Consider the following 275,000-nt stretch of genomic DNA (forward strand, 5'->3'; position numbering starts at 1 on the left):
CTTTCATGATACTTGCATACCACTATCTGCATTTCTTTGAGGAGATCCTCCTGATCTCAATCTACCTGTCCATGGTGAAGTATGTGAACCACTACTAGAGGACACTACCGGTCCACTAATATTTTGTGATTGCTACTGTGAATTCTATGCAGCATTACCATTTTGTGCATCTACATCATCAATCACATTTATTGGTTTATACTAGCTACTCATCTCATCAAAAACAACATTTCTGCTCACTATAAACTTACGAGTAGAAGGGTTATAGCATCTATACCCTTTCTGGTACAGAGAATAACTAATAAAGATGCACTTCTCAGCTTTTGGATCTAACTTGGATCTCAACTCATCTGGCACATGAACATAGGCAATGCAACCAAAAACTTTCAAATGAGAAATATCTAATTTCCTACCAGTATACCTCTCCTCTAGCATCATGCCATGTATTGCTGCAATGGGAGTCCTGTTCATTATGTAGACTGCTATAGCAATCGCTTCAACCCAATAATAATTTGGCAAGTCTTTTTCATTGAGCATGGCATGAGATACCTCTCCAATATGCCTTTTTTTCCTTTCTACAAGTCCATTTTGCTGTGGGGTATGACTGCATGAATATTGCTACTTTATGCCATGCTAAAACGTAGCTTTACGGGCTCTGGCTTCCTCGATGGCCTAGCATTTCAACCTGATCAGATGGGTGATACCCAATCCATATGCTCAATCTCATAGATGAATCCTGCATCTATGAGTTTCTAGATTTCCTCCCTCACTATGAGTGCGTATTTGGGATTCACAAGGTAGGGGTGTTAATGTATCGGCCTGGCATGGGGATCATGTGATGCACTACTTTAGCAAGGACCCCTTTCATGTCGATGTACTTCTAGGCCATGCAGTCTTTGTATTCTCGTAGGAGAGCTATTAAAGCATTCTCGTCATTGGGGGTGAGATCATCGGTGACGAATACACGTTGGGGGTCCTGCCCTTCCTAGGCTAGGTTCACCTCCTTGACTAGGGCTGGCCCATCATACCCTTAAGAGAATCTGTCTTCCCAAGACCTTTTGGCTTGTTGGTATAAGATCTTGCGATCCTCATTCGTGTAGGCCTTGTAATGGGTTGGTACCTACCGTAGGTCCTCTTTTTCTTCAGTCTCCTCCTTTATTTTTGTCAGAGCTGTGGTTCTTGGCTTTCGCTAGGCCTTTGGATACTAGGAGTTTCGAACCTAAAGGGGGCTCTTCCATTGCGCTTATAGAGCCGACAGGGGAGGTTATCTTACCCACCCTGGCTCCCCAATTAGAGGAGAAATCATGGTGAGCAGTCATGGCACCCACATATGATAGCTAGTGGAGGTTAGATTTTACCCTTATGGTTCCCTTGCTAACCTCTTGAGGGTTGAGCATGTGAAACATTCTTAGGGGAACTATCGGGGTCAGACCCTCAAGCTCTGGGGTGGTGATCTGAAACCCTATCCTCTGTGGTACATCTATATTGGCTAAGATGTGCATCCAATTTTGAAAGAATTTTTGCTCGGGTAGAGGGGCATACTAGAATTCATCGGACTCCTTTTCATCCCCTTCCCTATCATAGGGTTGGAATAGCTTCACGGAGGTGGTTCGGGTGGTGGTGTCAGAGTCGCTTCCGAAACCATCCATTCCAAGGAGGAGAACACACTCGCAGCTTGCGCTTTGAGCTTCAAGCTCCGATCCACCTCCTCCACCATAACATCCCCCCAACAGTTATGTCCCCACCAAACACTTGGGAGGCTAAGGCAAGAAGGTCGCCTGAGTCTCGAAGATGATGGTACAAGCCGCAAAGGTTCCGAAGGCAACAATGCAAGAACCTGTTTTGACCCGAGATGTAGAACCACAAGAACCTATCCAAGTCTTGAATGCGCTCTATTATCACAGGAATAGTCCAACTCAACACAAATATCACCAAGGGCAACCAGGAAGTAGCACAAGAACTGACCCCTCCCTTGCGAGATGTTACACAAGAACCTCCCTCCAATTCTGAAGGCAAACCCCCGAGGGTAATTGCGATCGTACCATCATCGATGGTACTATCCTATTCACAAAAGCAAGGGTCTATGCCAAGGGCAGTCACATAAGAACCTGCTCCCCCCATGACAACAAACCATGTTGCGACAACTAGGCCCAACCCTAATGTGCCTCTGGCGTCCAAGGTAAAACACAAGCTGGACACTTACTTTACGTGGCTTTTAACACGCTATTTGGTAGCACAGTGTCCATCCGCACCGCATTCTTCCTCATAATCATCAAGTCCATGTCTAGGTGAGTTAGTACGGTAGGCATCTCACCCGACGCACCTGTAGCCCACAAGTCATTGCCAAACACACACACACACACATCCACGGTCACAGCACTAGGTGATTAGGGTTAGTACGTCCATTTTGCATTTTTCACCATCTTGTACGATGCTGGCTTCACAATCAGTCCCACACCGCACCAATGCACTCCACCTGTCCCCTCTCCCACTCCTTCACACTCCCCCTCTTTTATATCTCTGCACAATCAGTATCCTGCCGGTCATGGCTATTATAGAATTATCCCACCAACTATCACCATCCCATATCTCGTCAGTCAGTGCCATCAAGGATCACGTCGATCATGGCCATTTTCATATCACGCCAGTCACCCACCAAAATAGTACCCCACGGACCGTCACCATCGACTTACCCCACCGACCATCGTCAAAATAATACTCGTCGACCGTTGCCATGGACTTCTTATCACACCGATTGTTGGCAAAAAAATATCACGCCGATCGTCGCCAAAACGGTACCCATCGACTGTGGCCATCAACTTACCCTGCCAACCGTTGCCATTGGAAGACCCTGCCGGCCGTGGGGATGCAAAATCTATATAAATAGGCCTTATCTTGCCGAGTCGTCACCATAGAAGTTTCCCCCAAACTCTTGCCAAATTTTCTCAAAATTCTCACAGCCTCCTACCCTCTTCCACTGCCATCCATAACAACCTGTTTGTCCTCCCACTCTTCCTCTTCCACTGACTCCCTCATCACTCAACTGCCATCACTCTTCTCTATGGATCTCAAAAATGAATTCTTCAAATTCAAAACTAAGTTGGGACTCCACCCCCGCCCTATTCCACAGAGGCCAATGGCCCCTCAGATTCTCAAAGCACGCTTTCTGCGATAATTTGTATGCCTTTTGAGTTCCCCATAGAAGATTTACAAGGGGATGAAGAAGTGTCTACAATAGACAAGCTACCAGGAGGGTACAATAGCAACTAGTATGCCCCCCTCAAGATCAATAAAGCGCACCTCGGCTCCCACAGAAGGCAAATACAAGGTCATACACTCCCAATCGCACTCACTACTAGGAGAAGCCTCACTCTAGGAATTGGACACGTGCATTGTCACCTACGAGGGTCACAACTACACCCTCCATTACCATACAGCGGCAACCTCTGTAGTGCTTAAGGAGCCAGAGGTGGAGGATGCACTTAGAGTTGTTGGCCTCAGCAGAGTGGCAAATCGCCTCCTTTGCCACCTGGACAAGAAACTTTTGGCAGAATTCCTCCTGGCGTACAACAGCAACACCAACATTGGCATTTGATGAGATGCAATAGGAAATCCCCACCACTACCACCTCAATCAAGTTGTGGTACATGCCGCCTTTGGCTTGCCGATCATCAGCAAAAAGTACTCCACAAAGAAGAAGTTGGAAGCCATCAAGATCTGCCACTATGATTGACAAAAGAGCAAGGGCCGAATCTAATTTGCCGCCATTCACAAGCCCAAGGTGGAACGACTGGCAAGACCACTACAATGGCTAACACAGGTGAAGCACATGGACCACCATCGGCCCATCGTTCCCAATATCTTGCTGTGCTTGGTGGATCCCCATGTGACAAATTGGGTAGACTATTTATGCAGCCAGATGAGGGATGACCTCAAGATGCACGGGGAGGTAATCGTCGGCAACCCAATGCTTTACATGCCGATTGTCTACTACTTGCTGTAGCAGCATCCCCACCGATCGGGTGGTCAGAAAATCCACCATAGGGCCAGCGTAGACAGAGCTAGAAGAGATAGAGGACAATGCCCAATGCCACTCCGGCCAGCCACCTTGTGCAACTAGACCCATGCCAGACCCAAGCCAATTGCTCACGCAATACGAGGACTGCCAGATGCAAGAATTCATCAGCAGACAACTGTGACTCCAGCAGGCAGATCCTCAGAACAAGGGCAAATAGGTTCAACAAGAGCCCATACTTATCAAAGACCCCCCAAGGTGACGAAATAGTCACCATTGGCCTCCATCCAAGAGCTAAAGCCAGGTTGGCTACTCCTATTGTGCCCTACATCTTGATCTCCACAACATCCCAGGAGGCCACATCTTTTGCTACCAGCACCTCCTCCTCTCCATGGGCAAGTCTCTACACTTGCACCCCAATATAGGGCACCAGGTGGCTACAACCACATGTCGACTGAGCAACTCTCGCGTGCGGACCTAATGGAACAACACTTATTTGAAGCCATGGCACAACTTCCCCAGGTCGTATATGCACAATTTTGCAAAGGAGGCAAGAACGAGCCTCACACCTTTCAGCAAGTCTCCTTCAAGCACAGCTCTCTGTGCACGATAGTCACACCATAATGGTTGCCACCCAAGCCACGGTTCAGGCAGTCATAGACAAAGCAGACAAGTACTGTGCAAAAGCTGAAGAGCTGGAGCTGGCCTTAACAAAGCTCAAAGATGACCTTGGCACAAGCGAATCCGTGGTCCAAACTCTTGAAGCTTTATAAGCCAAGTTTCAACATTTGTTGGAAACTAGTCTTTGACTTCAAGATCTTGAGGCCTACAACTTTGGGATCTTTACTTGGATCGGTTGAAATTTGTATTTGCTTGTCTCCAATTTTTATTGTCATCAACTCAATTCCTCAATCATGCACCACCTTGGCACTTTTCAACCAAGGTCCACCCAATAATAATGGATAGGCATTATCTTCCATTGGAATAACCAATAAACTCACTGTATAATGACTACAACCAATAGTAAGAACAACAATAAAAAGCATACCTATTGGTTCCATAGGTCTTTGATGTACCATTTAAACTCAGAATGGGAAAGTCTTCATACTCTTTAACTGCAATTTATTCACCACAGCTATAGATATGATGTTCACTCTAGAACCACCATCCACATTTACTCTTGAGGCCTTTTGCTTTTTGATTTTGACAGTAATCAATGGTACTTCATCATCCACCATTGGAGTATCAATTACGAGAATGGTAACCAGTGAATCCATGATCTTGACAGGTGGTGCTTTAGTCTAAAGGTGTTGCAATAGAAAGTCTTCACAAAATAAGGCAGCAATTTTAAGCAACTTTGCTATAATAAGACTGACCTTCATTTGTTGGAAAATCTCCCATGATTTTGCCATTTTTGAACTCGAGATTCCTTCATAACTTGGCACTTTTTGAGACTAACTTATACATTAGGGGAGAATTGGGGTCTCAAAAGGGCCTCATAAGGAATGGATTAGTCCTAATGAAAGGGCCAAGGTAGGTCCCAAAAAGTCCTAAGCCCCCGTCACCTAGGTGGGTTAAGCCCACAAGTGACCCCACCTCTTACACAACTCTTACTCCTAGGTGGGAACCAAAAAATTCAAAATTTCAAAATTTGAATTCCCTCCCTCCTCTCTCCTCCCTCCCTCCCTCCCCCTCCTCCCTCCCCCTCCTCACTCCCTCCTCCCCCTCCCTCCCTCCCTCCTCTCCCTCCCCTCTCCTCCCCTCCCCCTCCTCACTCCCTCCTCCCCCTTCCTCCTCGTCCCCCTCCCTCCCTCCCTCCTCCACACCTGCTCCTTCTGCCCTCCCCCTCCCTCCCTCCCTCCTCCCCCTCCCCTCTCCTAACCTCCCCCTCCTCACTCCCTCCTCCCCCTTCCTCCTCGTCCCCCTCCCTCCCTCCCTCCTCCACACGTGCTCCTTCTGCCCTCCCCCTCCCTCCCTCCCCCATGCCTGCTCATCCTACCCTCCCCCTCCCTCCTCCTCCACTGCTGTTCCTCCTCCCCCCTCCCTCCTGCTCCTCCCTCCTCCCTCCTTCCTCCCCCACACTTGTTCCTCCTCCTTCTGGCTCCTCCTCCCTCCTTCCTCTCCCCTCCTTCTCCAGCCGCTTAGGATCCCTCTCCTTTGCTCCTCCCTCCTCCTCCCTCTTGTAGCATCTCTCCCCTCCTCCTCCCTTCTATAGTAGCTCCTTCCCTCCCTTCTACACCTGTCTCCCTACTCTTCTCCTCCTCTTCCTCTTGCTCTCATCTGCTTCTCCTCCTCCCTCTTCCTTGCTACTCTCTCCCTCTCACTGCTCCATCTTTGCCAGCTCTCCCCTACATTTTAGCTTGCATCACTGATACCTCTCTTTAAGTACTCATGGCACGATTCGAGGATATATCCAACAAGTACCATGTGAACCTACAACTGGAGGCAGAATATCCAAGCACACGTTCTTTGGGATATAGTGGAACTCCTCAAAGTGTGCTCCACAGTCTTCGATTGCAAGGGAAGAAGCATCTTGACCTTTGCGTGGATGGAAACTTGTATCCTTTAGACCCTGCCACCCAAAAGAGTCCTCCTTTTCATACAGTGCATGATGTTGTTTGGTTTGTTGGCAAGAGACATGCTAGATTGCTCGGTTATTGCAATCAATTGAACCATTCTCAGACATTGGCTATGCAAGCAAGCGAGGTGTAGAGAGCCCAAGCAGAAGAACTTGCACATTTGGGAAATATTACTATTGTGGCAATGAATAGTAGTATGCAGGATCTCCAATTTCAAAACAAAGAACTCAGTGACAAAGCACATGCACTGGACTTGGAGCGACATGAATTGGAAGAATCAATCCAGAAGTTTGCTAAAGGCAAACAAGATGTGGAAAGGTCTATCTATGGCCAAGTTCAATGTGTTGTGGAGAAGGAACGACAGAAGTTGATAGAACGAGTACAAAAGTTGAAGGGAACACCTTTGGGACTGAAGGAGAGGAAAAGACAATTGCAATCTATGGATGCATTGTCAACTAATAGTGGTGCCCGAAAGAGGAGAATACGGTCTGCAAGGTTAGTTCCCCAAATTTTCAATGAGATTTCTTACCCCAAAATATTTGTGGTGTTGCATTCTTTCCACTAAGACTCATTTGTACTGTACTTTAGGAATTTCATGGAGGATGTGATGGGAACAATGGAAATGGATGATAGTGATCCTTCTATGTTCTAAGAAGTTTAATAAAGCCAAGTGATATCATGGAAGTGTTGAAGGACCCTAGACAAAAACGGCTACATAAACAAGTTGCTAGAGAGGTAATGAAGGATTTCAAGCGCCTCGTCCAAGCAAAGGAGGTGCTTGGAGCTTGTGATGCTGCTGGTGTAAGTCGTGAAGCTTACAACTCTGTTTTTTAAATTTTCACTTCTGCTATGGAGGAAAAGTATAAGATATCTACAATGCCATTGCCAACACCATGGTCTATAAGGCTTGCACGTTAAGAAACAAACCAATGTGCTAGAGAAAAGCTTGGAGGATACCATTGTGTAAGTGGCATAATGACTTGGAAGAGTAAAAAGAAATCTGGCATCCAAATGTTTGAGATGAATGCTTTCAATAATGTTTACATGGATGTAGAGAATTTGCAGAGAGCCATGGTCAAATTCTATGGGATGAGACAAGAAGGTAACAGAAATTCCCTCTTCACATTCAACTTTATTTCTTCTGATTTCTATATCCTTACTGAATTTCTCTTTCATTGTACAGATGGCAAGCTAGTATTTGTTATAAAAATGGATGAAGCTCAATTGGTAAAAGAGCACAAGCTAGAGAGGGTGAGCATTTGCATTTTGCTCAAGGGGATGAGGAAGTTAAGCAGGGTTTCTCAGTCCAATCTAAGGACATATGGTGGCTTGCAGCCTTTGAGACCCCAAAGGAGTGCCACGAGACATTGAAGTAGGTTTTGGAGAGTACCAGCATCCCATCGATTATTCGAAGACAAGAGGCAGGGCAAACATTAATTGTGGATGGGCATGGAATGTTTCAAGTTGAATGGCATCTAGTTGGTGATTTGAAGACCCTCAAGTGCTTGTATGGTTGTGATACAGTTGCAGATGCAAAATGGACATGCTTGTATTGCACCCCCTCTGAGAAGATGCAAAAGGGAAGCCTACAGTGGGAAAATGGCATCCTTTCTTGCAACCAAAGTGTAGCCCCTGATTGTCACAAAAAGGATCCTAAGTGGGACCCCATTCTACCAATTCCATTAGAGCGGGTACACATGTGTACTTTGCATGCTGAACTGCGCATACTTGATAAGTTACTCTATCTCCATCTAGTTTATGTTTGGAATTTGAAGCCACAGCAAGTATCTGCACAATGCATTGCAAAAGCTGAAGAACTACTCTCATTAATGGGACTTCACGGAGGCAATGTGAAGCTTAAGCAGGACAAGAAACAATCAGGAAAGACACAAAATCTTCCTGCTAAAGTGTTCGTGGGTGGAGGAAAGGCAAGGAGGTTCTTGTCCAACCACAATGCTGATAAGGAAAAACATACATTGGCTCAAAGCACCCTAGGTTGGGAGTACTGGAAAGATTTGTGTGAGTGCACCACAAATCAAGCTCCACATCCGTGAATTGCTACTTTGAGAGCAAAACTGTGGACAAAGCTTGATGCATTTATAAAGTTGCTTAAACAAGGTCAAACACATGAGCTTTATTATGAGAGATTCAGGACATCATTGGGAGAATTCATATCATTGATGGTAGAAGCATGGGGGGAGTCACATATTACACATTACATGGTAATCCTCCTTAGGTTGAAATTTTGTGCTTTAAACTTGAGTCAGTTTATGTTTCTAATACAATGTTTTTCTTTATAGCATATTCTTTACGCACATGCACCACGGTTTGTAGAGCAATGGGGCCCTCTGTCCATTTGGAATACTCAAGGAATGGAGAAATCACACTACAGAGCAAAGGCAGCATACTTCAAGAATACAAGGCATGGGGGTGGTATTGTGCGAAGCAATGCACTACACGAAATGTTCGATTGGTTTTATAGATGTCTAGAGGCTAGGACTCTCAAGCGCGATAAGGTAGAGGTCTCAAGTCTCGGAAAAGCAATTCAACATGTCAAGAAGACAAGGAGAAGTGCTGCTTGGAAGTCCTCAACAGGGAGCCAAGGGGTTGCGCTTTGGCATAGAGAGTCATTGTTATTGTCGTTGCTAGCTAGGGACATGGCTGCTGCCGTCTATGGGGGTTAAAGGTCACTGTGCCTTTACCCCAGTTATGTACAATACTCAAACACATATGTAAATGAATGAAAAAGAAGATTAGGGTGGTTCTGCACCCACCAAAACTTGTGTGGCTCTCTGTTTCTCTCTCTCTCTCTTCTGTTCTTGCTTCCGTTGAGAGCACTCTCAACTGGTATCAGAGCCCGGGTGATCTAGCTGAGTGTGCGGGAATGCCTAGAAGCTCAGTAGCTCTGTGGGAGGAAGGAGAAGTTCTGTGGGAAGCTTTGTGGGTGACTTTACTTGCATCCGAGTGTGTAGAGACCTTGGAGGAACCTTTGGAAAAGTCACTTTGGTTTTGCGAAGTGGTTTTGAGAGCCTATCTGTCAGTTTCGGTGGACTCAAGAGGTCCTAAAACTTCTATGTTGCTCATCATTCGCACTCCGGTGGAGTTTACAAATAGCTTTGTTTCCAAAAACATTTTTCAGCCCATGTGTTGGACCCAGTGATTGAGGACACGGTTTCCAAAACCGTCTGTCCCATTACGTTTTGGACACCCAAAAACCCCTACCTGTCAATTCTTGCATGATTCGGTGGAGTATTTTTAGAGTAACTATAGATCTCTGTGTATTCGATTTTGTCTCTCTATTATGCATTTTTCATTCTAAGGTTTTGAAACCTTAGATTTATGCCACATGGTAGTGGATAAGTGTTGACTCCCATTTCTCACTCATCGGTTGGGATTTTGGAGTTCTGGCAGAAGAGAGATATTTGCAAATTTTCTTGCTGAGTCCAATTATGCAATGGCACCCATGTTTTGAGGCATCTCAGGTTCTATTTTCAATAGCAGTCATTACTGTGGGACCATGATTTCTTGAGCATACCTTATGCAAATCACTCTGGTTGCAGTTTGAGTAGTGTGCACTCATTTGTGGTGTGCATTGGGTTGCAGTGGATGATTTATAGGCCATTTGGATGCATTGTGATTCTTATTGGATGCGCTGATAGGCCCAGATTGCCTTGTGGGATGCTATTTTTATGGACGCTTTGCACATGGATGCTATATTATGCTGAGGGACAGCTTTGACACATTGTAGGTGATGCACTGATAGTGTTATGTTCTCTTGGATGAGATATTATTGATGCATATGCCTATGGACGGTGTTGATGCTTGAGCCATTTGGCACCTATTGGCATTTTGGATTACCATTGCAGTTGGCATTTTCTTTTGGGCCAGATTTGCTCATATGGATGCATAGTACATGCACATGAGTCAACTGCATCTTTTGATGCTTTGAGCTTTGAGTTTTGGTGATATTTCAATCTATTGTGGCATACACATTTGAGTGCACCTGGTATTTGGTGTGATTCTCTCTTACATGCACTAGCATTTGGGATTTTGCTTTATCTGCATCATGGCATCCTCTTCCATGTCTGAAAAGGAGTTTTTCAACATTAAAAAGTTTGATGGGACAAACTTTTCTTTGTGGAAAGAACAGATAAGGGATGTGCTTATTCAAAAGAAGCAGATTATACCCTTGGCAGGGATTGAAGCTAAGCCTGCAAATATGTCTAGGATGATTGGAATGAGTTGGATGCATTAGCAAAGTCTACTATTAGACTTCATCTTGTAGAGTCAGTTTATTTCACAGTAGTAAATGAGCAGACTACAGAAGATTTGTGGAAGAAACTGTGTGCCACTTATGAGAAGGAAACTGCCTCTAATAAAGTTTACCTCATGAAGAGGTTGTTTGAGCTGCAGATGAAAGAAGCCCTCTTACTCTCATTTGCGTATATTTGGGTGTGAGGCATATGCACATGTGCCAAAAGAGCTTCGAAAGAAGCTAGATCCTAAGTCTAGGAAATGCATCTTTCTGGGTTATGGTGAAAGTGGAGAGATGGGCTATTGTCTCTGGGATCCAGAAGCAAAGAAGATCATACGCAGCCATGATGTGGTCTTCAATGAGAAGAAGATGCATAAGGCACCCATGAGGGATGTGGAAATGAGGAGAATCACTTTCCAGGATGTGAATCCACCTGCATATGTTGATAGACAGCAAGCTGTCCATGCACCAAATGTGCAAGAAATGGTACCACCAAGTACTCCCACAGCTATATAATCAAGGGTAGATGATGGATCATCTATTGGTGGAAATGATGAGCCAAATGTGGCTGATATGCAGGTGGGACAGCAAGCTGAAATGCCCTTGAGAAGATCATCTAGAGTGTCTAGACCGCCTGATAGGTTTGTTCCAGGGATAGACTATGTGATGCTTACTGATTGCGGGGAGCCTTCTTGTTACAGAGAGGCTATGATGCGTGAGGATCAACGCAAGTGGGAGTATGCTATGCAATCAGAGATGAGTTCACTTATGAAGAATAAGACTTGGGACTTGGTTTCTTTGCCACATGGAAAGAAAGCCTTGCCATGTAAATGGGTCTACAAAATGAAGGTCACAGGTGATGATGTGCCTAGGTACAAGGCCCGTTTGGTTGCTAAAGGGTTCAAGCAAGAGAAGGGTGTGGACTTTGATGAGATATTCTCTCTGGTTTTGAAGATGACCACACTTAGATGCATGCTTGGACTAGTGGCATCAGAGGATATGGAGCTTATGCAAATGGATGTCAAGACAGCTTTCTTGCATGGGGATTTGCATGAGGAAATTTATATGGTGCAGCCGGAAGGCTTTGAAGAAAAGGGCAAAGAGCATTTAGTTTGCAAGCTGAAGAAGAGTCTCTATGGTCTTAAGCAAGCACCTAGAGAATGGTATCAGAAGTTTGATGCTTTCATTCGGTCCCAAGGTTTTAGAAGGAGTGAAATTGATCACTGCCTCTACACTAAAAGGGGTAAGGATAATAGCCTGATAATCTTGGCACTATATGTGGATGATATGCTATTGGCTAGCAAGAATACTTATGAGCTAGATGCATTAAAGGCCAAGTTGCATGAGGCCTTTGATATGAAGGATTTGGGATTTGCAGGTCATATTCTTGGTATGCGCATCACGCGTGATCGGAGTAGGAAACTCCTTTGGCTTTCACAAAAAGAGTATGTTACAAAAGTATTACAGCGTTTCAATATGGAGGGGGGGAAGGCAATGAGTACTCCATTGCCTCCATATGTGAAACTGAGTCATACAGATAGTCCCAAATCAGAAGAGAAGAGGGCCATGATGGCCAAGGTTCCTTATGCATCAGCGGTTGGGAGTCTTATGTATGCTATGATAGCTACTAGACCAGACATTGCATTTGCAGTGGGAGTTGTTAGCCGGTATATGGCTAATCCAGGAAAGAGACATTGGGAGGCAATTAAGTGCATCATGAGGTACATGAAGGGTACCAAGGAGATGTGCATTTGCTTTGGTAAAGGAGACATGCGTGTACTTGGGTACACAGATTCAGACTATGTAGGGCATGTGGATAGTAGGAGATCCACTTCTGGTTATGTGTTCACCTTTGCAAGTGGTGCAGTGTCGTGGATGTCTCGCGCACAGAAGTGCGTTGCTTTGTCTACCACAGAGGCTAAGTATGTTGCAGCCACAGAGGGTTGCAAGGAGGCTATATGGCTTGATCGGCTAGTGGGAGATTTGGGGATTCATATAGGTGTACCGACATTGCATAGTGATTCCATGAGTGCTATTCAGCTAGCACGGAATCCGGTCTTTCATGCAAAGACCAAACACATTGAGGTCAGGTACCATTTCATCAGGGAGGTACTTGAGGACAAGCGCATAGAGCTTGTCAAGGTTCATACAGATGATCTCAGATGATAACCCTGCAGATATGTTGACGAAGAGTCTACCTCAGCGGTTTGAGTATTATCGTGTATTGATGGGTATTGGATAGTATGCTCACTGGTTGTTCTCCCTTAAAGGCACATTTTCCTTTAAGTGGGAGGTTGTGGGGGTTAAAGGTCACTGTGCCTTTACCCCGGTTATGTACAATACTCAAACACATATATAAATGAATGAAAAAGAAGATTAGGGTGGTTCTGCACCCACTAAAACTTGTGTGGCTCTTTGTCTCTATCTCTCCCTCTTCCGTTCTTGCTTCCGTTGAGAGCACTCTCACTCTCTACCAAGAATATGAAAATGGTAGACGTGAAGACTTACACAAAAAAACTAAATGATATTGAAGCACGCTTGGTTGCTCTATTAGAATACCATTTGCTCAAATATGAGAATTATCATATGAAGGGCAATTTGGCATTCATGGAAGTGTTTTAAATGTTTTTGCTGATGTCGATAGAGCACAACAAATTCTGCCATGTTTCTTGGACCAAAACGATACAGTTGCCATGGCAATCAAACAAAAGTTGTCATACCAACATAGCTACATGAGTGGTATAGTTCGTCCAACTTTTGCAATGCTTGCCCTAAGAGAATTGTTGAATACACTTCTATAAAAACAATATAATGTAAGGCATAAACAATCTTTGGGAACAACATGTAAGATACATTCAAAGTCTCCAAGCAATGGAAGATGAAAACTCGATTCGGACAACATTGTAGAAGATGAGGTTCTAACTGACACTTTAGTCCACAGCATCTCTACTGACTATGAAAACCAAACAATTGTTGTTGTGCCATCTGAAGACTTCTTGCCACTAGGTATTTTCAAGGACAAATTTTGTGAGGAGCTCACATATCCAAAATTATTTTTTGGTACCACTCGAGCATACAGTGTTCCTGAACGTATGTCCTATCAAACCATAGTAAAATGGAACTTAATGAACAAAGATAGACGCTTTGAACTATCAACGGATAATATTTTTTTCAAAACAATGAAAATCCTCATCAAGCAAATACTATCCTCATCTTGGGTTCGCATGCGCAAATGCCAACCACAAGGGAGGTCACTCCAAGCAAAGGATGCAATAATAGTACTAACATTGAGAAACTCTTGCAATCAAATATAGGTTATTGTGACTTTACCCGCCTTTAAAGATCATCAGACTACAAATACTATCTTTAAAAAAATATTTTTGCAATGGTAAGGCAATTGCGAACCCCAACTTTTTTCATCACATTGTCATCTGCAGAGAAACTTTGGAAACCACTTATAGATTGCCTTAATAAACTAAACCCATATACTTATACCACTAAACAAAGCACTTGCTTAGAAACCTTATATGCTCAGACCCAGTGACTACAGCAAGATATTATGTCCATAAATTTCAAGCTCTTAAGACATTGCTTCATAACGATCCATCCATTCTAAGGAAAATGAATGACTTCTTTTTTGTCACAGAGTTCCAAAATAGAGGAAGCTAGCACAATCATGGTCTCTTGTGGATTGAGAGTGCACCTATTTTTGGAATTTCACCAAACAAAAATATTGAAGCTTTTCTTGATAAATACATAAGAACAAACATATCTTTATTTCCATTTGCAAATAAAGAAATTCAAAGTCATAAACATCGCAAAACTTGCTACAAAAGACAAAAGAAATGTAGATTTGGATTCCCAAGACCCCCAATGAGCTCAACAAAGATTCTAATTCCATTAGAACTTCATTGAAATGATAAGACTCTAAAGAAAAACATGAAGACAATCAAGTCATTACTACTAGAAGATGTAACATTATCACTAAACTATATCTCTTTCTTAGTAGCTATAAAATTATCAGAACGTGAATACATTCAATGAAGAGACGAAAACAACTAGAACAACTAGATGCAGATAGTACAAATATTTTCTTTGATGATATCATTACAAAATATTTAAAGCACCCCATGAATCTACACCACATTTGTCTAGCAACCTTTGCTAGTCAATACACCCTCTCAGTAGCAAAACTGAAGAAATGCAAGAAGGAAAGAGTTATACGCTTCAACAACTATAGTGCAAACGCTGATACTGAAAACCACTAGGTTGGAGAAAATCCAAATCATTCAATTCGAGGTACAGTCATGTTTTGTGGCAACAAGAGAGCCACTTTGAGTGGAAGACGAATCCCAATTTTTGAAGGCCATTCCAGAACCAGGTTCATCTAGGGTGGCAGATGTGGATGAGAATCCAAAGACGGCAGTTTCCTGATCTGATGAATCTGAAGGTGCCGATTTGGGTCACCTTGGGTGACTACTATAGTTGGTGCCACAGTTTCACAACCAACTCATCCACTCATAAATGGGTGAAGCTATTGTGCCCGAGGTGGACGTCTTCCATGCCCTGTCAATTCCAATTCCAATAGTTCCTCTCACTGACATGCGCACTCATGCACATTTCAATGATTTTGCAAAAGCACACGGCCGATTATTTTCACACCATGGATGTTTTTCTCGCAGCTATACTTATATATTATTATAAAATACTGGAGAAACTCTTTCAAGCTAGCCCTTTTAGTTTTATAATATTGATAGAACATGATAGATTTTTTTTTTTGAATTTTAAAGTAAAAGATGTAAATCCTGGTGAAACTTTAAATTTTTTCTCATAAAAGTTTCAATCCTAGAAAATGTTTCAAATGTTTATTTTTATTAGGGCATACAAACTTTTGAAACCAATATAAAAGTTTCACTTCTTAACAAAACTAACATGAAAAAATCATCCATGTTTCACATGTGCTTGTCGATAGCGATTTTGGAGTGACCATTGTGACATTGAAGACTTTATAGAAAAAAATAAAGCACATTTTTACAAAATTCATACATCTCTATCACCTAATTGTACAAGTGACTCCAGTCTCAAACCAATCCCACAACATAAATTTAAATATGTACGACATTGCTGTTGATATGCCAAAAACAAGAAAAGTAAACCCAACACCAAAATCATTTCTCTCAACATATAAGCTAACTCCACAAAATGACTATTACACCACACTCAGACAACTAAATGAACAACAACGTCTAATTGTCAATAACATCATGTTAAAAAAAAGATTGGAACCAACAAAAAAATTTCATTTGTTCTTGACTGGCAATGCAGGTACAGGTAAAACTTTCACATTGCTACTCATTGTACAAGTGCTTCTAAGGTATTACTCGCACAAGCAAACTACCAACATTGCATTGCCAAAAGTTTTGTTGCTTGCCTATACTAGTAAGGCAGCTCAATATCAGGGCAACAACTATTCACTCAACTCTCCATTTGCCTCTAATGGCATCCCATTACATAGCCCTTTCATCTGAGAAGCTCCAAGAACTATCACAACTTTACAAAGACCTCGAATTAGTGGTCTTCGACGAAGTATCTCTAATCGGCCATAGCACCCTAGTCGCTGCAGATTTGCGCCTTAGGGAGATCAAACATAACCACATGCTACCATTTGGGGGGTAGACATACTGTTATGTGGAGACCTATGCCAAGCTGGCCCCACAAAGCACCTCTTGGAGCTTCTCTCAAGCTTTAGTTGCACCCTCTATACGTTCTCCCTCTCTCTCCCTCTATTAGAGTTGCTCTCTCCCTCCAAGATGCACTTTCTAGTCCACTATTGCTATTGTGACCTCTATACAAGCATGGTGAGGAGACCATACATATACTCTGTGTCCCACAGGAGCAAAACTGCACTGGGTGAATGGGTGCCTTCTTGCACCTACAGTTTGGATGATTGGATAGTCATGAGAGTATCTGCCAAGGGTCCACATAAGCTTCCCAAGAGCAAAAGAGGTGATCTTTTGCATGAATGGAAGGGCCGCATCATGAAGTTCAAGCTTGGGAAGAAAGGATTGCTTGCAAAGGTGCAACACATCTACATGGGGAAGGACATGCACCTTCCTCCATCAAGCAATCAATAGACAATACCATCGCATTGTAAGTCTACATTTTGTGTAAGAATTTGAAGTGTAATGAGTCAGCTTAAAATTGTATTTTGAAATAGAACCAGTGTAATGAGTCAGTTTGAAATTGTATTTTGAAATAGCACTTGTGCATAGCAGATGTATTTCCTTCAGACTTTGAGGAGTGGGAACCAGTCGAGTGCTTCTTAGGTAAGTTTACTGCCATTCATGAGTCAAGTACCACATCTCTCGCCAAATGTTATATTTTGCTTTCCAATATAGGCGCTAGAAGAAAACAGGTGACAATTGGCTCCCCCTTGACTCTAACGATGATGATAATACAAGGGTAAGTTTATGTATTGGTTCTCATTTAGGAGATGTTAAGAATGTGACTGTCACGTCACAGTGGACTCTCAGGGACGTGCGGGAACACCTATCGGTCATGGAGGATGGCATGTCTGAGTCCTTTCACTTTACCTTAAATGGTGAAAAGGTAGGAAAGCGTGCAGAGAAGCTCATGCATAGTGCCACTTTTATCCCTCTTGCAATATTGAAGATTGTCTAGAAAATGTGGGGTGGAACAACTGTGGATTTTGACATTTTCCAATTAATAGTGGTGCAATTAATTTTGATGTTTTGAATGGTTTTGTTTCATGTCAATGTCAAGTTTTTCCCAAAATTTTTATAATTCTTTTTATTTTTTATATTTGGAAGATTTGGGTATGTATAGGTTATATAGTTACTTCAGTTTCAAAGTTTCACTATCATAGCCATAGTTCTCCAAGCTACCAAACTACCATGGATTCTGCTAGGTCTGCTTTCCATGATTTCATCTCCCATACTCCATTAATTGATAGAGAGGAGGAGTTATTTCCAGTCTTTAATAAGAGCATAGATGTCCTAGGCACCTACTTGGGAGCCCGAGATGATTTTGAAGACCTCATCAAGTACATGCAAGACTACATCGCGAGTTTTGCATATCAACTTGATGAGTCTACAAAAAGATGGGTCCCAATTGATTATTTGAAGTACTTGTTCAATCAAGAACCCAAGTTCATGAAGCATTAAGATCGCTTTCGAACCTAGCTCACACCCCTAAGGTTTAGGGAGGTGGACACTGATGACCTCCTAGCATGTGGAGTCATCGGAAACATAGGAAATAGGTTCCTATCCTAGGAAATGACCTTTATTTTCCTGCTCCAGTAGGGACAAATGGAAGAGGAGGCCTCGACCTCAAGCCCTGACCCTGCCCCTACCCTTTTTGATCCTCTTATTTCTGTAGATGAGCCCAACATCTATAATGAAGAGCCCATAGATGAAGAAGCTGAGGAGTGGGAAGCTGCATTGGCCCTGGAAGTGCTCCAATGACCTCCTGAACCCCATTCTACTTCTCAAATTCCATCCACCTCTGTTGACCCCGCAAGATGATATGGTTTCTTGCTCCACCTCTGTTGACCCCGCAACAATGATATGGTTTCTTGCTCCCCTTCTTGTCGATGGAGAACAATTCCTCTTTCTCCATGACATAGAGGTTATGTTTGGGTCTCCGGGAGGATGAAGCTCTTGGTATCTAGTGTCGATACGAGGTGAACACGACTATGCAAGAACCTGGGTTTTTGGGAGCAGATGATTCAATAGAAGAGGTTCTTGCTTTGACACTGGCCAAATCAAAGATGCAGAGACATCAATCTACTCCGACCTACCTGATGTTCTAGAAGAAGCCTCCACATCTCACTCCAAACAACAGGAGGCCTCTAGATCCTCCATCCTCATTGACAAAGAGGAAGGGATTGAGTATGATGACTCCATAGTGGTAAGAAACTATGAGCTTTGAATTTCTTCTCTCTTGGTATACTTTTGCTTTAATGGAATTCTAATGTAATGTTGGACTATTGCAGGAGGCATTTGAGGTCGACCTATTCTCATCTCGGCAACACCTTGTTTGCAGTAGCTTTGGCCAAGATCACTCACTGGCACATTACCTTGGCCAAGCAAAAGGGCGCTTTGTGATTATCCACAAAAAGTTTTCTCCACATGGCACTAATGACCTCCTGAAGTGCAAGGCCTTGTCAAGAGTGATTGGTCATGCTGACATCAATCGCAATGCTGACAAGGTCATTTTGGTGAACCGCATAGCTGCCCTCAATGCCTTTGGAACCAATTTTCAAGGTGTGGCATTGACGGCAGCAGCCATGTCCCTGGCCAGCAACGATAATAGCAATGACTATCGACTAGGTTTAGAGCTAGGAGTGTCTTTGGGAATTCAAAGCACAATTTTCTAAGTGTTTTAGAGAAGAGAGAAAGCCTCTGAAGCCTTATTGTATAGAAAGTTTATATGAATACAGCTATACTTTTTATACAGTGCCCATTTTGTATTCTTTTACAAATTTTATTTTATACTATCATTGTATTTTGTAACTTTAATTGTTGTTGGCATTAATATTTTCATTCACTATTCTATTCAAAAGCATGCGATCAGATAAATATTTGCGCTATAATGGTCATTTCTGAGCAATCCAATAAGAATCTCACCGTGCGGCAGAAGGCAAATGTGTTCGGCATCACGCGGGGAGCCCAAAAATGGCAAAACCCGCATATGTGCCATAGTGGGTTTTGCCATTTTTGGGCTCCTTGCACGATGCCAAACACATTTGCCTTCTATCGCACAGTGAAAAAACATCATTTGACCACTCAAATTCAGTGAACTTGCATAAACTGATGGAAAGCATCACGTAACATGTATAATAACATGGGAACAGTAATAGAACATAAAAATATCTTTTATTCATTGGCCTCAAAGGGAAAAGATTTACAAAATGATTCAGGTTACACCAAATGAACCTAAACAACATCTAGGGCCTAAGGGAGGGATCAAAGCGAAAGCACTTGGCGAGTGCAAGGTCCTTGTCCATCACTGTTACTCTTTTGGCATGGATAGCACATAAGTTCACGACTTCAAAAAGACCTACTGTCATCTACTTCGTTGCCTCCTGAATTGCTCCCATAGCACCTGAAGTGAAATGCACATCACTCTTGTAATGCTGTGCTATTTCACATACAACACGCTGGAAGGGTGCACGGGGATGAGATTGTCCACAGTGGTTTGGAACTTGCGGATCTCTTGAAGTGCCTTCACTCCTGATTTTTTGCGCCTCTTAATCTTTGGGGGACCCTGCACTGGCCTTTGGACATGGCTCCATGGCTGCTTGTTCGCTTTGAACTTCTTTCGCCTCTCCTCCCTTGCAACCACCTCTTCAGACTCCTCTTCCTGTGTCTGCTGGGTCATTCGAGGTGGCCTCTCACGCCTAGGGGTCTGCTTTGTCCTTGGTCTCTTTTCCTTTTCATGAGGTTGTGAGATAGCATGCTAAGGCTCTTGCTCAACTCGTACTAGAGGCTCCTCATATCTGATCATCTCGAGGCACAGAGGGTTGATGGTGCTCTTCCATGCGATTTGCTTGGTTGGAGGATTGGGGCTGTGACCCGCCAAATACTTCCTCTTGTTGTGGCCCCTGTAATCTCTCCATCTCCTCTCTTTGCCTTTCTTGCTCCCTAGACTATTTTGCCCCTCTCAGGAGACCTCTCTACTTCCACGATTAGTTGTGTGGAAGGACTGAGAGGACCCCTCATCGTGCTTGGATCCTTCATCGTGCTGGGATTCCTCATGGTGCTAAGATCCTTGGGATCCCCCATGAGAGTCGAATGGTGGGGACTCGTATTTCTTGGACTCTTGATGATGAGAACTACCTTCAGATCCTTGGTGATCATTGCCCTCTTGGCCACTAGGGCTTGCAGTGTGTTCGAAGGCCATGGTGTTGTGAGGAGGACAACGGGTAGCGTCTAAACGGCATCCAGTGGGTCTAGCAATTTGTTTAACTTGTGCCATAGAAATGAGGGATTTCAGGGTTTTGAAGTGCTTTATATAGTCTTTTTTAAAGCACTTTAGGGCTTTTCTTTTAAATTAGGGTTTTTTAAGTGCACCTCCTCCCCCCCAGTCTTCTGTCGCCAGTTCGGTAATACTTAATCTTCACTACCCTCCCTCCCAACCCACTCACCCCTCTGCCCTGCCATGTCGCATATACAATTTTGCAATTTTCAAACAAATTTGCGAATTTTGGAATCTATAATTGACTCAAAATAGTGTTAACTTTATTCATCAAACATTTTACATTTGGGGCTGTCTAAGGACCCAACGCCTCCCCTGTCTGACTCTATGTTGCAACCAAAGTGCAACCCCTTGGCTCCCTATTGAGGACTTCCAAGCAGCACATCTCCTTGTCTTCTTGACATGTTGAACCGCTTTTGCGAGACTTGAGACCTCTACCTTATCACGCTTGAGAGTCCTGGCCTCTAGACATCTATAAAACCAATCAAACGTTTCGTGTAGTGCATTGCTTCGCGCGATACCACCCCCATGCCTTGTATTCTTGAAGTATGCTGCCTTTGCTTTGTAGTGTGATTTCTCCATTCCTTAAGTATTCCAAATGGACAGAGGGCCCCATTGCTCCATAAACCATGGTGCATGTGCATAAAGAATATGTTGTAAAGAAAAACATTGTATTAGAAGCATAAACTGACTCAAGTTTAAAGCACAAAATTTCAACCTAAGGAGGATTACCATGTAATGTGTAATATGTGACTCCCCCCATGCTTCTACCATCAATGATATGAATTCTCCCAATGCTGTCCTGAATCTCTCATAATAAAGCTCATCTGTTTAACCTTGTCTAAGCAACTTTATAAATGCATCAAGCTTTGTTCATAGTTTTGCTCTCAAAGTAGCAATTCGCAGATGTGAAGCTTGATTTGAGGTGCACTCACACAAATCTTTCCAGTACTCCCAACCTAGGGTGCTTTGAGCCAATGTATGTTTTTCTTTATCAGCATTGTGGTTGGACAAGGACCTCCTTGTCTCTCCTCTACCCATGGACACTTTAGCAGGAAGATTTTGTGTCTTTCCCGATTGTTTCTTGTCCTGCTTAAGCTTCACATTGCCTCTGTGAAGTCCCATTAGTGAGAGTGGTTCTTCAGCTTTTGCAATGCATTGTGCAGATACTTGCTATGGCCTCAAATTTCAAGTATAAACTAGACGGAGATAGAGTAACTTATCAAGTATACGCAGTTCAGCGTGCAAAGTACACATGTGTACCCGCTCCAATGGAATTGCTAGAATGGGGTCCCACTTAGGATCCTTTTTGTGACGATCAGGGGCTGCACTTTGGTTGCAAGAAAGGATGCCATTTTCCCACTGTAGGCTTCCCTTTTGCATCTTCTGAGAGTGGGTGCAATACAAGCATGTCCATTTTGCATCTGCACCTGTATCACAACCATGCAAGCACTTGAGGGTCTTCAAATCACCAGCTAGATGCCATTCAACTTGAAATGTTCCATGCCCATCCACAATTAATGTTTGGTTTTGATAACTATTATTAAATATTTCATTCATGCCATTTCACTAAGTTGTTTTTTCTCCATAAAGAATCTGTTTTACATACTATACATATTTTCTCAAGCTACAGTATGAAGAAAGTAAAGATTTAATACAAACAATCAATGAAGAATATTCAAATCCATGACAAGGATTGTGCATATCTTATTTGTGATGGTAAATTATTGAGTTGATGAATTTTATTAAATATTAATACTTAAACTTTAACTCTAGTCATGAAATGGATTAGTGTCTCAAACATCATTTATGAAAATCTGAGATAACTTCTCCATATGCTTTCAAAAGCTTGTTGGTGAGTTGATTTACTTCAAGGAAAGCCTATTCCCAATTAATAAATTTGACTTTGTATCATTCCAAAACCTTCCAACTATCAATAGTGTACAATACACACAAACAAAAACAAAAACCAAATGCCTATGCATAGCCTCTTGTATGAATTCATGATTATGCATAATCCTTTGCACTATAATTCCATAATAATTTAGTCCAAAATCTTAGAATATTAATCTCATTCCCAATCATGTCATATTTTAAAATGATGTGATGCGTTGTATATGGCATACATGAAGCTGCCAATGGCTACTCCAACTACAGGCCATATTCACCTTCACAATAGTCTCTCCTCCCAATACTTCCTTGATGACTTACAATGTTCCAATTACTCCAACATTTTAAATTCTTATCAAAATGTAATTTCTATAGTATTTTCACACATTGTAAACCATTTACCCCATTTTTGGAAGTTTTTGACAGTTGTTGACCTTATTGTGTGCCCATTGGTGGAAGACCAAAATGTTCCCTCAATCCCACCATCATTCTTCCACATTTGTATGACATGTAAGTTGGAACTAATAATATAATTTCACTCAATCATTTCTCGAGGCCTAAAGTTTAATGTGGTGACACTAGAGCTGATATGAATGGTCACTACATGCCATGGAATACCACCACACGTCAAAAGGGAGTTATGGAATATATACCTATCCAGAAGCTTGCTGAAAGAAAACAAGATTTGGAAAGGTCTATCTATGGCCAAGTTCAACGTGCTGCGGAGACGGAACGAGAGAAGTCGATAGAACGAGTACAAAAGTTGAAGGGAACACCTTTGGGACTGAAGGAGACGAAAAGACAATTGCAATCTATGGATGCATTGTCAACCAATAGTGGTGCCTGAAAGAGGAGAATACGGGCTGCAAGGTTAGTTCCCCAAATTTTCAATGACATTTCTTACCCCAAAATATTTGTGGTGTTGCATTCTTTCCACTAAGACTCATTTGTACTCTACTTTAGGAATTTCATGGAGGATGTGATGGGAACAATGGAAATGGATGATAGTGATCCTTCATATGTTCTAAGAAGTTTAATAAAGCCAAGTGATGTCATGGAAGTGTTGAAGGACCCTAAACAAAAAGGGCTACGTAAACAAGTTGCTAGAGAGGTAATGAAGGATTTCAAGGGCCTCATCCAAGCAAAGGAGGTGCTTGGAGCTTGTGATGCTGCTGGTGTAAGTCATGAAGCTTACAACTCTGTTTTTAAAATTTTCAAGTCTGCTATGGAGGAAAAGTATAAGATATCTACAATGCCATTGCCAACACCGTGGTCTATAAGGCTTGCACGTCAAGAAACAAACCAATGTGCCAGAGAAAAGCTTGGAGGATACCATTGTCTATGTGGCACAATGACTTGGAAGAGTAAAAAGAAATATGGCATCCAAATGTTTGAGATGAATGCTTTCAATAATGTTTACGTGGATGTAGAGAATTTGCAGAGAGCCATGGTCAAATTCTATGGGATGAGAGAAGAAGGTAAGAGAAATTTCCTCTTCACATTCAACTTAATTTCTTCTTATTTCTATATCCTTACTGAATTTCTACAGATGGCAAGCTAGTATTTGTTATAAAAATGGATGAAGCTCAATTGGTAAAAGAGCACAAGCTAGAGAGGGTGAGCATTTATATTATGAACGATGCCTTGCGTTTTGCTCGAGGGGATGAGGAAGTTGAGCAGGGTTTCTCAGTCCATATGGTGGCTTGCAGCCTTTGAGACCCCAAAGGAGTGCCAATTCACGTCACTCCAAGTCCAGTACATGTGCTTTGTCACTAAGTTCTTTGTTTTGCCCCGCATACTATTATGCATTGCTAAAATTGTAATATTTCCCAAATGTGCAAGTTCTTCCGCTTGGGCTCTCTGCACCTCGCTTGCTTGCATAGCCAATGTCTGAGAATGGTTCAATCGATTGCAATAATCAAGCAATCCAGCATGTCCCTTGCCAACAAACTGAACAACATCATGCACTGTATGAAAAGGAGGACTCTTTTGGGTGGCAGGGTCTAAAGGATACAAGTTTCCATCCACCCAAAGGTCAAGATGCTTCTTCCCTTGCAATCGAAGACTGTGGAGCACACTTTGAGGAGTTCCACTATATCCCAAAGAACGTGTGCTTGCATATTCTGCCTCCAGTTGTAGGTTCACATGGTAGTTGTTGGATATGTCCTCGAATGGTGCCATGAGTACTTAAAGAGAGGTATCAGTGATGCAGGCTAAAATGTAGGGGAGAGCTGGCAAAGATGGAGCAGTGAGTGGGAGAGAGTAGCAAGGAACAGGGAGGAGGAGAAGCAGATGAGGGCAAGAGGAAGAGGAGGAGAAGAGTAGGGTGACAGGTGTAGAAGGGAGGGAAGGAGCTGCTATAGAAGGGAGGAAGAGGGGAGAGATGCTACAAGAGGGAGGAGGAGGGGAGAGATGCTGCAGGAGGGAGGAGCAGAGGAGAGGGATCCTCGGCAGCTGGAAAAGGAGGGGAGAAGAAGGAGGGAGGAGGAGCCAAAAGGAGGAGGAGGGGAGAGGGAGGAGGGAGGAGGAGGAGCAAGACGGAGGAGGGGAGAGGAGGAGGGAGGGGGAGGGAGGGAGAGGGAGAGGGAGACGAAGGAGGAGGAGGGAGGGAGGGAGGGAGGTAGGGAGGGAGGGAGAGAGAGAGGGAGGGAGGGAGATTCGAAATTTGAAATTCAAATTTCAAAAAGTGGCCCCCTCCCCTAATTGATGGGGGGAGAGGTGGGCTCAAATGTGGGCTTAACCCACCGAGGTTGGGCTGGTTAGGCCTCTTTGGGACCCTCCAAGCCCCTTGCATTAGCCCACTAAGCATTCCCTAATCCATTCCTTATAAGGCCCTTTTGAGACCCCAATTCTCCCCTAATGAAAATGTATGCCTATTGGGAAGAGAATGTACTCATGTATGAGCTAACCACACCTATGCATCAAACAAATCAACAATATATACAAGTGCTAAACAAAATAAGAGTGGGAGAACACAATCTCGATGACATAACATACCATAAACAAAAATTTCTTTTGCAAGCCTATACACAAACAAGACATACCTCACCTATTCTACACAAATGCAGCAAAAGACATTCACAACAAAGAAGTATTTGAATTGCTAACAACAAGCCCATATACCATTCGGGCAACTGACAAAAAACTCAAAACATGTAGCAAAAAAATAGCAATACCAGCAGACCCAAAGAACACTGCTGGACCACAAATTATTGCACTTGAAGCTCGGAATGATAGTAGAAATATGCTTCGAAAATTTGGACATTTTAGATGGCTTAGTTAACGATGCAGATGGAATATTCAAAGACTCAAGTGAAAATACAGAACCACATGTTCTTTGGGTCCTCTTCAACAACAACAACATCGACAAAATGGCTTATCTCAACAACAAACATATCTACAACGACAAAATCCCATCCACTTGGACACCAATACATCCAATCACGCACGAATTCCAAATAGGGAAAAACCACTTGAATGCAGTATGTAGAACACAATTTCCAATACAACTAGCAGTTGCAAGAACAATCCACCATTCTCAAGGCCTATCCATGGACTCACTGGCATTTGATCCCTCCTCCATCAAATCTCATGGCCTTGCATACACAGCTCTATCTCACATACGCAACCCCCAAAATTTGTTCATCATCAATCTAGTTGAAAACAAACACATCAAAGTTGATCCCAATGTTCTCAAAGAAATTGAGCGCTTGAAAAATCAAAGATCATGGAATACAAAACAAATTGACTTCTCCAACCATAATAACAAAGTTAAAACTTTGCAATCACTCAATACTAGAGCTCTAAAATCACACTTTCAAGATATAATTGATGACAAAATTGTACTAAATGCATCAATACTTTGTTTTCAAGAATTGCATAACAACTCCTCAAGCATCCTCGACTTGCCACATTTCAAAGTTTGCAAAGAACAAATGGCATTAGAATTGCAACATGTTACAAAAACGACCTCCATTTGTTAAGAGAACAATATATCCAAAAACAAAATCGTGAATGCTTACTGGCAATTTTCTCAACTAAAAGAAATGAAGAAATTGCTATCATCAATGTATACAATGTCAACCACAACACTTAACTCTTGCTTTCATGCACTTCTAATCGATATACACACATCCATGAAAATAACAATTATCGGAGACTTCAACATCAACTACCTCAAATAAAGCAATAGAACAAAAGAACTAAAGAACTCTCCACATGACGTAATTAATTCAACAACCAACTAGAATACACGGTTCTACTATAGACGATGTTTGGACAAATAAACCACAAGATCACTACAAATATGGCACGAACTTTATCTATTGGACAGAAGATTCACTAATTTATACAAACATATATATTCCATCTGTGCAGGTCTATAGTTGAATGTAATTCATATTGTTAACCAATTGTTACGTGGCGCACGATGAAGTAGGATCCGGTACATTCCTTGAATCCCGGAAAAGATTCACACAAATGATGAATCCAGATTCTACACGATTGCATTCATCAGTCATCTGACCATATTGTCACTGATTTCGCTCAAGAGCTTCTTAGCGTCTGGCTATGGCTGCTTGATCTGCTCGTTGTATTTATCTCTGTCAATCGCTCATCTGGCTATGGCAGTTTGATCAGGTGGTGCTTCAACACATCCAATTATCACCTTCTTTACAGCTCCCTGCTTTCGATCCATCTCCTGCGATGATGATCACCAGCTCCAGAGGCCCTGCCCACTTCAATCACTTTCCCTTCTCCCGGTTGGCAATTGCATCATGCACAGAAAACGAACGAGAGCTTTCTCATGCCAGCATTCATGGTTGCAACGATGAGCAGCTCTGCAGTCTGTGTCTCTATAGTTTTTCCAACTTGTAAAGCACCTGGCATGACAGCTCCCGCCCATTCCAGCATGCACCTACACGCTTCGTCTCCCTGTCGAACTCCGCATTTCTCCCTGTCTCTCCACAATCGCTTCTCAGTTTTGTTCAAGCATCAGCGGGTTTTCCTGGTAGGGACTGATATTTGTACCTTATCGCTACGGCAGAATTTTGACTTGCATCGACCTTCAGCAGATTACAAAATCATTCCTCTATTCAAGGTGCATAGGACAAAAGCTGCATACACAGAACCGATGCTTGATGGATCTTCCCTGCCGGCAAACGTGTCACTGGAGTCCTTCGATTCTAATAAGAGATGTCACCTTGTGGGAAACTGTGAACATGGAGTCAAATTGGCACTGGTCGGAGCAATTGCTAGTATGACTCTTCTCACTGCAAATACGAGCGTTGCTTGCGCTGCCACCGGTAATTCTCCAACAGAGTTTTTCCAAGAGCCGCTCGTATGCGGCTTTTCGGGACTTGAACAAGATACGCACAAGTGTTCATTGAAATGCCACCAGACTGACGTTTCAGGTGGGCAAATCCCAGTTAGTCTAAATTTCAATATTGATAACCACGCGATGCTGAAGTCATTGAAGAATACTAGACTTGGCAGGCCTCTAAAGAGAGGCATCCATTCCGTGAGTTTGCTTGGTGATAGGCATATCAGAAGGTCCTTCGACGCAGCACCCCCATACAATTGTCAAGTGTCTGGGCAGCTAATTGTTCGAGAGGAAGCTGGGGAGAGCGCGGGTATGGATTATGAGCAGCTTATAAAGGAGCACACAAATACAGAGCAAAAAAGGAGAATGTTTACTGGGGATGCTTGGTTGGGAATGATGCGGCTTCAAAAGTATAATGACCTTGTGGACAGCATCAAGGAACAAGAGAGAGCCTGCTCTGAGTGCAGGCGCAATCGGAGGTAAACTGATAGTATATTGTCCTATACATGAAAGATGGGGATCTTCCCAGCTCGTGTTTTTTTGAGGCATCTCAATGATGCATTGTTTATAGCACAGAAATACAACACATTGTGGAAGAGATCTGACATCTGTGTGTTCCGTGTTTCAAGAGTGGATCCGTTTGGAGATTCAACATTTGTGGAACTATAAGAATAACATAGTCCACTTTCGTAAGCATGCATTTAGATTGGATGATGGACCCTTTTAATGTCATGACACAAGTGACAAAACCCTAGTGCATGTTGCAGTCAAACGTACGGAAGGCAGGAGCTGCACGTTGGAAATGTTTGGTGAGCTCCACCTACGTCCAAAAAGGGATGTCTTGCGGTAGGATAAGAAAGATGCCCATTCTGGACTCCTGGGGAGCTTGGAATGCTTATTGTATGTGCGCTCAAATTAAGGCCATTAAAAGCAAGCATGATAGTCACCAAAAATATGTTTCTGTAGATGGCCTCAACCATAATAAATAAAACTTTAAACCTCACACTTGAAACTAATTTTATCTAGAAACAAATAATTATTAAAGCAAAGAAGGTATGGAATTGCTACATATAGCCTGGCTTGCAGTGTGTCTGTGTGTAGATATGTGTGTGTGTGTGTGCGTACTTGCCGGTACCTCATTTAGAAATTCAGCATCGGCTTGAGGATTGGATTTTACGCTCTCCTTCCTCATATGTCCGTCCTTTGAAGCTTTCACATATTACAGTGTCATCACTATATAAAGTGTTATTACCTCCACCTTGGATTTCCAACAGAGCAAATACTGTTTGGCATATGGATTGTCCAATGAAGTGGTGGAGAAAAAGGCTGCGTCTCCTTTGGCATTACAAAGTCCCTCTTCGACAACAGCTCTTCCTATGGCGAGTTCTCCTTGGCATTTTTCCATCTGGACAGTTACTCGCACACAGACATATTGCTTCAGCTGTTTGTCACAGATGCTTGCACTCTACTGAATCAGTGCTCCATATCCTTTGGTCCTGTCCAAACACTTTTGATCTCATTGCTCTCATCAGACAGAGGCTTCGACAGCGATTTCCTACTGTTACTTTTGGCAGATTTTTCTGGTTGTTTGGATTTCATCCCCAGAGACAGGGTTTTGATTTATTTTTTGTATGGGTGCGATATTGGACCCTATGGACTTTATGGATGGATAGAAATCATAGAGTCTTTGGTGATCCACTATTTTCATCCTTTCTTTTTTTCAAACGATCTCTGCAACAATCATTCTACGATTGTTTTCAGACTCGTTTGATTGATCAGGATGTGTATACAGCTTATACTGAGATCTTTTGTTGAGTAGTAGCTACTTCGTTTTTGAAGCATCTATGAATGTAATTATTCCATAGAAATAAAAGATTTCTTCTCACAAAAAAAGTGTGTGTGGCCATGCTCTGATCTGTGGGATACTCTCCATCTTGGAGACTTTCCCTCTTGTAAAGTTATGACAATATAAATACAATGCACTGGAATTTACCAAAAAAAAGTGTGTGGCCATGCTCTTTTTTACCACGGCTAGGAGACTGTATTGTCTTGGTATGCATCACAAATCTATTTGGTGCAGTCTTATAGTCATGCTGCAGCCTTTTCAGCATATCCCCGTCTGTTCCACTATTAAATGGGAAGTTTGATCGGCTTTCTCCTGTCTATCCTTCCTTTTCATTTGCTGACCTCTCTACTAAGCAAGCTTGCTTCCACAGCCCTGGATTCAACAGCATGGGAATTCATTTTGGCATATTCACAAGTCTTTTGCAAGCCTTCAGTCTTTTTATGGCACTGTTTGTAGGAGCCGTACCGGTGGGTTTGTTATTGGCTGCTCGGCTTATTGCTCCTTCAATCTGCCCTACTTTTTCACATCTGATGGAGACAGTGCTATATCTCTTTTAGACCTGTCATAATGCTCGGGGATTTTCTTTTTAGACTGAGGACGTATCTTGATGCTGGTTTTCCTGGGATTACCTTTGGCAGACAGTTCTGGCTGTTTGGTCGCTATACCTCTAGACCAGACTTTACTCAGTTCTTTTCTAGGTGTCGTTTGTGGGCTCAATGGTCTATCTATCATGCCCCTAACATTTGACTGTATGGGCAATGTTCTATTAATGTCTTTCATTTCTTTCATTCATCCTTACTTCGATCTTTCCAAGATGCGCATTTTTTTGGAGACCTTCCTCTGGCCCAGTTGGAGGTTTTCTATCAGTGTTTGAGTCTTGAGTAGTAGCTGTTCCACTCTGGAACAGCTATGAATGTCATACTGCTCGGGATTTTCTTTTTAGGCTGAGGACAGATCCTCATGCTGGTTTTCCTGGGATTACCTTTGGCAGACAATTCTGGCTGTTTGGTCACTATACATATGGACCAGACTTTACTCAGTTCTTTTCTAGGTGTCGTTTGTGGGCTCTATGGTCAATCTATCATGCCCCTAACATTCGACTGTATGGGCAATGTTCTATAAATGTCTTTCATTTCATTCATTCATCCTTGCTCCGATCTCCCCAGGATGCACATTTTCTTGGAGACCTTCCTCTAGCCCAGTCTTCAGTAGTAGCTGTTCCACTCTGGAACAGCTATGAATGTACATTTTTCTTGATAAAAAGTTTCTTTTACAAAAAGAAAAGTGTATGTGTGTGTGTGTGTATATTGGTTTTCACCCAAAAATGTGTGTGTATGTGTGTTCCCACAGAACGCAATGGAATACCTTTGGAAAACAAGAAAAGACAAGAAAGCTCTGTGTCTCCTGAAAGTTGAGCTAGTTTGTTCTACAAAAAAGCATGGAGGGCTCAACATTTTGAACATACACTATCATTTGATCGCTCGGAAAGCTACTATGCTACTTACTTTTTCGGCTCAGAAGGAGCCATGGATGTAAATGCTTGCTGAAATGTGTATAAAGGTTCATACATATGCTTTTGGTAACCGGGAGACCACTTTCTGGGATTTTATTACGGGCTCTTTTCAAGGAAACATCCCTGCAGTCCTCTTTCTAGACGACTGATTGCTGATTGGCAACTTGCAAGTAATCATGCAAAACCTCTGCTGGTCTGGACGTCCACCAGATATGGGAAATAGTATGAGATTGGAGAACATACATTGGAGCAGACTCTTTCCTACACCTCTTGTTGCGGTAGAGCCCCGAAAAGCATATTTTCTTGCGTGCAAAGGTGTCAAATATGTGCAGGATGTCATTCAAGATGATGGTACTTTCATGTCCTTTCCTAAAGTGAATAGGCGTTATGGTTTGGGAATGCACTCTAGGCCTATATGGTACAAGCTGCGGGATTTAATTCAGCCTTTCCTCCCGATTCCTCGTCTTCAGGTCCAAGATCGACTGGAGGATTGGAAACTTGAAAGACTAAAGACTGGTTGTCAGAACCTTCTGATGATGAAACTGATTGCTGTGAGAGCTTATCGGCTTTTGATCCCCGTGCCGTGGATACACAGTCATGCCAATGAGCTTTGGCGGGTTGAACAAACCTCTCAAATGGTGGAAAAGATGCTTGCGGATCATATGGAAGAATGGGCTTCCTCTAAAGCAGAATGTCTTCATGTGGCAGTGGCTGAACCTGGGGGTTTTGCCACTGGGGAGCACACTGCCCCGATGCCGTATTGCACCTGCGCATTGTCTGCATTGCTCTTGTCCCAGAGAAACAATGCTACATCTCATGTGGACTTGTTCAGCTACCAAGGATCTCCTTGTGACCCTATTTGTTGGCCTCCGGATTCGCTTCCCTTTGCATACTTTCTCTAAGCACTTCCGGATATTCGGGTGATTTCACTCCTCCCTTGCTCATTATAGCCCTTTCTTTTTGTGGGTTAGATTTGCAGCATACTAGCCTATTTGGCATGATAGAAACCATCGCATGTCCTCTCATGTTCCTATCGGTACCTCTGCATTCTTTAGACATTCTTTTCATATGTCCCTATATGATGCTTATCATATAGGTAACATTTCCTTGCATCTTTTAGAAGTGTTTTCCCACTGCTTCTAGCTGCAACACTTGATGGTGGTGATTGTAAATTGCATTAATTAATTGAATCAGTGGTTTCACACAAAAAAAGTGTGTTCCCGCAGGAATGTGGTATGCATACAAAGAAGTGCTTTTTGTATTGCTTTACACTGCCATATGCACCCAGTAGGCTGTTGTATGTACATATCTGTGTATTCCACAATGGTAAAAGCAGGGTGTGGCATTATATTTCTTTGAATAAACTATTCTAGATCTAACTATTATTTTGATCATTCTTTGGTAAATTAAGGCTGTGGTTTTGTCTCGCTTTCTATGATCTTGCCCCTCCTTATGTGAACTCGTCTCCATCTTGATCTCGCAATTACTCTAACTTCTCTTTCATTCTTCCTCACCTCCATGTGAGTGCAGTTTTACATTGGTATAAACACTAGCTCCATCCCTATGGCTCCCAGCCGCCCATCTCAATAGCACGTTGCATCTACAAAGGGAGGCAATTCACTCTTCCATCTGCAACATGCATGCTGTGGGAGGACAAGTTTCATATATACAGAGATTCAACTGTTGTACATGGTTCCCACATGGTTGGACACCCATACGGCTGGTGCAGCTGTTATGTTTTATGGGCATACAATTCCGAGGCTGAATCTGTACAGTGGTCGACTTCCGATGCCTTACAAGGATAAGAAATCCCTTGCCAAGTAACCTGATGGCTCTGAGATGGGACAGCTGCTTCGAAGAAATCCTTGTGAGACACCAATCTTGAATCTGGATTCTTGAGGGGATGAGAGCTGAAGACTTTGCCAATCAAGGTGTGCCCATGCTCTACAATGATGTTCTGTTGGAGGACCCTGAGCTGGCCTTCTGAAAATGAGGTGCTTCTCCTGGCCAGGGGAGGTGGAACGAGACCAGCCAGTCATTTCAATGATCAAGGGTGGAGAGTCCAACTCAAATCTCATGTGCAAGCTTTCTGACTCCTGCAGAAGAAGAAGAGACTGAAGGAACGTGTATGTGAGCCTTGAGGAGGTTGGGGGAGTGAGCGAGGAAGTGAATATGTATGTGTGTGTGTGTGTGTGTGTGTTCACCACTCTGGGACGGCTATGAATGTAAATGCTTTCTCAATGCTAAATTTCTTTTATAATACAAAAAAAAAGTGTGTGTGTGTATGTGTGAGGGGGACTGTGTAAGGAAGTGAGTGTTTCTATGTGTATGTTAAGAAGAGAGTGAGTCAGAGTGAAGCAAGAGGGGAGGGAATGAGAGTTTCAGGCAGGAGACGGGATTGGAAGGCAGGTTGGGGAGTTTGGGGGGATGAAATCAGGCTGGGTTTGGGCAACGGAAATCAGATGTAGGGGGGGAAAGCAGGGGTGGGCAGAGTGGTGAGCAAGGCAGGGCAGGTTGGGGAGGTTTGGGAGCAGAAATCACAACTGCAAAGCAGGGGGTGGGGGAGAAACAGGGGTGGGCAGAGTAGGGAAGGGGGTAAGCAGGTCATGGAGGTTGGGGGGCGGGAATCAGGATGGTTAAAAGGGGTTGGACAGAACAAGGTTGGGAGCAGTTGGCGGGAAAGAGCATAGAGGTGAGGGTAGAGGGGGTTGGGATGGTGAGGGTGAGGGTGAGCAGGGAGAAGGACAGCAGCAAGGAGGCAGGGAGCTGAGGATGTACGGTGAGGGAGAGCTGGCGATTCTGGCATTCAAGGTCTAGTTGTTTTTCAAGGTGAGGGAGAGCTGGCAATTCTGGTGGTGTGTTCAAGGTTTGGTTTTATTCATTTTTCATGCCATCCAAGATTTTCTCACTAACTCAGACGGTACATTTTTCTGTGATCTTAGTTTAGCCTCTCTTGGATGTTTTAGATCTTAGCTTTATCATCCATGTCTAGCGACTGCATCAGAATCATAGTAACATAGAATCTTTTGGATGATCACGGAGCATGAAGTTTCAACTTTTAAGCTGCAAAATGAAACCAATGTGCATGATTGGCATGTATGAGCCCCAATGAAGGATGTGGACTGGGGGTGGAGGGGGAATTCAAGGGGTTTGTTCTTTGGGGAAACATTTGAATTTTCCAGGAGTCCGAATGTAGCATGTTCAGAAATTGTTTGTAACCTTCTTCTGTATTTGATTACATTGCAACCTGAGAGAGAGAGAGAGAGAGAGGCATTCATGAAATCCTTTTCAAATAAAATGTACTTTTTTCTCCAGATTGTTGGAGCAGATTTGGCAAACAGTGTCCAATGTATGTTTTCATTTCCCTCATTATCGTCCAGTTTAATTCATGCTCTCTCTTTCGTATTTGTGTGTGAATCAAATTAGATCTTATGTGGTTGAACGAATCTGGACATAGTGATTTTGTACGGTCTTGTGTGTGACAGCCTTTCTGGCTGCAACTGCAATTATGTCAAAAAATTTGCACAGTTTGACAATTGTATTTTCTATATTATTTCTCTTATGTAGCTTCAGCACTTCATTGAACATTCCAATTGGTTGAATGCCAACTTGCACTAAACACAGCATGAGACCACTAGAGAAAGACAATCATGTTTAGGATTTCTGTTAAAGACTTTCATATGTGAGCAGATTCTTTTTCGTAAGGATGCAGTTGATTCAGTTGAACTGTTACATGGCATAAGCATGTTGATGGATATTCAAAGGGATGCAAAATAAGACATAAATTGAAATCCCTCTTCTTCTCTTTTGAGTCCTTATAATCCCTACTTATCCAGTCCTTATTGGTTGCAGGAATATTTTGACCAGTATGGGAGGTGCTGTACTCAGGCTTTTAAACCTGAAATTTGTTGCAATTTTTATCTTCCAGGGGTTAATGCTTTGTTTGCCGGATGTTTAAGCTTCTCTTTTCATTTTAGTCTGTCATGCTCGAATTCAGGTAATTTCTTATTTAAAACATTGTACATCGTTTAGACTCAAATTGTATAGGTGCTGTGAAGGCAAGGGAACTTTAAGCCTCACAACAAGAAACAAAAGGTGAGGTACAATTGACAAGGTGATCTAAAAGGACTGATGTCAGAGACCAAATCCTATCTCACGTTTCTTCAGCTTTTGTGGTGAAGCAAGAAGAATTAGATGAAGCAGTCCTATCAACATGAAGAGACGTCAGCTCTGGCCTTTGAAGCGTATGTCATAATCAAGACCCAGGTGGAGCGTATTGACAAACAAGCTCTCTCCTAGTACAGTTGGAAAGGTTGCACTCTGACTTTTTCTTAGGAGATCCATCCACAAGTCACAATGAGCCATTTCTCTATATGTCCTTCACCTTGCAAGCATTTGGAGCACCGAATTTGGGTTTCAGTTGGTGATCTGTCTATGATCTGCAAGCAGAATCAGTGCTGGTGGGATGGAGGCCTTCTCTTTAAATGGGAGCATAGTAAAAAAGAAGCATATTTTTTGAAACTAGATTTGCAGCAGGCAGTCTTTCCATCGTGAAGCAAGTAACTATTAACTCGAAATTGAAGCTGAATCCTACTATTTTATCAATTGTTTAAGGGAAAAAGAGAATGAGTAAAATAGTGAACAGAGACACGACACAGGGTCCATAAGGACCCGATTCTCCCTGCAAATGTCAGGGTTAGATTGCCTCAACCTTAGCAAGGTCCATGTGCACTCCATCCTTAGATATGATATGTCCCAAAAAGTGAATCTCGGGCATGTATAACTCACTTTTCTTTTCATTAATAACCAGCTTGTGCTTCTTGAGCTTTGCAAACACAACTGCTAGATGCTTTCTATGCTCTGTCTCATCTTTTGAGAACACTATAACGTCATCGAAGAAAGTGTCCATGAAAAAGATCTGTGCTCTCTAAAAATTCTGTCCATCATCCAATTGAAAGTGACAAGGATGCGAGGCACTGAGCTATTGTAACTGCCTCTAATTGTGTGAAGGCTGATAGAGCTTCCGGAGTAAAGGTGATGGTTTGGTTCTTGGCCTTTACTTCCTTTTAAAAATCTCAAGCTCTTGAAATGCTTCATGTATGCTTGGCAAATGCCCATAAACATCGGAACCTCCTGAGTTAAGAAAAAATTGCTTTTCTTGTCGTTGATGTACATCTAGTTGCCCTTCAACAATTGAAGAACATTCACATGCTACGCAGGATCCTTCAAAGAGATCAGAATGTCGTCTAAGAACACATACACTCTTATCGATCAAAGGTTTGAAGGCCTGAAGCATCATACAGTTGCGCCCCTATGAGACCGAAGAGCATCACCATGAACTCATACTGGGTGGCCTTTTCTATGCAAAAGGCCATCTTTTGTATATCTGGCTCGTGAATCTGGATTTGATAATACCAATCTTGAGATCAGTCTTTGAGAACATCTTGGCCTCGTTCAGATGCTCCAAGATGTAGTCAATCCTCAGCATGTTGAACCTACTCTTAATGGTTAGCTTGTTCAGTGCACGGTAATCCATGCACATCTGGTCATGCTATCCTTCTTCTTGACGAAGAAGATCGGAGCTATGTACGGGAAATAACTGGGGCATATGAAGTCACTCCGCAACAACTGCTCTAACTGATGCTCAAGCTCCTCTTCGATCATCTTGCTAAGACAGTAAGAGTGCTTGCTGCTGCTGGGGGGTGATGATCCATGAACTAGCTCAATACGATGGTCCTTTGGCCGACTTAGAGGTAGAGCTAGAGGAAGGCTCACTGTGAGGAAAATATCCTAGTATAGTTGAAGCAAAGCTTCCTATTTGGGGGTCCTGAATGGAGTGTCGGTACTGGTCGAGTTGATGTAGACTATGTACACCTCACCACCTTGACGGATCTCTTAGGCATCTGAATTGCTGAAATCAAAGGGTGAGGCAGAGTATCCTTGAGTCAAGCAATACACTTACTCTCGTGGTCCAAAATGCCGAGGTCCAACACCTAGTGCTGATAATTAGGTCGAAATCAAAGGGTGAGGCAGGTTATCCTTGAGTCAAGCAATAAACTTACCCTCGTGGTCCAAAATTCCAAGGTCCAACACCTGGTGCCACCATTGAGCTCCCAAGATGATCTGCACTACTTGAGTCGATGCGACCCTAAATGTCCAAGTATTTGCCCACCCTGCTATCTTCAGAGTGGTTGCTACTGCTGTGGCCACATGTTGCTCTCTATGTAATGTCCCATGAATGCCCCATTGAGGGCCATAGTATGTGTGGTGGTGAGAGTCAACCTGGCTTGCTGAGCGGCTTTGGTGGAGAAGATGTCCTTGGAGCTCCCTAAATCTGCAAGAATGAGGACCTTCTGATAGCCACCAATCTGGCCGTAGAACTGAAAAAATAGTAGAAACTACTAAGGTCCCCCTTTTGCTGATCTTCGATCTCCTTTATAACCACTGAGGTAGTCTTGGCTGAAGTCAAAGTTGTAGATGAACCACTTGACGTGGCTCCTTCTGCCTAGGGCTTATTGAAGTGCGGGCAATCCTACTTGATGTGGCCTTGCACATGACAATGTTAACATCGGTTCTCTTTGGCATAGGTAGCTTGAGTTGCTACATCCAAGTACCTACCATAGCCGTTGTTGTCCTTCTTCTTACTATTGAGCTACTTGGATCCTTGACTCTTGTGCATGAGCTCAAAGTTCTAAGCAAGCTTGTATACACACTCGTAATCCTGTGGCCTAAAACTATGTACATACCATTGGATGTCTGAACACAACCCATGAAGAAACTTGCTCAGCTTCTCGCTTTCCTCCAGCTACAACTGTATGAACACCTGAGTGAACTTGTTGGCGTAATGATTCACCATCTTGGTGTCTCCCTAGCGTATCTCGTAGAAGTGACTCTTAAGCATGTCCAGGTACTGGGTGGCAAGAACCTTGATTAGATGTCTTTCACGAATTTCATGCATCTGTAAAGAGGTGCCTCCTCGCCTGTATCATATGGTCCTTATACCACTTGAGCCACCAGGTGATCGCCTAGCCTGTGAGGTGCATGGATGCTAGGATGCACTGCTCCTTGTCATTCATAGGCACGACTGAAAAGTAACCGTCAAACTGATTGAGCCACGAAGTCAAAACTTAAAAGTTCTTGCTTGCCATCGTACCGAGTGAAGTTCAGCTTCCCAAGATAGAATTTTTGATGGGCGGTTGGAGACTCTCCCTTTCCTCCCCATGTGGTCGAAGTAGAGAAATGAGGCATTGTTGGTCCCATTCTTCCTTCTCCTCCCAAGCGGTACACTCTCTGAGCTCCTTGGCCTCCTAAGCCTCCCGATCGCGTTCTTCTTTTGCCTCCTATGCTGCTCTTTTGCGTTCTCTAGCGGCATGCTCATGGTCGTCCCAAAATTTTCTGGAGCTTAACTATGTGGTTGAAGAGACTCTTAGACTATTGTTGTTGCATCTATATCATAGTCGCATCATGGTCATCATGGCAGACATGGGAGCTTCTGCAAGAATCTGTGGTGGTGATAGGGTTTGGAAGGCGGATTTGCCCATAGGTGTTGGGCTTCTCACTTGTACTCATGGTGTCCTTTCTGGATCTTGTATGTACCATAAAACAGGCGGGCTGTCCCTAAAGTGACCCTCCCTATCTCAAGAAAGAAAATATGAAGCTCTGATACTAATATAACAGGGAGATAGCCTAACTCACTCTGATACTAATATAACAAGGAGATAGCCTAACTCACTCTCTCTCCTGCCACACTACTCTCTGAGTTGAAAGAATGATGCACTCACAACACAATTGAAACTGTGGAGTGGGTGTGAGAATCAAAGGGATTGAATATAGTGGGCCTCCGAAGTGGGAAAATAATAACTGAACAGAGGGCTGAATACAACTGTAAAGAAAAAGTACTGTATGGAGGGTGAACCCTCACTACAAAAGAGAAATAGTGACTGTTGTACCGGACTGAACCGGCTAGGACTAATTGAAGGAGGGTTGGAAGGGGTTCCTAGGCTGCTGCAGACTCTCCTGCCCTGATCCAAGCTCTAAGGGTTGCTGTTGCTAAAGGCTAGGAACCTGTAGGAGTGGATGAATGAATGAGGTCCAAGGTCTACCTTTTATAGGCTCCTTGGGCCTAGAATTGGCCAACCAGCCTGTTGCACACCCATTGATATTGTGCTGATGTCACCGACTGTTTTGACACCACATGGCAATCTAAGTGTGCTGATGTCAGCATTGACGAGGCACAGTTGTCCGCATATCGTACCTGCTGTGTACTTGTGGCAGTCCATGTGGCTACTGCATAGGGTGCTGACGTGGCTGCCTAAGTGGCAGTCCTGTGTGGCTACTGGTGATGTGGCTGCTCACGTGTTGGTCTTTTGTGGCAGCCAGCATGTCCACGGGTTGTGGATGCCCGTGACAAAGGCTCTTTTTTTTTTTTTTTTTGCAAAAAGAGACTTCTATTAAGTATCAAAGAAAACCGTTAGAGCAAGCTCCATGCGGGATACACCATGCAATGCATGAAAAGCTCAAAAGCCAAAAAGAAAGGATTGGGGCTGATAGTGCCATCTCAATCCTGTAGAACCCTCCGAGAAAAAGGGAGAACCCCTCCAAACTCGTAGGAATACAGTCCTCCTAGAAGAGGCTGCCCGTGAAGCGCCCTGCATGCTAGCCCAAATGGCTATCAAAGTATGAACCGTGTCAGTCCAAATACCCGTGAACACCTGTGAAGGGTGTATCTGGGTGCCTTCCAAGGCCTCTGTACATCTGGCTCTCCAGATGTGCCAAGAGGAAATGCTAGCCAGAATCTCCCAGGAAGTGTCCACTGAAGCATGAGAAGCTCTGAAGGGAGTAAATTGTACATCCTAAAGAGAACAGGTCTCTATCACATGCCTACGCACCAAGAGTGCCCAAGAAGAAGGCTCACCCTCATAAAACATCTAGCGCCCAGTAAGGGATAACCAGGGGACCGAGCCCCAAGTCATGAAGAAAGGGGAGGTATGAAAAATGCTGAGTATCTGAGCAACCCCTTTCCGAATAGTCCTTGCCTAACTGCAGTCCCAAAGGCAATGTCGCACTGACTCCTCTGTAGAATGAAAATGAGGGCAAGTAGGGTCAGCCCCAAATCATGATCTCCACAGGTTCACTGCAATCCCTCCATGAATAGAAAGCCAAAAGAAAAGAGTGATCTTTCTATTTTTAAGGGATTTCCAGAGCCTCCTCCAGAAGTTCCTACGCAAATTTGCGGTGATGAAGAAGCTGTCCCAATGGGGGGCTCTGGAGGGAATCCAACCCCTACTGCTCAACTGAAATCTCCTGGCATTACCAACAGTGAAACGAAAGAAGGGAATCCTTCTCTCTCGGTGCCCATGATCTATCCACTCCCACTCTTCTGGGTCCCACTATAAGCACCTGATAGGTGCACCTCCATATAAACACAATCTCTAGGATCCCAGGGCCAAGAGCAGAGGGTCGGGATCTAAATACCACTGTAAGCCCGCTCCATGATCCACAAAGCCAGCAATCCTAACAGGCTGAAAGGCAACCTCTAGAAGAATATCATCCATGGATCTAGAAAGTATACCCCCATCCCCAACGTTGAAGACAAGTGCATCCTCCCCAACACCTCGAAGAGCGATCACCTTAAGAGGAACTGTTGTTTTCGAGAAAGCTGCCATCCAAGTGGCAGAAGTAATAGGCATATCAACTATCCATTCCACCGGGATGGCTGCATCTATCTGCTGAATCCTGCATGCTACCCCTCTGAGGTGACTCACGGACTGTAGTCTCTGATCCTCAGCTAGCTGATAAATGCTTTCCAAGTGCCTACTGTGAAGGTAGGGCCTCTCTCCCATCTAGACCACTACATGTAATGCGAAGGGTGCCCAATGGTCTTCCATGCTCATCAAGAATACTGTCATTCCAAATGACCGGCTGTCTATCAATCTCTTCGAGGGTAGAGGGCGGAACCCTGCGAAGGGTATTCCTGAAGCTGCCCCAAGCTTTCAGGATGGCAGCCATGAGAGGAGATGCAAGAGATCTGAGAGGGGCAAAAGTAAAAATCCAGCGAGGGCTGTCCACCCAATCATCTCCCAAGGTAGGTATGCAAGCGTGAATGCATCCAAAAAGGAAGTCCTTCCAAGGTTCCTACGTAGGCATGAGACCCCTCACCACCACCTTACAAAGTAATGCCCCCTTCACATATAGGGAGAATAATGGTCTCCCAGGCCACCCTCATTGCAACATCTACCGCGCCATCGAGTCCACTCCATAAAAAATTTCTGATTGGTCTAATGAGCTGACTAGACCAACACCAGCATGAACACACAAACCAGGCGGTGGCCAAGAGAACCTGGTTCACTACCACAACTCTAGATGCAAGGTCAAGTTTGGCTGAGCTCCAGAAGAGAAGCTTTTTCCTTATACTCTCCAGTACTAGGGTAAACTGCTGTGCTGGAGAGATGCCCAACCCTACCTAGCATCCCAAATATCTGAGAGGAACACCCCTCTGAATCCAGGAGAAGCCAATGTCAACTCCCTAGCCTGGAGTGTCCTCATCGGTAATCCAAAAGCCAAAGGATTTATGCCAGTTAATGTGTGCTCCTGCAGCTGAGCAAAAGATATCCAAGGCTGTCCGGAAAGCATCCAGTGACTGCGAGGAGGCCTCAATAAAAATGGCAGTGTCATCAGCCAACTCATAGTCTAGAAGCTCCTGCTCCTGTCTCAAGGGCAATCTCAGCCCATATAAACCAGCCTGAGATCTAAGAAAGATACTCATAGCTTCAGCCACAAAAAGAAAAAGGAAGGGGGCTAAAGGGCATCCCTGACAGACTGATCTGGAAATCTGAAACCTGTCACCCCTTACCCCTCCTATCAAAACCTGGCTGTGGGCTGATCTATAAAGGGAGGCCACCCCTCTAATCCATGCATCTAAAAACCCGAATCATAGAAGAGTGCCCTCAAGAAAACCCCAATCTACTCTGTCATAGGCTTTCTCAAAGTCCAAGAGTAGAATTGCCAGCCTCTGCCTGCTCTCTGCATAGCCCACTCTGAGGCTTCCCAGAAGGAAAAGATGTTATCAAATATGCTCCTACCATGCACAAAGCCTGTCTGAGTATCATGGATGAGGTCTGGAAGAAGGAGCTGCAATCTGATGCTGATTGCCTTGACAAGAATTTTGTATAGAGTGCCCAAAAAAGTGATGGGTCTCCAATGGGATACAAAATTCCTGTTGCCACCTTTCGGGATAAGTGTATAAGTCCCTCGGTGAGCGAGTCAGGCATCTCGCCTGAGTCCCAAATGCCCTGCAGGGCTGAAGTAATATGATCACCTATCATATCCCAAAAGGCTATAAAAAAAGATGGAGTAAGACCATCTGAACCAAGGCACTTGTCCTTCTGAAGGGAGAAGAGAGCAGTCCTGAATTCTGTTTTGGTAAATCATACATCAAGTGAGCATATCATCTCTAGTGTAACCAACACAGGTAAACGCTGCCAAACTGCATCTCTAGCCACATCTCTGGCCTGTGTGTCAGGGTCTGCAGAAAAAAGGGAGGCATAAAAATCTGTCGCTAAGTGCATGACGGTATCCGGATGAGACTGCAAAACCCCGTCAAAGTCAATAAGCTGCCTAACACTCTCTCTACTATGTTTGGGACCAAGTGTAGAGAAAAAGTGTTTATTGACTCTCCCTCCCATTTGTATCCAAAAAGACTCCTGTGCATGGAAGGCATACTCTGCTCTTTGATCTAGCAATGTCTGCAAGTGAGCCCTTGCTGCAGCAAGGCGCTCTTGGATCTAAGCATTTGAGGGTCATTTTTGCTCCTCCCTCTGCAGGGTTGTCAACTGCCGGCGGATACCGATCTCCCGCCTGAGTACCTCACCTCGCCTAGTACTGGCGACAAAATAATAAAAGTCGCTGATACTGGCAAGTGCTGTGGCTACATGTGAAGGTGCGGCCACCCCCCCCTACATGTGAGAAACCCAGATCTCCAAGACTGCCTGTGTGAGAGTATCATCTGTGTATAAGGCATCGAGGATCCTGATACTGGAAGATGGTCCTCTTAGATGGGGCTCTGAGATGGACAAAACTACCGGAAAATGGTCGGAGGTGGAAACACCAGGTGCAATGCAGATTGTCCCCCCTCTATCAAGAGCCCAGTCATCCACATAGAATCTATCAATCCAAGGATGGATAGGCATCTGCACCCGACGGTTCGACCACGAAAAGAAAAATGACTGAGACTGAATATGAAATGCATCATCTGACCAAACATCTCTGCCACTGAATCTGAACAAGAAGGCATCCCAAGCTGCTCTCTCAAGGGAGTGAATACCATCTTCTCTTCCCCCTTTCTTATCGGATGATGCCTCAACCATGTTGAAGTCACCTCCAATAATCCAAGAATCTACAATGTCAGCCCATGAGAGCAACTGTCTCCAAAAAAGAACACGGTCCCCTCTGTTGTTTGGAGCGTAGAGGTTGAGGAAACCAACCTTACGTCCGTCAACCATAAGCAAAATCCACTGGGCCCTGGAGGGGGTGATGGTACCGTGTCCAATGACCAGAGGGAGGATAGAGTCTGAAACTGATATGCAAGTGCCTCCTCTGGTTCCCAAGGCAAGAAGCCAACACGTCCGGCCTGAAAGCAGCTTACTTGACTTGGAGCAATCTCTGGCATCCAATTTGTGTTCTTGTAGAAAAAGAATGTCTAAGGAACCACCTGACACACCTGGATGAAGCTGATTCCTTATCAGCTGTCTGCGACGGCGATGAGGGATGCCGCCTAACCCCTCTATATTCCAACTGGCTATCCTCATCGGTGGGAGGAAGCGGGTTGGAATACCTTACCCAACTTGGTGGCGGAAAAAGGACCCTCTACCGGAGCTGACCTCTTGCCATACACACGAGGTTCAAGGGGAGGAAAGTCCATTGGAGAGAGAGAGAAGGATCTCTCAAAGGGGATGCCGATAACTGGCTCTCCAAAAGTGGAGGGTACAAAATCATCATCTGGGAGGTCAGAGAGGTCCTCAAGAGCAGAAGATGAATTCCGCTAAGCCAGTCTTGGGGAAGGGGTCCGAAGGATTCCTACCGAAGTAGGGAAAGAATGTAAGACCCCTTTCCCTCTGTCAACAGAAGGAGGCACCTGTGCTGCGTCCTGATCGAAGTGCTGCGAACGAGGTGCCAGCAACCCGGGCTGCTGAAGGAGGCATAGCCTAATCCTGTGGTGGAGTGGAAGAAGGCTCCTGATTAATAGGCTCCACAGCGGTAGTCTCCCGAGGCTCCTAAGGGGTAGTCTTCGAAGCGACGGAAGTATGATCTAAAGTAGAGGGCCTAACCGTGACCGAAACCCACCGGGGGCCAGAGTTAGTGCAGTTGTGCAGGAGGGACTCGGGCAGCCCTAGGAGGAGGGGGAGCCCGTGTCTGAGGCGGTGCTTGTGGAGCGCTAGGTCCTGCTCCTAATCTCTGTCGTAACCTTCGAGCTGGTTGGTTTTTTGGGCTATTCTTCTTCTTTGGGCAATCTCTAGCAAAGTGCCCGGAGGATCTACAAATCCTACACTGATCCTGACAACCTGCAACCTCAAATCTCTGGCGAAAGAATGACCCATCAGGTCGCTGTAGCATGATGTGGTCATGTGAAATGTTAGGGTCCTCGACAATGACCCTAACCCTGGGTACCCCATCCATCCTGACCACCTCAGCAGTCGACAAAGACTCACCAAGAAGAGGGGGGATCTCTGCTACCACACCAAACCTCTCGCCAATACTTGAAAGAAGCCTAAAGGTAGACCAGGGAACTTGATGAAGACGGAAACTCCGTGCTTGTCCTCTTCAACTGGTGGGTCAAAGCCCAGTCGAAAGGGAAACAAAAAAATCCTCCTATAGCCTAGAAAGAAAAATCCAATCTGTAGCAAGTCTCTCGTGACGTCCGGGGAATCTAGGCACACCTGAAAGAAACCTCGTCCCAATAAACGTACATCCTTAAGCTGGGGAGCGAGCTCCTAAGGAAGCGCCACAAGCATCCAATCTCTAGCCTGTGATTTGGAGGGGTGGGAGCCAAAGATGCGTGCGAAGAGTGTCGTGGAACACTCATGGTCCAAATTCTTTTGCAACTGCTACAGCTCGTCTTTTGAGAAAGTGACGGTTCTCACGTCCGGGGTGTGCGGTAACGGATTGATTGAATCGGTACCCATTCATCAATCGAGATGTTAAAGGCCGACTCAAACACAAAGAAACTCCGTCTGCTTTCCTGAATCCCAGGAGACCCCCAAAAAATAGGGGGTACACCTGATGAAGGGAGAGGGTGAAAGGAGGGAGGGAGAGAGAAGATTGAGCAAGGAGGGAGAATGAATGAGGGGGAGGAGTCAGAAAGGAGAAAGGGAGGGCAGCAAGAGGGAGAGGGGAAGGGAAGGGGGCAGGAGGAGGAGAGGAGGAGGGGAGGGTAGAGGACAGGAGGAGAGGAGGAGTGGAGGAGAGGGGGGGGCGAGCAAAGAAACAGCGCAGGGGGGGGGGTTGTGCAGGCAGTAGCGCGGGGGGGGGCACGCAGGCGGGGGAGGGGGGGGCTATGCGGGCAATAGCGCGGGGGGGAGGGGCTGCAGCAGTGCGCAGGGGAGGGGCTGGCAGCAGCATGGGGGTAGGGGCTGCAACAGCGCGGGGGGTAGGGAAGGGGAGAGAGGGAGGGGAGGCTGATGGTGATGTGCAATCTACTCTTCTAAACCCTGGTGCTATGTCCTCCATATGCTGACTCCAAATCTCCTTTAATGGCTCATTGATCTTCTCTTAATGGTTTCAATATTCTCCTTCCTTTCATCCTTGCCTTCGAGTCTTCACGTTGGTCCAAACGCTTTGCCTCCACTCCATCCTTCTATAGTGCCAATGTTCCTTTGAGATATGTTGTGTCCCAAATGTAGTTAATTGCTTCATGCAAAATGAAAAATCCTCTATGCATGTGGTTGATGGTTATCAATTGCCCTTTTGGCAAAGATTCCTAGCCTGAAGGAGGAAGCTATGCTTGGTTCTCTATGAGATTCCTATTGTGGGCTGCTCCCTTACACTCGTGATCAATACATCCACCTAGCTAATCCTGCCACTTGGCCTTATGGCATTAAGTTCCTTCTTGCCTTGTGGCACTAAGTCCTTTCTTGTGTTATGGCTTACCCTCGGAAGGTCAACATGTCTAGGAAAGCTAGGGATGGAGCTGAATCCAAAGCCCAAGTGAAGGTTAGATGTTACATTCTAGTTAGAACATAGCATGACCATGGATGCGTCAGTGACAGGAAATCCTTAGAGAGACCAATGGTAATGTATACAAATGTAAATAATCGTTTATTTTGATGAGTTCTAAGAATTTGGTCAAGGACTTAGTTGTTGAGGTCTTTAATGATCGGGGTCCAAGACGAGTAGAAGGCTTTGAGGCTCCCATGCACATTTGGTGGGTGAATTCATTAATCATGCTCCTAGGGGTAAGTGTATTGTTAGTGAATTAGTGGAAAACCCAAAAGGGATTTTAATGATTAATTTATTTAATCCTAGGGGTACGTGTATGGTAAGTGCCTAGGGCTAAGTATATTAGGGGAAGACCCAAAAGGGACTTTAACAATAACCATTTAACAGATATTAGTGAATTAGGGGAAGACCCAAAAGGGACTTTAACAATAACCATTTAACAGATAATTCACATCAATCATGCTCCTAGGGGTAAAGTGTATCGTAAGTGCCTAGGGGTAATTGTATGGTTAGTGAATTAGTGGAGGACCCAAAAGGGAATTTAATGATTAAATGCATGGGAAGAAGCTTAAACCTTAGCAAACAGCTTATTATAGCACTGAGCCTTTTCGGGACATGGTGGCATGATTCGGATGCTACAAAGGAAAAGTGTATGGTTTTGAAATGTGCTCCCAAGCTGGGTGTCCATCAACGTAGAAAATGTGCTTGATTCATGCGTCTTGGAGATTTTGTACTTTGGATGCCTATGGCCAGGTCTAAGCACACTTGTTTCTTGTAATACAGGTTTTCTCATGCCGAATGGTCAGGGGAACTCTTCGAAACTTTGAATGCTACTGGTGGTCTGTTACATTCAAAGGCAGAAACGTAAGTCTTAGCTTTTTAAGCTGTCTTTCCCTATCTATGACCCCTGCGTTGCCTTCTTTGGGTCATAGCTAATATACATGTGCAACTTGCAGGTATAAAGCTGTCAAAGGAATGGTTGCTAGACTTGGGGATCAATATAGTTCCTTTCTTACACCAGAAGAGTACAGATTTGCCCTTCATCGGCCCATTCCCTCTGAGTTGAAGTACTTGGCTTACCAATATACTGGGGTTGGCATGGAGGTGATGGCTTCTTAACTCCCCAATTCTTCTTTCCTTTTTTACTTGTACTCTTACTGAAAATATATGTTTCCATCAACTCAAAAGTAATTTTTGTGTGCCCGGTTACTGGACTTCAATGTGTGTTTGCCTGGAAAGAGTTATTTTTAGCAGGCATTTGTATGCACCACAGCTATGGATTCCTTTTGTATGAGATTCTGTCTTTTGGAAGTAGGAACGTGGAAATTTCTTTTTGGTAAATGCTTGTGTTTTACATCACCAGAAAATATTGATAGTCAGCGAGCTTCTTTAGAAAAGGCCAGCTATAAGTGCACTTCCTCCTGAAATTTATCCGTCTGTGTATCACTGTGGCTACCATTAATGCATGAATTTATGGAACATTCTCTGCAGTATCATCTTATGTTTGCTCGAGGAAGGCTACCTATGTTCTTAGTAAGTTTGAATGCTTACCAATAAAGCAGCCAGAATTCAGTTCAAAATTTGTTTTACTTGTGTCCTTCAAATAATTTTCAAATGCGATTTCCACCCATCTATTTAGCTATGTGAATGGATAGCGACAACATCTTGTACATGGATAACCCGAGATCCATGCAGTCTTCTTTAAATAATGAATGAAGTAATGCATTCCCTTACCTTGGTGGATATTATTATTATGTTCATTGATTCTTGTATTGTTGAAATTCTTAAGATCTGGTAACGTACTGAACTTTGACCCTGTTGGACTCAGAGATTTGTACCTTCCTACAAAATATTTGATTCTGCTAGGACATCCTGACCGGTCGCGATTCCACACCTAGACTTAAAGAATTAAGGAATTGTTATCCAAGCTCCTAGCTTGAAGCTTGACTAAAGTCGCCGATCTTGAAAAAGGTTTTTTGCTCATGAAATTGCCTCATCCATCTCTGTTCTGGTACATGTTGTTTGGGATGATGACCCTACGAGATTTTTTTGTCGACGCAGTTGATTCTTCCTCTTCCTTTATCGTTGGAGTAAAGGAGTTTTCATCATTCTTTTGTAAGTTGTGGACTTTGATTGATGAACAATCAGTTGGCTGAGATTCGAGGCACAAGAGCTGAGAAGCACATGGCGTAGACTTCTGTTAGTTGCTTGGATGGGAACTGACTCCTATTTGGCATTGATCTTGTAAGCATTCTTTCAATCTAGGCTTCCCCCTCCTCACATGATTCTAGCTCTTACATTGATATTAATGCCAAAGTGACTCTCGCTGTATGTGTGTGTGTGTTTTGAGCAATTCCCCTAAGGTAGTGACAGATTTCACTGACTTTAGAACATATGATGGTGCTACTTGGTGTTGTACTTTCTATTCAGAGGTTAGGCACCTTACTCAGACTTCATTTAGAGATTAGATATTGGTGTCACATCCTTGACAGACTCCAGGCTCCTTTTCTCTCAATCAATCCAGACTTATAGCAGCTGCAGAGCAGCTGTGACAATATCTATTATTTATTACTCTGCAGAAACAACATGCTTTTCATTGGAGATTATGGATTTTGTGGGGTTTATTGTGCCAAAGCTTTTCCAGGGCCTAGAACAGTGGAGATGACCATCAAAAGAGACGCATGAGTTCAAGTATCTGATGAGATTCTGCAAGTAGAGTACAAGGAAATGATACATGGCTCCCCTTGTCCTGTCAAACCAATAGTTGGGATGATTAAATTGATGAGTGGGTTTTAAAGGACTGTGTGAATGCCTACCAGCGTCATCACTGGCAGACTGTTGGAGAATGATCCCTTTGTTTCTCTGGTTGCTTAGTATAGGGGTATTCCAGTAGCTACCTTGTTACCGACAAGGTCCTCATGGTTTCATAGAGAAAATAGGGCATGATACGTGGAGGGAATGTGCACAGCTAGGACAGTTTAGAGATGGATGCGCAGAGTGATTGCACCTTGTTGTAGGCTTTTGATCACTGCCAGAAAGCTGGAGCTTTACGGGACAGATTGCCAGTGGCAAGTTTGTCTGAGTGTGTCAATCACACCACCATACTCCACCCAAGCGTAGTATTAATCTGCATTGAGAGATGTCAGCTTAAGAGAGTTTTAATTTCTTCTCTGGAGGATTTTGTTTGCCGTAAATACATCAATCAACCCTTGCATGCTTCCGTGAATGGCCACCAAGATCTGTACAATATCTGTTCAAATACTGGCCAATGTATGTACAGGGTGGGTCTGAGTACCACCTAGGCCTCTGTGCATTTGGATCTCCAAATATGCCACGCTGATATGCTCGCCAAAGTCTCCGCAAAGTATCAACAGAGGCATGTTCAGGTCTGTAAGGAGAGGGAGGAACGTCATCCAGAGAGCATGACTTGACCAAATGTCATCAAACCAAAAGAGCCCAAGAGAGAGCCAAAATACTGAGTCCAGGTCGTAAAGAAAGGAGAGAGCCAAGCTACCGGGACCCAGGTCATGAAGAAAAGAGAAGTAATAAAGCTGCTCCATAAACTAGCAATCCCCTTCTAGATGATCGTCGCCCATCTAATCCAAAATACTCTCCTCAACAGAAAGGCAACAAATATAAGTACAATCTGCCCAAAACGTAGACCTCCATTCGTTCATTGCAATCCCTCCATGAATAGAAAGTCAAAAGAAAAGAGTGATTTTTCTATTCCTAGGGATTTCCATAGTCTATTCCAACTGAATTTCTGCTAGTCAGCAGAAGTCTGAAAATTCTCCCAATGCTGAGTTGTGGTGTGTTTCCGGCCTCTTAAGTTTGAGCTGAAACTTCTTGGCATTACTGACCTTCTACTGAAAGAAGGGAAGGCTCTTCTTTCGATGCCCTGCATCAAGCCATTCCCACTCCTTGAGGTCCCACTGCAAATACTTTATGGGGGAACCTCCATAGAGCCAAGGGATGTGATGTGGGCTAGGGTCTAGAGATCATCTTGACGCTACAAAACACTGCTCCACATGACCTACAACCTTGACAGGGTAAAATGGAATATGCATAATCATTTGTAGACTTGGACAACCGGTTGAACCATACCCTTGGATCGGATTCTTGCAGATGACAGGCATACTCTTAGTCTACTTGGCTAGGGGCCTTGACGAGATCAGGGATCCCACTTTAGGTCATAGGATTATGAGGATTAGATAGGGATGCCTTGGTCTTTGATGTTTATTATAGGGAGGGAGAACTCTCTCCCATCTAGACCACTGCATATAATGAGAGCTACTAGGAGGTCTACCATGATCATCAAGTATACTGTGCAGTCCACATGATAGGCTGCCTATCAATCTCTTACTGAGAGGAAGGGAGAACTCTTCGACGAGTATTGTTGAACTTGCCCAAAAAGGGGAAGAGGAAGCTGTGAGATGGGCTAAGGTGAAGATTCACGTGGTACTATCCATCTAATCTCTCTATGGAAGGAAAACAAGACTGTATGCAATGGCTGAAAAAATCCTTCCAAGGCTCCTACCCTAGCAAAAGTCCTCTAACCCACCACCTTGCTTAATAAGGATCTGCTATGCAAGTTTGAATTTATTATATTGAGGCCTCCTTCCTAGGTGGGAAGTATCAAAGTCTCCCAAGTCACCTTGGCTCTAGTGTATGCTAAGAAAATTCCTTATGGGCCCAATCCTATAATGGCACCAACAAGAGCAAACAAACCATGCCGTGGCCAGCAGGACTTGGTAGACCACCACCACCTTGGAAACAAGTTTAAGTTGGTTTGAGCTCCAAAAAAGAAGCTTTCTCTTGACACTCTCCAACACAGGTGCAAATTGCTGCGAAGGAGGTTTACCCACTAGCAGACCAAGTATCTGACAAAAATTGAATCTAAGTAAAACCAAAATCACCCCCCAAACTAGAATTTCCTCCTCACTAATCCAAAAGACATTGGATTTATTCCAATTGATGTGTGCATTTGTTGCATAGCAAAATAGATCCAAGGCTGCCTTGAAAGAAGTGAGATTCTGTGGAGTGGCATCCCAAAAAACAACAGTATCATCAACCAGCTCACTATCCAAGGGCTTCTCATCCTGTCTCAGGGGAAGTCTCAGCCTAATAATGTCTATCCAAGATCTCAAAAATATGCTCATTGCTTCAGCCCAGAAATAAATACAAAAGGGGGCCAGAGGGTGCTCTTGGCAAACTGATCTAGAAATTTTCTCCCCTTTCTCCTCTAATAAGCGCCTGGCCATGGGCTAATCTACACAAAGAGGAAACCCTTATGATCCATCTAAGAATCCAAAGCAAGATATCCTCCAAGAAACCCCAACATACTCTGTCATAAGCCTTCTCGAAGTCCAAGAGTAGAAGGGTAAGGTGCTGGCCACTCTGCATAGCCCCCTGTGAAGCCCCCCAAAAAGAGAAGCCATTATAAAAAATGCTTGTACCATGCATGAAGCTTGTCTGCTTATCATAAATAAGATCTGGAAAAATGGCCTGCCCCCCTAGACTTATAGCTTTGCCCAAAATCTTATTAAAGATTTCCAAAAGAGCAATGGGTCTCCATTGGGAGATGAAATTTCTGCAACCTCCCTTTGGGATTATGTCCCAAAAAGCAATTAGAAAAGAAGGTGTCAGCCTATCTAGACCTGCATGATGCATCTGTCCTTGTGAAGGGCAAGAAGTGCAGTCCTGAATTCTAGATTGGTGAAAGGTGCATCAAGTGAGACTCTCATATGTGGTTTCACAAATGCTAGAATACGTTGTTGTACTTTGTTTCTAGCATCATCTTTGGCAGGTGAGATAGGATTTGCTGAAAGAAGGGAGGCATAAAGCTCTGTAGCTATCCACAAGATGGCAGTAGGATTTGTATGCTGCAAAGCCCCGTCAAAGTCAATAAGCTGAGAAACACTCCTCTACCAAGAGAAAAATTGTTTCAACGGAGGTCCATCTCTTGTGTGAGAATCTCATGTCTCTTGTGCTAGTAATAGTATGATTTTTTACCAGGAACACCAAATAGGGCTACCACCACATGTGAATGAGATGACACTCCATGTTGCAAATGAGATACCCAAGTATGTAAAGAATCCTCTACGAGACCCTCCTCTACATAAAATGCATTTAGAATCCTATGATTTTGGCAGAGCGGCGCCTTGCATGAGGCTTAGAAATCATGAGAACCACCAGAAAGTGATTTAAGCTGAAAATCCCTGGTACATGCATATTGAGCCACCTCTATCTAATGCCCAATCATCAACATGCAATCTGTCGATCTGCGCATGGACGGGCATACACAGCCTCCTATTCGATCATGAGGACAGGAGTGAATGAGGCCAAGTATGAAAGGCATCATCTATTCAAGTATCTGTGCCACCATTGAACTAGAGAAAGAAGGCATCCCAAGTTGCTCTCTTCAATAAGTGAATGCCACCTTCTTCTTCCTTTATCTAAAGGTAACTCCATCATGTTGAAGTCCCCTTGAATAATCAATGAGTTGGACACGATCTCCTCTATTGTTGGGCCATAAAGACTGAGGAGACAAACCTTATGTTCCCCAATCAATAAAATGATCCACTCTGCCCTAGAGGGTATAATGATGCTGTGTCCAAACACAAGGGGAAGAAAAGAATCTAGAAGTGCATGTCTCCCCCTAGTGCCCAAAGTAGGAGTCCAAAGTATGATGTGAAAGCAGTCTACCATCTGACTTTGAGAAATCTCCGGCATCCAGTTTGTGTTCGCGAAACAAAAGAATGTCAATGGATCTCCTAGTAACACTCAGATGGGGCTAATTACGAATGAGCAGCCTACGGCGGCGATGAGGAACATCACCAAGGCCTTGTATGTTCCAACTAACAATCCTCATCGGCAGGAGAAAGTAGGGTGGAAACAACTCCCTCTTGAGTAGAGGATCTCTTGGAATAATCTAGAGGGAGGAAGTCCATAGAGGAAAGGGATCCCACACCCAAGAAGAGGACGCCCTATCGATAGCAATACCAAGAACTACATCTCTTAAGATAGAGGGTATATGCTTGGACAAAGGACCAGGTCTTGGGAGAGGATCTGAAAGAAAAGCATCAATGGCCTTGTCCTAGTCTAGGCGTAGGGCACCATTGGCTGCAACATCATCAAGTTCATGGGAATCACTAGCCAGACTTAGAACTGGGATGTCAGCAACCCCGATAGGTGTACAGTCCGAGGCAAGAGAAGTGTCCTCTTGATTTGTAGGTGGATAACTGTGATTGCTACCCATCGAGAGGTGGCCGGTGAGTGGTGGTCGTGCAACGGGTGTTGGATGTGTAGGAGGTTCCATATGAGTTCTCTGTCGAGGACCAAGAGAGGCCGCACCAAAATATTTCTTGGGCCTCTTCTTCTTCTTTGGACAATCTAAGGTAACCTAAGGAAGATGGGGAATCTAACGAAGACTGAGTTACCTTGTTTGTACACTCGGGTCAAAAATCCAAGCTGGACGGAGTGTAGAAAAACCCTCCTAGAAGCAAGTGCCAAAGGACTCGACTGTAGGACTGTGCTTGCAACACCTGGAGAATCAAAGACCATATGGAAGAATGCTTGTCCCATCTGAAAGGTGGGGGCTGAGGTCTTGAGGAAGAGGAGCAAGAATCCAGTCCCTAGCCTATGACTTGGAAGGGTGGGACCAATGGATGCGTGTAAAGAGAATGGTGGAGCTTTCAACCTCCACATCCTTTTTGAGCTGTAGCAGCTCATCTTTTGAGAAGATGATGGCTGTCATGGCTGATGGAAGTGGTCAAGGATTGCTGAATGAAAATCCATTTGCCAATCAAAAAAATGTGAGGCCAAAAGTAGATCTGTCATCATTTTGCAGAGGATGGAAGGGTGGGAGAAGAAGGAGAGAAGGACGAACATCGAGCTGCAAACTGAAGGGAAAACTAAGGGTAGGGAAGGGGCTGGGAAGGGTAGAGAAGATAGGGAGGAGGCTGAGAGGAGAGAGAGAGGGACTAAGAGCTGGAAACTAAGGTAGAGCTGGAAACTTAAGGGAAAACTAAGGGTAGGGAAGGGTAGAGGCAAATAGGAAGGAGGCTAAGAGGCGGAGAGGGATGAGTTGAGAGGGAGAAAAGAAAGAAAGAAAGAAAGTTTATCAAAGTCTCGGAAGACCGATGGGTCTTTGAGACTGTGAAAATCTTGATACAAGCGAGCTGTGAGGGTGGAGCTATGAGAGGGAGGGGCTGAGGATGCTTTATTTTGAAGCTAAAGAAAACTCCTTCTGGGAGCTGATCCTTGGCCTAGAATGTCATTGATTTGGAGCAGATTAAGGCACAAGGTCTTGGGGGGAAATCATGATTTGAAACAGCATCCTGGAGGGGCAGGAGATGCTGCTTGGGGGGCAGGAGAGCCCGCTGTGGGAGGAAGGAGGTGCCTCGGGGGGGAAGCAGGCCACGAGGGGGTGAGGAAGGGCAGCCGGGGAGGAGGAGGCAAGGCGGGGGAGGGAGAGGGGAGGGAAGGGGCTAAGACACGGGAGGGAAAGGGCTGAGAGGAGAGCTAGGGGGATGAGGGGAGAGCTAGGGGGGGCAGCACGGGGAGAGGTAGGGAGGAGCAGCAGATTGTCACTAACATATGAGGTATTAATGACCGCCTTGGACCATTCCCAGGTCTATTGCTCTCATACTTTGGCCAATATTTGGACATATACTATACATACGTTGATGGCCACTTAGATTGTATGCAAGGGTCCTCTCGAGTGGCCTTTGCTAGGAAGGTTACTTTCCTTATTGAATGGAGAGGCTCCCCCTTCTTCTCAAACTCCTCTAGAGCGTTGAGATGGCATTTTCAGCCTCAACCTTGGATTTTTTTACCTCTTTTTAAGGAGCTTTTTCAGCCGTCTTGAGGCTTTATTTCATGCACTGCATGTTGTATTTTCACTTTGAGCTTCCTCTCGCGGTTTTTCTTCTTACTTATTAGAAGTATTTTTCTTGGGGGGGGGAAAAAACATTATTTTAGCATCTTCTTCTAGGTGAATATTTTTTATGTTTATCACTAAAATTCATACTTTTGTTGATTTCATGTGTTTTTTTCTTAAAGACCTGCAAAGGATTACACTAAGGTGGATGATACTAAACAAGAGAAAATGTTGACTTCTTTGTTGAAAGATGTGATGATAGAGAGCCTTGAGAGAGAGAAAGAAAGATGTTGACTTCTTTGTTTAAAGATGTGATGATAGTGAGCCTTGAGAGTGATGTAGAAAGAAAAAAGGTAAGATTGGATGGAGATGATTGTGGTAGCCAATGATTGGCTGAAAGTATCTAGGAGGAGGAGATGGATAATGTATTATGCATATATATGGAGGCTTTATCTAATGGAAGTTGTACTTTTGCTTCAACCACTTACCTCTATGCTATGCTGTGTGTTTTGGATCCTCCATAGTCTGTTGCTTTTCGTTTTGGTATTAGAGCCTTAGTCTTTTTCTCTTACTATGGGTATTTTGTGAGCTGCATAGTGCTTTTCTTGAAGCGGTGAAGCCGCCCAAGTGTTTGATGTGAGCTGCATAGTACTACCCTATTCAAAGTGCTTGACGTTGTCACTCTTTCTTCCACCGATGCTCACACACATACATACATACATGAGTCGGGTGATGAGGGATTCCCTTTTGATTTAAATGAGCATTAAGAGAATCTTCATGCTTCATAAGGAGCTTAAAGAATTCATGTTCGAGAAAAACCTTGGAATTGATAATTTTGTTGCCAAATAAGTGCTCTAGCTTGTCCCACAATTCATGTGCAGTGTCATCAAAATCCAAGTGATGATGTCATTGAAAAGTTTTCTGGTAAGAACTTTCCAACTTGGCAAACCAAGCTGAGGCTTCTACTTACGAAGGTGTGTGGAAGGTGGTTTGTGGCAAAGACAAGAAACCTGAATCTGATGAAAAGAAAATTCTAGCATGGGAACTCTCAATGACAAAGGTCTTTCTATCATTGGTTTGGGTTTGTCTGATTAGGGTGTTTGGGGAGTGCAAAGGGAACAAAGGGGTTCAAGATGAATCAATGGTTTCTTCCATTACTGCTTGGATGAAACACTAGAAGGAGACCATATCCAAGAGGTCACCATCTACGAAAGAGGAGTCTTCCTCATCCAGCTAAGCTCTTGCGCTATCGCCTTGACACTTGTGGAGCAGAGCCCCATCCTCCTTGGCCCACATCTGCTGGTGTACCTTTTCCCTTGGTACCATGACTTCACAGTGAAGGACATGGACACGACACACCATGTTCCTCGATTCCTAGCGATGCTCCGATTCCCAGGACTTTCAAAGGAATAAAGAGCCATACTTCCCTCCATTTGCAGAGCATTTGGCATGGTGCTGGAGTCCTTGCAAGATTCGGCAGCTCTAGTGGTAGCAGATGACGGGGTCCCCAGGATCAGATTGGTGGCTGAGAGTCCAGAGTCCCTCCCAAAGTTGATCCTCCTTGAGACCCTGGAAGGGAGTACACGTCGTTAGAGAGTGGAGATCTGTGGTTTACTAGGACAATGTCTTTGTTGCAAGCAGATGGGCCATCTAGCCCAAAACTACCCTCACGATGAGAGACGAGAACTCCTCCTGTCCCACCCTGGCAAGACAGGCAAAGTCAGCAAGTCAGAGCCCAGCAGGAGTCCCCTTCAGGAGTAACAGGAGTTTCAGAACCCCTAGGTGACACCTTCAGAGGGAGAGTGGACCTAGGTGGAAAAAAAGAAAAAGAAACGAAGTAAATTGGCTCGAAAGCACGGCATACAATGGGCTAGATGTGGGGGGGGGAGAGAGAGAGAGAGAGAGAGAGAGAGAGAGAGTAGGACGAGAGGCACCCGCGAAGGATCAGCCGCAGGAGCCCGAGACCCCTCCCCCTTAGCAACAGAGGCCACGCTTCAGTCAAGTGATCCTCCATTAGTGGAGGTACAACGACCACAGTCACCCTTGCATCAACAGCGAGCCTCAGGAGCTGCGATGGCAAAAACTACGTGGAGGGTAGTGCGACAACGGTTGAGGAGAAGGGAACCCAGAGCCCAGTTGTGCTTGATCAGCAGGGCAGGCCTGTGACTGTCCCTATTCCCTCCCGTCCCCCTCCCCCTCTGGACCCCTCTCCCTCTCCACGCCCTCCCCCTCCTCCCGAGCTCCCCCCTCCCTCTCCTCCTCCCCTTGCCACTCCTGCTATGATTATCGTCACCACCCTTCCCCCACCTCCCCACCTCCCCGCCTCCCTTTTCTCCCTCCGCCCCGGCCTCCCCTTCCATAGCAGCTTCTTCAACCTCCCCCCCCCCCCCAAACCCCCCTTTAAGATTTGCCTCAGCTTCCTTGCCAGTAGGCAAGGGTACAACTGCATCCCCCTCTGCTTCCTCGTCTCAGTGGCCTGTCCCCCTCCCTTCTCAGTCCTCCCATTTGGAGGGGGATTCAGAGGGAGGGGACTCATCCTCCCGATCAGTAGCTCCCAAACTTCAGCTCTCTCCTGAGAGACTTTTGGAGATTGGGACCTTGGAATTACCTAGAGATCACGGACTCTTACCCTCTCCCACTAGAGGTGACGCTCATGATCTTGCAGCCTCGGAAAGGGGTTCGATCAGCGTAGTGGACTCCCAGACACATCCAGTTTGGCGATTCCAGTTCGCCTCCATAGGGTTGGAGAAGTGGATCCCAGGGGTATTTGATGCTATGATGGCGGATCAGATCTCACGTCTGATGATGGATTGGATGGGTCCACTAGGACTAGATCTTTGGCATACCCATGGTGCTGAAGTGAACTTCCAGTTGAGCTTCACGCGGGAGAAGCCGATTTATGGTTTGACATTAGGGGTTATCAAATTGCCGCCTGAGGCAAGGATGGATCCATCACACTACTGGCCACTCCAAAAGTGTGCTAAGATATTCGGAGTGGATCTCTCCTTCATGTTGCAGTGGGCATGAAAGATTGATATAGAGCCGGTATCCACCCTGGTATGCCGTCGCACAGACACGGACTACTCACCCTTTAAACCCCCCTCGAAGTCACAAAAGGCATTTTTTCTGGAATAGGCACCCACCCATAGGCAAGCCTTGTTTCATGCTTCCCCATCCTCATGAGTTGAACCATAGTGACTTGGAACTTGCACGGGCTCCACGCCCGTGCATGTAGTTAGCTGCAGTGCCTGATCCTTTGGCAGGAGTTGCAGAGGGAAGTGTTAAGGGTGAGTAGTGGCCTTCCTTTTGATACAAGAGCACATGTTCTCAGCATCATACATCGGACGGTGTCACCACCTTCTTCCCGGGAGAGGCCCATGTTGGGGAGTGGGAGAGAAGATGGACATCATGGAGGAGAGTGGGAACCAAGAGCAAAATTGTTCCATTAGTTTGAGAGGAAATCCTCTCTTTTATAGAGTGGAAGAGAGGGTGGCCTAGATCATAGGCACCTCTCCTACATCATAGGCAATCAACCCTATTTCATAGGGACTCCTAAATCTAAGGCACCTCCCGAAGTGGGGGCCTTTGCATTACATCATCACTTATGTCATAGTCTAGGCACATCATAGCACTTAGTGTGCTACACACACACACACTTTTTTTTTTTTTTTTTTTGGTAAATCCATGATCATATGATCATGGATCTACACACACACACACACACACATGATCATAGGACAAGCCCTTGATCACACAATTCCCAACATACCCCCCCTCAAGGGTTTTCCTCTTGCTATATCAAGGATTTATCTAGGCATATAGTTTCACAAGCCATCTCATGGTGGTCAAGGATAAATCTATGGGGAGGATCTCATGCTAGTAAAGGTGCCCAAGGGTTAAGGTCTACAAATGGGATATATCCCCCCCCAATGGTTATCTCCCTTGCATGTACAAGGATTAATCTTAGACCTTTCTGTGAACCTAGTTTCTCATGTCTACAAGAGGTACCATGGAGGCAAACACATATCACATGGCCTACATCATATGGTGTGACCAGAGGTGATTTAGAAAGACTATAAGGACAAAACATATAACCATAACATTTTTTTTGGAGTACTACTCCAGGTAAGAACCTCAAACTTGACCATATGACCAAGTGATGATAAAAAGCTTAAAAGGTAAATCTTTATTTTCCTCTACCACAAAGTTTGTGACTTCATTTGCTGATGGAGTTCTCTCTTCATCCATATTTGCCATGCTTTTCTTCTTCTCATTGCAAAACTTCTCTGAGTGATTGTTTTTGCCACAATAAGTGCAAGGATTGATCTTGTAGCAATCTTTTTCAAGATGATTGGTCTTTCCACAATGCTTGCATGCCTTGTACTTGCTCTTTGATGAAAACTTCACTGCAAGTGCTTGTGTTTGCTCGTCACCCTTTCTTGAAGTCTTCTTTCTCTCTTCTTTTTCTAGAGCACTGATGATGCCCTTTGGTGTTGGTTGGGGAAAATTCTTCAAAATAGTCACAACATAATCATAGTCTTAAGGCATACTCTTCATGAGCATAGCCATTGCATCATCTTCAGTGACCTGGGGAGTTGATTGAGGCCAATTGTGTCATAAGACTCCTCAAAGTGTTAACATGAGCTGCAAAAGTGTCTTCATCCATCTTAAGTTCAAAAAACTTAATTTGCAAATTCAACTTACAAGTATGAGAGCTAGCACCAAATAACACATCTAACTTATGCCAAGCCTCAGAAGGGAATTGCAAATCTGAAATATGATGCACATAATCATCTCCCAATCCTAAAGCAATGATTGCATAAGCTTTCTCTAGCCTTTTAGCATCTAAAGGTGTAGTTGAAGAAGAGTCACTTGCCTTCCCTACCTTTGGTTATGGTGGATTCACCTTCTTGTGATGATTGATTCCATGGCTTGACCAAATCATGCAATGCATGAGGAAACAAACTGCTCAAAATGACCTAATAAAAAACTAAGGCGAAGGCTGAAAATGCCACCTCAACCCAGAGGGAGACTCAGAGAAGAATTCCACTGAGTCAGAGATTCACCCCAAGACGAGGGATCTTCAGCTTAGAGGGCTTGGCAAATGGCACAGCAGATGAGGAGAACAAAGCTAAGCAAAATCTGGAGAGAAAGAGGGCATAAATGAAGAAGAAGGTGGAGGGTGGAGAAGAAGATGATGAGGTGGCATTTTGGAGCTAAAATGGGCTAGGGGCTCAAGGAGGCTTTGATACCACATGTTGGGAAGTGGGAGAGAAGATGAACATCATGGAGGAGAGTGTGGGAACCAAGAGGAAAATTGTTCCATTAGTTTGAGAGGAAATCTCTCTGCCTAAAAAAGCCAAACCGAGAGAAAGTAGGATCACCAAAGACTTCACAATTCCTATGTCCATAAAGTCCATAGTGCCCAGTAGCGAACCCAAACGAAGAAAAGATGAAACTCCGGTTTGGATGGATGAAACCCAAATAGCTAGAAGAACTTACCTGGAATCTCGCTCGCAGGCGCTGTCAAAGCAGATCACAAAACTCATGAGAGCACGGACAATGCCAAAACAAGTAAGGCACAGTCTCTGAAGAAGCAGAATATCTGTGGCAAAGTGTAGGAACAATGTGTCGATGAGCTAATAGCTGTCAAGATGGAAACACTCCCAAAAGAACTCGCCAAAAGAAAACCTGTTGCCGAAGCGGTACTTTATAGGCCCAAAGTTGATGTAATCTTTTCGTTCACCACTTGGCTGGGCGATGCATTCGCCAAACAGAATGACCTCTCTCTGAAACCCAAGGTTGAGGCAAAAGGATTTTATACAATGCAGGTACAGTAATCTGAGATAGCCTCAAAGGACGAGAAGAGGACCCTAGAGAAGTCAAACTCCAATCTTCCAGCCGGGTCCTGGAGTTCCAAAGGAGGAATCGGAACAAAAGGCGAAAGCATAGAAGTAATTTGTTGCCACAAAGGACGATAATGAGAGCCCAATCCATATGTACTGACTGCTAGAGAAAAGGGGAGCACAGTACCAACATCATCTATAACAACAGCAACTAAGGTGATGCCTTTAAACGAGACAAAGTAGGAATGTCGAGGTTTCTGTAAAGCCAAGGGAGGCTAAAAGACTTTCAACAAGTGAATGCTTTCAGCTCTCAAAGAATTCCCCAGCAAAGATTGCCGTTCATTCGATTCCAGATGAGGAAGAACATGCTTTGAGTCAAGAAGCAAGCGGGAGACAAAAGGGCAGCTAGGCAAAGTGCCATCAGTGCAGCCAAAAAAGAAATCCCAGTGATCGAGTCGCCAATGACCAAACACAGAAATACTGATATGAGTGACCAGAGTCCTAATCATAAGAGCCCAAGGCTGATCACGTTGTAGAAATTGTAGCAGCATTTTCCCCCTGTGGGCAAGAATATGCACATGAATATCCATGATGTTCAATCCACCATGCATCTTGGGAGAACAAATGTGATGCATCGAAAGCAGCCTGAGACTTTTTCTGCCATGTTTGGATCGCCATAAGATTTCCATAAAGACAAACATGAAAGATGTAAGATCTTCCTTAGTGAACATGATCAATGTCAAGTCAACTTGAATATATGCCACAAGGATGGATTGCACTATTCGAAGACAAATGTGCAAAGGCCAGGTTGCCAGTGTTTAATACTCAAGATTTTTCTGAAGCTTAGCCAAAACCCAATCAGTTTGTTATCGGCGAGTGAGTTCCCACCCCAAAGGGTAACCAAGATGACGAACAAACTGAGTGGGTGGAATGATATCCCCGGGCCATAATAGACTATGCCAGTCTTTGGAATGCAAAGGGAGTAGCTTAGACTTCTGAAAATTAACATGAAGACCAGCTGCCAAACCATAAACAGAGAGGGCTTGCATCAAGGCACCAACATCATGAGACGTATTCTTCAAGGTAAAGAAAGAATCATCAGCATAAGCTTGAGCAACCATGCTGCGATTAGCATCCAATTCCAAGCCATGAAGTGATCATGTAGCCACAAGATGATCAATATATTGCAGCATAGGATGAGTAGCAATGGCATAAAGTAAAGCACTGAGAGGGCATCCCTGGCAGACTGAACAATGAAGAGTCCACTCATCAGAGATATCCCCAGAAAGAATGCAAGCCGCATTGCTATCTCTGTAAAGCCAGTAAATAACCTGCTGCATTTTTTGTCCAAACCCCAAAGCTCGCATAGTTTGCGAGATGAAATCCCATGGAACTGTGTCAAAGGCTTTTGCAATATCTACTTGCAACAGTAGAACATCCTGCTGTGTGTATTGTGCATATTCAATCCCAATATAAGCATTGGCAATGTTATCAGTGATATGGCGACGTGGAACAAAGCCATATTGGGAGGGATGCAACCCATCATGCAAATAACCTTTAATCCGATCAACCACCATTTTGGCAATGATCTTGTAAATGACTGGCATGAGCATGATTGGCCTCCAATCACCAAGTGAATCACACAGCTGCTTTTTTGGAATCAGCATGAGAAGACCCTTTTTCCATGACACAAGCATCTGCTGATTTTGCCATGTTGTATTTACCATTTGCAACAAGGTGAATTTAAGAGGATCTCAGAAAGCAAGAAAGAATTCAACAATGAGACCATATCATCCTGGAGATTTCCATCTGCCACAGGATCTCAATGCATCAGACAATTCTCTTTCAGTGAAGGGATGTTCAAGTTCCAAAGACTGAGCATCAGACAGAATTGGATGAATATGCTGCAAAAAGAAGCTGACGTGCAGACACGACCCGAGGAGAAAGAGATTCCACATGCCCAAAATGAGTGGAGAAGTGCCACACACATAAATCAGCAAGCTCTGAACGAGATGTTGACTAAGAGCCATCATGCATCCGGATCCGACAGATATTGGTAGCTTGTCTTTTGTAGTGTAAACTCTTAAAAATTTGCTTGGAAGAGCAGCCTTTATCCAAAAAAGCCCGTTGTCTGGATCGAGTTTCCCATTTAGCAAGCTTTTTGCAATCATTGGATTGAAGAGAGAATTGAGCCTAACATAAGAGCATGCTTTACTGTGAAGACAAAGGGCGAAGATGAGCAAGCTCAGTCAAACTCTGACAAGTAAATTTGGCATGTGCTACAGTCTCCCTTGTGGCTTGCATATAGGATTTGCCATAATCTCGAATAACTGCTTGCGTCTGAGCAACAAAAGCCTGTCAGGCATAATCCAAACCATGTGTATTTGACGAGAGAGAGGCTGAATAGCATCAAAGACCAAGGCTTTAAAGTCAGCATGCTCCAGATAACTATTATTAATCAGCAAAAGCCTTTGGCAAGGCAATCTATCTGTGGGAAATTCAAGTAAGGAAAGCCTCAACCAAAGAGGAGCATGATCCGAATGTGTGAAAGCATGATCAATCCAAATTTGACAAGTAAAGGCATCACAATGCTGTGAATCAATTTGATACCATATGTCTAAGCATGCTCGATAAGAAGATTGAGCATTATGCTGAAAGGTATAGCCCGGAAGCATGGGCTGTAATTCTTTCCAGAGATCAACCAGGTGCAACTGAAGCAAAAAATCAGACCATGCCTGTGTTTCAGAAGCCAAGATATGAGTGTCACCCGATTGAGGGGCATTATTAAAGTCACCACAAATGAAAGCATGTTGTCGCCATGGATAAGTATGCATGGCAGCCTAGATCAAAGCTCTATCACGAGAAGGTTGGAGGGCATAAACCGATGCAAATTCAAAAATTTCCCCTTGAACAAGGCATTGAACAATAATCCATCTACCATGGCGATCATTGAGAGCCACAACAGGTTGAAGGTTGTGCTTTACCAAAAAAGCCACACCAGAAAAGGACTGCTCTCTAGCATAGAAGATATCATAACCAGCAAAATGGCCTATCTGACCAGCATACATTTGCTGATTATGCTCTTGCAAAACAACTATATCAGTCTACAATTGCCTGATATACATCCAAACCAGTTTCCATTTGCGGCCATCACACATTCCCTGTATATTGAGAGTAACACACATCAGATGATCAAGCATATTTACAGTTATGGGACAGGTATGTACAGCAACTAACGGGCTGTCTACGTCTGCATTTCCACCTCAATGTCCGGGCCTCTGTCCTGGGATGAAGCATCACTTTGAGGAGAGGAAAAAAGTGCAGCAACTTCTTCTTCAGGAAACAAGGTCCGATTTGTAGGTATAGCAGCCCAGGTCAAGCCAACACCAGAGTTTTCAGCAGGTGTTTTCCCATGAGAGGATGCACAACTCCAAGTCCGAGAAGGCAAAGGTCACCTGGGGGAGATCACTTTGCGAGGAGGTTGCCATCCATCAGTCAAAAATTTTTCTCCCTTCCCCTTAGGTGGAGAGGACAAAGGCACAGGAAAAGAAGCATTACCATTTGAGACAGCCGGGGCTTTGCCTTTGTCTTGAACAGAGAAAAACTGTTTGACCCCTTTTTTTTTTACCAAAGAAGAGGCAAAGGCCCACACACACACACATACTTTTTTTAAATAGTGAAATCTTATATTTTTGTGTGGAGAGGTAAAAACCCACCAATAAGTACAAGGAAAAAATTTACAAGTAAAGCCTCAAAGCAAAAGTCATGAGGCAGCCAAGTAAAAAGTTACATATCAAGCTGGAGGAGGATCAAACATAGCATCCTCTAGCTTCAAATTGTTGCTTTGTAAAAACTGATGCAGTGATGAAACCACACCATCAATAAAAACAATCTGTTTTTTGCCCTTGTGATTCTTCTTGATATAGGTTGGTACACGAAATTTCCAAATCAAGATCTAGAGTAGATGGCATAGGTTGCATCATATCCCATAAGATACAGAGTCGAATATCACGGGTAGCCTGCAAAAACTCCGGTCTCGGAACATGGAGAGTCCTCCCCAGAAGCACTTCAAGAGTTGGCAAATGCTGAAGAAGAGGCACATGCAGCGCTTTGAGGGTAATCCAAACCGGACAGTGGGTCAGAACAGAGGCAGAAGGATTAAATAGGGAATCCGAGTGCATCACATAAGCAAAAAAACCCGCTCCAAGAACACTAGCACGATTGACAAGGCGCTCTACCACATCAGTCGAAGAGCAGTGGGCATAGTAAAATCCTTTGCCTAGAAAGACAAAGGAAGAGATACAATGCGGACCCACTACAACATCAGCCCAATGACGAAGATGAGCTAAAACCCTCCCATAAAATAGAGGCAGACTCCCAATTCCTGAGCCCGACGAAGACCGGAGACCAAAAGGGCAAAATCCAAGGAACGAACAAGCGGGGAACCTGATAAAGGAGCTTCTGTGACAGAGGCAGAGCACAATTGGCGAAGAAGATCCAGCTGGAGAGAAGAAGAAGGATCATCAGAAACATCCAGCTTCGCCGATTTGACTGAAGGCGAGGCAAACACACCACCATGCTTCCGCCGAAGAAAAACACGAGTAGTTGGAGTAGAGGCAGAAAGAGGAGGGGCTGAGGCAGAAAAAACAAAGGAAACAGGTGTTGAAGCAGTAGGAAGGGAGGAGGAATATGACACTGAGGGCTGCAACATTAGAACGGAAGGTAGAAGAGGTGCAAGGACTAGATGAAGGTCGCAACTAAACTAAACAGGGTTGGGACTGTACAAACGGGTGCGAGAAGGGAGCCGAAAGTTGTACGGATGATATGGATGGGGCTGGGAGGTGAACAGAGGATGACGGAATAGAAACAGAGGGGGACGGAGGGTCGGCCAGGGCTGCGGGGGCTCTAGAGCTCTCCATCGCCCACACACACACACACATAGGACAAGCCCTTAATCACACAATTCCCAACAGCCCAAAGGTGTGGTCTCCTGCCATAAGACGAAGCGGAGGGGTCTGCATCTCGGTCTCTCAGGCGGTGGCCGAGAGGTCTACGATCTGGATGAGCTTATGCTAGGGTGGGCAGTTTGGATGGGAGTCAAGATGGGAGAGTCCATTAGGATCCTGAATGCATATGCACCGGCATGCAGACAACACGGTTCGGCCTTTTAGAGGAGGCCGATAGAGTGTTTGCCAGATGTTGAGTCTTGGGTCGTTGGAGGTGACTTCAACAACCTGGAGTTTGGGGAGGACAAGCAGGGGGGTGCCTCTTTTTTAGAGTTGCCAGCAGCGGAGCACGTGGGAGCAGTTAGTCTTCATGATTAGTGGCAGAGACCCGTGGAGAGAGCCAAAGTTTAGCAGGTTTCCTGGCAGCCTTCTCTTCTCATTCGGCCAGAGGCAACATGATGGATTGCTTGAGAGGCTAGATTGCTTCTACGTCGGGGATTGGGGACTCCAGAGAGGGGGCTCTATAGGGATTCTAGCAGGCACCTCGATGTCAAATCACTCTCCAAGAGTATTACACTTAGAGCAGCCTCATCGTGATCTTGCCCCAAAGGGGGTCCACATTCCAGAGGACCTATTGCAGAGGACTATTCCAAGGGTCCGCATTCGAGAGGACCTATTGCAGGAGGAGGAGGACAATGACGTTGGCGACTGGTCACTCCATAGAGGCAGCTCTACAGGTATTCCAGCAGGCACCATGATGTCAGACCACACTCCAACAACATTCTACCTAGAGCAGTCCCGTCGGGGTCTTCGCCAAAAGGGGGTCCGCATTCCAGAGGATCTTCTGCAAGATGAGGAGATTTAGCAGGTTATGGCAGAGACTTGGCAGCAGTCAGAGTCAGTACCCTACGAGAACTAGGATTTGTGGGTGGCAGATGCAATTTAGGGGAGCAGCGAAGAGTTGCTCACGCCCTAAGATGGAGGAGGGCTCTTCAAGGGCATGAGCATGCACTGCGACCAGACCTCGCCTCCATAGAGAGGCTCAGGGAACAGGACCCAGGTGAAGGAACATGGTGGAGAGAGGGAGAGAGAGAGGGTAGGCTAGGGAGAGAGGAAGTGATACTCAAAAGGAGACATAATGAAATGACTAGAGCAATGAACAAAAGGAGAGTACTCACATGTAGACCAAAGAGCTTGTACCTTGATACTTGATTGATTTGACAATAGACAAGTACAGCTCTTATACAGAGCACACACACATATGAACACTAATGTATATGGGATAACTCCTAATGTGACAGGTGGCATGCATAGGACACACTAGACTAGAACTCACACTAGAACACACTAGAACACACCAAATTGACTGAACTTGGTTTCATATTCTAACATCCCCACATGAAGGCAAGGTGAGAGACTACTCGAATGGAACCAAGGACAGAACATGACAGTGACAGGACTACTAAATTGTGCAATGTTTGAACTAGACATGGCTCCCATGCCAACTTAGAGGTTGAAGTCTAAGCATGGTTCAGAGGTTGGACTGAGCACTCATATGGCTTTTACATCCCAAACATGACTTAGAGGCTCATGTCTTAGCATGGATGCATGAACAACTCAGAGGTCTAGAAGACCAATGTACCAACATCGTAGAACTCATATGCCAGGCCTGATAACTAGACCCTATCAATGCCAAAACATGGCTCCCACAGTACTTCCCCCTCTTGACTCGAGAGACTAACTAGAAACATGGAGTCACACACCATAAAAGAAATACATCATTTTAGGAGGACAATCCAAGGCAGAGGACCTTTATTGATGCTCCAAACATTCATTTTAGAGAGACTACTCAAGGCAGAGAACCTTTAACTCAAACATATAAAAAAATATAAAAGATTTCATTCATTTTATGCATAGCAAGGGCAGTAAACCCATGAGCCCGAAGTAGCTACCGCACAAGAGTGTGCACATCATGATGCAAAGAGGTATGTTGGTGAAGAACCAGGCGAGAATGCCCTCGAATGATGTGTCGATGAAGGCCATAGGAGCAGCTACCAAGTGAGGTCACGTCATGACTCTCAATGTGGTGGAAGGAGTTACAAATGTCGAGTAACTTCACTTGATTTTACAATGTCCCCGAACAAATGTTTAAAATAATGACGATTTTATAAAATTTCTTGGCAAGCCTCAAGAGTTTTACATAGAGGAGGCTGTAATACAACTGTAGGAATCAAAGAATAAGAAAAGCCCTAATTTTTTAAATTAGGGTTTCTCAGAATTAGGGTTTATGATATTTTCTCAGAAACATGCAGAAATGTAAGCTCTAGTGCATCAGAGGCTAAATATGCCAAAATCTCCAAAAAATACTGAAAATCTGGGCTAAAGTTGCAAAAGTCGATTTTTGGGTCAAAAATCACAGTTTTGACAGTTTTTCACAGATTTCAGCACGAAATGAACCTGGAAACTTGCTGTGAGTATTGGATAAGCTTCTCCTCAGTTGGGCGACTAGTTCTGAAGCAGAAAACGTCAAAAAAGATGGCTGTCAACCGCTTTCGGGATGTGTCGTGAATGAGCTGCTGCTCCTCCCCGTGAGCCACTGGCCCCCCCTCTCCCTCTCTCAGCCAGCCCCCTCTCCCTCTCCCTCTCCCTCGCTGCCCCCCCTCTCCCCCCTTCGCTGCTCCTCCTCTCCCTCCCCTCTCGCCAGCCCCCTCTCCCTCCTTCCTCACCCTCCCTCTCCCCTTCCTCCTCCCCACCCTCCCTCTCCCCCCCCCCCCCGCTGCCCCCTACCTCTCCCTACCTACTCCCCTTCCTCTCCCTCCCCGCCCTACCTCCTCTCTCCCACCTGTCAGCCCCCCTGCCCCCCTTCTCCTCCCCCACCCCCTCCCCCGTCATCCCTCTCCTCCCCCCCGCTGCCCCCCTCCTCGCTGCCCCTTCTCCTCCGCCCTCCCTCTCCCCCGCCAGCCCCCCCACCCCCCTCCCCCTCCCTCGCCCTCCCTCTCCCCCCCCCCGCTGCTCTCCCCCTCCCCCATCCTTTCCTCTCCCCCGCCCTCCCTTTCCCTCCCTCCTAACCCGCCCTCCTTTCCTCTCCCCCTCCCCCTCCTTCCTCTCCCGCGCCCTCCCTTTCCCTTCCTCCTATCCCCCCCCAAAGAGACCCAAAAAAAAAAAAAAACCTCCTCCCTCTCCCTCCCCGCCCCCTTCCTTCCTAACTCAGCTCCCCACGCCTCCCCCATAGCCCACCTCTGTCTCCCCCTTCAGTCTATCCTCTCCTTCCCTTCCCCTCTCTCCTACCCTCTCTTTCTCCTTCTTCCTGCGCCCGCGTTCAGGGCATCTTGGGCAGTAGTTTCACGGACGGAGTTTTTTCAGTGTTGGAATCGGCCTTTTCACATCGATTGGCAGCTCAAGAAAGATGTGGAATTAGAGGGCTCCACATCACCTTTCGCCCGCATCTTTGGGTCACACCCTTCTAGATCAGAGGCTAGAGACTGGATGCTGGCGGCGTTACCAGGAGACCTCAGCCCACACCTCAGGGATATTTGACTTTTGGGACGTGGATTCTTCCAAGTGGTTTTTGACTCCCACGAGTCCACAGCCCCTGTTCTCAGAGCTAATCCCTTGGCTTTGGGTTCGAGGAGGATCTTTCTTTTACCCTACACCTTGGGCTTCGATCCGCCGATCGAGGAGGACAGGCAGGTCACATCACTGTTCATTAGATTTCCTGGTCTTCCTTGGGTCTACCATCGACTACTTGCCACTATCGGAGCCACATTCGGAGTGGTCATTAAGATCCCCTCCCTTCCTGGCATGCCTTCTTCCTCGACAGACGTAGTCAATGCAGACGGGGTGCCTCGTGTTAGGGTCATTGTCTCTGACCCTAACATCTCAGATGACCACATTATGCTTCAGTGTCCAGATGGCTCTCTCTTTCGACAGAGAGTCGAGATTTCAAGTAGACAAGACCAGTGCAGGATTTGCAGGACCCTTGGGAACTTTGCTAGAGACTGCCCAAGGAAGAGAAAAAGACCCAAGAGGTCTTCTGGTGTGGCTCCTTCATGTACTACCATGACTGCACCTCCCCAGCACCCTGTATCACGCACTCCAAGACCACCAAGAGCAACAAGGCACCCTTCTTCGCGCACCCCAGGACCACCAAGGGCAGTAGGGCACCCAATGCCCACACCACACTCAGTACCACGATGGAGAGCTATCAGAGCGGCTCCCTTACCACAGGAGGAGACTTTTGATCCTGTTCAGACAGACGCCTTCCAGACTCCAGAGGTGGATGTTGCTGCAGCCCCAGACACTACAGTTCCACATCAGGAGGGGCCTTTAGATCCACCAGTCCCAGTCACTTTGGTTTCTGACCCCTTGGTTTTTTGACCATGAGGGGGCTACAGGTACTTCTTTCCCGCAGACTGTTCCTGCCACAGTCAGGACAACCGAGAAAGTGCAGGTGCAGATGAGGGCTCCTGATTCCTCTTCACCCCAGCCACAGGCCTTCTCAACCACCAGCTCCAGTTCTGCTGATAGAGGCCTGGCAGGTCCTTCTCCTCCATCTTTCACAAGTGCAGGTCTTCTACGCACTCCTCAGCCAGACTTGCTTATTAGGAATTATTTTTCAGCACTGGCAGATTCGGCGACTTTCATGGATGATGAGGAGTTTGTGCCCTCCACCTTAGGAGTCCCGATCATTGGGATTCCTTCTGACAGGGCCTCCCTTTCAACAGGTGTGGGGATCCTTTCACCTGTTGAGTTTCCTGCCCTTAGCAGGAGTGTTTTGGCCCAGGGCAAGCCGGTCTCCTCTACTAGGTTGGATAAGCCTTTCCATCTAGCATCCTCCTATCGATGAGGATAGTCAGTTGGAACATACAGGGCCTAGGCGGAGTTCCACACCGTCACCGTAGGCAGCTGATCCGGAACAGCTTCATCCAGGTGTCACTGGAGGTGCTATTGATATCCTTTTTATCCAGGAACATAAGCTGGATGCCAATGATTGCTCTAAGTCTGGCAAACTGCTTTGAGGACATACCTTCTGGTCACCTGCTATGGGCACAAGGGGAGGTACTTGCATTTCGGTCTCTCTTTCTATTCTCCCCTTGGTTGCTGGTCATGGTATTATCTCCCCTTCTAGAGCTCAATGTATCATTATTTTGATTGGAGGGCGTAACATTGGTCTTCTCAATCTTATGCTCCCAACAACAGAGGGGAGCGGATCTTCTTTTGGAAGGAGTTACTCTCTTGGGCCCCCATTGCAGATTCTTGGATCATTGGTGGCGACTTCAACATGGTTGAGTTGCCTTCAGACAAAAAGGGAGGCAGATAGGGTGGAATTCATTCTTTGGAGAGGGCAGCCTGGGATGCCTTCCTCTTTCAGTTCAGTGGTAGGGACACTTGGTTGGATGATGCCTTTCATATTATGCCACAATCACTCCTGTACTCTTGGTCGAACAGGAGAATACACATGCCCATTCATGCACGGATTGACAGATTTTATGTAGACGATTGGGCACTTGACAGAGGAGGATCTGTATGCATTTCTACTGGGGTTTCCACCTCAGATCATTTTCCAGTGGTGTTGTAGATTCTTGAGCCTCATCGGAGAGGACGCTCTGCCAGTGTCAGGATTCCAGATGCTTTTTATGCAGAGGAGAGCCTCACGGAGGATATTTTACAGAATTGGGTTTCTCACATACAGGGTGGAGCTGTCCACCCATCTCAGGTAGCTGCAGCCTTATCCGGAATTAGTGACTATTATCATACAATCGCTGATTCTAGGAGACGTGAGATTCTCAGATGTGAGATTGGTATACGCCAGCAGTTAGCGTACCTTCAGAGGGAAGAGCAGAAGAGGCCCACAGATACTTGGATTTAGGAGCGTCTTGCTACAGCAAGGGCTCATTTGCAGACATTGTTGGTATAATATGCGTTTCATGCACGGGAATCCTTTTGGATTCAGATGGGTGGCAGCATCAACAAAGACTTTCTCTCTACTCATGGGCCCAGACATAGTAGAGATAGTGTTTCGCAGCTTGTTGACTCAGACGGGGTGTTACAGTCAGATCCTGATGCTGTCATGCGTGTAGCTTCAGATTTTTTGGCATCCCTTCTTACTGCAGATCCAGGCACACAGGCCATTGATGATGCCAGAGAGGTTATTTGGTAGTGTATCCCTGTATTGGTGAAGGATGAGATGTATGTTTCTCTTGATGCACCTTTCACCAATGCAGAATTCAAGACTGCATTACTTGCCCTTCACAAGGGCAAGTGCCCAGGTTCAGATGGACTTACCCCCTCCCTTTTTATTACTTTTTGGGAGCAGATTGGTGATCACATTATATCAGCCCTGCAGGGCTTGTGGGACTCTGGAGAGATGCCGGACTCACTTAGAGATGGTCTCATTCATCTCATCCCAAAGGGGGGTAATAGGAATCTTGTGTCTCAATGGAGACCCATCACTCTATTGGGCACTTTTTACAAGATTCTGGCGAAAGCCATCAGTCTCTGCGGCTACAGGTTTTTCTTCCAGATTTGATTCATGACACGTAGACAGGGTTTGTGCATGGTAGAAGTATTTTTGATAATATTTTCTCATTTTGGGAGGCCTCAGAATGGGCCATGCAGAGCCACCAGAGATTGGTCATTCTACTCTTGGACTTTGAGAAAGCTTACGACAGAGTAGACTGGGATTTTTTAGAGGGTACTCTATCTCGCTTTGGTTTTTCAGATGCATGGATTAGAGGAGTATCCTCTCTCTACAGATCAGCCCATAGCCAGTTGCTCATTGGGGGGGTAAGAGGGGACAGGTTTCAGATTTCCAGATCCGTCCGCCACGGATGTCCTCTTGCCCCGTTTCTTTTTCTGTTTGTGGCGGAAGCTATGAGTATCTACATTAGATATCAAGCTGATATTTATGGGCTGAGGCTTTCTATCCGCCGGGAAAAAGAGCTCCTGGATAGTGAGTTGGCAGATGACATGGCTGTTTTTTCGGATGCCTCCCCCAGGACACTCACTTCCTTTCGGACAGCCTTGGATTTGTTTTGCACGGCTGCAGGTGCAGACGATATCTTATTGGAGGTACCGTTTCAGCCAGTCAGGATAGTGGGCTTCATGGAGCATGGCTCTCTTTCACAGTGGTACTTGGATCCTGACCCGCTTCTCCTCGCCCTTGGCTCATGGAGGCTGTGGCTCGCTGTGGCTCTATGGAGGTGTCCCAATTAAGTTTTTGCAGTGGGACCCTAGGGAATGGGAATGGATAGATGAAGGGCACAGAGAGAAGGGCATCCCCTTCTTTCGTTACACGGTCAATAATGCCAGGAAATTCCAGCTCAGCTATAGGGGTTGGAGGCCCACCAGAGCTCATCATTGGGAGAACTTTCAGATTCCTGCTGACTTGCAGAATTTTTTTTGGTAGAGACTCTAGAAATCTTTTGGCTTTCTATTCATGGTGGGATAGCAGTAAACCATTGGAGGTCCAAGTTCGGAGCTGACCCTTCTTGCCCTCGCTGCCTTTCTGCTTTGGAGACAATACAGCACTGCCTTTGGGATTGCAGATAGGCGAGAATCATATGGAAGGGGATTGCAAAACTTTTCAGCACTTTTGTTCACCTACCTTTCTATATGACCTGGAAATCAGTGGCTTGGCTTACTCTTTCAGGTCCCCAAGTATTTTTTGAGAGACTTGATTCCTCTTGGGCTCTTCACATCCGACGACACCTTGTGGAGTCATGCTCTCTAGAGGATGTTCGGGCCACTCTTTTCAGGGCTGCTCACTCCTCGGTGGACTCTCCATGGGAGATCCTAGCTAGCATTGCAGCATGGCACATTTGGAGAGCCAGATGCACTGAGGCTTTGGAGGGTTCTCAGGTTCACCCTTCTCAGATCTTGGCCAGTACTTGGACAGATACGATACACACTCTGATGGCCATTTGGGCGACCATGCAGGGATCATCTCGAGCAGCCTCCTCCAGGAGAGTTACTTTTCTCAGAGATTGGAGTGACTCTCCCTTCTTTGCTGAGACTTCTACAGGGTTGAGATGGCATTTTCAGCCTCAGCCTTGGTTTCTTTCTACCTCATTCCTCTGAGGTGTTTTTTATTACATGCTTAGCATGGTGTATTTTGACACAGAGCTTGCTCTAGCGGGTTTCTTTCTTACTTAATAGAAGTCTCTTTTTTGAAAAAAAAAAGATGGCTGGAATCCTAAAACCGGATGTGGTTTTGGCAATACCAGCAGTGGTTTTGACGATGGGAGCTGATTTTGAAGGGGCTTTCACACTAGGATGAGGCACCCTGCTTCAGTGACTGCAAATATGCAAGAAAATTTGGAGTTGATCAAAACCACCCAATCGAAAAGCTGTTTTCTTGTTTCAGCAGGCGATTCTCGCGATGAAACTCATCCAAAAGCTCTCCAGAAGGCTGGACAAGCAAAGGGAATGTGCGGCAATCGCTGAAGAGACGGTTCCATTACAAGATCAAAGTGATGGCAGCAGCATCGGACTTCAATGGAGAGGCTAAGGAAAGGGGAGGGCAGCTCTACCTTGGAGGGAGAGGGTAGCTTCCATTTGTGGGCCTCCCTCATCCTCTAGGTTGAGCTAGGAGAAGGGAAGAGGAAAGGTAGGAGAGGTGGCTCTAATACCACATGAAGGAACATGGTGGAGAGAGGGAGAGAGAGTGGGTAGGCTAGGGGGAGAGGAAGTGATACTCAAAGGAAGACATAATGAAATGGAAGGAAATGACTAGAGCAATGAACAAAAGGAGAGTACTCACATGTAGACCAAAGGGCTTGTACCTCAATACTTGATTGATTTGACAATAGACAAGTACAACTCTTATATAGAGCACACACACACATATGAACACCAATGTATATGGGATAACTCCCAATGTGACACGTGGCATCCATAGGACACACTAGACTAGAACTCACACTAGAACACACTAGAACACACCAAACTGACTCAACTTGGCTTATATTCTAACACCAGGATCCCAGTGGCTTAGTGTTAGATCTGAGAGTGCGCACCTTGAGCTCCAGGACACGGAGGTTCATCGGGCTAAGTTTTCCTACCAGTCCACCCAGGCCCATTGGGTTCAGCAAGGGGATAGGATGACGAAGCAGTTTCTTCATACCACTGGGCTTCAATCGGTAGGCACACAACTACAACGATTACGGGATCCGCATGGTATCTTGCACATTGATCCACATGATATTTTAGAGCTGACCACAGATTTCTACAGCCATCTCTTTCTGGCAGAGAGGGTGACTCCAAGTTGCCTTGTGGCCCGTGAGTTAGTTTGGGACCGACAGTAGTCTCAAGGGAGTTGTGTAGGAGACTAGAGAAGACTTTCACGAATGAGGAGCTTTGGGAAGCCCTCAAGGCCCTCCCGACCCAAAAGTGTCCTGGCAAAGATGGTTTCACTCTGGCCTTCTTTCGTAACTTTTGGGAGATCATTGCCAACCCTTTCTGCTCAGCGTGCCAAGAGATTTTTGACACGGGTTCCCTTCCTCAGTCCTTGAGTAGGGGGTGGATTTGTTTGATCTCCCGAAATCTAGAGATGACTCAGACATCTAGCAATGGAGACCGATAACCTTGTTGGACACCACATACAAGATCCTTGCTAAGGTCTTGAGTTTGTGTATGCGGCCTCTTCTCACCGACATCATCCATGATACACAGATTGGCTTTGTATAGGAGCATAGCATCCTTGACAACATTTTCACGTTTTGGGAGGCAATGGATTGAGCTAGGGAGGAGTCACAACCTTTGGCCATCCTTCTCTTGGATTTTGAGAAGGCTTATGACAGGGTGGAGTGGTGTTTCCTGGAGGGCACTATGTAGAGGTTAGGTTTCTCAGATAGATGGATTAGAGGAGTCTCTGTGCTCTATGCGGGGAGTTCTAGTCAGATGCTTATAGGTGGACACATAAGCGAGGCCTTCTCTCTGTCGTGCTCGGTCCGCTAGGGCTGTCCCCTAGCTCCCTTCCTTTTTGTGGCGGAGGCATTGGGCTACTACTTGAGATCGCAGGTGGCGGGTCTCACAGGGTTGAGGCTCCCAATTAGACAAGAGGAGGAGTTGTTGGATTCCGAGTTTGCAGATGACACAACCTTGTATGTAGAGGGCACCACAGTGAGCTTGGAGATAGTCTGGGGAGCCCTGGCTATTTATTGTGAGGCCTTCGATGCACGGATCAACTAGACAAAATCCATTGGTTTCTTCATAGGCTATGAGGAGACACAGGAGATTCGAGAGTGGGGGAGTGCCTTTGGCTTCTGCTGGATCGTGCAAGGCCAGACAGCGAGATACCTAGAGTGCCAGGTGGGTATTGATATTACAGCAGAGCAGTAGATCACCCCGATTCTTGAGAGTGTTCGGTGCAAGCTTCTCTACTGGAGCTCGGCCAAACACCGTCCCTTAATAGCAAACCATGTCCTTCTTGCCACGGCCTGGTACATTGCCTCCTATTGGTGCTTTCATAGAGGGTGCATTGGACAGCTCTGACACTTGGTTCGGAATTTCCTTTGGGTAGGTTCAGACGGCACAAGGAATACCAGAGCCTGGGTCGTTTGGTAGATCGTGATTATGCCGCAAGCATTGGGAGGCTTGGGTATCATTGATCCTAAAGTGCAGAGCAGAGCCCTCTTGGGCAAGTTGGTGGTGTGCGGCCTCACCCCTGGTACAAAGCCTTGGAAGCTCCTCTTATAGTAGTAAAGGCTTCTCAGGAACACCCCGTGCACTCGGGGGCAGTGGCAAGATTCACACAAATGGATCTTCTCAGAGGACACCTCAGGGGGAGGAGTTCCCCCATGATGAGGAGCCTCCATAGGGTATGGAAGAGATTAGCAGGGGGTCTCATCCGTGCTCAGCCCTGTTGAAGAGAGGAGTTTGAGCGCCAGCCTCTCATTTGGCACGCGGAGATCAGGGATCAAGATGGATGTATGCTAGGACAGCGGGCACACATTGGATGGGCACAGTGAGACAGTGGCCTGGCCTGCTTCTTTGGCAAATGGTGCAGATTACCCATGGAGGCAGAGGTGAGGCTTGGAGCCATAGCACATATGCGAGGGGCAGGGCGGCAGACCAGTTTGCGGCCACGGAAGATCTTCTACTTTTTTTGGCTTGCCCACGGAGGCTTACCCATAGGCCCGTGGTTGGAGCAGATGCGGGTGGAGGGGTGGTGTCATTGTTGCCCTGCTGGTGTTCTAGAGACGATCCCTCATTGTCTTTGGTGTCGTAGCGCAGAGAGAATCTGGATGGAAGCCCTCTGGATTATGACATGCATGTAGTGCCTTCAAAGAGACTACACCTGGCGGATAGTGGCCTGGCTAACTGAAGGAGGTCACACATTCCAGATTGATGAGATCTCTCCAGCTTATTGGATACAAGGTCAATGCATTCAAAGGATAGAGCTCCATTAGGCGGTCCTTGTTGATAGCCGCCGCGATCCTCATTTTCCTTCAGAGGATAGCGTGTGGGAGGTATAGCCAGTATCACGGCATGGAACATTTAGGCTTCTTGTTGTAGTCTCGTGGTGGGTGAGCATCATGTTCCACCCTCAGCTACCATGGTTGCCATCTGGCAGGATATCATCTACACCCTATGCTCCATCTGGGACCGGGGGACCCCGGGCTCTAGGGCAGGCGGCGACTGTCGCAAGGCGCACACGTTTCTGCAAGGCTTGGCATGCAGGAGTTTTCTACATATTCACTTCGCGAGGGATTCGCTGGTTGTATAGTCCCCCCACTTGGTTGTTAGCCCCTGTACTAGAGATTCCCTAGGCAGTGAGCTGAGTTTCTCTGGAACAAGCTGGTTTTTCTTCTTTCAGCCTTTATCGTTTTTTTCCATACCTAGCACCTTCGGGGCTGCTGTTTTGTATGAAGTTTTTTCAAGCATTAATAGAAGGCTCCTTTCTTTTGCCAAAAAAAAGACTCTACTAGAACTCCTAGTAGAACACACTAAAACACACTCGACTTCATGTTCTAACAATTTCTTCATCTCACCGTCGCCATCGCCATGCACTTGTCTGTCTCGTGGTTTCCATAGTCTCTTCTCGGTCTTCTAGCTTCTAGATGTTGCTGGCAAGTCCTACTACTTCTGATTCATAGGCTTTGTGACAATCAACTGGTCCTTGCGATGATCTCAAACAACAAATCGGCACTCACGGCCACAATCTCTGTGTATTGATGACTTCTTGTCTTTTTGGCCAAAGTTCTACCTTTGCGACACGTAGTGGTGTTAATTTTTTTGTCCCTTTATTTCTTATCCTAAGGTTCTCTTATTTCTTTCCTAAGGCCCTTGGTTGTTACGGACTAAGTACTACAAGATGCCATCCTCATGCAAATCTGCAAATAGGAAAAGGTTGAAGGTATAGAAAACCGCAACAAAAAGGAAAAGGAGCTGGTATTATAGTTATGCAAAACAACAAGGATTTTCTGAGTTCCTTTGCAACACCATGCATCTATATGGTTTTGGGGATTTCTTTGTAGGAAAGTCACACATTGCCAAGCAATAAAGCTTGGTAGAGAAGTTCACAGATATTGGATTCCATATGTGGCAATCCAAAATAATGTATTTACTCATGCATAAGAATTTGTGGGTATTAATCAAGGGGCGCGACACACAAGAAACTCTAGAAGATGAATGGGAAAGAAGCAATGAAAAGACACTCGGCTATATAGCCTATAACCTTGATGATGAGGTTATTCATCACATTGATGATATCTTTAATGCTAAGCATGTGCGGGAAGAGTTAAATAAAGTATTTGGCACAGATGTACGGCACTCCAAAGTCAAATTGTTGATGCAACTCTACAATCTCAAATATAACCTAAAGGAAGATCGTACTAGTTATCTCAACAAGTACAAAGGAATATGGCAACAATTGGCAACTCTCAAACGCACTCTTGATGATGATGATGAAGCCAAATTTGCTTGCCAATTGCATTATTAATGGATATAGTACATTGGTTGAATTATTGTCCAATATGAACAATCTTATGTTGCATGATATTGAAGCATCTCTATTGGAAAAGAAGTTAATGGAGGACAAAGCTTCCAACTCTACTCGTGATCAAGCATTCATAAGCACTAAGACATGTTTCCAGAAGGGAAATTGGAAGGTGAAATGCACCTACTATGGTATGACAAACCATGAGGAAAAGTATTGCAGGAATAAGGACAAACCACAATGCACTATTTGCAAGAAGTATGGACATTATAAAAAGATAGGCTAATCTTGTGGAAACATCTATCTAAAATAATGAACCTCTCTTTTATAATCATTTTTGAATAAGTTTGCCTTAGGCACCGATGATGTAGCCAAGGGAGCTAGAAGGAATTGAGTGCTCGTGAGTGACATCCTATTTTATGAGGAGTCCATGAGAGTATGGAGATTCCCACATCCTAGTTTCACCTATTTGGCTAATGAGCCAAATAGGGAACGAAGGGGATTAAAAAAATTATAATTGTTATTTCACACTACACCTCTGATGAAATAGGTATTCGGTTAATACTTAATAGAATTCTCTTTTTGGAGAAATAGGTATTCGGTTATGACCAGCCTAGCATCAAGGGGGGGTGTTGAAAGATGTGATGCTAGAGAGCCTTGATAGTGATCTAGAAAGGAAGAATGTATGATTGGATGGAGATGATTGTTATAGCCTAGAAGGAGATGGAAGTATCTAGAAGGAGGAGATGGATAATGTATTCTGCCTACCAATTACCTCTGTGCCATACAGTGTGTTTTTTAGCCTCCATAGTCTGTTGATTGGATGGAGATGATTGTTATAGCCTAGAAGGAGATGGAAGTATCTAGGAGGAGATGGACAATGTATTCTACCTACCAATTACCTCTGTGCCATGCAGTGTGTTTTTTAGCCTCCATATCTGTTGCTTTTCATTTTTCTTTTGTTTTTATGGGTCAATATTTGATATAGGTTTGCTGGAAATGACCTTTTGCATGCCTCGCCAGTAAGGTTTTTTCACCTCTGAAAACTTTTTGGTTCTTGATGTGATTTGCAGATTGGAAAACGTTCCCCAAATGGTGGTTTTGAAATAATTGCTCCTTTTGCTGGCTCTCCTGCTGAAGAGGTGGTTTTTTGCCCTTCTAACCTTTCTAAATTTGTCTATGCTGTAACACTTATGCCAAGTTGTGAATCGTGTATGTGTGTGGCTCAGCAAATGTTTTTCTCTTTTTTTTTTTTCCCAAAAAGATCACTTCATTAAGTATGAATGAAAGCCACAAGAGCAAGCTCAAATGCGGGAGTACATCATTATGTTTCTCTTTGTGACTCCTTCATTAAGGGGAATAAAAGTGGATTTATAAATATGAAAATTTCAGAGATAACAGGATGACTGGCTCTGCTGTGGAGTGTGTATCTATGCTGGATCCGGGAAATGCTGCACCCTATGTCTTGCTATGCTACCACAAGCTAGACTGTGAATGGTAAGTTGAGATCTTTAAAGAAAACAGAAGAATGGAGACTGCATCAACCAAATAGTAGGTTGTGTCGATCCCCTTCCAGGTAATCAGTCGTTGCACCTAGACAAAGAGGAGACGGACTCTATTGCACAGACAAATAAGCTAGCCTGGGTGGAGTCCATGATAATGTGTTCAGCTGCACTATACATTTGTGCACTCCAGGTGAAGTCTGGAAGTTTGAATGAGCTTTCAGCTATCATGAGCTGAGTCATGGGCGATGATTTTATATGAGTCAAAAAGTACTTGATTTGGGTACTGTGATTAAAGGAGAAGGATTGGAGCAACAAAGGGCTATTGGAGGCTTTCCTGAGTGGAATCAGAAACTGTATCTAAACTCTATTCTCAACAACTAAAGTGAAAGATGTTGGTAGCTAGGTTCTATCTGCCTTTCAAAGCTTTGGGAACATCTTCAAATCAAGAATAGAAAGAACTGTGATATAAGCTCCCTCAACCGAAGATTTTCCCCTTGTCAAATGAATATGCAAGTGACGAGCTCTTCACTACATCAGGCCTTTGAACTACCTATCATAATTTGCATCTTCAAAAGGATATCCCATTTGTCCCTTGTCACAGTCTGCAATCTGTCCTACAGCACTATATCAAAGGAATGTGGTGAACAAACAGAGGTGTTTTAGCTATTTGGCAAGCTTCCTTGCTTCCTCCTACAACCCATATCTTGTTTTTTGCCATCCCCTTTCTGCTGATACATAAATGCGTTTAAATGCTTGTTCAGCATCTTCTTAGCCTCCTTATTCATGGTTTACCTTCTCTTCAGTCTGCTATCTCCCAGTGTGCTCTATTTTGTACAGCAGTGTGCGTGCCAGCTTCAATCCACAGTTATCTCCTCACCTCTCTTTGTTATTTCGCTCCCCCCCTTTTTGCCAAACTTCTCTCGTGACCTGGTTTTTGCCCCTCTCTTCATTGCCATTTTCTTCTGCTACTCTGCTCGACTCTTCATCTTCAAATGCCTCTTTCTAACCTAGTTGTCTCTTTGCATTATATCCATGCTTGAGTATTGCTACTCTCCTTGACTCTTCATCTTCAGATGCCTCTTTCTGACCTATTATCTCTTTGCATTATACCTTGTCTCTTTTTTGGCCTTCTTGAGTTAATGTTTTCTAGTGGTAATTTCAAATCCTTTCTTTTTTATGACCTTACTTTCTTTATTCACAATATAATCCCCCACCCCACCCCCTACAGAAATATATTATGCTCGTCAAGCTGGTTACATTTTCTCCAATAGTCAATGCATTTCTTTTTTCCCCTCTCGTTTCTCTTTGATTTTAGGTCTTTGTCTCCTACTTTGATTACCTTTTTGTTTTTTCTTATATGGCATCTCCCTTATGCCCCCTTTTCTCCCCTCCTAAGTGTTGCTTTCTACCCATCATCTTTGTTTTAGCCATCATGGAAATTTTAGCATTTGCTTTTGATATTTGAATAGTAGGGGTCGCTCAGAAGCATCTGCATTCTACTAAATCAAAGTCCTGTTTTCCTCCCAAAGAAGATAACTAATCGATTGTTCAAGGATGGGTAACAACATTTCCTGTGCAACATTGCTACTAACATATTGTTGAAAAGTATGGTTTAATCCATTTAGGATTGTCTAAACCAAATCAGCTTTTTCAACCTTCACATTAAATGTTACATTTCATGATTTCCTTTATATGTAGGCTATTATGCCCAGGCAGGGTGAAATAGAAGGACTTTTAAATTATGTTAAAGCTAAAATCGTGAGTGTTCTTTGCTGCACAAAAATCTTTCAAGGTGTACAAAATATCAGGAGTATCAGTGTCCTCTATGCGAGTAATCACAAACCCTCTCACTAGATTAATTATGAAGATTTTCTAAGCTCATTAGGAGTATTAAAAATAATTGTTGACTGTCTACTTCCAGATGTGGTAGTTGGATGTTCTTTGCAACTTATAAGCGTCAATAATCATCCAATCAGATATAGATGTTATTCTTGACCAACCCTCGTGGAGTGAATATGTAGAAAACTCCCACTAGCCAAGCCTTGCAGAAACGTGCGTGCCTCGCGACAGTCGTCCTAGAGGCCGGGGTCCCGCACTCCCAGGTGGAGTGCAGGGTGTAGATGATGAAGTTTTCAATATTGATTTTCAAGTTGCAACCCAAAAATTCACACCTGCTATTTTAGATTCAAGCTGGATTGCATTCTGGAATTCAATTCGGCTCTGCAAAAGTTGTGATTGTTAGGCAAGGAATTATTAGAATACAGTAGAAAAGCTCACAAGACAAAATTTGTTTATAGATTAGGGTATAAACAATTTGATCAACAAATGATGCAGATGTCCTCCACTTGCTTTCTCATGTGATTTCGGACTGTATGTGAGATGTATCTTCTAGCGTTCCTCACAGCTAGACTCCAAAACTTCACTTTGGCACTCTGATACCATGTTGGAGTAAAAGGGAAGTTGATAGATGCAAATGATGCATTTGTCTTCCACTTGCTTTCTTGTGTAATCTAGAGATGTTACAGCTAGATTGGGAAACTGCTTCCGTCACTCCTATACCATGTTGAAGTGCAGGGCACCGAGAGAAGAGTCTCCCCCTCTTTCGATACATAGTCAATTATGCTAGAAAGTTTCAACTTAGCCTGAGAGGCTGGAGGCTGACCAGAGCTCCTTATTGGGAGAATTTTCAGATTCTAAAGATTTGCAGGATTCATTTTGGAAGAGACTTTCGAAATCCCTCCAAAATGGAAATTTCACTCTTTTCTTTTGGCTTTCTATTCATGGAGGATTGTAGTGAACTGGTGGAGGTCCAGGTTCAGGACAGGTTCCACATGTATTCGCTGCCTTTCTCTTGAGGAGTCTATTCAACATTGCTTATGGGACTGCAGACATGCGAGGATCATTTGGCAGGGGATTGCCAGATTATTGAGTGTTTTTATGCGCTCTCTTTTTTTCATGACCTAGGGCTCGGTAGCTTAGCTCTCTCTTTTTGGACCTCAGGTGTTTTACGATAGACATGACTCTTCCTAGGCTTTGTCGGATGGGACGAGACAAGGTTGAGTCATGTTCTTTGGATGACGTTCCTATCCTTCCTTTAGACTTGCGCGTGCCTCTGTGCATACCTTATGGGAGATCTGGCAAGCATATCACTATGGCATATTTGGAGCTTTAGATGCACAGAGGATTTGGATGGTTCACAAGTCCAGCCTACATATTGGTCAGTATTTGGGCAGACATGATACACAATTTGTGGCCATTTGGGTGAGCATGCAGGAGTCTTCATGGGCAGCCTCTAGCAACAGGAGTGTTTTCTCCAGGGATTGGAGTGGCTCCTTGTTCTTCTCGCCCCCACAGGTTGAGTAGCACTTTTAGCCTCAACCTTGGATTTTCTCTAGCTCTTTATAGGAGCTTGATTTGGCCCTATTAGGGTATTTGTTCTTTCATGCCTCACATGATGTACCTTTCTATTGAACTTTGCTATTGGAGTTTCTTTTATACGTAATAGAAGTCTTTTCTTTGAAAAAAAACAAAGCAGACATAAAATTTCAACCTTCATCAAGGCAAATGTCGTTGGTTCCATATTGAATTGTAGTTTTCAGGTTTTTATTTTATTTCTATGGATAGTTCTGATTTTTCCTCTCCCTTATCACACCTTTTGGAGTCAATCTCATACTTTTTTGTGCTCAATATCATTTGACTCAAGCCAGGTCTTCCCTATTCAAGAATGTTATATTTGTGAGTCCTTTTTCTTCTTCATGTTTCTAGTGCAGCTAATTTTGTGTCATTTGCAGGCAGGAATCTTGGGTGGAGAAAGGCTCCTCTCTGTGGATGGCTTATCTGTTGATTTACTCACGGCAGATGAGGCTGTAACTTTTCTACGAGGTCCAATTGGCTCACTGGTCTCTCCTATTGCTTTACTCATCCCTCATTTTTTCAATGTCCAAAGGATCATGGTGTTTGGGAGGTTAATCAAATCAGATCATGTTTCTGGAATCTGAATCTCTGTAAGCTAGGAATCAAGGGGTTTGTGTCATGACGAATAGTTCATTTATATATGTTGGAAATCTGAACCTTTTAAGCATTTAAGTGTGATTCTATAAGCTAGGAATCAAGGGGTTTATGCCGTGAAGAATACTTACCTTATATATGTTGTTCTATGGTTGTTTTTACATCCAATCCGGAAATAAGCAGTTCTAGGATATCCTGGTTCATTTTGGTTATCCTGTATAAATGAGAAACTTACTGACATGATCCATTTGGAAATAGATTTTGGGTCTTCCTATGCCAATTTGAAAATTTTAAATATAATATTCTTATCTAAACCTTGAGATGGTATGTGTCTTGAAAAATTATTATCAACGGGGCTAGATGTGGCCATGAAGAAAGCCAAGCCTTGTAGTCCTTGTCATTTTACAAACAACTTAAGGAGAGGCTTGGAAAACACAATATGTCAAGCAAAAATAGTTTCATGTGTCACAAAGGTTAGAAATCGAGTAATTTTAATGAATGATGGTACTGCAAAAAGTAATTTCAAAGTTCTTATCTTCTTTTCCTAACTCATTTTGAAAAGATGTCACACAAAAAGGGCCTCAATCTCAAGGGTTTGAAAATTGAGTAATTGTATTTTTTTCCAGAGAAAAGAACTTCTATTAAAGATTGAAAAATCAACTGTATAAATCAGCAATCCAAAAGGTGCTGATCATGGAAATTTTAAAAAACCTTGTTGTCAAAAAGAAAAACCAGCCTGTTTTCAAAGAACCCAGCCCATTGCCTAGGGAATCTCTTTAACAAGGGCTAATAACCAAGGTGGTGGTCTATACATCCAACAAATACCTCTCATGGTAATAACATAAAAAATGTCTGCAGGCCAAGCCTTGTAGAAGCGTTCCTGCATTTTGACGGTTGCTCTATAACGTGGAGTCCGCGCTCCCAAATAGTGTGCATAGGGTGAATATTATGTCTTGCTAGATGGTGATGAGTGTGGCTTCCAGTAAAGTGTGATGTCCTCCCATCACCAGACTACAGTGGGCACAACCCATATGTTCCAAGCAATGATGCTAGACACTGTCTCCCATACACTGTCCTTTGGCAGGGAAGGTGGAGGGCGAGCGCGAGAAAGCGACGAAACATCATATGCCTCGATCCTAGAAATGTGATGGTCTTAGATCCTATAAACTTGAGAGGCTGGATCGATGGAGAAAGCACGACCCCCTCTTTAAGCCACTCCGCCATTCCCCAAGTGAAGTCTTGGTGCATTCGTTGTGTGCTGGCCACAATCCTGAGAGCTGCTATTGAGATCCTCTGCATTGCTAGGCATCCCCAAAGGGCAGCAGGAAAACCTCTCTTACACTCTCCCTGTACAATAATGGAAGTTGCCATCCACCTGCATCTGCCCCAACCAAAAGACGATGGGAAAACCTCCATGCACCACCATCCATAAGAAGCAAGGGATCTTCCGTGTCTCACGTCGGTCTAGAGACGTGACCAAAAGCATGAAATAATCTTGTGGGGAACACCTACCCAATGATGCTCCCTTGAGGGGGTCCAAGCTGCTATCTCATGTTGTATTCATTGGCCAAGGCGGGTCATGTATGAGAAAAGGGCACCTCTTCAACCCTGTCGAGTGCCCTACCCGAGTAGGCCAAAATCACTCATACGGATACCACTAGAGGTCCCAAAGAGATTGGCCTTTCCATAACCAAAGGCGCCAGTGTGCTCCCTCCTGACCTGCTAAAAATGTGACTGGGTCAATAGCCCAATCCATGCTCAAATTTCCTGCTATCCTAATCCTCTACCAATCCAGCCCATCCAAGACCTCATCATCCCTTGGTCACTAATTGTCTTGGGCAGCCCCCCAAACCCCACTCTATAGTATTTGCAGCAATAAGAACCACGTGAGTGCCATAGAAATTGAACCAATAGAGGCACCCCTATCCTCGAGAATTGTCTAGACCAATGGTGGCAGGCCTAAGGACTATGTAGCCCCTCCCATCATGAGTTAGGGACCGCCATGTCAATCTCTGTCATCCATATGCTTGCGCCCCTCCAATGTGAGAGTGCATGCTCCCTAGCCTTTGCTTCCAAGGCAACCATCTCCAAGTCTCGAAAAACCAGCACTAGTCCCTCTTGATCCCAAACCTCTAGGTGCCAGATGAGCGGCTGCCTCTCAAGCTCCTCCCAGCATGTGAGACATGCCCAAATGAGTCCCCTCCAGAGGTGCTGCCAAACCCTGAAAAGGTTCGTTATCAAGGGGGAGCCCTTTTCAGTAAGAGGGGCCACCAACAAAGTACATATGTCAGACAACTTCCACACTGATCTCGTGTACGAGGGGTGTTTCTAAGAAGCCCTTACATAATCAAGAGTTTCCAAGGCTCAGAGCCTAGAGTGAGTACCACATACCACTAACTTGCCCAACAAGGCTTTGCTCTACATTGCTGGTCAATGCTGCCCAACCCTCCCTGAGGATCACCATTTGTCATGCGACCTTGGCCCTAGTGTTCCTCGTACCATTGAAACCTACCCACAAGAAGTTATGCACTAAGCATCTAAGCTGACCCATGCAACCTCTATGAATGCACCAGATATCAGGACATTGCCAAAAACTTGGTTGGCCACTAGAGCCTTGTCTGCTGATAGAGAGTGTTTGGCCGAGCTAAAATACAAGAGCTTGCGGCACATTCTCTCTAGCACATGGGCGATCTACTACGCGCTGAAATATCCATGCCACCTGACAGCCTAACTGTGTGGCCTCTTAGAATCCATTGAAATCGAAGTGTTGACCCCCACTCTTGGACAACCTCAATTGTTGTGAGGAAACCAACTGACTTGGTCCAGTTGTGATTCTGTCCCTTGAGGCCAAACAACAAGTCTCTAAGACACCCTCGACCCCTCCAAGCTCTCTACATTTCCCTCCACAAAGAGCATTGTGTCGTCAATGAACTTTGCGTCTAGAAGCTCCTCCTAGTGAATCGGAAGCTTCATCCCTGAGGCCTGTGAGCATAGAAAATAGCCGAGAGCCTCTACGACAAAGAGGAAAAGGAAAGGAGCGAGAGGACAACCATATTAGACTGAGCAAGAGAGAGAGAAGGCCTTCCCCATATGCCTTCCTATGAGCATCTGGCTGGTACTCCCTATGTACATAGCTGAGACCCCACGAACCCACCTGTCAGAAAAGCGCATCCTCTACATGGTGCCCTCCAAAAAAGACGACTTCACCTTGTCATACGCCTTCTTGAAACCCAAAATAAGAATCATGATAGACTGAGACTCTCCCTGTCTCAATGAACTACCTCCCAAAATGTGAAAATGTTGTTTAAGATGCTGTGCTCATGAACAAAGCTTGTCTGCATGTCATGAATAATGCTTGTGAGGTGAGGCCAAAATTAGAGACTCAAGACCTTGGCTAAGATCTTGTAGGTGTTGTCCAACAAAGTGATCGGTCATCGCTGTCGGATGTCAGACATTTCACCCCCTTCAGGATTAAGCAGATCCATCCTCGGCTCAAGGATTGTATGGGAGAGAGACGAAGTTAGATATCTCCTAAAAAGCTAGCCAAAGGAGGGTGCGGATGTGCTCCCAAAAACACCTAAAGGAAGACGGGGTCAAACCATTCTCCGTTGGAGATGTTTGGGGTAGGAGGGCCTCCCATAGCTCCTCATCAGTGAAACTCGCCTCCACCTGCTTGCTCATACTCAAGGAGACCGCCGGCAAACCGGAGCCCAAACTGCCTCTCGAGATGCAAGGACCTAGGGACACTCCTCCTCAGACTAAAACAACTAGTGATACAAATATGTGGTCAACTCCAAAATCTCATGCGGGTCTAAAGTGCATCTACCCACCCTCATCCCTCAAACACCGAAGCTATTTCCTTGCTAAGTGCAGTCCAATAGTCTGGAAGAATTGTTGGGGCATGATGTCATGCTATTGTACTCACGGTGCCCTCGAGGAAAGATAGGAGCATTTAACTTGCCGGATCTTTGTGGCCTGGAGGTTCAATTCTTACACTCTTGCACCAGTCTGCTATTCATTGCGAGGTTGGATCTTGCTCTTTGAATCGCTCTACAGAGACCAGGTCTAGTTTGAGAGCTCTCACACACTTCTGCAAGGAGTGTCGCGTGCAAAGAGCTTGGGACTGAAGCTCCTCACTGGTCCGCTGATTGCATTTGCCACCCAGGTAACCATCCTTCTCCTAGGGTTCTCCAACTATTGCCAGGCCTAATGCACTACATGTTGAACCTCCTTTTCCTAGAGTAAAGTGTTGGGAATCTAAACCCCCTTCTATGGAAGTCCATGCTAGTGTTGCTCTAAGTGAAGTACAATCGGGGTGTGATTTGACATCATCGTATCCTGTCAAAATACCAATGGTTCCCCCTCCGTGCATCACCCAATCCCCCACATAAAACCTGTGAAGGCACTCTAGCAGCCCATCATGCCTCTAGTGGCCAAAGGAAAAGACTAGACTTCCTAGAAGATGAGAGAACTCCTAAAAGACTAGACTTCCTAGAAGATGAGAGAACTCCGCCTCTTTCCACGGATCATCGTAAAGATCAATTGCTTCCATGCAGTGTCACAAGAAACGTTTCGAGATTTCGACAAGTGCTTCATCCAGAAACGTGTAAAATTAGTATATTTTATATAAATTATTGTATATGGATGATAAAAATAGTGTATTCTTTATAAATTTGATTTCAAAAAAACTTCCATGTTTCGCACGTTTCTACTGCCTAAAACACGTTTTCTGGTTACACTACTTCCATGTGCTCCTCTTAGCTGCTGGCATCCTTGGCATAAAACTCCTACTTGGTTGCCCTCCCTAAACTCTAGGTTGTTGAAATCACCAACAACAACCCAGGAGTTGACATCGGAAGGCATTCAGTCAGCCTTCTCCAGAAGGCAAGGCGCTTCTATCCACAAGCCAGGACATACGGGGGAGGAGAGAGATATAGGGGGGTTGGGGGTGGGGGGCTGAAGGAGGAGAGGGAGGTGGAGAAGGATCCGATGGGACGGGGGTGAGGATGACGGCCAGAGGGGGAAGCGGAAAATCGGAGGATGGGGCCTAGTGGGGCAAGGGGTGGAGAATGGGGGCTAGGGGCGAGGGGGAGTAGGGGCAACAAAGGTCTCCTTTGAGGCTTGTCATGACACAGAGGCCTGGGAGCTCTTGCCCTCCATCATTGACAGGTCCGCTAGGAGATCCGGCGGGTTGAAGAACTTCTCACCCTCAGATGTCTTGGGATGTCCTAAGGGGGGTCCAACTAGCCTCTTCCTCTTAGGCAGGGAGGCTACTGTTCATTGTGTTGCTGCAGCTCGTTGTCTTAGGCTGGCATGCCATCTGCGGTTCTTCATGGCCTTTTTACTAAGCTTTTTCTTCCCCCTATTGGTCCAAACCCTATCTAAGGCTACACCCAAGGGGTCTAGGAATCTGGTTGTTGCCTAGAAGGACGTTTTGTCCTATCCTCTCGAGCCATCCACTGATCGACCTATCTCACACACTTTTTTTAGTGAAAGTTGATTTGCGTTATGATACAAAGCCACTATCCTAAAAAAAGAGGTGGGAAAGTGCTGAAATACATTAAGAGAAAATTTCAAGATATGACAAGTATACATCATAGTGTATGTACTGAGTTTGTAGACAATCATAAAAGGATTGCTGCAAGGAGCGCCTAAAAAAAGAGAAAAGTGGAAATGTTGGATCACCAAAGACTCTATGATTTATGTCCTTCCATAGAGTCCAGAGTGCCTAATAACGAACCCAAGTGAAAAATAATTCAAACTCGTGTTTAGGTGGGTGTATCCCAAAAAGCCAGAAAGATTTTCCAAAAGTAGCATTTGGAAATCTGGTTCTCAAACATTGCCTAAGGAATCCGAGAAAATCACGAGTATGGGAGCAATGCCAAAGAAGATGAGGTACAGACTCCCGTGGAGCTGCGAGACAAACAGCAGGAGTGATATTCCTGCATGCCAAAAGTTGCCCAGATGGAAGAACTCCCAATACAACTCTCCACAAAAAAACATGTTGTCAGAGTGGAATTTTTGAATTCCAAATCTGTCTCAATCTCTTCCGCCACCATTTGACAGTGCGATTCATTTGCCAAAGTTGATTTGCCTTGTGAGAAACCCATGGTGGAGGCAAAAGCGCCTTGTATAAAGAAGAGACAGTAATATGTGATAGCTGCCGCAAGGGGTGAGAAAAGGACCCTGGAGGAGAAGAGAGAGTCCACACACACACACTTTTTTTTTTTTGGGTGAAATCTTTGATTGATAATATTATATGAGTAGCAACCTCAAAATAAGGTGCTACAATTACATCAACTAAAAATTTTAGTACATGCCAAAAAGACCTCATGATCTATGCAGGAGGTTTGCAAGCAATCAAAGAAAGATTGTTGCAGAGAACGCCTAAAAAGACAAACAAAGAGAAAGTAGGATCACCAAAGACTTTACAATTCCTATATGTCCATAAAGTCCATAGTGCCCAGTAGCGAACCCAAACGAAGAAAAGAAGAGAGAGTCCACACACACACATATTTTTTTAAAATAAAATAGTGTAAACTTTGAATGCTTTATACTACAAGATAGCTATCCCAGAAAAAAAAACTGGTAAGCTGAAATATGACATCAAGATAAAATATTCATGTAGGACAAATATACATCCTGATCTATGCAATGAGTTTGCAGACAATTGAAGAGGGTTTGCTGCAAAGAACGACATAAGAAAACAAAAGTAGAAAAAACTGGATCACCAAAGACTCTGTGGTTTCTAGATTTCCAAAGAGTCCAGAGTGCCCAATAGCAAATCTAGGTAAATAACAACTCAAAATCTGGCGGTCTAGGATAGATCCCAAACAGCTAGGAAAGCTTGCCAAAAGAAGCCTGAGAAACTCTCATTCTCAATCTGTGCCGAAGGATGCCCAAGAAGCTCCGTGTTTTGGGGCAATGCTAAAAAATATGAGATACGGACTCCCTCAGAGCTAAACACTGACAACATATAGCTGGAGTAGTACGTATGCATGATAAAAGTTGTGCGGACGGAACAACCCTCATCAGAACACGCCATAGAAAGACTTGTTGGCGTAATGGAACCTTGGAGTGCCAAATCTGTTTCAATCTCTTTCTTCACCATTGACCGGACGATGCAAAGCTCAAATCTGATTGGCCCTGTCTGACACCGGATGCGTCAATTTCACGAGCAAAAACCTATGAGCAGGTTTATTCAAGCGTGTTTTTCAAGAGATTAAAAAAATAGTATTTCTTTAGGAAACATGGTATTTTCACTTTTATTTTATACAAACTAGACACTCATTCATTTTTACATAACATAAATCTTCTTATTCATAGACATCCATTTGTACCCTTGTTATTACCTTAAAAAAGTGTTGAAAAATAATTTTTTAAAGAAACATCCCTCATAATCACTCTCAATGTAATAATATTATACATAAATAATTAGTTATTAAACACATTTATATCATATGGCAATATCTTGCTAGTGTTTTTATAGTATTAATAACAAGATATTTATGGACATGTTTTTAAAGAAGTTTAAATTACTATAAACAAGTATTAACTTGGGCTTAAATATCACTTTCATAAAATACATGTAATATTTAATACTATATATGTAAGATATAACCTCATCGATGTGCTCAAATGGGGCTTTTCGATCAATTTGAGTGGCTGAATGACTATATTTGGACATTGGATGTGAAAGTTATGTCACTTTTAAAAGTACTGTCCAAGGTAGTTTCGCTGGTAGTTTCGCCAGCGAAACTACCTTGGAAGACTACTTCAAAGGGGTTTCGCTAGCGAAACTACCTTGATGGCTTGCTTCAATGAGTTTTCTTTGGAGAAGCCCTTTCATGAAGATAGGTTGAGAGAGGTTTTTCAATGTCACCCCCTATTAAGTAAAAGTTATTAAGAAGGATCATAAGGGAATTTTCATGGAGAAGTCTACTCTACATGTGGGTTTCTTCAAAAGCCATCCCATTCTGTTCTCACCATTCCCAAAGATTCACGTAAAGATTCGTGTATAAAATAGGCATTGCTACAATACTTTGCATATTTCTAAGTGAAACTATGTTTACTTCCAATCCATTTTTGCCATATTTTTACATAGTTGGAAGCTTTTTTCTTTCCTTCGCTCGGACGCTCGGAAAATGCTCATCCCCTCTGACACCCAGGGTGGTGATAGCAGAACTTTATATAAAGAGGAGACTGTTATATGAGACATCTTCAAAGAATGAATGGACGAGTATAAAGGAAGAAGAGTCCAATCCTGAAGCCTGTCTTGAAGTTCTAAAGGCGGTACTGGCTGAAATGGATGAAGCATTCGAGTAATGATTTGCCATACAAGATGATAATGCATTCCCAAACCATATTTGCAGCAGCCAAAGGGAAGGATAAAAGAGTGCCATCATCCTTAACAACATCAGCCACGATGGAAATCCCTTTTGCATTAAGAAAATAAAAGCGTTGGGGCTCCTACAAGGCTGAGGGAGGAGAAAAAACCCGTGACCAATGGATTCTCTCATCTCTCAAAGAGTTACCCTGTAAAGAGTCTCGTCCATTCCAGTCCAAGTGTGAAAGAATATGCTTCCAAAACAACACACACACACACACACACACAACATTTCCTGAGCATATGCCCAAAGATAAACGTAGGCAATTGGCCTTGAAGGCTTGGAAGTACACTCTGAAATTCACTCCTAGATTCATTTCTTGGTGTTTTTTATTGGATTTGATCTCACAAGATGCTTAGCAATTACCTCAGCTACACACTTCTTTGATTTAACAAAAAAAACCCATACTAAACAAGCTCCATTCACTAAAAAATGCTTTCCAATTGAAAAACCAACGCTCTCGCTTTTCTCTCCCAAACCACTTCCTATACACCAAGGTAGGCTTGTGCCAAGTGACCCATCTGCCTGCCACGGAGGCACTATCTTGGAAGGGTGAAAACGTCCATCCTCGATTGAAACTAGCCCCCAATTAGTGTCTCGAGGAATATCTCCTCTGACAAGGTCTCTTGAGCCTCTACAATCACCCGGAGATGAGGGACCCCATCATCTGCCACCATTGAATGGAATGAGGTAAACGAGGTGTGGGCCAAGAAAGATGGGACTTTGCTCCACTAGGGCTTGTGCAATGTTGGGGGAGCTCAAATAGAGAAGGAAGACTCCCCTCTCGTAGAGGGTAACCTCTTGAATGTGGTCACCCTTGAGTGTAGAACCTGCTTGGATCCAATACCGCACCTGACTCCTAGAAGGCGTCAGCCCGACACTCCTGCCTATTATGGCTCTATCCTATAATGTCCAAATGCATGTTCACTTGTTTCTTCCTATGGAGAGAGTAAAACCTTAGTGGCTGTGGGATTTGAAGATGTTGCCATTTGAGCCCCCTCTTGCCAGAAAAGGGTCACCTCTGAGTCTCTTTTCTCCAAGGTGAAAGCAATAAACCAATGTTGCAAAGGGGAAGGGGGGTGGTGGGAAAAAGGGAGGAAAAGAAAAGGGCAAGAGGACCAAAGTCCTCAAAGAAAGGCCAGCCAGAGGTTCACGCAAAGGAGTTGCTCCAAATGCTACATGGGCTAGCAAAAAACGAGCTGAAAAGGGGACTAGAGCAAGATTCTTTAGTTAAAATGTTTAATTGGGGTCCATTTCTCCTCTCCTGTGGTGGCCACCAAGTTGAAGCTCCAAAATGGACAAGTGGAGCTTCCCACTCCTCCAATGGTGTGTCCCTTCAAGGCTGCAAAATCAAAACCAAGATCCCTAGGGCAAGGGGACTCCTCTGGTACCAGGTGCCTCTATGTAGTTCCAGGGGCTCGAGGCACCAGAGTTGTCATGGGAATGGATGGCTTGGACAAGGCTTATGTCCTGGAAGATGAAAGAGAGAAGTTGAGTTTGGTAAAGGTGCCATAGGTCAAGACCTAGAGATGGAGATCCCGATGAGGCCTAGGCTAGGCTCTGAGAAGGAGAGGGGGAGGGTAGGGGGGGTGTGGGAGACAAGCAATGACGACGAAGACAAGCAGGCAACGAGGAGTTGGAGAAATGGACCGGTTTAAAGAAGGCAGAGTGTGAACTATCGAAGAGGAAAGAGAGAAAGTAGTCAATGGGAGTGGCGAGGTGGGAGGAGGGACGAGAGCAAGGGTCATGTTTGGTGTTGGTGTACCAAAGGAACCTTGCTTTGCCCTATGGCACCATATCTAGAGGAAGATGCAAGAACTTCCAGGACTAACCAGGCACTTGAGGTGAGCCAAATCTGATTGATCTCCCTATGGGGACACCTCTGATTGAGGGCTCATCCTTGCTTGCTACTTGGACAGGCCTATCTTCTATGATTCGTTCAACTTGGTAACAGACCCCTTCTGTCAAGGTGACACATGGGGTTTGCGATCGAGGAAGCTTTGGCTCCCAGCGGGCGGGGCAGGGGGGAGTATGTCTGGCCCCCCATCCTCTTGCTAGCAATGTCGAGGACACTAGAAGCTGCAGAGATATCTACAATGATATGATGGTGTAGGAGAGACTAGTAGAGTTTTTGTGTGCTCTAGTACTTGCACTATATATACCAAGCACTTGTACTTCATTTGGTTGAACATTTCAGTTGTTGGAGCTCACTTGTGTTCACTCCTTGTTCTCTTGTTTTCACAACTCTTCTCCATTCTTGTTCCTACATGCGGTATCAAAGCTAGTCCATTCAGCCTGCCTACTTGCTTCCCACTCTCCCACATGCTCCTGCTACACTTTTGTCACGAAGAAGTGAGTTCTTCTTGCAAGCTGCTACTTCTGAGCTCAACCACACTCGTTTGACGCACATTGGTGATCGTATAGCTTCTGAACCAGCTCCTGTCTACCTCGCCATCAGCCCATTCTCTACTGCTTGGAAACAGGTCTGTACAGCCTGTTTTGGAGTGCCCATACAGTCCATACATCAGCATGGACTGCTCGCTGTACAGTCCATACAATAGTACGGACTGAAATCTGTACATTATGCCTGCAAACAGCCATGGACTGATACCTCGCCATCCGTAGGCTGCCCTGAACTGTTTCCATACATTTTCATACACCCATATTCATACAGGTCCTACTGTACGGACTTGATGTCCGTACAGTTTGCCTCTCCACCTCGCCATTTGCCTTGCCCGCTTGCCCGTTGCCTCTCTAGATCACCACTCGCATCTCCAGCTCTGGATTCGACTTGGTAGTTTGACTTGCAAGAAGTCTGGTCATTACATTGGAGAGTGCGTGAAAAGGATTGCCTATGAGAAAAAGAGGCAAGGCACAAGTAGTAATTATGTGGCACCAGCTGAAAATGCCAATCCTTCACCATCTCATGCAAACTTTGCACAAGAGGGAAAGAATTATGTGTTTACTGCATTTCAGGACAGCTTTGGTGCCAGGGGGGATGTAGTTGCACATGATGCTAGTCTTGCTTCATTTGGTGATTCTTCATTTGCTACCATAGATACTTGGTATCTAGATAGTGGTGCATCGAAGCACATGACTCACAGGAAAGAGTGGTTTGAAGAAATTAAACCTATTCATGGTGACAGATAGGTTACTTGTGCCAATGATGTCACTCAGGACATCACGGGAGCCGGAGATGTTCCCATTCTTGTGGATTCAAGAAAGAAAAAGTACATCCGTGATGTCTGGTATGTTCCTGACTTGAGGAAAACCTTGTTTCCGTTCCATCCATGGCTCATGATCAGCATATGCTTGTGGAATTCCAGGATGATCAATGCAAGATTAAGGTTCCAAAGAAAGGGTATGAGATTGTGGCTACAGGTTCTTATGAGGCCAGCATGGGTCTTTACAAGCTTGATCCTCAGCCCTATAATCAACATGCTATGGTTGTCTCTTCTGCTACTCTAGGTGCTTTATGGCATGCCAGGTTTGGTCATGCACATCACAGAGCTTTGGCATATTTGCATAATCATAATATGGTTGAAGGAGCAAACATGTGAAGTCAAGCTGCTGAGCTCCCCGTCCTGCTGCTCCCTGCTGCCCTCCGTCCTACACCCCTCTCCCCTCCCTCCCAGCCCTTCCCTTCCCCTCCCTCCTCCTCTCCCTGCCAGCCCCTCCTCCCGGGCTGCTGCCCCCTCACTTGGTGCTGCCTCCCCCCCTCCCGCTGCTGTCCTTCCCTCCCTCTCCCATTGCTGTCCCCCCCTCTATCTCTCCCGTGTTGTCCCCCCCCCTACCCCACTCCCTTCCCTCCCTACCCTTGCTACCTCTCCCTCCCTACCCCGCTACCTATCCCTCCCTACCCTGCTGCTTCTCTCCCTACCCTGCTACCTCTACCTCCCTACCCCGCTCCCTTCCCCTCTCCGTGCTGCTTCCCCGCCTCTCCCTACCCCTCACTGCCCTCCCTCCTTACAGACCATTTGCCTGTTTCTGAGTCCACCTGGTTGGGGGCTTTTTCGAGGATAGGTATCCCTCTGCAGGTTATAGCCTTGCGGGATGCACATGAGGATACCCTTGTCTTTCAGGTTCATGCAGGAGGCAGACTCCACAGATCTTCAAAGGACATTCTTTTGGAGGCTCCTTTTCAGCTTGTTAGGATTGCATGATACATGGAGATGGGTAGAGACTCACAGTGGTATCTGGATCCAGATCCCGTTCTCTTGGCTATTTGATCTTGGAGGCTTTGGTTGTATGGAGGTTCCCCTATTAGATCCTTGCAATGGGATCCAGGGGAATGGGAGTGGATAGTTGCAAGGCACCGAGAGAAGAGCATTCCCTTCTTTCGTTACACGGTTAGAAATGCCAGGAGATTCCAGCTTAGTTGTAGAGGCTAAAGGCCCTCTAGAGCTCCTCATTGGGATACTTTTCAGATTTCTACAGAGATGGAGAAAAACTTTTGGAGGAAACTTTAGAAATCCCTCAGGAATAGGAAAGTTATGTTATTCATTTGGCTTACTATTCATGGAGGAATTGCAGTGAACCTGTGGAGATCCAGGTTTGGGGCTGACCCTACTTATCCTCGATGCCACTTAGCAGTTGAGTCAGTGCAGCACTGCCTTTGGGAGTGCACTCAGGCAAGGATGGTGTTGCTAGGATACTTTGCACTTTTCATAGAGCACTCTTCTTCATGACCTGGGGATCAGTTGCTTGGTTGTCACTCACTGGTCCATTGGCTTTTTTTGAGGAACATGACACGGACACAGCTTTCTTTGTTTGACGACATCTTGTGGATTCATGCTCCCTTCGGGATGTTCCGTTTACTCCATTCAGAGCTCCCCACGCTTCTATAGACACATCTTGGGAGATTCTGGCTAGTATCACAGCATGGCATATTTGGAGAGCTAGATGTACAGAGGCTTTGGAGGACTCCCAAGTTCACCCTTCTCAGACTATGGCCAGTATCTGGGCAGATACTATACACACTTTGATGGCCATTTGGGCGAACATACGGGGAACCTCCAAGACTGCTACTGCTAGGAGGGTTTCTTTTCTCAGAGTCTGGAAGGATTCTCCTTTCTTATCTGACTCTCCTTCAGGGATGAGGTGGCATTTTCAGCCGCCACTTGGGATTTTTGTTTGCTCATTCTGAGCTGTTTTTTCTATGCTTGACATGATGTACTCCCGCACTTGAGCTTGCTCTACGGTTTTTATTCATACTTAATGAAGTACTTTTCTTGAAAAAAAAAAAAAAAGAATCACTGCCCCTACACAAGCATTAGTTGACAAGACATCTTGTGAGGCATTTTATGGGTACAAGCCCAAGGTGAAGCACTTCAGAGTATTTGGGTCTGCTGAATATGCTTTGGTACCAGCTGAAAATCGATCCAAGCTTGATGATAAAATTATTAAATTCACCTTTGTGGGGTATAGCTTTGAAAGCCGAGGCTTTAGGCTTTATGATCCAACATCCACAAGGAAAGTAATCATAAGCAGGGATGTTTTGTTTGCAGAGCATGATGGCATGCAGCCCATCAGTGAGGAGTTGCCTCCATATGATGATACACCTTTGGGCATCATTCAGTTTGAGGATGATGCTGATTTGGGTTCTCCAGTTGATGTTCCATCTACCTCTCAGACTCCAGTAGGGTTGCCACATGTTGAGGGTTCTTTTCCCTCCAATGTTTCAGATTTGCAACCACCTCATGGGGAGGGACAGCCCAATATTTGGAAGCATTATCAGTGCCGTGCAAAGGATGTTACTCCAGATGCTATTCCTAGTGGGACAGCTGAGAATTCAGTTCTTAGATAGGCTAGGTTGACACTTGCAAATGCTAAAGATCAGCCTATATTTGGGGAGAACCAGGGCCGGCACGCAGAGTGCTAAGAAGCATGTGAATTTTGCTCTCATGACCCAAGTAATGGAAGCTGAAATTGAGCCTCGGTGCTTTAAGGATGCTTAGGGAAATTCGGCATGGTAGAAAGCCATGGAAGCTTAGATTAGATCTATTTAAAAGAATGCTACATGGAACTTAGTTGATGCATCCATTGGCAAGAATGTGGTTGGCACCAAATGGATCTACAAGATAAAGTATCATGCAAATGGTACAATTGAGAAGTACAAGGCCCGTTTAGTTGCCAAGGGATATGCTCTAGTGGCCAAGATGACAACCATTCGCTCTATCATCTCTCTTGCTGCGTTTTATGGTTGGTCTGTGTACTAAATGGATGTCAAGACTACCTTCCTCAATGGGGGTCTCAAGGAGGAGGTCTATGTGCATCAACCCCAGGGGTTTGTTGTTGGATGTGCACAATTTCCGAGCAAAAACCTACGAGCAAAAAAGTCCAAGTGATAATTTTTTACACCAACCATGCTAGTATATTTCTCAAATGAATATACAATTCTTTCTTAATTTCTCATTTATGGAACCATATACTTACTTATTTTTCATTATAACCCTCTTTTTAGAGAACATCGTCTATATATGAACAAATAGTGAACACTTTAGAAACTCCTATAAATACCTCCCTACCATACTCTCTTTTGAGGATTATGGTAATTCAATCAATTAAAAGAGTTTCCCTAATCTTTAGCAATCCCATATTTGAAGCTTTCATGTAACAATGTATACCATATTCCTTGAATGAGTAGGAAAAAGATATTGGAAACCTCATACTTGAAGCCATTATAATCGATCATAAATTAATCTCTAATACATTATCAAATATGGGAAGGCAAGGGAGGGATTTTCAAAATATTCCCAATTCTCCAAACCTAAGTACTTTCAAGGAAATGTTGTTCCTATTGAACTCCTTCCTACCATAATATGAATTATTAGGGGGAAGTTGTAACTCTAATATACATCTTGAAATTTTTAATTTATCTGTTTCATACCTATAAAAATTATCATTTTAAGCCTACCATTGCATAGATCATGAAAATTTGAACATTTTTCCTTTTTACAGCTCCTCAATATGAGCTAAGGAGCAAAAGTTATGATCCCTTCTGCATAGGCTCTCCAAGGGTATTCCGCCGGCGGAATAGGATTGGGGCAAGCTCTTCAAACCATATTCCTCTGGCAGAATACACTTAGAGGGTCTATTTAAAAGGCATTATATATTTTTATTAGGTCATCCTGAGGAACTGTAAGGAGGATATTTGATCAAAATTTCATGATCCAACCAATGGCGAAAGGAAAAGAAAGGATTTTTGAAAGTCATAAAATAAGTCACCGCTTGGACATTATATATGTATATTATATAGAGGTATATTTATATCTATATCTATTTATCAATATTTCATATTTACTTACATATTCCTTGAAATAATTTGGAAATTTTTGCTCCCAAAAAATGACTTGAGCCTATATATTTTGACCCCTCCCATCTTTTGTCCACTCATCGGTCGGGGGTTTTTGCTCGAAAAATGGAAACCCTATTATTCAGGGACAAGAGCACAAGGTATGCAAGCTCAGGAAATCCTCGTATGGGCTGAAGCAAGTGCCTAGTGCATGGTATCATAAGATACATCAGTTCTTGCTGTCCTAGGGCTTCGTCTACACTCATACAGAGCTGAATTTCTATGTTCTACAACAAAATTCAGATTTGGTCATGCTTGTCCTTTATGTCGATGACATCATACTCACTGGCAGTAATTTACAGCAAATTGTAGCAGTGCAGTCCGTCTTGTGTTAGACTTTTGACGTTACAGATTTGGGCCTGTTACACTACTGTCTTGGCATTGAATCCTGGCAAGCCCAAGAGGGGATTTCTATGTCACTAACAAAATATTCAAAGGAGTTGTTGCAGAAATTTAAGATGGAGAACTATAAGCCTATGGCCACTCCATTGGAAAAGGGAATCAAGCTGAGTAAGCATGATACTACTGAAAAGTTTGATGGCACATTGTACAGGCAGTTGGTTGGCAGTTTGATCTACTTATGTTCCACACGGTTAGGCATTGCCTATGCCACAGGGCTTCTTAGCCAACTCATGCATTGTCCCACAATCACACATTGGAATGCAGCGAAGAGGGTTCTCAGATATGTACAGGGTACACTTACCTATGGGCTGCATTATGCTTCAGATGGTGACTTTTCTCCTAGTGGCTTCACCAACTCAGCTTGGTCAGGGGACATCGATGATCGCAAGTCCACTTCTGGCTATTGCTTCTCATTGGGCTCAGTGTGCATCTCATGGCTCAGTAAGAAGCAAGACCGTGTGTCTCTCTCATCTAGTGAAGCAGAATACAAAGCTGCAATTTCAGGCACCATGGAATGTATGTGGTTGAGGAAGCTTCTGCATGACTTGCATCATGCTCAGGATGGTGATGCAACTCCGATCTTCTGTGACAGTCAGAGTTGCATTGCTATTGGAAACAATCCTGTATTTCATGCTCGCATGAAACACATAGAAAATCACTATCATTATGTGCAGGATTGTATCACAGATGGCTTCATTGATCTCATGCATTGCTCCATTGAGGACAATGTGTTAGATATCTTCACTAAAAGCCTATCAGCGCCTCTCTTCACAGCACATCAACATGGCTTGGGAATACGAGACATTCAAACAATGTCAAGGAGAGCTGTAAAATTATGTTGTTTTCTTTTGTACTCCCATTGTGCAACCATGGTACTTTAGGTACTACAGGTGCTTCTGAGATCATTCCAAACCATTTCAGCCATATCATTGAGGGGGGATTTGTACAATGATATGATGGTGTAGGAGAGACTAGGACTCAGTCTATTTTAGAGTTTTTGTGTGCTCTAGTACTTGGACTATATATATCAAGTACATTTCAGTTGGAGTTCACTTCTTGTTCTCTTGTGTTCACAACTCTTCTCCATTCTTATTCCTACAGAAGGACAACTCATGATGCACGGGCAAGCCCTAGCAAGGTGGTCCATCATCTGCAGCATAGGCATTGCCCTAGTAAGCTTGAAACCTCAACCCTTTGCCTAATGACATCTCCATCTAGGTCTCTAAATGTACCTCCTTTGGGAGGGTCAACCACGATCAATCGCACCTTTAGGATTTCATCGTTCCTTGAGAAGGCCTAGTAAGAGGATCATAATGGGATAAGTGGGTATGTAATGCTTCGCATTTTCTCCAACCCTTGATTATTTGCTGCCTTTTTCTCCAACCAAGACACTACACCCCATAGACCTTTTTCCATAAGCAAGAGTTGAATGAACAACTGCCACAATGGAAAATTCCTCCTGTTGAATTTCACAACTGAGACCTCATCTAGACCCGCGGACTTCAAGTTCTTGGAAAGGGAATCCATGGCTTGAACTAACTAGAGCAGATGGACCTTTCCTATAAAGGGAGCAACTGGCACAGGGTTCCCACAGAACATCTGGTCAGCATCCAGAGCCCTGTCTAGCATAGATGTTAAGATATTGCGGGGCAGAACTCTCCTTCTATGACTAAAACTATGAGGTCTTTTGAGTGCCATAGAAACTTTCACAAGCTCAAACCTAAGAGATCTTCTACGTACTCTTGCATGCAATGTTAGACTTCATTTCCTCAAGAGCATTTTGATCACAAGTGTTCTATGGGGCAAAAGGGGAGTGGGTGAGTATTAGGGGTAGAGAGGGGAAAGGAGAGAGGCTAGCAAGGAGGTGATGGCGGCAGGGTAGCATAGGTCACTGGATGTATGAAAATGCATATGTGCTCGTGCAACAATCTATTCGTAACTAATGTGTGTGCAGAAAAGGACAACGACAAGACATCAGAACTAGACAACAGGGTGGAAGAATGGATCAGATATAAGTCTATAGTCACAGAAACCTAGTGCAAGATGGATCAAAATTTTCAAAGCAAGTTACTCAGCATGGTGCGGGCCAAAAATGAGTTGGTCGCCCCCTCGACTTTTCCGAATCTGTGCATGGAATAGTAGAGAGCTGCTCCTCTCCTCGTGTGCTGCTGCCCCCCCCCCCTCTCCCTCTCCCTCTCTCAGCCAGCCCCCTCTCCCTCTCTCTCCCTCCCCCTCACCCTCGCTGCCCGCCCTCTCCCTCCCCTTGCTTCTCCTTCTCTCCCAGCCCCCTCTCCCTCCTCCCTCCCTTCCTCCTCCCTGCTCTCCATCTCCCCCCTACCAGCCCTCCCGCCCCCTCCCTCTCCCTCCTCGCCCTCCCTCTCCCCACCCGCTGCCCTCCCTCCCCCTCCCCCACCCCCTCTCCCCACCCGCTGCCCCCCCGCCCCCTGCCTCCCCCTCCCTCCCTCTCCTGCTGCCCCCCTGCCCCCTCCTCCTCCCCCGCCCCTTCCCTCCCTTTTCCACTCCCCTGCCCTCCCTCTCCCCCCCCCCCCCCCTTGCGCCCCCTTCTCCTCCCCCACACCCCCCCCCCATGCCCCCTCTTTCCCCCCCTCCTCCCTCCCCTCCCCCACCCCTTCCCCCACCCTTCCTCTAACCCCCCCGCCCCCTTCCTTCCTTTCCTGCCCCCTCCCTTCCTCTCCCCCACCCACGTTCTCCCTCCCCGCCTTCAGTCCCCTTCCTCCCTCCTAACCTGTCTCCTCCCTCCCTCCTAACCCCCCCCCCCTTTTCCTTTCCGTCGCCTACCCTCTCCTTCCCTGTCAGCCCTCTCCGTCCTCTCCGCTCAGCTCCCCTCCTCTCCGTCCTCTCCACTCAGCTCCCCTCTGCTTCTCCTCTCTGTTCCTCCCCCTCTCTCCTACCCTCTCCTTTTCTCCTCCTTCCTACGCCCGCTTCAGGGCGTCTTGGGCAGTAGTTTCACGGACGGAGCTTTAACAGTGTTGGAATCGGCCTTTTCACTTCGATTGGCGAATGGTTCCCCATTCAGCCAATCTTCGTCCACTTCCACCGGCCGCGAGAACTGTCATTTTTTCAGAAGACGAGTTGCAGCAGCTCAAGAAAGATGTGGAATTAGAGGGCTCCACATCACTTTTCGCCCGCATCTTTGGGTCACATCCTTCCAGATGACAGGCTAGAGACTGGATGTTGGCGGCGTTACCAGGAGATCTCGCCCCACACCTCAGGGATATTCGACTTCTGGGACGTGGATTCTTCCAAGTGATTTTCGACTCCCACGAGTCCACAACCCTTGTTCTCAAAGCTAATCCCCTGGCTTTGGGTTCGAGGAGGATTTTTCTTTTGCCCTACACCTTGGGCTTCGATCCGGTCGAGGAGGACAGTCAGGTCACATCTCTGATCATCAGGTTTCCTGGTCTCCCTCAAATTTACCATCGACTTCTTGCTACTATCGGAGCCACTTTCGGAGTGGTCACTCAGATTTCCCCCCTTCCTGGCATGCCTTCTTCCTCGGCAGAGGCAGTCAGAGCGGACGGGGTGTCTCGAGTTAGGGTCATTGTCTCTGACCCTAATATCTCAAATGACCACATCATGATTCAGCGTCCAGATGGCTCTCTCTTTCGATAGAGAATCGAGATTGCAGGTAGACAGGATCAGTGCAGGATTTGCAGGACCCTTGGGCACTTTGTTAGAGATTGCCCAAGGAAGAGAAAAAGACCCAAGAGCTCTTTTGGTGTGGCTCCTTCACGTACTACCCCATCTGCACCTCCCCTGCGGCTTGTACCATGCACCTAGTGATTGCTCTAAGTCTGGCAAACTACTTTCTAGTCATACTTTTTGGTCGCTTGCCTTGGGCACCAGGGGGGGCACTTCTATTTCAGTTTCGCAGTCAGTTCTCCCCTTGGTTGTTGGACACGGAGTCATTATTCCCTCTAGAGCTTAGTGGATTATTCTCTTGATTTGAGGGTGTAAGGCTGGTTTCCTTAACTTGTATGCCTCCAACATTAGAGGGGAACATGTCGTTATGTGGAAGGGTCTACTCTCCTGGGCCCCCATTGCGGATTCATGGGTGATTGGAGGTGACTTTAACATGGTTGAGTTACCGTCAGACAAAAAATGGGGTAGAGAAGGAGGACTTCACTCTTTGGAGAGAGCAGCTTGGGATGCCTTCCTTTTTCACTACTGTGGCAGAGATACTTGGTTTGACGATGCCTTTCTTATTCAGCCACAGTCCCTCCTGTTCTCTTGGTCGAACAGGAGGCAGCTGATTCCTATTCATGCATGTATTGACAGATTCTATGTAGATGATTGGGCACTTGACAGAGGTGGATCTGAGAGTGCTCTCAACGGAAGCAAGAACGGAAGGAGAGAGAGAAACAGAGAGCCACACAAGTTTTGGTGGGTGCAAAACCACCCTAATCTTCTTTTTCATTCATTTATATATGTGTTTGAGTATTGTACATAACTGGGGTAAAGGCACAGTGACCTTTCACCCCCACAACCTCCCACTTAAAGGACAATGTGCCTTTAAGGGAGAACAACTAGTGAGCATGCTATCCAATGCCCATCAATACACGACAATACTCAAACCGCTGACTAGGTAGACTCTTCGTCAGCATATCTGTAGGGTTATCATCTGTATGAACCTTGACAAGCTCTATGCGCTTGTCCTCAAGTACCTCCCTGATGAAATGGTACCTGACCTCAATGTGTTTGGTCTTTGCATGAAAGACCGGATTCCGTGCTAGTTGAATAGCACTCATGGAATCACTATGCAATGTCGGTACACTTGTATGAATCCCCAAATCTCCCACTAGCCGGTCAAGCCATATAGCCTCCTTGCAACCCTCTGTGGCTGCAACATACTCAGCCTCTGTGGTAGACAAAGCAATGCACTTCTGTGCACGAGACATCCATGACACTGCACCACCTGCAAAGGTGAACACATAACCAAAAGTGGATCTCCTACTATCCACATGCCCTGCATAGTCTGAATCTGTGTACCCAAGTACACGCATGTCTCCTTTACCAAAGCAAATGCACATCTCCTTGGTATCCTTCATGTACCTCATGATGCACTTAACTACCTCCCAATGCCTCTTTCCTAGATTAGCCATATATTGGCTAACAACTCCCACTGCAAATGCAATGTCTGGTCTAGTAGCTATCATAGCATACATAAGACTCCCAACTGCTGATGCATAAGGAACCTTGGCCATCATGGCCCTCTCCTCATCTGATTTGGGACTATCTGTATGACTCAGTTTCACATATGGAGGCAATGGAGTACTCACTGCCTTCCCCCCCTTCATATTGAAACGCTGTAATACTTTTGTAACATACTCTTTTTGTGAAAGCCAAAGGAGTTTCCTACTCCGATCACGCGTGATGCGCATACCAAGAATATGACCTGCAAGTCCCAAATCCTTCATATCAAAGGCCTCATGCAACTTGGCCTTTAATGCATCTAACTCATAAGTATTCTTGCTAGCCAATAGCATATCATCCACAAGATCGGTATGCATTGTTGTTGGGATTTCCACTTCAAACCACTTTCTTGTTGTATTGGCTATCTCAGAGCCTCACTTGAGAGGCCGATCTGCCAGCATCAGGATTCCAGATGCCTTGTACACAGAGGAGAACCTTACAGAGGCAGCCCTGCAGATATGGGTTTCTCATGTCCAGGGTGGGCAGCCATTGCCATCATAGGTAGTTGCTGCCCTTTTTGGTATTAGCGACTTCTACCTCTCAGTTGCTCATACCAGGAGACGAGATATTCTCAGATGTGAGATTGGTGTTCACCAACAGTTGGCAGCTTTGCAGAGGGAAGAGTAGAAACAGCCTTCAGATGCTTGGATTCAGGAGCGCCTTGCTGCAGCAAGGGCTCATCAGCAGGTATTGCTTGATCAGAGAGCAGAGTATGCCTTTCATGCACGGGAGTCCTTCTAGATTCAGATGGGTGGCAGAGTCAATAAACACTTTTTCTCTACCCTTGGTCCTAGACATAGTAGAGAGAGTGTATCCCAACTTATTGACTCACACGGGGTTTTACAGATAGATCCTGATGATGTCTTGCGCATAGCTTGAGATTTTTATGCTGCCCTTCTTACTGCGAGATCCTGAGACACAGGATAGAGAGGATGCTAGACAGGTTATTTGGCAGAGCATCCCTTTGTTGGTGAGACCGGATATGCATGTTTTGCTTGATGCACCTTTCACCAACACAGAGTTGAGGACTGCACTTTCAGCCCTTCACAAGGGCAAGTGCCCAGGTTCAGATGGCCTTACCCCCTCTTTTTTCATTGCATTCTGGGATATGATTGGAGACTACATTACTTCAGCCCTGCAGGGTATTTGGGACTCTGGTGATATGCCCGAGTCGCTTACAAAAGGTCTCATCCACCTTATCCTGAAAGGAGGTTGCAGAAAGAAAGGAGGTTGCAAAAATCTAGTGTCCCAATGGAGGCCTATCACACTTCTAGGGACTTGTTACAAAATTCTGGCCAAGGCAATCAGCCTCCAATTGCAGCCCCTTCTCCCAGATCTTATTCATGATACTCAGATGGGATTTGTGCATGGCAGAAGCATTTTTTATAACATTTTCTCTTTCTGGGAAGCCTCAGAGTGGGCCATGCAGAGCGGCTAGAATCTAGCCATTCTACTTTTGGATTTTGAGAAAGCTTATGTTCAGAGGGGTGTGCCTGTCAGGTATTTGGGCTGCCGGGTCGGCTTGGATATTTCTTTCACGTAGCAGTTTGCTCACGTGTTGGAGAGCATCAAGAGAAAGCTCCTTTTTTGGAGCTCAGCCAAGCTGGATCTTGCCTCTAGAGTTGTGGTGGTCAACCAGGTTCTCTTGGCCACGGCATGGTTTGTTTGTTCTTGCTGGTGCTATTCTAGGGACTGCATCACTCAACTCAGGAGACCGATCAAAAATTTTATTTGGAGTGGGCTTGATGGCACAGCAGATACCTTAGCGAGGGTGGCTTGGGAGACCCTCATCCTCCCTACATAGGAAGGGGTCTCAATATTATTGATCCAGATTTACAGTGCAGAGCTCTACTATGCAAGATGGTGGTGCGGGGACTTATGCCAGGGCAGGAACCGTGGAAGACCTTTCTTATTAGCAACATACAGAGGTGCACACCTTCTTCAGGAGGAGACTGGATGAGCAGTATTAGGTGGATCTTCACCACAACACACCTCATATCACCTTCGTTCCCCCTCATGGTTGCCATTCTAAAAGCATGGGCCAGTTTCAGGAGCACTCTTTGGAGGATTCCTCCTTTCTCTCGTGAAGAGATTGATAGGCAACCCATCATGTGGAATGACAGTATTTTAGATGATCATGGTAGACCACTTGGTGCCTCACTCTACATGCAGTGGTCCAGGTGGGAGAGGGGACCTGCATCATCTTTGGGATTTTGGAAAGCTTTCCGCAGGCTTCCAGAAGAGACCAAGTCTCAGTTGACAGGATATCTGAGAGGGAGTGCAGGGAGGATCTTGCAGATTGAGATAGCCCTTCCAAAGGAGTGGGTAGACACAGATGATATGCCACTCACTTGCTCCACTTGGGCAGGTACTTTTACGAGAGGCGGTGTTCCGCTTCAGGTTTTGGCCTTTCGAGATGCACAGGAGGATGCTTTAGTTTTTACTGTGTAGGATGGTGGCAGATTGCTGAGATCCACAGAGGACATCTTGCTTGAGTCTGCTTTTCAGCCTATCAGGGTTGTGGGTCTTTTGGTACAGGGATCAAATTCAGAGTGGTTCCTCGACCCAAACCCCCAGCTACTCTCCACCGGGTCTTGGAGGCTTTGGCTCTACGGGGGAGTTCCCATTAGGTATTTGCAGTGGGACCCTGGAGAGTGGGAGTGGATTGACGCAGGGCATCGAGAGAAGAGCATCCCCTTCTTTTGTTACACGGTCAGTAATGCCAGGAGATTTCAGCTCAGGAGTAGAGGTTGGAGACCTTCCAGAGTTCCTCATTGGGAGACATTTGATATCACTTCAGATTTGCAGAGGTGCTTCTGGAGGAGACTGATTCTTTTGGCTTTCTATCCATGGTGGGATTGCGGTGAACCTTTGGAGATCGAGGTTCGGAGCCGATCCTACTTGCCCTCGTTGCCTCTCTACTTCGGAGACCACTCAGCATTGTTTATGGGATTGCAGACAGGCAAGGATGATTTGGATGGGGGTAGCCAAGATTTTCAGTCACTTTGCCCACTCCCCATTCTTTATGACATGGGGCTCAGTGGCTTGGCTTTCTCTTACAGGGCCTTAGGTATTTTATGAGAGACTTGACTCCTCTCGGGCTATTTTGGTTCGACGTCATCAGATTGAGTCCTATTCGTTGGATGTGGTACCACACCTTCCTTTTACAGGTGTACATGCCTCTGTGGATACTTCTTGGGAGATTTTAGCGAGCATAGCATCCTGGCATATCTGGAGAGCCAGATGCACAGAGGCTATGGAGGGTACTCAGGTTCATCCATTGCACACTTTGGCTAGTATCTGGATAGACACCATACATACTTTGATGGCCGTTTGGATGAGTATGCAGGGAGACTCCCGTGCAGCCTCAGTTAGGAGGGCTTCTTTCTTTAGGGAATGGAAGGATTCTCCTTTCTTCTCTGAGACTCCCACAGGGTTCAGGTGGCACTTTCAGCCTCAGCCTTGGTTGTTTTCCACCTCACTTTGAGGGGGTTTTATTTTTCCTCATGATTTCATGATGTTGTATCTCCTTGCTCTAGCGAGTTTCTTTCTTACTTAATAGAAGTCTCTTTTTTGAAAAAAAAAAAGGAGTTGGTCTCAGAAAAATGAGTTGGTCCTTCTCTGAAAAAAATTGAATTGTCTCAGATAAATCACTCTTAGATAAACACGTTCTTTCTAGTACCAAGTTTTCAAAAGGCAGATAAAGAGGCAGAAGAAAGATATTCCTGGAGCAGTGGCATTTATTCACACATGGCTCTTTGAACCAAGTGGATCCCACCCAGATTGTCAGAATTGTCTGCCCTGTGCTTACTCAGCAACTTTGTGGGTGACCTTGCTTGCTGTAGCGCATAAAGGGTAGAGCAGCAGAATCCAGAGTTGAGAGACAGATGCTGCATATCTTCAAGTGTTGAAGACTCCCTAGGGACCAGAATTGTAATACTTGGCTTGAGAGGTATAGATTTGGGGGGGAGAAACATCAGCAGCATCTTGAAAGTGACAATTTCTATTGTAAAATAGGCATTGACCTTGACTTCACACTATGTGAATTAAATTGTGATTGTACTTGGAAAGGAGGGAACGGATCCTTAAAAAATTCCACTGACCTGTGCCTTTCCTGTCATATTTCCATTGAGATGAAGTTAGTGGATTATTCTTAGAACATGAGTGTGTATGGTATTTTCTAAATACTTGTGTCGTTTCTACATTCATTGAGAAGGCAGGAGCAAATAATCAGCGATCTCACTCGCCAAGCTATTCAAATACATTGAATCAGAAGCTTTAGTACTGCAGTTGTTTGGCACCTTGGCATTTGTAGCTCAGAGATTCACCTCCGTGTAGGTCGCAGGCAGGATAAAGTTCTTGTTTAATGATTTTCCAAAAAAATGCAAGACCTGTATCACCACAACCACACCTACATATCCTTACATGGTGGCTTCTAAGAGCAAGAATGGCTTATCATATCACCAAGACATTCATGTCTTTAGAGTCCAAGCAGTACATTGCACGAGAGAATCTGGATGCCCTTATGAAGATTTGTTGGCACCTTCAATATCTTTGTTAGGATCTTTCTATGGCAGGTTAGACGGTCTGGATGACTTTCCTCATGATGGATAATGATGTTTTCTATAAGGCCAAGAACGAAGTTTCAATTATTACATGTGTCTCATGGACTTTTTAATGGAAGTCATTTAATCAGCAATACAAATGCATCACTATGTAGAGGGTACAAGAACTAGGTTATCTCCATGGTGCTCTCTCTTTGGTGTCTTTTGCTTAATGGGATCTCTTTTGGATGCTGTCAGGTGGAACTGGAGGTGATGGGTGCAACCCATTACCATGGTGCTCTCTCTTTGGTGTCTTTTGCTTAATGGGTCTCCTTTGGATGCTGCCAGGTGGAACTGGAGGTGATGGGTGCAACCCCTAACACCACCATAAGGAAACTTCTTTTGGAGAGAAGAGCCCTTCCACTCCCTCCAGTGAAGATGCAAATGGTAGATGATGGGAACGGGCATTTGATGGCATATGTACGTCTGCATTATTTCACTCATGATGGGACTAAGAGAATGGCTTCTGCCATTCGAGAGGGAGAAGCTCTTGGTGTTGATGGCTATAGTAAGGATAGTTGTGCATTTTTCCATCATTATCTCTATTCAAAAAACGTTTCATTATTTTAGATTCTGACATATAGTACAATCGATATATTCTGTCCTTATAAGGGACATTGATTTCAAGCAGATGTTTTTTTGCTTATTGACTTGAGCTTTGAGCCCTTTAACTTGTTGCAGTTTTGGATCTGCGAAATAACCCTGGTGGTGTATTTGAAGAAGCCATAGCAATGGCGGTAAGGGCTCATTGCTTTATGATTCTGTTACAGGAAACCATCTATAATTGAAAAGGACTGGAAACTAAGGACAACTCTTCTATGAAAGCTTTGTCATCCTTTATATGTGTCTTCAGGATATCTTGTCAAGTGGGATTCACGCAAACACATATCAATAGGAAAATAGGCTTGTATGTTCGATTCTGTCAGTGGCAATTAAACTGTTAACTTTTGGCAGTTAGCAATTAACTTTTGACTTGAATGATGTCAGGCTCTCTGGCTGGACTGCAAGAATTGTGGTATAACAGAAACAGTGCGGAGCAATGCGGCGGACATTGATGATTTTGTGTACATTGCTGGAAACCTTCCTGTACTTCATCAAACCAAGCCAGTATACTCACATGAGACACAACATCCGACTGCCTGCATGCACAAAAGCACAATGCATGGAGAGTATACAAGTTACACACACTTGTTTATGTGCACATACATGTGTGTGTGTGAAAAGAAAGAAAGAAAGAAAGTTTATTAAAGTCATCGGAAGACCAATGGGTCTATGAGACTCTGAAAAATCTGATATAAGCAAGCTGAAAGGGTGGAGCTATTATCGAGCATCAACACCCATGCAGAAAACAAAAGATAAATGCTACATAGTCATATCAGAAGAATAGTCATCTCCATCATCACTACCATCATAATCATCATTAGATAATCTGTCATCTGAATACAAAGTGAGATATGCTCCAGTGTCACGACTGTGGTCCACTCTATCCCCCCTTGTCAAGGATGGGGGAGCTAAATCATAAAACTAAAGATAGAATGCTGCCGGCTGCCTGTGTGGATGTAGTCCTGCACTGTCTCTTGGTCATAGCTCTATGCCTAACAAGGGAAACCGTGACCCCTGTTGGTCGCGCTCCCTCTCTGAACAAGGAGGGAATGCCACCAACTATAATCTGTGCGTCAACCCTCTACCTGAGCTGTTGTGTCACTAGTTCTGGATCCCAATCTTGTCTACAGCCTGTAGAGTGGGAGTTTGTATGGTCTGGCTGGAAGAACTCCGTGATCATGCTCTGAGAAAGGTCTACCAGTATATGTGTCTCTGTGATTGAAGTAGGCGCTCGCGATGTCTAACTGCCTCATGAATGAACGCGGCCAAGCATCTCTGATCTAGGAAAGAAAGGAACCGGGATAACCTCTTCCTCTTCCATTCCAAAACAGCTAAGGCAGCTGTCTTGTAGTCCTCCAATGCGTAAAATCTTCTTGTTACTTACTATGGTTTGCTGCTCTCTTACCTCAGTATAGAGATCACATTTGTCGATCTTCTTGTGTATTGCTGCTGTAATTTCCTGTCCCATGGATTTGAGCTGAGTGTTGACCATTTCTTGGACCTTGACTACGAGCTGTGGTGTCAGAGCCGCGGTGTTGAATTGTTGTAGGACTTCTTGTATTACCTCTTGTCTGCCTTCATTCTAACTATCTTCTCCAAGGAGGCAATGCGGAGCTTTGCATCTCTGAGTTCTTGCTGTAGGAAGTAAATCCATTGGTGTGGATCAAGCTTACTTTGAAATCTGTGATAAGTCAAAGCATAGGGGGAAGGCGTCGATGCCATGGCGGCGTAGGATGGCTTCTTGAAGGTTGGAGTCGATGAAAAGCTTCGTTTTCGAGAACTCCATATTGAAAAAGACGTGCGCAATCAACGACCCCTTTATTTGAGCTAACACCTCAGACTAAGCCAGGGGCTCATCTCAGTTGGGTTAGCTGATGAAAACCCCCCTTGTATGGCGAGCTATATAGCAAGCGGTGGTGGAGGGGCTAGTAGGCGGAGGGGGCTAGCGGATGGAGAGGCTAGTGGGTGGAGAGGCTAGGCTAGCAGGCACACGGCGGCTGAGAGAGAGCAGGTGGAGAGGCAAGGCTCTGAGAGAGAGAGAGAGAGAGAGAGAGAGAGAGAGAGAGAGAGAGAGAGAGAGAGAGAGAGAGAAAGAAGGTTTATTAAAGTCTTCGGAAGACTGATGGGTCTATGAGACTGTGAATATCCTGATACAACAAGCTGTGGTAGTGGAGCTACTAAATGAGCGTCCATACCAATGCGAAATGCAAAAATACAGAATAGCAGTACTAAGTCCTAAGTACAACATAGTCATGTCGATGGTCGACTATATATCAGTCTTAGCATCGTCATCAATATCATCATCATCATCGGCAGCAGCAAGATATCTGGATGGATGGGACAGTGGAGGCATGAAGTTGGCAATAGAGTGCTGCCGGCCACTCACAGATGCGGTCCTGGCACGTCTCTTGGTCGTAGCTCTGCGTCTGACCAACGCTACTGTGACCCTCGTCGGTCGGGCTCCGCCGACTCTAAAGAGGGATGTCCCCGAGTGTGATTTGTGTGTCGACCCTCTGTTTGAGCTGTCGGGTCACAGGCATCGGGTGACGGTCATGTCGAGGCCTCGTCTCGTGGTGGTCCATGTGATCTAGCTGAAAGAACTCCGTGATAGAGCTTTGAGAGGGATCAGCCGAGCAAGAAGTCTGCTCTTGTCTCCATGCTCGAAGTATCCTCTCACGATGTCTAAGTGCCTCATGAATGAAACCTACCAAACACCGCTGGTCTGGGTAGGAGAGGAAACATGCCAAAATCACGTAACTATCCCTGAAGAGGTAGTGGAAACGTTCTCGGATCTCATAGTACACAGGACACCTGAAGATGAAATGCTCATCTGTCTCAATCTCCTGCATGTCACACAGTGTGCATATGCGCCTCTGCGTGGGTAGTCGCTCTGCTCTGCTGCTCTCGATGCGAAGTCTGTGTGAAGAGACCCGGAACTGCCCAAGAGACATCCTCAGCAAGTGGGGTAGGTGAATCTGTGTGTATCTTGGTGGGTCAATGAAACCCTGTGCTGTGATATGTAAGAAGTGATCTCTGTAGAAGCTAAGCTTCACTGGGAGTTCACTCGGTCCCAACCAGGTCCAAAATGTGTGTAGCTGTAGTAGATCCTCACGGATAACCTGGTTGACCTTGTGTGATAAGAGGGGAGAAAACGGAGCATCCATGTTGTACTGGAAGGGAGGTAGTCTATCTATGTGGAGCCCCAATTGCTCAAACCATCTCTCTGTACATGCATACTAGCACCTCTAGTCTCCTCCTACTGCAAGTGCCATAGAAGAGGATAGAGCTATCGATGGTAGCCTGCTACGCCCCGAGGTATAATCCCCATATTCCCTAACTCGGTACAGATATGTGATGACCTAAAATGCAGCATCTAGTTGTAAAGGGGGTGACCCAAACTTAGCCTGAATGATCTGGTGAGGAACAGATGACTTATCACAAATCATCCGTGATAACATGAGAACCTGTAGCCGCTCCACATGGGCCCACTCTATATCCAACAAGCCTGGCCCCCAACAAAGGGGGCTGCCGTACATCCCCGCTGGGTGAACCAAGGAGTCAAAAAGCAACCCCTTGGTGCGTGGATCCTGAAAGTGCGAGCGGAAGCACTACCTCTCTAGTCTGGCCAATGAAGCAAACCCTCTACTCAAGCTTGCCTACATCGCGGGTCTCATAGTGAAGCTGGGTCCGGAGAAGATAACCCCAAGATAAGTGTATGATGGAACTATCTCAACAGATGACCTCGCAAATGTGAACTGCTCCTGACGCATGATGGCTCAAGATGTATTGAAGATCATGACCTCGAGATGTATTGAAGAGAGAGAGAGAGAGAGAAAGAAAGAAAGAAGAAAGAAAGAAATTTTATTAAAGGTCCACGGAAGGCCATACATGGCCTATGGGACACAAAATCATCCGAAAGGAAAATACATCATCAACGATGCGCCAACTAGGTGGCCTCATCGTAATACCGCTAAGATGCCAAAAATGGCTACAAAAATCCTAGATACAAAATGAAATGAAATAGAGTACCAAAATTGCCTAGATACAAAATGTAAAATATGAAATATGAGAGAGAGAGAGAGAGATTTCGATGTATTGTGTACACTAAAGTCCCAATAGTAAGTAGGATAATTGGAAAAAAAGAAGAGAAAAGAGAATCTATGAGACAAAGTATGGTCTTGGATAAAAAGTTACAAGTTGCATCTCTATAGATAACTGTCAATGGCATAATCTTCATTGGTTGTGCTCATGTTCAAACTTGCCAAGAGTGTGAACCCTAGCTAATACCATAATATGGTGTTTCAAGACTTGTTCGTATCATTTTTTTAAGTTGTACAAATAGGTTGTGCTATACTGTACTCTCATACTATGGCATTTCAAGACTTTTTCGTGTCATTTTTGTTAGTTGTACAAATAGGCTGTGTTCCAAGAGTTGATCCTATCATTTATGTTGTGCTGGCTCCATGAGTGAGACAATATGTATCTTGTGTTTCTCTATGATGTGCTATATGCCTAACATACAAGAAGTTTATGATGCTCATCCTCAATATCATTTTTGCAAATTCTAACATGTTTTTGTACCTCTCTCATTGCTTGTTTCTGCCATAAGATCATATTTTCGAAAGAGATGTCAATGTAGAGGTATTTCTGTACGACATAAGTCAGCATGTTGATTGGGAGAAGACCATCTAGTCGGTAATTTCTTTTTGGTAGAAGGCCATCTTCTCCTTTGGCACATGCCATACCTTGTCTACATCTTTTATGTTCAAATTATCTATGGCAATGCTTTTGTCAAGAAGATCCAAGGCGTCTATCCCTCAATATTCCATCAGCCCAGATCCACAGACGATATCTTGTTGGAGGTACCATTTCAGCCAGTCAGGATAGTGGGCTTCATGGAGCATGGCTCTCTTTCACAGTGGTACTTGGATCCTGACCCGCTTCTCCTCGCCCTTGGCTCATGGAGGCTATGGCTTTATGGAGGTGTCCCAATTAAGTTTTTGCAGTGGGACCTTGGGGAATGGGAATGGATAGATGAAGGGCACCGAGAGAAGGGCATCCCCTTCTTTCGTTACACGGTCAATAATGCCAGGAAATTCCAGCTCAGCTGTAGGGGTTGGAGGCCCACCAGAGCTCATCATTGGGAGAACTTTTAGATTTCTGCTGATTTGAAAAAAAAATTTTGGCAGAGACTCTGGAAATCCCACCGGAATAGAAAAATCACTCTCTTCTTTTGGCTTTCTATTCATGGTGGGATAGCAGTAAACCATTGGAGGTCCAAGTTCGGAGCTGACCCTTCTTGCCCTTGCTGCCTTTCTGCTTTGGAGACAATACAGCACTGCCTTTGGGATTGCAGACAGGCGAGAATCATATGGAAGGGTATTGCAAGACTTTTCAGCACTTTTGTTTGCCTACCTTTCTATATGACCTGGGGATTAGTGGCTTGGCTTACTCTTTCAGGGCCCCAGGTATTTTTTGAGAGACTTGATTCCTCTTGGGCTCTTCACATCCGACGACACCTTGTGGAGTCGTGCACTCTAGAGGATGTTCCGGCCACTCTTTTCAGGGCTGCTCACTCCTCGGTGGACTCTCCATGGGAGATCCTAGCTAGCATTGCAGCATGGCACATTTGGAGAGCCAGATGCACTGAGGCTTTGGAGGGTTCTCAGGTTCACCCTTCTCAGATCTTGGCCAGTACTTGGATAGATACGATACACACTCTGATGGCTATTTGGGTGACCATGCAGGGATCATCTCGAGCAACCTCCTCTAGGAGAGCTACTTTTCTCAGAGATTGGAGAGACTCTCCCTTCTTTGCTGAGACTTCTACATGGTTGAGATGGCATTTTCAGCCTCAGCCTTGGTTTCTTTCTACCTCATTCCTCTGAGGTGTTTTCTATTACATGCTTAGCATGGTGTATTTCCGCACAGAGCTTGCTCTAGCAGGTTTCTTTCTTACTTAATAGAAGTCTCTTTTATGAAAAAAAAAAAAATTTTCCATCAACTCAATTTTTGACTTATGTCCATGTTTTGGGACCTCATTGCCCTGAAAGAACCAGATACAATGCACTGAAAAGAGAGAGAGAGAGAGAGAGAGAGAGAGAGAGAGAGAGAGAGAGTATTGAGTCTTTGGGAGACCGATGGGTCTATCAGACTATAAGAAACTTGATACAACAAACTCAAAGGGTGGCACTACTGAAAGTAGCATCATCAATGATGCTAGATGCTGAATGTCACATAGTCATAAAAGGCACCGGTATTACATAGTCCTAAAATCAACATCATCTACATCATCATCATCATCATCATAATCATAATCATCATCATCATTATCACCATCGTGTCAAATCAAGTCCAATCTCAAGTTTGGTCCGGTGTATATAGAAGATACAGGAGATCCCTAGAAGGGAGTTCATGAAGGACCCAATGGTTGGCATGGTTGTGGTGTTAGAAGATTAGAGATAGATCAGTGACGGCTATCTATGTGTGTGGTCCGAAGTGGCCTCCTGGCTGCTGCTCTGTGTCTGACAAGGGCCATGGTATTTCTTGTGGACAGCATAGGTCACGCCCCAGCCTAAACATGAAGGGGGTGTCTAATCCTGTGCATCCTCCCTTTGTTTGGTGTGCCGTGTCGCAAAGTGTACATTGGTGATAGTGTTCTATATTCTCATGAGATGAACTTGAAGAGAAATGGTTTGGCTATCAGCAACTACTATATCATTGAATTGCATCATTTTATAAAAACCTAATCTCACTATATATATGTACTCATCGTTACTAAAGATTTATGGTATCTCCACAATTTTAAAGATGATTATAACATAATCTTGCAAGTCTACATTAGTGATAGTCCTATTTATTCTCATGAGATGAAGTTGCATAGAAATGGTTTGGCTACCAACTACTAGTATATAGTTGAAGTGCACTATACAATAAAAACTTCAACGTTGAACATGATCATAACATAATATTGAAAGTCTACCTTGGTGAAAATGTTCTATATATTTTAATTAGATGAACTTGCATAGAAAAGATTTGATTATTTTTTGCCAATATAGATAGAGTTCTAGTATGCATCCTATTACTGGTAACCTTGCTCTAAATCTGGTGCAAGAAACTAGTAAAATTTCCATTAAATTCACATTTTCATGAATGCAATTTTATAAAATTGTGAAAAATGCCATAATACTCAATCTAAATCATGCCTTGCCATTTGATTTGATATGTAACTTGACCCCATTTGGATTTGTCAATCAAAAAATACAAGATGTTGAAATTCTCATGTTTTGGACCAAAACAAGGAGTGTGTCAATGCGCTCCTTGTTTTGGCCCAAAACATGAGAATTTAGACGTCCTAAATTCTAATGTTTTGGGCCGAAAGAGGGAGCATGTTGACACGCTCCTTGTTGGCCAAACATGAGAATTTCTACGTTCTATATCTTTTGATTCACAAATCCAAATGGGGTCATGTTACATGTCAAATCGAATGGCAAGGCATGATTTAGATGATTATCTTGACATTTTGCACCATTTTGTAAAATTGCATGCATCGTATCCAAAGGAAAGTTCACCTGATGGGGACCATGTCAATAAGTTGTCTATTTTAGCTTCTCCTATTGATTTCTATAAGAAAAGATTGATTTTTTTGGGAATTTAATTCATGTATAGAAAGGGATGTATCTAGCTCTTTAGATTTTGTTGGATTGGTGGGATGTAAGAGCAAGTCATCGGGGAGGGATGTTTTTGCAAGAACAAAAAATCTCAGGTTTTGTTCCAAGATTGAATAGAGTTTCAAAAACCAAGCATTTGCACATACATGTAATGTAGAATATTCTATCCAAGGAGTCCTAGGAAACTTTTGACTAGTGTGGAAGGTTTCATTGGTGATCTCACTTACGTTGGTGGAGAGAGAGAACTTGATTATGGAGGATCACCAAAAAGAGAGCGAGGAAAAGTGAGCAAAGATAGGGTCTGTCTTTACTAATAATGCCTTGGCAATGACATAGGTCCAACTCTCTTATGGACTTTTGAAAAACTAGATATTTTGCTACTAAAATAGGGGATTTGTCAATCTATTCTTGTTTTGTTTTTCTTGTTTTTCTTGTCTCGCTCACTTTTTTTAGTTCACTCACTTTTCCTCGCTCTCTTTTTTATAATCCTCCTGTAGAAGGTCCTCGCGTATGACGTGGTTGACCTCATGATATTCGAGTAGGAGAAATGGTGCATCAATGCTATACTAGAAAGGAGGTAATATGTCCATGTGAAGTCCCAATCTCTCAAACCACCTGCATGTGTGTGCGTACCAGCATCTTTGATCTCAACATCATAGTACGCGGGATCCCATGCACTGAGGCTACACTGATGGCCTCTGAGATTATGAACCATCTGGGCCTATCAGTCTGCAGGAAGCCTCCTGAAGGCTTTCCATGCTCCCACAGTAGATGCAGGGCCCTCTCCCATCTGGACCACTGCATGTAAAGAGAAGCTCCAAGTGGTGTGCCATGCTCATCCAAAATACTATCGTTCCACATGATAGGCTTCCTTTCAATCTCTTCACGGGTGGACAGGGGAATCCTGCGAAGAGTACTCCTGAAGCTGGCCCATGCTTTCAGGATAGCAATCATAAGAGGGGAAGAAGGAGATCTGAGGTGGGCTGTGGTGAAAACCCATCTGGTACTGTGTGTCCAATCCTCTCCTGAAGTGGGCATGCGAGACTATATGCATTTGATAAAGAAATCCTTCCAAGGCTCTTGCCCTGGCATAAGTCCTCTCACAATGACCTTGCAGAGTAAGGCTCTGCACTGTAGATCCGGGTTGATGATATTCAAACCCTCTTCTCTTGTAGGAAGAATCAAGGTCTCCCAAGCCACCCTGGCTGTAACATCAGTTGTGCCATCTAGACCACTCCATAAAAAGTTTCGTACGGGCCTCTTAAGCTGAGTGATACAATCCCTAGAGTGGCACCAACAAGAGCATACAAACCATGCTGTGGCTAGAAGAACCTGGGTAACTACAACCACTCTAGATGCCAAGTCAAGTTTGGCTGAGCTCCAGAAAAGGAGCTTTCTTCTTATGCTCTCCAACACCGGAGCAAACTGTTGTGAAGGAGAGATGCCCACCCCAACCTAGCAGCCCAAATATCTGACGGGGACACCCCTCTGTACCCAGGTGAAGCCAATATCATTACCCCAATCCGGGTTGCCATCATTGCAAATCCAAAAACCATTGGATTTATGCCAATTAATGTGTGCACCTGTAGCCATGCAAAATAAGTCCAAGGCTGTCCGGAAGGAAGTGAGTGTCCTTGGGGAGGCATCCAAAAAAACAGCCGTGTCATCTGCCAACTCACTATCCAGGAGCTCTTCTTCCCGGCGGAGAGGAAGCCTCAGCCCATAAATATCAGCTTGAGATCTAAGGTAGATACTCAGCTTCCGCCACAAACAGAAAAAGAAAAGGGGCAAGAGGACAACCCTGGCGGACTGATCTAGAGATCTTAAACCTGTCCCCTCTTACCCCCCCAATAAGCACCTGGCTGTGGGCTGATCTGTAGAGAGAGAATACTCCTCTAATCCATGCATCTGAAAAACCAAAGCGAGATAGAGTACCCTCTAAGAAATCCTAGTCTATTCTGTCGTAAGCTTTCTCAAAGTCCAAGAGTAGAATGGCCAACCTCTGGTGGCTCTGCATGGCCCATTCTGAGGCCTCCCAAAATGAGAAAATATTATCGAAAATACTTATGCCATGCACAAACCCTGTCTGTGTGTCATGAATCAAATCTGGAAGAAAAACCTGTAGCTGCAGATTGATTGCTTTCGCCAGAATCTTGTAAAAAGTGCCCAATAGAGTGATGGGTCTCCATTGTGACACTAGATTCCTATTACCCCCCTTTTGCAATGAGATGAATGAGACCATCTGTAAGTGAGTCAGGCATCTCACCAGAGTCCCACATGCCCTGCAGGGCTGATGTAATGTGATCACCAATGTGCTCCCAAAATGTAATAAAAAAGGAAGGGGTAAGTCCATCCGAACCTGGGCACTTGCCCTTGTGAAGGGCAAGTAATGCAGTCCTGAATTCTGCATTGGTGAAAGGTGCATCAAGAGAGATATACATCTCATCCTTCACCAATACAGGGATGCACTGCCAAATAACATCTCTGGCATCATCTATGGCAGCATGTGTGCCCGGATCTGTAGAAGAAGGGATGCAAAAAATTTTGAAGCTACACGCATGACGGCATCCGGATGACTGTAATACCCCGTCTGAGTCAACAAGCTGCGAGACACTATCTCTACTATGTCTGGGCCCATGAGTAGAGAAAAAGTGTTTGTTGACCTTGCCACCCATCTAAATCCAGAAGGATTCTTGTGCATGAAAGGCATACTCTGCTCTCTGATCCAACAGTGTCTGCATATGAGCCCTTGCTGCAGCAAGGCGCTCCTGAATCCAAGCATTTGTGGGCCTCTTTTGCTCTTCCCTCTGAAGGAACGCTAACTGCTGGCGTATACCAATCTCACGTCTCTAGGAATCAGCGATTGTATGATAATAGTCACTAATTCCGGATATGGCTGCAGCTACCTGAGAAGGGCGGACAACTCCACCTTGTATGTGAGAAACCCAAATCTGTAAAATATCCTCCGTGAGGCTCTCCTCTGCATAAAAAGCATCCGGAATCCTGACATTGGTAGAGCGTCCTCTTCGATGAGGCTCAAGAATCTGCAATACCACTGGAAAATGATCTGAGGTGGAAACCCCATAGAAATGCATACAGATCCGCCTCTGTCAAGTGCCCAATCGTCTACATAAAATCTATCAATACGTGCATGGATGGGCATGTGTATTCTCTTATTCGACCAATAGTACAGGAGTGACTGTGGCATAACATGAAAGGCATCATCAAACCAAGTGTCCCTGCCACTATACTAAAAGAGAAAGGCATCCCAGGCTGCCCTCTCCAAAGAATGAATTCCACCCTGTCTGCCTCCCTTTTTGTCTGATGGCAACTCAACCATGTTAAAATCGCCACCAATGATTCAAGAATTTGCAATGGGGGCCCAAGAGAGTAACTCCTTCCAAAAGGAGACCCGCTCCCCTCTCTCCCTCTCCCCCACCCCCTCCTACACCCCCGCCTGCTCCCCTCTCCCCCCCCGCCTGCTTCCCTTGCCCTCCCCGCCCCCCTCCTCCCCCCCCGCCTGCTGCCCCTGCCCTCCCCGCCCCTCTCCTCCCCCTCACCCCCTCCGTCCTTCTCCCCTGCCCCCTCCTTTACCCCCGGTCGCTCCCCTCTCCCCCCCGCCTGCTGCCCCTACTCCTTTCCTCCCCTCCCCGCCCCCTCCTACACCCCACTACCTACCCGCACCCCTCCCTCCCTCTCCTCTGCCCCTTCCTACCCCTCTGCTGCCTAAACCCGCCCCCTCCCCTCCACCCGCAGCCTACCCTTGCCGCCTCCCCCCTCTCCCCCCCCGCCTCCCTCCTCTCTCTTCTCCTCCCTCCTCACCACCTTTTCCTCTCCTTCTTGCGCCCTTGTTCCAGGGCGTCCTAGGCAATATTCCCACGGACGGAGTATTTTCAGTGTTTGAATTGGCCTTTTCACTTCGATCAGCAAATGGATCCCCATTCAGCCAATCTTCATCCACTCCCACTGGCTGCAAGAACCGTCATATTTTCTGAAGACGAGTTGCAGCAGCTCAAAAAATATGTGGAGCTTGAGAGCTCCACATCTCTTTTTGCCCGCATCTTTGGGTCACACCCTTCCAGATCACAGACTAGAGACTGGATGTTGGCGGCGTTACCAGGAGATCTCGCCCCACACCTCAGGGATATTCAACTTTTGGGACGAGGATTCTTCCAGGTGGTTTTTGACTCCCACGAGTCCACAATTCTTGTTCTCAAAGCTAATCCTTTGGCTTTGGTTTCGAGGAGGATCTTTCTTTTGCCCCACACCTTGGGCTTCGATCCGGTAGAGGAGGACAATCAGGTCACATCTCTGTTCATCAGGTTCCCTGGTCTTCCTCAAGTCTACCATCGACTTCTTAGTACTATCAAAGCCACATTCAGAGTGGTCATTGAGATCCCCCCCCTTCCTAGCATGCCTTCTTCCTCAGCAAAGGCAGTCAGAGCGGACGCGGTGCCTTGAGTTAGGGTCATTGTCTCTGACCCTAACATTTCAGATGACCACATCATGCTTCAGCGTCCAGATGGCTCTCTCTTTCGACAGAGAGTTGAGATCGCAGGTAGACAGGACCAGTGTAGGATTTGCAGGACCCTTGAGCACTTTGTTAGAGACTTTGCCCAAGGAAGAGAAAAAGACCCAAGAGGTCTTCTGGTGCGGCTCCTTCGCGTACTACCCCGATTGCACCTCCCCAACGTCCTGTAGCATGCACTCTAGGACCACCAGGAGCAGCAGGGCACCCTGCTTCTTGCACCCTAGGACCAGCAGGGTGCCCAAAGCCCACAGCACGCCCAGTACCACGATGGAGAGCCATCAGAGCGGCTCCCTTACCTCAGGAGGAGACTTTTGATCCGGTTCAGATAGACGCCATCCACACTCCAGAGGTGGATGTTGCTGCAGCCCCAGACACTATAGTTCCACATCAAGAGGGGCCTTTAGATGCACAATCCCAATTTCTGACCGCGAGGGGGCTACAGATACTTCTTCCCTACAGACTGTTCCTGCCATAATCAGGACGACCGAGATGAGGACTCCAGATTTCTCTTCAGCCCAGCCACAGGCCTCCTCAGCCCCCAGCTCTAGTTCTGCTGATAGAGTCCTGGCAGGTCCTTCTCCTCCATCTTCCACAAGTGCAGGTCTTCTTCGCACTCCTCCGCAAACTTGCTTCTCAAGAACTCTTTTTCGGCACTGGCAGATTTGGCCACTTTCATGGATGATGTGGAGTTTGTGCCCTCCACCTTAGGGGTCCCGGTCATTGGGATTCCTTTTGATAGGGCCTCCCCCTCAGCAGGTGTGGGGATCCTTTCACCTGTTGAGTTTCCTGTCCTCAGCAGGAGTGTTTCAGCCCAGGGGAAGCTGGTCTCCTCTACTAGGTCGGGTAAGCCTTTCCATCCAGCATCCTCCTATCGATGAGGATAGTCAGCTGGAACACACAGGGCCTAGGCGGAGTTCCACACTGTCGCTGTAGGCAGCTAATCCAGAATCAGCTTCATCCAGGTGTCACTGGAGGTGCTATTGATATCCTTTTTATCCAAGAACATAAGTTGGATGCTAGTGTGATTGCTCAAAGTCTGGCAAACTGCTTTGAGGACATACCTTCTGGTCGCCTGCTAAGGTCATGATCTTTAATACATCTCGAGCCATCATGCACCAGGAGCAGTTTATATTTGATGGGTCACCTGTTGAGATAGTTTCATCATACACTTATCTTGGGGTTATATTTTCCGGACCCATCTTCACTATGAGACCCGCGATGCAGGCATGCTTGAGTAGAGGGTATGCTTCATTGGCCAGACTAGAGAGACAGTGCTTCCGCTCGCACTTTCAGGATCCATGTACCAAGCTTTTATACTCCTTGGTTCACCTAGCGGGGATGTACGGCAGCCCATGTTGGGGGTCAGACACTTGTCGGATACAAAGTGGGCCCATGTGGTATCACGGATGATTCTTGGTAAGCCATCCGTTCCTCACCAGATCATTCAGGCTGAGTTTGGGTCATCCCCTTTACAGCTAGATGCTGCATTTCATGTCATCATATATCTGTACCGAGTCAGGGAATATGGGGATTGCACCTCAGGGTGTAGCAGGCTATCATGGATAGCTCTGTCCTCTTCTATGGCACTTGCAGTAGGAGGGGACCAGAGGTGTTGGTATGCATGCACAGAGAGATGGTTTGAGCGACTGGGGCTCCACATGGATAGACTACCTCCCTTCCAATACAGCATGGATGCTCCGTTTTCTCCCCTCCTATCACACGAGGTCAACCATGTTATCCATGAGGATCTATTACAACTACACATATTTTGGACCTGGTTGGGACCAACGGAACTCCCAGTGAAGCTTAGCTTCTACAGAGATCACTTCTTACATATCACAGTAGAGGGTTTCATTGACCCACCAAGATACACGCAGATTCACCTACCCCACTCACTGAGGATCTCTCTTGGGCAGTTCCGGGTCTCTTCACATAGACTTCGTATCGAGAGCAGCAGAGCAGAGTGACTACCCTGGGAGAGCCACATATGCACATTGTGTGATACGCAGGAGGTTGAGACAGAGGAGCATTTCATCTTCAGTTGTCCTATTTACTATGAATCCGAGGGCGTTTCTACTGCCTCTTCAGAGATAGCTATGGTATTTTGGCTTGTTTCCTCTCCTACCCAGACTAGTGGTGTTTGGCAGGTTTCATTCATGAGGTACTTAGACCGTGAGAGGATACTCTGAGCACAGAGACATGAGCACACTTCTTCCTCGGTTATCGCTCTCAGAGCTCTATCACGGAGTTCTTTCAGCCAGATCACATGGACCCCCTGTTGGCACCTCGTCCACAGCACTTCTTGATCAGGACCCAGTACAGGTGCCTCCTTCCGTGGATAGAGGGAAGGGGGTCTTACATTCTCTCCCTGCTTCGGTAGGAATCCTTCAGACCCCCTCCCCAGGACTGGCTCAGCGGAACTCCTTTCCGCTCTGGAGGACCTCTTTGACCTCCCAGATGACGATTTTGTACCTTCTACTTTCAGAGAGCTAGTTATCGGCATCCATATTGAGAGATCTTTCTCTCTCTCACCTGTGGACTTTCCTCCCCTTGGACCTCGTGTGTATGGCAGGAGGTCAGCTCCGATGGAGGGTTCTTTTTCCGCACCAGGTTGGGTAAGGTATTCCAACCCGCTTCCTCCCGCCAATGAGGATAGCCAATTGGAATATACAGGGATTGGGTGGCATCCCTCATCGCCGTCGCAGACAGCTGATCATGAATCAGCTCCATCCAGGTGTTTCAGGTGGTTCCTTAGACATTCTTTTTCTTTAGGAACACAAACTCGATGTCAGAGATTGCTCCAAGTTAGGTGAGCTGCTTTCAAGCCGGACTTTTTGGCTTCTTGCCTTGGGAACCATAGGAGGTACATGCATATCAATTTCAGATTCTATTCTCCCTCGGGTCATTGGACACAGTACCATCACCCCCTCTAGGGCCCAGTTGGTTTAATTGACGGACGTAAGGTTGGTTTCCTCAACCTCTACGCTCCGAACAACAGAGGGGACCATGTTCTGTTTTGGAAAGAGTTGCTCTTGTGGGCTGACATTGCAGATTCGTGGATTATTGGAGGTGACTTCAACATGGTTGAGGCACCATCCGATAAGCAAGGGGGCAGAGAAGGTGGTATTCATTCTGAATAGAATCTGAAACTGATATGCATGTACCTCCTCCTGTATGGCTGAAGCATCCGAGTAATGATGTGCCATACAGGACGATAATGCATTCCCAAACCATATTTTCCAGCAGCTGAAGGGAAAGATAAAAGAGTGCCATCATCATGAATGATATCTGCCACAGAGGAAATTCCTTTTGAATTAAGAAAGTACGAGCGTCTAGGCTCGTGTAAAGCCAATGGCTGAGAAAAAACTCGGGACCAATGGATGTTCACCGCTCACAAAGAATTACCCTGGAAGGAATGCCAGCCATGCCAAGCCAGATGTGAGAGAATATGTTTCCAATCCAAAAAAGATTTGAGTAACAATAGGGCAACCTTTGACCTTGCCTTCAATATTGCCCAACATAAAATCCTACTAAGAGGGTTGCCAGTAGCCAAATGCAAGAGTAGTGAGTTGAAGAAGTAAATAGCGCATCATAGCAGCCCAAGGATGATCTCCTTGTAGAAATTGTAGCATCATTTTCCCTTATGAGCTAGAATGTGCACATGAACGTTGTGAATATTCACACACACTTTTTTTTTTTGGGTGAAATCTTTGATTGATTATATCATATGAGTAGCAACCTCAAAAACAAGGTGCTACAATTACATCAACTGAAAATTTCAGTATATGCTAAAAAGACCTCATGATCTATGCAGCGGGTCTGCAAGCAACCAAAGAAAGATTGCTGCAGAGAACGCCTGAAAAAGCCAAACAGAGAGAAAGTAGGATCACCAAATACTTTACAATTCCTATATGTCCATAAAGTCCATAGTGACCAGTAGCGAACCCAAACGAAGAAAAGATGAAACTCCGGTCTGGATGGATGAAACCCAAATAGCCAGAAGAACTTCCCAAACGGAACAGATGGGAACTCGCAGGCGCTGTCGAAGCAGATCAAAAAACTCACGAGAGCACGGACAATGCCAAAACAAGTGAGGCACAGTATCCGAAGAAGCATAACATTTGTGGCAAACTGCAAGAGCAATGTGTCGATGAGCTAATAGCTGTCCAGATGGAAACACTCCCAAAAGAACTTGCCAAAAGAAAACCTGTTGCCGAAGTGGCACTTTATAGGCCCAAAGTTGCTGTACTCTTTTCCTCCACCACTTGGCTGGGCGATGCATTCGCCAAACAGAATCACCTCTCTCTAAAACCCAAGGTTGAGGCAGATGGATTTTATACAATGCAAGTACAGTAATCTGAGAAAGCCTCAAAGGATGAGAAGAGGACCACGGAGAAGTCAAAGTCTAACCTTCCAGCCGGTCTTGGAGTTGGTCTTGGAGTTCCAAAGGAGGAATCGAAACAAAAGGCAAAAGCATAGAAGTAATTTGTTGCCACAAAGGACGATAATGAGAGCCCAATCTATATTTGGTGGCTGCCAGAGAAAAGGGAGCACAATACCAGCATCATCTATAACATCAGCAACCGAGGTGATGCCTTTAAACGAGACAAAGTTAGTTAGATAGATAGATAGAGAAAGAAAGAAAGAAAGAAATTTTATTAAAGGTCCACAGAAGGCCATACATGGCCTATGGGACACAAAATCATCCGAAAGAAAAATACATCATCAACGATGCGCCAACTAGGTGGCCTCATCGTAATACGGCTAAGATGCCAAAAATGGCTACAAAAATCCTAGATACAAAATGAAATGAAATAGAGTACCAAAAATGCCTAGATACAAAATGTAAAATATGAAATATGAGGAACATCGTCTTCCCTAAGGGGTCTATGATCCAAAGAAATGATGGAAGTCATGGCCATCGACCATGCCTCCTGCCATGAATGTGAATATCTGGGCAAGTGTCAAGTGGGCTGCTGGCGGTGCCAAGTCTCCATGTAGCAATCTCCTCCGAAAATCTGCCATCATCCTCCGTCGTCTAGAAATAAAGCGACGGGTATGGCCTCTGTGTAAGATCATCCTGTGGTGCTGCCGGATCATGTCATATGTACATCCTCGGGGTGGAGCCATCGGTGCTCTCTGGCAAGATGGGCTATCTCTGTGCTCATGGTCCTGCGCCTCGTCCTGCTCCTCATGAATAACCAGGTCTATGGCAGGGATGCGACGGTGCTCTTTGAGGAATCTCTCTCTGTATTTGGTGATCTCCCTGATGAACAACGCTAAGCAATACTGATCCTCATACTCCATAATCCGAGAGAGAGGTCCAAATCCGAGAGAGAGAGAGAGAGAGAGAGAGAGAGAGAGAGAGAGATTATAAATGTCTACAAAAGACCAAAGGGTCTATGAGATTGAAAAGAAACCAGATACAATGAAACCTAAGGGTGGGCCACTAAAATGGGCACCTCTACCCAAGGCTGCTGCCTGTGATGAGAAAAGAAGTAATACATCGTGCTATCGTTGTTGCTGAGAAAATCCATAAAGGGCGAGCAAATACCAAGGAGAGTCCCCTAGTCGTCTATTAATCGATCAACCGTCCCTGAGTGGCTGGACCTATGTATGCTGTCTGTGGGACCAACACCACTAGATGATTAAGGAGAGACAAGAGGGGCTCAACTGAAAAGACAGTGGTACCATTCACGGATATGATAGTATATTGGACATCTAAAAGTATAGTGATCCTGTGTTTTGGTCTCTAGCATATCGCATCAAGTGTAGACAATGGTGCTGTCCACATATATCAGGCATCTAAAAGCATAGTGATCCTTTGTCTTCGTCTCTAGCATATCGCATAAAGTCTGGATCCGCCGTCGCATGTGGGATGTCCTTTGCTCATCCTTCACAACTCATAGCCTGTGTGAAGATACCCGAAACTTATCTCCATCGAGATTCTCAGTGCATGGGGGAGATGAATCAGGGTGTATCCTAGCAATACGATGAACCCCTCCTCTCCGTAAGCAATGATCTCTGTAGAAGCCAATTTTCATTGAGATTTTAGTAGGTGCTAACCAAGTCCTGAATGTGTAGAGCTGTAGGAGATCCTCTCTGAGGTCCTGATTCACCTCCTGACAGGTAAGCAGAATGGATGGAGCCTCAAGGCTATACTGAAATGGTGGCAATATGCCCACCTGCAGTCCCAGGCCTGTGAACCATATGCGTGTCTGAGCATACCAGCTCAGAATGGTTATCATCATCACTGGTCGTGTCCGTGGGTGGATAAGGGGTATCTCTAGCGAGGAGTGAAGCATTAGAACGCCCCTGTGACCTGCAACTGGAGGGACGGGGGAGGCGGAGGCATTCCTAGCATTACCCGTTCGAGTCTGAGGAGGGTTAGGGGCATGGGGTGTCCTCCTGTATGGAGGGATAATCAACAATTCTAACTGGTATGCAACGGTGAATAGGTGCATCCCTAACCGATGGTCCAAGACGCACCGCAAGCTTAGGGTCCTGGGCACGCTGCTGAAGCTGAGTGTGCCATTGGAGGTGGCTCGGTGGTCCAAGGTACAGGGTAAGAAGATGGTGTCGAGGAAGCGGTACGAGGAGGGGGCCGCACCAGAAGACCACTTGGGTTGTTTCTGCTTCCTTGGGCAATTCCTAGCAAAGTGCCCAAGGGCTTTGCATATCATGCGCTAGTCCTGCTTACCTGATATTCCTCATTTTAGATTTCCTCTGCGGGACAATTTTCAAAGCCTTTGCATTCTGGGGGTTTTGGGTCTTGTCGACCTGCCCTTCTCCACACAGAGAGAAGTAGAAGTAGAAGTAGAATTTATTAGCGTCCTCGGGGGGCCAAAAATGACCCATGGGACCCGTCTCGATACAATGTAAAAAGAGTCTCCTCAAGGAGAGGGGTCGGGAGTCTATGAGTTCTTGACGACAGGTAAAAAGACGAGTGACAAAATAGAGAGAGAGAGAGAGAGAGAGAGATTAGGTAACACTTTAAGAGTTCTTTGTATATGGCTAAAAGGAAAGTAGTCACCGGTGGACTTATTGTTTGTTTCTACCATGCGAGAAGAAATTAGTTAAGAAGAATGTTGTTTTCTGGCAATTTTAAAAATTCGAATTTGTACACGTATTCTTGTGAAGATGTTTTATACATTGCAAAACTTTACTAGAGTCTTACATCACAAATTGACTTGTAGGATGCAATTTTTCTGAGGCACCCTGGTGTTCTAACCCATGCTCCATTGGTGACCATTAGCAACCGGAATAGTGCAAGTGCAAGTGAGGTAACATTTTCAAGGAAAGATGAAAATTTCAGATTATAGTTGGCCTTCTGTTTTCCTGAATACGGTAGAATTTTCAAGATTTCATTGAAGGATTGATTGATGGTTGGTTCTGTGAGATCAGGTTCTCATAGGTGCTTTGCATGACAATGGTAGAACATTTGTGCTCGGAGAGAAAACATTTGGAAAAGGTGTTGTACAGGTAAGCATGGGGCTAATTTCATTCCTCAACTTTGTCATCCCATACCATCAAAACACATCTTGTTTTTCTTTTTAAGTAAAAGAACCATAGAGCACTTGCATCTTGGCTACATAGATCTTGAATCCAAAAAGCCAAATCACCTTAGGGTAGGAAAGGATAAGGAAACCATAGCGAGAATAGTAGAAGATTTAAGTGAAAGTAAGATGAATCAACGACCATATCTATAAGAAACAAAGATGGAGGAGTATAATGCCATTAAATTCAAGTAATGTAAAGAGTAAGAAGTAAGTTTACATCTCAGGTGCACAAAAAAAGCTCATGGATGTCTCATGCAGTGTGAGAACTGTCCTACGACAATCCTATATACAATAAAGAGTATGGATCTACTTTAGCCACATGCCACCCAAGGCATATGAGAGAGACACGTAATGATGATCAAGAATTGAGAGAAGCGTGTCTTTAAAATGTGCCAGCACAACAACTCCCAAGAGCTCCCGTATAGTGTCAGAATGGAATCAGAGAATGGTATAATACAAGAAGCAAATCCTCAGGCACCTTACACCCTCCACCACCATGAGTTTGCCAAGCACAAATCCAAAAAGTAAATTATATTAAAGTGCATGAATTTTATAGGCTGACGGGCAAGCTATGGTGCCCCAAGAGTAAAGAAAAATCTAGCAAACATGTGAGAAAAATTCAAGTGACGCCAACCAAATTGCATAAACACAAGAACAATCCCAAAGACAAAGTCAAGGGGGAGAAGGAGGAGACGATCAAGCCCACAACCTAGGCCCAATCCATGGGACATGATCCAATGGATATGGCTCGTAGAGACACATTTGCGAAGAAGGATCATTAACACAGTCTTTGGATTTCAAGCCAAGGCCAGCCACCACGTGCATTTTTATAAGCATAAGATCTGGAAAGGGACAAGTCATCCAACATTAGCAATATAACTAGAAGAGGAACATCAATAAATGCAAATTGGCCATTTTAACAAAATGTAGAAGAAGAGGAAGTGCTTAGCAACTAAGATGGGGGAATAACATGATCAACCGATAGATGAAAATTTGTCATGCCAACAAAATGTAGAAGAAGAGGAAGTGCTTAGCAACTGAGATGGAGGAATAAGATGATCAACCTCCAAGCAATGACGATGACTAGCAAAGGATCATCACTAGACATTATGAGCAAACTACAAAATGCTAGCTATGGCTACTACTAGATCACTATCCATGTGGTGCATTAAATATGAGTCCTTTGACAACATTTACGTCCACATGATTCAAACAAGGTTGTGAAAAAGCATTAGACAATGATCGGGTAAAAGGGTGTGCATATGAAACTCTCAATGGCATCCAGCCCTAAGGTCATCATAGACCAAATTGAGAGCGAAGACAAGGATAAAAGATGAAGGTAGGTAAGAAGTCAATAGGAATTGGGATGCGAAACACCGCTTAAGGAAGGAGTGTAAGGTTGAATACAACAGGGAAGAAGTTACTTCCAAGGTGGGTTTGGAGTACAATATGAAGAAAACATGTGTCAAATCCCAAGCATCCTTGTGATACAAATAATATCGGAAAGCATGTGATCCAACACATCCTTAGTTATTGTGAGTTCTATTCAAACTAGATGAAACATGATTTCAAATGAGCCTTGGACATGATCCGTAGACGCTCTAAGTTTTGCTTGGTATCTTAGAAAAGGCCCTTGTGTTATTGGCATACTCAACGCCAAGCAAATCCTCACCCAATGGGATGCACCCAATGTGATGATAAGAGGCCTCTCAACACACAAGCGCACCGTGGTTCTTCTAGAGGCTCATAAAGGTCTTGTCGGAGGTCATTTTGTAGGTGACCTCATAGCCGAAAAAGTGTTGCAAGGAACGTTATGGTGGAGTACTCTATTTTGGGATGCACATGCCTACACTGTTCAATGTGATGCTTTTTAGTGCACTAGGAGGATGCTTCCCCTTGATGATATGCCTTTGCAAGTGGGACAACTTTGGGAAGCTTTTCAATGATGGGGACTCGATTTCATTGGTCTTGTTTGATCCATTTCTCCACAATTGTAAATACAAAAGTGTTCATTTTGAGCTGCAAGGAGATACTCATTTTCATTTTCTTTTCCTTCCCTAGTGTGCTCTCCTACAACCTATGGATCATCGCTATCATCCCAAAGTTTAGGCATGTCTTGATTGAATCGTACAAGAAACTCTATAATGTAAATCCTTGAATTTTCGACTAGTCATCCTTCTGCCATGCTACCCTTTGGTCCAGCTGTTTACCTTACATACTCTCTCAACACCTTCATAAACCGTTCCAAGAAAATCATCCATTGGCCATGCAAAGTTCCTGCATATGCCACTTCATCTGCCAAGTGCACAGTAGATGCAATTGGATGTGTTGGAAATCAAACATAGAGCTTCAATGGCTAGAATTCTCATTTCCTAAATGGATGATTTCTTCATCTCTTTCTAATGATATTCTCTGCATATATCTGGTATTAGAGCCAGCCGGGCTTCCTACACTTCCTGCACGTGAGATGCAAGTCAGTCTACTCCAACCATTGCACAACTATTCTTTCCAGCTTTTCGATTTGCATGCTTAGCTTATCTGGTTTGTTTGAAGCTTGGAGACCACCACTAGACAAGGATATCGAAGCATCATTTCACTACAGCATTTCTCCTTAAGGATATGGGTCACTCATTTTTCACCTTAATCAGTGAGTCATGGGTACTCTGCCCAGGATGACCCCCAAAATGAATGGAATAAAAGTCTGTGTTTGTCAGAGTCAATAAAGGTCCTCTGCCTTGGATAGTCCTCCTAAAATGATGTATTTCTTTTATATTTTTGGTGTGTGGCTCCATGTTCCTCATTAGTCTTTGGAGCCAAGTGGGGATGTACTGTGGGAGCCATGTGTTTTTGGCTTTGATAGGTCTATTTGTTGGTGCATTGGTCTCCTAGACTTCTGAGTTGATCCTGCATCCATGCATGATGAGCCTCTGAGCCATGCTAGATGAGATTTCTATGTTATGCTCACTAGCCTCTGAGCCATGCTCACTTGCCTCTAAGACTATGTGGGAGCCATGTCTAGTTCTAGACCGGCATACACAGTTTTGATGACCATCATTGTCATGTTCTGTTCTTGGTTCCATTCCAGTAGTCCCTCACCTTTCCTCCATGGGGGGGTGTTAGAACATGGAGTCTAGTTGAGTGTGTCCTAGAGTCTTAGGGTGTCCTACAATTGTGTGGGTGTGAATGTCTCTAGTAGGTGAGCAATTAGTGCCACCTCCTAGAGTTAAGTAAGTTAGGAGTATGAGGTGGAGGTCTAGTGACCTCACCTATGATGTCAAAGAGAAGGCTGCCCTGCCTATAAAAGAGGCACTTGTACTTGCTATCCCATCAATCCAATGATATCAATTTGTTGCCTCAATCTTCTCTCTATCATGTGATTATCTTCTGCTCTCATGTTCCTTTAGTCCCAATTGCGTACTTGGAGCTTTAGTGTGGACATGAAAATCAATGTTCCAATTGGGAGCTATTAGGATGGGTGCTATGACAAGGCGCCACTTTAAAAGTTCAAAGTCTTGGTCACACTCTTCTGTCCAAAAGAATTCTACCAACAGTCTGTATAGAGGGCGGGCTATCATGACCTATCGCAAGATGAATCTTCTATAGTAGCTATCAGGTCCCATAAAGATCTACATACCCTTGGAATTCTGTGGGGATTCCATGATGATTTTGAATGTTTATAGACGATGTGTCTCAAAAAAGCTCCGCGGATGACCATGAACAGGCATTTTATTGGATTTAGGGAGATGCCACGTTCCCTACATTTGATGAGAATTACTTAAGGCATTTTAGGAGGTCATGCTCGTTGGAATGCACAAGTCATCCAAGAATACATGTACGAACTTATCAAGCAATGACTTGAAAGCAATGAACATGACTCTTTGAAACGTCACTGGGGCATTGCGTAGTCCAAATGGCATGACTTTGTAGGGAAAGATTTCCCATTATGTGGAAAATGCTGTTTGGATTGTTCTTCAATAGTAATTTGCACTATCCACTGAATTCATCCAAGAAGCTGTATGTCTTTGATCCTGCAGGCCTTTCTAATACTGTTTCTATTAGGGGTAGGGGATAGTGACGTAGTCTTGTGGTAGCATTCACATTCTTTTATTTGACACATATTCGCAGCTTCTTGTTGCGTTTAGGCACGATGATGATTGGGAAAACCCAATCGGTGTACTCTATCTTATAGATGAAACCTGGATCTAAGAGTTTTTCATGTTCTTAATAGACCATGTGCCATATTTGGATTTATTTTATATGGTCCTCATACCTTCCAATGAGCACCTTTCCTAATAGGTATGGTGTGTACCACTTCTAGTGAAATTCCTTTCATTTTGTAAGACCATGCCAGGTAGTCTCAGTATTCCATTAAGAGTGCTTTGAGCTTTTTTTCTTCTTCTCAGGTGAGTTGTTTCTCAATAAATACCAGTTTTTCTTCTTCTCTTATAAGGGTAAGATTTATTGTTCTAGTTTTGGCTGGTCCCTCATACATTGGAGTCTCTCCAATGCTATTGGATTGCTAAATCGTTATCGAAGACTTGGTCTTCCAATTGAGCATTGTCAACCTCCATTTCGAGGTTCCAAGGAAAATCAGAGCCATAGCTATCAATGATATAGCCTTTCCAGTTTTATTATCCCATTCAAGGGCAGCCATAATATTGAAACTTGAGAGTCAATCGGGCCTTCATGCATCAGCGTAAGTTCTACTATATGATCTTTGCATCAATCTCTGGGAGGACTGGATCTAGTATATGGCAATTGCCAATGGTCGCTAATGCTTGGATCCATTTGTTGATATTGCTTTGTGTATCCCAAGCAAAGGCATTTTGTTGTGGGAGGGCTGATTTGCTAGAGACTGTGGTAGAGGAGATATCATCTGGTGGTCTAGGCACAATGGGTTTTAGTGCTCTTGTCTCCACATTGACTCATATTGCCGTGTCACAACTTTGGATGGTCAGTCTACCCGTTTTCCTATGCTTCTCTTAACCAAGGGCTGCCAAGTAAGACTTCATAGGATGTCTTGGGTAGGTCCAAGAGTGTGAAGTGGAGGGAAAAGAGGATTCTTGCCAACTTTGTAGATACAGGGTTTTGTGCATAAATCATATGCAAGGTGAATGTTAAATTGAGCCATTTTCATTGGTGGGAGATCCCATTCACCATTGAGATATTTGGATAAGAAATTAACACCTACCCCACCATCTTCAATGGCTTGGATCTCTTCATGTGCTTGATCTCCTGGCATCCATGCTTCCTTGCACTATTAATGTCCAATAGCATGTCCTACCCTTGTCTCCCACTCCCTCCTTCTCCAACCTTGCAAGTCCTCCTCTTCCTTGTCCTCCTCCCTTCTTCTTCTTTCTCTCCCCAACATACATGCTCTCACAAATTCCTTCTCTCCCACTCCTATGCTTCCACTAAACCCTTACACTCCTATATTAGTTTCTAAACCTTTATCCTCCAACGTCTATAAGAGAGATGAGTTCTCTAGCGTGCATGCTATTTAAACGTTGGGACCTCTTTCTAACCCTGGAACCTCCTTCTCTTAAACTCCTACAGAAGGTAAAAGTCTCCATTATCCCAACCATGTTGATGAATGAACCTTTGATGCAAGCATGTGTAACCTCTACTTTTTACACTTGAGCCTATATCTCTTATCAGACCACTACCTGAGGTCCTAAGCTACAAATATACTACAATAAAAACATCCATTGACAACACCCATTGTATCCGTAGGTGATAAACAGCCTTGATACATTTCAAATGACAATGGGCGTTGTCGTCATAGTAGATTTGTAGCTTAGGACATCGGTTCATGGTTCGGTAAGAGACGTAGGGTTAAGTATGAAAAGTAGAGGTTGTGCATGCTTGCATGAAAGATTCATTCATCAACATGGTTGGGGTAATAAAGACTTTCCCTCCATTGATAGATTAAGGTTTAGAAAGAGATTCGATGGTTTCCAAGGTTTAGAGCACAATACATGGTGGAGAACTCATTTCTCTCATAAATGTTGGGGGTTAAGAGTTAAGAAACTAATCTAGAAGTGCAAGGGTCCAGAGGAAGCATAGGAGTGGGAAATAAGGAATGTGTAAGAGCATTGGAGTTGGGGAGAGAAAGAAGAAGGGAGGACGAGGTTGGAGAAGGGGGAGTGGGAGACAAGGGTACGACAAGCTATTGGACATTGATAGCGTAAGGGAGCATGAAATTTGCACAAGAACACCAACATTGAGCTAAACATAATGCCCCAAATAGTAGGAGCTTCATTTTATTGAGAGAGATTTATACATATCGGTCTCTACACAATTTGTAGGGGACCTCTTGGAGTCTCTAAACAGTTTTAGGGGACTTCTTGATGCAACCTCTTTGATCTGAGGTCGCATGCGAAAGTGTGGTAAATAGAGATTGTGCATGCTTGCATAAAAGATTCATTCATCAACATGCTTGGGGTAATCGAGCCTTTCATCTCCATTGGGATTTTGTAGGGTAAGAAGGATTTCAAGGTTTAAAAAAATAGTTCCAGGGTTCAGAAGGAGGTTCCAGATATAGAAGAAGGTTCCAGGGTTTAGAATAGAACACACGGTAGAGAGCTTGTCTCCCTCATAGATCTTGGAGGGTAAGGGTTGAGAAACTAATCCAGAAGCATAAGGGTTTAGAGGAAGTATAGGAGTGGGAGAGAAGGAATGTGTAACAGGAAAGGGATTGGGGGAGAGAAGGGAGAAGAAGGAAGGAGGAGAGGGGAGAAGAGGAGTTGCAAGGTTGGAGAAGAGGGGAGTGGGAGACAAGGGTTGGACATGCTATTGGATGTTGATAGTGCAAGGGAAGATGGAAACTTAGAGACAAATGCACAAGAACACCAAAGTTGAATTGAACACAATGCCCCAAAGAGTGTGGGCTTCATTCCATTATGAGATATTTATATAAGTTTGGAGATATTTCTCTACATGTAGGAATTGTAGGACTTTCTCTCCCTTTACATGTAGGATTGCATGTATGATGCGCATGTAGGAATCGCATGTAGGATCCCCAAGAGAGATTATTCCTAGGCTGTAAGTACAAGAGCGAAGCTTTGCCACTATTCTACACACACATTTTGTGCAGCTTCCTTGTTGACATAGGGGTAATAAGGAAGCAACCAAGAACGAATAAGATAAAGCTGTTCCAAACTGGCATAGTGAAATTTGAGCAATGTGTGCTTTTCAAAGTTGCATGCATTCTTACCTTCCGGTTCTTCAACATGAGAATAGTTTGAAAACAATTCCTCCTTGAAACATGCCATGCAATATGTAGATCTCTTACTTCCTTTACAAAAGTGTTTCTATTTCTACCTCCCATTACAAAAACTAGTCTCTCTGAAGAATTTCCATGTCAACTTGAGTATTGGTTGCAAAAGACCCAAGAGCAGCATCAACAAAAGTACAGCGTTGCTTTTTCTCAAATTACACAGAATAATTGGCACATGTCTAGTGCTTACTTTTGATGACATGGGATAAAAACAGATGTGATATTTGAGTGACAAATTCAGTGCACCGTTACTTTTCCTTTTGTTGTGCATTTAACTAATTTAACAAAACTTCCTATTTTTTATGCCTAATCCAAATTTACATCTAAGTTTTCTCTTAATGCTTTTAGAGGGGAAATTTAGGGATGAATATTGGTGTTAAACTCTTTGATTTCTTTCTATATATTTGTGGTGACTCTTGAGGCAGTACTATTTTCCCATGGACGATGGCAGTGGATTAAAGCTTACTGTTGCTAAATATCTAACACCAAAACGATATGATATCTCAAAGCAGTATGTTATCAACTCTTTCTCTCTCTATCACTCACTCACTGACTCTCTCTCTCTCTCTCTCTCTCTCTCTCTCTCTCTCATTCTCTGTCACACACACACACCCACACACACCCCCTCCTAAAAAAAAAGAATTTAAATTTTTCATCATGTTTGTTTATAGTACAAAAAGACTGTCCCCAAAGGGGAGATCAATCAATACAAAATCAGAAAATCTCAGTATAAGACAAGTAGACAGCATAGTCTATTTGGTGAACAGACAAATAGTCATAGACTGATTGCTTGAGTGACATGAGAAAAAAAAAGAACATGGACGTACTGGGCTCATGAAAGATAGTTTGATTCCTATCTTTCCATAAAGTCCAGAGTGCCCAATATCTAACCCATAGAAAGAACAAATCAAAATCCGACACACACTTTTTTTGGTAAAATCCATTGTATTTATATGCTCATGAATTTACAATATGGGAAGTCTCCCACACACTAGCAAAGAACTCCGAAAGAGAGCCCGATAGAAGAACTCAAAAACAAGTAGAGAACACTTCAAGGCAAGTAGCATCCAAATCCCTTGCAGCAAGACTGTCATGTAAAGACTGCTTAAGGGACATTCTGAAGAAAATATATGCCTGAGGAAACTGTTGACCCATCCTAGAATGCAGTCTCTGTGTCCAGATGGTCCATAATACCCAAAAGCGAGTCCAATGAAAGAAAAGGAGTAATGGAGACATCTGAGATGAGCAGCATCCAAACATCCAGAAAAGTTTCCCAAATCTGATAGAAGGGAACCGAAGCCGCAGTAAATGAGAAACATGAGTGATCAATGTGCGAGAGTGCGGACAAAACCATAATAAGTGAGGAACTGTCTCGCGGGGATGAGAGCAACGGGGGCAGAAAGGAGAAGCAATGCGGCGAGCTGCCAATTTCACCCCAATGGAAAAGGCTCCCACTATACATCTCCAAAAGAAAAGCCTCTGTTTCAATGGCAATTTGGTTTTCCAGATTTTCATGAGACGGGATTGCCACCAAGATAAAGGCCTATCCAAATTCCAAAGAGTGTTGGCATGCTTGTCAATCCATGGCTGTGGAAGAAGAAATCTGTAAACCTTCGAGGAAGTCAGATTGTGTATCGAGAGTGTATGTGTAGCAGGAGGTATGGAAGTCAAATTCCAGTCCATTAATCTGTCCTGTGCAAACAGTGGAGGAACCGGAACAAATGGCTGCAACATAGTTGAAAGTGTTCTCCAAATGGATCTATGATGCAGACCCAAGGAGAATGTCCTGCAAGCTTGTGGAAATGAAAGTGTATAGCCTTGTTGATCCACAACATCACCAACAAATCTTATGCCCAATTTCATGAGATTATATGCTTTGATAGGTGCCTGTAAAGCGAGAGGCGATGCAAACACCTTGCTCCAATGAATGCTTTCCAATCGAAAAAAAAATCCGACACACACACATACACACACACACACATACACACACACACACATATTTTTTTTTGGGGTGAAATCTTTGATCGATTATATTATATGAGTAGAAACCTCAAAATAAGGTGCTACAATTACATTAACTGAAAATTTCAGTATATGACAGAAAGACCTCATGATCTATGTAGCGGGTTTGCAAGCAATCAAAGAAAGATTGCTACAGAGAACGCCTGAAAAAGCCAAACAGAGAGAAAGTAGGATCGCCAAAGACTTTACAATTCCTATATGGACGTCCATAAAGTCCATAGTGCCCAGTAGTGAACCCAAACAAAGAAAAGATGAAACTCGGGTCTGGATGGATGAAACCCAAATAGCCACAAGAACTTCCCAAATGGAACAGATGGGAATCTCGCTCGCAGGCGCTATCAAAGCAGATCAAAAAACTCACGAGAGCACGGACAATGCCAAATTAAGTGAGGCACAGTCTCCGAAGAAGCAGAACATATGTGGTAAAGTGCAGGAGCAATGTGTCGATGAGCTAATAGCTGTCCAGATGGAAACACTCCCAAAAGAACTCGCCAAAAGAAAACTTGTTGCTGAAGCGGTACTTTATTTTTTTTCGCAAAAAGTAGTGCTAGTTATATTACTTGAAAGCGAGAGTACAAGAAGGCCTAAAGGCCAGCAGGCTGCAATCACAAAACGGATTCAGCCTGAGGAGTCAAAATGCTAAATACAAGCCTCTCAAGGCATAATCATCGGAGAGTGGACAAACAGCCTCGGTGGAGGGGCGTAATGCCACAGAAGACTCTGAGTAGAGTGCTGGAAGAACAACTCCCGGTGGTCCCAGTCGCGAAGGAAGCGTCGTCTCTTTTCCTTCCCTACCCAGGACTCTCCCTGAATGTGATCCCACTGACCCTTGAGCGTGTGAACGATCGTGCTCCAAATGTCTGCTAAGGTCTGGGTGTAGCAGAAGAAGTCTGAGCTCCTACAATCTGCACGCATAATCTGCACGCATCTGGAAGTCTAGATATGCCAGCCTGCAATGCTCCCTATGATATCCCAAACTGGGTGCCGAGGCATCGCTCCTGCATCTGTCTCTGTCAGATGCCAAGGGAAGCTGTCCATGTATGCCCAGGTGGCCTACGTGATGAAAAAGACGGGATCTTGTCTAGAGAACTCATAAGCCAAGTGGTGTCCCGTCTCAGTGCTGCACCAGCAAACGGCTCCCCAAGTGATCGGTCCTAGCTCGGGTGTAGCCCTCGCTAAGATACCCATGACTCCCTTCCAAACCGTCTGCGCATGCGAGCAGCTCCAAAGGCAGTGCTTCAGGGACGACTCCTCCTGAAAACACATCTGGCAATGCCCCTCCTGCCCCATCTGCCTCAGCCAGCTGCCAACTGGTAGCCCCTTGTGTGCCACCATCCAAAGGAAGTAGGAGATCTTCCTCGGCCGCCAGCTAGCCCAAAGAGTCTTCCAGAAAGTGCGAAGAAAGACCAAAGATATCCCTTGGGCATACCACCTATGTGCCTGTGAGGGTAGCCCGCGCTAGAGAGCCCCAAGAGCACGCCTACCCATACGCGCACTGTAAGAAAAGAAGGGGGTAGGGTTCTCTGAGGTCTCCGATGGTGGCCAGCCCCACTCTCTTGGGTCCCACTCCACCTCTGTCAAGGAACGGCCCTCCCATATCCAGAGTCTCCAATCCTGGTCCTGCATAATCAGGGGGTCTATATGCCACGTCTTCCCTTGCAGCCCTACAATGCGAAGGCGTTGCTAGGGAAGCTGGGGGTCGATCACGGCCCCTGCTCTGAAGGCGGCTATCCTCAGTGACGGAGAAGAAGTGTACCGAGGAGACCGAGCAAAGGCCTGCAACCACCAAAGGAATGCCTTGTGGAGTGAATTGTCCTAGCCACCTCTCATCTCTGGGGAGGAGCTGTCCGGTGACTATGGGAATCCTCCACCCTGCAAGAATGGTAGCATCAATCTCCGCTCGTCGAGCCTGGATCCCTCGTGCCGTACCTATTGCTGCTGCCAGCTCGCCTGGGCTCAGTTGGCTGTAGACGTCCCTCCAAACCCGGAGCGAGCGTGTGGGCCCACGCGCCCAAAGCGCCCAAGGGATATGGGATCTCTCTCCAAGCTGGCGACCTGTAACATCTGTCACCTGGCTGCTCTAGATCAGGGGCTGTTTGTCTATCTCCTCTTGGCAGCTAGGGGGAACCTGGGAGAGGCTGTGTCGCAACTTCCTCCAGACCGAGATGAGGCTACGGAGGAAGGGGGACTGGGGCTGAGTCAAAGGAGCAGAGGTGAAGATCCATCGGATAGAAGGCTGCCAAACACCCCCTCTCTGGGGAGTACACGCGTTGAGACCATGCTGTAGCAAGAGCTTCCACGTCTGCCCTCCTGGGGTCAGACCGCGGATGACTAACTTGCTAGAAGTGCCTGACTCTGCAGTTTTGGATCTATGATGCCGAGGCTGCCCTCTGTCTGGGGGAGAATGACTGTCTGCCAGGCGACCCTGGCTTTGGTGGTGCCGGAACCGTCTGAACCAGACCATAGGAAGTTCCGCACCAGTCTCCTCAGCTGGGCTACACATGATCTCGAGAAACACCAACAAGAGGCCACATACCAAGTAGTGGCAAGAAGGACCTGGTTGACCACAAGGGCCCTGCCTGCCAAGGAAAGCCGAGCCGTGCTCCAGAAAGCAAGCTTCCGTCGTATGGAGGCTAGGACCGACAAGAACTGCTAAGCCGGTGTGATGTCGAGGCCTACGTGGAATCCCAGGTAACGTGCCGTCTATCCTCTAGGGATCCAGCGAAACCCCAGGAAAATACCCCACTGTGAGTTGGCTCCCGGATCCGTAAGAAAACCAACTGACTTATGCCAGTTGATTTTCGCCCCACCCGCAAGGCAAAAAATCTCTAGGGACAGTCTCACTCGCTCCAGTGACTCGACATCATCCTGCACATATAGGGCTGTGTCGTCTGCATACTTGGAGTCCAGAAGCTCTGCATCATCTCGAATAGGGAGACGCATCCTGCGAAGACCAGTGGTACGGGCTCGAAGGAAGTGGGTCATGGCCTGCGCAAAAAATAGGAAGAGGTAGGGCACTAACGGACAGCCCTGACGCACCGAGCGCTCGAGTGTGAATCTCTCCCCCATCCTGCTGCTGATGATAACCTGACTGGAGGCGGACCTGTAAAGGCTTCCACGTCTGCCCTCCTGGGGTCAGACCGCGGATGACTAACTTGCCAAGAAGTGCCTGACTCTGCAGTTCTGGATCTATGATGCCGAGGCTGCCCTCTGTCTGGGGGAGAATGACCGTCTGCCAGGCGACCCTGGCTCTGGTGGTGCCGGAACCGTCTGAACTAGACCATAGGAAGTTCCGCACCAGTCTCCTCAGCTGGGCTACACATGATCTCGAGAAACACCAACAAGAGGCCACATACCAAGCAGTGGCAAGAAGGACCTGGTTGACCACAAGGGCCCTGCCTGCCAAGGAAATCCGAGCCGTGCTCTAGAAAGCAAGCTTCCGTCGTATGGAGGCTAGGACCGACAAGAACTACTGAGCCGGTGTGATGTCCAGGCCTACCTGGAATCCCAAGTAACGTGCCGTCTGTCCTCTAGGGATCCAGCGAAACCCCAGGAAAATACCCCACTATGAGCTGGCTCCCGGATCCGTAAGAAAACCAACTGACTTATGCCAGTTGATTTTCGCCCCAGCCGCAAGGCAGAAAATCTCTAGGGACAGTCTCACTCGCTCCAGTGACTCGACATCATCCTGCACATATAGGGCTGTGTCGTCTGCATACTCGGAGTCCAGAAGCTCTGCATCATCTCGAATAGGGAGACGCATCCCGCGAAGACCAGTGGTACAGGCTCAAAGGAAGTGGGTCATGGTTCCGCAAAAAATAGGAAGAGGTAGGGCGCTAACGGACAGCCGTGACGCACCGAGCGCTCGAGTGTGAATCTCTCCCCCATCTTGTCGCTGATGATAACCTGACTGGAGGCCGACGTGTAAAGGCTAGCGATACCTCTGGTCCACCCTGTCTACCCTGAGAGAGTGTACCTTCCAAGAAGGACCAGTCTACCCTGTCGTACGCCTTCTCAAAGTTGAGAAGGAGTATGGCAAGGTGCTGGCCGCTGTGCTGGGCCCATTCCATCGCCTCTAAGAAAGTGAAGATGTTGTCCAAAATGCTGCGATCTTGGACAAAACCAGTCTGGGTGTCATGAATCAAGTCATGTAGCAGGGAGCGGATGCGGCTACTGATCATCTTGGCGAGGATTTTGTAGGCGGTCGGGAGGAGGGTGATAGGGCGCCACTGTCTGATCTCCTGACGGTCCCCCCCTTTGGAGATGAGGCAAATTAGGCCTGTCGCAAGGCTCTCTAGCATCTGCCCGCTGGAGAAGATATGTTGGAAGGCTGCGAGCAAGGGCCGGTGGATCTGCTCCCAAAAGGTGGTGAAGAAAGCTCTGGAGAGGCCATCCTCACCTGGGCATTTCTGCCCATCAATAGCGCTCACCGCATCCTGCATCTCCGCCACGGTGAAAGGGGCGAGAAGGGTGTCACTCATGCTGGGCTGCACGAGCCGCGGTGTAGATCTCCGCACCTCCTCCCTGCATAGGCGGCCACGAGGGTCTGGGGGCTCCTGCTAGAACAATGATTTGTAGAAATCTGTCGCCAAGTCCCGGACCTCGTCTAGATCTGTCCTGACACTACCATCCTGCGTCCTAAGAGAACAGAGTTGTTCCCCTACTGACCTCTGTCCATGAGTCCTGAAGAACTCTCTGCACATCCTGTCGCCTTTCCTAGCCCAGAAGGACTTGGAAGCATGAAATGAGAACTCTGAGCGACGCTGGGTGATCTCCTCTAGCATGGCTCGGGCCCGAACCTCCTGCTGTCTGAGCTCCTCAGAGCCTGGAGAAGACTGTTGCATCCGCTGAATCGAAGCGAGATCACGTCTGAGACCCCTCTCCCGCGCCCAACACTGCTGCCTGACCTGAATGGCCTCCTGTTGGCACATGAGGCTAGACTCAGCAAGCGCCTGAGCTACCTGTGCTGCCATATCCCTGGTGGGGTCCCAATCCTGCTCCCACAGGTCCACTATCCTGCTGTGAACCGCTGCTCTGGAGTAGATGGAGTCTGGGATCCGGCATGAGTGTGGAGGTGAGGAGTGAGAGGCTGAGTCCAGGACTAGGATGACTGGGGCATGGTCTGAGAGTGTCGTCCCTGGAACCACTCCTGACTCTCCTCCTCTGCCAACGCCCAATCGCTAACATAGAAACGGTCCAGCCGCTCCAGAAGTCTGCCTCCCTCCCTCCTGTAACCCCAAGAGAAGTCCAGACTCCCTGACCATCTGCGAAAGGAAGGCTCCCTCCAGCTGTCCCGACCTCCCACTGTGAAGAGGAGGTAGTCCCAATCTGCCTGCTCTGCCTGAGCTATACCGAGGAACTCTGGGCCCCGTCCCTGCTGATCCTCTAGGGTCTCAAGGTTGTCGAAGTCCCCTCCTACAATCCAAGAGTCCATCTCTGGCAACAAGTCTGTCAAGGACCTCCAAAAAATGGCTCTCCGTCTGAGATCGATCGGGGCATAGATATTGAGGATGCCGATACAAACAGATGTTTGCTTGCGATCGATGTCGAAGTGGTCGGAGGATGTCCTGTGTGGAGCCGAAGGCGCTTTTGTGAAGGTTTCGAAGGAGAGGCCGGATCATCGGACCCATCCTCTAAAACCTTCAGCAGAGGAGAGAGGCCCTTCATCCCGTGGTGATAGGCTCTCTCTAACCAGCTCGACGCCTTTGCCAGGGAAATACTGTAGAAGCCCGCTACCTCTGAGGTCCTCCACGGGCGGAGCCCTTCCGCATAGGCCCACTCCAGAGGTGGCCTAATAATGACTAGGAGTCGGAAACGTTTGGCGCTGTGGCGCCATTGCAGACGAACATCCCCCTCCTGCCACTGCTGCTGAAGAAGCCCCGCTGCTCTGCTACCGATCCAGTCCTGCACCTGCTCCTGTGAGTGGTCTCGTATCGTCTCCCAAACATTTTCATTCGTCCATTGCTCATTCCCTTCACTGGAGATAGTGAAGGAATAGCTAGGACCATCGTGTGGGGCAAGGACGGACACCTTACCCTCCGCCCCCTTGCGGAGGAAGAAGATGCTGATGTCTAGGCATGCAGGGAAGGAGCCAATGCCCGCTGCATCCAAATAATCCCAAGGACCTTCTCGATAAAACTCCAATGGAAGAGCTCTAGGAGCAGCCCTTGGGCGTGGGGACGAAGATGAGGAGTCTGAACCAGAGAGAGGGGTGCTGGCCACCTGCAGGGAAGGGCCTCTCCCCTCCGCCGGGCCAGGAGGGATAGGCGCGGGTGAGGTCTGTGCTGGCTTCGGAGTTGCAGGTGGCTCAGGCGAAGGGGGGGGTTCCCTCTGGATCATGCTCGAGGAAGAGAGTGGAGTGGAAACCACCGGTGCGGAGGGGGATCCTGGAGGGGGTGGGGGTCGGAGAATCGAGGAGGAGGGGGGAGGGGGAGGAGGGCGGGGTGAAGGATGAGGGGGAGGCTGGCTGATCTTCTCCTTTCCCTTCTCCTTCCCCTTACCGGGCTGCTGATGAGTAGGGACCACCAGGGGGGGCTCTTGCTGTAGCTGGGCAGGTTTTTTGGGTCCTGCCTTGTTTCCCTTCCGTTTTCTTTTGACCTCCGTCCAGCCTTCCCCTTCGGGAGGGGATGTCGCTGACTGGTGGGGAGGATCCTGAGTTGCCTGAACGGGGGTCTTCTGAGGTTCTGTACCCGTGAAGCGAGGACATGAGCGCGCCTGGTGCCCAAAGCCATGGCATCTCAGACATTGATTTGGGCGACCAGTGACCAGAATGCGCTGCGTCACCACACCTGTGTTTGTCTCGATCTCGAACTCCGAGGGGATGCTCTGTGGATCGAGGACTGCCACTTTGACACGTGGCACCCCTTGGGCTGCCGCCGCATCAACGTAGGTGTCCTGCATAGGCCAGCCAAAGTGCGCCCCCAGGTCCTTGATGATCGGGCGAAGCTCGGTTGCAAGACCTGGGAAGATAAGGGTAACTGGATGGCGAGGAATGCGAAAGCGGGCATTGAAGTCCGCTACACGGAAACCCCTGTACCATGGGACCATGAGGATGATCTTCGCACCCACAGAAGTAGGGGATCTCCTGATCATATCACTCGCAGCCTGTGCTGAGGAGAGCTTGAGCCAGAAGATGCCACGTCCCATGAGTGCAACCTCCTCGATGTGACTGTCCTTGAGGTAGAGGGTGGACTTCTGCAACCAGTCCCTGATGTCTGCTCGTGAAGGGGAGTAGCCAATGACTCTCCCATAAACGGATGTCTGGGAGAAGTCCGTGGCGGCCTGCTTCACCAAGGAGACCTGGTGCTCTGTCAATGTTACGTGATAGGCTGATGGAGGGGGGGGGGTCTGTCTGGGCCACCGATTCCGGGCACGTGGCCGCCATATCGCATTGACTAACTGCGAACGCTCCAAGGCGGGGGAAGGGGAAGGAAACGGAAGAGGCGGGGATGGGGGATTAAGGCGGGGGAGGGAAGAAGGAGGGATAGAGAGATATGAGGAAGCAGGGGGGAGCGGGTGGTGACGAAGGGGGGTGGTGGAGGAAGGAGGAGGAGAAAGAGAGGGGGGGGGGGCAGCGCAGTACAGGGGGGTGAGAGGAAGGGGAAGGGGAGGTATGGCAATGCCGCACGAGGGGGGGTGGGGAGGAGAGGTGAGGAGGGGAGGGAAGGGGGGGGGGGGGGGGGCAGCGTGGCGCCTTAGCGGGGAGGGGCAGGAGGGGGCGGGGAGGTTGGTAGCACCACGCGAGGGGGGGGAGGCGGTTGGGGGGGGGCTGAATGCGGAGAGGGGAGGAATGGGGAGGAAAGGAGGAGCAGAGCGAGGGGGGAGCGACGGGCGGAGAGAGGGGGAGTGGAGCGAGGAAGCGGGGTGAGCGGAGTGTGGCGAGGGGGGGAGGGGTGGATCGACGGGCGGAGGGGGAGGAGAGGGGGGCGAATGGCCGTACAGCAACGGCAGAGAGGGAGGAGGTAGAGGGGTAGGCCGCGCAGCGTGGGGGGGGGGTAGACGGGGAGCGGAGGAGGGAGGGAGTTTGCAGGAGCACTCGTAAGGGTGCAATTTCGTCTCCTTTGCCTGCATGACTGCCTTTCTTGGGCATTTGTTGAAGCGGTACTTTATAGGCCCAAAGTTGCTGTAATCTTTTCCTCCACCACTTGGCTGGGCGATGCATTCGCCAAACATAATCACCTCTCTCTGAAATCCAAGGTTGAGGCAAAAGGATTTTATACAATGCAGGTACAGTAATTAGAGATAGCCTCAAAGAACAAGAAGAGGACCCTGGAGAAGTCAAAGTCCAATCTTCCAACCGGCGGTCCTGGAGTTCCAAAGGAGGAATCGGAACAAAAGGCGAAAGCATAGAAGTAATTTCTCACCACAAAGGACGATAATGAGAGCCCAATCCATATGTAGTGGTTGCTAGAGAAAAGGGGAACATAGTACCAGCATCAACTATAACATTAGCAACCGAGGTAATGCCTTTAAACGAGACAAAGTAGGAACGTCGAGGTTCCTGTAAAGCCAAGGGAGGTTGAAAGACTTTCAACCAGTGAATGCTTTCGACTCTCAAAGAATTCCCAAGCAAAGATTGCCGTCCATTCCATTCTAGATGAGAAAGAACATGCTTCCAGTCAAGAAGCAAGCGGGAGACAAAAGGGCATCCAGGCAAAGTGCCATCAGTGCAGCCAAAAAAGAAATCCCAGTGATCGAGTTGCCAATAACCAAACGCAAAAATAGTGATATGAGTGACCAGAGTCCTAATCATAAGAGCCCAAGGCTGATCACCTTCTTGCAGAAATTGCAGCAACATTTTTCCCCTGTGGGCAAGAATATGCACATGAATATCCGTGATGTTCAATCCACCATGCATCTTGGGAGAACAAATGTGATGCATAGCCTGAGACTTTTTATGCCATGTTTGGATCGCCAGAAGATTTCCATAAAGACAGACATGAAAGATGTAAGATCTGCCTTAGTGAACATGATCAATGGCAAGTAAAATTGAATATATGCCACAAGGATGGACTGTACTGAACGTGCAAAGGCTAGGTTTCGAGTTTCCAATACTCAAGCTTTTTTCGAAGCTTAGCCAAAACCCAATCAGTTTGTTGTCGGCGAGTGAGTTCCCACCCCAAAGGGTAACCAAGATGACGAACAAACTGAGTGGGTGGAATGATATCCCCGGGCCATAATAGACTATGCCAGTCTTTGGAATGCAAAGGGAGCAGCTTAGACTTCTGAAAATTAACATGAAGACCAGCTGCCAAACCATAAACAAAGAGGGCCTGCATCAAGGCACCAAGATCATGGGGCGTATTCTTCAGGGTAAAGAAAGAATCATCAGCATAAGCTTGAGCAACCATGCTGCGATTAGCATCCAATTCCAAGCCATGAAGTGATCATGTAGCCACAAGATGATCAATATATTGCAGCATAGGATGAGTAGCAATGGCATACAGTAAAGCACTGAGAGGGCATCTCTGGCGGACCAAACACTTTGGAAGGCAGACTCCTACCTACACCAGTTGATTGATTATATTACAAGAATAGTATAATATACATCCTGTGTTCACAATATAATGTTCACAGGATGTATATTATATTGTGAACACACACACACACATACTCTTTTTTTTTGTGGAAGAAATTTTGCATTAAGAAAGCTTTTACATTCATAGCTGTCCCAGAGTGGGATAGCTACTACTCACAATTAAAAACAATAATAAAAAACTTCCAACTGTGGGCTTGAGGAAGGTCTCCAAAGGAATGAGCATCTTGTAGAGGCACAAGCAAAGAAGCTCATAAATATGGGAAGACATTCTTTGAAGAGTGCTCATACAATTGAATGGTAAGAGCACAATACAACGACCAAAGAGCCCAATATCGACACTAGGAGAAGAAATGATCATACTCAGGGATAGAAGTATATCTTCCAAACAACCAAACGACTTTCCAAAGGAAAGGAATGGAAGATGAGTTCGAAGTCCTGTCGAGCTCATCTTCCATCCTATCAAACTCTGGGCTTGAGGAAGGTCTCCAAAGGAATGAGCATCTTGCAGAGGCACAAGCAAAGAAGCTCATAAATATGGGAAGACATTCTCTGAAGAGTGCTTATACAGTTGAATGGTAAGAGCACAATACAACGACCAAAGAGCCCAATATCGACACTAGGAGAAGAAATGATCATACTCAGGGATAGAAGTATATCTTCCAAACAACCAAACGACTTTCCAAAGGAAAGGGATGGAAGATGAGTTTGAAGTCCTGTCGTCAATCAAAAAAAGAAATAAAGGACAGATCCATAAGGGTTGCAAGACCATCTCTGGAGTATGAGAGCGCCTTACACACACACACACTTTTTTTTTTTTTTTGGTAAATCCATGATCATATTATCAGCAAAATTTACATGAGGGTCTCAAAAAAGCAGAGAGCCTCAACAGGAAATCAAAAGCAAAGAAAAACTATTTCCAGGCATGACTGAGGAAGATCTCCTTGATAGCAAGCATCATAGATAGATTGCCGTAGGGAGAGTCTGAAATATTCATAAGATTGCAAGAACGGATTCCCAAAATATCGCATGTTGTGATCCTGCCAGATGGTCCAAAAAGCCCAATATCTGACCCAGTTCAAAAATAAGGAGTAATGGACCAGGGTTGCAGGAAGTCTGCCAAAAAGCCAAAAATGTTTCCCAAAAGGTGAGTTAGGGAAACGAAGGCGAAGCGACATGGAAATTTTGCATAAGACCTTCTTACACACACACACACACACACACACACACACACACACATTTTTTTTTTTTAGTGAAATCTTTTATTTCTGTGTGGAAAACCTCAAAAAGAGGTAAAAACCCACCAATAAGTATAAAGAAAAAATTTAAAAGTAAAGCCTCAGAGCAGAAGTCATGAGGCAGCCAAGTAAAAGGTTACAAGATCAAACTGGAGGAGGATCAAACACAACATCCTCTACTTTCAGATTGTTGCTTTGTAAAAATTGATGCTGAATCGTTGGAGGAGCTCCCTAGCTGCTGCTGCCCGCCATTGCCTTCGCCCAGCCCTTGTCCCCTAGCGCCTGGCTGCTCAGGCCCCCCCCTTGGCAGCTCCGCTCCCTAGCAGACTGGTCGCGCAGACCCCCCAGGTAGTCCCGCTCCCTACTTGCCTGGCCGCGGAGGCTCCCTGGCAGCCTCGCTCTCTAGCTTCCAGGCCGAGCAGGCCCCTTGGCAGCGCACAGGCCACAGGTCGCACAGGCCCCCTGGCAGCGCAAGCCCCTTGGCAGGCCGTGCAGGCCCCCTGGCAGCCTCTCGTTCCCTAGCTGCACAGGCTGTGCAGGCCCCTTGGCAGCGCACAGACCCTGGCTGCACAGACCTCTTGGACCTGCGCCCTGCTACCTCGGTCGTGCTCCTTCTTCAACCTGCTTCTTCAGCCTGTTGTCCCCTCTTCAGCCTGCTGTCCTGGCCGTGCCAGGCCACCTTCCAGGCCCTCTCCCTTGCTGATTGCCCACTCTCCCTTGCTTCAAGTTAGGCAGTTTCAGGGCCCTCTCCGGGACTGTTCCACTCGTGTTCCGGGGAGCTGAGATCCTGGGCTGTTTCCACGCATCGGCGGAGCTGTCTGCTTCAGCACTGAGCGACCTGTTTGCATCTCACGCAGGCTGAAGATCGAAGCATTCTTTTTACAGGTTTCTTTGGGGTTTTACTTGTGGTTGGTTGCGAGTTCTTGGTGGGTATTTTCAGTAGAGGTAGCTCCTCCTTTCAGGACAGCGTAAGCTGAGACAATGGAGGACACTAATGCCACTCCCGTGACCGAACCTAAGGAGATTGAAGTCTCAGTTTCTTTTCCTCCCGACATTGTATAGATGATTGAGATAGCAGAGGAGGGTTTTCGTTCGACACACATCATTGGCTTTCTACCCGGTAGAGGCCAACAGTTACGTGACTGGGTGTACACCAGCATGGCTTCTTTGGGTGTCTCAGTTACGGTTTTCCGATTGCTTGGCAGAGGGTACTTTTCTTTTGGCCTTCAGTCTGTAGAGCAGGCTCAAAGAGTTCTTATGAGCTCACCGATTCAGTTTCAGAGCAGAGTCATCCATTTGTGGCCTTGGCGGAAGCACTTCAGTTCTACTTTTCCTGGGGACCGCGACAGGTCTCCTTTTGGATCCTTTTCCCTGGACTTCCTAATGAGGTCTGCTCTTGTCGCAGAGCTGTGGAGCATATGGCTAGTGTGGCAGGTACAGTCATCTCTTCAGGTGCTAGACTTTCCTATGCTCAGTCACTTACTGGCGCAGGTGTTACGAGGGTCAGACTCATTTCAGATTTCCCCCCTCCTCGACCTTTGCCTACTTTGATTTCGTACTCCACTAGAGATGGGGTCCAGATGCAGCAGAGGGTTTTGTACGAGGGTCTTCCTGATCAGTGTCTTTTCTGTCGGAAGAGAGGTCACTTTATTAGGGATTGCCCCAGTTGTCGGCATCTATCAGAGACTCCGGATACATCTCATTCTCCGAGTGACCCAAAACCTACAGCTCAGCCTCCAGGGGTCTTTGAGCCTGCTCCGACTCATTTAGCAGAGCGAGAGGAGATTCCTTTGGGGGAGCCTCCAGTGAACTCAGAGGATTTGGAGGTGCCTCTAGCGGAACAGATTTCAAGGAGATCTCGGAGGAGACGGAGAGAGAGGGAGAGTCAACAGTACGAGCAGCCTCCAGGGGTCTCTGAGCCTACTTCGAATCATTCAGCAGAGCAAGAGGAGACTTTTTTGGTGGAGCCTCCACTGAACTCAGAGGACTTGCCTCCAGCACGGAGAGCTCGGAGGAGACGGAGAGAGAGGGAGAGTCAGCAGCCCCAGGTACGAGCTCACAGTTGGCAGAGAGTTCAGACACATGTGTGGGAGACCCCGGAAAGGGGAGATACAGAGGACTATCCGCAGGCAGGTCTTGACACTGTGCAGGAGATGATAGCTCAGGGAGTTGAGACACACGTGCAGGAGACCCCGGAAAGGGGAGATACGGAGGACCATCCGCAGGCAGGTCTTGACACTGTGCAGGTGATGGTAGCTCAGGGAGTTGAGACACACGTGCAAGAGACCTCGGAAAGGGGATATGCAGAGGACCATCTTCAGGCAGGGCCTCACACTGTGCAGGAGACAACAGCTCAGGATTTGATGACTCTTGACACTTCTACCCCGGAGGTTCATTTATTGGTTTTTGAGATAGTTATCCAGCTGGAGGCTGCTCAGGCTGCGGACATGGTGATGGATGCCCCTTCACAACAGTCCAGTGAGAGAGAGGTATTTCATGACACAGGTCAGAGCCAGAGCCCGTCCCAGGATTTCATGCGCCTGTATGAGGTTCCCTCGAGACCTCTTTCTCTTCCCTGACGCACAGTACCTTCTTTTGTTGCTATGCGGAGCGTCCTCTCAGACACACCTCCCAATACAGCCTCGTCCTCGCAGCTTTTCACTCCTGGCTTATCCAGATCTTTTGTGAGTGCGGTCACAGATTTCGCTCAGTACCCAGACAGGCCCAGACAGGCGTGAGGGTTGGGAGATCCTAGCAGATGAGATTGAGCGAGATTTTCAGTCACCCTTGCGTACAGGCACCTCGTCGTAGATTCTTCCTCTCCCTCTCACCTATTCCAGAAGTAGAGTCAGGACGGCTCAGCCTTTTTCAGCTCTTCTGACTCCTAGACCTGACCCCAGGATGGTTGACAAAGATCTGCCCGTTGAGTTTTGGTCCCTTTTGGCTCGAGGGGTCTCCACAGACTCCCTCACTAGATTGGAACTTCTCTCGGTATTTTGTCGACAGTCAGAGGAGGTAGAGGAATACTTGGGATCTGTTACTCTATCCAGAGAGGGGCACATTCTTCGTTTCTCCGCAGGCAGCTTTCGTTCTCAGGGGAGCGAAAGCTGGTCAGCTGAGTTACTCGACAGTGAGATTGATAGACAGCTTTTGAGCATGGCTCAGTTCTCATTGGTTCACCATATTTTCGGCTCGCAGATTCATTCTTGCCCTAGGACTCTTCGACCTGGCTTCGGTGGCAGGGCCTTTCTGTTTCTGTTCTTTGATGTTCAGGGAGACTTCGATTTGCCCAGGAGTGCCGGTTGGTTTGACTTTCAGCTCCTCAATTCGAGACAGAGTTTTATTCCATTGGATGGAGCTATTTTACATGAGTTGGGGCAGATTTGGAGCTTGATCAGAGATCGACTTTGGATAGTGCCGTCAGAGAGAGTCATTTGTGCCACTGCCACTGGCATCCCATCACTTCCATCCGATGCCTAGGCTATCCATCATTTCTTGGAATGTGAGAGGACTGAACAGCCGCAGATTTATTTCAGATGCAGATGGTCATAGATCTGGAGTTCCTAGATTGTAGTTGCTTAGGGACTCCCTTCGATTTATTTCCTCAGGGTCCCCTCTAGACATCGCACTTATCCAAGAGCATAAGCTCTCCCAGGACAGGATTGACAGATGCAGATCCTTACTCAGAGGACAGAGCCGGACTTATTGGAGCCTAGCAGATGGTACGAGGGGTGGAGTCTGCATTTCAGTTTCAGCCAGGTGGGCCCCAGAGATCACCCACGAGGGTACACTAGTGGAGAGCAGGGCTTGCTTTGTTATTCTTCAGATTGAGAGCACAGCAGTTGGTGTTCTCAATGTGTACGCTCCCACAGATCCAGCCCGCAAACGTGCATTTTGGAGACAGCTCAGAGAGTCCCTTCCTCAGGCAGACACTTGGATTGTTGGAGGAGATTTCAACATGGTTGAATTCTCTGAAGACAAGTCGGGCCAGACAGAGAGTGGACTTTCTGATAGGGAGAGAGTGGAGTGGGATAGTTTTGTTTTGCATGCTGGACTTCATGATGCAGCTCGATTGGACGACTTTCGCCACTTGGCTGATAGTCTTCAGTTCTCTTGGTCTGGGGTTTGCCATGGCTCCCTCTCTTTGGCTAGGCTTGACAGGTTTTATATTGGCCATTGGGGCCAGGCCAGAGGAGGACAGATTGGGATCCGACCGGGATATGTTTTATCTGACCATGCTCCAGTCCTATTACAGATTCTCCCTACCTCTCGATTGGAGAGCACAGGCTTTGTGAGAGTTCCGGACTTTGTTTTTCAGGACACAGAGTTCGTGGAACAGTTGAGAGAGGCTTGGTTGACAGAGGACACTCCTAAGGATCAGGGCTGGTTGATGTGGGTAGAAGGGGCTTTGGCTAGAGTCAGCATGGCCTGCCAGTTCAGGGCAAAAGAGGAGAAGGAAAAGCTCAGGATCAGAGATCGGAACGCTAGAGCGGAGGTATCCAGACTTCATAGATTGATTCAGAGCTTTCCTCATTCTCTTTTCATCAGAGGGCAGCTTTCAGAGGTTCAGGAGAGACTAGAGGAGATTCAGGGCAGGAGGGCCCAGTTCAGGTTTTACTCCCAGCAGACCTTCTGGATCCAGAAGGGGGATAGATGCTCTAGAGAGTTCTTCGGGGCAGTGGGTCAGAGATACTCTTCGGACAGCCTTCGCAGACTTGTGGATGAGGCCGGGTATCTTCAAACGGATCCTCATCGTCTTGTTGAGATCACTTCTGGTTTCTATTCCACTCTTTACACCGCTGATCCAGTCACCGAGGAGATGATCAGAGCCAGAGAGGAGATTTGGAGTCATGTCCCCTAGATGGTCTCAGATAGGATGAGTCATGTTTTGGATAGCCCACTATCACTCATGGAGATCACAGATGCGTTACATGAGCTGCCCAGAGACAGATGCCCGGGGGAGGATGGTTTGTCGCCTCTTCTTTTTAGAGCTCTCTGGGATACAATTGGCCCTCATCTACTTTCTGCCTTTTCAGAGGCTCTTGATACAGGATCTTTGGGCGAGGCTTTATGCACAGGTATGATTTGTCCGAAAGGGGGAGACAAGACAGTCCTACGAAATTGGAGACCCATTACACTTTTAGGGACAACCTATAAGATCCTAGCAAAGACCTTGGCCCTTCGTTTAAAGCCTATGCTGCCAGATATCATCAGAGCTACTCAGACAGAGCTACTCAGACAGGATTTGTCCAAGATAGGAGTATCTTGGACAATACCTTCACTTTTTGGGAGGCCACTCACGGGGCAAAGGAGAGTCAGCAGGAGATTGCAGTTCTCCTTCTCGATTTTGAGAAGGCCTATGACAGGGTGGACTGGGGTTTCTTGGAGGGCACTATGAGGAGGATAGGCTTCAGTGATAGATGGATTTTATGGGTCTCCTCACTTTACTCTCACTCTTCTAGCAGGATGGTGGTCTGTGGAGGCAGAGGACCGCTTTTCAACTATCCAGATCGGTACGACAGGGATGCCCGCTTGCACCTTACCTTTTCCTTTTTGTAGCGGAGGCTATGGGATACTTTATGCAGGCTACCAGTCATGGCACTTTGGGCCTTCATCTACCTATCCGCGACAGGAGCAGGAGCTTCTCGACATTGAGTTTGCTGATGATACGGCACTGACAGTCAGAGGAGATGCATATAGTCTTGCTATTGCTGCAGATGCAATCATGGGGAGGAGACAAAGGCTTTGTATGGATACCCAGAGGCACCTCCACCAGATATCTAGGCTTTCAGGTTGGCATTGAGGTGTCCCCGACGCAATAGTTTGCCCCAGTTCTTGAGAGTATCCGGAGAAAGCTAGCCTACTGGAGTACGGCTAGACTCTCTTTGGCCGAAAGAGCTCTGGTATACTCAACCAGGTTCTACTAGCGACTATGTGGTACATTGCGTCATGTTGGTGCTTTCATGCTGACTCGATCCGTCAGGTGAGGAGATTGCTCCGGAACTTCCTGTGGAGTGGTGGTGATGGTTCTGAGGACACTAGGGCCAGGGTTTCATGTGATACTATCATTTTACCCGCCTCGCAGGGAGGACTTGGAGTTCTTGATCCTGAGATGCAGAGCAGGGCCCTTTTAGTCAAACTTCTTGTTAGAGGTTTGACTCCAGGAGATCAGCCGTGGAAGCAGTTCCTACTGCATGGGATTCACCAGTGCACCCCCAGAGCAGCAGGCCAGTGTGGGCAGGTAGAGTCAGTTGGATCTTCCTGATGGACCAGCATTCTCAGCCTTCCTCACCACTAGTGAAGAGGCTTATTTAGATATGGGATCATTTTAGACAACACCTCATCAGAGCAGTTCCCTCCTCCAGAGAGGAAATTGTCCGACAGCCACTATATCATAACCCCCTGGTTCGGTATCAGGGATCTTCCCCTGGTACAGAACTTAGGACTCCTTTGGCCAGATAGCATGCTCAGGGGGTTGTGACAGTCGGAGATTGGTTTAGGGGAGGTGTGGATATGTCAGAGGAGGTGATCAGAGATAGAAACGGGCCACTTGGACAGATTGCTGCCACCAGATTACTGATCATGAGAGCTATTCCTCAGAGGTGGAGGGATATGCTTACAGATCCAGACTATGCTCATCCCATCTCTACTTGGTCAGGTTGTTTTAGTGAGTCTGGGCTATGCATTGGAGTTCGTTTAGGACCGGCACCGTTTACTTATTTTGAGACGGATTCCTCTCACAGATTGTATCCCACTCAGCCACTGGATCGACAGGAGCTCCTTTGGCAGAGAGTCAGGGTCATTGGCTGCCTGGGTAAGGAATGGGCCACAGATCTGTCCAGGTTGACCATTGCAGAGGATCCTAGATGGAGACTATGGATTTTTCAGGGTCGACCTCTTGCGGAGCTCGACTGGGACCCAGGTGAGTGGGCGTGGCCTGCTCCGATGGCAGGCGCTCGTCCTCTTCCTTTTTTCTAGTACTCAACGAGGGCAGGTTACAGGCTTCAGCAGAGAGACTCTCATCACCTACCATCTGTGTTGTACTCAAAGTTTATGGCGACCCACCAAGAGTCACACTTGGGTCACATCATGGTCACCTCACCAACATGCCAAGTTGTTAGACCTTGGTCATACCTAGTCGCAGCGTGTTCACATCTTGGACTTGACATGGACATGACTTGGACATGACATGACTTGACATGGACATGACTTGGACATGACATGGACTTGACATGGACATGACGGAAGCAATACATGACTGAAGAGTGCCAAACCTCAACCTCGACTCACCATGGTCAAAGTCAATCATAGGGAAGTATTGGCGCAATGGTACGCGGGATACACCTGTTGGTGCACATGGGAAGCAGTCCATCAGTTAAGAGGCATAGGTGGTGCACCAACCCTCTCAACCAACTAGTGTCAGGAGCGCAGGAGAACACATGGAGCACAGGATTCACTGACCCAGGACAGGCTGGAGTGTTGCGGAAGCCATCAAGGACAGAGCGGCCCACAAACGGTGGAATAGCTAAGGATGGCTAAGGGTGCAAGAAGGCAACCAATAGGAAGAAGGTGGGGAGATTGGTAGCGGGGGGTGGAGCAGAGGAGGAGAAGGTGAAGAGGGGGAAAGGGGAAAGGGGAGGGACATTCTGGCAAGGACAAGAGGCGGGAGTGAAGGAGTGAGAGGCTAGAGTCAAGAGCTCGCCTCGTGTGTATCTTCGGGGAGTGTATCAGTCATCTTGCTCTCTAATGAGTTATGCTACTTCCCATCTCTGCTCGCTACTCTAAAATCTTTTTTCGTTGTGTTCTCGTCCCCTCCTCTCCCTTCACTTGGTACAACGGATCTGTGTCATGTGGTTGAAGTTCCTTGCTGTTCATGTCGAGGGATGGCTTCCATGATGTTGTTCCGCTTTGGTCTTCTTCTTGCTCACATCACTTCAGCACTTGTACCGCTTGCACATAGTTGACACCATCTACCGCTTGCACATAGTTGACACACGTACCAACAGTGACACTTAAGGCACGTCTTACTCGCTTCTCGCACCAGTGGCCCTAGGCCTCCGGTAATACTTCCGGAAGTGTTAAGAAACCCCCCCCCCCCTCAGACAGTTTATGGTGATCACGGTGGGACACTGCTGGTGTTGAGTAGCACGAGTAGTGGTGATCTAGGGTCCTAGAGAGAGGTCTTATGCCGAGTAGTTCTGAAACATTTGAAGGAGCTAGTGAGAGAACTAGGAGGTACTTGAGGAGAGTGGAGAAAAGACTTCCGGCAGACCAAACTAGGTACAAGAAGCATTACATGCGACGAAAGTTTGCGAAGTCCTCAACTCGAGCGCAAAGTGAGCCCATTGGAGCAGTAGCCAGAGCAAGTAACTTCATCGACACTCTCATTGACTTGGACCAACAAGAACCCTGGTGGTCAGATCCGGACTCCGGAGAAGAAGAAGTGCAAAGCGGAGAACAGGTGAAAGAAGAGGGTACTAAGGACGAGGACTCCTCAGGGACTCATCAAGGTCAAGGCAGCCCCTCTCCTCCTCCTGCAACGATGTCTTCATCAACCACCTCTTCTACCGGAGTGGTGACTCCATCTGCTCCCACCTCAACCTCTTGTGGACAAGCTGCTACCTCATCTGTTACGCATAGCTCCGGGCTCCTAGCTAATCCCTCTTCTATATCTATTCCATTGGGGGGTACTTTTGCTCCGGCCATGCCTTTACCTGCCATGATGGTTTCATCTCCCTTTCCATCCACACCGGTGTTGCCTTTTCCATCACCTTCTTCCTTCCCTTCTGCTTACTCATCCATGACTTCAACTCCGTCCCTCTCTTTCCCAAATGCTCTCCCATCCTCTTTCACCCCCACATCTTCCATGTTCTCACCCTTTCCCTCTGCAACACCGAGACCCCCCACTTACGCCCTACCATCTGGGTACACTTCCTCTATGACTACATCAGTAGTGACTTCTCCATTGTGGTCCTCCACAGGAGGGGTTGTCGGGGTGGTCTCCTCCTCGGGAGCACCAACACTCATTACAGCCCCATCGGGACTCCCTCCAACTCTTGCATCCTCTCCAACCTCTCGGGTGGGGATGGCCCCCTCTCCAACCTCTCGGGTGGGGACGGCCGTTCTCAGTCCTCCAGACAGAGCGAGACTTCTTGAGCTACTCAACAAGGTCCACGTGAAGACTCAAAAGTTCAAAGGCCACCTCCATCAAGATGCGGAAGCTCATGTGAGGAAGTTCCTCACAGCATGTAGAGCTAAAGGTGTGGAGAATGAGTATGCGTTCCTTCACATCTTTCCCTCGTCATTGGAGGATGCTGCGGATGTATGGTACAGTCAATTTCCTCCGGACCACTTCCAGACGTGGACAGACCTAAGGGAGGAATTCTTACGCACTTTCAAGTTGGAAAAATTCGAACACATGATTGTCCAAGAGTTATCCACTGACACCATGAAGCCTGGAGAGAGCATCTCTGAGATGTACACAAGGATGAGGGTCTTGGCGGCAAAGATGTCGGTGCCACCCAATGACGCCGTCATGAAGGGGTGGTTTTGAAGGCTTTACCCTCCACTATTGCTATAAGGCTGGTTGACAAACTTCCTGAGCATGCCTCACTACAAGAATTTCTGAGGGAAGCGGTGAAGATGGAACGGTCCCAGTTAAGTTTCGCCTCAACACCCGCTCAGACCACCCAACTTCCGAGAGAAGAGGGCTCACAGGCATGGCAGCAACTCAAGAAGGAATTAGAAGAAATCAAAGAAGGTCTGAAAGACAGAACAAAAGTGGATGGACCGTCACCCTTTGAAGCTCAGATAAGAAGTGGTCTCTGGTGCACGGACTGCAAGGGTTCTGGCCATGGCTACTGGGAATGTCCATCGAAGCGTAAGGTACCCACCCCAACCTCCTTTTGCACATTTTGTGAAATTCACGGACATGATGCCTCCGAGTGCAGGTATCTTAAGGGGTTGAGGAAGCTTCTGCCGGAGTATCCAATTGGGGAGCCACTGGTGGCTACAATCAACAAAGCTGCACCGACCACTTCAGGGCCAGTACCCCTAGCTTCAGCCCCTGTGAAGGCACCTGAACCACCCACCCACCCTATCATTCCACCTCCACTACTTCCTAATCCTCCTAATCCTCCTTTGCTCCAAGCTCCTACTCCTAGTGAATTTGGGGCTCCATACTTCTACCCTCTGCCCTACTATGCACAGTATCAACCACCTATGTCAAGGGGTGGATATGGACCCCCTTATGTTCGCGGTCGACGGGGTGGGTTCCGAGGTGGACGTGGAGGCAGAGGTACCAACTTTCGCAGGCCCATCATGTGCTATAGATGTGGCGAGTATGGCCACTACCAAGATGATTGTACACAACCATTTGGGGGACCCTCTTGTACACAGTGCAACACAAATGACCACTACACCAGAGATTGTCCCAATGGCAGAAGGGAATTAACATCGCAAGTCAACATGGTTGATGTAGTAGTGGCGGGGGAGGGTGACAAACCCCATTTGATTGGTGCAGTGTTGGGAGCTGTGACTAGGTCACAAATGAAGGGTGACAGTAGTAAGGATGATTCAACATCAATATCGGAGGCCTCATCACCAACTAACACCAGCTCAGTCACTAGAAGAGCATCCCCACCTCCTTCCTCCAAGGTGGACAGTGGGCACAAGACTACATCGCCCTTGTCCTCTCCTGTAACTGGATTAGAAAGGACCCGAGGGGCCCCACAGCCATCAAGTCCTATCAATAGCTCTAAAACTACCTCAGCTCCAAGTGAGCAATCTATGCCTTCAAGGTATCAGGAGGTGATCAGGAGTGTCACCAAAGATCTTCAATCTAGTTCTGAAGATGAAGGAGTCACACTTCAGTTTCCTTCCCGCAAGTCCAAAATAGTGAGGTTTGCAACAGAAGTGACAACTTCAGGGCAAAAACGTGAAGAGTCGCAGGCAGGCCCATCCACCTTCCACTCAGGAAGCACAATGAAGCAAGAGAAGGAAAAAGGGGTGAAGCCTAGTAGTGCCAAAGAAAAGGGGAAATGGGTGATGGGAGAGTCACCACAGGAAATATTGACTGAGAATTCAGAGGCACCTCCTCTCCCTCGCGTAAGCTTCGACCCTCGGCCAGAAGCTCGGCGGATGAAGGCACAAAAGATTGCTGCTACTGTCCAGCCCTATTCTTTGATGGATGACTTGATGGATTTTAGGCCCAACATCACCTTACGACAACTCTGTCAATTGTCTCCACATATCAAGCATCAGACTATTGCATTTGTGAATCGCATGCCAGGAGGGCGCCAAAGGGGATCTGTTCAGGGCGGACCCACACCAGAGACAGTAACAGTTCAAGATGGAGTAACACTAGACAATTGCTCAGCCTATGCTGCCCTCACATGTGAACAAAGTCCCAAGCTCGCAGTGGAGATCAATGGGGTGGAGCTGAAAGATGTTTTCTTGGATGGTGGGGCAGCAGTAAACATCATGCCGAGAGGTACTCTTCAACAATTGGGTTTGAAATTGACAACTGACGTACATTTCCAAGTACGCATGGCGGATCAACGCAAGGTGAAGCCTATGGGGGCTGTAAAAGGTGTTCACATGAAGATTGGGGGAGTTACATTCCTGTCCAATTTTGTTGTACTTAATATGACAGAGGGTGAGCAGACTTATCCTCTACTTCTTGGTAGACCATGGTTACGCTCAACAAAGGCTATTCAAGATTGGTCAAGTGATGAACTTCGACTACCTTTGGGATCCACATCCTTAGAAATAGACATGGTTAGTGGAAGGGCCCGCCACCGACCTGTGGAACTTGGGGAAGAGGATTTTGAAGAAGAAGAAGGGGTGGAAGAGGAGCGATGGGCACTTGGGGATTGGCCCCTACAGGAAGAAGAGTTGGCCTATGTGGAGGACTCACCCTTCCAAGGTGAAACCGATGTAACAGCGGCACGAGATGTTGGTGAGAGCTTGACGTACTTGTTGGAACATGCTAGACCAGATGAGGAAGAAGCTGTCATCTTGGATTGGATGGGGGCCCTGGGATCCTTAGCCATCAACATGGTGGAGTTGTGTCCAGAAGAGGATCCTGAAGCCCATTTTGGTACTTCACGGAATGAGCAAGAGGTGAGCCAGGAAGCCTCTTCCCCACCTGGTTTGGCTGATCTCATGTATGAACGGATGCCTTTTGGCCTTCTTAATAATCCCCACATGTATCAGCGAATGATGTCCACAAGTACCAGACCAAGTGGTAAGGAGGCCACCAGGGTGACTCAAAGACAAGACCATGAAGCAGCAATGGAAGCAATGGATGCACACGACATGGATGCCTCACACCAAGAAAATGACCATGGGGTCACAACAGAGGAGGAAGAGGATCCTATGCAAGAAGATGATGAGCGAGCGGAGCATAACGATGGACCTGAAGAGAACACTTATGAATCTATGGAAGAAGACGATGACCACATAGATCATAGGCTGGCTGAGCACAATGATGGTATTGGCGAATACACTCATGGATCTGCAGAAGAAGAGGATGATCACCTACTTACTGATGTCACTCAAAGGCAGGAGGTACCGGAAATGACTCTTGGAAGGGTTATTGAATCCATTATGCAATCTGACCAACCTAGGAGGGGTCAAGAGGCCGGACAATTTAAAGGAGCCGTCCACATTCACACTGGAGTCTGGAACTTCAGACCTTCAAGGCAAGCCCACAGCATACAGGGAGAAGAAGATGTCGCGGACCTTGTTCTACTCGACTTATATATGTCAGAAGCTGACTCCCCAACGACACAGGAGGTTCATGACACTACATACGAGGTGGTTGGACTACCATATAGAGGAATGCTCAAGCAAGCACAAAAAGGAAAGAAGAGAATGGGCCCAACTGTTGCCTCTACATTTCAACCATTTCCAGAACACACCCAACCGTCCTATCCGAGCTCTTGGATGGAAGTAGTGGGGAATTTTTCTCTAGATGATTCTCCTGCGCACCCAGCAGTGGGAGTAGAAGAACCGAACAACTCCACATCAGGAAGCATACCTCAGGTTGACCATGCCAGGGATTGGAGGTATCTGAACATAGGGGCAGAAGACCAACCGCGACATCTTAAGGTAGCCAGTTGGGTCTGGGAACATGACTATCTCCTTGCTGCATTGTCTGATTTTTTTCAAGAGTATGTTGATGTCTTTGCGTGGTCATATAAGGATTTAAAGGGAGTACCCACTGAGTTCATGGAACATCGCATCGATCTATATCCGGAAGCAGAGCCGGTGATCAGGGGACCATATCGCATGAATCCTAACTATGGCAAGGCTGTCCATGCTGATATTCAAAAGATGGAGCAAGCAGGGTTGATCTACCCTGTTGACTACTCCGAATGGCTTAGTGGCATCGTAGTGGTACCCAAAAGAGAGACTGGAAAACTCCGAGTTTGTGTCGACTATAGGAGTTTGAATACCGCCACACGTCGGGATAGGTTTCCTCTCCCCTTCACTGACAGGGTGCTTGAAACCGTAGCTGGTCATGCTCTCTACTCCTTCATGGATGGATACAGTGGGTATAACCAGGTTCGGGTGCGAGAGCAAGATCAGTTAAAGACTACCTTCGTCACCCAATGGGGAACTTATGCTTACCGGATGATGCCTTTTGGTCTATGCAATGCACCGGCCACGTTTCAACGTCTTGTCACCAAACTCTTCCAAGAGAACATCGGAAAGTTCCTTGAGGTATTCTTGGATGACTTCTCTGTGTTCAATGGTAAGAATGCTTCTCACCTCGAACCTGCTATTCAGACTGATCATATGAGTAAGTTGAGGTGGGTTTTTGATAAGTGCAGAGAAGCTAGGTTGTGCTTGAATCCGGACAAATGCTTCTTCCTCGCCTTGCGAGGGGTCCTCCTTGGCCACATCGTCTCAGCTAAGGGAATGACCACGGACCCAGCAAAGGTGGAAGTGATATTGACCTTGCCTATTCCTCGCACACCCAGAGAAGTCAAGTCTTTTTTGGGACATGTGGGTTATTATAGAAGATTCATGAGGTCCTATGCCGACATAGCGGTGGCGTTGACGGAACTCCTTCGGCAGGAGCAGTCCTTCAACTGGTCGGCACCTCAACAACTGGCGTTTGACAACCTCAAGGATCGTCTAGTAAAGGCACCCATCTTGCGGCAACCTCAATGGGATATCATTTTTCATGTGCATGTAGATGCAAGTGGGCTGGCCATTGGGGCGATATTGGCCCAACCAGATGAAGAGCACAAACTCGACCTGCCTGTGTACTTTGCAAGCAGACAACTCAATGGAGCAGAAAGAAACTATAGCACCACTGAACGCGAAGGCTTGGGCATGGTCTATGCCATGACAAAGTATCGGCACTATCTCTTGGGCAGTAAATTTATCATCATTACTGATCATCAAGCTCTCAAGTACTTACTGAACAAACCAACGCTTGGGGGGAGAGTGAGTAGGTGGATTCTTCTATTTCAAGAGTTTGACTTTGACATCCTAGTGAGAGCAGGCCGATTACATCAACCAGCAGAGCACTTGTCAAGGATCTCTTCAGGTGAAGCAGCCATAGGAGTTGATGATGACCTTCCAGATGCGGGCCTCTTCCGTGTCGATGCCACAGTACCAAAAGATGACTGCCTGTTTGCTGTGGATAGCTTTCCCCCATGGTATGCAAACATTGTACAATTGTTGTCTACAGGGAAGTTCTCCAAAGGGTTAACTCCAGCACAAAAGCGGAGGCAGATTCTTCAGGCTGCTCCTTTCAAACTGATCGCAGGTCAGCTGTACAAGTTGGGGAAGGACCACATATTGAGGAGGTGTGTGCTCCCTCATGAAACACAAGACATCCTTCAGGAGGCTCACTCAGGAATGGGGGGAGGTCATATGGCACCAGAGGCCACTGCTAGAAAGATAATGCGCTCTGGGTTGTGGTGGCCAAAGCTATTCCAAGACTGCTATGCTTATGTGCGCCGCTGTGACTCATGTCAAAGAGGGGGGCCGAAGCCTACCCGACGGGAGTACCTTCCCCTTCAGCCATCCAGCCCTGTACCCCCCTTCTATAGATGGGGATTGGATTTTGTTGGACCCATCTCTCCTGCAACTCGAAGAGGGAACAAGTATGCTCTGATTGCTACTGATTATGGCACTAAATGGGTGGAGGCTAAGGCCGCGAAGACCTGCACTGCTCAAGTTGTGGCCTCATTCTTGTATGATCAAATCATTTCTAGGTTTGGATGTCCTGTGGAATTGATGAGTGACAGAGGTACCCACTTTCTCAATGACGTCATCGCTGACCTCATCACCCAACTGCAAATTGTTCACAAGACCTCTAGTTCATACTACCCTCGAGCCAATGGTTTGGCCGAGAGCTCCAATCGGACCATGTCTCATATTGTGGCTCGGTTATGCCTTCATTCCTTGGCAGATTGGGATATTCTACTACCAGCTGCTCTTTTTGCTTACAGAACCGCATACAAGGCTAGCACTGGATATTCACCCTTCCAGCTAGTTTACGGCTTGGAGGCGGTTATGCCCTATGAGTTCCACATGAAGACCACTAGGGTCATGGCAGAGATGGATGATGACTTGGAGGCATGCACACTTGAGAGATTATGGGATCTTGAAGCCTTGGATGAACATCGTCGTGAAGCGATCCTGGCTCAGGAAGTCTGGCAAAGAAGGCAGAAGGCATGGCATGACAAAAATCTCAGGAAGAGGGAATTCCAAGTTGGCAGCTTAGTCTTGTTATATTCCAGTAAGTTCCTGAAACATAAACCCAAATTTGTCAGTGGTTGGACAGGGCCCTTCTTTATCACAAGGATTATTCCCAGTGGAGAGGTTTATTTGGCCACCTTGGAGGGCAAGAAGTTACCAGCACCTGTAAATGGCTCACGGGTAAAGAAGTATCATCCACATTGACTCTCTCTTTGGATAAGGATTTCCATTCCTATTAGTTGAATTTCTATTTATTCACCCCTGTTCACTCCTATGTCAACTCCCCATGTTCACCTCTCTGTCACCCATGTTCACTACGAAGGCACCCCTGTTCACCTCTAGGTCACCCCGGTTCACTCCTATGTCAATTCCCCATGTTCACCTCTCTGTCACCCATGTTCACCTCTAGGTCACCCCTGTTCACCTCTAGGTCACCCCTGTTCACTCCTATGTCAATTCCCCATGTTCACCTCTCTGTCACCCATGTTCACTTCCAGGTCACCCCTGTTAACCTCTAGGTCACCCCTGTTCACCTCTAGGTCACCCCTGTTCACTCCTATGTCAACTCCCCATGTTCACCTCTCTGTCACCCATGTTCACCTCTAGGTCACCCCTGTTCACCTCTAGGTCACCCCTGTTCACTCCTATGTCAACTCCCCATGTTCACCTCTCTGTCACCCATGTTCACTCCTAGGTCACCCCTGTTCACCTCCAGGTCACCCCTGTTCACTCCTATGTCAATTCCCCATGTTCACCTCTCTGTCACCCATGTTCACCTCCAGGTCACCCCTGTTCACCTCTAGGTCACCCCTGTTCACTCCTATGTCAATTCCCCATGTTCACCTCTCTGTCACCCATGTTCACTCCTAGGTCACCCATGTTCACTCCTAGGTCACCCCTGTTCACCTCCAGGTCACCTCTGTTCACTCCTATGTCAATTCCCCATGTTCACCTCTCTGTCACCCATGTTCACTTCCAGGTCACCCCTGTTCACCTCTAGGTCACCCCTGTTCACCTCTAGGTCACCCCTGTTCACTCCTATGTCAACTCCCCATGTTCACCTCTGTCAATTCCCCATGTTCACCTCTCTGTCACCCATGTTCACTCCTAGGTCACCCATGTTCACTCCTAGGTCACCCCTGTTCACCTCTAGGTCACCCCTGTTCACCTCCAGGTCACCCCTGTTCACTCCTATGTCAATTCCCCATGTTCACCTCTCTGTCACCCATGTTCACTCCTAGGTCACCCCTGTTCACCTCTAGGTCACCCCTGTTCACTCCTATGTCAACTCCCCATGTTCACCTCTCTGTCACCCATGTTCACTCCTACCTGTTCACCTCTAGGTCACCCCTGTTCACTCCTATGTCAACCCCCCATGTTCACCTCTCTGTCACCCATGTTCACTCCTAGGTCACCCCTGTTCACCTCCAGGTCACCCTGTTCACTCCTATGTCAATTCCCCATGTTCACCTTTTTGTCACCCATGTTCACTCCCAGGTCACCCCTGTTCACCTCCAGGTCACCCCTGTTCACTCCTATGTCAACTCCCCATGTTCACCTCTCTGTCACCCATGTTCACCTCTAGGTCACCCCTGTTCACCTCTAGGTCACCCCTGTTCACTCCTATGTCAACTCCCCATGTTCACCTCTCTGTCACCCATGTTCACTCCTAGGTCACCCCTGTTCACCTCCAGGTCACCCCTGTTCACTCCTATGTCAATTCCCCATGTTCACCTCTCTGTCACCCATATTCACCTCCAGGTCACCCCTGTTCACCTCTAGGTCACCCCTGTTCACTCCTATGTCAATTCCCCATGTTCACCTCTCTGTCACCCATGTTCACTCCTAGGTCACCCATGTTCACTCCTAGGTCACCCCTGTTCACCTCTAGGTCACCCCTGTTCACTCCTATGTCAATTCCCCATGTTCACCTTTTTGTCACCCATGTTCACTCCCAGGTCACCCCTGTTCACCTCTAGGTCACCCCTGTTCACTCCTATGTCAATTCCCCATGTTCACATCTCTGTCACCCATGTTCACCTCTAGGTCACCCCTGTTCACCTCTAGGTCACCCCTGTTCACTCCTATGTCAACTCCCCATGTTCACCTCTCTGTCACCCATGTTCACTCCTAGGTCACCCCTGTTCACCTCCAGGTCACCCCTATTCACTCCTATGTCAACTCCCCATGTTCACCTCTCTGTCACCCCTGTTCACTCCTAGGTCACCCCTGTTCACCTCTCTGTCACCCCTGTTGACTCCTATGTCAATTCCCCATGTTCACCTCTCTGTCACCCATGTTCACCTCTAGGTCACCCCTGTTCACCTCTAGGTCACCCCTGTTCACTCCTATGTCAATTCCCCATGTTCACCTCTCTGTCACCCATGTTCACTTCCAGGTCACCCCTGTTCACCTCTAGGTCATCCCTGTTCACCTCTAGGTCACCCCTGTTCACTCCTATGTCAACTCCCCATGTTCACCTCTCTGTCACCCATGTTCACCTCTAGGTCACCCCTGTTCACCTCTAGGTCACCCCTGTTCACTCCTATGTCAACTCCCCATGTTCACCTCTCTGTCACCCATGTTCACTCCTAGGTCACCCCTGTTCACCTCCAGGTCACCCCTGTTCACTCCTATGTCAATTCCCCATGTTCACCTCTCTGTCACCCATGTTCACCTCAGGTCACCCCTGTTCACCTCTAGGTCACCCCTGTTCACTCCTATGTCAATTCCCCATGTTCACCTCTCTGTCACACATGTTCACTCCTAGTCACCCATGTTCACCTCCAGGTCACCCCTGTTCACCTCTAGGTCACCCCTGTTCACTCCTATGTCAATTCCCCATGTTCACCTCTCTGTCACACATGTTCACTCCTAGGTCACCCATGTTCACTCCTAGGTCACCCATGTTCACTCCTAGGTCACCCCTGTTCACCTCCAGGTCACCTCTGTTCACTCCTATGTCAATTCCCCATGTTCACCTCTCTGTCACCCATGTTCACTTCCAGGTCACCCCTGTTCACCTCTAGGTCACCCCTGTTCACCTCTAGGTCACCCCTGTTCACTCCTATGTCAACTCCCCATGTTCACCTCTGTCAACTCCCCATGTTCACCTCTCTGTCACCCATGTTCACTCCTAGGTCACCCATGTTCACTCCTAGGTCACCCCTGTTCACCTCTAGGTCACCCCTGTTCACCTCCAGGTCACCCCTGTTCACTCCTATGTCAATTCCCCATGTTCACCTCTCTGTCACCCATGTTCACTCCTAGGTCACCCCTGTTCACCTCTAGGTCACCCCTGTTCACTCCTATGTCAACTCCCCATGTTCACCTCTAGGTCACCCCTGTTCACCTCCAGGTCACCCCTGTTCACTCCTATGTCAATTCCCCATGTTCACCTCTCTGTCACCCATGTTCACTCCTAGGTCACCCCTGTTCACCTCTAGGTCACCCCTGTTCTCTCCTATGTCAACTCCCCATGTTCACCTCTAGGTCACCCCTGTTCACCTCCAGGTCACCCCTGTTCACTCCTATGTCAATTCCCCATGTTCACCTCTCTGTCACCCATGTTCACTCCTACGTCACCCCTGTTCACCTCTAGGTCACCCCTGTTCACTCCTATGTCAACTCCCCATGTTCACCTCTCTGTCACCCATGTTCACTCCTAGGTCACCCCTGTTCACCTCTAGGTCACCCCTGTTCACTCCTATGTCAACCCCCCATGTTCACCTCTCTGTCACCCATGTTCACTCCTAGGTCACCCCTGTTCACCTCCAAGTCACCCTGTTCACTCCTATGTCAATTCCCCATGTTCACCTTTTTGTCACCCATGTTCACTCCCAGGTCACCCCTGTTCACCTCCAGGTCACCCCTGTTCACTCCTATGTCAACTCCCCATGTTCACCTCTCTGTCACCCATGTTCACCTCTAGGTCACCCCTGTTCACCTCTAGGTCACCCCTGTTCACTCCTATGTCAACTCCCCATGTTCACCTCTCTGTCACCCATGTTCACTCCAAGGTCACCCCTGTTCACCTCCAGGTCACCCCTGTTCACTCCTATGTCAATTCCCCATGTTCACCTCTCTGTCACCCATGTTCACCTCCAGGTCACCCCTGTTCACCTCTAGGTCACCCCTGTTCACTCCTATGTCAATTCCCCATGTTCACCTCTCTGTCACCCATGTTCACTCCTAGGTCACCCATGTTCACTCCTAGGTCACCCGTGTTCACCTCTAGGTCACCCCTGTTCACTCCTATGTCAATTCCCCATGTTCACCTTTTTGTCACCCATGTTCACTCCCAGGTCACCCCTGTTCACCTCTAGGTCACCCCTGTTCACTCCTATGTCAATTCCCCATGTTCACCTCTCTGTCACCCATGTTCACCTCTAGGTCACCCCTGTTCACCTCTAGGTCACCCCTGTTCACTCCTATGTCAACTCCCCATGTTCACCTCTCTGTCACCCATGTTCACTCCTAGGTCACCCATGTTCACTCATAGGTCACCCCTGTTCACCTCCAGGTCACCTCTGTTCACTCCTATGTCAATTCCCCATGTTCACCTCTCTGTCACCCATGTTCACTTCCAGGTCACCCCTGTTCACCTCTAGGTCACCCCTGTTCACCTCTAGGTCACCCCTGTTCACTCCTATGTCAACTCCCCATGTTCACCTCTGTCAATTCCCCATGTTCACCTCTCTGTCACCCATGTTCACTCCTAGGTCACCCATGTTCACTCCTAGGTCACCCATGTTCACTCCTAGGTCACCCCTGTTCACCTCTAGGTCACCCCTGTTCACCTCCAGGTCACCCCTGTTCACTCCTATGTCAACTCCCCATGTTCACCTCTCTGTCACCCATGTTCACCTCTAGGTCACCCCTGTTCACCTCTAGGTCACCCCTGTTCACTCCTATGTCAACTCCCCATGTTCACCTCTCTGTCACCCCTGTTCACTCCTAGGTCACCCCTGTTCACCTCCAGGTCACCCCTGTTCACTCCTATGTCAATTCCCCATGTTCACCTCTCTGTCACCCATATTCACCTCCAGGTCACCCCTGTTCACCTCTAGGTCACCCCTGTTCACTCCTATGTCAATTCCCCATGTTCACCTCTCTGTCACCCATGTTCACTCCTAGGTCACCCATGTTCACTCCTAGGTCACCCATGTTCACCTCTAGGTCACCCCTGTTCACTCCTATGTCAATTCCCCATGTTCACCTTTTTGTCACCCATGTTCACTCCGAGGTCACCCCTGTTCACCTCTAGGTCACCCCTGTTCACTCCTATGTCAATTCCCCATGTTCACCTCTCTGTCACCCATGTTCACCTCTAGGTCACCCCTGTTCACCTCTAGGTCACCCCTGTTCACTCCTATGTCAACTCCCCATGTTCACCTCTCTGTCACCCATGTTCACTCCTAGGTCACCCCTGTTCACCTCCAGGTCACCCCTAATCACTCCTATGTCAACTCCCCATGTTCACCTCTCTGTCACCCATGTTCACTCCTAGGTCACCCCTGTTCACCTCTCTGTCCGCCCTTGTTCACTCCTATGTCAATTCCCCATGTTCAGCTCTCTGTCACCCATGTTCACCTCTAGGTCACCCCTGTTCACCTCTAGGTCACCCCTGTTCACTCCTATGTCAATTCCCCATGTTCACCTCTCTGTCACCCATGTTCACTTCCAGGTCACCCCTGTTCACCTCTAGGTCACCCCTGTTCACCTCTAGGTCACCCCTGTTCACTCCTATGTCAACTCCCCATGTTCACCTCTCTGTCACCCCTGTTCACCTCTAGGTCACCCCTGTTCACCTCTAGGTCACCCCTGTTCACTCCTATGTCAACTCCCCATGTTCACCTCTCTGTCACCCATGTTCACTCCTAGGTCACCCCTGTTCACCTCCAGGTCACCCTTGTTCACTCCTATGTCAATTCCCCATGTTCACCTCTCTGTCACCCATGTTCACCTCCAGGTCACCCCTGTTCACCTCTAGGTCACCCCTGTTCACTCCTATGTCAATTCCCCATGTTCACCTCTCTGTCACCCATGTTCACTCCTAGGTCACCCATGTTCACTCCTAGGTCACCCATGTTCACTCCTAGGTCACCCCTGTTCACCTCCAGGTCAGCTCTGTTCACTCCTATGTCAATTCCCCATGTTCACCTCTCTGTCACCCATGTTCACTTCCAGGTCACCCCTGTTCACCTCTAGGTTACCCCTGTTCACCTCTAGGTCACCCCTGTTCACTCCTATGTCAACTCCCCATGTTCACCTCTGTCAATTCCCCATGTTCACCTCTCTGTCACCCATGTTCACTCCTAGGTCACCCATGTTCACTCCTAGGTCACCCCTGTTCACTCCTATGTCAATTCCCCATGTTCACCTCTCTGTCACCCATGTTCACTCCTAGGTCACCCCTGTTCACCTCTAGGTCACCCCTGTTCACTCCTATGTCAACTCCCCATGTTCACCTCTCTGTCACCCATGTTCACTCCTAGGTCACCCCTGTTCACCTCTAGGTCACCCCTGTTCACTCCTATGTCAACCCCCCATGTTCACCTCTCTGTCACCCATGTTCACTCCTAGGTCACCCTTGTTCACCTCGAGGTCACCCTGTTGACTCCTATGTCAATTCCCCATGTTCACCTTTTTGTCACCCATGTTCACTCCCAGGTCTCACCCCTGTTCACCTCCAGGTCACCCCTGTTCACTCCTATGTCAACTCCCCATGTTGACCTTTCTGTCACCCATGTTCACCTCTAGGTCACCCCTGTTCACCTCTAGGTCACCCCTGTTCACTCCTATGTCAACTCCCCATGTTGACCTCTCTGTCACCCATGTTCACTCCTAGGTCACCCCTGTTCACCTCCAGGTCACCCCTGTTCACTCCTATGTAAATTCCCCATGTTCACCTCTCTGTCACCCATATTCACCTCCAGGTCACCCCTGTTCACCTCTAGGTCACCCCTGTTCACTCCTATGTGAATTCCCCATGTTCACCTCTCTGTCACCCATGTTCACTCCTAGGTCACCCATGTTCACTCCTAGGTCACCCCTGTTCACCTCTAGGTCACCCCTGTTCACTCCTATGTCAATTCCCCATGTTCACCTTTTTGTCACCCATGTTCACTCCCAGGTCACCCCTGTTCACCTCTAGGTCACCCCTGTTCACTTCTATGTCAATTCCCCATGTTCACCTCTCTGTCACCCATGTTCACCTCTAGGTCACCCCTGTTCACCTCTAGGTCACCCCTGTTCACTCCTATGTCAACTCCCCATGTTCACCTCTCTGTCACCCATGTTCACTCCTAGGTCACCCCTGTTCACCCCTATTCACTCCTATGTCAACTCCCCATGTTCACCTCTCTGTCACCCATGTTCACTCCTAGGTTCAATTCCCCATGTTCACCTCTCTGTCACCCATGTTCACCTCTAGGTCACCCCTGTTCACCTCTAGGTCACCCCTGTTCACTCCTATGTCAATTCCCCATGTTCACCTTTTTGTCACCCATGTTCACTCCCAGGTCACCCCTGTTCACCTCCAGGTCACCCCTGTTCACTCCTATGTCAACTCCCCATGTTCACCTCTCTGTCACCCATGTTCACCTCTAGGTCACCCCTGTTCACCTCTAGGTCACCCCTGTTCACTCCTATGTCAACTCCCCATGTTCACCTCTCTGTCACCCATGTTCACTCCTAGGTCACCCCTGTTCACCTCCAGGTCACTCCTGTTCACTCCTATGTCAATTCCCCATGTTCACCTCTCTGTCACCCATATTCACCTCCAGGTCACCCCTGTTCACCTCTAGGTCACCCCTGTTCACTCCTATGTCAATTCCCCATGTTCACCTCTCTGTCACCCATGTTCACTCCTAGGTCACCCCTGTTCACCTCTAGGTCACCCCTGTTCACTCCTATGTCAATTCCCCATGTTCACCTTTTTGTCACCCATGTTCACTCCCAGGTCACCCCTGTTCACCTCTAGGTCACCCCTGTTCACTCCTATGTCAATTCCCCATGTTCACCTCTCTGTCACCCATGTTCACTCCTAGGTCACCCCTGTTCACCTCCAGGTCACCCCTGTTCACTCCTTTTTCAACTCCCCATGTTCACCTCTCTGTCACCCATGTTCACCTCTAGGTCACCCCTGTTCACTCCTATGTCAACTCCCCATGTTCACCTCTCTGTCACCCATGTTCACTCCTAGGTCACCCCTGTTCACCTCCAGGTCACCCCTGTTCACTCCTATGTCAATTCCCCATGTTCACCTCTCTGTCACCCATATTCACCTCCAGGTCACCCCTGTTCACCTCTGGTCACCCTTGTTCACTCCTATGTCAATTCCCCATGTTCACCTCTCTGTCACCCATGTTCACTCCTAGGTCACCCATGTTCCCTTCTAGGTCACCCCTGTTCACCTCTAGGTCACCCCTGTTCACTCCTATGTCAATTCCCCATGTTCACCTTTTTGTCACCCATGTTCACTCCCAGGTCACCCCTGTTCACCTCTAGGTCACCCCTGTTCACTCCTATGTCAATTCCCCATGTTCACCTCTCTGTCACCCATGTTCACCTCTAGGTCACCCCTGTTCACCTCTAGGTCACCCCTGTTCACTCCTATGTCAACTCCCCATGTTCACCTCTCTGTCACCCATGTTCACTCCTAGGTCACCCCTGTTCACCTCCAGGTCACCCCTATTCACTCCTATGTCAACTCCCCATGTTCACCTCTCTGTCACCCATGTTCACTCCTAGGTTCAATTCCCCATGTTCACCTCTCTGTCACCCATGTTCACCTCTAGGTCACCCCTGTTCACCTCTAGGTCACCCCTGTTCACTCCTATGTCAATTCCCCATGTTCACCTCTCTGTCACCCATGTTCACTTCCAGGTCACCCCTGTTCACCTCTAGGTCACCCCTGTTCACTCCTATGTCAAGTCCCCATGTTCACCTCTCTGTCACCCATGTTCACCTCTAGGTCACCCCTGTTCACCTCCAGGTCACCCCTGTTCACTCCTATGTCAACTCCCCATGTTCACCTCTCTGTCACCCATGTTCACTCTCCCCATGTTCACCTCTGTCAATTCCCCATGTTCACCTCTCTGTCACCCATGTTTACTCCTAGGTCACCCATGTTCACTCCTAGGTCACCCCTGTTCACCTCTAGGTCACCCCTGTTCACCTCCAGGTCACCCTTGTTCACTCCTATGTCAATTCCCCATGTTCACCTCTCTGTCACCCATGTTCACTCCTAGGTCACCCCTGTTCATCTCTAGGTCACCCCTGTTCACCCCTATGTCAACTCCCCATGTTCACCTCTCTGTCACCCATGTTCACTCCTAGGTCACCCCTGTTCACCTCTAGGTCACCCCTGTTCACTCCTATGTCAACCCCCCATGTTCACCTCTCTGTCACCCATGTTCACTCCTAGGTCACCCTTGTTCACCTCCAGGTCACCCTGTTCACTCCTATGTCAATTCCCCATGTTCACCTTTTTGTCACCCATGTTCACTCCCAGGTCACCCTTGTTCACCTCCAGGTCACCCCTGTTCACTCCTATGTCAACCCCCCATGTTCACCTCTCTGTCACCCATGTTCACTCCTAGGTCACCCCTGTTCACCTCCAGGTCACCCCTGTTCACTCCTATGTCAATTCCCATGTTCACCTCTCTGTCACCCATGTTCACTCCTAGGTCACCCCTGTTCACCTCTGTGTCACCCATGTTCACTCCTAGGTCACCCCTTGTTCATCCTTGGTTCACCCTTGGTTCATCCCTCCTTCAGCTTCATTCAGCCTCATTCACCTCTATAACACCCTGATCCAATATCCTATACAAGAGAGAGAGTAAAATTCAAACTCCAATTTTCCCACCGTGTTCATTCAAATATTTCCTCTTGCCACACCGCTTTTTCTCTCACCTACCCCCTCCCACCAAGGCTATATTTAGCCACCAAATTCAGCGTCTGTCCTTTATCTCCCAATTCCAACCAGTGCTAAATTTAGCATCTGGCTAAGCTCTCCCAATTCCAACCAGTGCTATATTTAGCATCTGGCTAAACTCTCCTAATTCCAACCACTGCTATATTTAGCATCTGGCTAAACTCAGCGTGGATCCTTGGGATCAGCTCATCCACCTCCTCCACCGCATCTTGCAGCCCACTCATGCTAATTTTGGCTTACTTTTCTAAAGTTGGATCTCTTCGTTATATATTTATGGCTGTTTCCCCCCCCCTCCAGACAACGAAATCATACGCAGCCTCCCCTCCCTCCTTCTCCTGCAGCCTACGAAATCATACGCAGCCTCCCCTCTCTCCTTCTCCTGCAGCCTACGAAATCATACGCAGCCTCCCCTCCCTCCTTCTCCTGCCGCCTCCCTCCTTCTCCTGCAGCCTCCCTCTATCTCCCTCCAGCGCTTTCTCCTGCAGCCTCCCTCCTTCTCCCTCCAACGCTTCTCCTGCAGCCTCCCTCCAACGCTTCTCCTGCAGCCTCCCTCCTTCCCCCTCCATCGCATATCTCCTACAGCATCGACCCTCTGCTGCAGCCTCCTCCTTCTCCTGCAGCCTCCCTCCAACGCTTCTCCTGCAGCCTCCCCTCCCTCCTTCTCCTGCCGCCTCCCTCCTTCTCCTGCAGCCTCCCTCCTTCTCCCTCCAGCGCTTTCTCCTGCAGCCTCCCTCCTTCTCCCTCCAACGCTTCTCCTGCAGCCTCCCTCCTTCCCCCTCCATCGCATATCTCCTACAGCATCGACCCTCTGCTGCAGCCTCCTCCTTCTCCTGCAGCCTCCCTCCAGCGCAGTCTCCTGCAGCCTCCCTCCTTCTCCCTCCATCGCATATTTCCTGCAGTCTCTGCAGCCTCCCTCCTTCTCCCTCCCTCGCATATTTCCTGCAGACTATCATCGCAACCCTCCTGCTGCAGCCTGCAGCCTCCCCTCCAACACCTTCTCCTGCATCCCTCCTCCTCCTGCAGGCTCTCCCTCCATCGCCACCCTACAACTCTCCCTCCATCGCCACCCTACAACTCTCCCTCCATCGCCACCTTACAGCTCTCCCTCCATCGCCATCTTGCAAAACCCTGCAGCCTTCCCTCCAACGCCTTCTCTGCAGCCCTACCTTCATCGCAATTCTCCTTCCCCCTTCTTGTTATCACCTGGCCAGCTCCCCTTCTCACTAGCACCTCGCCAGCTTCCTTCTTGCCTCGTCATTCACGCCCCTTCCTTTCCTGCTTCCTTTCTAACTTTCGTGCTTCTCCATCAGCTTCCCTTCTCATCACCATCAGCTCCCCCTCTTGTCACCACCTACCCCACTCTCTCGTTCTATCTCAGTGGGCTAGCCAACGCCTCGACAATAGCCCCCCTACCTCGTCACCAGCTCCCCTTCCCTTCCTGCTTCAAGCCCTCGACAGCAGCTCCCCTACCTCGTCACCAGCCCCCCTTCCCTTCCTGCTTCCTTTCTTGCCTTGTCATCACTCACCTTCCTGCTTCGTCATCAGCTTCCTCTCCTGCTTCGTCATTAGCTTACACTTTACCTCTTGTTCTTCTTCATGCTCGAGAAGAAGTCTAAGTATAAGCCAAGGTTGCCCAGAGATAAGCTCTTCATTCTATACTGCCATGACGTCTCAGGCAGCCTCTGCAGTGCACATGACCTCACCCCTGCCTACAGCAGCCTCAGCAGGGCTGACTACATCAGCTAGGCCGACTTCATCAGCAGAGCCACTTCCATCAGCAAGGCCAACTTCATCGGTAGGGCCGACTTCATTAGCAGGACCGACTTCATCCAGCGATACATTCCCATCTTGGTCCGGAGATCACTATCATCTCGGATGGTGAGCCACCGCAATCAAGACAGCAGCGGGGGGTTCTTTTCCACTCCCAGAGCTCCAATGCCTCCTCTTCTGACCATGGGGGCTCAGATTACACCCCCTCTGCACGGAGACCACATTCAGAAGGGTCGGGTGGGCCAACGGAGATACAGAGCCCTTCGGTAACCACCCCTCCCCTCTCCCACGTTCGGGTTATGTTTAAACCTCTTCTGGATCCGAACCTCAAACTATCCTCCGTATTGTCATCTTCCGAGATCCAGACCCTCAGTCTAACTGAGTTCGACAAGGTCATCTTCCCTCCGGTGGATGTGGAACTGTGTACAGGATTCATCAGATCTTACGACTATGTCACAGACACTTTTGAGTTCATGGGCTCCAGGCAGCTTCTCACACCCAATTTGGTCTCACAGTACATGGGGCTCCCTGCTCTCCCTATTCACCCGACGATTCACCACATCTCCTGTCATTCCTTTCACAGTGCAAACCCAACAGGAGGGGATATGATTGCAAAAAGGTTTTGGAAGGTGGAAGCAGAGAAGCAGTGATCACACGCTACTTCTTCACTCACTTCTATTCAGCACCCGGGCATTACTACATCACGAAAGGTATCCGTCCTGCTCTTAATGCTCTCTTCACCATCACTCAGTATGATTTTGCATCTCTCTTTTATTCAACATTCCGGGCCACTGTTCGAAATCGCACACGCCGAAGCACACACACATGTACTTGTGGACCTCACCTCACCTACCTCTTGCACCAGTGGCGGGCTGCAACGCCTGCACTTTTTCCTCCACCTTCACATACTTCATCCTCTCCTCACCGCCCACCCTCCGCTCCTATGATCCCCCACTTGAGATCATCTCCACTGGCCCTTCGTGCGGCCCCAGCATCCTCGGCCTCTGCTGCACCAGTCTCTGTCCTCTCTTCCTCTCCAGTCCCCGTTCCCACTCTTGCTCCCCCCACATCTGCATCTCCAGTCCCCATTCCCACTCTTGCTCCCTCCACATCTGCATCTCCAGTCTCCATTCCCACTCTTGCTCCACCCACATCTGTAGCACAGGTTTCTGAGCCATTCCCTCTTGGGCCAGCCTCTGGAGCTTTGCCATCAGTTGCTCATGCAGGAGTCACCTCTCCATCCATCCCCTTCGAGGCAGATTGTGATTTCCCTGATGATGTTCTTCCGGTCACTCCCCTGCCCTCCTCAGGTCTCACCCACCATGGCAGAACATTACCACTTACCTCACCCGCAGTTTCCCCTCCGATCATCTCATCAGGGTCAGTAGGGTGCAAAGATATGCACATTAATCCCCCAACTCAGGGGGATACCTCCACAGAAGGTACGGCAGCAGGCACCGTTACGGCAGCTGGCACCTCTGCCCTGGAATCTCTTGATGGAGAGGCATCAGAACGACACAGGTTATTGAACTTGAATCTTACTTTGGGAGCCACTGGTGATGCGAAGACCCCACCCCGGGTGTCTCGACGACTGACCCCTGAACCAAGTATGGAGGCTGCTGAACAGGACTTACTGGAAACTCGACCTGGCGAGGTTATTTTTGCTGGGGGTAAGATACCTTTTCCAGCGGATTGTCCTCCACTTCCTCAAAATGATATGTTGGATACCTACTTCGCAACCTCCTCGGGAGATCTATTCACCCATGAGGCCCAGATAGAGGAACAAAGCCAGGAACACAAACGGCTGCTGTATGCATTAAAGCGGAAGCGGTCTCCTGTTTGCATGGAGGAGGAGGACTTGGACCAAATTTTCACACTTCCCTTGCAAGAGACAATCGCTTCCAACAAGAAGGTATCCCAAGCTCCAAGCTGTTACCTAGACATCGACACACTGGCTCCAGTGGCAGCTCTAGAGGACCTAGAGCAAGAGGGGATGAAAGCGGCCTTCGAGGAATATGGCAAACTTATTGACATGGCTGACCGAATGACCTATCGGGACAGGTATGCATCGGTTAAAAGGTCCCTTCATATGGCTCAACGCATTATAGATGACAGCTTCATTCAGATGGGTGCCTCCCTCTTTAATACTACGGGTCAGGTTTGCAAGCTTCTGTCACAGAAGCAACACCTCCGCTTGGAACATGAGAAGCAGGTAGCCAGCATGCATAAAGAATGGGATACAACATTGCAAATGAAAAAAACGGAGTGGGGAGCAATTCTACAGGCAAGGGAAGCTGGGTGGAAAACTCAGCACGACGAGTTTCAGCAAAGTCTTGTAGCAAAGGAGGCAGAGTGGACAGCCACCACGAAAGTTTTGGAGGACCACCATTCAGCCCAATAGGCTCAAATTCAGCGGGAGCTTGCCGCCCTACAGGACAGATACACCTCACTGGCTGCCGATAAGCATACTGTGGATCAACAGGTGGACGTGGTGCGGAGTCAAATGAAGCAGATTCGCGAGGCAAAAGACCATCTCCAAGTTTCACATTCCAAGTTGCAGGACAACTTCCATGGGCTGCAAGATGAAAATGCTGCTCTCAAATCTCGATGTGAACATTACAGGTCTGGCTACCACAGGTATAAATCCAAATATGAGGACATCCGCAACCTCATGGACACAGTCGAGGAAGAGGCAAGGACCAGCCCCGGAACCTCAGCATACCCACCACACCCACCCCCTCCCCCTCCTTGACTTTCATCCAGCAAGCAGTAGCTCCTGGATCTTTTAGTTCGGCATATCTTTTTGCGAACTCTGTACATTTGGATTCTCATGTAAATAAGGAGTTTGGAGTTGTATGGTCATGAGCCAGTTTCTTTTTTTCAGTTTTACAGTTGTATGGCCATGAGCCAGTTTCTTTTTTCAGTTTTACAGTTGTAAGGCCATGAGCCCTTTCTTTTCAGTTTTGGGATGTCAACCCCAAGGTCACTTTCTTATTTGTAATTTACACCTAACTTTCTCTCACAAGATCCTCGGTCATTCACCGGGACGGTGAATGATAGTGGCGGGGGATCTGTTGTACTCAAAGTTTATGGCGACCCACCAAGAGTCACACTTGGGTCACGTCATGGTCACCTCACCAACATGCCAAGTTGTTAGACCTTGGTCATACCTAGTCGCAGCGTGTTCACATGTGTTCACATCTTGGACTTGACATGGACATGACTTGACATGGACATGACTTGGACATGACATGGACTTGACATGGACATGACGGAAGCAATACATGACTGAAGAGTGCCAAACCTCAACCTCGACTCACCATGGTCAAAGTCAATCATAGGGAAGTATTGGCGCAATGGTACGCGGGATACACCTGTTGGTGCACATGGGAAGCAGTCCATCAGTTAAGAGGCATAGGTGGTGCACCAACCCTCTCAACCAACTAGTGTCAGGAGCGCAGGAGAACACATGGAGCACGGGATTCACTGACCCAGGACAGCAGGCTGGAGTGTTGCGGAAGCCATCAAGGACAGAGCGGCCCACAAACGGTGGAATAGCTAAGGATGGCTAAGGGTGCAAGAAGGCAACCAATAGGAAGAAGGTGGGGAGATTGGTAGCGGGGGGTGGAGCAGAGGAGGAGAAGGTGAAGAGGGGGAAAGGGGAAAGGGGAGGGACATTCTAGCAAGGACAAGAGGCGGGAGTGAAGGAGTGAGAGGCTAGAGTCAAGAGCTCGCCTCGTGTGTATCTTCGGGGAGTGTATCAGTCATCTTGCTCTCTAATGAGTTATGCTACTTCCCATCTCTGCTCGCTACTCTAAAATCTCTTTTCGTTGTGTTCTCCTCCCCTCCTCTCCCTTCACTTGGTACAACGGATCTGTGTCATGTGGTTGAAGTTCCTTGCTGTTCATGTCGAGGGATGGCTTCCATGATGTTGTTCCGCTTTGGTCTTCTTCTTGCTCACATCACTTCAGCACTTGTACCGCTTGCACATAGTTGACACCATCTACCGCTTGCACATAGTTGACACACGTACCAACAGTGACACTTATGGCACGTCTTACTCGCTTCTCGCACTAGTGGCCCTAGGCCTCCGGTAATACTTCCGAAAGTGTTAAGAAACCCCCCCCCCCCTCAGACAATCTGCCTCACAGCATTGGCACACACAGGGACTTACTGCAGAGCTCTTGCAGAGCTACTGGACTCACTTTTGGGGCATCGATAGAGCCAGGAAAGTTTCCTACTTCCTTTGGCTCACTATTCATAGGGGTATACCTGTGGGTACTTGGCTTCAGCAGATGGGTAGACCCTCCTTGTGTATGCGTTGTCAGCTTGCAGAGGAATCTAGTAAGCATTGTTTATGGAGCTGCCCCAGCTCTAGAGTGGTATGGACAGGTATCTTCAGGTTGCTCTCGTATGTTACATCCGAGTCCTTTCTGATGACATGGGGTGCTGCCCTTTGGGGGAGAGGATCTAGAGCCTTTCCCTCTATGAGTCAGAGCCAGAGTCAGAGCCAGGAGACTACAGTTTCTTCATGGAGTGTCGCCAGAGACAGGGTCCCACTGATATTAGCATCATGGAGCCATAGGACTTATTTTTGATACCAGTACCAGCTCAGGATTCCAGGCCTACTTCACCTGTAGGTTCAGCCTGGGAGGTGATTTCTAGCATTACCCTATGGCAGATATGGTGTTCGTGATGTTCTTTTGTCCTTGGGGGTCATTTATGCACGGAGGCCAACATTCTTGCTTCCATTTGGGCGGATATTATCTTCACTCTCAGGAGTCAGTGGGAGCGGTGTACATGCACCTCTTTGGCAGCTTGTGGGAGACTTTTATCCTTCATGAGGACATGGGACTGCTCATTATTTTTTTCTTTGACCCTTTTGGGATGTCGTGGCATTTTAGACCACCATCATGGCTTTTTTGCCACATTGTTGAGGCTAGGGATAGAGTACTTTCTCTCCCACCTGTTGTATGATTCGTTTTGAATGGAATATATCACTTTCTTTTATAAAAAAAAAAATTTGATGCAGTGAAGAAACTACACCATCAGTAAAAACCACCTGTTTTTTGCCCTTGTGATTCTTCTTAATGTAAGCTGGAAGCGGGAATTTTTGAATCACTGGTTCAAAAACCTGTTGCAACATAGGATCAAAAAACTCTAGAGAAAAAGAAACATCTACATCCTGAACAGAAAGAGACTTTGGCATAGTCTTCACAGACATAGGAACTGGATCAATCTGAAGGAGGATGTGATGAAAGAGGTGCATGAGATAAATCATGACTCATCATGTTAGCTTTAGTCGGGATAGCAACCCAAGAGAGAGCATGCGGATCATCTTGTAAAATCCCCTTGGCAAGGGGCACATCCAAATCGTGAGGAGAAGGAGATTGATGGTGCTCAAGAGGGGTACGATCTTGAGCTTCTTCAGCAAGAGAAAGATTGGCCTATGATTTATCTACCTTCCTCCAGTAGTGCTTCAGAGCAGTAGAAGAAGGCTTCTCCAATGAAGCCATAGCGAAAACCAGAGGAGAAGGGAGAGTAACCTTGACAGCAGAAGGAGGAGCAGGAGGAGTGGGCCTGGATGTAGAAGGGCAATCACGTGCAAAATGACCACCTATCGGCACCGATAACATGTTGTGGGAAAAGATGCAAAATGCAGCCTGATGCACATCGGGGGATGGAGAAATCCCAAATCAAGATCTAGAGTAGATGGCACGGGCTGCATCATATCCCACAAAACACAAAGGCGAACATCATGGGAAGCTTGCAAGAACTCCTGTCTCGGAACATGAAGAGGCCTTCCCAAAAAAGCTGCAAGCATAGGAAGATGCTGAAGAAGAGGCACATGCAGCGCTTTGAGAGTAATTCAGACCAAACAATGTGTCAGAAGGGTAGCAGAAGGATCGAAAAGTGGATCCCAAGGCATCACATAAGCAAAGAAACCAGCCCCAGGAACACCAGCATGACTGACAAACTGCTCCACCACATTAGTCAAAGAACAGTGGGCATAATAAAACCCTTTGCCTAGAAAGAGAAAGGAGGAAATATGATCCGGACCCACTGCAGCTTCAGCCCAACAACGAAGATGAGCGGCAGAAAGAACCTTGCCCATAAAGTAGAGACAGACTCCAAACTGTTGAGCCTATTGAAGACCTGAAACCAGAAGGGCAGAATCCAATGAATAAACAAACGGGAAACCCGATGAAGGAACATCTATGAGAGAGGCTGAACATAACTAGCGCAGAAGATCCAGCTGAAGGGAAGAAGAAGGGCCATCTGCAACATCAAGCTTTGCCGATTTGAAAGAAGATGAATAAGGCAAAGCACCACGCTTCCGTCGAATGAAAACTCGGGTAGGAGGAACAAACTTTTTTTTTTTTTTTTGGTGGAATCTTTGAGTCATTATATTACAAAAAAAAGCTATCCCAGAAAGATAGAGCTATAATACATCAAGAGAAAATCTCACTGTAGGACAAATATACATCATGATCAAAGACATGAGATTGCAAGCGATCAAAAAGCGATTGCTGCAAAGAGTGTCTGAAGAAAGAGAAAGTGGAAAACACAGGATCACCAAAGACCCTATGATTACGATCCTTCCAGAGAGTCCAGAGTGCCCAGTACCGAACCCAAACAAAAAAGAAATCAAACTACTGTCTAGGTGGATGTACACCAAAAAGCTAGAAGAACTTGCCAAAAGCAATTTGTTTCCTCAGATTGCTTTTGGCAAGGAGGAACAGACACACCTTTTTTTGGTGAAATCTTTGATTGATTATATTATATGAGTAGCAACCTCAAAACAAGGTGCTATAATTACATCAACTGAAAATTTCAGTATATGTTGAAAAGACCTCATGATCTATGCAATGGGTCTGCAAGCAATCAAAGAAAGATTGCTGCAGAGAACGCCTAAAAAACCCAAATAGAGAAAAAGTAGGATCACCAAAGACTTTACAAGGAGGAACAGACACACACACACACACACACATTTTTTTTTGGGTGAAATCATTGATTGATTATATTATATGAGTAGTAACCTCAAAGAAAGGTTCTACAATTACATCAACTGAAAATTTTAGTACATGCCAAAAAGACCTCATGATCTATGCAGCGGGTCTGCAAGCAATCAAAGAAAGATTGCTGCAGAGAACGCCTAAAAAAGCCAAACAGAGAGAAAGTAGGATCACCAAAGACTTTACAATTCCTATATGTCCATAAAGTCCATAGTGCCCAGTAGCGAACCCAAATGAAGAAAAGATGAAACTCCGGTCTGGATGGATGAAACCCAAATAGCTAGAAGAACTTCCCAAACGGAACAGATGGGAATCTCGTTCGCAGGTGGTGTCGAAGCAGATAAGAAAACTCACGAGAGCACGGACAATGCCAAAACAAGTGAGGCATAGTCTCCGAAGAAGCAGAACATCTATGGCAAAGTGCAAGAGCAATGTGTCGATGAGCTAATAGCTGTCCAGATGGAAACACTCCCAAAAGAACTCGCCAAAGAAAACCTGTTGCCGAAGCGGTACTTTATAGGCCCAAAGTTGCTGTAATCTTTTCCTCCACCACTTGGCTGGGCGATGCATTCGCCAAACAGAATCACCTCTCTCTGAAACCCAAGGTTGAGGCAAAAGGATTTTATACAATGCAAGTACAGTAATCTGAGATAGCCTCAATGGATGATAAGAGGACCCTGGAGAAGTCAAAGTCCAATCTTCCAGTCGGCGGTCCTGGAGTTCCAAAGGAGGAAACAAAGGGCGAAAGCATAGAAGTAATTTGTTGCCACAAAGGATGATAATGAGAGCCCAATCCATATGTAGTGGCTGCTAGAGAAAAGGGGAGCACAGTACCAGCATTCTCTATAACATCAGCAACCGAGGTGATGCCTTTAAACGAGACAAAGTAGAAACGTCGAGGTTCCTGTAAAGCCAAGGGAGGCTGAAAGACTTTCGACCAGTGAATGCTTTCAACTCTCAAAGAATTCCCAAGCAAAGATTGCCGTCCATTCCATTCCAGATGAGAAAGAACATGCTTCCAGTCAAGAAGCAAGCAGGAGACAAAAGGGCATCCAGGCAAAGTGCCATCAGTGCAGCCAAAAAAGAAATCCCAGTGATCGAGTTGCCAATGACCAAACACAAAAATACTGATATGAGTGACCAGATTCCTAATCATAAGAGCCCAAGGCTGATCACCTTGTAGAAATTGCAGCAACATTCTCCCCCTGTGGGCAAGAATATGCACATGAATATCCGTGATGTTCAATCCACCATGCATCTTGGGAGAACAAATGTGATGCATCGAAAGCAGCCTGAGACTTTTTCAGCTATGTTTGGATCACCAGAAGAGTTCCATAAAGACAGACATGAAAGATGTAAGATCTGCCTTAGTGAACATGATCAATGGCAAGTAAAATTGAATATATGCCACAAGGATGGACTGCACTATTCGAAGACGAACGTGCAAAGACCAGGTTGCCAGTTTCCAATACTCAAGCTTTTTCCGAAGCTTAGCCAAAACCCAATCAGTTTGTTGTCGGCGAGTGAGTTCCCACCCCAAAGGGTAACCAAGGTGACGAACAAACTTAGTGGGTGGAATGATATCCCTGGGCCATAATAGACTATGCCACGGTCTTTGGAATGCAAAGGGAGCAACTTAGATTCCTGAAAATTAACATGAAGACTAGTTGCCAAACCATAAATAGAGAGGGCCTACATCAAGGCACCAAGATCATGGGGCGTATTCTTCGGGGTAAAGAAAGAATCATCAGCATAAGCTTGAGCAACCATGCTGCGATTAGCATCCAATTCCAAGCCATGAAGTGATCCTATAGCCACACGATGATCAATATATTGCAGCATAGGATGAGTAGCAATGGCATACAGTAAAGCACTGAGAGGGCATCCCTAACGGACCGAACAACGAAGATTCCACTCATCAGAGATATCCCCAGAGATAATGCAAGCCGCATTGCTATCTCTGTAAAGCCAGTAAATAACCTGCTGCATTTTTTGTCCAAACCCCAAAGCTCGCATAGTTTGCGAGATGAAATCCCATTGAACTATGTCAAAGGCTTTTACAATATCTACGTGCAAGAGTACAACATCCTGCTACGTGTATTTGGCATATTCAATCCCAATATAAGCATTGGCAATGTTATTTGTGATATGGCGACGTGGAACAAAGCCATATTGGGAGGGATGCAACCCATCATGCAAATAACCTTTAATCCGATCAACCACCATTTTGGCAATGATCTTGTAAATGAGTGGCATGAGTGTGATTGGCCTCCAATCACCAAGTGAATCACATAGTTGCTTTTTTGGAATCAGCTTGAGAAGACCCTTTTTCCATGACAAAGGCATCTGCTGATTTTGCCATGCTGTATTTACCATTTGCAGCAAGGTGAATTTAAGAAGATCCCAGAATGCAAGAAAAAATTCAACTGTGAGACCATCCCATCATGGAGATTTCCATTTGCCACAGGATCTCAGTGCATCAGACAATTCCCTTTCAGTGAAGGGATGTTCAAGTTCCAAAGCCTGAGCATCAGACAGAATTGGATGAACATGCTGCAAAAGAAGCTGACGTGCAGACACGACCCGAGGAGAAAGAGTATCCAGATGCCCAAAATGAGTGGAGAAGTGCTGCACACATAAATCAGCAAGCTTTGAACGAGATGTTGACCAAGAACCATAAGGCATCCGGATCCGACAGATATTGGCAGCCTGTCTTTTGTAGTGTAAACTGTTAAAACATTGCTTGGAAGAGCAGCCTTTATTTAAAAATGCCCGTTGTTTGGATCGAGTTTCCCATTTAGCAAGCTTTCTGCGATCATTAGATTGAAGAGAGAATTGAGCCTGACATAAGAGCATGCTTTCCTCTGAAGACAAAGGGCGAAGATGAGCAAGCTCAGTCAAACTCTGACATGTAAATTTGGCATGTGCTACAGTCTCCCTTGTGGCTTGCATATAGGATTTGCCATAATCTCGAATAATTGCTTGCATCCGAGCAACAAAAGCCTACCAGGCATAATCCAAACCAATGCGTACCTGACGAGAGAGAGGCTGAATAGAATCATAGACTAAGGCTTTAAAGTCAGCATGCTCCAGATAACTATTATTAATTAGCAAAAGCCTTCGGCAAGGCAATCTGTCAGTGGGAAATTCATGTAAGGAAAGCCTCAACCAAAGAGGAGCATGATCCGAATGTGTGAAAGCATGATCAACCCAAATTTGACAAGTAAAGGCATCACAATGCTGTGGATCAATCTGATACCATCTGTCCAAGCGTGCTCGATAAGAAGATTGAGCATTATGCTGAAAGGTATAACGTGGAAGCATGGGCTGTAATTCCTTCCAGCGATCAACCAGGCACAACTGAAGCAAAAAATCAGACCATGCCTGTGTTTCAAAAGCCAACATATGAGTGTGGCCTGAGGTTTTGTCACCCGATTGAGGGGCATTATTAAAGTCACCACAAATGAAGGCATGTTGTCACCATGGATAAGTATGCATGGCAGCCCAGATCAAAGCTCTATCACGAGAAGACTAGGGGGCATAAACCGATGCAAATTCAAAAATTTCCCCTTGAACAAGGCATTGAACAATAATCCATCTACCATGGCGATCATTGAGAGCCATAACAAGTTGAAGGTCGTGCTTTACCAAAAAAGCCACACCAGAAAAGGAGTGCTCTCCAGCATAGAAGATATCATAACCAGCAAAATGGCCTATTTGACCAGCATACATATGCTGATTATGCTCTTGCAAAGCAATTATATTAGGCTGCAATTGCCTGATATACATCCAGACCAGTTTCCATTTGCGACCATCACACATTCCCTGTACATTGAGAGTAACACACTTCAGATAATCAGGCATATTTACAGTTATGGGACAGGTATGTACAGCAACTAACGGGCTGTCTACGTTAGCATTTCCACCTCAATGTCTGGGCCTCTGCCCTAGGATGAAGCATCAGCCTGAGGAGAGGACAAAAGTGCAGCAACTTCTTCTTCAGGAAACAAGGTCCGATTTGCAGTCACAGCAGCCCAGGGCAAGCCAACACCAGAGTTTTCAGCAGGTGTTTTCCCATGAGAGGATGCACCACTCCAAGTCCAAGAAGGCAAAGGTCGCCTGGGGGAGAATACTTTGCGAGGAGTTTGCCATCCATCAGTCAAATTTTTTTCTTCCTTCCCCTGAGGTGGAGAGGACAAAGGCACAGGAAAAGAAGCATTACCATGTAAGACAGCCGGGGCTTTGCCTTTGTCTTGAACAGAGAAAAACTCTTTGACCTTTTTGTTTGTTACCACAGAAGAGGCATTTGCATTCTTATTCAAAGGCTGAACCATTTCAGCTTGCACTGGCATCCGTGGAGCTCGGGAAGGGCATTGTGAAGCCATGTGCCCAAATTGCTTGCATTCAAAGCAAGCACCTGCAAACAGCCCCCACTTGAGCTTGTAAAAGGCACTCCCCATGGAAACATTATTCACAGTGACCGAATATGAAGCTGGAGTGGGATGATCTGTATCCCACAAAATGCAGAAGCGATTCGAATTTCCATTGGGTCGTGGTGGACATACCACCTTACCGAGTGAAGCTGCAATTTTAGGTAGAAGAGAAGACAAGCATTGAGGAAAATCCACAACTTCTACCCAAACAGGGCAACAATGCTGAATCAATGCGTGGTAATCCCGAGTGGGAGACCAAGGCAGAACATGGACCATCTGTTGGCCATAGAAAAGAGGAGAGTGCTCCAACAAAACTTGACGGTGCTCCTCATTAGCCATGATGATCTCAAAAAAGCCCCTTGCTGCATAATGAACTTTTTTGACATAAGAACCACCCAGGTTTGAGTTAACCAATTCCCAACATCTGCAGCAGCAGGCATCCGTCTTGAGAAGAAAATTATAATGACCTGCTTTGCATACTCGTTAACTTGATCAAATATATCATCCACTTCCACCATAATGCCAGTGGTGAGAAGTGGATCTTTCCAACCTTTATGGGTGTCTTTAAACCCTTCATGCATAACCTCATAAACAAGCAGCACAGTCATGAAGGGAATCATCTGAATCCATCACCTGTTTCACCTGTTTTTGTTTCTTGTTGGAAACCGACTTGTCTTTGTGAAAGGTTTTCTCATATGCTTTCTTCAGAATGTCCCTCAAGCAATCTTTATATGATAGTTATGCTGCGAGGGACTTGGATGCTACTAGCCTTGAAGTGTTTTCTCACTGTTTTTGAGTTCTTTCATTAGGATCTCCTTTGGAGTCTAATGTCATGTACATTAATTTCATGCTAATTTTATAGCTACTGGTTTCACCAAAAAAAAAAAGTGTGTGCCTCGAGGTTCCTTTTGACGTCCGTTTTTTGTCCCGTACGCTCTGTCAGAAAATCCGAGAAAAAAAAAATCGTACTGTCAAAAATCCGTATGTTTTCGCCCGTACAGTCAGAAAAATCCGTACAGTCCATATAGTCGGGGAAGTCCGTATAGTTTGCTTGCCAGGGGGGAAAATTTTTTTCTAGAAAATCCGTACAGTCAGAAAATCCGTACGATTTTGTCCGTACAATCAGAAAATTACGCACAATTTGTCCGTACAGTTGGGGAAGTCCGTACAATTTTCCTGTCAAGGGGGGAAAAAAAATATTTCCCGTACTGTCCAAAATCCGTACGATTTCGTCCATACAGCCAGGAAAACACCGTACAGTTTTGTACCTGTTGTGCTTTCCTCCTTGTAAAGCGTTGCTGCTTCTAAGTTTTTTCCTTAACTCGAATGGCGGATTATTCCTAAGGAAACTGTTGTCCCATCCTAAAATGCAATCTCTGTGTCTAAATAGTCCATAGTACCCAAAAGCCAGTCCAGTGAAGGAAAAGGAGGAATGGAGACATTTGAGGTGAGAAGCATCCAAACATCCAGAAGAGTTTCCCGAATCTGATAGAGGGAAACCAGAGCCGTAGCAAATGAGAGACATGAGTGATCAGTATTCGAGAGTGCGGGCAAGACCATAACAAATGGGGAACTGTCTCATGGTGATGAGAGCAACGGGGGCAGGAAGAGGAAGCAATATGGCATGCTTCCAATTTCACCCCAATGGAAAAAGCTCCCACTATACATCTCCAAAGGAAGAGCCTCTGTTTCAATGGCAATTTAGCTTTCCAAAATTTCCTGAGTTTTGATTGCCACCAAGATAAAGGCCTATCCAAATTCCAAAGAGTGTTGGCATGCTTATCAATCCATGGCAGTGGAAGAAGAAATCTGTAGACCATCGAAGATGTCAAATTATGCAGTGAAAGTGAACAGGTAGCAGGAGACAAGGAAATCAGATTCCAGTCCAGTAATCTGTCCTGAACAAACAACGGAGGAACATGAACAAATGGCTGCAACATAGTTATAAGCATTCTCCAAATGGGCCTATGATGCAGACCCAAGGGGAATGTCCTGCAAGCTTGTGGAAATGAGAGCACATAACCATGTTGATCCACCACATCTCCGACAAATCTTATGCCCAATTTCATAAAATTATATGCTTTAATTGGTGCCTATAAAGCAAGAGGCGATTCAAACACCTTGCTCCAATGGATGCCTTCCAAATGAAGAGAGTTACCATGATGGGAGGAAGCACCTGACCATTTAGCATAAAAGAGGATTCTCTTCCAGTCATGAATAAAAGTAGTAGAAATAGGACAGCCAGGAATTTTTCCCTAAAATGTGGTCATGATTGCTTCCCAGTGATCTGTAATCCAATGCCCATATGCATGAGACTTCATGTTTCCACACATAGCTGCTAGCATAATAGCCCATGGCTGTTTTTTCTGAAAGAAATCAGCAATCATAGTGCTCTTTCTTGCCAACATATGAAACTAAAGATTGAGAATATTCAGTCCACCATGAGTCTTAGGAGAACAAATAGACTGCATGGGAAGTAGTCGCAAAGCCTTTTTGTGAGATTTGCTTTTCCAAAATATCTCCATAGCCTAAGTCATATAGGAAGCCAAATGCTTAAAAGACCAGTGAAGAAGAGGCAACTAAAATTGCACATATGCCATAATGATAGATTGGACTATCCGAAGTCGAACATGTAGAGGCCAAGTTGACAAGTGCCAGTATTCCAGCTTCTTGTTAATCTTTTGAAGCACCCATTTAAGCTGTTGTTGAGGGGTAATATTCCAGCCAATGGGATACCCTAAATGCCTCACAATGGTATGGGGAGAAATAATGTGACCTGGCTAGAGAAGTGCATGTCAATTAGCTTCTTTCAATGCTAGAAGATTCGATTTCTGAAAGTTGATATGCAGTCTAGCAGCTATGCCAAAATCATTCAAAGTATGCATCAAATGAGAGAGGTCACTTTGAGAATTCCTGGGCATGAAATATGAATCATCAGCATATGCCTGTGCAAGAAACGGCCGTGCCCCTAGAATTTGCAAGCCATGAAGCTGTCCTTTATCTGCTAGATGGTCCATATGCAACAATAACGGATGAGTAGCAATGGCATATAGTAGGGAGCTAAGAGGGCATCCCTGTCTCACTGAACGAGTCATAGTCCATGTCCTTGACAACCCACTACCAAGCAGACAGTGTGCAGTGGCATGAGAATACAACCAGTAAATAACATGAACGGGGCCAAATCCCAATTTATGCATTGTCTGAGAAATAAAATCCCAATGGACAGTATCAAATGCTTTCACAATGTCCACTTGCAGAATGAGAACATCTTGTTTAGAATATTTGGCGTACTCAATTGCAAGCAAAGCATTGGAGATATTGTCAGTAATCTGCCTTTTGGGAACAAGCCCATACTGCCTGGGATGAAGTCCGGCTTGCAAGATAAATCGAACCCTAAGGACAATCATCTTGGTAATGAGTTTGTAGATGACTGGCATAAGAGATATGGGGCGCCAATCAGCCATTGTCTCACACAATCTTTTTTTGGGGATCAATTTGACAAGCCCATGTTTCCAAGAAGGGGGAAGAGATTGTTCTGCTCAAGCATGATTGATTATAAGAAGAAGAGTGTGCTTGAGATCACCCCAAAATGCACAGAAGAATTCAACAGTCAATCCATCCAGCCAGGAGAGCTGCCTTTACGTAAATGACTCAAAGCATCATCTAGTTCCTTGAGCATAAATGGCTGCTCCAATGCATGAGCATGTTCCCGAGACAATATAGATTGAACATGCATAAGGAATTGAAACCTAGCTTCACTTGCATCGAATAATCATGCTGAGGAGAAAAGAGATGCTGGAAATGACTAGAACATTGTGATTCCAGTTCTGATTTGGAGGTGGTCCAGGTGCCATCATCCTGCCTGATCCTGCAAATATCCTCCTTTCGCCTATCCGCATGCAGGCTTTTAAAGAAGGCCTTGGAGGAGCAGCCCTTATCCAAAAGGGGTTTCATGCGAGCTCGGATTTGCCACTTCTTTAATTTACGAATATCATTTTGATGGATGATATGAACTGCATAAGCGCAAGAATCCTGTTCAGAAGAGGTGAGCTGCCTATAAGAGCTGATTGCATCCATTTGTTGCTTGTGAGATTAAGCCCATTTCAGCTTAAGTCTGAGGTTTTCCATGTGACTCCGTCCATAATCTTGAATAACAGCCTGCAAGCGATGGGCAAGAGTGATCTAGGCAAAATCCATGTCCTCCTGAGCATGTAAGACGAGGGGGCGGACAGCCACTCTCACCATGTTCTGAAATTGTTGATGAAGCAAATAAGCACTATTAACATGGAGTAGGCGACGACAAAAAAAGGCATATCATCTGTCAAATGTGCTATAGATAATGTCAGGCATACTGGAAAGTGATCAGATAACAAGAGGGAATGATCAACCCATAGTGCACACGTGAAACTAGTGTACTGCTGAGCCTGCAAGAAATACCATCGGTCAAGTCGAGCCCAGTAATGAGTAAAAGCATTGTGACGGTATGTATAACCCATATCTCTATCCCTTGTTTAGAGCCATAAATCTTTTGCATGCAACAAAGAAAGCATATCCTCCCAATGTCGAAGCTCAGTGGGGATCATGTGAGAACGATGAGTGGTGTTGTCTTGCATGGCAGGCGAGTTATTAAAGTCTCCACACAAAAAAGCATTAGACAGCCATGGATATTGCTTGAGGGAGTCCCACATTCGAGCTCTTGTCACAGAAGTTTGAGAGGCATAAACCGATGCTATTTCATAAAGATCAGCATGACATATGGTATTAAAGTCTCCACACAAAAAAGCATTAGACAGCCATGGATATTGCTCGAGGGAGTCCCACATTCGTGCTCTTGTCGCAGAAGTTTGAGAGGCATAAACCGATGCTATTTCATAAAGATCAGCATGATAGGTGCATCTGATTACCATCCATCGACCTTGGGGGTCGTCGTAAGCAACTGTGGGCTGCATATCATGTTTTACCAGCATGCATACCCCGGAAAAGTGCATCGTACCAGCATAAAAGATGTCATAACCAACAAAGTGGCCTTGCTGGCCAGCCAAGAAGTGTTGGTTGTGTTCCTGTAAGGAAATTACATCGGGGTGCATTCTATGTACATAGTGCCAAAAAAGTCTCCACTTATTGACATTGCAAAGACCTTGAACATTGTATGTAATGCACGTAATTGAAGCAGACATAGAAGATATGTACAGTTGAGCCAAGAAACATAGTAAAGGTATAAGCTGTCAGGCCTCAGCCATGACATCGACGTCCACCTGGCCTCCTGGATCAGTACCTCTATCATCCGCATCATTGTCACGTACAGGAATGCCCTTCTTGAGCACATCAACCCACAATCGAGAAGTCATGCTATCAGCAGGGGTAGAGGCCTGACCAGGGGTGGAAGTAGAGGCATCCCAATGCCGAGATTGTAACGGTCGTGGCTTAAGCGCAAATACCTTTTTGGGTTGCTGCCAGGCACCCTGAGGAGAGGCATTGGATTCTGAAATTTTGCCCTTTCCCTTATCCTTTTGCTTGGCTGAAACCTGGACCACACTTTCTTTGGGAAGAACAGATTTAGATGCTACATCACCCAACTTGCTAGGCATTGCCTTAGGCCCTGGACCATAAGTTGGAGAGGTAGTTTTTTCTGGAGCAATAGCTATAGGTGGGAGCTGATGCAGTATTGCAGGACAGTGTGAAGCTAGATGGCCAAATTTATGACAAGTAAAACAAGCACTTGCAAATACTCCGCATTTCAAATCAAAATATTTTTCGCCCAAGGGAACATCTTCCACCTCTACTGCAATGGAAGGAGGGGTTGGGTGATCTGTATCCCAAAGAACACAAAACCGATTTCGATTGCCCGAAGGTCGGGGTGGGCATACAACTTGCCCCAAAGTAGCTGCCAGACTTGGTAGCTCAGCCCTCATATAATCCGGAAAATCCACTACCTCAACCCATACAGGGCAGTGATGTCGAATGAGACCATGATAATCCTTATTTGGCGACCATGGCATGACATGCACCATTTGTCTGCCATAGAATAGAGGAGACATCTCCAATATCTGCTGACGATACGAGGCATCCAAAAAGTGCACTTCATAAAAACCTCGAGAAGCAAAGTATACTCCTTCAACAAAGCAACCTCCCAACAAAGCCTGAACCCACTGAGCCACTATCATTTGCAGAAGGTAACTTCCCAGGGAAGAAAATGATAACTGCTTGCTGAGAGAACTTCCAGAGAGGAGTAACCAATGAGGGCAGCTTCAGCTTGTACTTAAGGGCGGGGGGAAGTTTGGCCCACTCCTTCCGGCTGTGGTGAAATTCATCCTTGAGCATATCAAAAACATAGTGAACATCTTTAGAGGCTGAGGTAGAGAATTCGAATTGCTGTCTTTTAGGGTCCCGAGACAAGTCCTTTTGAGAGTAGCTTTTAATATGGTCCTCCATGAAGGTGAGTAGGGCAGAATTGATGAAGCAAGAAAGGGCAGCAGGGTTTATGCACAATTATGGACGGGTGATACACAGCAACGGGGAAGAAAGTAGATGGCAAGAAGGAGCGGTTGGCAGCAGCTAAAGCAAGCGAGCAAGAGCAGGGCGAACACCAACGGGCTGTACGGAAGGATTTGTACGGACGAAGTTGGCTGTACGGAGATATCAGCAGAAACTGTACGGAAGAGACTAGGCTGTACGGAAAGGTTGACAGAGCGCTGAAAACTGCAGTGGTACAGAAAGACTGACGGAGACGTACGTGCACACATAAGAAGCAGAGGTCGGAGAAAGCATGCGGGCCTGCACTCAGGTTTGCGCAGGGATGGCGAATTTGCCGTAGGCCCTGGTACGGTTGTACAGAGACCGTACAGCCACCGTACGAGCGTACGGACGGAAGGGGGGGCCTGCGTGAAGGACTTGGCGGGGCGCTCAGCTTGCGCGCGCGCGCGCGCACACACACACACACATTTATTTGTAAAAGCATATTTCTTTTGGAATGAAGTACCTTCATAGCTGTCCAAAGTGGAACAACTACTTCTTAGAAACTGAAAACAGTAATAAAGCATTATATTTGGGCTAGAGGAAGGTCTCCAACAGAATGCGCATCTTGGAGACTGATACAAAGGCGAATAGACAAGTGAAAAGCATCCACCAAAGAGTGCTCACATAGTCGAATGATAGGAGTATAATATAACGACCAGAGAACCCAATAGCGACACCAAGAGAAGAAGCGAGCATAGGCTGGCATATCTGCCACACAATCAAAACTGCCTGCCAAAAGAAATCCCGGAAAACCAAGCATGAAGACCAGTCCTTAGTCTGAAAAGAAGATCACAAGCAAGAGGACAGGTCCAAAATATTTATAACAAAATCTCCTACGGATGCGAACAAGTAGGGTATGCACAAGAAGCTACATGCCTGGCAGCCGATAAAGATGCCATAAGAAATCCCGTTGCTTGAGAAGAAGCTTATTGCTCCAGATGTTTCGAGGACAAACTTTCCACCAAAAAAGAGACTTGTTCAATGCTAAAAGTGATTCCATACTCTTGGATCCAAGGCTGTGGAAGTAATAAATGAAGGCCTTCTTGGCAGAGACATTGGCGAATAAAAAAGAAGAGTAAGCCGGAATCTCTCTATCAAACTTCCATTTCAATAAAGAGTAGTAAGCATGCAAGGTACAGGTCGAAAAGGTTGCAGCATAGTAGAAACTGTGCACCAAATAGACCTGTGATACAATGCCAAACAATACTGCCTCCTAGCTTGTATAAAAGAAAGAGTGTAGCCCTGATCATCCACCACATCTGCTGCTGTAGAAACACCCAAATGATGCAGAAAGTATGCCTTTCTAGGCTGGAGATGAGCTAAAGGGCAAGCAAAGCAATGGCTCTAGTGAAGACTCTACAAACGGAGGGTGTTGCTAGGATCTGGATGCTGACCATACCAATGCAAAAAACCAGAAGCTGCTGCCAATCATGAATCAGGCGAGAAGAAAAGGGAAAGCCTAGAATGCGTCTATGGAAGTGTCCAAAATGACATCAGAATTGGCAGGAATCCAATGGCCAAAAGCATCAGTATGGAGAGAATCAAATATACAAGAAAACATAAGAGTCCATAGCTGATGGTGCTCCAAAAAGGTGGTCAACAAGAGCATGGCCTTGCAAGCTAACAGATGAGTGTGAATGTAAAAAATGTTCAAACCCCCATGCATCATGGGTGAACAAACATAATTGCGTTTAAGAAGACGAAGCACCTTACACTCATGATTGGTGTGCACCAAAGGCATTCCCTGACCTTATTGATGAATTTTTTAATATCCTAAGAGGACCAGGGAATGAGTGGCAAATAAACTACACATAAGCCATAAGACTGGGCTGCACAAGCGAACATGCAGTGGCTAAGTATATAATTTGCAATAATCCAACTTATAAAATAACTTTTGCAGTACCCAAAGCCTCTCTTGTGGCAAAGTCTTTCTCCCATAGGTCATGGAAGAATGGGGATGGCTGGCAGATGACAAAATTACAATGCAAATTTCCAGAAGGAATCAATTATTTTTCAGTTACTCAAATACCAGACCCAGTGAGGTGTACAAGTGCACAAACATTGGCTGATGGTCTTTCGCCATTGCTGAACTTTACAAGTTTTGTCCTCTAGGAAGGTCTCAACTAGAAGAACATACAAACTTTGCTCAATCATTTGATCTACATTGTAAGATGTAACATACAAGTTATTCACAAGCTAAAATACCTATTTGAAGACCATATCATCTGCATATACAATTGTGTGCAAGGCCCATCTTCACTGAGACATCTTAGTTGTCGTAATATTTTGGAATCCTTAGTTGGCACTTGGCCTTGGGCTTATCCCCATGCTTCATTTGGCAGCTTGCATACATCTGTACGACATACTACCGGATGCCCAACCACCTTGCAACCACCCGAACCAAGGACAGTGAATGATCATTGGTTTTACCCTTGTAACTCAAACAAACCCACACAAGGTCACACACTAACACCACACATATATTTACAATACTTTACATCTTTGAGTTACATTAAATCACTATATGGATTCTTTAAAGATATTTGTCAATCGACCTATCCAAGGACATATTCTAATTTGGTGTAACATTTATTCCCTCTTTAGGAATCAACATCCTTGATGATAAAATCTGGGAATGTTCTCCATATCCGGTGAAGTATAGCCTATTATAGGGGTCCATGCTATTCACCAACACCATGGGTACCTTTTAGTGTATCCTATTACAAAGGTCCATGCTATTTACCAACACCATGGGTACCTTTTAGTTTCAAACTCATATTCTTTTTTTTTTTCAAAAAGATCACTTCATTAAGTATGATTGAAAACTGCAAGAGCAAGCTCTAATGCGGGAGTACAACATGCCATGCATAAACAGAAATAAAACAGCTCAAAAAGAGCTAACAAAAATCGAAGGTGGAGGCTGAAAATGCCACCTCAACCGTAAAGAAGACTGAGAGAAGAAGGGAGATCCTCTCCAAACTCTGAAGAAGATAGCCATCCTGGCAGAAGCTGCTCTGGAGGATCCCTGCATGCTCGACCAGATGGCCATGAGAGTATGTGTAGTATTAGTCCATATACCTGGAAGGGCTGAACGTGTGAACCCTCTATCGCCTCCGTACATCTGGCCCTCCATATATGCCATGCTATAATGCTAGCCAGAATCTCTCATGATGTGTCTACCAAGGCATGAGCAGCTCTGAAAGTAGTAAAAGGAACATCCTAAAGGGAACAAGAGTCCACAAAGTGTCGTCGTATAATGAAGGTTGAATCTGTGTCATGTCCCTCGAAAAACACCTGAGGGCCAGTGAGAGATAACCATGCCACTGATCCCTAGGTCATGAGGAAGGGTGCTCTATGAAAAAACAAGAATCCTAGAGACACCCTTCCAAATCGTCCTCACCTGTCTGCACTCCCAAAGGCAATGCTGAACTGACTCAACTGCTGTGTGGCATTGAGGACAAGTAGGGTCAGCTGGATCTCCACAGGTTCATTGCAATCCCTTCATGAATAGAAAGCCAAAAGAAACCAGTGATCTTTCTATTCTTGAGGGATTTCCAGAGGCTCCTCCAAAAGTTCCTCTACATCTCTACAAGAATCCAAAAAGAATCCCAATGTGGAGTGCTTTGGAAGGCCGCCAATCTCTACTACTGAGCTGAAGTCTCGTGGCATTTCTGACTCTGTAACGAAAGAAGGGGATGCTCTTCTCTCGGTGCCCTTCGTCGATCCATTCCCATTCCCCAGGGTCCCACTGTAAGAACCTAACGGGGGAGCCACCATACAACCAGAGTCTCCAAGAACCAAGTGCCAAGAGAAGAGGGTCAGGATCAAGATACGAGTGTGAATCCGTGCCCCACTCCATGTAGCCTGCAATCCTAACAGGCTGGAAGGCAACCTCTAAAAGAATATCACTCGAAGATCTGAGTAGTCTGCCTCCCGATTGAACATCAAAGACCAGGGTCTCCTCAAGTGCATCCCGCAAGGCTATGACCTGTAAAGGAATACCCGTCCTCATGAAAGCTCCCAACCAAGTGGACTTTGTGATCGGCAAATCTTTTGTATCTATCCACTCTGTTGGTATGGTTGCCTCTATCTGCTGCATCCTGACTGCACTCCCTCTAAGATGGCCAACAGAAGTGAGTCTTTGATCCTTTGGAAGTTGCCCAAATGCCTTCCAGGCACCTACTGTAAAAGCAGGTCCCCTCTCCCATCTAGACCAATGCATACAATATGACGCTCCTAGTGATCTGCCATGCTCATCTAGTATCGAGTCATTCCACATGATTGGCTGCCTGTCTATCTCTTCTCAAGAGGAGGGTGGAACTCTCCGAAGAGTGTTTCTGAAGCTGCCCCAAGCTTTCACAATGGCGGCCATGAGAGGGGAAGAGGGCGATCTAAGATGGGCTGAAGTAAACATTCATCTGGAGCTATCCATCCAATCTCCCCCTGGAATGGTATGCAAGACTGAATGCTGTATAAGAAAAAATCCTTCCAAGGCTCCTGTCCAGGCATAAGTCCTCGTACTACGAACTTGCAGAGCAAGGCCATACGCAAGTTCGGATCAATAACATTGAGGCCTCCTTTCCCTATGGGGAGAATGAGTCTCCCAAGCCACCTTGGCTCCAACATCTGAGGTGCCATCTAACCCACTCCAAAGGAAATTCCTGATAGGTCTCATGAGCTGCACCAGCAAGAGCAGACGAACCAGGCAGTAGCCAAAAGTACCTGGTTCACCACCACCACCCTGGATGGGAGGTCAAGTCTAGCTGAACTCCAAAAAATGATTTTCCTCCTGATACTCTCTAACATGGGAGCAAATTGCTGTGCTGGAGAGATCCCCAGTCCGCCGACCTGGCATCCTAAGTATCTGATGGAAACACCCCTTTGAATCCAAGTGAACCTTATGTCGTTACCCCAGGCTGGAGTGTCCTCATCACTAATCCAGAAACCATTGGATTTATTCCAATTAATGTGAGCCCCTACTGCAGTGCAAAATAAATCCAAAGTTGTCCTAAATGAAGTGAGTGTTAGTGGTGTGGCATCCAGAAAAATAGTCATGTCATCTGCCAACTCCCTGCAATCTCAACTCTCTGTCTGAAGAAAGAGCCATTTGGACGCTGAAGCATGATGTGGTCATCCATGATCTCGACTCCTTGCAATCTCAACTCTTTGTCTGAAGAGAGAGCCATCCTGACGTTGAAGCATGATGTGGTCATCCGTGAAGTTAGGGTCAGAGACAATGACCCTCATCCGACCTTATTGCCTCTGCTGCCGAAGAAGGCATCCCAGGGAGAGGGGGAATCTCAGTGACCAACCCGAAAGCGGCTCCAATGGAGTGTAGGAGTCGATGGTACACCTGTGGAAGGCTGGGGAGTCTGATGAAAAGTGTTGGCTGTCTTCCTCCACAGGGTTAAACCCCAATGAGAAAGGCGTCAAAAAGATCCTCTTGGAGCTCAATGCTAAAGGACTAGCCTGATGTACTGTACCTGCTGCATCTGGGGAGTCAAAAACAACCTGGAAAAATAAGTGTATCTTCCTATGTATATCTTACATGCTAAAATTCCATATTACACCAGAAGCATTAACAAAAGCCATGTACATGCGATGCACAGAGCTTTCAAACCAATTTGAATTTCAAACAGCAGAATGGGGTCAACAATTCTTCAAATCTAAGCTCTTTCAACAGCTATACTTGGAAATCAAAAGCATTACCCAGTATACTGAAGGATTGGTACATAGTAACTGCTACTATTGCATTGAAGACTTGTTCTTACAACATGTTTTCTTCCACACATTCGGTTTTGAGTTTGAAATACATAATTCACAGGCTCAAATCAATGCTACCACTTCTAAAATAACAGAGCCTACACAGAAGTTGGAAAGACCTTGACCAAGCAGACAAACATCCATGAGGTGCTCTGCTAGGTTTCCAGGTAATGCGGAGAGCATCCAGTACTTGTCCTGTAACCTAGAGGGGTGGGACCCGTGGATGCGAGCAAAGAGTGAAGTGGAACTCTCCTGCTCGGTGCCTTTCCTGAGCTGCTGCAACTCGTCTTTTGAAAACGTGACGATTTTCGCGGCCGATGGAAGTGGGCAAAGATTGACTGAGGGCTGAGCCATTGTCACTCTGAATGGAAAGACTGACTCGAACACGATGAAACTCCGTCTGCTCTACTTGCACATGAGGAAGGCGGGCGACGATGAATGGAGCAAGAAGAGGCTCTGAAGCGGGGTGAAAACGGAAGACAAGGCAAGAGGAGGCGGTGCGGGAGGTGGGAGGATGGCGGGGAAGGGGAGGAGGAGGCAGATAGAGGCACGGGAAAGGGGGGGGGGGGGAGGATTTGGAGTGGGGGTGGGGTAGAGGTGGGATGGGGTAGGGGTGGGTGTAGAGGCGGGGGAGGGGGAAGTGGGGAAGGGCGGGGGAGGGCAGCAAGGGCTGCTCAATGATTGATTTAGTCCACTGAGTCTTCATCGTCTGTGTGGAGACAGGACTATGCCTAGCAGCTTGAGCACTCCCTTTCACATCCCTAGCTCTCAGCTGCACAAATGTTGCTTGCGGTAACTACAAGTTGTGAAATCCCTTTGGTGCAATAGTTCAATGCAAAGATTAGCTAGAGCTTGCTGCCTTAGACTTTACTCTCAGGAACCACAGCTCTTGCCAAGTATCAAGAATTAGAGCTCAAAACTGTTTGTTGCGCCAAGGCCAGTTCCAGAGTGGAGGTCACTGTAGGGTAATCCATTACATGAAAGAAGATAAGCTAAGTCCCCGTATGGTGCCTTAAGGCCATCAAACCACTGTTTGTGCCACGGGCTGCAAGGGAGGGGAGGGCTGCAAGGGAGGAGCGGGGAAGAGCAGCAGCTCAGCACCTGATTAGTTTCCTCATTATCAATCAACGAAAAAAATGTTGATGATAGCTATTCTACCAGAGACTGAAAGATGACAAACTCATATTCTCTCTACATGATCCTCTTTTTGTTGCAACATAGCAATTCTTTTAATTAGTGAATCACTTGGCTGCAAATTTGCTTTAATATTGAAACATGAAACATGGGATGCATCTTGCAACCCTATGGTAATATCAACTTATAGGCAACCTCCCCTATTTTTCTTAAAATCGACCAAGCCCCACAATATTGGAGTGATAGATCAACATATTAAGCTATAGCCAAGGACTGATGCTAGCATTTTTTTCATCTAGATTATCTAGTTTGTAGTACCAGGCAATTTTTTTTAAATATTCCCAAGGTAGTTCAATTAGCTCTGCCATAACTAAAATAACTCATCACACTGTGGATGAATGTTTTCTATCATTATAAGCAAATTTTGACAATGGTATCACTTATTCCTTGTGCTTTGCCTTTGTGACACATACTCTCTCATCATATCCTCTAATAGTAGTGCACTATATGTGACAATAAATGTGAAACTTCTTCCATATTGGTGAGCGTGTCTATCCAGCTTAGGGGCCATGCAAGTCTAGTTGTTTATAAAAATCTTTCAAACTCAGTGTCCAAATAAAATTCTAAACCATGTAATAACATCTATGATTTCAAACCATGGATAATGGCATACAAGTCTTGTTCATGACTTGGCTAATTTCTTTGAGAGGGAAAAAGCTTCTTTTTTTTGCAAAAAGAGACTTCTATTAAGTATTAAAGAAAACCGCTAGAGCAAGCTCCATATGGGATACACCATGCAATGCATGAAAAGCTCAAAAGCCAAAAAGAAAGGATTGGGGCTGAAAGTGCCATCTCAATCCTGTAGAACCCTTCGAGAAAAAGGGAGAACCCCTCCAAACTCGTAGGAATACAGTCCTCCTAGAAGAGGCTGCCTGTGAAGGGCCCTGCATGCTAGCCCAAATGGCTATCAAAGTATGAACCGTGTCAATCCAAATACCCGTGAACATCTGTGAAGGGTGTATCTGGGTGCCTTCCAAGGCCTCAGTACATCTGGCTCTCCAGACGTGCCAAGAGGAAATACTAGCCAGAATCTCCCAAGAAGTGTCCACCGAAGTATGAGAAGCTTTGAAGGGCATAAATGGTACATCTTGAAGAGAGCAGGTCACTTGCGTGTGGACGGAGAGTGCCCAAGAAGAAGGCTCACCCTCATAAAACATCTGGGGCCCAGTAAGGGATAACTAGGTGACCGAGCCCCAAGTCATGAAGAAAGGGGAGGTATGAAAAATGTTGAGTATCCGGGCAACCCCTTTCCAAACAGTCGTTGCCTGACTGCAATCCCAAAAGCAATGTCGCATTGACTCCTTTGCAGAATGACAATGAGGGCAAGTAGGGTCAGCCCCAAATCATGATCTCCACAAGTTCACTGCAATCCCTCCATGAATAGAAAGCCAAAAGAAAAGAGTGATCTTTCTATTTCTGAGGGATTTCCAAAGCCTCCTCCAGAAGTTCCTACACAAATCTCCGGTGATGAAGAAGCTGTCCCAATGGGGGGCTTTGGAGGGAATCCAACCCCTACTGCTCAACTAAAATCTCCTGGCATTACAACTGTGAAACGAAAGAAGGGAATGCCTCTCTCTCAGTGTCCATGATCTATCCACTCCCACTCTCCTGGGTCCCACATTAAGCACCTAATAGGTGCACCTCCATATAACCACAATCTCGAGGATCCCAGAGCCAAGAGCAGAGGGTCGGGGTCTAAATACCACTGCAAGCCCGCTCCATGATCCACAAAGCCAGCAATCCTTACAGGATGAAAGGCAACCTCTCGAAGAATATCATTCATGGATCTAGAAAGTAGACCCGCATCCCCAATGTCAAAGACAAGTGCATCCTCCCCAACACCTCAAAGAGCGATCACCTGAAGAGGAACTGTTGTCCTCGAGAAAGCTCCCATGCAAGTGGCAGAAGTAATAGGCATATCAACTCTGTCCAGTCCACCAGGATGGCTGCATCTATCTGCTGAATCCTGCGTGCTACCCCTCTGAGGTGACTCACGGACTGTAGTCTCTGATCCTCAAGTAACCTGATAAATGCTTTCCAAGTGCCTTCTGTGAAGGCGGGGCCTCTCTCCCATCTAGACCACTGCATGTAATGCGAAGTGCCCAGTGGTCTGCCATGCTCATCAAGAATACTGTCATTCCAAATGACCGGCTGCCTATCAATCTCTTCGAGGGTAGAGGGCGGAACCCTGCAAAGTGTATTCCTGAAGCTACCCCAAGCTTTCAGGATGGCAGCCATGAGAGGAGATGCAGGAGATCTGAGAGGGGCGGAATAAAAAATCCAGCAAGGGATGTCCACCCAATCATCTCCCAAGGTAGGTGTGCAAGCTTGAATGCATCCAAAAAAGAAGCTCTTCCAAGGTTCTTGCCTAGGCATGAGACCCCTCACCACCACCTTACAAAGCAATGCCCTGCATTGTAAGTCCGGGTCAATGATATTAAGGCCCCCTTCACATGTAGGGAGAATAATGGTCTCCCAGGCCACCCTCGCTGCAACATCTGCCATGCCATAGAGTCCACTCCATAAAAAATTTCTGATTGGTCTAATTAGCTGAGTGATGCACTCTCTAGACTGGCACCAACATGAACACACAAACCAGGCGGTGGCCAAGAGAACCTGGTTCAGTACCACAACTCTAGATGCAAGGTCAAGTTTGGCTGAGCTCTAGAAGAGAAGCTTTTTTCTTATACTCTCCAGTACTGGGGTAAACTGCTGTGCTGGAGAGATGCCCAAACCTACCTAGCATCCCAAATATCTGACAGGAACACCCCTCTAAATCCAGGAGAAGCCAATGTCAACTCCCCAGCATGGAGTGTCCTCATCGCTGATCCAAAAGCCAAAGGATTTATGCCAGTTAATGTGTGCTCTTGCAGCTGAGCAAAAGATATCCAAGGCTGTCCAGTGACTGCGAGGAGGCCTCAATAAAAATGGTAGTGTCATTAGCCAACTCACAATCGAGAAGCTCCTGCTCCTGTCTCAAGGGCAATCTCAGCCCATATAAACCCGCTAATAGGAAAAAATCTGTATCAAGTTTTTGAGCACTGTAAATAGCTGTGGGTAGGCACATAGCTGTACACATCTAGGGTAGGTGTGGGCTTTTGGCATTTGTGGATTTTTCTTTCCCAAGCATGATGGACTGATGTATAGTTTTTTGAGATAATAAAGTATGTTTTGCAGGGACTTCATGGGAAATGATGAAATGCAATGTGGTTGTACCAGACTTCCAGAGCAAGGGTGTCTAGTGTGTGATCAAGCGAAATGTTTTTGGGGTCATGTAAAGTCAAGTCATGAAGGGTTTTTTTATATTTTCCTGAGTCAATGTGCACTTGCATGTTACAGGAATTTGTACATGTTCAGTCAGTTTTTGTGGGGGGGGTTGTCTCGGTGCCTAATACAAAGACACCTGCTTTGGAACCTGGTTTATAAGCTCATCATCTACGAGCCCACATTGCAGCTGATCCCTATGAAGTCTCAGCTATCTGACATGGTGAAGTACATAATTCCTGGTTGTCTTTCTTTTTTTTTCTTATCACCGCCAGAGATCTAAGAAAGATACTCATAGCTTCAGCCACAAAAAGAAAAAGGAAGGGGGCTAAAGGGCATCCCTGATGGACTGATCTGGAAATCTGAAACGTGTCACCCCTTACCCCTCCAATCAAAACCTGGCTGTGGGCTGATATGTAAAGGGAGGCCACCCCTCTAATCCATGCTTTTGAAAATCCGAATCGTAGAAGAGTGCTCTCAAGAAAACCCCAATCTACTCTGTCATAGGCTTTCTCAAAGTCCAAGAGTAGAATTGCCAGCCTCTGCCTGCTCTCTGCATAGCCTACTCTGAGGCATCCCAGAAGGAAAAGATCTTATCAAATATGCTCCTGCCATGCACAAAGCCTGTCTGAGTATCATGGATGAGGTCTGGAAGAAGGGGCTGCAATGTGGCCTTGGCAAGCATTTTATATAGAGTACCCAAAAGAGTGATGGGTCTCCAATGGGATACAAAATTCACGTTGTCACCTTTCGGGATAAGGTATATAAGACCCTCGGTGAGTGAGTCAGGCATCTCACCCGAGTCCCAAATGCCCTGCAAGGCTGAAGTAATATGAAGACCTATCATATCCCAAAGGGCAATAAAAAACGATGGAGTAAGACCATCTGAACTAGGGCACTTGCCCTTATGAAGGGCGGAGAGAGTAGTCTTGAATTCTGTGTTGGTAAATCGTGCATTAAGTGAGCATATCATCTCTGCTGTGACCAACACACCACAGGTGAACGCTGCCAAACCACATCTCTAGTCACATCTCTAGCCTGTGTGTCAAGGTCTACAGAAAGAAGGGAGGCATAAAAATCTGTCGCTAAGTGCATGATGGTATCCGGATGAGACTGCGAAACCATGTTAGAGTCAATAAGCTGCCTGACACTCTCTCTACTATGTCTGGAACCAAGTGTAGAGAAAAAGTGTTTATTGACTCGCCCTCCCATCTGTATCCAAAAAGACTCCCGTGCATGGAAGGCATACTCTGCTCTCTGAACTAGCAATGTCTGCAAGTGAGCCCTTGCTGCAGCAACGCGCTCCTGGATCCAAGCATCTGAGGGTCATTTCTACTCCTCCCTCCGCAGGGCTATCAACTGCCAGTGGATACTGATCTCCTGCCTGAGTACCTCACCTCGCCTAGTACTAGCGACAGAATGATAAAAGTCGTTGATACTGGCAAGTGCTGTGGCCACATGTGAAGGTGCGGCTACCCCCCTTGCATGTGAGAAACCCAGATCTCCAAGACTGCCTCTGTGAGAGTATCATTTGTGTATAAGGCGTTGGGGATCCTAATACTGGAAGATCGCCCTCTCAGATGGGGCTCTGAGATGGACAAAACTACCAGAAAATGGTCGGAGGTGGATACACTAGGTGCAAAGCAAACTGTCCTTCCTCTATCAAGAGCCCAATCATCCACATAGAATCTGTGAATCCGAGCATGGATAGGCATCTGCATCCTACGGTTCAACCATGAAAACAAGATTGACTGAGACTGAATATGAAATGCATTATCTGACCAAACATCTCTGCCACAGAATCTGAACAAGAAGGCATCCCAAGCTGCTCGCTCAAGGGAGTGAATACCACCTTCTCTTCCCCCTTTCTTATCGGATGGTGCCTCAACCATGTTGAAGTCACCTTCAATAATCCAAGAATCTGCAATGTCAGCCCATGAGAGCAACTCTCTTCAAAAAAGAACACGGTCCCCTCTGTTGTTCAAAGTGTAGAGGTTGAGGAAACCAACCTTACGTTGGTCAACCATAAGCAAAATCCACTGGTATCCGGATGAGACTGCAAAACCCCGTCAAAGTCAATAAGCTGCCTGACACTCTCTCTACTATGTCTGGGACCAAGTGTAGAGAAAAAGTGTTTATTGACTCTCCCTCCCATCTGTATCCAAAAAGACTCCCGTGCATGGAAGGCATACTCTGCTCTCTGATCTAGCAATGTCTGCAAGTAAGCCCTTGCTGCAGCAAGGCGCTCCTGGAGCCAAGCATTTGAGGGTCGTTTCTGCTCCTCCCTCTGCAGGGCTGTCAATAGCCGGCGGATACCGATCTCCCACCTGAGTACCTCACCTCGCCTAGTACTATCGACAGAATGATAAAAGTCGTTGATACTGGCAAGTGCTGTGGCCACATGTGAAGGTGCGGCCACCCCCCCTGCATGTGAGAAACCCAAATCTCCAAGACTGCATCTGTGAGAGTATCATCTGTGTATAAGCATCTGTGTATAAGGCGTCAGGGATCCTCTTAGATGGGGCTCTGAGATGGCCAAAACTACTGGATAATGGTCAGAGGTGGAAACACCAAATGCAATGCAAACTGTCCCCCCTCTATCAAGAGCCCAATCATCCACATAGAATCTGTCAATCCGAGCATGGATAGGCATCTGCATCCTATGGTTCGACCACCAAAACAAAAATGACTGAGACTGAATATGAAATGCATCATCTGACCAAACATCTCCGCCACTGAACCTGAACAAGAAGGCATCCCAAGCTGCTCTCTCGAGGGAATGAATACCACCTTCTCTACCCCCTTGCTTATCGGATGGTGCCTCAACCATGTTGAAGTCACCTCCAATAATCCATGAATATGCAATGTCGGCCCACGAGAGAAACTCTTTCCAAAAAAGAACACGGTACCCTCTGTTGTTCGGAGCGTAGAGGTTGAGGAAACCAACCTTAGGGTCATCAATCAAAAGTAAAATCCACTGGGCCCTGGAGAGGGTGATGGTACGGTGTCCAATGACCAGAGGGAGGATAGAGTCTGAAAGTGATATGCAAGTACCTCCTCTGGTTCCCAAGGTAGGAAGCCAAAAAGTCCGGCTTGAAAGAAGCTTACCTGACTTGGAACAATCTCTGGCATCAAGTTTGTGTTCCTGTAGAAAAAGAATGTCTAAGGAACGACTTGACACACCTAGATGAAGCTGGTTTCTTATCAATTGTCTGCGATGGCGATGAGGTATGCCGCCCAACCCCTGTATATTCCAACTGGCTATCCTCATCGGCGGGAGGAAGCGGGTTGGAATACCTTACCTGACCTAGTGGCGGAAAAAGAACCCTCTACCGGAGCTGACCTCCTTCCATACACACGAGGTCCAACAGGAGGAGAGTCCACTGGTGAGAGAGAGAAGGATCTCTCAAAGGGGATGCCGATAACTGGCTCTCCGAAAGTGGAGGGTACAAAATCATCATCTGGGAGGTCAGAGAGGTCCTCAAGAGGGGAAAAGGAATTCCGTTGGGCCAGTCCTGTGGAAGGGGTCCGAAGGATTCCTACCAAAGCAGGGAAAGAATATAAGACCCCTTTCCCTCTATCAACAGAAGGAGGCACCTGTGCTGCGTCTTGATCAAGAAGTGCTGTGGACGAGGTGCCAACAACCTGGGCTGCTGAAAGAGGCACAGCCTAATCCTATGGTGGAGCGGAAGAAGGCTCCTAAACAATAGGCTCCATGGCGGTAGCCTCCCGAGGCTCCTGAGGGGTAGTCTCCGGAGCGGCCAAAGTATGATCTGAAGTAGAGGGTCTAACAGAACACACCTAGAGCCAGAGGTAGTGCGGTGTGTAGGAGGGACTTAGGCAGCCCTAGGAGGAGGGGGGGCCTGTGTGTGAGGCGGTGCCTATGGAGCGATAGGTCCTGCTCCTGATCTCTATCATAACCTAGTACGAGCTGGTTGCTTTTTTGGCCTCTTCTTCTTCTTTGGGCAGTCTTTGGCGAAGTGCCCGGAGGATCTGCAAATCTTGCATTGGTCTTGACGACCTGCAATCTCAAATCTCTGGCAAAAGAATGACCCATCGGGTTACTGTAGCATGATGTGGTCATCTGAAATGTTAGGGTCCTTGACAAAGACCCTAACCCTGGGTACCTGATCCATCGTGACCGCCTCAGCAGCCGACGAAGGCTTGCTACCACACCAAACCTCTCGCCAATAACTAAAAGAACCTGGTGATAAATTGAAGGTAGACGAGGGAACCTGATGAAGATGGAAACTCCGTGCTTGTCCTCTTCAACTGGGTCAAAGCCCAGTTGAAAGGAAAACAAAAAAATCCTCTTGTAGTCTAGAAAGAGAAACCTAGTCTGTAGCAAATCTCTCATGACGTTTGGGGAATCTAAGCCCACCTGAAAGAAACCTCGTCCCAACAAAGGTACATCCTTAAGGTGGGGAGCGAGGTCCTGAGGAAGCGCCGCAAGCATCCAATCTCTAGCTTGTGATTTGGAGGGGTGGGAGCCATAGATGCGTGCGAAGAGAGTCATGGAACACTCATGCTCCAAATCCTTTTGCAACTACTGCAGCTCGTCTTTTGAGAAAGTAACGGTTCTCGTGGCCGATGCGTGCGATAACGGATTGACTGAATGGGTACCCATTCGTCAATCGAGGTGGGAGTTTCTTTGTGTTTGAGGGAGAAAGCTTCTTGCTTGGGTTGAATTTCCCCCAATTTGAGGTATTTATTGAGTTTCCTACCTAGGGTAACCCCAATTGTAACTCATCTCTAGATTGATTTTAAAACTTACAAAAAAACAACAAGATGTGTTCTCCTTTGAGTCGGTTGGTGCATCCTCTAATGGATCTACCCATACCTTGTTCTTTAGGATATTGGTAGAGCACTTCAGCTAGAGCCCTCCCCCTTTTACACGAGTTCCATGCAATAGAGTATCTTGGAGACCATAACTTGGAAAAGGGTTGATAGGTCTAGTGGAAGCATTGGGTTATTGACTCTAACACAATTAAGTCTTACACACCACTCCTTTTGGTGACTTTGGGCACTTTCTCAACTTTGATTGAGCACCTTGGATGCCCATGTGGTGCATGGTTGCTTGCCTCATAGAGGGCAACCATTGCTTTCAATTCAAGGCATTAGGGAGTCACCATAAAAAATTGTGAGGAAGATCACTCGACTTGGTTTCCATTCAACATCCATTTCACCTATCAGAGGATGATCTTTTGGAGATGGTGACTAGTGGCTAGTGGTTAGTATCACAACCTAACAATTTGGGTTGCAATTGATGTAGCCTAGTGATGGGTGCATTCAAGACTATTTTCTATGACTAAGCATGTGAAGCAATCGTAAACATCTCAGCACCTTGTATTCAAGTCTTTGCAAAGTTCAGCCTTGCATTTCGATGTGATTTAGACAATACACTCCAAAATACTTAAATGTGACATCGAGCTGCTCTCCTCCCCGGCTTCCTCCCTGCCCATATCCTCCATCTACCCTCCCTCCCTCAGACCCCTCTTAGCCAGCCTCTCCCCTGCCTCCTACCCTTGTCCCCTCTCAGCACCTCCTCGCCCCCTCTCAGCCCCTCCCCGTCTCCTCCCCTTTAGCTCCTCCCCCCCCCCTCTCTGCCCCTCCCCGCCTCCTTCCCCTACCCCCTCTCAGCCTCTCCCCGCCGCCTCCTCCCCCCTCAGCTCCTCCCTGCCCCCTCTCAGCCTCTCCCAGCCTCCTTCCTTGCCCCCTCTCAGCCCTTCTCTGCCTCCTCCCCCCTTAGCCATCCCCGTCTTCCCTTCCCCGCCTCCCCTTCCCTCTTCTTAGCTATCTCCCTCTCTTGCTCCTCTCCAACCTACCCCCTTCGTTTCTTGTTTTTCCTCATAGTAGGGTTTTTGCCATATGGAACTTTCAATTGTGTTTGAATCGGCCCTCTCACCTCGATTGACGATGGGTTTCCACTCAGCCAATCCTAATCCGCTTCCATTGGCCGCAAAAACAGTTACATTTTCACAAGACGAGTTGCAGCAGCTCAAGAAGGATGTAGAGCTTGAAAGCTCCACCACAGTAATTGCATGCATCTATGGTCCTCACCCTTCCAGGTCACAAACCAGAGACTGGATGCTCACGGTGCTACCCCCAGACCTCACCCCTCGACTTAAAGGTGTCCACTTACTAGGGTGAGGTCTCTTCAATGTTGTTTTTGATTCAGCAGAGGCTGCGAGCACTGTGCTCAAAGCCGGGTACTTGCACCTGGGATATAGAAAGATTTGCTTTAATCATTTCACGCTGGGCTTTGACCCTATGGAGGAGGACAAGCAAGATTTCCCAGTCTCCCCTAGGTTTACCATCGCTTACTCCCAGTGATTGGGGAGCAATTTGGTATTGTCACTGAGATACCCCCCCTCCCTGGTTTTCCCTTGACAGTTGCAGAGGAGATCAAGTCGGACATGTTTTCTAGAGTTAGGGTCCTTACATTGAACCCTAATTTATCAGATGATCATATCCTCTCGTTGAGCAGGAGGTCTTTCCTCAATGAGGGGGTTGTTTCTGCTGCTAGGTCAGGTAAGATGTTCCATGCTACATCCTCTCGTTGATGAGGATTGTTAGTTGGAACATACATGGCCTTGGTGGCGGCCCTCATCGCCGTCGTAGATAGCTGATCTAGAATCAGCTTCATCCAGGTGTTACTGATGGCTCCATTGATGTCTTATTCATTCAGGAGCACAAATTGGATGCTAGAGATTGCGCAAAGTTAGGTAAACTACTTTCAGGTCACACATTTTGGTCACCTACTTTGGGCACTAGGGCAGGTACATGCATCTCAGTTCGGACTCTTTATTCCCCTTGGTTGTTGTACATGGAGTTATCCTTCCCTCTAGAGCCTAGTGGATTCTTCTTTTGATTGGAGGACGTAAGGTTGAACTCTTCAACCTCTACGTCCCCATTAATAGAGGGGATCATGACCTATTCTAAAAGGAGTTGCTCTTCTAGGCCCCCATAGCAGATTCTTGGGTCATTGGAGGGGACTCCAACATGGCAGGGTTACTTTAAGATAAAACAGGGGGCAAGGAGGGTGGCATCCATTCTTTGGAGAGGGTAGCTTAGGATGCCTTCCTTTTAAGTTTCAGTGGCAGAGATGTTTGGTTTGATGATGCCTTTCACACTCTATAACAGCCCCTCCTATTTTCTTGGTCGAACAAGAGGCCGCAGATGCCTATCTATGCACGGATTGACTGGTTTTATGTTGATGATTGGGCCTTGGATCCCTGTCACATATGACAGCAACCCTCTCTGGTATTAGTGACTTTTACCATCTGGTTGCTAGTACTAGGCGAGGTGAGATTCTTAGACGAGAGATTAGTGTTCACCAGTAGTTGGCATCCTTGCAGAGGGAAGAGCATAAGTGCTTGGATTTAGGAGCGCCTTGCTGCAACAAGGGCTCATCAATATATTTTGTTAGATCAGAGAGTAGAGTATGCATTTCATGCACGAGAGTCCTTCTGGATATTGATGGGAGGCAAAGTCAATAAGCATTTCTTTCTACTCATGGCCCCATAGGCATAGAAGAGAGTGTTTCTCAGCTCATCGACTCAGACGGAGTTTTGGAGTCAGATCCAGATGCGGTCATGCGCATAGTTACATAATTTTATGCATCCCTTCTCTCAATAGATCCTAGTAGCGAGGCCACAGATAGATGCTAGACAGGTCATACGGCAGTGTATTCCTATTTTGGTGAAACCAGAGATGAGAGTCTCTCTTGATGCACCTTTCACCAACATAGAGTTCAAGTCTGCGCTCCTTACCCTTCATAAGGGGAAGTACCTAGGTTCAAAGGGGCTCACACCCTCTTTTTTCCTAACCTTTTGAGATAGGCTTGGGGATCACATCACTGCAGCCCTGCAGGTTGTTTGGGACTCTAGTGAGATGCCTGATTCACTTACAGAGGTCTCATACATCTAATCCCAAAAGGGAGGTGTAGAAATTTAGTGTCACAGTGGAGACCTATCACTTTATTGGGCACTTGGTATAAAATCCTGGTGAAAGCAATCAGCTTGCCTTTGCATCCCATACTTCCTGATCTTATTCATGATACGCAGATGGGATATGTTCATGGCAGAATCATTTTTAATAATATATTCACTTTTTGGGAAGCTTCTGAATGCCATGTAGAGTGGACAAAAGCTAGCCATTCTACTTGTGGACTTTGAAAGAGCCTACGATAGGGTAGATTGGGATTTCTTGGAGGGCACCCTTCATCATTTTGGATTTTCAGATGCATGGATCAGAGGGGTTTCAGCCTTGTACATATCAGCCCGCATCCAGGTGCTTATCAGAGGGGTCAGGGGAGACAGTTCAGATTTCCAGATCAGTCCGTTAGGGATGCCCTCTTGCCCCTTTTCTTTTCCTTATTTGTGGCTGAGGCTATGAGCATTTTTCTTTAATCTTGAGCTGACATTCTTGGGCTGAGACTACCATTCAGATAGGAGGAGGATCTCGTCGAGCAGATGACACTGCTATTTTCTTGGAGGCCTCCCCTCAGACTCTCACTTCTTTCAAGACCGTTGTTTTGTATTGTAGCAGCAGGTGCTCACATTAATTGGAACAACTCTAATGGCTTTTGGATCAGTGACGATGACACTCTGGACTGGGGGGGTGATTTGGGCTTCACTTGGACTCAGAGGGGTGTGTCAGCTAGATACCTAGAATGCCAGGTTGGTATGGGTATCTCTTCTTTGCAGTAGTTTGCTCTGGTGTTGGAGAGCATTAGGAGGAAACTCCTTTTCTGGAGTTCAACCAAGTTGGACCTTACATCCAGGGTGGTGGTTGTTAACCAAGTTTTGCTGGCCACGGCTTGGTATGTTTGCTCTTGTTGGTGTAGCTCCAGGAATTGCATCATTCAGCTCATAAGGCCTATAAGGAATTTTTTATGGAGTGGGCTAGATGGCACATCAGATACTATTGCAAGGGTGGCATGGGAGAGCTTGATCCTTCCCATGCAAGAGTGGGTTCTCAACATCAGAGACCTAGATTTGCAATATAAGGCCTTGCTTTGCAAGTTTGTGGTTAGAGGTTTTATGCCTAGGAATGAGCCATATATATATTTTTTAATTCATTGCATTCAGACATGCAGCTCCTCCTCTGGCAGAGACTGGATGGATTTTCACTTCAGCCCATCTTAGATCTCCTTCCTCCCCGCTTATGGTTGCTATTCTGAAAGCTTGGGCCAGCTTTTGGGAATACCCTTTGGAGAGTTCCTCCCTCCTCTCTTGAAGATATTGACAGACAGCCATCATATGGAATGACAATATAATTAATGAGCATGGTAGGCAGCTTGGTTTGTGTTATTATATGCAGTGGTCTAGGTGGGAGAGAGGTCATGCCGCCTCAGTAGGTTCTTGGAAAGCCTTCAAAAGGCTTCTAGAAGATCTTCAACAACAATTGTCAGCTCAGAGGAAGTGCAGAGAGGATACTTCAGATAAATGCGGCCTTACCCCATGATTGGGTAGATACAGATAACAGGCTTGTAGTTTGTTCATAGTGGATGGGGGCTTTTTCAAGGACATGTATTCCTCTTGAGATCATTGCTTTTTTGGGAGCACAGGAGGATGCCTTGGTCTTTGATGTGCAGTCAAGTGTGGCAAGCTGTCTATTTCTTCAGACGATATTCTTTTCGACATGCCTTTTCATCTTGTCAGGATCATAGGCTATGTGGAGCAGGGAAAGGACTTTGCTTGGCATATAGATATGAGCCCTCGTCTTTGTTTCTCGGATTCATTAAGGTTGTGGCTCTATGGAGGAGTCCCCATAAAGTATCTTAAGTAGGACCCTAGAGAGTGGGAATGGATTGTTGCAGGGAACCAAGAGAAGAGTCTCCCTGTTGAGTTATCAGGTTTCTGCTGATTTACAGAGTCTTTTGGAGGAGCCTTTGCAAATCCCGAATAAATAGAAAGATCACTTTATTTTTTTGGCTTTCTATTCATGGAGGGATTGCATGAATAGGTGGAGGTCCAGGTTTGGGGTAGACTCCACTTGTCCTAGGTGCTCATCTACGGAGGAGTTGGTTCATCATTGCTTATGGGGCTGTAGGCATGCGAGAGTCATATGGATAGGGGCTCTAGATTCCTCAATCTTTTTGTTCCCTCTGGTTCCTTTATGACTTGGGGATCAGTGGCTTGGCTCTCTTTGTTAGGACCTCAAATCTTCTATGAGTGGCAGGATGCTTCCTGGGCCATCTCCATTTGATGACGGCTTGTCGAGCCTTGCTCTTTGGAGGATGTACCTATCTCTCGCTATAGACTAGTACACGCTGATGTGGATTCTGCTTGGGAGATACTTGCTAGTATTACGGCTTGGTAGATTTGGAGGGCTAGATGCATAGAGGCCATAGATGGATTACAAGTCCACCCTTCTCACACCCTGGCCAGTATTTGGGCTGATACCATTCACACTTTGATGGCCAATTGGGCCAGCATGCAGGGGTCCTCCTGGGCAGCCTCTGCCAGGGGGGGTTATATTCCTTACAGAATGGAGGGGCTCCCCTTTTTTCTCAGAGACTACAATAGGGTTGAGGCGGCATTTTCAGCCTCAACCTTGGTTTCTTCCCAGCTCATTTTGAGTTTTTATTTACTCCTCTAGAGTGTTTTTTTCTCATGCCCAGCATGATGTATTTTCGCTTCAAGCTTGCTCACATGGTTTTCCTTCATGCTTAATAGAAGTCTATTTCATGAAAGGAAAAAAAAACCTTAAATTTCAAATTAGAGTATAAAATTATCTTCAAAGCACAAAACATTGCTTGTCCCCTTGCTCAACCTTGTGGTGGGGGCTGCGAGAAAAGAGGGCAGCTGAGAGAGGGCAGCTGCTCCACTCTTGAAGAAAATAATCCTCTTCGTAGAGGTTGCCCGTGAAGAACCCTACATGCTCCCCCAAATGGCGACCAAGGTTTGTATAATATCTGTCCAAATACTGGCCAATGTTTGTAAGGTGGACCTGCGAACCGCCGTCGTGTCTCTTAAAGACTTTGGTGATTTTCGGACTGTGCCATCCTTTGACTCTTTGGTGCTATCTTAACTCTGTCACATGTACCTCCATGGACATCTCCTAGTGTCTCTAGATGGTATTGAGGACCAGGTTAGATCACATCAATTGACACAATTTGTTATCCTCCATGTGCACCGTTCTAATGTGCATTCCAAGCTATTGGTTCAATGAGGTGGGCTTTGAGGAGCATCATCAAGAGAACACAACTCGACCAGTGTCGTCTGATCGCTAGGGTCCAAGATGGGTCCTGTCTCTTAAAAAAGACATGAGGCCCTGAAAGAGAAAGCCAAGCAACGGAGCCCCAAGTCATAAGAAGCGGGGTAGAGCAAAAGAGCTGAAAATCCTAACAAATCCCTTCCAAATAATCCTCACTTGTTTGCAATCCCATAAGCAATGCTGAATTGTCTCCACAGTAGAGAGGCAAGGAGGACAGGTAGGTTCGGTCCTCGAACCTTGGATCTCCATAGGCTCAATGCAATCCCACCATGAATAGAAAGCCAAAAGAAGAGTGTGATGTTTCTATTCCTATGGGATTTCCAGAGTCTCCTCTAAACATTTTTCTGCAGATCAGCAGAAACATGAAAACTATCCCAATTAGGAGCTTTCGAAGGCCTCCAACCTCTACAGATGAGCCAAAATCTCCTGGTAGCATTACTGACAGTATAATGAAAGAAGGGGAGGCTCTTCTCTCGGTATCCTTCGTCAATCCACTCCCACTCTCTTGGGTCCCACTGCAAGAACTTTATGGGGACAACTCATAAAGCCATAACCTCCATGATCCTAGGTGAAATGAGAAGAGGGTCAGGATCTACGTACCACTGTAAGTCTGAACCAAACTCCACACATACCCCACAATCTTGACAAGCTAAAATTCTCTCTCTAGCAAGATGTCATCCCATGGATCTAGACAGCCTACCTCCTGAATGCACATAAAAAACTGGGCATCCTCACGTGCATCTCGAACTGCAATAACCTGAAGTGGAATACCCGTACTCGTGAACGCGTCCATCCAAGTGGAATGAGTAATAGGCATGTCATTTGTCTCCACCCAATCCACTGGCAAGGCTGCATTGATCTCAGGATCCCACAATGGAGGCAGTCCCCTCTCGCAATTGGACCACTGCATGTAGTGAGAAGCACCAAGTGGTCTCCATGCTCATCCAAAATACTATCATTCCACATGACGGGCTGCCTATCGATCTCTTCGTGAGAGGAAGGGGAATTCTCTGAAGAATACCCCTGAAGCTGGCCCAAGCTTTCACGATAGCAACCATCAGAGGGGAAGAAGGAAATCTGAGATGGGCTGAAGTAAAAATCCATCTGGTACTATCCATCTAGTCTCCTCTTGACGAAGGTGTGCAATATTGTATGCTGCAAATAAAAAATTCCTTCCATGGCTCCTGCCCAGGCATAAGTCCCCTCACAACCATCTTGTAAAGCAAGGCCCTGCATTGTAAATTTTGATCTATTATATCAAGACCCCCCTTCCAAGTGGGGAGAATCAAGGTCTCTTCTCAAGCCACCTTGGCTGTAACATCTTTTGTGCCATCAAGACCACTCCATATAAAATTCCTTATAGGTCTCTTAAGCTGAGTGATACAACCCCTAGAATGGCACCAGTAAGAGAAAACAAACCAAGCTGTGGCCAAGAAGACTTGGTTGACTACCACTACTCTTGAGGCAAGGTCAAGCTTGTCAGAGCCCGAAAAAAGAAGCTTTCTCCTTATGCTCTCCAACACCGGAGCAAACTGTTATGTTAGGGAGATGCCCAAACTCACCTTGAATCCCAAATCCTGGCAAGAACACCCCTCTGAATCCAAGTGAATCGGATGTCATTCCCCCAATTTGGAGTGTCCTTGTTTCTGATCCAAAAGCCATTGTATTTGTGCCAATTGATGTGTGCCCCCGCCGTAGTGCATAATAAACCCAAGTTTGTTCTGAAAGATGTCATCCAAAAAAACAGCAATATCAGATGCTAACTCACTATTCAAAAGCTCCTCTTTCTGTCTCAATGGGAGTCTCAGCCCAAAAATATCAGCTCGAGATCTAATGTAGATACTCATAGCTTCAACACAAACAAAAAGAGGAAGGGGGCATCCCTGGCAGCGGACTGATCTGGAGATCTAAAAACTCTCTCCCCTTACTCCGCCAATAAGAACTTGCTGTGAGCTGATTTGTACAAGGAGGAAACCCCTCTTATTCATGCATCTATAAAACCAAAACGAAGAAGAGAGCCCTCCAAAAATCCCCAATCTTTGTCATAAGCTTTCTCAAATTCCAAGACTAGAATTGCCAACCTCTAGTCACTCGGCACAGCCCACTCTGAAGCTTCCCAGAATGAGAAGATATTGTCAAAATTGCTTCTGCCATGCACAAAACTAGTCTGCGTATCATGAATAAGATCTAGAAATATAGGCTACAAACGTAGGCTTCTTGCTTTGGCGAGGATTTTGTAACAGGTTCCTAAGAAAATGATAGGCCTCAACTGGGACACTAAATTTCTGCAACCTACCTTTGGGATGAGATGAATGAGACCATCAGTATGTAAGCCAGGCATCTCACGCGAATCCCAAACGCCTTGCAGGGCTGAGGTAATGTGATCCCCAATCATATCCCAAAAAGCAGTAAAGAAGGGAGAAAGTCCATTTGAACTAGGGCAACCTTGCCCTTGCAAAGGGCCAAGAGTCCAGACTTGAACTCTGTGTCAGTGAAGGGTGCATCCAGTGAGGATTTGTTGCTAAATTGTTTATTAACTCCTCATTTCAATGGACAGAAGCCTTCTTCCGGCGTATCAGTCAACAGTATATATGCATCGCCTTTGGTTTACTCGGAAGGCTATGCTTGGTCTTGAATCTGAGTGGGCGGCAGCGAAGAGCCTTGCATTCACCATCATACCAGCTATTGCAGGGCACAGAACCAAGGGACGGAGGGTGAGTGGAGTGGTTGGTGTAGGGAAAGGCATGGAGGGAAGCCTCGTGAAGTGAACGAGTGGTCTGAGCGGCACGGTTCTCTATATGTGAGCAATGTGTGTAGGTGTGCGGAATATTTGAGTGACTGACTTTGGACAAAGTGTATATCATGGTAGGTGATGTGAGTGATCGTTGGTGTGGGCAGTGTCGTGAGACGAGGGGTAGAGATGCTAGAGAGAGAGAGAGAGAGAGAGAGAGAGAGAGAGAGAGAGAGATGACATGATATGATTATATTAGAGTCTTCTTGAGACTCTTCAGGATCTATGGAACTGGCGATCACTATTAACTAATAGTGATCCCTTACAAACAAGTGATAGAAAATATTACAAACTTGCTATGTTAGTAGAGTACTTGTTGGGCTAGCTTGTATGCCAGTCCTAGTACCTTGTTGTGGTGGTCCAAAACTTAAGCAGCTTGAGATATATATATATATATATATATATAGAGAGAGAGAGAGAGAGATGATATGATATGGTATGATTGTATTAGAGTCCACTCGAGACCCTTTAGGATCTATGGGACTAGTGATCACTATTAACTAACAGTGATACCTTACAACGAGTGATAGAAAATACTACCAACTTGCTATGTTAGTGAGTACTTGTTGGGCTAGCTTGTGTGCTAGTCCTAGTACATTGTTTGTGGTGGTCCAAAACTTCTTTTAAGTAGCTTCCTAGCTTTTTGCTACTCCAACAGATTTTTAAAACTATTCCTGCTGTCCCCATAACGTTTTCTGATATGTGCGTAGGTTCTTCATCTCAAGAGTACATGATGCTGATTTTCAACCTCCCCTGTGGGGCAAATTTTGTAGGTCCTTTCTTCTCTAGAGATCTTGGGTCTTGCCCACCTGCCTCTCTCCTCCTCTAGATCATGTGAACTGGTTTAATTTTGCAGATAAGATGCCTTCTGAACATTGATACGCTTTCCTCGAGGTATATCTGAATTCCATAGCTTTCCATTGAGTTAATTTCCTGTTTCTAGAATTGCATTTTTGTGTGCGGGTTTTGCCATAGTTTCTGTAGAATTTTCTGCGTCACTATCTCCCTAATTTCACATAGATCTTCTGGGATATCAGCTGCTGTTATATCCCATAATTCCATCCATTTCATTCCCTCTTTGTGCCATCCCATGACTCGTGTAGCCTCCATTGCCTTGAGTGGTATCCTATTGATGTCCGTCTTCTCAATTTCGTTGAGGTATGCCATAAACTGACATAATGCCTCCCCTTCTAGAGGTATCATACCTGTCTCAACCAGTAGGATGTGGTAGGGTGTCTGTGGCTTAACTCCTAACTCCCCTAATAGGAAATACTTATGTAAAGTTTCTATTCTTTCCTGGTAATTTCTAGACAGCCCGGGTGCGCAAGCTGGACATCCGTAAAGGATGACTGTCTGTACAAGCATAGTGTATAGAAACTTCATCATTTCCTAGTTCCACATATGTGCCTTCCTACATTTACTTTGAAAGCTGTACAGGGCTTTCAAACCTCCCAGAATTCTCCTCTCCACACATGCATTCCATTTGTAGTTGTCCCCTTCAAAGGTGATATCAATATGCTTGTTACAGGTCCCCATCACCATCACTTTTGTCTTGTCAATATGGACCTGCATTCCTGAGTGTCTGCGAAGTACCGAATGTGCTGCAAGTTCTCTTTGCTCTTCGTACAAAGAATACCACATCATCTGTGTAGATAACCAGTAGCAAAGCATAACCTGCATCCGGACGTCTTTCTTGCTGTGTTTTCTCATCCTCTCTTCCAAATCATCGATAAAGAGGCCAAAGAGAGAGAGAAACATACTTTAATAATTTTGCAAAACAAACTTCTCTCATAGGCCATGATGTTCAATGCTAGCACATATGTATATCTTTATTCCTTGGGCAATGGTGTGTAGCCTTGAATACAATACATATAGCTGAGTGATTCCAAATGAAATTTCCTTTCTGATAATTCAAGGCTACACAGTGCTTTATATCATTGCTCACAGCCCAAAAAATAGTACTCTGTCCGAGCATTAGATAAAAGAAAAGCTCCTTTTGCAGAAGTTTTTAAAACATTTGTCATTCTTTTTCTTTTATGTGTTCCTAGTGCAGTCTGTGGGCAAGTAAGATGATGAGCCAAAGTGTTGATGATATTTTAGGTTTCATATTGCTGCTATGTCCTTCTAAAGCTTTTTTTTGCAAGGCGAGCTGGAAGATCTCGTTTAAATAAAAAATTGTCTCAATCCAGTAGAATCCCTGTTTTTCTTTGCTTAATTGAGTCTTCCTATACATGTTTAATTCTGTTTCAGTGGGTTGATTCCACTTTTTGAAATGCAGAGGTAAGACGTAGAGGTGTTGCTGCAGCTGCTAGAGGAGCTAGGGAATTGATTGTTTTCCTTGTTTTGTTTTCTTTGATATCATTCAGAGGAGGACTCCTACCTGACATTTATTGTGGTGATTATCCACATGCTGAAGGAGTTTCTGACAAATGTATCGATGAAGCAGTCCAGAAGCTACAGTCTATGGTAGATTCTGAACACAAGGAAGAACTCAGAACTGGTGTGACAGTCCCTGCACCAATGCCATATCGTTGGTTACCATTGAGTGAAAGGCGGCTTTGGGCAAAAGGATTTTATTGACGTCCCAGGTAGTCCATCTGGAGATGCTCCTTCTATTTGTTGATGATATTTATTAGCTTCTTAATTGCATAAGCTTTCTATACTCATATTGTGCATCGTAGGACCCATATTTGAATGATTATTAACTGCACAAGCTTCCATTCTCAAATTGTAGTTTCTAGGTTCCACGATTACTTCGTTTAGGTTAATCATTATGCATTCCATCTACTGATACTTCTTTTAGTGGTTCATGATATCATATTCTCAATTGCAAAGCTTCCATGCTCAGATTGTGTGTTTGTGACATAGGAACAATGCAACTTTTCTCATGGTAATTGGTTTTAAAAAAACAGTTTGTAACCCCTGGAAATAGCCATTGAACGCCTCAATCTATTTGTTGTGAATTGTTGAAAACAGGCCTTGCCTTTTTTTGGAGAGCATGCGCTTATCCATCCTGATGAGAATAAGGCGTGGCTCTTGTAAATCTGTACATGAAGCTCTCTCCTAGCCGTTTAATGATGATTTCTTTATGGAAGGCTGTTGGATCAAGCCAAATGCCATAAGAGTAGATTCAATGGTTGCTCTTGCCACCATCTTGTACTTGAGCAACAACCAAGCCAAAGGAGGAATGGATTATTTCGAGAAATTATGCTGGGGTCTTTACCAGAGCTTGCTATCGCCCTATCAGGGGTCTACATGCTGGACATTAGCACATGCTCACTTGAAGCAAAAGCCCACTTAAGTACCCTTACAGCAGGCTGCCATGGTGGTTCTAAAACATATTCTAATGTAGAAACTAGCTCATCATTAACATTATGCCTATTATGCTGTCATCCACACAATCATTCATGGGCTTGAGTATGCTGGAAGGTTCCGAGTTCAGACACTAGCCTCAATGTAGCACATACAGACATATTCTTCAGAAGCCTTCAGAACAAATATAAAATTCAGTTATATATGTGTGAAGGTGCTCTTCTTTCTGCAGTCCAGTATTCTTTTGGAAATATATTCACAGGTGGCGACTTTAAGATAGAGCACTGTTTTCACCATTAATCCAAAACAATTAAGGACATTTTCATTGTGTCCACACAAGCATGCTTCCGGGTGTCTGCATGTACACACATGCAACTGTAAGTGTAGATAAATTTGTGTTGTTCGGCTATGTACATGTGCATGTGTGAACATCTGTGTGCTTGCGCATGTGTGTTTTCATTTCTGTCGAAAGACAGCTCCAATCACAACTAGCACATATCTCCTCAATGGGTCTGTGTTGCGCGCGTGAGTGTGCATGCGTGTTTCTGTGATTTCACCAAACAAAATCGCGCGCGTGTGTGTGTGCGTGTGTGGGCGGGAGAGAGGGGGAATTGCTAAGGCAAGGGGGTTTCCTTGAGAAAAGGAGGTGGGGGAGGGGGATCAGGAGGAGCAGTGCTCAATGGGAGTAGAGGGAATGGCCACACTAAGGGTTCCTAACGGAAGTAGTGGAGAAAGCCATCATAGTTCAAGAATATAAATAAGTGACCTCATGTCTTGGGCCCAAAGGCTAACGTAGAGGGCTGCCATTCGTTCTCTTCCCCATGAATTAAAGTGGTTTGGCACCGTCTCTTTTGTTCGTTTGTGTATTTAGAGAACGTAAAATACTACATATGCCTAGATGATTGTCTGAGATACTTTTACTATTACTGACACAAGGTATAATAAAGTGTGCAATCCCAAGTGAGGTTAAAACTTGAGAGAAGTTTTACTTATCCAGCTGGTAATTTCTTTATGGTGGTTTTTAGGCGAGGGCGAATCACTGAGTGTCAGAACTAGCTCACTTATGTTATATAGATCTTTACTAGCTAAACTAGACGAAAGACACACTGTCTTACACCTAATCTGTGTGTCAAATCCACTTGGTCAAGATTTTGTGTGTGTGTGTGTGTGTATGTGCGTGTACGTGCGCGTCTGTCTCTGTGTGTGTGTTTGAGAGAGATCCAGACCGGAGTTTCATCTTTTCTTCGTTTGGGTTCCCTACTGGGCACTATGGACTTTGAGGTCTTTTTGGCATATAGTGAAATTTTCAGTTGATGTAATTGTAGCACCTTGTTTTGAGGTTGCTACTCATGTAATATAATCAATCAAAGATTTCACCAAAAAAAAAAAAAAAAATGTGTGTGTTTGAGAGAGAGAGAGAGAGATCCAACCTCTGCAATGTGTTTGATAGCTTAACATAAATAAGGAAGCATAAACTTCTAGAAATGGAAAAAAGTGTCTTTGATTTTGAATTAAATGTTCCCTACATAGTGTGAGAAAGAAAGAATAACCAAAGATGACCAAAAAATAGACTTTACAAATAGGTTTGTAAAGCAAAAATATCATTTTTTACATCCAATTGCACTTGGTATTCATCCAAGTAGATGATCTATTTGTTGTTTCCAACCATACCAACAATATGGCAGAACATTGTAGATGATCTAGGGTAAGATAGCCATCAACATCAATCTTTGCTTGATTTGTTAACAAAATGAAACCAAAATTATATAAATCATGCCAACAGCTATTGTTTTTGCAGCAAAAGTAGTGATTTAAGAATCACCTAGACAATCAGGAAGATGAAAGATGAAACAAAGTGATGTGTGTGTGGGAAGGGGGGTGGGGGGAATATACATTCTTACCGAGACAACAAGAGTTGATAAGCACCCTCCTCAAAACTTCAATCTTCTCCATATCTTCCCATACTAGCCCCTTGCATTCATCAAAATTGGGTGCAAAATGTTCAAGCATTAAAGGCAACACTTATATAATAACATTGAAGATTTTTAGGCAACTTTGGAAAAGTATTACATACAGGATAGAATTTCATAAGAGATCATCAACATTGGGACAAGAAAATCATCAATTCAAGAATTTCTACATCAAACCATAAGACCTTCATCAACAAGGATCTCTATCTCACTTCAAGTTCAATTTAACAAGTTTTTGGGCATCAGCTCCAACAACTTATTCGATTCAATTGGCATTTCAAGATATTTTGACAATCAAATGGCAGCACCATAGTTTCATCAATGGTATTTCTACTAAGGCAAGTCTTTTTTTTCACAAAGTCGCACATTTGATCAAACGCAAGTCAACATCAACAATATTTGACAATCATATAGGCATACCAAATTGATTGAGAGAAAATCTAAAGACAAGTCTAGTGCTATTTAAAGATTTATCAATCATCTACTTTTCAAGTCAAGCATTAGCTTTTATATGCAAACCGACATAGTTTGTGCAACATTAAGGGAAGCAAGATTCCAATCAACAAGCAGTATATCAATTAATCCAAGGTTTTACCAATGAATAATTCTATCAATTTTATCATAAAGAAGATAATTGAATCATTCAATGCTACTTTCAATGCTCAATTGAATCATTCAATGCTACTCTTAATACTCAGTCTTCAATTGTATCAGTGAATAAACTTGCTGTTAACAAGCACATAAACTTGGCTAGTCAATGATTGTCAATGATTTATGCATCGACCCATTACTAGGAAAAGGTGGGGATATATAATCATTATAAATACTTTCATCATCAACAATCATCAACAAAGAAGTCAAAATGTTGGTACTTGGGGAAATTGGCAAGGCACACCCTGAATTTTGCTAAAAACTACTCCTTTCAAGAACAAGATGAAAACAGAAATATAGATTGCAGACAAGTGGAACTACAAGCAGATAACAATTTTGGTGCATATCATCTATAGCCATGTGCCTGGTTCTATGACTGATACTGGTGTACCAATAGACTCCAAGAAGTTTTAGGAAGTGCAATGCACAGAACTTTTCTACATTTTGAATCGATGGGAACATGACTCCTTATTTGTCCAACATGCTTTTCTATTGCACTAAACCAAAGACAATCCCAAATAATAGAAAAAATTAAAACAGCATTGGGTGTGGTCTTGGATGGTTCTATCTCTCAGTTTAAATTAGCAAATGGATTATTTTTTATTACAAGGCTTAAATCCCTTACTGGTCTAAGTGTGATGTGGAACTTATTTGGGTCCAACTATGGTAAGGGGGAACATGATGGATTTGTCGCTGTTAAGCACGCTCTTTATTGACATTATTCAAAATGCCCACAAGATAGGTTGTAGAATGCCCATAATGTAGCAACATGGATTGTGTCTATCCTCTATATAGGGGCACGATTGGCATACACTGAACTAATCCTCAACAGAGTGATTGTTGCTATGCTTTGAAATGAAGAGAGGAGAGTAGAAGTCAATATCGCAAGTACAGGAGAGCCTACCTATGCAATAAAGGGAAAAGAGAAGGTCAAGGATAATGGCAAGAAGGTCTTTTGCAAGTATTGTGGACATGAGGGTCATGAGGAAAAGAGATGCTACAAAAAGGCTTATGATGAGAAGAATAGCATTGGGAGTAGCTCGAAGACGTATTCGATTGGACAATATTGAGCAAGATGAGCGTGTGATTGGGTTGGTGCAAGAAGATCAAGTTCCAGTAATCGACTTGGAGAGGATTATGCATTCTAAGCTCGTGCTGAGCTTACAATTTTTGGTTTGCCTTTTCTATGCTTTATAGTTTTAGTTTTTTCCCCACCCAGTTTATGGGGGGTGTTAGAATTAATCATAGATTATTAAAATGTGTGGGGAGGTGTTGTGTTGCTAAGGTGAGCTAGAGGCCAATTGGCGGACACCCATGCAGAATTGGACATGGCTTCATATGCATGGGAGGCCATCTCCTTGATTTTTGGGTTTTTGACGGTTCAAGATGAAGGCTTGTATCCATGAAGGTCAACTCCAGGATTTCAGGGAGGTCGCCTGACCTCTCGCAGCTCATGGGTGCTGGGGCGACATCTCTGATAGGCCAGATGGTGCTCCACAATGTTGGCAAGCTCTTCCTTCAAGCGGTTTCCTCAGGTTAGCTACTAAGCTATAAGTTCGTGGGCCTGTGTTACCACTTCATATGTGTGTGAGAGGTGTAGTTGTGTGTGTCGTAGCTCTCTCTAGGCTTGCATCCAACTATGTGTTGGAACTCTATCAATTCATGCAGTAGCTCGGCTTTGTGCTGACTTTCTCTTGTTGTCTATTTGTCAAGGAGCCTTTTTGGCTACTCTTTGCTTTTGTAAACCTCCACAATAAGCCCAATAGGGATGCATGGAGGTCAATGAGTCCTTTAGTAGAAGATTCGATTTGCTCGATGTATTCAGTTCTGAGTTTATAGTTATAGAACTTTATATTTTATGTGAGAAGTTTGTCTACAAGTTTATAAGCTCAGTACTTCCTCGTTCTTTGAATTCCAACATCTGTTACTATCTCTCTTTTTTGCAGACAGGTTCTTGTGCAAATGCCGTCTGACTTGAAGATGATGTGATAAACTGAATGGTGTTTTGATAGACTTGTTGTTGATAAAGGTTTTTTAGTTGTTCTCTCTCTTTTCGAGACAAGTTCTTGCATAACTACTAGATAGGAGGTAGATCATTTCCTTTGTGTGTGATAATCCTATATTGATGCTTTTTTGTTGTCCTTGTGAGCAGGTATTTGTGGGGCTACCTTTGCCAAGGTAGGTCCTTGTGGCTCTTCTTTCCAATCTTTGCCTTGAATTTGCATAAGAGTAGGGGTGGAATTAATGGTGCTTCTCACCTATTAATGATGTCATAGGGGCCTTGGCATCCATTATTTCTTTTGTGCTTTATAGAACACATCATCATTGCTGCTTGAAGATGATCAAGTTGTACATGTTACACATAGTATCTTGGGCACACAAATATATGTGTTTCCAAGGTAATATCCCTAGACCTTGAGTATTGTTATGGGCACTCAACAGTAATGTACATTTCTTGTTAATCAGCATGTTTTTCGATATCAAGGTTTGTTGTTTATGTGATGGGGTGTCTTTCGATATTGAGGTTTATTTCAAATCCAAATATATGATTCATCATTCTTGGGTCTCTAGTAGATCCTTTCAGAACCACATATGCTTGGTTGCTCTTCTTCTTTGTCTTCTTTGTTGGTGAGGTTCTTGTAGAGAAAGGGGGGAGTAGAAGTTGATCCCAATGCTTGAATGTTGTTTGCTAATGATTGGTACATCTTGATCATTTGGTTCTTCACAGAAAAATACTATAGAAATTCTACCCTTGGTCTTCAAGATTTTGTCCTTTCATGCCAATGACTTTGGCAATTGCAAGCTTGGATTGACCTTCTATCAAGCACTGCTACCTATTGTTGCTAAGGTACTTGCAAGAGTTATAGAAAACTTTCAAGGCACAAGGTGCCATGGAAACATTCATCATTAAAGAACCAACAACATTAATTGACGTATCTCCTATGGATTGAATTTTAGAATCACATACTTCAAGGAGCACCTAGCTGAGAGGTTTTAATGTCTCCCAAGAGATGAGGTTGTGCCATTGCAACTATCTACCATGGCTTGTATCTGGTATGTTGGATCTGTTGATTTTAGCTCTATCCAAATTAGAGATGGAGTAATAATTGGCTCTTGGTAAAAATGGAGTTATCAATTGTTTCATGTTCACTTTCATTAGGTACTACCACTCTTATGCTGTAAAAACGTGTAATGGAGTCTAGGTTGATCATTGTCAAGGTGCATAATTTGAGTTCCCTTAGTAGTTGGTGGATCTATTATGGCTAGCGTATGCATCCAATTTAGTGAGTCTACTAGCTCGCATAATGGATCACACCAAGAATCTTTAGGATCCTTCCTATTGTCCTCTTTGTTATATGATTTGAACACATTTATTAATGTTGACCTATTGTTGGTGTGAGATTTAGCACTAAATAAATTTCCATTCATGGGATGGGCCTTCCATAATTCTAAGTCCACTCTAATAATTTTGTCTCCTTTCCTTAAATAAATGTTATCAAACCACTAGTAATGGACTAATCACACAATTTGCATGAAGGGTCTACCCAAGATGATGTTAGATGAGTTTGGTTGATGGAAATTCATTACTACAAAGGGTACTTGATAAGAAAAACCAAAAGTTTTGATATTGAAATCTTTCAAAATTCCAAATGGTTGTGATGTTGTACCATCAACCAATTATTCATGCCATCACTATGTTCATTTGTGAGGAAACATTGTGGTCTATCTTATCCACATCATGTTGCATACAACTTATCATTCAGCAAGTCCAAAAGATCTCTCCATAATTTTGAACTATTACATAGCAATGTAGCAATGGTTGATTTTAGTGGACAAGAAGCATGTGAGTCTTGTAATGTCCTTGGGTTCATGTACATACCCCATTGGGGATGGTTTTGGTTCTACAAGAACATAAGAAGACAAATTGCCTTCTTGCCCTTCGAATATTTGACTAGTTAGATCTTAAACATTCTTGCTAGCAAAACCTGATCTAGGATCTAATCCTGGGTGGAGATCTTCTCTTCAACCCTCTATGGTACATTTAGGGGTTTCTTTGATGTTAATACGGGGGTGAAATTTGAATGGATGGTATTGGTTCCGATTCATTGATATGACAGTAACTAGACATTATGTTGCTCTCTTAGTGTTGGAGTAGATTGTGCACTCCTTACTAGTTTTGTCATCTAGTGTGAGTTCCTTAGATTTTGTCCTATCGCCGTCCTTGCGTTGCCCTTATTTGTTGTTTGGGTATGGCACTCAGTGTTGAGGTTTGAGTTTGCACTACTTCTAGCTTTGCCAAGTCTGGCAACCATCACCTCTTGTCATTCTTTTTTTGGGTCTCTATTGGCTACTCCAGGCTTTGGTTGGGTTTTTTTTCCTTTGGTTTGGGTTCAACACTACTCCTACAAGGTTTTAAAAAATCTTGTCTTTAAGTCTCTTCCTCTCTCTGAGTCACCTTATGATGCACCAATTGTGTGTGAGTTTGATAGCTCATACGCACCATTTGGCATGAATGATGATGATGGGAATGCGAAAAAACCGAGGTTAAAATCTCCCTCTCTCTCTCTCTCTCTCTCTCTCTCTCTCTCTCTCTCCCTACAATGTACCATCTCTATAATAAACAAGTCTCTATTCTCAACCATGCAAATTTTCAACATCGTCCGTGTTTAAGAAAAGTATTTATATTAATGCAACTATGGGTGTTACTATTGCAATAGTCCACATGAAGAAAATTCAAAGAGCGATGAGGCCTACAAGGGCCATTCAAAAGTATAGGGATCGGTTTCAATGGCCATCCATGTTCAAGAAAAGTGTTTGTTTGAGAAAATACTTTATATAAATACAATATGGGCATACTACTACAATAGTCTTCATTAAGCAAATTCAAAAAGAGATGAGGCCTATTAGGGCCCTACAAAAGCACATGAATTGTATTCAATTGTTGTATGAATATTCAAAACATTCTCGATGTGAAACTCAAAGAAACTCCCCTATACACGTGTTAACTACCTCATCAACAAGGGCATGAGGCCCAAAAAATACTATTTGAAAAATCGCCTCCAAGAGTGATTCAAAAATTGAGTAAAACTCCATCTTGTAATAAAAAACACCGCACCATGCAAGGTCTATTATGGCACTAGACATACACCAGTGGTGGCAAAGGTAAGGACAATATGAGAATTACTACCCAACTCTAGATTTGAGGCACTAGCTTGAAAAGATAGAATACAAAGAAGGAACTAAGCCTATAGTGGAGCACATGTATGAGTTGTTGGGTTTAAACTTTTACTTACATTGTCGGTGTTGGTAGTTCTTGGTGGAGCTTAAAGATGAGGGTAGAGGCAAGGGTGGAGTAGAAGGACAAGAACTTGAAGTCAAAGGCGGAGAAGAGTTTGAAGATGAGGCTAGGAAAAAAATGCATTCTGAGTCCCCCTAAATTAATAGCAGTGCCCACCCCACATTGGTAGCCTAGCCTATATATTCTAGACTATTGGAGTTCGGACCACATGGTGGATTAGATGGTCATCAATGTACGACCATTTAAGCTAATATCATGCATGTTAAACTCAGTGGCCATCACTCATCTCTTCTAGCATGGTGCATGTCCTCCTAGACCACATCCTCCACCATTGTAGATTAGATGTTCCTCACCACACCAGCATCATTTCAGAGCTAATTAAGTCATGCATTTTAGCTCAATGGCCACCATGCAAACCCATGGCTGAAATTTTCCACATTTTTTGAGCTACTAAATTAAGTCACTAGAATTTGATTGTCCATCACCAATCAAAGTGCAAGTATCCTCTCTAGATCACTAGATTAGATGGTGCTGCACCATCACTTTAGAGCTAATTAAGTTATGCATGTTAGCCCGATGGCCATTATGCAAATTGTGTGGTTGTAACTATTCACATTTTTAGAGCTGCCAAATTCAATCATTGAAATTTGATTGTCCATTGCCAATCCAACTCTAATAAAATTCAAATTAGCATGGTGACACGAATCAACATCCCACAAATTCAAGCTAGCATTAGGGCCCAATTTTAGAGCTACCATATTAAGTTGACCCACAAATTCAAACTAGCATGGTGGAACATGTTTAAAGCTGCCAAATTAGGTCAATAGAATTGAATTGTCCATTGCCAATTGAACTCTAAGCCGCCACTCTAAAATAAATATCCCACAAATTCAAACCAGTGAGGAAACAACATGGAGACCTATTTTAGAGATACCAAATTAGGTCAATAGATTTTAATTGTCCATCACCAACTGAATTCTAATCCACCACTCTAAAATAGACATCCCACAAGCTCAAACCAGTGAGGAACCAACATGGAGGCATATTTTTAGAGCTAGTCACTAGAATTTCATTCATTGAACTCCAAGACATCACTCCCTATCACTAGGCTAGATAGTCCTCACTGTACATCATTTTAGAGCTAGTTGATTCATGCATATCAGCCCCGTGGCCATCATGAAATCCCAATAGCTCTAATTGTCCATGTTTTAGAGCTACTAAATTTGGTCACTAGAATCTAATTGTCCATTGCCAATTGGACTCCAATCTACCACTCCAGATTACCCATAGTAGAATAGACATCTCACAAATTCAAACTAGCACAATAATGCATTTCCTCCACTGCATTGGGTAGAATAATATACCAAGTCATCCCATGATTGTAGTGCCTCATCACAATGGTAGGAATTGAAGATGCACTGTCATTTTTATAAAACCTAGTCATGCAAGCCATCTGCCTCAGTCATCATCCCTACGAACTGTGCCTCTCTATATCCTTCCTTGCAAGCCTTAGACATAGTCCAGTTGAGGTTACTTCTTCTTACTCCTTGCAATCCTTACCAGTCTTCATTCCTACAAGCCTTATTTTACTTATTTAAAATTTTGTCCTCACATCATGAATATCTTTGCACAGTCCAAGGTCTAGAACCCTCCATCTAGCTCCTCCACTAGTATTGAAATTATAACATCCAATGCATCCCACTACTATCTCCCTTACCCACTTTATGAAAGGTTTAAAAAAAGTGGACTTGAAGGAGGGATACATCGTTTGTGGTAATACTACACCTTCTTGGGTCTAACACACTTCTATAGCTTCTATCTTTACTAAACACAGCAGTAGTCTATTTTTCATGATAAAAATTAGATAAAAAGCCTCTGTTCTTGCATTCCTTCCCTTCCAGACAGTGTATTCCAGTAAGTACAAATGCCAGGCAGTAAAATACAGCAAAAACTAAAAACGTTTTTGACTTTTCCAGCACGACATTTGCCAAGGGTACTAGTGGGTTACCTTATACCCCCATTATCATCAACACAGCTATAGTGGGAGTAGGCATGTCAAAGGAGTCCACCTATTCATACTTTCATATTGAGCCAACCAATTGCAATTGCACCGATGCCTAGTGGCTCCGGTCCTACAAATTGAACATATATCCACCTACACCTAATTATGTCCTTCTACCAAACAAGTGTTAAGGTATTCGGCTTCACATACCTCATTAGATTTGTAGTCATGGGCTTGATGGGAAATTTTTCTAGTATGCCTGGTATGAATGCAATGGGACCAGGAATGGCCAATCCTGCAAGTTATGGGTCATGCAAGATACCCATTTACAGAAAAGTCCTTGAACCTCACAAAAAATGGTTACACCCAAGCAAACAATGACCCAAAAGGTGAGCCATTTAAAGGTACTATTACCTTGTTAAATGACCACAAAATAGCAACATATGTACCCCATGTCATGAGATATTGTAGGTCTATAAGAGGTGAGTCTTCTTTCTTTCACCAAATCTCGTTTTTTGTCCTTAACCTCTGAAAATCAAGCATGAAAATTAGCACATAGCCTTAGCAATACAAGGAGAAACATGCTTCAACACTCACAAAATGAAATCTCATAGAAAATGAACCTACATTGCTTAAAGAGACACATCTTCTTGAAAAACTTCCTTTCACACAAGCACAAAGGGAGAAGGGCACAAGTGTTAGGAGAGGGGCTGGGTAGAGGTGAGGAGTTGGGAATAGAGAGGAGGAAAGCGAGGTCGTCGAATATAAGGTGGGAGGAGAGCTTTTTACTTTTCGCGCAATAGAGATGTGAAAGACGGCGTCGCGCGGGGTTTTGGGTTTTAGCTCCTAGCGTTGCTATATAGCAACGTTGGTTAGTCGCTATATAGCGACGTTTATATCCTAAAAGTGTTGCTACATAGCAATGGAATAGGGCAAAACGTCGCTATATAGCGATGGTTCAGGGCACTTTATGTTAAAAGAGAGAAAAGGAGCTCATGGGTGGCTATTTTTTGGATCTTAATAGATTTCCTTGCAGTTCATGTTGTGATTTTAGAAGTGTGCAGATGGAAAGGATGAGTGGAAGCTCGTCAGATGATTCGCCAACGCTCGGAAGCGCAGAGTGGCTTACGGAGAGGTTGTATTATCATTGCACTCATTGCAAGCGAGAAGTACGACATCAATGTCATATTATACTTGCGGATGTATGGGGAGGAGCCCAAACCAGTATCCGCCGTTGGTGTTGCATGTGGTGATTGATCATCAGTAAGTCAATGCTATTTGAGTTCGTGATTAATATTGGATACCATTATGACACGAAACCTTGAGACAAGATCTTATACTTAGACAAAATTTTGAGACAGGATAAGGAGGGTGGCAAGGGTGCACATATACCTTCACACTTTGAGCAAGACTATAGTCTCCCGGATGTGCCAGACAATGACGAGGGTATGGTGGACATGATGGATTCTATGTTTAGGGGCACTACATTACATGTACACATGATGTCAGAGTCTGAGGTCAATATGCAAGAATTGTAATCAACATAGTTGTACGAGGGTGCTAGGATGTCTAAACTACGGGCTTGTCTCTCAATCTTGAATCTGCAAGCAACGTATGGATGGTCAGATACAAGTGTCTCGACCTTAATGCGGTTAGCTCCCGCATTAATTTGACTCATTATTTGGATATTTTTTGTTTTGAGAATCATCATTATTCGAAGCCTATGTATGTTTGAATTTTGATAGGTTGCTCCAGAAGATGTTGCTTGCACCAAATACCATGCCGGCATCAAGAGATGAAGCAAAGAAGATGCTAACAATGGTGGGTATGGATTATGATACCATCCATGCTTGCCGTAATGAATGTATTCTCTTTCGTTGTGAGCATGGAGATTTGGCTAGTTGTCCAAAGTGTGTGGGGAACAACAATATAGAGATGACTTGCAGGGTGAGCATATATCGGTAAAGGTCTTGAGACACTTTCCCATCATTGCAAGAATACAGCACCTGTTCCGATGCAAATCCATAGCGGAGTTGATGACTTGGCATGCATCTCATTGGTCCACTGATGACACATTTTGGATTCCTGCAAATTGTGTAGCTTGGAAGCACATAGACAATCAGTGGCTGGACTTTGCGGGGAGCCACGCAACTTACATCTTGGGCTCGCCATGGATGGCATGAATCCTTTCGGGTTACGCTCGACATCTTGGTCGACATGGCCGATAGTCTTGGTGAATTACAATATCCCACCATGGCTAACAATGAAGAAGGGACATCTCACGCTTGCACTACTTGTGCCAGGGAAGTATAAGGTAAAAAATATGGACGTGTACATGGCACCTTTGATAGAGGAATTACAGATCTTATGGAGAGGAGTGCGGGTCTTTGATATTTCCAAAGCTCCTAGACATACTAATGATAATTTGATTAGGGGTATCTTGATGTGGACCATGCATGACTACCCAGGATATGGAGAGTGCGCAGGTACGTGGTTGCCTTTACATGTATAATATAGGATTATGCTTTTATGACTCTCTTTCGCGCGCATGTCTTATACCAACACATTCATGCATGCGTGCAAGACTTGTTACAAGTGGGTACCATGCTTGTCTTGTTTGTGGACCGGGTTTGAAATCGCTTGCACGATACTCCAAACATATGAGGAAAAATGTTTATGAAGGTCATGCTTGATACCTTCCGCTAGACCATCTTGCACGTGGAGGTCAGCTTGATCCACGACCACCATATTTAAAGGCAAGTGACTGGATTCAGGCTTAGAGGGTGAATGGAGAGGAACCTCCTCGTGGTATGAAGAGGCTATAGATCTTTCATGAGCTTCCTTATTGGGGTCAGTTACAAATCAATCATCTCTTGGATCCCATGCATATCTTCAAGAATGTGGGGGCTACTATTTGGGCACACTTGGTTGGTTCCAAAGACTCGAGAGGAGTTTGAGAAGACTTGAATAGGATGTCTCGTTTGTGGCCCCAAGTGCGTGCTTCGGGAAAAGTTGTCCTCCCGAAAGCAACATGGATCTTCTCCACGAGAGAGGAGGCAGCGGTCAATGCAGACAGTGCCTCTTTTCAAACACCCACAAGGAACATGCGTTGCTTGAAAGGGGCATTTTCAAAGGATAATAAGCTTAGTGGGCTCAAGTCCCATGATTGGCACAAGGTCTTACAGGTATTCTAAGCTATAGGATTAGTCTCTTTTCCTCTCTTTTCTCCTCTCTTTTTCTCTCTTTTTTCTCCTCTCTTTTGTCATCTCTTTCCTTCTCTCTTTTTCTCTCTTTTATCCTCACTTTTTCTCTTTTTTTCTCTGTTTTGTCCCCACTTTCTCTCTTTTCACTTTCTCTCTTTTTCTCTCTTATCTCCTCTCTTTTTCTGTCTTTTTTATCCTCTCTTTTCTCCATTTTCTCCTCTCTTTTTCTCTCTTTTTTCTCCTCTCTTTTCCTCTCTTTTCTCCTCTCTTTCTAGGTAAGAAAGTGCTTCCTCTTTTTCCCTTTTGTTATTTTCGTTATTTGCATTATGGAGAGGTTGTATTATCATTGCACTCATTGCAAGCGAGAAGTACGACATCAATGTCGTATTATACTTGCGGATGTATGGGGAGGAGCCCAAACCAATATCCGCCGTTGGTGTTGCATGTGGTGATTGATCATCAGTAAGTCAATGCTATTTGAGTTCGTGATTAATATTGGATACCATTATGACACGAAACCTTGAGACAAGATCTTATACTTAGACAAAATCTTGAGACAGGATAAGGAGGGTGGCAAGGGTGCACATATACCTTCACACTTTGAGCAAGACTATAGTCTCCCGGATGTGCCAGACAATGACGAGGGTATGGTGGACATGATGGATTCTATTTTTAGGGGCACTACATTACATGTACACATGATGTCAGAGTTTGAGGTCAATATGCAAGAATTGTAATCAACATAGTTGTACGAGGGTGCTAGGATGTCTAAACTACGGGCTTGTCTCTCAATCTTGAATCTGCAAGCAACGTATGGATGGTCAGATACAAGTGTCTCGACCTTAATGCGGTTAGCTCCCGCATTAATTTGACTCATTATTTGGATATTTTTTGTTTTGAGAATCATCATTATTCGAAGCCTATGTATGTTTGAATTTTGATAGGTTGCTCCAGAAGATGTTGCTTGCACCAAATACCATGCTGGCATCAAGAGATGAAGCAAAGAAGATGCTAACAATGGTGGGTATGGATTATGATACCATCCATGCTTGCCGTAATGAATGTATTCTCTTTCGTTGTGAGCATGGAGATTTGGCTAGTTGTCCAAAGTGTGTGGGGAACAACAATATAGAGATGACTTGCAGGGTGAGCATATATCGGTAAAGGTCTTGAGACACTTTCCCATCATTGCAAGAATACAGCACCTGTTCCGATGCAAATCCATAGCGGAGTTGATGACTTGGCATGCATCTCATTGGTCCACTGATGACACATTTTGGATTCCTGCAAATTGTGTAGCTTGGAAGCACATAGACAATCAGTGGCTGGACTTTGCGGGGAGCCACGCAACTTACATCTAGGGCTCGCCATGGATGGCATGAATCCTTTCGGGTTACGCTCGACATCTTGGTCGACATGGCCGATAGTCTTGGTGAATTACAATATCCCACCATGGCTAACAATGAAGAAGGGACATCTCACGCTTGCACTACTTGTGCCAGGGAAGTACAAGGTAAAAAATATGGACGTGTACATGGCACCTTTGATAGAGGAGTTACAGATCTTATGGAGAGGAGTGCGGGTCTTTGATATTTCCAAAGCTCCTAGACATACTAATGATAATTTGATTAGGGGTATCTTGATGTGGACCATGCATGACTACCCAGGATATGGAGAGTGCGCAGGTACATGGTTGTCTTTACATGTATAATATAGGATTATGCTTTTATGACTCTCTTTCGCGCGCATGTCTTATACCAACACATTCATGCATGCGTGCAAGACTTGTTACAAGTGGGTACCATGCTTGTCTTGTTTGTGGACCGGGTTTGAAATCGCTTGCACGATACTCCAAACATATGAGGAAAAATGTTTATGAAGGTCATGCTTGATACCTTCCGCTGGACCATCTTGCACGTGGAGGTCAGCTTGATCCACCACCACCATATTTAAAGGCAAGTGACTGGATTCAGGCTTAGAGGGTGAATGGAGAGGAACCTCCTCGTGGTATGAAGAGGCTATAGATCTTTCATGAGCTTCCTTATTGGGGTCAGTTACAAATCAATCATCTCTTGGATCCCATGCATATCTTCAAGAATGTGGGGGCTACTATTTGGGCACACTTGGTTGGTTCCAAAGACTCGAGAGGAGTTTGAGAAGACTTGAATAGGATGTCTCGTTTGTGGCCCCAAGTGCGTGCTTCGGGAAAAGTTGTCCTCCCGAAAGCAACATGGATCTTCTCCACGAGAGAGGAGGCAGCGGTCAATGCAGACAGTGCCTCTTTTCAAACACCCACAAGGAACATGCGTTGCTTGAAAGGGGCATTTTCAAAGGATAATCAGCTTAGTGGGCTCAAGTCCCATGATTGGCACAAGGTCTTACAGGTATTCTAAGCTATAGGATTAGTCTCTTTTCCTCTCTTTTCTCCTCTCTTTTTCTCTCTTTTTTCTCCTCTCTTTTGTCATCTCTTTCCTTCTCTCTTTTTCTCTCTTTTATCCTCACTTTTTCTCTTTTTTTCTCTGTTTTGTCCCCACTTTCTCTCTTTTCACTTTCTCTCTTTTTCTCTCTTATCTCCTCTCTTTTTCTATCTTTTTTATCCTCTCTTTTCTCCATTTTCTCCTCTCTTTTTCTCTCTTTTTTCTCCTCTCTTTTTCTCTCTTTTCTCCTCTCTTTCTAGGTAAGAAAGTGCTTCCTCTTTTTCCCTTTTGTTATTTTCGTTATTTGCATTGGCCTGCAGCTAACCCTCTCTTTCTCTCTCTTCTCTCATATGCTCATGCATAAGCATAAGCATATGCTTTCTCTCTTTTTCTCTTATGCTCATATGCTCATGCATAAGCATAAGCATATGCTTTCTTTCTTTTTCTCTTATGCTTATGCTCTTTTTCCCTCTTCCTTCTCTTATACTTATGCTTCCCTTCTTTCAATCTCTTTTCCCCTCTTCCTTCTCTTCTTTTGCCCTCTTTCAATCTCTTTTCCCCTCTTTCAATCTCTTTTCCCCTCTTTCAATCTCCTTTTCTTCTCTTATGCTTATGCTTATGCATGAGCATATGTCTCCTTCTTCTTCTCCTTCTCCTTCTCCTTCTTTGGAATGGTCATCCGTGCAAGCAAGGGTCGGTAGGAGGGGAGTATCCAATAGAAATAAAGAGCGTTGCTTCTCGGATTCTAATCCGAACATGTATCTGTAACTAAACTTTAGGTTTCCCTAATTTTTGTAACATCCACTAGGAAACTTTCTTGATGGACTACAATCAGAAACCAAAAGTTTGTTGTCATGTGTCGATTTCTATAACATCCAACAGGAAACTTTCTTCATGGACGACAATTGATTAGAAACCACACATGTGCTCTCTCTCTCTCTCTCTCTCTCTCATACATATACATATACATATACATATACATACATACATACATACATACATATATATACATATGTATATGTATACATATATACATATACATATACATATGTTGGAATGGTCTTCTCGCTAGGGGGAGGGATGCCTTAGAGAGAAGGCCAAAAGTTTAGGAAGTTGACTCTACTACAAGTCTCTTTTGTGGGGGAGAGTTTCTTCCCCATGGATTGAGGGGAGAGAAAAGTAGGCGTGCAAGATGGAGGACGGCGATAAGTAAGCGTAGGACCAGGAAAGTGCGTGGGTGGTGTGCATGTGCGCATCACGAAGCTAAACGTACCTTCTTCTATCACAGAAAAACACACACACAAACGGCAGCCATGGCTGCTCTTTCGGAAATCAGTGCCTCACCGGCTCGCATTTTCAAACCCCTGGTCCCCTTCGCCGCTATCCTCGCCATTGATCGAGCCATCCCTCCTCCTCCCAGCCTCCTTTAAATCTTCGCCATCCTTGCCATGCCTCACACTTATAGCTATTTGAATCATCACCTCAGCCTCATCCGCCTACCGTCCAGACAGGGTCTTTGGCCCCTGTTCATGTGAGTCGCAGTAGGAGTTTTAGTAGCTTGGCGTGCTCTAGACAATTAGTTGATCTTGCAACCCAATGCGTAGCTGCATTGGCTGCTTCGTTTCGCGCAGTTCAGCTCTTTTGTTCACCTTTTTTTTTGGCAATGGACATGTTGCGTTTACTTCAGAGTATTACCCATAAGGCTAATCGTAATGTTTTGCAACTTTTCCGAACATGTTTGGCAGCGAACCAGTCCTTGTTGGTCATCCTTGTTGCCGCAACTCTGTAGATACGCTGCCTGATTCAGTGTTCCCTTTAATCCGTAGAGGTGTTTTGGCACTGCATAATGAAATTATCTAAGCCTATCACCCGAATGGTCACTCCTGTGGGTGTTTCTATATCTAATCGTATAAACCTTCTATCTTTGTAGTTTCTCCCTCATGGAAACCATTTTAAAGACTTTCTCCTTTCCTGCGAGGATTAATGGGCCTTCTATGTTTTTAGATCTCTGTCACCTCAGCTTTCTTTCCTCATGCAGCATAGGCAACCGCATTTTAACTAAATGGCAATCTGTGCAGGGAGCGTGTCGGCAGTATTGCTTACTTCTTCATCACACTTAGCTTTGGACTCTTCGGCCACGCCTTAAGTGCGGGTTATGGCGCTTGGGACCACGCCCATGCAACTTTTTACGGAGGAAGCGATGCATCCGGGACGATGGGTATCTTGTTCACTGCTATTCGTATGAATATCTGATCATTATGCATGCAGATATGCCCCCACGTTAACGAGAGTAACTCTGTGCTCCTACAGCTGGTGCCTGTGGGTACGGAGATCTTTACAGTCAAGGTTACGGAACGAATACTGCTGCTCTGAGTACTGCTCTGTTTAATAGCGGAGAAATTTGTGGAGCTTGCTTTGAGCTGATTTGCGTGAACGATCCACAATGGTGTCTTCCAGGGCATCACCCGATTATCGTAACAGCCACTAACTTTTGTCCTCCAAACTATGCCTTGCCCAACAATAATGGAGGCTGGTGTAACCCTCCACTCAAGCACTTTGATTTAGCGCAACCGGCCTTCGAACAAATGGCCATATATCGTGGGGGAATCGTTCCGGTGAAGTATAGAAGGTTGTTCAGTCCTTCTTGATTAGTTCTATCACCCATATGCCTCTCATTGCAAGGTTGTTAAGGGCAGAGTCTTCTTCAATTCTTGCAGAAACTGATGTCGCCATTTTTTGGGTTGTATTTTATGTAGAGTGCCATGTCGGAAGCACGGAGGCGTACGGTTCACTTTGAATGGTAACCCATACTTCAATCTGGTTCTGGTCACGAACGTTGGCGGGAGTGGTGACGTGATTTCCTTGTCGATCAAAGGCTCAAGAACGGGATGGATGCCAATGAAAAGAAATTGGGGTCAATACTGGGAATGCGACACGGTTCTGACGGAGCAGGCGCTATCATTTCATGTAACGACGGATGATGGGATATCGAAAACGTTCTACAATGTTGCGCCATCAGGCTGGATGTTTGGTGAGACTTTCGAAGGAGGTCAATTTTAACTCAATTTTCAGAGAGAAAATGAAGAGGAAGCTTGTGTAGCATCATCCGGTAGCCAGAGCCACGTCGAAATTGTGGCTTTGGCGAGAGCTGCGGTGAGCGACATGGGTAGCCACCCGCTCGGATCTGATACGTAAAGTTGTAAAGATCCGTGGATTTTGTATTCTGCACATTAACAGAAACCGTTAGGCGTTGTAAGCTCATCAAATCTCTCTTCTTAATCTATTGTTCTTGGTATTCACCTTGACTACTTTAAAACGACTTCTTAATCTATGGTTCTTTTTTAACTACTTTAAAACCACTTTTTGCTAACGCAGCCAAAATTTTCTGTACGATTTTTTTGCGTGAAAAGATATTTATTAGAGTAACTTAGAAAAAGAAATTACATAATGAGATTTGCACCTTTAAAAGGCCTTCCTAGCGCCATAGGCAGCTAAGTGCTTCACAAGCTTCGTCCTTTTTTCCAAAAAATTTTGCTGTTTTCCTAATTTCCTCAAGCTTACTTGTCTGCATTGCTAGTGCTCGGAGAACTTGGATCATTCTGTGGGTGAGGTCATTTTGCCCATTTTTGTCCCGAAGGAGGGCCATCTTCCACTTTAACTTGATCCCAATGTTGAGGTATGCCAACTTTCTTTCTAGTCCTCTCCACAGTTCTTTAGTCACTGGGCATTCCCAAAAGAGGTGCATGTGGGTTTCTCTGAAATCTTTGCATAGTGCGTAGTAAGGGGACACTCTGTGGTTCCACTTTGCTATCCTTGTTTTCAATGGCATCTTCCCCATCATAATTCTCCACATCAGAAAATTGAGTCTCAAGGAGGGGGTTGCTTTCCATACATTTATGAGTCTATGTCGCCATCTCACCAGTTCATCCATGGGGCGAAGAATTTCCAATGCCTCTTCGCAACCAACGTCCCTATTGAGTTTCCTTCATCCCTGAAATCTTTGGGCTGCAGCTTCGTGAATGCCTTCCCATTTCTCCATACAAATCCCTTAAAGTCCTTAGCTTCTTTGTATATGTGGCCTGTTGGCCAGTTTTCCTTTATTCTGCCTAGCATCCCGCTTACCATTTGCTTCTCTGATCTGCTGAGATCAAATCGCTCAGCCACCTATTGTGTCATCCATTTAGCTCCTCTCGAGTCCCAAACGTGCCTGAAGGTTCTCATTCCTTTTGAGTACAGTCGAGCCGCCATTCTTGGATGAGTCCTTATTATCTCAGGTCCTTGCTCAAAAGCCCACCATATAGACTTGTGAGTCCCCCCCATTTACTTCCTTGTATTTGCTCCTTCCAACTACGTACTAGTCTGTTGAGTATTTCCGATTGGGGGATTCTAATTTGGTCCTCCATCATTAGTACATCTTGCCATGGGTCCGCGATTCCTTTCGAGGTGTTCCTACTTATGAGCTCACGGGCTATAATAGCCCAAGGTTGATTGCTTCTGAGTTGGAGCAAGCTTTTGAAGCAAAGAGTCTCATTCTTAGCTTTCATAGTGGTCAGTCCTATTCCTCCATCATTTTTAGGGGTGAACAGCAAATCTGCTTTGAAGGAGTGCCATCTTCCTTCCCACACAGTCCATGATTACTTTGTCCACTTTCTTAAGACAAGCATTTGAGAAAGGAAATAATGATAGCATGTATACAAGTAGAGACTCAAGTACGTGTTTTGCTATCGTAATCTTCCCTGTTAAAGGCAGAGGCTTTCCACTCCACTTGTCTACTTTAGCAGTGATCTTTTGGTATGCCCATTCAAATTTTCTTTTGATTGATGTCGCCACTCCAATCGGACATCCTAGATATCGAATCAGCTGTCCCATGGGGATCCAATATGCCCTTATGCCCTATGTCCATTCTGGTTTTGTCCCCAGATCTAGCCATAAAGTCTCCGTTTTGTCGTCGTTGACTTTTGACCCCTGACAATGTAGTGAATTCGTTGAAAGTTTCCAAGAATTTGTCAACGTTTACTCGTGTTCCTTCCAGTATGCTTGTATTGTCATCTGCAAAGAACTGTGTGTAGAGAAATGTGTCATCCACTAGTCTGAGGCCTTTAATGTGACCTCTGTTCACCTGGTAATTGATTTGGCAAAGGAGGGGTTTTGTTACAATTGCAAATAGGAGGGGGGCTAGGGGGCAACCTTGCCTCACTGATCGTCGTAGTGTGAAACTTTGATATTGGTACCTGTTGATGGATATTGTTGCTGTTGCATTTGTCATTAGCATTCTAGTCATGTCATAGAATATGCTGTCGAACCCCAAGCTCCCCATAATTTAGAGGATAAAATCTTGTCGTATGCTTTCTCTAGATCCATATTTCACATGATAAATTTCTCTTTTTGTGTCGCTACATAGTCGATGGCCAGAAGCGCATTTAGCACTGCATCTTTTATGTTTCTCCTTGTAATGAATCCATATGCCAAAGGCTATGGAAGACAAAGAGCTAGAAATTAGCAACAGATGCCAGATTGGCACTATGGATAGCAGTGCAAGACAATCCCAGAGACTGTGTCTTAACAACACTACTAAGCGAAGTTGAGTAGTACTACTTGATAAGACAAGAGCAAGAAAAGCTCAAATCAACAAAGATACAAACTAGATTGGTATGGCTGGAAGACGGGGACAAACCGAGTTCCTTCTTCTTGTCACGATCTGTGACGTATTCCTTTCTCTATTTCTAGACTTATGGATGGTTTGATGAATGGACACTTGTGGAAGGGTATGCCCTTTCGAGGGACACTTCCTATGAGGCACAACCCTTGCCCTTTCGACGGGACACTTCCTAATGAGGCACAACCCTTGCCCTTTCGACGGGACACTTCCTAATGAGGCACAACCCTTCACAAGAGACATTCTATTGAAGAGACATTTCTATTGTAATGTACCCTCTCATCAAGGGTCACACCCTTCACAAGGGGTACACACCTCTTCATGCACATACCCTTTGGAGTACACACCTTTTCATGTGTGACTCTTCACTCTCTATATAAGAGAGGCCCAATTGTATGGATGACACAACATCTATCCTACAGACATTCAAGCAATACAATTATTCCTTGTTCTCTGCAATCTCAGTCTCCTTTTTGTTCCTTAGCACATTTCTAAATATAGTAAATCTAGGATTTCTTACAGTGGTATCAGAGCAAAATTCGCTCCTGCCTATAGGAAATGACCCCCACCTTCTAGCGCCGATCTGATACATCTTTTCTGCTAGAAGGACATCCATGCACATTGTGCATGGAAGAGATGGAGAGGATGAGCATAAAAATTTTTCGCGCCAACCCTGCCTAAAGTCATCTATGGCCTCTCCATCTCCCACACATCACAAGTTGATGTGAATGGACATGACAAAAATCGTGTCTTTTCAGGTGCTTGGGCTGTCCCAAAACCAAGGGACACACCTTTTCCACCATCGGACACACCTTTTGATGAAGAGTCTCGACTCCTCACCCAAGGGACACACCCCATCGTGGACAAAAGGACACACCTATTCATGTAGGGACACCCCTTTTAAAAAACAGGGACACACCCCTTCATGAAAAGGTGCACCTATTCCAAGGGTCACACCCCTTCGAATAGGCACACCTTTTAGGCACTAAGCACTTATAAAAGGGGACCTAAAGGGGTTAAAAAGACAAAACCCAGTCCCAAACTTTAGGTCTATCCTAGATTACCCAAGGGTCACCCACCCTTTAATTTTTTGGGCAACCACCCCATGTAGGCAGCCCAAACGAACCAAAAAACAAAAGGGACGTACCTTTTCAATGCCTACAGATTTTTCATCAATCAGGTTTCGCTGCCAACCCCTGCATGCGCGATCACACTACCAGCCCTTGCTTGCTGCCAGCCCCTGCATGCGCGATCACGTTGCTAGCCATGCTCGCTGCTAGCCCCTGCCTCGCCATTTTCGCTGCCAACCCTGCATCGCCATTTCGTTGTCAGCTCCCTCACCATAGGCAGCCTAGCCTTGCCCATTTGCGGCTCTGGTTACCTGCTATTCCTGCCAGCTTGCAGCGTGAAATCAGTGACAGCACTGCCTTATCTACGAAATCTAGCCCTGGGAACTGCAATCAATTTTCGCCATTGACAGCCTACAGCCCCCCCTTGTTTCGCCATCTTTTCCTGCCAAATCAGCAATAGTTGCAGCCTCCTCTTACGATGAAGATAGCCTGTTAATAGCGCGGACTAGACGCTCCTCACAAACCACTGCAACATGGATCTTCAGACAGCGATTTGCATGCCTCTTCTATGCAACAATTTGGCAGATTAAATCATTGCCAGGTGGAGTCTTTCCAATCTGCTTTTAAGGATTCTCTTGTCATTATCAAATTATAGCAAATGAAAGACGCTCCCTTAAAGCATGGAAACCCCTAGTAATTCACCCGGCATTTCAAGGACACCTCAGGCATCATCTACCACACAATATCGTGTTCAGATTGCACAACCAGCCCATTTCGGAGCTTTTGCATCTTGGGTTTTCTGTGTCACGTGCCCTCCTAGTGATTTGGACCACATCCTCTACCTTTTGCGTGAGGCACCTCAGTTACATTACTTCCTTAGCATAGTACAGGTTGTGTTCCACGAGACACGAAGATACCTAGAACCCGATATTCCTCAAGAGTTTGCTGTCCATTTTTGGAGAGAATTTTACCCCTCACCTTCGGTATCTCCAGGGTACTCCCCACCTCCTTCAGCTCTCAGATATCCTCCTCTACAGGTTGTACCTTCTTCCAGACAGTATTTACACTCCGAAGGCACTCCTTCTCCTGGATATCCTCCACTTCCGATAGCAGCTCCTTATCCTTTCTTAGATCCGTGGACTCTGCAACCTACTCCTGTCCTCTCACGAGCAGTAACACCACTTTCGACATCACTAGTGTTACCTCAGATAGGACCTCCTTTACCAGATTTCCACGGGTGGTTCCATCCTGCCTCGCCTGCCCCCTCCAACATGAGCAACCTCAGGGAGCAGCCCGAATATTCTTCCAGGAATGGTACAAACTAGAGCGCAAGTTCGCGCTTTTCTCATAGGGATCTCTGATATGTCACAACGCTCGTGTGAAGCCTCTCCAGAGATCAAAGACTCAAGTCCAAAAAAGACCCCTGAAGTCAACGTACAAGGCGATTCACTACTGCAACTTCAAATATCCCAGCTTCAGGACAGCATCTCCGACTTGGTCTAGAAAGTTCAACAACTTCAAGAGTCTCGCAGTACCACACATACAGAGGACGACGTGACGCAACTAGACGACTATGCAAATTCATTCCCACCAGAGGTAGAAAACACTGAACTATGTGCCCTCTACCGTTTACTTCAAGCTTCCAAAACTAAAAGACTTGACATTAAACTTTCGGAAGCCTACACTGGTCAACGCAATCGCCGAACAGTCGACCAATGGCTCGCAAAAATGCGCATGTATTTTGATACTGTTGACCTCACTGAAGGCAAAAAGATCACCTTGGCAGCCTCCCTCCTCAAGGATACAGCTTTTCTATGGTGGCAAAGACACTTAAAGGACGGCAAAAGTGTGTTAACATGGGAACGTTTTGAACACGTGCTCCGTAAGCAGTTCATACTTGCCAATGCGGACTTCCGAGCACGTTCAAAACTCCGACAGTTGGAGCAAACGGGTTCCCTGTCTTCCTACATCTCTCAGTTCACCACATTGGTGCTGGAGATTGATGGTTTAACTGAGGATGATCGCCTTGATGCTTTCATCTCAGGCCTAAATCCCTCGTTACGCATTGATGTCCTTAAAGCAAACATCACCACCACAGATGGCGCTATTACTTCCGCAGAGCGCTTACGCAGAGCGCATTATAGATTTCCAAAACACAGGGAAGCAGAGTGCTAATCGCACACAGAACTCTCCTCTGGCCAAAGGTGCTCACCCTCAAGATAACACCAGGTTTTGAAAAAACTTCAGTAATCAAGGTCAGCGATAGTCTCAAGATCCCCAAAAGCCTCAGAAATCATTTGCTGGATTCCAACAGAAGCACTCCTACAAGGATTGCACCTCTTCTTCTTCACAAAGTCATTACCGACATCCCCAACATAAAGGTGCGGCCACTGATAAGAAGAAGAACTCCAGCACAAAAGGACTTTGTACCATCTGTACAGGTGACCATAGATGGTTCGATTGTCCCAAGCGACCAAAGCAAAATTCCAATATGGAACCTAGCACTTCCCAGACAGAAGATGCTACCCCAGCACAAGACAAGAAAGGCAAAGCTATTCGAATGGCGAATACCATCCACCTGAGCCTTGCCAACAACCCCGAACCTTCTCTGGCCACTCAAGTACTTTGTGTTCAAGGATCGATTCGTGGAACAACGGTCACTATCCTCATCGACAGTGGCTACTCTCATAACTTCCTAGCCAGTTCTATGGTCGACAAACTTCGGTTGACCACCAGTCCTAGTCTCATGGACTATCAGATTGAACTCGCAAATGGAACTACTTTCTTGTGCAACACCAGGATCAAAAACTTGTCTTTTCGCATCCAACATTATACGGACAAGTTGAACTTTGACATCATGCCTCTTTCTTGGTACAATGTCATACTTGGACAATAGTGGCTCTACGACTATGATCCATCAATCAGTTTTCGCAGCCATACTATCCAGTTTGTCCACCAGGGAAAACTTATTGAGCTAACTGGTTCTAGCGACTCTCCTTCAACCCCAGTTGCCTCTGCCCTACAAGTAAAGAAGTGGGTTCGTAAATGCCAAGTAAAGACTTCACTTCTGTTGGTTACGGCAGTAGAGGAGACACCAACAAAGGATCCTCTTGAATACCTCAACCAACCTTTTTTCCAGCCTTACCTGGACCTTTTTCCACAGGAATTGCCAAAGCAGTTACCACCTCGATGACCAGTGGATCACCCAATCGAACTTATTCCCAGCAGTAATCCACCATCGAAACCTCCTTATCAGGTTTCTTACACTCAAAATGAAGAAATCCAAAGACAGGTCACCGAGCTACTCGACAAAGGTCACATTCGGCCCAGTCGTAGCCCTTTCGGATCTCCTGTACTATTTGTGGAAAAAAAGAATAAGTCAATGCGCCTTTGCATCAACTACCGAGCCCTCAACAAGCTCACTATCAAAAACAAGTATCCATTGCCTCGCATCGATGACCTCTTCGATCAACTTCTACACGCAACACAATTCTCCAAGATTGATCTTCGTTCAGGTTATCATCAAATTCGCATACGAGAAGGTGATGAGTACAAGACAGCTTTTCGAACAAAGTATGGACACTATGAATGTTTGGTCATGCCTTTTGGGTTAAACAATGCCCCGGCCACATTCATGACATTAATGAACGACATCTTTAGGCCTTTCCTCGATAAGTTCATCATCGTTTACCTCGATGACATCCTCGTTTTCAGCAGATCCCTACTTGAGCACAAACAACATCTTCACCAAGTTTTTGAAGTTCTCCGCGCAAATTCTCTCTACATCAACATTGAGAAGAGTGAGTTCTTCAAAACCCAACTCGAATATTTGGGACATGTTATTTCAGCTCAAGGCATCTCTGTGGATCCCAAGAAGGTCGAGGTAATCCGAAACTGGCCCACTCCTAAGAATGTTCATGATGTCCACTCTTTTCTCGGATTGGCAAACTTTTACCATACAAAGGTCTATCAGTTTTCCGAAATCGCAGCTCCTATGTCCGAATTATTGAAAAGCACAGCAGTTTTTCAGTGGCTTCCCGAAACGCTTCCCGAAACAGAGTATAGAACACCTATTTCATTAATTTTGGACTTTTTGTATTGTTTTTGGACGAAGCCCAAAAATCCTTCCCAAATGAAAACTTTACTTTGTGAAAATATCCTTCCCAAATCAAAATTTTACTTTCTAAAAATATTCTTCCCAAATCAAAAGCTCACTTTGTGGCACTATCATATTCACATGAAAATATTGTTTTTTCAATCTATACTTTTGCACCAACATGCAAGAATTTGAAATAATCCTATATTAGAAATTCTAGCTATATCTAAGTTATTTGTTAATTTAATTATTTTTAATATTTTTCCTTGACGTTTTTCCTTCCCAAATCAAAAGTTCACTTTGTGGCACTATTATATTCACATAAAAATATTGCTTTTTCAATCTATACTTTTGCACCAACATGCAAGAATTTGAAATAATCCTATATTAGAAATTCTAGCTATATCTAAGTTATTTGTTAATTAAATATTTTTCCTTGACGTTTTTCCTTGACGTGATAAATTTATGAATCCATGAAAGGAGACTTAAATATTTCATGAAAATAACATTGTCACTCGCAATATGCACAAAATTTTTAAAACTTTTAATAAATAGAAAAAAGACATGATGCCATAAGACCCAAGTTTTGTATTGAACCAAAGAGGTATAATAGCAATTATAGCTATTATTATATGATTACATTGAGAGACGTTGCTCTCAGCTAGAGCCTTTATATCCAAAATGATATAGATTGAACATATGTTTACAATTTAAATTGTTGCTCTTAAAGAGCCTCAATTCATGCCATCTGCATAATTTGACTCCCCATTGTCTTATTGCTCAATGTCATGACAGTCCCTTGCCAGGTGCCATCTGCATAATTTGACTCCCACTTGTCTTGCCAAGCCTTGCCCCTTGGGTGCATTGACTCCCCATTGTCTTATTGCTCAATGCGATAGTCCCTTGCCAGGTGCCATCTTCATTAACTCCCTATTGTCTTGCCAAGCCTTGACCCTTGGGTGACATCCAGTGCAAAATACAGGTGCCATCTGCATTAACTCCCACAAGTTATCTTGCCAAGCCTTGCCCCTTGGGTGCATTGACTCCCCATTGTCTTATTGCTTAATGTGATAGTCCCTTGCCAGGTGCCATCTGCATTAACTCCCTATTTTCTTGGCAAGCCTTGACCCTTGGGTGACATCCAGTGCATATTTTGACTCTCATTTGACATAGGAGGTGATGACTCTGATTATAATTGTCTTGGATTGGCTTCTTGCCTAGTACCCAAATAAAATCCTTCAATGGACTTCAATATAAAGCTTTAATCATGGACATTCTTCATTTGCGCTGTCTCCTTCTACTTCCTCCATGGCGAGCATCCTTAAAAATTCGTGTATATGCAAAATAGTTTGCTGTGGTATTTTTATTTTTCCTTCTACCTCATATCCCATGCGCTTCTTTGATTTCTTTGCCCTTGAATGCCAAGACACTCTGATTGTCTCCATCGAAACTTGAGAGACCGCTTCATCATTTGGGACCCACTCCTTCATTATACAATTAGTATACAATGTGTTGTTATCCATATTCTCCTTCCTGCCCTTTGGCTCATACCGTACCACTGTAAATGTTGTAGATCTCCCTTGGTCATCTCTTTGCACATCAACTACTTTTGCAACCCAAAACTTCACATTCTCATATTCATCATCCGATGGCCGAACCACAATAAAACAATCGACCTCTATATCTACTTGTGGCATAAACTCTCTCTTCTTCGGTCCATAATATGGACGTGGGAGTATTGATACAAATTCATTTTCAAAGACTGGAGCTGGGCACAAATCGTTATGAACATTTGGCCAAAACATATTGCATTCTTCCTTGACATCCTTTGAGCCTCGCATTCTCTCAAGGTCCCTTATTAAATTTCGTGTCTTGCAATTACAGTGGTAGTGTGTTCTCTCCAAGTAGGCTTCAAATCAGGATATCTCCGGAGCATTTCCTCTTTGTATGTAATAAATGCTTTTAATCCTTCTATTTCACAGTTAGACCTCTCATTGAATTCTTGTATAGGAGCCCATGTTGGATACCTTTCCCTGTTGGGAATTGAAGTTAAGAGACTGTAAGGTTCTTCAGGTTCCCATTTTGTATCATGAGAATACTGTTGCCATTGCATTACGGGTTTTTCATCTTTAAAAAAAATACGAAAGTAGTGTGGATTGGTATGACTTGTCAATGCATCACCACCCGTTTGTATGAAAGGGAGAATGAAGCTCTTCCAATCATACATTCTTTCGAGCCTCTCACATACTGTACTTTCCTTATGACCACCAACTTACCTGCCACATCTTCTTACCAAGTCATCTATTGTCTCCACATCCTTGCATTTAACCTCCCTTGAGACTGTGCTAAAAACCTGATCGATATCCTCATGTGTATGCCCAACATACAAAAATCCACATTCGACCTCATTGAAGATTCGATGAGCAACTAGCATGGAGCAGAATGCAAACATGAGTACATTCTTATTTTCTCGCTAGCAATTATTAGCTTGTATTCTCAAAGTCGGTGGTAGGCGACCTTTTTCTGCATGTACGTTGCGAATTGCCTTCATAATAGATGTTACAACTTGATTGCTATCATGTAGATGCAAGGAATCAATCCATATATCTGCAAAGAACTTAATTCTATGCACTAAACTCCACATAGATGTGTCTTTAGAAAGTGCTTTCCTTGTAATTTAGGTGGAGTGGCAAAAAACGAGGCAATGTTGTTGTATTCTGATCCATGCCATCTACAATAAGGCACATGTAGTCATCGGGATGCGAAATAGCTTGCTCCTTCCAAAATGCATATTTTTGTCTGGAATGTCGAATAAGGTCATGATGAGATTTTTGGTTTTTTTTGTATAATTCCCTTTGATTTGGACATGTTGCACTCTCAATCGCTCGCTTTAAATCATCACAGACATTGCACTTTGACATTTTTTGCCTCCTTGGGATTTTAACATATCCAAAGTTCTTCTTCCAAAGAGTATACAAAGTATGAGAAGAAGCTACGGCATCCCCTCTTTGCCTTTGCTTTTCTGCAATAGAGTCAAATACTTCGAGCTTTGTCAAGGCCATTGAAAGGTGCATTTCAGTGATTGCGTCACCGTTAGGGAGTTTGGTAGATATATGGGGTTGAGGTAAAGCATTTTCATGTATGAAGTCTTGCAAAATTGCTACTGCCATGACAGTTGAGATTCTTGATTTGGACCTTCCTCTATTATCGTGAATGCTAAATTTGTTGCCGCCCTTTGCCTTGGTGACTAAATCCCAATATGTACCATGGGATAATCCAGTAATATTGCGATATGCCTTATTGCAAATTCTTTTTCCATTTACGAGAGGTTTTACCTTTTGTCTTGAACTTAGCCTTTTATTGCCATTCTGAAGAAAGCAAGAGAGACTTGTGAGAAGGTATTCATTTCTTTCGCTTCCTCTTCTTTGCCACACGTGTCCTCTATATTCCCTGATGTCTGCAAGATCAATGAAGCGCATACATCTTCTCTTGCAACATAGATATCCCAATGCATTTAACATGTTCTCCTCCTTCATTACTCTCTTCCTCTTTGGTTGCTTTTGTGGATCTGCCTGGATTCGCTTTCTCTTCATGCATATGTATGACCGTTTTCGTTCCTCGTGCATGTTGTTATCTGTATTTATGCACTTCTTCTCCTCACATTTGTTTGTAACCAAGCATCCATGATTGGTCGTTGCATCCTTGTCCATATCACAATCAAAGTTAAATATTGAATAATCCTCTGTTGATCTCATCCTCGTTTTTAACATACTCTTAGGACCATTCAATGAATTCAATATTCTACGAGAGTATTGAGAACCTTGAAACTCTTCCACTCCTGAGAGAACATCACTCATTGGGACATCTTGCATGGCTTTCACAAATCCACAAGCTTGATTGACACCAGGTTTGTTAATATGCATGAACTCATCCACACTTGACAAGACATCGCTATTGAAACCTTTGCCCTTCTCACTGTGCAAGAATTCATCCACCCCAGATAAGGCTTCGCTTCTAAAGTCATTTTGTTTCTCGGAACCAATGAACTCATCCACTCCAGATAAGATGCCACTTCTATAATTGAGTATATTGAAATCATCCACATTTGAAGTGATAGAGCTTGGCACATGGGCACGCTTTTTAGGTCCTTTGATATTGTAGTGTACCTTGTCTTTATCATTGAAAACCACGTGCCTCTTTGTCATGTTTAAAAATTGCATGCTCCATCTCATATTCTTGCCTACCTCATAGTAGGGATCACATAAGGATGTTATGTTATCAACCATACCATCATTAGTGACTTTTAGAATCCTCATCTGTGCAAATGACCATTGCTCCACTTGTTCAAATCCCAATACTTCACCTTCTGCTACAGTCTTATTTGCAAATGATCTCATTTGTAAAATGTCCCCTATAGTAAAATCCAAGGTGGTGCACTTTGTATTCTTGATAATGTCTGTTGCATAAGTCTCATCTTTGTCCCATGCTATAAATGATTTGTTGGATGTATTGTAGGGCATAACATCTCCAAGTGTTTCCATATCTCCACATTTATACTTTAGCTCAACATGTGCGCTAAGAATCTTTGATACAATAATTGCCACCTTATCTTCGCCAAGTCTTCGAAAGTGGCAAACTGAATTGGGATCACTATCATGGATTGTAGCAAATGCAACTACTTCTCTTTTGCTACATAAAATCACATCCATCCCTGGAACAAAATCTATAGCCATGTCCTTTGTGAGAGTCCTTCGCAAGCAAGCTGCAGTAGCAACAATTACATAAATATTAGTCTCTTTTTAATAATCTACTCATTTATTATAATTTTTAATTAGTACTTAATTTATTAGTGGGAGAAGTTACCCGATCAAGTACTCATCAGATGGACATGCCAGTTATCCTTTGCATGGTCGATTGAGCATTAAATACTATTTTTGCTCTAGTGTCATGCACATCTGTAAAAAAACACGAGCTTGCTAGGTATGTTATCCAATCAAGCACTTATGGGATGCATGTGCCACTTTGCATGTAAGTCAATTCCACCTAGTTGTTGGTGTGTGCAAAGTATTGTGCCCATCGGATATGCTTTGCATTGTCGATCAAGCATAAAACACCGTTTTTGCCTTAGTGTCATGCACAACCATGAAAAAACACGGTCCTAAATGTGTTAATCAAACAAGTACTTATTGGATGGGGGCTCCACTTTTCACGCAAGTCCGTTTCAACTAGGTTGAGATGCATGCAAAGTATTGTCACCATCGGATATGCTCTGCATGGTCAATTACGCATTATACAACATTTTTCCCGTAGTGATATATGCACATCCGCAAAAAAACATGCCCTTAGGTATGTTATCTGACCAAGTACTTATCGGATGGGTGTGCCTCTTTGAGAACATTTCAATACCACCTAGGTTGAGGTATAGGAAAAGTATTGTGCCCATCGGATATGCTTTGCATGGTCAATCGAGCATTAAATACTATTTTTGCTCTAGTGTCATCACATCCGTTAAAAAAACGTGCTGCTAGGGGTGTTATCCGATCAAGTACTTATGCAATGGGAATGCCACTTTGCATGTAAGTCAATTCCACCTGGTTGAAGGTGTGTGTAAAGTATTGTGCCCATCGGATATGCTTTGTATTGTGGATCAAGCATAAAACACCGTTTTTGCCTTAGTGTCATGCACAACCATGAAAAAACACGGTCCTAGGTGTGTTATTCAAACAAGTACTTATCGGATGGGGGCTCCACTTTGCATGTAAGTCCGTTTCAACTATGTTGAGGTGCGTGCAAAGTAAAGTCCGTTTCAACTATGTTGAGGTGCGTGCAAAGTATTGTCACCATCGGATATGCTTTGCATGGTCGATCACGCCTTACACACCATGTTTTCTCTAGTGATATGCACATCCACAAAAAAAACACGCCCTTAGGTGTGTTATCTGACCAAGTACTTATCGGATGGGTGTGCCTCTTTGAGAACATTTCAATACCACCTAGGTTGAGGCGTACAAAAAGTGTTGTGCCCATCGGATATCCTTCGCATGATCGATCGAGTAATAAATACTATTTTTGCTCTAGTGTCATGCACATCCGTAAAAAAACACGCTGCTAGGTATGTTGTCCGATCAAGCACTTACGGGATGGGAGTGCCACTTTGCATGTAAGGCAATTCCACCTAGTTGAAGCTGTGTGCAAAGTATTGTGCCCATCGGATATGCTTTGCATTGTCGATCAAGCATAAAATACCGCTTTTGCCTTAGTGTCATGCACAACCATATAAAAACACGGTCCTAAGTGTGTTAATCAAACAAGTACTTATCGGATGGGGGCTCCAGTTTGCACACAAGTCCGTTTCAACTAGGTTGAGATGCGTGCAAAGTATTGTCACCATCGGATATGCTCTGCATGGTCGATTACGCATTATACAACGTTTTTCCCGTGGTGATATGCACATCCGCAAAAAAACATGCCCTTAGGTATGTTATCTGACCAAGTACTTATCGGATGGGTGTGCCTCTTTGAGAACATTTCAATACCACCTAGGTTAAGGTGTAGGAAAAGTATTGTGCCCATCGGATATGCTTTGCATGGTCGATCGAGCATTGAATACCATTTTTACCTTAGTCTCATGCACATCCGTAAAAAAACACGCTGCTAGGTGTGTTCTCCGATCATGTACTTATGCGATGGGAATGCCACTCTACATGTAAGTCAATTCCACCTAGTTGAAGGTGTGTGCAAAGTATTGTGCCCATCGGATATGCTTTGCATTGTCGATCAAGCATAAAACACCATTTTTGCCTTTGTGTCATGCACAACCATATGAAAACACGGCCATAGGTGTGTTATTCAAATAAGTACTTATCGGATGGGGGCTCCACTTTTCACACAAGTCCGTTTCAACTAAATTGAGGTGCGTGCAAAGTATTGTCACCATCGGATATGCTTTGCATGGTCAATCACGCATTATACACCATTTTTTCCCTAGTGATATGGACATCCGCAAAAAAACACGCCATTAGGTGTGTTATCTGACCAAGTACTTATCGGATGGGTGTGCCTCTTTGAGAACATTTCAATACCACCTAGGTTGAGGTGTACAAAATTGTTGTGCCCATCGGATATCCTTTGCATGGTCGATCGAGCATTAAATACTATTTTTGCTCTAGTGTCATGCACATCCAAAAAAAACACGTTGCTAGGTATGTTATCCGATCAAGCACTTATGGGATGGGTGTGCCACTTTTCATGTAAGTCAATTCCACCTAGTTGAAGGTTTGTGCAAAGTATTATGACCATCGGATATGCTTTGCATTGTCGATCAAGCATAAAACACCGTTTTTGCCTTAGTGTCATGCACAACCATGAAAAAACACGGTCCTATGTGTGTTAGTCAAACAAGTACTTATCGGATGGGGGCTCCACTTTGCACGCAAGTCTGTTTCAACTACGTTGAGGTGTGTGCAAAGTATTGTCACCATCGGATATGATTTGCATGGTCGATCACGGATTATACACCGTTTTTTCCCTAGTGGTATGCACATCCGTAAAAAAACACGCCCTTAGGAGTGTTATCTGACCAAGTACTTATCGGATGGGTATGCCTCTTTGAGAACATTTCAATACCACCTAGGTTGAGGTGTACGAAAAGTATTGTGCCCATTGGATATCCTTTGCATGGTCGATCGAGCATTAAATACTATTTTTGCTCTAGTGTCATGCACATCCGTAAAAAAAACACGCTGTTAGGTATGTTATCCGATCAAGCACTTATGGGATGGGTGTGCCACTTTGCATGTAATTCAATTCCACCTAGTTGAAGGTGTATGCAAAGTATTGTGCCCATCGGATGTGCTTTGCATTGTCGATCAAGCATAAAACACCATTCTTGCCTTAGTGTCATGCACAACCATAAAAAAACACGGTCCTATGTGTGTTAATCAAACAAGTACTTATCGGATGGGGGCTCCAGTTTGCACGCAAGTCCGTTTCAACTAGGTTGAGATGCATGCAAATTATTGTCACCATCGGATATGCTCTGCATGGTCGATTACGCATTATACAACGTTTTTCCCGTAGTGATATGCACATCCACAAAAAAACATGCCCTTAGGTATGTTATCTGACCAAGTACTTATCGGATGGGTGTGCCTCTTTGAGAACATTTCAATACCACCTAGGTTGAGGTATAGGAAAAGTATTGTGCCCATCGGATATGCTTTGCATGGTCGATCGAGCATTAAATACCATTTTTGCCTTAGTGTCATGCACATCCGTAAAAAAACATGCTGCTAGGTGTGTTATCCGATCAAGCACTTATGCGATGGGAATGCCACTTTGCATGTAAGTCAATTCCACATAGTTTAAGGTTTGTGCAAAGTATCGTGCCGATCGGATATGCTTTGCATTGTTGATGAAGCATAAAATACCGTTTTTGCCTTAGTTTCATGCACAACCATGAAAAAACACGGTCCTAAGTGTGTTAATTAAACAAGTACTTATCGGATGGGGGCTCCACTTTGCACGCAAGTCCGTTTCAACTACGTTGAGGTGCGCGCAAAGTATTGTCACCATCGGATATGCTTTGCATGGTTGATCACGCATTGTACAACATTTTTTCCGTAGTGATATGGACATCCGCAAAAAAACACACCCTTAGGTGTGTTATCTAACCAAGTACTTATCGGATGGGTGTGCCTCTTTGAGAACATTTCAATACCACATAGGTTGAGGCGTACAAAAAGTTTTGTGCCCATCGGATATCCTTTGCATGGTCAATCGAGCATTAAATACTATTTTTGCTCGTGTCATGCACATCCGTAAAAAAACACGTTTCTAGGTATGTTATCCGATCAAGCACTTATGGGATGGGTGTGCCACTTTGCATGTAAGTCGATTCCACCTATTTGAACGCGTGTGCAAAGTATTGTGCCTATCGGATATGCTTCGCATTGTCGATCAAGCATAAAACACCGTTTTTGCCTTAGTGTCATGCACAACCATGAAAAAACACGGTCCTAGGTGTGTTATTCAAACAAGTACTTATCGGATGGGGGCTCCACTTTGCATGCAAGTCCGTTTCAACTACGTTGAGGTGTGTGCAAAGTATTGTCACCATCAGATATGCTTCGCATGGTCGATCAAGCATTATACACCGTTTTTTCCCTAATGGTATGCACATCCACAAAAAAACACGCCCTTAGGTGTGTTATCTGACCAAGTACTTATCGGATGGGTGTGCCTCTTTGAGAACATTTCAATACCACCTAGGTTGAGGTGTACGACAAGTGTTATGCCCATAGGATATCCTTTGCATGGTCGATCGAGCATTAAATACTATTTTTGCTCTAGTGTCATGCACATCCGTAAAAAAACACGCTGCTAGGTATGTTATCCGATCAAGCACTTATGGGATGGGTGTGCCACTTTGCATGTAAGTCAATTCCACGTAGTTGAAGGTGTGTGCAAAGTATTGTGCCCATCGGATATGCTTTGCATTGTCGATCAAGTATAAAACACTGTTTTTGCCTTAGTGTCATGCACAACCATATAAAAACACGGCCGTAGGTGTGTTATTCAAATAAGTACTTATCGGATGGGGGCTCCACAATGCATGCAAGTCCATTTCAACTATTTTGAGGTGCGTGCAAAGTATTGTCACCATTGGATATGCTTTGCATGGTCGATCATGCATTATACACCATTTTTTCCATAGTGATATGCACATCCGCAAAAAACACGCCCTTATGTGTGTTATTTGACCAAGTACTTATCGGATGGGTATGCCTCTTTGAGAACAATAACACCTAGGTTAAGGTGTAGGAAAAGTATTGTGCCCATCGGATATGCTTTGCATGGTCGATCGAGCATTAAATACCATTTTTGCCTTAGTGTCATGCACATCCATAAAAGAACACGCTGCTAGGTGTGTTATCCGATCAAGTACTTATGCGATGGGAGTGCCACCTTGCATGTAAGTCAATTCCACTTGGTTGAAGGTGTGTGCAAAGTATTGTGCCCATCGGATATGCTTTGCATTGTCGATCAAGCATAAAACACCGTTTTTGCCTGTGTCACGCACAACCATATAAAAACACGGCCGTAGCTGTGTTATTTAAATAAGTACTTATCGGATGGGGGCTCCACTTTGCACGCAAGTCCGTTTCATCTATGTTGAGGTGTGTGCAAAGTATTGTCACCATCGGATATGCTTTGCATGGTCGATCACGCATTATACACCATTTTTTCCCTAGTGATATGGACATCCGCAAAAAAACACGCCATTAGGTGTGTTATGTGACCAAGTACTTATCGGATGGGTGTGCCTCATTGGTAACATTTCAATACCACCTAGGTTGACGCATACAAAAAGTGTTGTGCCCATCGGATATGATTTGCATAGTCGATCACGCATTATACACCATTTTTTCCCTAGTGGTATGCACATCCGAAAAAAACACACCCTTAGGTATGTTATCTAACCAAGTACTTATCGGATGGGTGTGCCTCTTTGAGAACATTTCAATACCACCTAGGTTGAGGTGTACGAAAAGTATTGTGCCCATCGGTGCATGGTCGATCGAGCATTAAATACTATTTTTTCTCTAGTGTCATGCAGATCCGTAAAAAAACACACTGCTAGGTGTGTTATCTGATCAAGCACTTATGCGATGGGCATGCCACTTTGCATGTAAGTTAATTCCACCTAGTTAAAGGTGTGTGCAAAGTATTGTGCCCATTGGATATGCTTTGCATTGTCGATCAAGCGTAAAACACCGTTTTTGCCTTAGTGTCATGCATAACCATGAAAAAACACGGTCCTAGGTGTGTTATTCAAACAAGTACTTATCGGATGGGGGCTCCACTTTGCACACAAGTCCGTTTCAACTACATTGAGGTGCATGCAAAGTATTGTCACCATCGTATATGCTTTGCATGGTCGATCACGCATTATATACCATTTTTTCGCGAGTGATATGCACATCCGCAAAAAAACACGCCCTTAGGTGTGTTATCTGACCAAGTACTTATCGGATGGGTGTGCCTCTTTGAGAACATTTCAATACCACCTAGGTTGAGGTGTACGAAAAGTGTTGTGCCCATCGGATATCCTTTGCATGGTAGATCGAGCATTAAATACTATTTTTGCTCTAATGTCATGCACATCCGTAAAAAAACATGCTACTAGGTATGTTATCCGATCAAGCACTTATGGGATGGGCGTGCCACTTTGCATGTAAGTTGATTCCACCTAGTTGAAGGTGTGTGCAAAGTATTGTGCCCATCGGATATACTTTGCATTGTCGAACAAGCATTAAACACTGTTTTGGCCTTAGTGTCATGCACAATCGTCAAAAAACGTGGTCCTAGATGTGTTATTCGAGTAAGTACTTATGGGATGGGCACACCACTTTGCATGTAAGTCAATAATACCTAGGTTGAGATGTGTGCAAAGTAGTGTGATGATCGCATATGCATTGCATTGTCGATTAAGCATAAATCAACATTTTTGCCTTAGTGTCATGGACAACAACCAATAAAAAACATGGTCCTAGGTGTGATATTCTAAAAAGTACTTATTGAATGGGCGTTCCACTTTGCATGGAATACCATACCACCACTTTTGAGGCACGTGCAAAGTATTGTGCCCATTGGATATGCTTTACATGGTAGATTGAGTATTAAATACCATTTTTGGCCTTGGTGTCATGTACAACGGTCAAAAAACACGATCGTAGGTGTATTTTTCAAACAAGTACTTATCGGATGGGGATGCCACTTTGCACACAAGTCAATACTGCCTAGGTTGAGGAACGTGCAAAGTATTGTATCCATTGGATATGCTTTGCATAGTCGATCTCACATGATACACCATTTTGTTCCTAGTGTTATGCACAATCGTCATAAAATACGTTTGGAGGTGTGTTATCCGAACAAGTACTTATGGGATGGGTGCCCCACTTTGTATGCAAGTCAATAAGACCTAGGTTGAGGCGTGTACAAAGTTTTGTGCCCATCGGAGAAATGGAGATGCGATAATATTAGAAAATTCTCGGTATGTGTATATGTGTGTGTGTGTGGCAAATAATTTTGATACAAAGTAAACACCTAGTGCACAAGTTATGCACTTCATACCTTGAGTAAATAAGCTTGTTGATGAGGATAAATATGCCCTTGAATAAAAGCACAGTTGTTGTATGACCACAATAGGATCGCTTTGACACCTGTGATTTTGCCCACATGTAAGTTTGCAAATAGTATAAAAAATCATATAATAATATACTAATAGTTTGCAAATGTGTATAGCAAGTGAGTAATGGGAAGTGGAAGTGGGAGTGAGGAGGGAGGAGTGGAATGGGAGAGGGAAGTAATAGGGGTGTATGATAATAAGTCTAAAAAATAGTATAATAATATATTAATAGTTTTCAAATGGCAAGTGAGTAATGGGAAGTGGAAGAGAGTGGGGAGGGAAGAATGGAATGGGAGAGGGGAAGGTAATAGGGGAGTAGGATAATAAGCGAGTGAAATGAGTGAGGGAGTTAATAGGGGATGAAAAAGAGGAGGGTGAGATGGGGAAATATGGGATTTTGGGAAATGGGAGGAGTATGGGACGTGGTGGAAATGTGGGATGGGAGTGGTGGCAATGGGGAGGAAGAAGAAATGGATGGATGTGGGGAGGGCTAATGGAAGATTGGGTTGAGGGATGGGGATCCAATGGGAGAGGGGGAGTAATGGGAGCCAATAGGAGAGGGGATAAATGAAAAGCCAATAGGAGAGAGGGGAGGAATGGAAAGCCAATAGGAGAGGAGGAGGAAAACCTAATTTTTCTTATATATAGTCTTCCTTCTTCATTCATTCTCCCCTCATTTCATTCATTGAAGCAAGAAAGCAAGGACGATCAAGAGAGCAAGGAAGGAAGAGCAAGAAAGCAAGAAAGAGCAAACTTACAAACTTTTTCCAGGTACTTGCAAATTTTTTTGATTAATTCTTTATCTAGATTTTTTTTAAAAAATTTGAAGAGAGAGGAACTAGAGAAGAAGAAGAAGAAGAATGTATTATCGTCCTCTGGGGGCCGAGAGAGAAAGGTTGAGGGGGGGAGGAAGGAAGGGAGAGGCGGGGGCTGAGTAGAGGGGGGAAAGGAGGAGGGAAGGGGGACAGGGGGGAAGGGGGGGACTGGGTCTCCCCTAGAGGGGGGCGGAGGGGAAGGGGGGAGGGGGGGGGGTTGGCGGAAGGGGAGGAGGGGGGGCAGGACTGGCGGGGGGGAAGGGGGGAGGGGGGGGCTCGCGGCGGGGAGGGGGGGGAAGGGGGGAGTGGGGAAGGGGGGGGGCGGGGGTGAAGGGAGGGGAGAGGGAAGGGGTTGGGAGGGGCTGGCGGCCGCGGCCGCCAGCTCGAGGAAGGGGGGGGGGAAGGAGGGGTGGGGAAAAGGGGGGGGGGAAGGGCTGAGAGGGGGGGGGGCTGGGGCCAGCTCGGGGGCGGGGAGGGGGGTGGGCGAGGGTGAAGGGGGGGGAGGGGGAAGGGGGTGGGAGGGGTGAAGGGGGTGGGAGGGGCTGGCGACCATGGCCGCCAGCCTGGGGGAAGGGGGGGTGGGAAAGAGGGGGGGGAGGGTTGAGAGGGGGGGGGGCTGAGAGGGGGGGGGGTTGGGGGGCCGCGAAGGGGGGCTGGGGAAGAGGGGGGGGGGAGGGCTGAGAGGGGGGGGGGGCTGGTGGCCGCGGCCGCCAGCCCGGGGGAAGGGGGGAGGGGGGGAGAGGAGGTGGGGAAGGGGGGGGCGGGGGTGAAGGGAGGGAGGGGGTGGGGTGCAAGAGGGGGGGGGCTGGCGGCCGCGGCCGCCAGCCCGGGGGAAGGGGGGAGGGGGGGCAGCCCGGGGAAGGGGGGGGCAGGAGGGGTGGGGAAAAGGGGAGGGGGGAAGGGCTGAGAGGGGGGGCTGGGGGGCTGGCGGCCACGGCCGCTAGCTCGGGGGCAGGGACGGGGGTGGGCGACGAGGGTGAAGGGGGGGGAGGGGGAAGGGGGTAGGAGGGGCTGGCGGCCATGGCCGCCAGCCCGAGGGAAGGGGGGGAAGGGGGGGTGGGGAAGAGGGGGGGGAGGGCTGAGAGGGGGGGGGGTTTGGGGGGCCACGAAGGGGGGGTGGGGAAGAGGGGGGGGGAGGGGGGGGAGAGGGGGCGGGGAAGGGGGGGCGGGGGTGAAGGGGGGAGGGGGAAGGGGGTGGGGTGCAAGAGGGGGGGTGCAAGAGGGGGGGGTTGGGGGGCTGGCAGCCACGGACGCCAGCCCGGGGGAAGGGGGGAGGGGGGGGAGAGGGGGCGGGGAAGGGAGGCGAGGGTGAACGGGCGGGACGGGGAAGGGGGTGGGGTGCGAGAGGGGGGGGTGCGAGGGGGGGAAGGTTGGCGACCGCGGTCGCCAGCCCTTGGAGGGGAAAGGGTGGAGGGGGGGGCTGGCAGCCACGACCGCCAACCCGGGGGAAGGGGGGAGGGGCACAGGGGGGAAGGGGGGAGGAAGGGGGTAGGGGGGGGCTGGTGGCCGCGGCTGCCAGCCCTGGGGAAGGGGGGGGGAGGGGGGTGGAGGGGGAAGGGGGTGGGATAGGGCGGGAAGGGGGTAGGGGGGGCAAGGGGGTAGGGGGGGGGGCTGGCGGCCGCGGGGGTGGGACGGGGGCCGAGGGGAAAGGGGGTAGGGGGGGAAAGGGGGTGGGATGGGGCGAGGGGGAAAGGGGGTATGGGGGGGGGGGGAAAGGGGGGAGGCGGGGGGGGGGGAAAGGGGAGGGGGGGAGGGGGAAGGGGGGGGCAGAGGGGGAAGGGGAGGGGGGAGCGGGAGGGGAGGGGTCGAGGGGGGGAGGGGTTTTGGCGGCGGAGGGAGGGGAGGGGAGGGGAGGGGAGGAGGGGAGGGCGGGGGGTCGAGGGAGGGAGGGGTTTTGGCGGCAGAGGGAGGGGAGGGGAAGGGAGGGGAGGGGAGGGGAGGAGGGGAGGGCGAGGGTCGAGGGAGGGAGGGAGGGAGGGGAGGGAGGGAGGGGAGCGGAAGCAGAGAGAGGAGAGAGAGAGGGAGAGGAGAGGAGGGAGCAGAAGGAGAGAGAGGGGAGAGGAGGATTTGACTTACTATCACGAGCAAGAGCGACAAATAAGATTTGACTTATGAGAAGAATGAAAAGGACTTACGAGAAGAAAGTATCGAGAAGAATGTTGAAGAAAGTATCAAGAAGAATGTTGAACACAAATTTGAATTCAAAAGGAACGTATGAGAAGAATGTTGAACACAAATTTGAATTCAAATTTCCCTCTTTTTTTTTGAAAATTCAAATTTATGGGTAGGAGGAGTGGGCTAGTTTTTCTTATATATACTTTTCTTTCCATTCATTCATTCTAACTCTCTCCTCATTTCATTGAAGCAACCAAGAGCGGAAGAGAAAGGATAAGCGGAGCCTTACTTTTTTCACTTTTTCCAGGTACTTGCATTCTTTTTCATTCGTCTTGTAATTCTTTTTCTTTACTTACAATTCTTTTTCAATTAGTTTCTTGTTAAAGTTTTTGAGTTCTATTTCTTTAAATTCGTATTGTAATTCTTTTTCTTTACTTACAATTCTTTTTCAATTAGTTTATTGTTAAAGTTTTTGAGGAGGGGGTCTTTTAGAAGGCATTATAATTCTTTTTAAATTAGTTTCTTATTTGAGTTTTTGAGTTCTATTTTAATTAGTTTTTTATTTATATTTGAGTTTGTAAATTTGAGAAATGAGAGAATAGGGAGGGAGAGAAAGAGAGAGGAGAGAGGAGAGAGGAAAAGAGAGAAATTAAGAGAGAGAAGAGGGGCTCTTGGCGGCTGTGGCCGCCAAGAGAGAGGGAGAGAGGGAGAGAGGGAGAGAGAGAGAGACATTCACAGAGAGAAGAGGGACTCCTTAAATGAGAGAGAAGAGTAGGGAGGGAAAGAAAGAGAGAGGAGAGAGGGGGAGAGAGATTAAGAGAGAGAAGAGGGTCTCCTGGGGGCCGTGGCTGCTTGAGGGAGGGAGAGAGTAGGGAGAGAGAGGGAGAGAGAGAGAGGGAGAGAGAGAGAGAGAGAGAGAGGGAAAACAGATTAAATGTCATGGGACATATTGGAGCTTGATGATTATTGGTTATTTTTATTGCATTTGTATAAATATTTAAGCTCCTTTATTGTCATAAAAACCCTTGTAAAGCCTTCTATGCTATTTTTTACATTTATTGTCATATGAAGCGCCTTGTAATAAACCTGACCATCCCAACCATTCACTATTTAACGAGTATCAGTGGGATGCATAAGTGGATATCATGTGGGCTACATAAGTGGATATCAGTGGAACAGTTTTTAGTGGGTAGATTGCATCAGTTGGGTATCAGTGCACAGATATCAATGGATGGACAGATTACATGTCATCACGAAGATTGAAGCTTTATGACTAGAGGGCAAATCAATGGATGGACAGATTACATGTCTTCACGAAGATTGAAGCTTTATCACTAGATGACATTTTATATTACTTGTAAAGCTTTATTGGCTAATTTTTTTACATTTGTACAAATATTTAAGCCTTGTAAAGCATTTTAGGCTATTTCCCACATTTATTGCCATATGAAGCCTTGTAAAGCCTTTTGGGCTATTTCCCACATTTATTATATCAAGGGTTGTATATTGTACTTTACTTGTATGTATCTAAATTCTTCATTATCTTTTCTTGTAGGATTATGGAGCAATCAACTAATGTGATGGCTATCCTAAATGACTCCGAGATCAGAGAATGGGTTTCTGATGTCACTTTGAATTTCAAAGGAAAGGAATATAGCCCCAATGGCTTTTGTAGGTGGACTCAATATCACATGGGCAGAAGAGCTTGGTTTCTTCATCAAAAGGAAAAGAGACTCTTTCTACTTATGTCAAAAAGGGAGTTCAATGGTGTTGACGATCCATGGGATGCTACTTTCTTCAAAAAAGATATGACTTCAAGCCTTGTGGTAGGCATAATAATAGAGCGAAAAAACACCTTTGTGGATATTTTTACAAAGAGTTCAGATCCTGAAGTTGGCGGTATTCATATTATTGTGTCAAGGAGAGACTCAAAGACCTTTGTGATGCCTCCTCCTCAACCATTAAAGTTTCCAGAGCTGCAAAGTGCATTGGAGACTCTTTCATATACTTGGGAGCAATTTTCTAGTGTGGTGGCATATAGCTTCTTTGTCAACACCCAAGGTAAAGCTATGGGCAAATAGGTGGATTAAAAAGGATGAAGATGGGTCAGAAATAGTAACCTCTTATATGAGAAAAGAAATCCCACAACAGGTGGTTGCATATGTGGAAAGATTAATCAGCAAGATAAGGATGCCGACAGATATGCACCAAAGCTTTCAATTCAATGTAGAGGTTACGGCAGAGTCTGGAAAGCTTGTGAACTTCAGGGGAGTCTCAGAAGATGACTTCTTCAAGAATGAGTCAGCATGGGATAAGCCACAACTATTCTTTATCAATGAAGTTTCTAGTGATGATATCCATAACTTCATTGATATAATAGTATATACTACCATTAGCAAAGTGGCAATTTGCAACATTGTCATTTTTGTTGATAAAAAAGACAAAAAAGCCATGCAGGTTACTCTAGAGCGAGCATATTCATCAGATTTGAAGATCTATAGTGGTGTTTATGCAGCAAAGAGAGGCAAGAGAGAATGTGGCATAGCGATTTAATCTCTTGAATCATTCTTTTTATGTATGCGGAGTCCCAACCCTGATCACTCCTTACAAAAGGACATAAGAGGGAATTCAAATAATTTGAGATTGATGCTAGAAGAGCAAGATATTCCCAGGTCCATACATTATCAAAAAAACAACTATGGAAGTCTTGCAAAAAGTGGGAGTCTCTTGCTTACCATGATGGAGAATTTGCTACCGGCAAGTTGGTGGGAGGTCACCTTGTGCAGGATGGGATATTTATTTGAGGATCTCCTCAGAAAAGGCAACTCCACAAATATGATTGAAAATAAGCATTTCATGGCTTATTTTCAGCTTCAAGCAGATCTAACCACAGGCTATGAAAAAGAGATAGACCACAAGGACACCGATGATGTGGATGATTACCTTGAAGATCATAATGTCCCAGTTGATGATGATGAAAAGATGGACTTACATGACCCATTCAGAGAGAGATTGGTGGATGAAGACAAACATGATGATGCCTTCTTTGATAATTATGGCTCGCAGAATTATGAAAAAAGGCCACTACGATAATACTTGGCGGCATGAACTCTCTATTTCTCAACTAAATACAATTTTTTAAATAAGATTTAAATTTAAAGATAATGAATCTAATCTCTCATATTTGTTTATAGGCAATAGAGGGAGAAGAAATGGATGAAGTCAATACTGAGGCACTCCCTTCTACTTCAACAATGCAACCACCTCTAAATTTGATTGAAGAATCAAATTTAGCTGCATTGAATAAAATGGAGAGCTCATTTGAAGTTAGGATCATTTTGAAATGAGAACCTCAGTATTTGAGCTTTGGTAGAGAGGAGGTTTCAATCCTCTCCAATCCTTTAAAAGAGGTTAATGACAATGTTATCTTGGCCATTCTCAGGTAACGTTTGTTTATTTGTTGCTACTTCAATGAGCTAACATTTGTTTATTTATTGACAGTGTAGTTATATATCAGTTTCCTAGTGCAGAATGCAAATTAATTCTATGAGCTAACATTTGTTTATATCTTGGTGCAGTGTAGTTATTTCTCAGCTTCCTAGTGCAGTCTTCCTAGTGCAGTGCAGCATCGTGTCTACATGCTCGATGCTCTCCTTTCTTCTATTCTTAGCTCTCCTCAAAAGACTATAGAAGATGTTTGTACCTGGTTAAGCCCTTTGAATTTAGATGGGGTGCGAGTCATCTTAATGCCTTATCATGAGGCGTAAGTATCAACTCTAACCTTATTTTTACTATTTCTTTGGCAAGTTTGTGTAAAACAATAATCATTTTTATTCTGGTCGTGTAGCTCACATTGGAGTCTGATCTTCTGGGACCTTGAACTCCACCGTTTGTGGTTTGTGAATTCAATGGAAGGCTATCATGCCAACTCCCCAAGGTAATTATTCTCTTAATATTTTTGATACTTTCTTATTTTGTATCTTATGATCATGACATATTAATATATTTAATATGTCATGATGGAAAGTGCTACATATCAGCTAGTACAGCTAGTATCTGCTGTCAAAACAACCACGAAGCAACAAGATCAAGTAGAATTCAAAAGACATCTACCAGTGGAGCAAAAAGATGGACACAGCTGTGGGTGGAGAGTTGCCTACAGCTGCATGTTGTTTCTTAGAGAGATTTTTGATTTGGAGTTACCAGTGAAAATGGAATCATATACAGAAGCCGATCTGCTAGCATTTCAGGCTGAGAGTATTCAGCGTCTAATTACTACCATTGGGAAACACCCTAAAAATATGATTGCATTGCAGCATGTATAAAACCTTATCTTTATACTTGTATGCTTGTTCAAACCTTTAATTAGGATGTGTAAATCTCATAACTTTTTTATATTTTAGAAGAGATTGAGTCTAATGAAAGCATGCTATCTTTATACTTCTATGATTATTTAAACCTTTATTTTTATTTGGGATGTGTAAATCTCATAACTTTTTAAAATTTTCCTCCAAGAGGAGGAGAGACTCACTCTAATGAAAGCATGTATGAAACCTTACTTTTTAAATTTTTGCTCCAAGCGGAGGAGAGACTCACTCTAATGAAAGCATGTATAAAACCTTATTTGCTTGTTTAAGCCTTTATTTAGGATGTGTACATCGCATAACTTTTTATATTTTTATAGCAGAAGGAGGATGTAGAAGACATAGCAAGTGAAGAAGAATACGATGTAGACTACTCTCTCAATAAGATGAGTCATGAAAATATGAATCTATTGGAGCAGATTGGAAATTCATTCACCGCTATGTTGTTAATTCGACAACAACCTCATTTTTTTGAATTTGGTGAAGAAGAGATTTCAATCCTCTTGAATCCTAAGAAAGAGGTTAATGTCAAAGTCATTACAACCATCCTCAGGTTTGATGCAGCCTTTTCCTTCGCTTTATACTTTGCTTATTTTGATCAAACCCAAGAAGCTAATACTTTTTTTTTAAATATAGTAATGTTGTAGCAAATTTTTCACAAAATATACAAAGTATTTCATATATGCTCGATCCTCGTATTTCGGAAGTGCTTAGCAACAAAGAAGAAACCATAGAGAATGTTTGCAAGTGATTGAAGCACGTTCCTATGAATGATGCATGAATTATTTTCACAGCATATTATGAGAAGTAAGCATCAAACCCTACTTGTTTTTTCTATTATATTGCTAGAATTGTCTCAAACACAGTAATTATTCTTTATTGATAATGCATCTCACATTGGAGTCTGGTAGTCGTGGACATCCTTGCGAAGAAGTGCTTCTTTGCCAACTCAATGACATCTGTCCATGGCAATGTGTTAGAGTAAGTATAGACTACACTTGTTGTCACTTCTTGACATGTAGATTGATATGCAATGCACATATTCACTGATGTTATATGTTTTGATGTGCAGATTAGCTCGAAAGTTAGTAGGTGCTATCGACAAAGTAACGCGGCAATGTGACTTGGCACAACAAATAGAGTATATAAGATGTCAGGTATCACATCAAGAGAATAGCCACATCTATAATTGTGGATGGAGGGTGGGCTACAATTGCTTTTTAGTACTTGGTCAAATTTTTGAGATACAAAATGACACCACACTGTCAACATATACGGATTTGTATCTCTATGCATTTATAACATGTACCATTCGAGCAATCATTAAGGGCGACATTATGGACCCTCCCACAAATAATGGTTCAGAGGAGTGCGAAATGAATGCTATCAAAGAGTCAAAGGGGATAGAAGACCTCAACTCTACAAACATGGCTTCATTGGAAGAATTGGGAAGCTCTTTTAATGTTAGGGTTATGATTCAACATAGACCTCAGTATCTTGAATTTGGGGGCGAGGAGATTTTAATCCTCTCTAGAGCTTCAAATGAGGTCAATAACAACGTTATGATGGCCATTCTCAGGTTTGATACAAACTTTTTCTCTGCTTGATAATTCAATATTTTGATTAAATCTAATAAGCTAATATTCATTTATTTGTTGGTGTAGTATAGTTATCTCACGATTTGGTAGAGCCGTACAAAACCATGTGTATATGTTGGATTCCCTCCTTTCTCCTATACTTAGCGATAGCAGAAAGACAATAGCCGATGTTTATAAATGGTTACAGCCTTTATATTTAATTGGCGTGCGAGTCCTATTTATGGCATATCACGAGATGTAAGTATCATGGCAACCTTTATTTTCATCTTATACTGGCAACATTGTGTTAAATAATAATGGTTCTTAATTATTTGTGTAGGGAACATTGGAGTCTGGTGGTTTGGGACCTTGAAGACAACTATTGTTGGTTTGTTAACTCGATTGCAGGCTTTCATGGCTCAGTGCAAACGTAAGTATTCTATTAATCTGTTGTTACTTCTATATTATGTACCTTATGTAATAGACACACTAAGTTTTTTTAATATGCCATGATGAGCAGGTCGATTGAGAAGTTGGTATCTGCTATCAGAGAAACAGGACAGTACAAAGACTCGGTAGACTTCCAAAAGCGTTTAGTAGTAGAGCAGGAAGATAGGCATAGTTGTGGGTGGAGAGTTGCCTACAACTGCATGTTGATTTTCAAAGAAATTTTCTCACTTAAGCCACAAATCTCATCGGAAGACTCTTTGGAGCTCAAATATTCAGAGGAGGATATATAATTGTTTAGGGCTGAAATCATTCGAGACCTAATTGCTGCCATTAGAATACAACGTGTAACTGAAGCAATATCAGAGCTTGCATTTAAGGAAGAGGAGATTGAGTCTACTGTGAAAGCACTACACACTACAGAAGAAGTAGAGACCCAGTGTACACCTATAGCACCACAACCTCCACTGGAAGCATCAGAAGAGTTGCCACAGCCTCCGCTTGCATATTTAAGGAAGAGGATACTGAGTCTACTCTGAAAGCACTACATACTACAGAAGAAGTAGAGACTAAGTGTACATATAGAGCACCACAACCTCCATTGGAAGCATCAGAAGAGTTGCCACAGTCTCCACTAGAAGCATCAGAAGAGTTGTGATGCATGTATGATGTTGTGTTTGTATATATGCATGAGGAGCATATTCTCATGATGTTGTTTACTCCATGAATATTATAATTGACATTTATTTGTTGCAATGTATGAATCATGATGTAGTTTTTGTTGATTATACACCAATTTTTGACTTATTACTTAAGTGGCATTTAGTCATGATATTTATATATTTATTTCATGCACACAATTTTATGATATGAATGTGTGATGATGTGATTATTAGGAAATATAACCTTCTTGATGAGAATTTTGATATGAATATGTGATGATGTAATATTTGTAATATATTTCATGGCAAAGTATCAATTCCCAATGCTCCACTCACTTAAAGTACAGCATTCCCAATGCTCTGCAAAATTTTATTTAGTTGGACAGTCTCCACTCACTTAAAGTAGAGCATTTCCAATGCTTCTCTCACTTTATTCCAACCCTTATCCTTATAATAGGGAACACATCATGCCTTAGTGCACTTGTAATCTTCGATCGTAGTCCTTCCACAAACACTCTCTTATTTCTTACATCCTAGTCCTTCTGATTAACTTGTATTCATCTTTCACTTTAAGTCTTCCCTCACTTTCTACCACTCTTGAAGGAGGGGCAGCTCACCGTGCATCCCTCGCTATTGCTCCCTCACTCTCCTTCTCCCACTTTCCCTCTAAGACAATGACTACTTACTACCCGACTTCATTTTTTGAACTCAAATTCTGTCTTAGATCTCTTTTATATGGACCAATGAAGGGAAAATCATTCGAGGAGGATATGTTACGCACATGGCTTCTTGATTTGAACTCAGCAGAAGAGGTGAATATCCTTAGCTTTCTTTTTTTGCTAAGTCTTTTAATCACGTACTTCTTATGCGAACGAGTTAAATTTTCGTATAGGATATGGCGGTGGCTAGAAGCTGTATTGAAAAAAATGGTGAAGATGAGGAAAGCCAAGAGAGAAAAGAAGAGTTGTTGAATGCTTACAAGTCAGCGGAAGATTCAAAACAAGTTGTGAGGAGAGTCTGTGAGGAGATTTGCGATGCCAGCCCTGGTTACGCATGGCCTGCAAGTTTAAAGTCTGCTTGTTTTCATGAAGCCAATGCCATAGTAGGCACTTTCGAGGACATATGCTCTCTCTAATGACTTAATAGTCAAGTGATGGAAATTTAATTCCATAGAAATTTAAAGTAACTGTGAAATTTAATTCCATAGACTTATGTGTTTTCTAAAGTAACTGTAAGAGACAAAGATGACATCTTCTAGGGTGAGCTAATGGAAGGTGTTTTTTAACACCATATGGCTTTGAGTTATATGATCTACTTGTTGTACAAATGTGTCATGCTTTTTTTTAAATGTACTCTAGTTTTTTTTCTAATTTGATTTTTTAAAATCTTACTTTGTGTCAACATGAAGTCCTCTTTTTTTAATGTACTCTAGTTTTAATAACATGTCACGTCAATTTTTCTAATTTGCTTTTTTAAAATCTTACTTTTTGACTCAAAGTTTTGTTTTATAAGGGCCTCTTTTTTTGAAACGCTTTATCTAAAATAATCTCACAAAACGAATTTGGACAGTACACTAGTCCAAAATTAATGAAATAGGTGTTATTGTTTCCAACAACTCAAGCAAGCACTCACTACCACACCAGTTATGGCTATTGCTGACCCAAACCTTCCATTTGAGGTCATGACCGACGCTTCCGACATCGCTACAGGAGCAGTCTTGATGCAAGAAGACAGAGTTATTGCTTTTGACAGCCATAAACATTCTGATATCCAAACCCGATATCCGGTTTATGATAAGGAGTTTCTTGCCATTGTACATGCTTATCGCTCTTGGAAACATTATCTCATGGAAGCCGACTCTATGGTCAAAACAGACCATCACTCTTTAAAGTATATCTTTACTCAACCAGTCATGAACGCTCGAGATCTGGACGACTCCGACGGAGGGAGGGAGGGGTTTTGGCGGCGGAGGGAGGGGAGGGGAGGGGAAGGGAGGGGAGGGGAGGGGAGGGGAGGGCAGGGGTCGAGGGAGGGAGGGAGGGAGGGGAGGGAAGGAGGGGAGCGGAAGCAGAGAGAGGAGAGGGAGGGAGAGGAGAGGAGGGAGCAGAAGGAGAGAGAGGGGAGAGGAGGATTCGACTTACTATCACGAGCACGAGCGACAAATAAAATTTGACTTACGAGAAGAATGAAAAGGACGTACGAGAAGAAAGTATCGAGAAGAATGTTGAAGAAAGTATCAAGAAGAATGTTGAACACAAATTTGAATTCAAAAGGAACGTACGAGAAGAAAGTATGAGAAGAATGTTGAACACAAATTTGAATTCAAATTTATAATGAATTCAAATTTCCCTCTCTTTTTTGAAAATT

At 45.4% G+C, this 275,000-nt stretch overlaps 2 protein-coding genes across 6 annotated transcripts; both read left to right on the forward strand.

The window, feature by feature from the left end:
- Positions 1-27,279: 27,279 nt before the first annotated feature.
- On the forward strand, positions 27,280-224,361 carry LOC147892100 (uncharacterized). 4 transcript variants are annotated; one of them, XM_087388326.1, is made up of 16 exons: positions 27,280-27,746; positions 27,837-28,537; positions 34,733-34,766; positions 35,270-35,292; positions 47,414-47,494; positions 47,587-47,734; positions 80,317-80,385; positions 84,540-84,647; positions 111,006-111,225; positions 111,399-111,454; positions 111,705-111,803; positions 130,718-130,804; positions 130,926-131,003; positions 138,785-138,870; positions 223,154-223,375; positions 223,764-224,361. In XM_087388326.1, the coding sequence occupies exons 1-15, from the start codon at positions 27,543-27,545 to the stop codon at positions 223,365-223,367; spliced, it is 2,208 nt and encodes a 735-aa protein (XP_087244452.1). In that variant the 5' UTR covers positions 27,280-27,542; the 3' UTR covers positions 223,368-223,375; positions 223,764-224,361. The 4 variants fall into 4 exon arrangements, with proteins under 4 accessions (XP_087244452.1, XP_087244450.1, XP_087244451.1 ...); XM_087388327.1 differs by lacking the exon at positions 27,280-27,746 and having other exon boundaries at positions 28,026-28,149; positions 28,277-28,537; XM_087388324.1 differs by having other exon boundaries at positions 27,280-28,537.
- Positions 224,362-240,247: 15,886 nt separating this feature from the next.
- On the forward strand, positions 240,248-242,701 carry LOC147892101 (expansin-A10-like). 2 transcript variants are annotated; one of them, XM_087387969.1, is made up of 4 exons: positions 240,248-240,273; positions 241,789-241,859; positions 241,952-242,270; positions 242,398-242,701. In XM_087387969.1, the coding sequence occupies exons 1-4, from the start codon at positions 240,248-240,250 to the stop codon at positions 242,699-242,701; spliced, it is 720 nt and encodes a 239-aa protein (XP_087244095.1). The 2 variants fall into 2 exon arrangements, with proteins under 2 accessions (XP_087244095.1, XP_087244094.1); XM_087387968.1 differs by lacking the exon at positions 240,248-240,273 and having other exon boundaries at positions 241,841-241,859.
- Positions 242,702-275,000: the final 32,299 nt, after the last annotated feature.

The sequence above is a fragment of the Dipteris shenzhenensis genome, chromosome 17 (assembly GCF_047967505.1).
Source record: "Dipteris shenzhenensis isolate YYH24624 ecotype China chromosome 17, Dip_SZ_1.0, whole genome shotgun sequence".
NCBI classification, from domain to species: domain Eukaryota; kingdom Viridiplantae; phylum Streptophyta; class Polypodiopsida; order Gleicheniales; family Dipteridaceae; genus Dipteris; species Dipteris shenzhenensis.

Coding starts and splice junctions, on each gene's coding strand:
- LOC147892100 (XM_087388324.1), top strand. CDS start 27,543: ATGCCAGCATTCATGGTTGCAACGATGAGCAGCTCTGCAGTCTGTGTC. Junction 84,648..111,005: donor GAGGTCCAATTGGCTCACTG/GTCTCTCCTATT, acceptor GGATGCTGCCAG/GTGGAACTGGAGGTGATGGG. Junction 111,804..130,717: donor ACATTGCTGGAAACCTTCCT/GTACTTCATCAA, acceptor ATTGACTTGTAG/GATGCAATTTTTCTGAGGCA.
- LOC147892101 (XM_087387969.1), top strand. CDS start 240,248: ATGCTTATGCTTATGCATGAGCATAT. Junction 241,860..241,951: donor CGATGCATCCGGGACGATGG/GTATCTTGTTCA, acceptor GTGCTCCTACAG/CTGGTGCCTGTGGGTACGGA. Junction 242,271..242,397: donor GTTCCGGTGAAGTATAGAAG/GTTGTTCAGTCC, acceptor TATTTTATGTAG/AGTGCCATGTCGGAAGCACG.